Below are 284,844 nucleotides of genomic sequence, written 5' to 3'. Positions count from 1 at the left end.
TCAGTGCCACTGAGCTTTCTGCAGGAGCCGGCCGGGCAGGCATCCCACCGGCCGTGTTGTGTGAGCTAACGCAGACGCCCCGGTCCCTGCAGGAGGGTGCTGGATCTGTCTGTGGGCCAGAAATCAGCAGACTGGTGGCCACCATAAAACATTCACTGTCTGGGGAGATGCTGCAGTAGCAGAACATGTTTCTTCTCCAGTCTGAAGCATTAACACAGCCCAGACCCCCTGTTTGAAAACTACAAGCTGCAGTCACTGCTGCATCGCTACACTTTTGCATGCTACTGCAGAGTGTTGCTAGTTAGATTACCTAGCAATGTAAGCAACTTAGGGCATGTCTGTATGTATTCAAGAGCAAAAAAAAACCCAAAAGTCTTGATTGCATTGTGCAGGAGGGTCAACTGGGAAGCAGGAAACCTGCCCTAGCTTGCCATGGCACAAAGCTGGTTAGCTCTGTGGTGTGTGTTCTGCAAGGACACAGCCTCCAGCTCCAGAACAAGCCCTGCCACTGCATTCTCTTGGCCTCACTATGTGCAAGCAATGCTCCACCCCTGAGGCATCCTGCAGCTGAACCTGCCCCTGGCATGAATTCCCTTTAGTGTTGCATTTAAGTCAGCCCTCAGCTACTGCATTATCCCCTCTGGCTCACAAGGCTGCCTGTGAAGCAGGGCTCTGTAATGCTTTTGTGGGGAGCCTGTGAGGCTGTGTGAGCTGACATAAAACAGATGCAGAAGCTCACTTTACCTGGAGAACTTGCAAGCTGTAAGTGTTCCCTTGCATCCTCGCCTGGCTGGTTGGTTGCTGGGCTCCACATGCACTTTCAGAAGCCTAGTCTCCCATGAACACCAGCACAGAGGACTGAAAGCCAGTGTAAAAAGGGAAAGGCCAGTGAACCTTTTCATGGAGCCAAACTGAGCCTCTGCAGCTGAGGTAGACACAAAGGTGGTACCAAGGATGCATTTAAAGGGTTACCTCTTTGCTTGTGATAGGGGGATGCAATGAGGAGGGATTCTCCATCCTTCCTCCTTTCCTCTTCTTACTCTTCCCTGAACCCCATCTTTGCTGAGGAAATGGCAAGACCTGCTACAGGTGGGAGGAACAGAGCACATCGCACAAAGCCTGGGACAGGACCAGCAGCAGGCAAATGTCCCTGCTGTAACCTGGGTGCAGGTTTGTTAGAGACTGGCAGCTCTGCTGGCTGCTAATTGCTGCTGCATCAGTCTGAAAGCAGCAGCACAGACATCTCAGGGCTGACATCGGTGTAGCCCCACAGCAGCCCCTGCCTCACCTCTCCTCGGCATTGCTCATCACCACACTCCTCTCTGCCCTTTGGTACATCTGACCTGCGCATTTGGAAACAATGAGATAAAGCTCCCAAAATGAAGAGGCTTTAAGCAGGTGTTGGATCTATTGATTTGTCTGCTGGCCTTTCAGTTGGCCGGGTTCGCATCTTCGAGTTCAGCCATGAAATCACAAGGGCTGTAAATAAAACAAACAGGCTGAGATTTTTCACAAGACTCCAGTCACTAGCAGCTTTAAGAAAACAAAGTACAAGAAGTCTCTAAAGTCCCTAGGATGTACACCAAGTGAATCAGGCTGCCGTTCATGAACACTTCTCTTATCAGCCCTACGGGTGAACACATCTTTCACTATCTCCTCTGTCTCCAGAGGCTCTTTCTCCCTTTTCTGCACCATTTCCCCAGACACATTTGCACAACTGGTTGAGGCCAGAGGATGAACTGGAGCTGATCTAGCTTGAATATAGGAGCACATGCATATTTCTGTATTTCCACACTTAAACCTATACAGGCAGCTTGCTTTCCGTCAGATCCCTGACTGCAGTTGTCATGTGGCTCCAAAACAAGGTGATGCCTTTCCACCATTTGTCCTGAACAACCACTGTGATTTGTCTGGCCTGCCCTTAAATTCCTTAAGTAGCACGTCTTCTGACACCTTCCTATGGAGAGGATTCGATAGTTAAAACAAGCTCTCCCTGAGAGCACTGCTTCCTAAACTTAAGCATAAATTTCCTTTTTCCTCTACTTTGTGCAAGAGAGTTGTACGACAATGGGCATTTTATTTGTGGCAGACTTTACAGACGAACCCTCCTGGAGTTAAATACAGCAGTTGCTATGCAAAGGCAACTTATTGCAGAGGCTGAAGAGGGGGAACCCAGGGTGGGCTTCCCACAGCAGACCGGGGTTGCCAAGCTGGGGAAGCCAGAGGTGCAGGGCAGAGCAGCAACCTGGCATCCCCAAGGTCTCCTGTGCAAAGAATGGAGACAAATGAGTACAAGGAGATAAAGACCAGCAGAATGATCTATGGTGAGGCTGGAAAGGGATGTTAATGGCAAAGAACAGAGTTTCATGCCGTGAGTCTGAAGGTGATGGGGAACCACAAAGAGGTGCTGGAGGTCACTAATTTAAGCTCTCTTTTCCATTGCCAAAAGTACTATTAAGAGACAGGTGTGGGTGAACACTTTGGCTTAGGATCCTGGGGTGTTGTGTTCTTGTTTCTGCTACTAGCTGCTCCATTTTATCAGTGTGAGCCCCTCAAGCAAGTTGCTTTGACTCACTGAGATATCATGTGCCAGCCGAGCTATGGTAACTCAGCGTGGTGCCACTGGAGGTAGCGGCTGAGCCAGAAGTGGGTATTTGTCTGCAAGGGAGGGGCTTAAAAAGCTCAGCCAAGAGCAAAACAGCTACATTCTCCTACCTGCTGGCACTGACAGTCCACACTGTGAAAGCCACCCCGTGACAGAGGTGCTTATGCTAAAATTGCCTGTACTGCCCTGGGCAAGCAAAGGGAACACTGAAAGTTACATTTCGGCATTTAACTTACCTCTGAGACTCCATCTCCCTTCCGTGAAATGGGAGTTTGTGGTTGAATTTTCTCTCTAGCCTTTGCAAGGTCAGTGCTATGTATATGATACACATACAGCCAGGGGTCCTGCATTTCAGTGGGGTGACCCTCCTGTACCTGCATTGCACTGGAGGCAGAGAGGCTTGCAGCTCCAGCTGGGTGGATTCTCCTCTGGCTCATAAGGTATGAGCACCACCACCACACCATGGGTCCTTTCTATCAGCCAGAACATTAACAGAATTTCCTCATCTCCACCTGGTCCCTATTCCAATATACGCAGAGGCTTCTTACCCTTCACCTTCCCTCTCTCCTGTCAAATGGGTTGAAAATGATCTGCATGCTCCAAAATGGAGAGGGGAGACACAGCAGCCCACCCATCGACATCTGCACAGAGGCAGTGCTAAAGCTGATGCCTGTCCCTGAGCAAACTGGACAAGGAGAGCATGGTGTTCCTCAGCCCAGGGAGCTGGTCCCCTTAGAGGAAGAAACTTGGCAGGAAATGTACAAGGACAATTCAGCAAGGCAGGTGGTAAAATGTAATTTCAGATCCCATGCAGGCAAGGGAAGAGAAAAAAGAGACTGAGAAGACTGAGTTATTTGCTAGTTTGGAATGCTTAATTTTTCATCCCCTCTGAAGCATTTGCATAATCTTTCTTTTGGTGTTTGTTTTGTTTTGTTTTGTTTTAGTGTTTTTGCTTGGGATGTTTTTTTTTTATGAAACCTTTTTTGTCTGTGCTACCTTGGCAGCCTCTGTTCGAGCACCAGCAAAACATCCTGTGTTTACTGTCATCAGAAAACACCAGTCCCTGAGAGCCTCACAATGTCACTGCAACTGAAGTGTTGGAAGAGGGATGAAGCCGGGCACAGGGTGGTCACCGCTCTGTCTGGAGCCACCATCCCCATGGAGCAAATCCTCTCCGCACCCAGTGCAGCAGCATGCACACGTCCGCAGCCCATCTCATCCCTGCAGGGTCATCGTGTGTCCCTTTGGCTGGAAACACAGTCAGACCATGGTTCTGGGTTCAGGGGATGATGCGCAGTGTCATGTGGGTGGAGTTGTGCTAGGCAGAGCCAAATCTTGCTGGTTTTTTGGCTCATTCAGCATTTCTCCTGATCAGAAAGTACTAAAGCTGAGGAATTGTGAGTGAAGGCTCTGCCAGAGTATTTCAACTAGTTATTGAGATCCCTTGTGAAGCCTATTCAGCACGTCATCAGGCTGAAAAACACAAGCATCTCTGAAAAAAAATGGAGACATTTCATTTAGAAATTTTGCTGAAACCCAACATTCAGCATTCTGTACAAGAAAATGTGATTAAAAATCACCTCTTTAGCTTGGAAGCACTTGCCAAGTTTAATCTGAAAGTTCATTACCTCTTCTCCCCACATACATTTTCCAGTGAATAAACTATTTATCTCCCCCCAGTGCAAAAAAAAAAACCCAGCAAATTTTTCTCTTGCTGTAACACCAGACACCAGTGCTCAGGTTTGGGTACAAAGCCAGACTTACTCTGAGCCTGTCCGCTCCCCTGCATATCCATAAGTGTGCTGGAAATCTCTGGACAGCAGCCTTTCAATCACCTCCTGGGGAAAGGAGAGGCTACTCCCGAAGGGAAAATTGGGTTAAATCATTAACAACAACAAAAACCTAAACCAAAAACTCTTGGGGAAATAAATGAGCAACGTTCTAGCTCACTGGTTGCCTTGAAGCACAGGGAAGCAATCCTTGATGGTCAGCACAGAGCTATCCATGAGCTTCGAGTCCTGATCTCCCCAGCCCTCCTCCTCCTGATGGGAATATTTATTCTGTGTCGACAGAAGCATGCTCCAGGGTGGGAGCTGATATTAATTATATGACAAACACATCCTTGGGCAGTGATTTGCATGTGGCCTCACATCAAACAACTCAAGGTCCTATGAAAGAGGAGCGGAGACCATTCCTGCTCCCTGCTGCATATGGAATGAGCGCAGGCACTATATTTGAGTGCTGTGACCTTCGGGAAGGTCTGAGAGTGTTTCCAGCCCCTGCACACCCAGGCAGGTAAAGCGGCTTTGTGGTTGCAGCTGGCACACACCTGGCAGCCCATCCCGATGGGGTTGCTCAAAGAGTTTGGAGAACCTCTTGTGAAATACTCACGGGGAGTGGGAGGAGGATAGGGGGTGTGCAACAGCAAGTGGTGTCACAACCTACAGGCTGCCTCCTTAAACCAGCATTATATTTACAGCTTCATCATCTGCGAAGAGCAGCTGGTGCCTCATCCTGCTGCATACTCTGCAGTGTGACTCTGTAACTTGCAGGCTGATTTATGGAGCGTGTCTTGCTTTTTCAGTAAAAATTATAAACGGCACCAAAAAATAAATAGAAAGAAAAGTGACTGAGTCTCTTCACTATGGGCTCTGCCATCATAACTGACAGGTAAAAGGGCAAATGGGAAAATACCTGATGAGAATTAAGGAAGACGTACTAAACAGAGATCTATCTCAGTTCCCCATAAGGTTATCAATGCCTTGGTGACTGGAGTATGAAAATAACCTATTGCCAGAGCCTGGTGCCAGCAGAGGAATAGCCCAGCTATACAGGGCCTCATAAGAAACAAATCTGGGGTGTTTAGAGTGGCCTAGCCAAATGGCATCTGATCCCAGAACTTTCTCTTATTTTGCTTATCCATTTCATTATCTGTGGTTGCCTTTCACTGCCAGAAGACAAGGAAACAGCACCGTGAAATCCTTTGGCTCAAGGAGATTGGCTTGGAGATGTTTCGGAAATCTTATGATTTTTCGTTCCATCCAAAATATAAATAAATTCGGATTTCTTAAAACCAAAACTTGCCTTGGGAAATGGTTTGGAGTGATGGATTTCCCAATTCTAAAAGTAATTGTTCCCAATACCTTTTGGAATTGTAAAACTAAGAGTCTCTGACTTCTTTCAGAGCTCACTTAGAAATGCAATCCCAGGGTAACAGAAATGTTTGAGGCAAAAGTAGAGTAGTGAGCAATGACAGGAGTGAAAACCTTTGACTGTGCCAAACCAGTCTTGAAGGATTATTATTCCTGTTCTATTCCAATCTGGAATAGACATCTTGTTTGCAGTTTTTTTGTTTGTTTGGTTGGTTGGTTGTTTTTTTCCTATCTTAAAAGTGTTCATAACATGGGAAAGCAGCTCTGGGCCAGGCTTCTGTTCTGCCAGAATCCCATCATCTGTGTGGGGACTGCATGTATATGCTACCATTAGGAAACCATCAGGGTGAGTGATCAAGGTACAAAGGCTGGCCTTGTTAGAGAGGAGTTGCCCACATCCTAATGATGTGAAACTTGGGAACCCGCTGACTGAAGCAGGAGAGAGGGAAAATGAACATATGCATTAAACCAAGCACATCTTCTTCTGAGTGGTCCATCACTGGACTAAACCTTAGTGACTTGAAGATACATAAATCCATTTGTGTGGAGTGTCTGTAGGGAAACTCTTTCAAATGTCCATCACCAAGAAATGAGAGCTCAGTGGCTTCTCATACCTCTGTTTTACTTAAAACTCTTTGCTTCCCAAATCAATACTTGCTGCTCTTTTGTTTCACTTTTCCCTGAGCATCTCTCCCATAAGCTGGGATTCAGGACCAGCATCCCCATCTCACAGGAGGAATTATTTTAATTGAGGAAAGCATGCATCTGTTTTTAGTTCCCTGCCCTGCACCTCTGTTAGGACACGGCCCTGACAGTGCTGGGGGCACCACAAGGTAGGATGCAGGTTGAGCCTTAGCTGCAGCCTGTGGGAGTCTTCCCCTCAGTTGCAACCAGAAACAAACCTTGTCCAGATGCAGTTGTCAAACACCTAACCCAGTGAGGGCTGAGTCCTGAAGAAATAACCCTCAGGACATGGGGTCTTTATCTTTTCCCTGCTTAAGTTATGTGGGAATCTCATTTTCTGGTGATCCTGAGACAAGGTCCACCAAGGATGGAAAAGATTTAAGGGAGGCTGCAGAACAAAAAGGAGGGAAATGAGGGGAAGATGTTGCCTGATGGTATAAGCACTATGGAAATCTCAGTATCAGGTGATAGATTAGAAAGGGAAGGTTGAAACATGGAGAGCAGAAAGGGAAAAATCTGAGGATGAAAGAGAACGGCAGCTGCTGGTACAGTGTGGCTTTGATGGAGAAAGGATATACACAGCTGCCAAGCTTTTTTTTTCCACCTTCATGTGTGACAATTCATGTGAATTATTTAATGAGCGGATTTGCATATTTGCAAATAATTTGCAGTTTCCCCTTTCATTGCTTCTCATACTGTTGCTGTTGCCGGAAGCTGCTGCTAATCTTGGAGCTCTTTTTGTATAAGGTTTTATAAGAGATGCTCGCTGTGACACTGTTGCTCCTCCCAAGAACACAGGAGGAGGGTAAAGACTCAGGAAGGGGATAGGATTTCTCCTAAAATCCACACCAAAATCCAGTTTCCCAGGGAAAACACAATCTTTTGCAGACTCCATGCTCCTTTCCACCCAGAGTGGGAGGAAGATGAAGGTGAGATTGCACTGTGGCACGAGGACCAGAGGAGTTAAACTGTGGGAAGATGTCAGGAGACTGTATCCTCTGCAGAATGGTGAGCAGAAAAAGTTGTGGCATATTAACAAAAGCTGGGGATGGTTTTCTATAAATACATCTGGAGAGTAAGCGCCATGGAGGGAGGAGATCTATTTCAGCCAAAGGACAGTGCTGGCTTGAGAACAAATGGATATAAACTGGCCATGAATAAACTGGGCTGGAAATTAGTCAATGGCTTCAAACCATTAGAGCAAGCAGGTTTGGAGCAGACACCCAGTAGGAGCCACAGGGGCAGAAATCCAAATAGCTTTTAAGAGAGAGCAGACTCCAGCTCCGAAAGGGCGTTGTGGTGTGCTGCTGCAACAGCAGGGATTGGATTTGGCAAGTCTAGAAGTCCCTGCCAGCCCCATGTTCTTGTTTTTCAAGCATTTGGGAGATTTGACTTGTTTTTTGTAGATAAATATGGCTTTGTGAGCAAGAGCAAATAAACTTCTGCTGGAAACATTTATCTGAGCACTGTTCAAGATACTTTTAAGACGGAAGGAGTTGAAAATAGAAGTTGAAAAGCCAGCTCTCACCTCCCTATCAGTGCTGCGACAGCCTGGGGTGTCCTTTCCAGATGGGAGAAGCTGAGAAATGAAGGCTTATTGAAATGCCACCAACCTGTGGGCTCAAAGGAGGCATGGAGACAAGACATCTTCTAGGCAGTGCAAGGTGACAAAGGGGTCACCCAGTATTAGGCACCCAGTATTGAGTAACCCCCACCACAGGTTACTCAATGGTATTAATAAAAAGGATTGGGCTGTTTCTGTATGAAATACCTCTTCAACAGTGTTTTGACAGCCCTCATATCGGGGACTCTCATTCGTGTCCTAAACCAGCAGCCTATCTGCTGTCTTTCCCCAGCACATTATTTCTTTGCTAGTTCCCACCAAGATGTGGCCCAGCTCAGCTATGAGCACGATGTGGCTTCTGTACAGGGACGTGGAGATGTCCCTCATAGCCCAGACCATGGCCAACAGCAAAGTCTAAGGAGAACACAACGCTCCCAGACATCCCAAACCAGTGCTAGCATCCTTGTAGCTACCACAATAATTCCACCTCCACACAACTTTCATATAATTTATTCTTGGACTGGTGTAAATGTTTCACATTATCAATATCATGCAGTTTGGAGATGAACCACCCCTTGTACCAATATCTGTTGGGCGCCACCCAGCTGGAAAGCAGCTTTGCAGAAAAGGCCTTGGGGTGATGATGGACACCTGAACAGACATGAGCCAGCAATGTGCCACTGCCACAAAGAAGGCCAATGGTATCCAGAGCTGAATTAGACAAAGAATTGGTAGCAGGTCAAGGGAGCTGATCCTGCCCTTCTGCTCAGCACTGGTGAGGCCACATCTGGGGTGCTGTGCCCAGTTCTGTGTTCTCCAGCACAAGAGAGGCATGGACACACTGGAGAGAGTTCAATGAAGGACCACAAGGATGATCATAGAATCATAGAAACATTTTGTTTGGAAGAGACCCTCAAGATCATTGAGTCCAAACATAGCCTAACTCTAGCACTGAACCATGTCCCTAAGAACCTCATCTGTACATCTTTTAAACCCCTCCAGGGATGGTGACTCCACCACTTCCAGACAGCCTGTTCTACTGCTTCACAACCCTTTCCATGGAGAAATTTCTTGTAGTGAGGGGTCCAAAACTGAACACAGTGTTCAAGGCGCGGCCTCACCAGTGCTCGGTACAGGGGGATGATGAAAGTACTGGAGCATCTCTCCTATGAGGAAAGGCTGAGAGACCTGGCACAGTTCAGCCTGGAGAAGACTGAGAAGGGATCTCATCAGTGTACATATACACCTGAAGGGAGAGCATAAAAAGGACAGAGCCAGGCTCTTTTCAGAGATGCCTGGTGACAAGATCAGAGGCAATGGGCACAAACTGCAAAACACGAGGTTCTGTCTGGACATTACGAAACATGTTTTTACTGTGAGGGTGACTGAGCACTGAGACAGGTTTCCCAGAGAGGTGGCGGTGTCTCCTTTGGAGATATTCAAAAGCTGCCTGGGCACAGTCCTGGGCAAGAGGTTCTAGGTGGTCCTGCTTGAGCAGACAGGTTGGACAAGATGACCTTCAGAGGTCCCTGCCAGACTTAGCCAGCCTCTGGTTCTGTGTAAGCAGTTCCACAGACAAATGATGTGTTGTTTAAAAATATCTACTTTATTTCCAATCTGCCACCTACAGTTTTCATCAGATGACTGCTAATTCTTCCATTGTAAGGAACAGATCACACACACAATCTTGCAGACCTTTCTTACACCTTGTTTATTGGTTTGCCAAATCTTTATCTTAGCTTGTTTGATTGTTCTTCACACAGCTGCAGTTTTAAAGCTTCGCTTGTTATTTTTGCCCTTTTCCACATCTTTCCCAAAACTACTTACACTGAGGGAACATCCTGGCACAAAGAAGTCCCAGCCCACAAGAAGCATAAGACACATATGATAAATTTATAGGCTCCAGACATAATCAGAGGATGAATCTGAGGTCACGGAGACCAGACAGGAACCATATTGACTGGTGAGCTGATGGACCAACAGGCAGCTTTGAGATGCTGACTCTTCTTGGTTCCATCAGGAGGATCACCCTTATGGAGGGGCTCCAAATGATCCTCCTGAACTAGTCCTGAAGCTGTATCTCCTCATACATGAGAGATGCCCAAACCCCATCAAACTGTCTGACACTTTGGGGCCAGAGAGGGACCTGTCCAAATTCATCTCTAACAGACTCTGAGCATGATGTAATCGGGATCCAGCAGCCATTCTTTGTGGTGAGAGGACTAGAAACTGTTACCAAGGTAGTCCATGGCTCTCCTACGCATGTCCTGCTCTCCTTCTATGACTGAAGCTCTCTTTGTTTGGACGCATCAGTTCCTGGCATGTGAATGAAGAAACAGCAATTGCCATGAGTGCTGAAGCACTGTAATTTAGCTCCTTGTTGCTGGGCAGCAATTTAAACCACTGTAATTTCAGGGGACCCATAGAGGAACCCTTCTCTAATTGAGCCTTTTCACTCCAGTTGCTCAGAGATGCTTATAGAGAGGACAACGAGACACTGTAGGAAACATCAATATGAGAAGTCACTGGGAAGGGACAAGACAGAGTTCAAGTTGCCCACAGATTGACTGCAAATTACTGTTTAGTAGCAGAATTTCATAAAATCAACCTCTTTTAACACATTTTTGAGAGTTGCAATAGCAATTCTGTTGTTTCTCTCGGAAGGCGTTTTCTGGTTCATGGAGATATTGGAGAGGAAATATAAGGAAGTCAAAGACCAATAGAAGTTCCTCGCCTCTAACGAAGCACAAGGTGAAATCTCAGCTCCCCACTCAAGCTAATGGTTAGAGCAACCCATGGTGTGGAAGGCCAGAGTGGTCGTTTTGGGGCAGGGCTGTGTCCCATCACCCATGTCCACCACCTTGGGACCAGTTCTTCTTTGAGTCTGTGGGAGCAGAGGGGAGTAGGATGTGTGTCTTGGGGGTAGGACTTGTGCCCACACCTCAAACAGTGCCATTCGTCCCTCCTCATTAATGCTAGCCCTGATATTTCCCGTGATACTTCCTCTTCTCAACTGAGCCTTCGCCCAGCACACTGAGGCTGTTTCTGAAAACACTAATTAAGAGCGGTCACCCATCAGTCCCCATCTGCGATAAGTTCAATGAGGTTTGGGGATGAGTGTCTATTCAGTATTCATCAAGCTCCATTCTCTGGCACTTGGTGACAATTTCGTCTTCCTCTGGGGACACAAAAGAAGGAGAGATGATGTTGCTGTAAAGAGATGCTAATCGTGCTATGGGGATCTCCTGAAGAAATCGCAGGGCTCTTTGTTGTGGGACGCTGGGTCTCGTTGTCCTTGGCTCTTTGTTTCTCCTCTGATTTCTATAAGACGCTGTGCAGGCAGGAAGGGAGGGTAGAATTCATAAAGATATTGAAGGGCAAGGGAAGGGCAATGCTTAATATTGCATTTCGGAAATTGCTATAAGCCGCTTTGAATTGGGTCTGCCTTTTGATTGCACACGTGTGCAGTGCCAAGCTGATGGGAACAGGGATCTGCTCCCACCCCACATCAGTGGGGTCACTACTTTTGTTACTGTTATGATTCCTGGTTTCTTTCTGGCTTGCCCAGAGCTGCAAATGGATCAGATGGGCCCCTGATTGTCTGCGAGGCTCTTGCCATTCACCTGTGTTTCCTCTTCCAGAGTTTGAGAGGAGCTCAGGGAGTTTCTGAAGGAATATGTAGAGCCAGTCATAGAAGGAAGATGATTCTGGATTGACAGTGACTGGTAGCTTAAGGTGAGTGTTTCTTGCAACACTGTCAGCAACAGATACCACCTTCTACTAGCTAAACCCATGAGCTGTGCTCCTTCTCCAATGCAGCATGCATAGCTCGAGGGCAGCCTTTGGCAGTCTGTAAATGTGTCAAAGATCTGCTTCTCTGCTCCCAAATGTAGCCTAAGAAATCAGTCACCCTCTGCTTGGGTTTTGATTGCAGGGGACAACCAGCTGGATTGTGGGTTGCTGGTGTGCCTGTGGTGCCTCAAGGGCTGCTTCGCTATGTCCATCAACAATGACTTCTTCAGGTCTTTCACTGTCCCCACAAGTGAAACTGCACATGACCGGTCTTGCCTTGAAACTTGGATTTGAGGGATATATCTTACTTCTCAGCCAGCTTGGCATGTCCTGACAGTGCCAGCCCTCTGCACAGCCTTTGGATATGGTGGCCAGGATGCATGCCACAAACCAGGGGTGTCCCCAGTACTCTCCATGGGCTGGCAGCTTTGGTGCCTGTGGAGGTCTTCAAAGAGTTAACTTCCCTCCAGATAGTCTCAGCAGCTCCCTGAGCACAGTGACTTGAAACAGGGGCCGGCTGTACGGCAACACAGCAAAGACTGGAGCAAACCATATGCTTCTGCACGAGAATAACAGCATCATTAAAATCCCTAAGTAAGAACTCAAAGGAGCATTTGAAGAGTACGTAGCAGCAGGTCCTGAATCCTAACTATCAGCTTCTCTTCCCCTCAAATCCTTTGCATGGGCTGAATGTGAAAGCAAAACATATACTCAATCACAGCAACCCGCTTCCTTCCTCCTCAAGTGACTCTCCAGGCATATGCCCACCTCAGGAGCGAGCTGTAATCTGTAACAGCAGGGAAACAGAGGGAAAAAACAGGTGAAACAACAGAGAAGGAGTGTGGGGGAGAGAAAGAGACAGAACCCGGTCACTGCTTAAACTTTGCTTATTTACAGCGGCAGCATACATATGAAGATCTATAGCACTTACACCCAAATAAATCCTCTCCTGGAGACAGGTGGCAGATTTCCCCCTCCATTATTTACAGCCACTTCTCAGTGAAAACTGCAAGCTGTAAAATGCCCATACAGTGTTGAAGAGATTTATAGTCCTCCTGTATTTCACACACTGCCTTGCCCTGCTGTGCTGCCTTTGGGGAGACATGGCAAATGGACTTCAAGGTGTTTGACAAAGATGAAGACTCATTTATTACTCGATGCTTTGGAGAGAAGTATTTGTACGCAGCAGCCTACAGGGGTGGCAAAGGTTAATCCTCCACTCTCCTGTCAATTCAGCTTTTCGTGAGCAAGGGGAAAGCGACGTGCTGGGGAGGAGAGGAATGAGGGAGGAGAGCCACTAAGCAGCACCAGTGACCTGTGTCACCCTGCATCCTTGACCAGTGCCAGAGGTGATGGGGGACTTTGCTCTGCCACCGTCCCATCACCCAACCAAGCGTGATCTCAGCTTTTTCTTGCATAGACTTTGGTCTTACAGGAGGGGGACTGAGGTCTCCACTTGTCTGCAGTGGATAGGGTTTGCTGAACCCTGCTATTAGAGGAGAGTTTGGCTCGGAGGCCGAAAGCATCCATGACACCCAACACCCTGAAATCCCAGAGTAACGTGCCTGACTCCCTCTGGAACAGTGGGGTATAGGAGCATAAGAACTTTTGGCAAACTGGGCTTCAGAGTGTCTTAGCCTAGGTTATGGCCTCAAAAATAGATCTCTTTGTCCTTCTCTGCTGGCAGTGCCAACAGTACTGCTCCCTCATCTCTAAAGGTGATGCCTGTGAGTGGGGTTGAGGCAGAGAGCCAGCGTGGTGCCAGCAGGCTGCTAACACACTGCCTTCTCTGGATATAGACAAAAATCTTCAATTTCCAGGGCTGTCCACAGAGTGCTTTTCAGCAGCACTAAATTCTTGCAAAAACTTGAACATGAAAACATAAAAACAAAAACACGGTGTAAAAACCATACAATAAAAATATAATACCAAATATATCACTTAACTAAAACAGCTGACCCAGCGGCTTTGATGTTAATGCTTTGTCTGTAACGGTGTGGCATTCCAGCTGAATACTAACCGGCTGCAGAGCCGGAGCCCAGCCTTGCTTCAGAGATTTCTGATTTTACTACCCTGATTTCTGCAGTCAGTCTTCCTCTCCTGGGGTTTATTACACCTCTTCCCCTGCCATGATCAGCTAAGGGCTGTTTTCACTTTCTCCCCAGTGTTAATTAAACTGGGGTGGAGTAACCCCCAGAAGACTCCTCAGAGGAGGAGGGGTAGGAAAAAGAAAACTGAGCCCAGCACGATGGCAAGGTTCGATCAGCGGAGAGCTGTGTTAACAAGAGCCCTATGGATGTGAGAGGGATGAACAGTCGGTGGGGAAGGCAGGAACAGATGGCACCCATCTACACGCAGCACGGCTCCTGGGGTCTGCAGGAGACGCAAAAGCTCCTGCTCACTGCAGAAGCTGCCTCATGCCTAATGACAGCACCAGTCACAGCCTCTGCAGAGGCTGTCCTGGTCCTGTAGGCAGAGCAAGACGATATCTCAGAGGGGATCTCTCCTGCTACAGCCCTCTTGTGATGCTTGCATGGAGCCAGCCAGAAGTCATTGACCCCTTTTGATGGTAAGATTTAGGGCTGTTCCTGTGCAGCCTCCATGTAAGAGTGGCATCTCTGTGCAGTTATTCCATGCCCAGATGCAGGAAAAAGCCTGAGTGAAAGTGTGTTATGAAGCAAGACAGAAGGGAAGTCCCCAGATGGAGACAGTTATGAACTGTGATGCCTGGAGGCACAACCTTTGGCCCACACTGGAAGATGTACTTGTTATTCTGAAATAGTCAGGTCACTTTATAGAATCATAGAATGATTTGGGTTGGAGGGACCTTCAAAGATCATCTAGTCCGGCCTTTCTGCCATGGGCAAGGACATCTTTCACTAGATCAGGTTGCTCAAAGCCCCATCCAACCTGACTTTCAACATTTCCAATGATGGGTCATCCACAACTTCTCTGGGCAACCTGTTCCAGTGTCTCACAACCCTCATTGTAGGAAGTCTTGTGTCTTCTACCCTCTTTCAGTTTAAAACTTTGGTGATGGACAGCCCAGTGTGATTTAGCACATAATTTCAGCCATATCTACTATGGTCACTGCTGACCACTGCTAGCCACAGAATGAGAGAAAGGAGTAAGGATTCCCTCTCTACTGCTTAGTCAAGTTCCTGCACTATGGTACCAGTCGAGAAGCAGTAACAGGAACAAGACAAGAACTGAAGAGCTTGACCCTGGAGGATTTCACTGCAGAAAATTTAAAGATGCTGTTCCAGCTACAGCTGAAGATGCCACATGTAAAGGGTGGTGGCCTTCAGTGGCCTTGACGCAGCTCACGTTGCTTGCTGAGACAGCAATTGCCAAACAGACAGCTGTGGACAGCTTCCATCCAGAGCCTTAAATTCACATTGTGAGCAGCTACAGCCACGCTCTGTCCTTGGATTTCAACAGATGGAGTCATCTGGAGCAGAGTGATCCAAATATGCCATTCCTGGAAGGTCATGGCAACCACTCTCTCTCTTCAAAGGGCAGCAGCCCATTTGTGCATGGCTGCCTTATGCTGCAGAAAGCAGGTGGTCTCTCTTCTGTCTCTGGCTTAGCCAACATTTACTTCCACACTCAGCCTTCCAAAATACATGTTTATTCTCTAACATAAATCCCAAGAAAAGCATCAAGCAAAGCTGTCGCTGTACTCTGTAGCTGGGCTACAGCTCCCTGAAACTTCTCCCTTGGCCACTTCCCTGCTGCTGCAAGGAGGACATGCCCTTCTCTTCTCCAGCCTCCTACCCTTTTTCTGCCTTGGTACAGATGGTAGTGCTGGGCTGAGGCCCATGGTGAACAGGTGAAGACGTACTTGCTGTCTTTAATCACATGCCAGAAGATAAGAGCAAGGCGGCAACTGGGACATATGTTGGCAGCAGTGTGGCCTCTTCCCAGCTCTTTAAGTTTGGGGATGCCCAGTGTGGCTGGGCAGTAGGGAGAGGAAGGCATTGGTTAGCCCAGACAAACAAAATCTATTCTGAGTTGGTGGAGAAAGTGTCCCACTTTACGTACTAGAATGTGAAAGGAAGCTGAGGAGGAGCTGAAACACTCGAGGAGGAGCCTAAACTTTATGTGCAACCTTGATAGTCTGCCCATTAAAAAAAAAAACAAACCAACAAGCAACTTATGAATCATTGCAAGTTGGTATTTGCTCTTGCTTTAACCTAGTTCTTGTCCTTAAGTGACTCAACCTACAGCAAGACTCTCTCCCACACTATGACACAGTGTGCTTGAAAAGCTGTGCAAACTCCTTTTGTTCCTCCAGGAACCCCACAGTGTCCAGTGATGCTGCTGCTGCTTCACAGCAAGAGATATAATGGAGGGTCAGGAGCAGGAAGAAACCTTTCCCAGTAATGACTGGTGAATAGGAAAATTCCTTCAGTAAATGGATCTATCTGCTCACTGGTGTCAGAGAGTGAGAGAGAGACCTCAACAGTGTCCCATCAAGGGTGATATGCTTGCCTGCCTCTCTCAACCAGTCCTAGACCCAGCAGCCCATCCTGCAGCAGCTTCTGGAGTTGTGGTCACACTCCACAGCCCATGTGACTCCTAAACCTGTGGAGGACTGAGATGACCATCTCCCCTCTGCTCTCTCATGCTCTCTACTCCCATCAGATGTTCCAGAGGAGCATGATGCTCTGTGGAAGGCTCCAGCTTGCTTTGCTGTGTGTTGTCTGCAGTGTCTTACATTGGAAGCAATCCCTAGTTTTAATTAAGGCTTTGAAGACCCAAGTCAGACAGAAAGAAGAGAAAATGCTAAGAACAGCTAATTTCTTAAACTGCTCTCTGGCACCTTTTGAAACTTACCTCATGTAGCAAATTAAAAATGCTAATAGATGGCTAATAAAAAAAAATCAAACCCCTTTCTTCTCTGTAATTTCATTGAGCTGAATGGCTCTGTGCATCAATTAATAGTGGGAAATGAGATTTTCTCCACTGGGGAAGGACCAGGATGGAGGCACAAACCCACAGGCTGGCTTCTGAAACAGTTCACTCTCTCAAATGTCCTCAGCAAAGGCACGTGAGGTTATGCTGAGCTGCCCCTCTCACTTTTATAATGCAGCCTTATTACTCCTCATTACCTTTTGTCACAACGCAGACTGTAAGTCTGGACACTCAGATGGAGATGGAGACCTGGAGCAAGCAGTATCCCTTGTTTTTCAGAGGGCTTGATCTCATCTGGGTACTGTTTTAACAGCAGTAATGAATACAAAATTAGAACAGGCACATGTAGGCACTATACTTGTGCTGCCTTAAGTTGTCTTTGCAGAGATGCTATCTGTTATGTTCCCCAGCTGCTTGCTAGCAGCACTCTCGGCTACAGCAGACTCAGTTTGTGCTAAGCTGGGATCACAGCAGCTTTATCAGTTTAGAGAGCAAGTGGGTTTTGAAGGCCTAGCGGATTCTAAGCATAAAAGGTGGCAAAACCTGCCTTCTCCCCCATCCACACTCTGTCACTACAAGTTTGTAAAGGAGATAAATATATATCCTTTTTTGCTGCAGTCACAAGTTGGAGTACCAGGCTCCTGCTAGCCATACAAGCACAATATTAGTCAGAGGAGGTCCACAAAAATGATCAGAGGGTTGGAACAGTTCTCCTATGAGGACAGGCTGAGAAAGTTGGGGTTGTTCAGCCTAGAGAAGAGAAGGCTCCAGGGAGACCTTATTGTGGCCTTTCAGTGCTTAAAAGGGGCCTATAAGAAATATGAAGACAGACTTTTCAGCAGGGCCTGTTGCAATAGAACAAGGAGATATGGTTTTAAACTAAAGGAGGGGAGATTCAGCCTAGACATGAGGAAGAAATTTTTTACCATGAGGGTGGTGAAACACTGGCCCAGGTTGCCCAGAGAGGTGGTGGATGCCCCATCCCTGGAGACATTCAAGGCCAGGCTGGACGGGGCTCTGAGCAACGGGATCTAGTGGAAGATGTCCCTGCTCATAGCAGGGGGTTGGACTAGATGACCTTTGAAGGTCACTTCCAACCCAAACTTTTATTTGATTCTATGGCAAGTCCAGAGAGCTTTGGAGGAAGGACGGATAGTGATGAATACTGAATGGTTTATCCAAAGCAGGGCAGCCATCAGAATAGAGACAGCAATGGACACCAGCTGAAAACCCTGTCTTATGTGTACCTGCACAGGATAAGAGTGAATCAGAGGACAGGTGGACCTCTCACTCTCAGGAGATGGCCCAAGCATCATGATGGCTGTGAAACACACGAAAAGGTCTGCCATTCATTGGATTGTCCAGGCTATGCATTGTTAGCGTATGATTGCTCTTGAAGCAAGAAGGGAGAGTGTGTTACTTGAACTCAACAGCATGAGCTTATTCCCGTCTTCTGATGTTCACACCTTCCTCATTCTTGTTTCCCAGTTGTCTTTTTCAAGAAATACCTAGCAGGGATCTATGTTTTGGAGGCCTTGGCGCAAGACGAGCACACAGTTAAATACGAAGTCCCAGTGTATTGATTTTACAGGTCAGCTGGAACACCTCAGAGGTAAAAATTCCAGGGAGCCTGATAGAGGTCATGGACAGCATCACAGTCACACAATTTGGCCCATATGCAGTGGCTCTGCTGTTAAAAGCTTCCAGCCAACTAAAAGCAGCCTTGGAGCACCAGGAATATCTTAATAATAACTCTTGAGCATGGTTAATGAAGCTTCTGTGTTTGAAGTATTTCAGCCACAATGTGTGTTCCTTCTCCTTCTACCCTCCCACCGCTACAGTGAAGCAGATGGGAAAGAGTGAGAAAATTGCACGTGGAAGCTTCTGCTTTCCCTCTGAAATTGTCTTGACTTCTGGGTCCCTCGAGGGCTACGTGAGTTGGTTGCATGGCAGACCCAGCCAAATGAACAGTGACACCTTTGTAATTGCCCAGAGCAGCAGAGGCTTCTTGGTGAGAGCAGAGGGAGGGGACAGCAGGTTCCCAGGGGTCCATGCCCTGCTTCTTCCACTGTCACAGCAGGAGCAGAGGGAACAGAGAGATAAAGCAGCACTGGAGACCCCTGAGGAGAGAGGAGTTTCCAAGCAGCAGCTGGGTTTTGAGCTCAGCTATCACACACTGAGCTTCATGGGGTTTGGAAGAAGTTGTGTTCATGAAGCCTTTCTGTGCAGATGGGAAGATGGGCTGTTCCTTCTGGGAGTGTTGGGTCGAAGTGTTGGTCTGCTGGAGGGTAGGAGGACTCTATAGAGAGATCTAGACCAGCTGGATTGTTGGGCTGAGGCCAATCATATGAGGTTCAACAAGGCCAAGGGCTGGGTCCAGCAGTTGGGTCACAACAACCCCAGGCAGCGCTACAGGCTCAGAGAAGAGTGGTTGGAAAGTGCCTGGGGGAAAAGAACCTGGGAGTGTTGGTGACAGTGGCTGAACATGAGACCAGGTGGCCAAAAAGGCCAACAGCATCCTGGCTTGTATCAGGAATAGTGTGGCCAGCAGGACCAGGACAGCAATCATCCCCCTGTACTCAGCACTGGTGAGGCTGCACCTCGAATCCTGTGTTCAGTGTTGGGCCCCTCACTACAGGAAAGACATTGAGGTGCTGGAGAGAGTTCAGAGAAGGGCAACGAAGCTGGTGAGGGGTCTGCAGCACAAGTGTGATGAGGAGCAGCTGAGGAAACCGGGGCTGTTCAGCCTGGAGAAAAGGAGGCTGAGGGGAGACCTTATCACTGTCTGCAACTACCTGAAAGGAGGTTGCAGCATGGAGGGGGTTGGTCTCTTCTCCCAAGTAATAAGTGATAGGATGAGAAGAAATGGCCTCAAGTTGTGCCAGGGGACGTTTAGATTGGATATTAGGAAAAATTTCTTAATGGAAAGGATTGCCAGGCATTGGAAAATGCTTCCCAGGGAAGTGGTGGAGTGTGGAGGTGTTTAAAAAACACGTAGATGAGGTTCTTAGGGCTTAGTGCCAGAGTTAGGTTAATGGTTGGACTCAATGATCTTGAAGGTCTATTCCAACCAAAATAATTCTATGATTCTCTGATTCTGTGGGGCAATGTTAATGAAAGGGCCCCAGCTGGTCCCTCAGGTGGATGGAGGCAGATTCACAGGCTTTAGTCCCCAGGGTACAGTGAAGAAAAGGATGAAGCTGTCCAGATTTGGGGTGTTGAATTTCTTCTTCTCACAGCCAAAAGACAACACCAACCTCTTTACACTTGAAACTGCCCACATTCATGCAGCACACCAAGCACAATCCAAGGGCAGGTCTCCATGGGAGCACAGCTAGTTTCCACTGCTGGAGTGCTGCCACAAATTATTTTCCCCTCTGTTTTTTGCAGCTCTATAGCAAAGACATTTTAGGCTCACCACTAGCTCCATTACTTTCACAGGTGCGTAAGGAAGAAGGAAGAGCAGGCCTATAGCTCCAGCTGTGTCCAGACAGAGAACAGAGAGAAAAAACAGCACAGCCTTGCAGGATCTCGATGATCCACATGTCAGCTGGATGATAGCATTTGCCAGCACCGAGGATCAGAGCTACGTGCAGTCAAATCATTTTTTTCAGTGGACTGTTGGAAATCTTGTGAAAGTAGTGTAATTATGGTTGTTTTGAAGATTCACCTTTTCTCATGGTGGGACATGGTGTTCTCTCCAGGATTTTAGAGCTTTACAATGGTAGCTGGTGTCTAGAAACTTGCCTTATTTCAGGTCACTTGCAGACAGAATCTGTCTCAGGAGAGGCTGATTTTGATTTCTTGAATTTCAGTTTGTCTTCTGTCACTACTCTCCAACCTTACACAGCAGTGCAGGTGTCACAGCCACAAGGGACATTTTGCCTAGCTAGGCACCCTGGCTAGGACAATCTCCTATGGTGCTTATAACGTCTTCCCTTTGCTGGGTGTCACTGCCTGAAACATCTTGAGAGGACTTAAGTCTCTTCATCATTCCCCAGAGAGAGGTGGTTGCACTGAGAACATGTCATAGCTGGGCTACCAGCAGCTGAGACCCCAAGGAGCAGGGAGAAAAGAACTATGCTGCTCTAAGGAGTGACCATGGGAAGCTAGAACCAAGACATCCAGGGCTGTAAGGTCTGATCTTACACAAGCATTAAATTCAATTCAATACAAAAAAGGGAAAAATGAGATTTGTATCTTCCAGATTCTGCTGGCCTGGGACACAAACTTAATTAGAAAGACTGAAATGTCATCTCCAGGAGGAGGGTGAGCATCTTTTTCCAGACCCTGAGCATCTTTCTTGGATGCACTCACTGGCCAAATAAATGTGATCCGCTATTTCTTAAATGACAGTGTCACATTGTAAAGAGTGGGGAAATGACCCCCTGAAAAAAAGAACAATTTTGCTCATCCTCTAGTCCATTTAGGGAAAATTACTGACCTGACCTATCCTTACCTAGATTGTGCAGGTTTTAAAGGGAAGCCTGGACCGGACAGTGCTTTTGCAGCCATGAAAAGCCTTGAGAAGAGTTAGAGGCATAGCATCTCCAAGCTGTGCAGCTCCCGGCTGTGGCAGCAGCTGCAAGCAGGGCAGAAAGCATATGGAGTAACACAGGTCAGTGCCTCTTGGTGCCTTCCTCAGCTGTGCAAAACATGAACTGAGCAGAGCCACCATGACAAGCAATGATCTTGTACTACTGGACATTAACATCTCTAAAAGGCCTGTGAATTTTGCAAGTGATTATTTATTCTATCGGGCAATGGGCAGACTGACCTGGACATCTTTCTAATGGAGTAAGTGGTATCCACGCTTGTGGGATGGCAATGTTGTATTTCCCAAATGGCAACCTGATGTCTACAGTATGACAAGAAAGTCACAGCGGAGGACCTGTAGTTGTTCTTGGGAAGTGTACTAGTTGGTGTTTTTTTCTCAGAGGTACAAACAGCCTTAAAACATCTTGCCTCTGTCATGGAATAAGAGACAAGGTTGGACTGTTCCCATGGAGCAGCCAGGTCATGGCACTGGGTTTGTGTAGTGTTTCAGGTTTTCCATTCCAGCTCTGTTCTGTTCTCTGCAGCATCTTTCACAGCATGAGGAGGGTGTGTGCAGGATGGAAAATCAGGAGGATTTGGCATGTAAAGTGAAAAGCAGAGATAGGGTGGAATGAAGGGACTAGAGGAGGTGGAGCATGCACTGGAAACCTGAGGGATGGAAATGGCCCTAGGACTAGAAGCTCAGTTTACAGAGATGTAAGAGTACAGGAGAGATGGAGATAGAGGAGGAGATGGAGATGATGGAGATGGAGATGAAGGGAGAGAGGCTAGATGGGGCTGTAGGCTAGCCTCCAGATCTTTGTGGCAGCTTGCATTATCGAAGGTCTGCTCCTGTGAATCAAAATATTTGAAGACAAGTGAATGGGGAACAATTGAGCAGTGGGGATGGGAAAAAGAGAATATGGAAGTTCAGGATTCATCCAGAGATGCTTGGTCCTGCCCCAGAAGAAGGAAGAGAGGGAGAGACTAGATTAATCCATGGGATATCTTTGGGATCCCAGGTCATACATATTTGGCATGAATTCCCATCTTTCAGGCAGCTTGGAGAGGAGAAGACTATATGCAATCTCCGTGAAAAGATTTGCATTCAAAGAGAGAAGTGATCCTTCTCTTAGCAGGACTCATCACTGAACACTACTGCATGGGACCAGCCAATATCTTGGGCCACTGGGGTGAGAGCAATCACATCTTACCACAGCAGGAGACAGCATGGCAGGATCCCTTGAACACTGTGCTGTAATGAGGCAGTGCCTCTAAGCTGCTGGCTCCCACCCCTGGCCTGGCTGTGCCAGGGCTTTGCAGGGCTAAACCCTTGTGCTCTTGGGACAGGCAGTAGGAGAAGCACAGGCAGCCCTCAGTTACTTTTGGAGCCCCTTATTGAATTTTTCACATCCTAACCCCAAGGCTGTTAAACAGCCACCCAGTGAATCTCAGGGCAGTGCGGGATGGCTGTGCCACATGATGTTGTGTGAAGGAATTATGGCATAAATGGAATCAGACTCAGTCTGAACAAGTTTGGCTTGATCCCTCTCCGGGTCACTCTTGGACATGTCATTAGAGATGACTGATCCCAATCTGCCTTGCTTACAAGCCAAGACCCAAGCCCTGATATCCAGTCAGTTTGGAAAGAAGGGTGGCAACAGGTCTATGCCAAGGCAAGAACACAGTCTAGGCATGGCCATGAGATAAAAAGCCCTTTCCAGAGAGTTGCCAAGCTGAACAACACAGGCAAGATGCTTCCAAGGAAGGCTTGGGCATACCTCTAGTGCTGTAGCCTAACTAGGATGAGTCCTAATCTTTGTGCCAAAGGCATTGATCTCGCTGCCCCAGTATGGCCCACAAAACACACTCTCCTCACAGCTGAACCCCATTAAACCATCAATTTCTTAGTTTCCCCTCAATTACCAAGATCAATGACCCCTTAGCTCCGCTTTCCTCCACACATTTCCTGCTTCTTCCAAATGTGGAGCAGTTAATTGCAGTTCACTGCTCATCCTAATGTTTCCTCCCTCACTCACTTTCTCTCTCTCCTGTAATTTACTGGCATTTCCTAAGCACGTTTAGGCTATGTTGGCAGCTGGATTCTGCGATAAGGTTTTTTGACATCTAGTGATTGTTGGTCGATAACATTTCTATCCCATAATGAACAGAGAAGGGGGAACAGGGAGGGGAAGAGAGGAGAAGGAGCGATCTTCAACAGCTAGGAGATGAGATCATTATCTCTTGGAAATATGGGGAAGGCAGAAGTGAGAGCTGAGAGGCGAGGCTGTCGCCACAGCTGAAAACAACCTAATAATCGCCTTTCACAGTGCAGGCATTGCTTGGTACAAACACAGGTGCCCCAGGGTGCTCTCTGCTTTCCTGACTCCAACCACAGAGTCTGATCACACTGCAGGGAATGTGGTCAGGGAGGGGGAGATGCAGGTCTTGCTTTCTCCTCAACTAGTGGCATTGCTTGCTGTTGGGTCTGCCCATGTGATCCTGGGGGCTGGGAAGCAGTCAGCCCATGGCCGGGGTCTCCAGAGTGGGGATGGTAGATGAGCCTCTTCCCTCCAGGGTGCTGAGGAACCACATCTCCCTACATCTTCCTCTCTCTTTCAGCTGATGTAATTTAAGACCACGTCTGTGTTGACAGAGCTGCACTTGCAAATTTCAGCCTGGTTGGTGAGCTCAGTGTAGGCTGAGCAACAGAGTGTGAAGCTCCTTGTGTCTAGGCACCATCCAAGCAAATCAAGCCTTCTAAAAGTCAGGATTTGTTTGCTTGGGTTATCAAGACACAGCTGTGCCAGACCTGGGACAGTAAGGCTTTGGAGTCTTCCACTGTGTGACATGAACCTGCTGTTTAGGGTTTGTCTTGGCTCTTGGATCTCTGTGTTGTGCTGTTTAGCAGGATGGACACGCTCTACATAGGTTGAGCACATCTAGATGCAAATGCTGCCTCTGATGAAGAGGCTAAGGTATTTAGCACAAATGGTTTTGTGCAGGCTGAGGATCACAGATTGGGGGGGTCAGGTTCTGGCTGTGACACAGGCACTTTGTGTGGACTTGGCATGAGGACTCTCATTTCTTTTGTCTCTCAGGTTGCAAAGTGATGATGCTTCATAGTCAGGAAGTTCCTCTGGCCAAGGGCTGCCTATTCACTGCTTGTCTGGCATACTAGAGCTTTCTCCTGGGCTCCCAGGATTATATTTCTCAGCAAAAATCAAAACTGGAAATGTTTTCATGACCTTGGGCTTGTGTTGTGGGTCTTGTGTTGCTGTATGAGACTTCCTGGGCACTGATTCATACCTTCAGCACCATGAGGTGTGCGGGCTGAAATTGCAGCAGTCACCTGGACTAGACAGGGAGGTGCAGCCCTCTGGGAAGAACACCATGCTTGGTGTTTGTGTGGAGCAACAGGACATGAGACAACACATTGCTCCTGACTCCATGCCCAGTTGGATTTTCAGCTGGAACAAATCACCTACGATCCATAGCAGGCAGAGATTCACCAAAGCAGCTGGGCATGTGCCTGTCACTGGCTAATGGCATTGTAACCTGTCGCATTCACAAAACTAGTGATGGAGCTGGTGAACAGAGAACTGCTTGGTGCTGAGGATATCCCAGAGCAGCAGATTGCTGGCAGCAAGGAGGGTTAGGGGAGCAGCACTGCATGCTTGTCCTACGGTATTTGTTTGAGGTGGATGCTGCTAGCTGCTGTCAGAGCCTTCTGGTGACCCTCATCCTTACCATAGGCCCTCTGACAGAGCCTCTATCTCTGTTGGCTACAGGGAGATTTGGAAGTGATGGCACGTCTTGTTAAGAAGCCAAGCTGAAATGTCAAAGGGGTGAGTCTGGACCTGCGTTACTTTTACTGCTTGCCAGTCTTTTTGGTAGTGGATCCTAAATGGTTCTTACCTCTGCTTCTGCCTGTGAGCTGTTCCCAGCCCACCCCAAGCTTCTACCAAAGACCATGAGGACAGGCAGTGACGATCAGAACCACCCTTCTCCTCCCAATATACCCTCCGCCACTTCCCACTAGTGAAAACTTCGGAGAGAAGCGTAAGAGACAGAGCACATATGGACATCCCCTCTCCAATCCCACACTGCTCAAAATGGTATCTTTGCCCTTAACAGATCTCGATGGGATTTTTTTTTTCCCACTAATGTTGTTCAGTTGTCATCTACAAGATCTGCTGGCAACAAACTTCACAATTTAAACACATACTGAAGAAAAATAAAAAGCACGCTTTTGTGTTCATTTTAAGCCCGTTGCCTTGTGAATTCCCTGGGTGCTTCTTTGCCCTTGCATTGTAAGCAACAGCAAAGAGAAATACTTCATTTGCTACCTTCTTTTAACCTGTCAGGTTTTCCCCAACATCTCCATTCAGCTTTATTTTCTCCGCTGCAGAATCCTAACCGATTTAGTCACTTTGTGTCCAGGGCTGTTCTGCGCCTCTGATCAGTCCTGTCACCTTTCCCTCTGCCGTTTCCAGCTTTGTGTCTTGCCTGAGACAGAGGTCAAGGCCACACACAGAATCTGAGACGCAGCTTGTCTGCGGTCTATGCAATCGCACAGCCATCTCCTCCATCTCTCTCCTAATAAGGCACAACTTTCTGTTTGCTTCTTTGACTGCTAATGAACAGGAGTTGAAGGCTTTCATAAATCTGTCCACACCAAAATCCACCTTTAGGAGGATAATAGCTTGTTCTCTGTTGGGTACAGCTGTGTGCATATCTTGGTCCTTTCCCCAGGTGCATCACTTTGCATTTGCACGAGCCACACAGAGCCAGGAGAGCCACAGGCTACTCATTGCAACCTTCGTAACTGAGTCAAGCCACAGTATGGAAGCAATAACCTAATTCAGCCACAGGGTTTCTGCACCCTGAATCAGGCAGGTGAAGGTGGGACAGGGCTTGCTTTAGGTTGGTAAAACATCGATGTCTCTCCTGGTTCCTGAACTGGTTTTTAAGGATGTCTTCGGATACTTTCCTCTTCCCAGCCCTGCTACTGTTTCTCCTGGAAGACACAAAGCCTCTGCTTCCTCAGCACACACTTTCTTCCTCCTCTTTCTTCCTCAGGACACCTTTTCTTCCTCTTTCTCCTCCCACTGCTCTTAACTTGGTCCCTCATTTATTGGGTAAAGGAAAGAGAAACATCCCATATGATTTTACCAGTCAGTCCAGATAAAATTAATGGAATTTCAGGATGACAGGACTCAGAAAAGGATATTTTATCAGACTAAGAAGCATGGCCACATGCCTCAGACTAATGAAGAATTACCTGTTGAGAACCAGAAATGAAGGAGAGGATGCTCTATTTGGTTGTTAATATAATTCAACTTCTAAAACCCCTTAGTTATCAGATTCTGTAGATCAGCTTAAAAAAGAACTGCAAGATCTAAAAAAATGGGAAGCATTTGCTCTTCGCTATTTTAGGAACACATTGCCCAGATTTTCTCTGCAACTAGGAGAGCAGAGACTCGACTCTAGAAACTGGGCATGGGGTGGGGGGAGGGAAAGCTGAAATTTCCTGGAAGTAGCCCATTTCCACCACAGGAGAGGGCTTAAGAAAAAAGAGCACCACCAAATAAACTGATTAAATGGCAGGAACTGTGCATTGTCTTTCCATCTGTACAACTTGCAGAAAACCAAGGAGAGAGGGAAGTGACAGCTAGGGAAGGCTGTTTCTGGAGATACTTGTGGGGAGGATGCTCCAGGAATGGGACATCTGATTTTGGTGTCCTCCTTGGATGGGAAAAGGAGCTCAAAGGCATTTCTTCACGATCCTCCCAGCAGAGGGAACTATCGGTCCTTGCTGGAGACAGGTCATTTCAAAGCCAGGAGGTTTTGCAGATCTTAAGGGCACACAGAATGGCAGCTGCAGTCTGCATTGAGGGCCAGAGGCTGCTGGCTCATGTTCCGAGGCGGCAGGAGGTGTTTGGAAGCTCACAGGTCTGTTCCATCCTGCAGATTAGAGACCATGCAGCAGAGGCCAAGCCCTGCCTACACTTGGGTAGGGTGATGGTAGCCATCTCCTGCACCAAGATGGTTCTCTTCTCCTCTCTACTTGCACATCCCTACAAGAAAGCAAAGGTGAAACAGATGTTCTATCTCTTCCGCCAGCACAACCTCCTGTCTGTACAAACCCTGCTTGGATTTGCCATCTGATGACCAAAGCCCATGTTAGCTCTGCTCTTCTCTCACCACCCAAGGGGCATCATAAGGTGCTGGACAGCTGCACCCACAATATAGTCACGTTTTTGTTTAAGAAACATGATAAAAATGCTAAAAGTAAAAATCAGTCCACAAAAAAACCCAAATATATGAGGGAAAAGCCATACCTAAGGCAGTAAAGTAAAAAAACCCACTGGGTTTGCTGTTGCTGGGGTACATTATTTCTGTCCCTTTCCACCTATGCATTATGGTGCTGTCTTTAATGGCACTCAAATTTACTGTTGTTTATAGGTCCCCATACCTCACTTAATTCAGGAGGTAGATGCATAAAGAGGACAAATTAAAGTTACCCAGATATTCATGAATTCCCCTTTTCTCAGTTTTTGCCTGCTTGACCGTGCAGCCTTGCAGAACGCACTTTCAGAGCAGTTTTTATGTGAAGCTGCTGCAGCTGCATGCACGGACACACAGACACACAGACAGACAGACACAGGCTGTGGCCATGCTTGTGGTGCGCCTGGGGTTTGCAGGGAGGTGAGCGACTCCCAAAGAGCAGATTACACCTCTCTGTGCAGGCACGTGAAAACGCTCAGTGAGCTTCAAGCACAAGCAAATGGCTAATGAGAGGAGGAAGCTGGCGTTTTATTGTGCAGTATAATAGAATAGCAGAGCAAAACACAATAAAAGGCAGACAGCCATATCCCCGCAACATAAACCTGGCTGGGCTTTGGAGCACTTGGGGTCTATTACACGAAACTCCACGGCCTGGGGAAGGCAAAGGATTTCAGCTCCATTTACTGACATTAAGCAGGGCTGCTGTTAGCGCGGGTTCACCCAGTTCACCTGGCAGCCTCTCCTGCAAGTTGGCTCTCCCTGACATATCTGTGGAGATATCTCAGGATACTCAACCGGGAGAGATGGATGGTCCTGTCGATGCCACACTAGTCATGCCAAATCCTTCCCAGTCTGTCTGCCAGTTATTTTTTCAGCGTGTCTTTCATGCTCTTCCCCCTTCTGCACATCACATTCCCTCCCTTATATTTCAGCCACAGTGGCTCAAGGTTCCCCAGACAGCCAGTAGAAACCAAGTCTGTTTGCTCTGATGGCTGATGACTCTGTTTGGTTTGACCTCTCGCCAGCCTGGTTCAGAAGATGGATGAGCTTTGTTAACCAGCAAGTGGCCCTAGGGAGGAGACTAAGGGCTAACATCCATGCCCAAAGCCAAGAAAATGGGTTGTCTTTTGTCCTCTGCTTTGATGTCTTGTAATGCATGTCACACCTCAGAGAGAAAGATTCAGAACTCAGCAATTAGGGCTGATTCGTTAGCATTCGTTAGGCATACATCATTCCTGAGCTGCAGGACCTCTGGGCTCTTTCAAACTGTGCTATTCAGCATCTCCATGGGCAAAACGTTTTTATTTTTTCCTTTTCCCGGTACCATGTGAGCCTTTCCCCTTTTCTGACCATTGCTTCTCCGACACTGGGCTCTGGGCTACGCTTGGTTGCCGATGGACCTTGACATCTCCGTCAAAGATGAAGGAGAAGACAAGTCTCCAGGTGCACATGAGCTGCCAGAGCGGAGGTGACCTGTCCAAGGGAACTGGGTTTGTTTTTTCACAGGGACCTGCCCATGGATCCACAAGCATTGCAGGCGCAGTGCTCTGCTCAGATGCCCTTTCCATCCCCAGTTAATCACATGCTGCTTCCTTCCCCCTCCAGCCAACCCTCCTGCTGCAGAAGAGCCCCAGCCTGGGTAGCTGCTCCCCACCCGAAAAACAGCCCTCTGCTCATCTTTGCCAGCAGCTTCTAAACCTTTTCCATCTTCATCTTGCTGAAAGACAAGGAACAGAGCCGCACCTCACGCCTCAGGCAGAGGTGTATGCAGCTCTATCTCTCACCATAATGGCATCGGCAGATTTGCTCTCTGATCCTTCCTAAAAATTCCTGCCTCTCACTTTGCAGTTTTCATCACCACTGTGCACCAAGCCGACATTTCACAGAGGCTCCATGATTTTGTTCCTGTGCAGCAATGCCTTGATCAGAGCAAAGGAAGTGCTTTGAAAACTTAAAGAAGCCTTTTTAAAATTCTTCCAGTAGGCTGATGGGGTAGTGAGACAAATTCCTAACACCTGCTGTATAATATACATAAGTACATGCTCCAGAGTCTGCCCTCTCTTCCTGCTGTCTCTCCATTCCCCACAGTCGGGTTTCACGTGGGGAGCAGCGTCTCTATAAACTCATCACCGCTCTAGGATGCTAGCACAAACCTTCCCAGCAGGACAGAGTTTGAAATAAGATGATGTTGTTCTTGCATTTTTTTTTTCCTCCCTGGGAGCAATGAGACCTCCACATGGGTCAGTGCACACATGTGGGTGTGCAAGAAGGCAGCGAAACAGGAATCATGATGCTTGCTGTAGGAAGGTGGTTTTCCAGCAGGGCTTCTGGGAGCAAAGAGTCCCACTGGGAAGCAAGAGCCACGCAGGGCAGAGGCACCACTGCCCTGCAAGGCAGACATGGCACATGAAGCCCAGAGAAAGTGGGTAAATCCACCTACCAGTGCTATCTCCAGCCATCCATGTGGTAACATCTCATCATGTGTTGTCCAGAGCCCATCTCTGCATTTTTGCTGCCTTGCTGTACATTGCAAAGTTGTGTTAGAGGAGCACAACTCATGACACCTGAAGGGTGAAAGGCAATGGGCTGATGTGAAATTATGAAGCCACCAAAAAAAAAAATACTCATGGCATGGACGGTTGTGCACCAGAGGGTGGATGTAGGGATGTGGGAAGAGCCATACGACAGGGTCAGCTCAGGAATTTGGTTGCTGAAGTCATCAGGGAGCTGGCTGCCCAGAAAACGTAATGAAAGGAAGCAGGAGGCCTCAGAAATGAGGATAATGGCAGTTTAGATGTGAACAGAGAGGCAATAGCAACTAATAGGTTAATAAGGCAGTGACAAAGTCCTGATTAAATATAACCACCATGCAGGGTGGTTAGGCCATGTCCCTTAACAGGTCATTCCGGTCCTGGCCTGACCCAGTCGCAGGGACATGAATAGCCATCTGTGAGTTTTGGTGTGGAAAATATTACTAATTAAAATTGAAAAAAGGAAAGCAAAACATCTGTACTCGGCAGCATCTGTCATTCTTGCTTCTTCAGGGCATCGTGCTTGGAAACTTTAAAACGAGAGGGTATTTTTAGTTTCAAAAAAAAAATTAAAAGCATAATTTTAAAATTAAAAAAAACACACACTTTTTTTTTTAACCTTTTTTATTTTTTTTCCCCTTTGCTGTCTGTGCAGCCTCAGAGAAGCTCTCTGAGCACCTGCCAAGGGGCTGAGCATGGGGAGGGAGCACGTATGTGGGAGGACAGGGGTGGCACTCCCATCCCTTCCTGTGGAGACCTGGCTGGATCCCCCAGGAAGGAAGGATGGCTGAGTGGAGATGGGGTCTGGGTACAAGACTCTCTCTGCCTCTCTTCTCCACTCATGGTGTCATACTCATTAACAGCAGTGTTTCATTGGTTAGGACAGGTCTGTATGGAGGCAGGGGGAAGTAAATTGGGCAACTTTAAGAAGTCTTTCCTGATGGCAAATTGGAAGCAAATAAATAAATCATAGAATAGTTTGGGTTGGAAGGCACCTCCAAATGTCATCTAGTCCAACATCCCCTGCCATGAGAAGGGACATCTTCAGCTAGATCAGGTTGCTCAGAGTCCTGTCCAGCCTGGCCTTGAATGTCTCCAGGGATGGGGCATTGACCACCACTCTAGGCAACCTGGGCCAGTGTGTCACCACTCTCAGTGTAAAAAGTTTCTTCCTCATGTCCAGCCTGAACCTCCCCTCTTTTAGTTTAAAACCATCACCCCTTGTCCTGTCACAACAGGCCCTGCCAAAAAGGCTGCCCCCATCTTTCTTATAGATGCCCATGTCAAGCCAGTGGGAGACAATGTTAATGCAGTTTGGTGGGAAAGACCAGGGAAGGCAGAGAAGAAAACAGCAGAAGTCAGACAAGGGGCAAGTACCATGTGAGCTCCCCAGGTGGTCACAGCTGTGGTGGCCCCAGCTCAGCCCCACGGTGCTCCCTTCTGGTCCCTCACTCCTCCGCCACATCCCAGTGCAATCCCAGAGCCTGATCCTCTGCCACCATCCAGTAGTGCCTCTGTCTCAGAAGGCATCATGCTTTGACTACAGCCTCCAGAGCTGTGGAAAATAGGAAAGAGAAGCTGAACTCTTGCCCCAGCATCACCCATCTCCCCCAAATATGCGTGTGCCCCTGCTCTGCTCTATGCTGCCCTACAGCACTCACTGCCTGCTGGCAGAAGCCACATGCTTTGGGGACGGAAGGTCACCTGCCCCAGAGACAGCCCCAGACCCATTCTGCAGATCCTGCAGCGTCTGGGTTGAGCCAGCTGGGAAATGGTAAGGCTTTTCTAAAACACAAAAGAATTTGGTTTGTTTTTTTTCTCATGAACATTTTATAATTTTTATGCTTTTTTTTAGTGAATGGTAAAATTACCCTAAGGCTTGTGTGGTTGCCCACTTTAATCTTGAGAATTTTGCAGTTTTTAATTAGGAACCTGAACGATTGTGGCTGAAGCAGAAATCTCTGTCTGGAGGGCCAGGTCTGCAATAAACTCAGGAAGCCTGAGAGACAGGGAGATGGGGCCTACAGGGAGGTTTGGGCGGCTCTGTAACAGCACCGAGCACTGTAGGATGCTGACCAGGGAAGGTGGTCTCTGCATCATCCAGGCTTTCCTCTACCCTATGGGTTGCTTGCTTACAAGGGGTTTATTCACCATGGTGGCACTGGTCTTTGAGAGCAGGCTCATTATTTCTTGGCTGCTACCAAGACAAAGGGCAGTTACACATCTTCTCACCCAAGATGAGCCTAAATCTAGGGAGATCCAAGAGGGAAATGCGAGGATGGGCAATAGCCAGACGTGACATATGTTTCCCTTCACCATAGGCTTTTCTTTATTAGGTAGGCTCAAAAGAATTTCTAGAAGCCATCTGTGAGGTAAAACTGGTTTTCATACACATTTAGGTGTCTACGTGTGTGCTGGAGTCAAAGAACTACTGCAGGCACTCAGGAGAGATATTCTGTTCCCTGAAGAAGATGCCTGCATCTGCTGAAGCATCGTGGAGACCATGGGGACCTGACTATGTGTCTCCTACCCTGTTACTCTCCCAGTGGCAACATACCTTTGCCCTGTGTTCTGTCCATCACCTGCACCAAGGCCATTTTTGCAACTAACGGGCAGACGGGACCGCTGGCAGAGCAGTGTGGTGTCTTGGGAGTGGGTATCTGAAAATTCTTGCCTCCAAAAGACAAACAGAAAAAATATCTCCACCACCAGCACTCTGGAGTGTTGTGCTGTCTCTGTCCCATTTGCCTCTCTAAATCAGCAGGAAAATGAAGACTATAATTCAAGGCATGGATGACGGGAGTGCAATTGCAGGGCAATCTGTTATTCCAAAAGTCTTGGTGCTTCCCAGACAGATGGCACTCGGCAGAAGCTGCTGCTGTACTGCTCGTGTGGGAAGCCTGGCTTGCTTTTCTGGGGAGGGCAACACGCGGAGGGGGGAGTCATAAACGCTGCCTGATATCAACCCAGAGCTCTGCCCAGAGCTTGGGGATATAGGAACCATCCTGCATTTTGGGTAGCAATCACTGACTTGTTATTGTGGGGTCACCTGGGAGCACATTGAGCAAGGGCAGAGCAACATACACAGGGACAGATGGCAAGTGCTAGAGGGGAAGGGCACGAATTGTTTAGTCCCTATTTCTCAACAACTCACATGCTCCCGTTTGGAGCGTTTTGGGTTCTTAGTTATTTTCCAGAGGGCTTCCAGCTCTGCCTGGTTGAGGAGCCAGGCTGCACCAGGCGTGCACAGGCACACGCGCGTGTGCAAGAGGAGAGCCCTGGTGCACGGGGAGCTGGGAAGCCATTGCAAGGACAGGAGTGCAGCCCCGCATTGCCTCAGCTGCAGCCCATTAGCTGACCATGCTCTCTGCTCCTAAATCATTTCCTGAAGGGCTTTTTTCAACCCAAAAAAGAAAGAAAGAAAAAAATCATCCCCCCTCAAGATGGTGAAGGGAGAAAAAAAAAAATATGGTGAAAAGTTCAAACCCAGCCTGGTGTATCAGAGCTGCTTTTGTGCCCGGCTGCATCTACCAGGAGCCTTGCCCAGGTCTGCAAAAGGTAATGCCAAGTGCCAATAAACCCTGTCCTCTGATGGGCTGGGAACACAGGGACCCAGACTGGAGCTTTTGACTTTTTTTTCCTGCTTGTGACTTTTTAGCAGTCCTTAGGGGACATTCCAAGTATGTGGCCAGGCATGGAGATAGTTTAAAACACATTAAGTTCACGGACAAGGTGTCATTAGGGCTTCTTTGGAGGGGGAGAGAGGGAGGAATTATTTGAAGTTCATTTGCCCAGAGGGAGTGCTCTCTGAAGAGGAATGGTTTTGGGGCACGACGGGTCTGTTTCAGGGTTTTCGCTCTTCCTGCGACTTCGAGGAGCTGATTCTTTTGAAGGCATCGGCTGTTACGGTGCGAGACGGGATGGAGAACAGAAAGCATCAAGAGTATTTTGCCTGCTCCGCCTTTAAAGTTGCTCTCCCCAGACTGTCTAGGAGAGCGGGTCAGAGCCCCAGAGTCACATTTCGTGGGAAATATTGACCTCTTTGTTGTTGTTGTTCCAAATAGGAATGAAAAATGTAAATTTCTGGTCAAGCAAACATTCCTCAGGGCTGTTCTGGAAAATTGAAGTGACACTTTCTCAGCATTTTTGTTATATTAAAATTCAGCATGCAAATGTGGTGTGTGATATATATTACATAACATATTGTGAGCGAATCACAGTAGAATATAAAGTATGAATTTAAACTCCAAATTGAATGGTTTCCTCTAAATATGTCACCAAAATGATACCTTTCTGGCAAAAGGTTTGGATTCTACTCAAGGACCTGCTTCTGCTTTTTATTTTGGAAAACTTGCCTGTTGCAAATAAATCCGAGCCACCCACAGGCATCATCCCAAGCCAAGCCTGCCCTTCCTCAGGGCCATCTTTCCATCAGGACCATCTCCTCTGGCAGGAAAGAGGAGCACTCCTTGCTCGGATTTGGGAAGAAGTTCCTGGAGGCAGAGGCAGGGGCTGGATTTTTACCTGGTCTGGTGGGCTCTGCATTCATGTTGACAACTGTCACACACTTTCTGAAGGAGGCAGGAGAAAACTGGCCTTACCTGGAAGAGGTTCTCCTTTTTTTCCTGTAATACGTTTACGATCAGTCCTGTAATAGAACTGGGTTTGTTAGTTTTTTGGGTTTTTTTGGTCTTTCTTTTCTTTTGGTATTTTTGTCTATTTGAGGAATGATGCAAGGAAGCTTTATCTAAGCCTTCCCAAGTAGAAATATTACTTCCGTGCATGTACTAAAGTGTGTCCTGGGTGATGAGGCAGATGGGGGAGGAGGGTAAGCCCGGGCTGGCAGTCACTGGTGGTGCAGGAAAGGCTGGTAGAAGCCTGGTGGACTTCGCAAGAGCTGGTTCAGCTAATTTCATGGCCTGATGGACACTCAGCAAGGTGGGGGTCTGGCTAGCCCCCCAGCCAGTGAGCCCTTGTTCTGCCCCAGGAGGCTGGGGCATGAGGCACCATCTCAGAATGATTTGCCAGGGAGTCTTTCTTCTACAAGCCCTTCATCGTTAAAAACACAATCAACCAACTAACTAAACAAAACCAACCAAATGCTAAAATTGCCCTTCTTCCTTCAGGAAAGTATATGGGCTTGTTTGGGCTGTGAGCCGCAAAGGTTGATGAACCTGCCTGCAAAGACTTCATTTGTGCACTCTCCTGGGCGGGAGCAATATAACCCAGGCATAGCTCAGCATGCCTCGCCAGCACTGGACGGGGATCATGTGTGGGAACTAGGACGTGGCCCGGAAGGGCTCTGCAGGTCTGTCTAGGAAGGATCAAGTTGGGCTGACACCATGCTGGGGCTCTGCAGCTCTGACTCATGTCTGTGTCACTGAGTGTGGTCCGAGACATGTCCCTTACCCCTGCCCGCCTTGCTTCTCCACACCTGAGAGATGACAGAGGAAAACATGAGCCTCAACACAGCCTCCAGAGAACTGCTGACAGAGCATCCCTGGAAAGTGTTTTTTCCCCCAGCTTAGCTCAGGAATGGCTCTGGATTAAGGAGGTCCAGGGAGAGCCCTATCTGTTCCCAATGGTTTTAGATGAGCCCTTCATGAGAAGTAAAACTCAGGGCTGGCCTGCGAGACACTGGAAGGTCATGCTTGATGCTGTGTCCAGGCAGAGCTGGCCAGTGGCAGGCACAGTCCCCCGTGGCACATGTAGCAGTGTCCTCACTGGCTCCCAACATTACCTGCACCCAGCGTGGCACCACAATGAGCACAGGACCAGCACACCATGGGCTGGTGTCACTTGCTGCCTTATCGCAGCAAGCGTCTGCTCCATAGGGACATCTGGGGCTGCAATTAGACTTGGTACATGTAGAAAATCAACAGGAGACAGGCAAGGGCTGATTGTCCTGGAGCTAGTCATGAGGGAAGGAGGGTAGAACTGGAGTGACTTCTAAGGTTTCCACATGTGATACTTTTCCCAGCACTTGTGAAAAAGCAGCTTGCTATGGGACAAGCGACTTCACATTCATATTGCACGTGTGATCATAGTATCATAGAATGTCCTGAGTTGGAAGGGACCTGCAAGGATCATCGAGTTCAACTCCTGTTCCTGCATATGACAGCCCCACAGTTCACACCATGTGTCTGAGATCAACCATAACCGCTGTGAATCTGGCCCAAGCTCAGGTAATACACAAACCTGAGCACACCAGGCTGGCACCACGCTTCTCCCTGCACATCGGTGAGAGTGGGGGGACATGATTCCACGAGAGCTGCCACAATGCGGGAAGGAGTCCTCCATCTTCCCAAAAACCTCTCCCTCCTGTCCATCAACCTCCTTGTGACCCAAGCATCGTATGAGGCAGGGATTCAAGTGTTCCTAGCTGTCTTTTCAAAGTCCCACAGGAATGGAGGAAAGCAGGGTCAACTATGTATGTAGATGTGGGATGGTTTGGTGAGGTGTATTTTTTTAGTGACAATCACTCTGTCAAAGGCTGCATGAGAAATTCTGTCCTTAGCCTGCTTTTTTGGCCTCCCTAAGGAGACCACCAGCTTGGCAGGTTAAATCTGGGGCAAGGTAAAATGTCCCTACAAAGATAGAATTGAGTGAGGCAGGACCTGAGCCCCAGCTCTGTGGGAATAAGACTCTCAATTTTTAAAAAATATGTTTGTAACCATACAGAAAAAGGCAGGAGGACTGTAGGGTCTGGTATCAAACTGTCTGTGATCAAAGCTTCACCTAGAATTACTTTAAGTGTGCAGGGATGCTTTGATGATGTGTTGCCAGCACAGCAGCAGGCAGAGCTCCCTTGGAGCAGGCATCACCTCCAGCTCCACAGCATCCACACTGCAACCACACTGCTCTTGGTGGGACAAACGACATCATGGAAAAGACTGTTCACCCCCCAGGCTGGTGTCCGGGTGCTGTGCCTCTCCATCGAGTCTCCCTCCTAACGTGTCAGGGCAGATCTAGCAGCTATGAAGGTGCAGAACTCAAGTGGTGCCTTGGGGGGTGATAGGAAACCCCTGTTGTTCTTCTCTGTTGCAGCCAGCCTTGCTGGGACAGGGGCTATTGGGAGAAGGGGAATGACATCAGTTAACTCCATGCCTTTCTAAACCAAGAAGGTTAAAATTGTTGCCCCCATGTCCGCACAGTGCGGCCCAGGGAGAGCATCTGCTCTGAAGGACTTCACTGAAACCATGGGGTGAATGAGACACAGTGCACGGGGGCAGAAGACAAACAAGTAACCAGGAGGTAACTGTGAATAACGCAACAAGTAAACGCACATGAAGGAAGAAGGTGGCAGTGGTTTTCATTGCTGTGACAATCCAGGCACCTGGGCAAAAACAGAATTTAAGGGAAATTTAACATCTTCCATCAGACTAACTAGCACAGTCAGAAAAAAATCGACTGGTTTTGAGACACACCTGGCCTTTTCCAGCTCTCAAATACAAGGAGCAAACTTCAAAGGGAGATGCAAATGGGGAAGCAAGGCTGGCAGTTTAATTGGACTTGTTAATCAGCTAGACCGTGCAAGTGAGGAAGCAGCTGATACCTGCAGCACAGGGGAAAGCCTGGCCCCTGCCCCACCAAGCTAATGATGAGGGAGCACAGGTAGCTCACCAGATTGCAAATTACCCATTCCCTTGCCCTGTACAGGCAGCAGGTCCCCTGGAGACAGATCTGCCTGGTTTTGGTGGGACAGGTCTCTTCCCTGCTGGCTGCAAGGGACGTGGCTCAGGTATGGGCTGCACCACAAGGAGCTGCAGAGCTGAGCTGGACTGGGATGACCGCCCTGATGGGTGGCCGAGGTGACCAGAAATGTGAGTTTTTCTTTCTACTGATATCTCTGTCCATTCTTCAGCAGAGGCATCACAAGGGATCTCACTGAGCTGTTGCTTTGGGGCAAATGTGCTGCAGGAAACCAAGAAACTATCCTATTTCTGCTTGCTGAGAGCCTGTTTGGGGATCAGAGCCCCAGGGCTGCTGCTGGGGGGCTGAGGAGAGATTTGTGTCTGGCACTGCTGAATGGAAATAGGCATGTCTGCCCCCGTGGCGGGAGAATGGGAACAGGCAGCTGTAAATCCCAGCAACACCAGCTCCCAAGGGAGAATTATGTTCGAAACCTCCAGTCCTAAGAAGACTGTCAGTCTCATTTTCACATTTTTGGTCTATAAAGAAGAAAACTTCCAGCTTTCCCAGCCTGAAACACTCTGCTTTTTCTTCCTGAAATCATCCCAAGTTATTTGAGCTGGTTTTAGCATCTTCTTGGAGCTGGACATTGCTTTCAGGGTGCTGCCCTTCAGGAGCCCAATGCCTGTTGTTCTCACTGAGTCCTTCTCCTGCCTACGGGGCTGCATCTTCCAGTGTCTCTCTGTGTCACTGGGAAGCTTGTCTGGAGCAGTCTGCGTGGAGAATGCAGCATTTGGGAAGAAGCTTTGCTATAGGAGAGACTAATTCACCAGCTCTAGCAAACGCAATCCCTTGTGGGACCACACTGGTAGATTTACAATTCCTCATCACTTTCACACAGCAAGAAAAGTTGCAAGACAACATCTTGCCAACCTTGAGATGCAAATCTCTGGCATTTCTGGAGGTATCAGAGGGCAGAGTGTCGCGCTGGGACCGTGGTAGCGGCAGCGGTGTGTGACTGGCAGGAACTGATTTGAATAATTGGGTGTCACGTCTCTATTTTTCTTTCAGTTTAGCTACATGTGCAATTAATTAAAATAATAACCTAAACGGTCTCCTGCTGGGGTTGTGTTTGCTGCTCCACTTCAGTCTGCCATCAGCACTGCTGAAAGAGTTTTATTGAGAGCTGCTTCTTGCTGAGAGGAGCTGGAGCAGAGAAAGGCTCTCCCAGCAGAAAGACCTTTAATGCTCATAGTGTTTGAGCTCTTCCCACCCATGTTGTCTGTGTGGTAGATAGACAATAAATAGCAGCTTTAATGTATCACTTCCCACATCCTCTGCTCACCCTGTGCTTTGCCTGGCATGGAGAATTGCCTCCTCCTTGACATGTGAGGTGCAGTCCCTGTCCTACATCCAAGGCAGCCTGGTAGTGATTCAGGTGGGCTTGTGGGGAGTGCTTTGAAATCAGGGCCCTCCAAGTATAAGCACAGGACAGTCCTGCATATACGTGACAAGAGAAACAAGGTACAGAAACAGAAGAGCTGTGCTGCTGAGAGGTGGCCCAAGACGTGAGTCCAAGACCCTTGGCACTGAAGTATTCCTGGAAGTGCCATATCCTTGCCAAATTAACTATTTCCACAAGCTCGTCACCTGCATAGCTTCATCCAGATCCCGTTTGCACCATTTTGCTGCTTGTTTTTAGCTGTGTTCCCTTCCTCACCCCTGTTCTGCAGCCCAAGGCTGGCAGATACTCGCAGCAGACTTTACAAGAGTAGAAAGCTCTGGTCCACAGGGAAACCGTTAGAGGATCTTCATTTGTTCATAGTCCTCACTAAGCAAAGTCCAAGATTTTGGTGCACTCTGTGCTGACCACATCCCTTGGAAGATCATGGTGCAGCTTGTACTGGCTGTTCCTATGCTTCAGATCTATATGGAAGAAATTAAATTACTTGGGGAATTGTACTCCTGCTTTTCACACTCCTCTCAAGCACCCTTCACCTGCAAGCACATGCTGCTACAGTGGCAGCAGGAGCATACTTTAAAAAATCAGGATGCTTACATCCAAAGCCTTTTGCTGTTGCTGTGTTCATTGCTGGTAAAAAAATGTTGTTCCCTCGCAGCTGAGTGCATTCACATCTCATCTTGCTCCTTTTTCCACTTCATTTTCTTGCCTGGATGAGTCCATGTCAGCAGCCAACATTAATGTATCCCTGGCAGTCCTATCCCTCCCTGCTTTAGTTTTAAAGATCATTGGGCACACAGGATATTGACCATGGTTGTGAGCAAGGTGCCCCTCACCCCACAACCCCTGCCTGGTGCTGGCAGAGTTGACACAGGGTTTTGAGGCAAGCTGGCAGGCAGAGCTGCCTGTCCTGAGATGGCCCCTTCCATCTGGGTTTGCTTGGAAAAGGCTGAAGGGGCCTGAATTAGATGGACAACAGAAGACAATGTTAGAGATTAAAGCGCCTGGCTGGCAGGAAGAAGATGATAAACTTGTCCAGAAGAAATTGAATTGGGATTTAGCTGCATGGAAAAGCAATAGAAATTCAAAGGTTTTTTTGCTTAAACCAACTGACCGAAGCAGAGCTCTCAAACCTTTAAAAAGCATTCATAAACTTGAAGGCCAGCAAGGACCATTTTGATCCTCTGGTCTAACTTCTCATTTGGTGCAAACCTGGTCTACTCTGTCAGCCTAACAACTCCTGCATCAGCCACAGGAGTTTTAGAAAAGAGTCTGTATTGATACAGAGAGGTCAAGAGAAAGGGAAGTCTCCCACACTCTTCTGTGATCCATAAGTAGAGGTTAGGCTGAACAAAAAGATGCCTTGTCCTTGTCCCAGAGATGGAGAGGACCTGCTTCTGTACCCACTCTTGAACTCAGGGCTCCCAGAACCTAAAGAATGTATTAGGAGAAAAAGCCAAAACACTGAGCCAGATGAGGAGGGGAAGAAAGACGAGAGCTTGGTCTTGACTTTTTAGCAAAATGCTCTCACTACTCTTTTCTCAGCCCACTACCTGAAAATAAGAGTTGTTGTGCTTTTTTTTCCATCCCTACATAAATTAGCACTGGAGGGACAGCCATTAGTACCCAGGACACATCACCCAGTGCCCTGACCCCCACAGAGGCCTCAAAGTGCAGCTGTGGTCTACAGGGGAGGTGACTGCAATTATTTATCACTTATTATCACAGTGAGTGACATGGCAGGAGATGTCACACCTTGTGTGCCAGGGTTACAGCATGTTCATTACCTTGGACTTTAAATGGTGCTGATCTGGAGGGGAGCAGGGGGAAGGAAGCATCTTTTCTCTGGCCCCAAGAGGTTCTGGATGCTTGAGAGATGCTGAGAGGCAGAGAAACACAATGTCCCAAATTGGGGATTTGTTCTCTTGGTGACTCAGAGGTGGCAGGAGCCCTTGGGATGCATCCTTCCCACAAGGTGCACACATGGGATGTTGCTGACCTGGGCACAGCTGGAGCTGAGCAGGAGCACTGGTGGGGACAAGCTGCAATTTGTCACACGAAGAACTGGGATGTCCCAGCCCCATCAGGAAATTTGGTTGCTCCTCTGTGCCCTGGCCTCTCCTCTTTGCTCTGCCTGCCTTATCTGATGTATGGCTTATCCTTGGGGGAGCACTGGCCTTACCAGCTGGCTGGGGGATGTCTGCTGCCCCACTTCTGCCTCCACAGTTGCCCCTGGGCCCCATCCTGAGTGCTTATCTGCTGCAGCAGCCAGTGCGGATCCATGGAGGCTCACAGATGAGAGCCCACACACTCTTCAACCCAAGCATATACTTCCAGAAGCAAAACTAGTGCTCGAAAACCTCTGATTCCTTGGGGGATGGAGCAGGAGCCACTTGGAGACGTGAAAACTTGTGCTACTCAGCTCTTCTCCCATATCACTGCTGCTCTCCCAGGTGTGCCTGCAGAGTGCAGGGCCTGGTGCTTGGTGCTCCGCGGGCACAGCAGAAAGACAAGCCCTTGCTTTCCCCATCACTGCAAGAACAGGCAAAGGACAGGGGACAGATGTAGCACCTGAGAAGCTCTCAGGGACCTGTACATTTACACCATGCTGCAATGTCCAGCATCACTTTTCCCCTTATGTTCAGGCACTAGATTTAGCAAGGGCTTCTGTTATCCTACACTTCAGAGAAAGCTTGTCATGTTTAAAAGCCCCACATACAAGGCATCAACTGAATAATTTCAGGGAAAGATCTAAGAAAACGGTTTTATTTGTTTGTTTGTTTTTTCCTGCAAGCTCAGCCCCTCGGTGCTCAGCCCAGCCCCTGGCAGGCTGGGGGATGCAGCCCGGGCTGAGCCGAATTATGCACCCACCCTCGCCCCACGCAGCCGCTCCGAAATCGCGGAGCATCAGCAAGCGGTCCCCGAGCAGGCCCTGCCGGGAGATGGCACTGCAAGCAAGGAGAATTATCCCGCGGAGCACCCAGGGTGGCAGGAGCTGCAGAAGCAAGAAGAGTCCTTTTATTTGTATTTCCCCCTCCTTCCCCTGAGACTTCGATGGAAAAAATACTACTCTCGTCACCCATAATGGCCGCATCCATGCTGCTTAGTAGCATTTCGTTTGTGCCAAGCTAAAGCTGTTGCTAACGAGGCAATGGATGTGCAAGAAGCGGCTGGAAATAGCTGGCACATCTCTGTCAGCATCCCAGCAAAGAGGGATGGAGGGGGAAATGTGTGTTTCTCTCCTTAGGGGCTGAAGACTGTCCTCTCCATGCAGGTGCTTTGCAGCCTCAGACCCTGCTTCTAACCCTCCGGAGCATTGATATTTCAACTGCAGCCTCCTCCAGCTCCAAAACAACACAAAACTTCCATGGGAGCTTTTTTCAGTGTAAATAAGATGTGCAAGTATAACGAATATCCCCCCCCTCTAGGTGGGAAGTTTTGCTAAACTGGCTCTCAGGGAATCAAAATTTACAGCACCTGAAGTTCTGCTAACTTGCTGTTTTGCATCAAGGTATCAGGGGAGATACAGATTTTCTTGTTCCCCATGAGAGCTTGAATCTCCACCTGGATGAAACTGAGAAATTTTGGCTGCTTTTTGTGATGCTGGCCCAATTTCCCAAGGAAATTTCATGGGCTTTTCTGCACCCTGCCAGATTTTTCAACACCTTTCAGGAAGTTACAGCTGAAGTCTTTTGGTCAGGAGAGTTTTGCATTTCAGGTAGAATATTTGGACTACTAGGTTTGCTCAGCAGGTAATTGTTGAATACTTCCAGGACTGGAGTTTCTGCTCTCCAGAGGTGTATTGTCCCATGCAACAAGCTGTTCCCAAAACAGAACATATCATGCAAACCCAGTGAGAAGACACCCTTCAGTTCTTTTGTGAAAACATGTGCTCAGATAGAAGACCCCTAGCTGAGGCTGTTCGGGACTTTGTTTTCTTTTTTTTGGGGGGGGGGGGGCAGTGAGGTGTGGAATCTATTGGAAATTCTCAAAACTGAAGTTTTGAGAACAGGAATGTGTTGGTGCCCTTCTTACTCTGAGAAGATGATAAAAAGCATCTACGCAGTTTGTCATAATGTCCCATTCTGGCACTTTTTCAAAGAACAGGTCTGCTTCTCAGTTTTGAGTGGGAGCCAAATGAATCTGTACTGGAAAAAAGAGCAGTGTTAAAGGGTCATAACTGAACATCTCAACGTTGGGTAAACAGGCAGGTGTGCTTAACACCATGTGATTTTGACAGGTTGTGGGAGAGAAAAGTAAACATTTGTTCAATTTTGGTCTTGGCAGTGGTGACGCAGAAGGCAGGGATGGCTGGGACATGGCTAATAAAGGAGAGTAGATGGAGGAACACAGCAGAGTACGCAGGAGCAGTGAGGAAACATTTGTCCTTTGCTATAGAAGGACTATAGGGTGTGTAACTGTGCCCATACAGTCTTTATTTGTGACCATGGGAGTCATCCTTCTTTGTGGTAGAGACACACCCCACATAGAGGTACCAGTAAGTTATGCGGTGAGGATGTGGCTTAGCCCAAGAGGGTTTCACTTGCCTGCTTGAGTGTTTGAGCTTAGATGAGCTTACCCTAAAGGCTATGGAGGAGAAACCCAGCAAATCATTACAAGAAATGCATCTTTGAAAGGTTAATGCTCATTGAGAGCCAAATATTGGGGGGGGGGGGGCGGGGGGGGGCGCACAAGAATGGAGATGGTGGTGGCATCTCTTTCCAGGTAACATATTTGGGATGGTGACTTCCCACTGTGTCTCTCTCCCTTGAATGCAGCAAACAGGAGCTCATGGGGGCTGCTGGCAGAGATGGGGACCTCTCCCTCTTCTCCTTCCCCTGCTCCCTGCACCCAGTACTGATGTTTCCCAGGTGTTTCTGTCCCAGGTGTTTCTGACTTGCAGAGTTTGAAACTGAGTCATCTTTGATTTTTCTTGACATTTCCCAGGATGTTTTTAAGTGCAATATTACATTTACCCCAAATGTGTGGTTTTTTAGGGGAATCGTGCTTTTCAGCTGAAGGCAAAATGAGAGAAATTAAAACGAAATTAATCTCTCACCCCCCCCCCAAAAAATCCTTTTGAAAATCATGGGGGTAGGGGTTGGCAAATTCCTCACCAAAAGACATTCAAAAAGCAGCTTTTTCACTTTTTTTTTCTTTCAAACCCAACCTTTTCAGGCTAAAAACTTCAAACAACTCTAATCCCTGGCTTCTGCTTTCTGTGCGAGGAGGATGATATGTGATGGAAGCCAGTCCCACAACCAGAGCAAGGAGTCTGCCTCGAGGTGCTAATTTTCAGGGAGATCGTGGGGGATGAACCAGCCGTGCCAGCGCAAACCACAGCTTGGGATGGGCTCACACACAGCTGGTGACCTGTAGGGTCTGTTGGAAAGGGTTCCAAGAGCCACAGCCATCAGGAACATCCTTGCTTTCTCAGTGGCAATGAGAGCACCTCTGCCACATGTGAAACAGTGCAGTCCCTGTGGTGGTTTGGGTGCAATCCTGTTACAGGAGGGGCTGCAGGAAGCATGTCTGGGTGCCCTCATGAAGATGCACAAAAGTCTGTGTGTGCCTCATGTCAGCCACATCCCTTTGGACATCTCCATGGTCCCCAACCCTGACACTGCGACAGCACCATCCCACCCCTGTAAGATTTTCCAAGTTCTAGGAGGGAAAAACACCCCACTACAATGTATGTGATTATGGTGCTGTTTTCCCAGATCCAGGGGTGTTGCAACACCCATGCTGTAATTCAGGATATTCATGGAACAGAGATGCAAAAACTGATGGCTATAGCATCTCAGTTCTTACCCAAGACTACAAGGGATTGTGCTTGTGGCACCAAGGGAAAAAAGTGATGAGGGGAAACCTTTTCCAGACCCCTCTCCTGTTGTTTCTTGCTCTGAAAGACATATGTGAAAATGTATTTTAAATATGGCTTTCATTCCATGCTGAGCCTCTTCCGAGCGAGGAGCTGGCAGCAGTGGGCCATGTGCTGAGTGGGTGATGGGATGGACGTTATTTATAACAGGTGTCAGGCGGTACTTTGTCATCGAAATCTTACCCGGCAGTAGCAGCGAGGGGTCCGCCATATGCCAGTCTCTGTTTTCCAGGAGCGGTTTGGTAACAGCATGCACCGAACCTGACATCCTTGCTGCACATGGAAACTTCATGCACGTATTTTAGCTGACTGGTGGGACCTTGTCCTCTCTGCACCCCTTGACATCCCAAATCACGCTAATCACTCAGGCCGGAGCCACTGGATGCCCGTCATCAGGGATGCACCCAAGGACGGGATTTTCTCCTGCACAAACCTTCGTAGACACCCTGTCCAGGCTCCAGGAGGTCTCCACGGCCTCTCCTCGCTCACACCTTGCTGTGTGCACGTATGCAAATGCTCACCACCATCAGCCTTCCCAGCCAAATGGGTAACAGGCTGGAAAGCTACAGCAAAGTCCTGTATTTATTATCTCCATCTTTGTCTTTCGCACGCACCTCCTGCCGTTCCCCTCTATCTACACAGGAAGAAGTTTGGCAAATGTAATAAAGACAAGTTGAAGTTTTACATAAAATAATCTCTCCTGCCATGAGTCCTGAGGAATTTTAATCAGTCCAGGGGTACCGGCAGAATTCCTTTGCCTGCAATCTTTTCATGATCTTGCTTTCCCCTCTTGTTCCTCGTGGGGAGCATTTGCTGAGAAAATGATTAAATCAGGCTGGTAAAAAGCTCGTCGGCTCTGTAGCTCCCATCTTTTCCTGCTGCTTTGCAAGATCATTTGTACTTTTTTCTGGCCTGTGGCACGCCAGGTCAGCTGCTTTCTTTGCCTACCCTGTACGTTTCCTCACCATTGTTGTGGGGTTTTTCCCCCTCCGGAGAATCTCTTTTGTGCAAAGGCGAGAGACAAGGCTCCTAGTTCAGCCTGCTGTGTTGTTGTTCGCCTGAAGTCCAGCAGGAATTCAAGGAATGGTTCCCCACGTCTCCTATTCACCTTGCTCCTGCCGGTGGCAAGGGGTCGGGAGAGGGGGGTGGATATTTCGGGGAAGCAATGAGTGAGGAGCACAGACCTAGGGTCTTACGCGAAGTCAGGGATTTTGGAGGACTGAAACTCGTCTGCCTGTTGCCTGCCAGTAGTTTAGTGTAGGAATTTGGGCATTTTGCTTTGAACAAATGATTCACCAGTAATCATTCAATCAGCTCTACTGATGGTTGAATAATCTGTGAGTAATTTAGTCAGATGTTTGCCATGAAGTATCAAATAAATGGTCTGGAAAGACACTGGCTCAGACACTTGCCTTTATATATACTCAGCTTTGGGGTAAAACCAGTCAAATGCTGTCCCGTGAGCTCTGGCCCTGGGTGTCCAAGGCATCTGTGTTGCTTTACAACTGGCCAGGTCCAGCCCATAGCTCAGCTCCATCATACAATTGCCATGCAGCTGTGAAGCATTCGCTCTCCTGCACAGGGTGCCAGCATTTCTGGAGGCAGGCGGGTGGCATATAATGGGGTAGAGTGACATTTTTGGTGATTGTCTCTTGGTTGAACATTGATGTATAGGCTTGTGATGAGACCCGCTTTCTCCAAGTGGCTCCCATGGGGATACAGTGGGCAGGAAAAGCTGCCCACAGTAATGGCCTGATGCTGGCTCACCAGCTAGCAGAGTCACTTCTCTGGGTCCAGCTCTGTTCCTGGACCCACTGGTGCTGCAACATTTTTCCATCCCTGTCCTCACAAAGCCACTTGCTCTCCTGACACACTTCCCAGTGGCATGTGAACACTGCTGCTTCCCCCACAGCTTTTCCTTGTTCTTTTTCAGCCAGGGCTGTAGAGATAAAGAGGAGTGGGAAAGGGGTTAAGATTTTCTTTCCTCTTTTTCCATTTTGTGACTATTTCAATCTGGTCCAGAGTCTCTGGACAGGAGGGTCATTCTCCAGATCTGCTGCAAGTTGCTGAACAGTATTGGACCCATCCCCTCTCTGTTCTCAATTTTCCCTCCTGCTTTTTCAGAACCTCCTATTATCTACCACAAATTCCCCCAGAGCCACAACATGCTGCTTATTCTTCATGGATAAAACCAGGAACAATAAACAGATAATTTCTTGTGGACCTTCATCTGAGACAAAACATCATAATTTCCATCCAATTAATAGTGGCTTTTAGTATCATCAATGAAAAACTAGATGAAAGCTGGCTTCCACCCAGCCCCCTTTCTCTGCTTGTGTGACACAGTCTGTGTGAAGCCAGGACTAGAGGGAGAGGTGATATATTTAATTCGGTCAACATATATCCAGTTGGAACAAAACAGATCAGCTTTTGTAGGTTTGCCCCAAGATTACCATGGCTTTCTCTTTTTTCTTCAAAAATCAGTAAGAAAGTTCTGTTGTTTTTAACACTGTCATTTTCTACAGCCCAGGAGAAGTATTAGGATGCCAGGGAAAGTGGGAACATGCCAATGGAAGTATTTCTCTCAAGTCCTCTCTGCGGAGTTTTCTTGCATGCGTTGTTTCCTGAGTCACAGGGATTTGTGTTGGGAATGTTCAGATATCTGGAAGTTGAAACAGCCCTTACTGCTGACCCAAATGCTGGTGTGCAGGGAGCAGCACTCCAACGCTGCCACAAGCCCCTGGGGTGGGGGCCAGGGTAGAGGACTCCCCAGAGCTCTGCAGGGCTCCCCAAAAAGCCTCTGTGAGCGTGTGTCTCCTCCCACCACCAGCACCTAGCCCCTGGCAGGGAGCAGTCTGTTCCTCTGTGAAAATTTGTCTCTTCCAGGCTGGCAAAACAGAGGTATTTATCTGCACGCTGGCAGACTAGGGGGTGATGTGGCTGGGACGGGATGTTTCCCCCAACCCCCCCACCTGAAGGCATCCCCCAGCCAGTGCCACCACGGTGCCAGCTGGCCTTTTCCCAAAAGCCCCGCGAGGTGTTCGCAATTGCCTGTGGGGGTGGCAGGAGTTGGAGGGGTGGGAGCCCAGGGAGGGCACTTTCTCCTTGGCCTCCTGCTCTTCCTTGCCCTGAGGCCACTTGGTTGTCCTTGCTCACTCTTCCTTTGGCTCCTGCTCGTTTGGCCTCCCTGCCACTTTAATTTCAGCAATTCCTTGGAAAGAGTCATTTTCCATAACTCAGCTCACAGTGAAGCCCTCTGCCTGCCAGCTCTGCCTTCTCACACGTGTTGCTGGCATGCCCCAGCAGCACACGCCTGCACCTGCCCAGCCAGCCCTGCCTGTCCCAGTCTTCTGCACACCAAAGCCTCACACACAGCTCCCGTCCCCCCTTGGCACGTTTCATGTTGGCACTCCCGAATTCCGTTGTGCCACACGTCTGGAGCAGGCGCCATGGCCTGGTAACCCTGGCATGGTCACCCCTGCAGCTCCTGCCTCATTGGGAATCATTGTGACCAGCACATCTGTCCTCTATGCCCTGCAGACCCCCCACATGTGTGACAGCTCAAGGGATTTACCTGCGATGGGAAATGGGGTGACCCCATCAGCCATGGGGGATCACACAGCACGGTGGTGTGATGGATGGGCAGGGTGGGCTTGTTCGGCACACAGCAGCAGGTTGCACGCGAGTGGGAAAGGTGGGTGAGTCTGTGGGTTGGCTGCTTGTGCATCGCTTGTGCAAGAGGGTGTGGGAGCACAGCATTGCGTGTGTTGGGCGTTCAGTTGTGCAGTGTGAGTGTGTGTGTGAGAGGGGTGTGTGGTGTTTTCGTTTCAGTCCGCATCTGCTCGTGGGGTGCATTCGTTGTGCACTCTGAGAAGGTGCTTGTGCAAGGGGGTGTGGCACTCATGAGTGGGGTGTGTGCAAGGAGGTGTGCAAGTAGATGTTAGTGCAGCACCTTCATTTGGGTTTGCATCTCTTGATCGGGGGGAGTGTGCAGGGAGGGTGTGCAAGACAGTGTTGTGTGTGACTCCATGTGTGCGGGCACACACGAGTGTGTATGTAGCGGGCGGTGAGCACACTGCCTTCCTTCAGGTCTGCATCTCCGGGGAGGTGGGGGCTCTCGCAGCGTGCCCCCTTGCCCACGCACGCAGGGACCGTGCTGTGCGCGGTGTGGGTGTCTGTGTGCGTGGCTCCGGGCTCGCGGTGCTTTCACGAGTGTGCTCCGCCGTGTGCATTTGCACGGCGCGGAAAGGGAGGAAGCGTGTGTGCGGTGCCTCCCTCCGGCTCAGCATCCGCGGGGAGGTGTGTGTGTGGGGAAGCTGCGTGTCCGCAGGGGCGGCGGCCGCCCGTGGGGGTGCGGGGGGGGTGCGGGCGTGGGGCGGGTGCGCGCGGCGGGGCCGGGAGCGCGTCCGCGGCGCTGTGCCGGGGGGTGCGGGCTGAGCTCATCGCTGGCTCCCCGGCGCTCCTTACCAGTGGCTTCTGCGGTCACATGGGTTATGTGCTGGAGTTTAAAAGAGCTTATAGCCCCCGAGCCGGTGCAGAAGCAGCCGGTGGTTGCATGGGGTAAAGCCGGGAGCGGCGGCGAGGAGGGCGCCGTGAGTACCGGGCAGCCGGGGCCGGTGGGCGGTGCGGGGTGTCCCCCCCACCCGCGGGACGGGGCAGGGGCGGTGGGCGGGCGCGGGGGTCAGCGGAGGCGAGCCCCGGTGCCCGCCGCCGAAGTGCCGCTGCCTTTCGGGCGAGGCGAAAAGGGGAGGCGGGGGGGTGGCGGCAGCGCTTGCTCGTGTGCCCTGCCGCCGCGCACCTTTCCCTAGCGCGCCCACGCGTGTCTGCGCCCTGCCGTGGGCCGCGTGTCCGCCCCCCACACCGCCGCCGCTGGGGCGAAGCCCACGAGGAAAAATAATTTGTGCAACTTACTTTCCCTGCTCCGCCGTGTGTGTGCGTGTGTCCGCCCTGCGCCCGGGCCGGGCGTTCCCGGCGGGGAGGGATGGGGGACACGGGGTTGGGGCGGCTCTGCATCCGCAAGGGCAGCGGGTCCGCGGCGGGGACGCGCGGCCGGACCCCCCGCAACAGCGGGGAGGGCATCGTGGCCGCCGGGAACGGCATCAGGTTGAAGGCTGGGAAGGGATGAGCCCTCCTGCCTGCTGCATTGCATGAGCAGGGCTGGAGCCGAGGTTGCGGGGTGGCTCTTTGTAAAGCGGAGCCCGTGGATTTCCTGGGCGGGAGAGCAGACTTTTTCTTCGTTTCTCCAAAGGCACAAGCTGCCCTTTCCTCTGCTGTGGCAATGCTGATTTTCCTTTTTATTTATTTTTTTTCTTTTTTCTTGGGGGGGTTTTGGTTTTATATAAGAAAGCGTCTGCTTGGCGCTTATGTGGAACTGCTCTCCCTGGACTAGGCAGTTCATCCCGAGCGTGAGTAGGAGGGCTGCTTTCCAGAATTGCATAATACACACCGATCCCTTTGCTGCACAAACTCTCTGACATTTCCAGATCTTGGTGACTTCCCCCACTGCAATCTTTAAACCGGATTGGAACTCCAACCAGCGCATGAGCTGATCTGTGCTGCCTTCACTGGGGACAGAACCTGGTCTGCATGTTTTTGCTTTCCTGGCTCGTCCGGCAGTTGTTTCTTAGTCCACTAAACTTTTTTGGTATAGAGGTTGGCACTTCTCTCTCTTAGAAAGCCCCTTTCTTCCCCACCCTGCGCTTGTAGACACATGTGTAGGTTCTGCACAGAGCACAGGTTTCAGAAAGGGAATTGCCTGCAAAGCTATTTGATTTCTTTTTCACCTCTCTTTGTGTTTCAATTTATGGGATAGTCCAGGAGGTCCTTTCCTCAGATTGCTTTTTACTCAGGAACTTGCTGACTTCTGCTGGGGTTCTGCTCATTCAACTCTCCCGGTGCCCACTCTATGTGTGCACACGTTGTTTACCTCCATGAGGGACAACAGGACCTGCACAGGCTGCTGCCAGTCCTGCCGGCCGTGCGTGCAGGCAGCGAGGCAGGGACACTGGCTGCCTGCAAGTGTGTGGGACCAGGCGTCCTTGCTCCCAGCTCTCTGCCCTTCCGTGAGGAGTTAGAGCTTTGCTGTGACGGCTGGAGGTGTGCGAGGGATGCTCGTGTCCGACTGGGCATCTTGCTGAGACCAGGTTTTGAGACCACAGCTCACTGGGGCTCACTGGGAGGGTGGACTTTTCTGAGACAGGCTGTGCTTTGGGAATGAGAGCCCCGTGCCCGGCAGACTTATTTGCAACAGCGCTTTAGGGTAACTTCATCAGAGCCTGTTGTCTGAGCAGGCCAAGCCACGATCTGATAATCGTGCATTATCTTTGGTCTGATTTACCCCAAGAGGACCTGATCCTGCCAAAGCGCTGCATCCCCATCCCCATGGAAGGTGTTCAGCACCTCCTGGACATGCGAAGGAAGAAGCCCTGGTACCTCTCAGAGCCACAAAGCATATGATGCACATACATATACAAATAACTGTGCAGCCAAGGCTCAGCTTTCGGAGACGTAGCTGACTCTTCGAAGCTGGCAGCAGGAGTTTTTCGGGTGCAAGCTCCGGCTCCTGGCCATTCTCAATTAATTCCCCAGCAAGCTGGGGAATACGTGCTGCCCCAGCTCAGGCTGAGGCTGGGGCTGGGTGTGCATCTGGGAGCCTGCCTCTCTGCTCTCTCGTTTATTATTGCTGCCGCTGCCATTACGCCTGACAAATGGGAGTTGCTGAGTAATGTGCTGTTTGTGTGTAAATATCTGAGTGCTCGCAGCTGAGCTCACTCCTGCGACTTTGCAGGAAGCCGTCTCAGCACCTCTCCCCTGTGCAGACCTGGGAGAGCAAAGACATCCTTCTGCAGGGACCTTTCCACCGCTCCCAGTGGTTTTAGCCTTCGCTCTCCACTGCTTCCCTGCAAGCGTGAAGTCTCCATCATTCGGGTTAACGTGGAGGCCCTGCTGCGTTCCTGAGTGTGAGTCAAGGGTGGGAAGGGGCTCTGTGTGTGTGCGTGCGTGTGTGTATTGTGTGTACACCTTGGGCACGGAGGCATGGATGCTCCCAAAGGTCCTTGTTGTAGGCAGAAAGAGTTTTGGGGACTTTGTGTGTTTTGATAGAGACAGTCATGCGAAACTAGGAAAGGAGTTTTAATCTGGATTGTTGTTTGTGGGGGTTTTTTGTTTGGTTGGTTTGGTTTGGTTTTTTTTAATCTACCTACTCAGCCCTGAGTTCCCCTTAATTTTATCCCATTACTGCTGAAGATGCTAAATTATTCCTTCCCATATCGTTTTCATCCCATTTGCAGATTAGTATCCGACTGCTTCTGTCAGTACTTGCTCAGCCCAGCTAGACTGATCGCAGCTCTTTTAATCTGCCCTTGTAAATCAATCCCTTCTGCCTCCTGTTCATTTTTGTCGCTCGTTTTTCTGAAATCCCTCCAATTTGTCCATTTTGTGTCGGTGACGTATGCCTGGCCCTAAACATGATGTATACCAGGCATGGCAGCGTGAGGGAAGGACACCACCTCCCCTCCCACCCCGCTGGGGCTTGTGATGCTTTGTCAGCACTGAACTGAGTTACTTCCCCATTATTCTAAGCTATAGTCTCTGCTCAGTGTTGCAGAAGAAAGCAGCATACCCAGGTCAGTGCCCTGGGAAGAATTCCTCCAAATTTTGCCGATGAGTTGCCAAGGTTTGTTTGTGTGCTGCTACCACAGGCTGGAAGGGACCGATGCTCTAGGTGCTATCCATGGGGTGTTTCTCCCCACGAAAGCTAATGGTTGAATGAGGAGGGATAAGCAAAATAAGAGAGGGCAAGCTGCATCAGGGCTGCTGGACAGATGGGGAAACTGAGGCACGTGCATGGGCTCAACACACGTTTCCTCTGTTCTTGTCCAGCACACGCCTTTTGTTTAGATGCTCGGTCTGTGGGGTCCAGTGCCAGTTAAATCCATTAGCACTGCAGCCAGCATGGGTGTTTTTCTGGGAGATACTGGATCTCGCTGCTTGCTCAGAGCAGGCTGTCAGGCAGGGATGCTGAGTTCTGGGCTAGTTCTGTGCATCACTTCTTGTGCTGATGGCCAGAGCTCAATGCCACAGGTGTTCTCATGGGGGAGAAACAAGGACTTTGTGCAAAGGCAGTGGTGTCTTGCATTCATGCACTTCGCAGTTTTGTTATCCCAAACCCTGAGCTCCTAGCACCGCACGTTCTCATTAGCTGGAAGGGCCGTGCCCTTCCAGGGACCATCTATTTTTAGGAGGAGTTGTATTCTGGACAGTGTCCACCACAGATGCTCTCTGCCTCCTCCTCTTGGCCCCTCTCCAGGGACACCACTCAGGCTATCTGCTGCGGGGCAGATCTTGCTGAGGCTGTGTGGGAGCATCGCCCAAGTGGCACCATGCTTGGCACAGGGACACTCGGGGCGACTACTGCTGGCCGGGGGGTGCTAAGAAGGGCCAGTGAGCTTGCGCTGCCCTTCACCTGAACTGTTGGAAATAGCATTTAATTGTGCTGTCGGTGCCGGCAGGACACGGTGCTGGCTTTACTTGCGGGATAAGTGAGGGCACAGCCCGGGCCAGGTGGTACCTGGTGCTAGTGCCCGGTGCTGGTCCGTTCGCCAGGATGACACTAGGGGGCATGAGATCTGCTGGAATCCCTTTGTCGGGGATGGGGATGGAGGATGCAAAGCCTCTCTGGACCCTTCACCCCCTCCCCGCACATTTTGTAGGAATCCGAGTGTTAAACCCCAAAGGCTGCTCCGGGTAACTCGTCCTGCGGTGAGGGCAGGATACGGCTTTCCAGATGCTGTCCCACTGGATCCATGTATCTACAACCGTGGAGCAGCATGAGTAAGGATGGGAGCGTTCAGCCAGAAAAACCTCTGAAGAAAGAAAGAGATGGACTCGGCCAGAGTGCCAGGGAGTCTCCAGAGAATTTGGGAAATCCAGGAAAACACCTATCATGATTTTAATGCCTCTCTGGAGGCATTGTCCAAAGCAGGGGTTAAGTTAGATTCAGGGATGGCTTTCAAGATGAAGCGTGTTGTGGTTTCATTTTCTGCTGGATGTTAAGTTCACGCATGATGTCTCCTCAGAGTCATGTTTTCTCAAAGCAGCAGAAACTTTAGAGAGTCTGATTTAATGAATGGTTGTGATCAATCTGAAACGTGAGGGATTGTGTGTGTATAAATATATTATACATATGTGTCCATGTATATATCTGGGTAGGGTGCGAAGAATGTGTTTTTGAAGGTATGTTTATGTATTTCTGCATACATTCAGCTGTAATATTGTCTTCTGTCCTTAAAATCTATTATTCCAGCTGTGAATGCATGTATGTATATTAAAACACTGTATACTGGAATCTCGCTCTCTTGTTATAACAAACCTCGCAAAAAGCAAATAAAGAGACATTGTTCTCATAGCAGCCTTGGAAGGGCTCAATATTTATCTTCTATGAATTTTGATAGTTTTTGTTCAGCACATTTGCAGTTATGATGGTGTGGTTTTTTTTGCATATCCACTTAAAATTTTGCAATGGTGGAAAACTGAAAACATTCAGATCGCTTCAGTTTATTCAATACTTAATGAAAACAGAAATCAAGGTTCTGGATTAAAATGTTGACACTTGGTAGAATTCTGGCGTATTAATTTCTGAATGGTTAGGGTTTTTAATGCCTTCTGTAGCTGGATACCAGGCTCTTTCACTGGAACGCTGCTTGTCTCTCAAGGCCCCAGGCAATATTTTTAATAGGACACTGACGCATCGCAAATAACCCCATTCTCCTAGAAAAGGCTTTGCTGACTGTTGTCAAAAGTAGCACTAGCATGGCTAGAAATGAGAGATCAGAGGAGGACGATGCTGCTGCATCGGTGCATTTGTGCCTCCGATGGAGGTTTTGCGTCCGGCCGTGCGGGTGCGTGCCTGTGTGGATGCGAAGGCACTTCCCCAGCTGGTTTCTGAGCCGGGGCTGATGTTCAGGGGCTTATTTATTTTGAAGCGCCTTATGAAGTGGAAGGAGATCTGGAAAGAAACGCCGAGTCTACTTTTAAGTCAATTAGGAATTGTATCCGAAAGGCGTGACACAGTTTGAAGAGGAGAGGGTGATTTGTCTGAAGGTGTTACCTAATTAGAGGGTATAGTCAGGGCTCTAATTAGCCGTGACACCCTAAAGATGTAATGGAAGTCCTCTTGAGGCACGGCTGATCGGTCGGCGTGGCTCTGAGCTGTCTGGGCAGCGTGACCGTGCACGGCTGGGACTGCCACCCTCTGTCAGGGAAAAGCTCAGGTGCTGGCTCTAGAAAAAGCCATTTTCCTTCAGGTGACTTGCAATGCCCTCCGGGGCTGCTGCCAACATCGAGTGAAGTTCATAAAGTCGCAGAATGAAAGGAAAGCTGCGGCAGATGGAAAAATTAATACTAGTGCCCATTATGTGGGAAATCTCTTTTCTCTTTTCCCTGAAGGAATTGTTTTCTGCTTGCTCCCTGCTCAGGGGAGGCTGGGGAAGGAAGGCTGTGAGGGTTTGCAATAAATGATGCTGTACTGTAGTACTCGCATCTGTGTTTACAGCAGCTGGTGGAGGGAGCATGACCCCTCTCTTAACATTGCCTTACAGAGGGGACATGGGATCAACTGAAATCTGGCTTGCCTGGACCTGGTTGCATTTAAATACTATGCAACACACCCCACGAGCAGGGGAACTGGCAGGGGAAGCGGCACAAGAAATACTGGTGAGGGGGAGAGGCTGCTGGAAGGCTGTACCTCGATGCTAGAAGTGACTCACAGCCTGGATGTCTGCTGACCCAAAATTGGGTGGTGGGGTGGTTGGTCCCCATCTGAGAGGAGGCACAGGGGATGGCTCTCACTCCCTGCTTTTTTACCATCAAGTCAATTGATATTTACTGAATCAGTTCTCTCCATCATGTGAGGAGAGGACAGTGTTAGTTGCCCATTCCCACCAGTGACACTAAAAGCCAGTAGGAGGCAGGTGGAGCTGGGGAGTTGGCTTGTGGGTGAGTGTGGAGAGCAGGGCTTGTTGTCATTCTCAGTGTCAGTGAGTGAAAGCATACTCTTCTTCATCAGGGCTGAGATCCCCACTGCTATCAGAGCCCTGTTGAATTGCCATGGGTTTTTGAATCTGTCCCCTCGCCACCCAAATGCCCCTGAGGGTGATGGTTTCCTCTAGGAGCAGCAATGGATGGCTCAGATCTCGTTGGGGGGAAGGAGCTACTGTTATTCCTCTCTCAATGGGAAGAGGAGATCCTTGGGGCGAGGCAGGGTCAGCTGTATGTCTCATCGGTGCTGTCACCAGCCTCTCTCTACAGAGGGACCGGTGGCCAGCTTTGCTTTTGTTAGTAGTATCACAGGCCCCCTAAAGCGAACACACAACCAGGCACATCCCTGTGCCAGCAATTACTGATGGATGCGCCTGCTTTTAATTATGTAGGTGTTAAGCCAGTGAATGCATTTTGTTCACAAAGTTGCAGCCTAGTATTTTCCTGATTCTAGTGGTCTCTAGTGGCTTTCCCAGTCTCTGGAGCATGGGTGAGACTGCATGTAGTAACTTGTAGGACCCTGCCATGGATCTGCAGGGCTGACCCACCTGGCTATCCCTGCTGCATGCTATTGCCATGGCTTCTCAGTCCCAGGGGACACACACCACTTTACATTTTGGGGTGCCATGATGCCATATTGTAGGCGATGGATAGGGAGGTAGAGAATGTAGCTGCTTTTTGACTATTGTGCCGTCTTTGCTCCAGAAATAGCTTCTTTCGGGGTGACCACCAAGGCGTCTTATTGCTACGTGCTTTGCAAATTCCCAGCAGCACAGCTACGGATGAGCCAGACTGATCCCTGCCCAAATCCCGTGCAGGCACAGCAGCTATTGCGTGCTGCATAGGATCATCTGTGAGAGGTGTAAAGTTCCCTTTGCTAGAGCTTTGCAAGCTGAGCGATGCAGAAGGAGAGATCTGTTAGTGTGTGCTTGGAGAAGGCAGGCTGGGCTGGCTTCCTCGGGGCCAGGCGCAAGCGTTCGCTTGTGAAATTAAACAATATTACATATAATAAATGAAGCTTGTGTCTGCTTCAAGTATAGGTAAGCTCTCTGCACCATGGTCTTTTCGTCCATGGCTTAAAAAACGCTGGTGATAATGAGGACACATCCTCTCCTGTGGTTAAACTGTGGTTCTCAGATGCAAAAGGCAGGCAGCCTGAGCCAGTCTTTGCCAATGTATGATTTACCCTCCTCTGTCCATCTGAAATAAGGGCTTGAAAAATAAATACTTCAGAAAAAAAGAGACAACAAAATGCTGCTGCTCTGAGACATTCAATCAAAAAAAGCTCCATCCGGTGTTCCTGGCTTCTCACTTAGCAAAGAGCTCTAGAAGTAACAGTGTTATGGCAAAGGTGCACCCACAAATAACTGTGGCTTTGGGGACAGAACAGCTTTGTTCTGGATGCACCTAGACGAAGTGCATTTTGTTGTTTGGGGTTTTTTTTCTCCTGAAAGGGTGGGTTGCTCTTGCTCTCTGAAGATGAGGCCCTTCAAAGCTGCCTAGGAGTGCTCAGCTTCGGACTCCTCACTGAGTCTGTTCCCCTTCTCCAGCAGGCTGAACGCCTGTGTCGGTGGGAGGCTGTCTGACTTGGGAACCCAGCTGGGGGGTGGGAGAAGCCGCATGGACCAGGGGCCGATGTTTTTTCACAGCTCTCCCGTGCTGCAATTCGGAGGGGCTTCCTCTCACCCCACAGCCCGGACATGTGTGGGGCGGAGGGTTCCCCACACATGTTGCACAGACACATTTCCATGCTGACTCTTTTGTGCCTGCCCACCTATTTGCAGCTGGGGGAGCTGAAGCTGCTCTTCCTTGTGATTCATTTAAAAAAAAATAAATAAAATTCTCTCTCTGGATGGAGTTGTCTGTGCTTTTATTGACCTGGTTCCGGGAACGACAAGAGGCTTTTCCGTCTCCTGGATGCGTGATTTCTACAAGGGCTCTCGAGCAGGGGCTGGCCCTTGCTGCTGGTGTGTTTCCAGCCTTCCTAACGTGATTAGTTTGACAGGCCCATTGGGTATGTTGGTGAGTCTCGTTTTTTTTCGTGCACAAAAGTAAGGACTGTGGCAGGGCACAGAGCATCTGCTGAAATCTGTGCTGCCGGGGCATATGGGCTGCACAGTGTCTGTGCTCATGTCACAGATGTGCTGTGCCACCTGGCAGAAACCCCTTGCCTTCTTGATGGAGTGTATCTATATGTCCCAACTCCCAGGACATTTTGGGGTTCCCTGGTTTGGCTCCCTGGTTTGGAGTCATTAGCTGCTATCAACCATTTCCTATTCGCACATCCTGCTTCCTAGGCTCTAGTTTGGTGCATCTTGCCCTCCCCCAGTAACCCTGAGGCACACCAAGTTTTTGGGGCTTGTTCAGATTGTATGAGGACCGGGAGGGGGATCATCAATGCTCTGTGTCCCCGCTCTGCACAGTGCTTTTTGCTGTATAGACACTTCTGCACCCCAGCCCTCTTTGCTTTGCTTCAGCAACTTCATGTTCACCCCAGCTTGCTCCTACACAAAGCAATGATGAAAAGTAACTTCTCCAACAGCCATGGTGGGTCCTTGACTTCAAGGGCATGCAGTATTTGTGCTCCCCAGTCTTGGCACGTCTGTCCTTGCAGTCAGGCTGGTAATGCTGTTTTTCTCTGAGTAGGGCTGCTTTATGCACAGGGGAGAACCAGTTGTGCACTAATGGACTTGGTGTCTCCCCATGGCTGGCAGAGGGATGAAGGACAAGATGGTGTGACCTGCCCAGGTCATAAGTGTCAATAGCAAAGGAAATGGGTTGATGATTTTGACTTTCTCTCTTACAACAAGGAACTGGGATGGTCTGACTTTAGGTCTAGGACCCAAACAAGAGGTTTGGTGTATTGCACATCTACATTTAGGCTTGGAGGATTCCCCAAGGCTCCTTGCTATAGCCCAAGGCTTTTTGCTACAGTACATTACCAGGGTCAGCCTTTAACCTTACCACCACCTGGTGTTGCAGGAAAGCATCATTGCCTGCAAATAGGGGAAAGTCAAACCTGGAATGACTCTGGGATTTCCTTGAGGTCCCAGAGCAGAGCTGGTGGCAGAAAACCAGATTTCTGGAGTTGCTGACAGCTCATGCCAGCTGTGGGACATATTAGTAAATACCCTGTGTAGACCAAAGCAGGGCATCCATCTCTCTGTGCAGCACTGTATGCTTATCTGTCTGTCTGTCTCTAGTTCTTCTGGCAGTTGAGCCCCTGAGATGACATTTAAAGGCTTTACATTATTTCTCTCTGGCCAGTTCCAGATCAAATTTGCTGAGCTGTCAAGCTGAAGATGCTTTTCTCCTAAGTGCTGGCCCTGCAATGGCTCACCCTGCTCCATCCCTGCATTAGAGGGGTCCAGCTGGGTTCCTCCTGCCTCTGCTGTTACTGGCAAAAACAGGTGGAGGCTGGAACAACAGCTCAGCTGGTGGATGCATTAAGAGAAACCAATTTTAACTTCCTTTTTCCCTGTTGCTCAAGCCATGCTGGAATTCAGCTGGTTATAGGTGTTCAAAAGCAGGCAATGGAGCCAGGGCTTATGCTGGAAAAGGGGTGCTGGGATAAAGATGGCAATGATAGGGACTTGCATGGAATCCTTTCTTCCTCCTCGAGCTGCATCTGACCTGGGTGTTAGTGGTGAGCATGTGGGTGATGAGCCTGTGAGCTCTCAGCCGAGTCCCAACAGGCTGCATGTCTGCCTTGAGACAACCAGTGCGAGTGACAGTAATCAGCGGCTTGTCTGCTGGATTTCAGCAAGGAAGGCAAGCACTTGTCCATGCGTGGTGAGTAAATTGCTCTCTTGTCCCTGTAGGCTGTCACTCTAAGGCTTTGCCATGCTCTGCTGGCAGGGAGCAGCACCAGAGGATGCCCCTACTGCTGCTGTCTGCCTTGGGGACAAGCACAGACACGTGTCTCCAGCTGGAAGTTATCTTGGGGAGCAGAGAACCCTCCCCAGAACATGCATTTGAAAGCTCTGCTGTGTTGTAGTCCCTTCAGAGCAGTCGCAACCTTCTGCCATCATGTGAGCTGGGAGGTCGCTGAGTTCAGTGCCTGTTTCCCAGCATGAAAATGTGATGGTGTCACCTCTGCTCTGGAGCAGCAGAGAGCAGGGATGGCTGCACATGCTGGAGCTACAGATGTCCCTGGTCCCAGTCCCTGAAACCGGTTCCAGCTTTGGTCCTCAGTGCATTTTTGAGGGCTTTGTGCAGTGTGATTTTAACCCCTTCGTCTTGTGCAAGCCTCCTCCCTGATCGGGCTGATGATGAAGTCAGTCCTGAGACAGATGTATTTTTCTGGCTTTTGCCAGGCTCTCATCTCTCACTTGATGCCCACCAAATCCTGCACAGTGTCTGTTGGGAGCTGCCTGAGCTCTGCCTGAGCAGCATTTTCCAGGAGGGATAGCAGTTCAGAGGATCCCATGTAACTCAGTAGGGTGATGCCAGTCTAACCCAGCTGGTGGCCCTCTTGCAGCCCTGGCACTCACTGCCCTGCCCAGGGAGGACACCAAGCAGCTGCTCAACAGCCGAGACATGAAATGACCTGCATCTTGGCTTTTAAGGGTAGAGTCAGCACATGTGGATGGAGCAAGACTGTGACACAAGCAATTACAGTGTTAGCTTCAGTGACCAGAAGCCTGAGGTTGTTCCTGTCACCCAGGCTAGGAGATGGGAGGAATTTAATTATCATTCTAACTTCTTCCAGAAGCAACTCAGATGCCTCAGCAACACACAACTTTCTAGATTTGAAACGGGGGGAGAGAAAAACAAAGGACCTCTCCTTTTGCTGAGTCTCGGCCAGTTAACCCTTTCAGCCATGCTGTGCCCAGATGGTGTGGCCAGCCTTCCTGGGGCTGAAGATCCTCTCTGAAGATGCCCTCTGGCACAGCCGTGCCAAGAGAACAGCAGGACAGCATCTCCTCCCTTCTGCAGAGGTGGGATCTGCTGTAGGTAGAGCCTGCATCCTGGTAGTGCTCGGTTTCAAAGCCCTCCCTTCTTGCTGTCCCCCTGCAATTGCTGCTGTGGACATTAATTTTTCCCAGATTTCTGCTTCCCTTTGAATATCTCTGCTATGGATCATTTTCCTTGCATGTGTTAGCTGGTATTTTCCCAAAGCTGAATCTTGTGCTATTTCCTGCCTGTCTTGCTATAATTCCTCTTGCTCCCTTTTCCATTATGCCTAAACCCACCTTGATTTTTGTTTCTGCTCACTTTGGGTGAGACTGTTTGCCCCTCGTGTTCTGAAAGTTTGCAAGAGGGGAACGAACTGGCCGTTTAAAATATGAGAAGTCCTGCCCATCTGTGTCTTGCTTAGTACCTCCCCAGCTGGAGAAGAGTGACTCCAGTCCAATGACAGCCAGGGTGGGAGGATAAATCAGGTGTGTTAGGGGTGGGGAGGGCTCTGTAGGAAGGGAAGGGTTGTGGGGCTGGCACTGGCAGTTTTCTGGGGTTGTGGGGTGAAGCTCCTGGTTGCAGTGGTGACTGGAGGTAAGATGAGAGCTCCTATACTGGGAGGTCTGATGAACCAAAAGGCAAAGAGGGTGTAAGGATGAGGCTGTAAGGCCAGGGTAGATAAGAGGGGTGTCTTCTCTGTGGTGGTGTAGTTGGGGTTTCACGTTGGTGGGGGTGGGGGACATAGAAAATACTTGGCTTGTCCTTTAGCAGTGTTTTTCCACAGTTCTCTGTAGCTTCCTAAGTGGAAACTTTTTTTACGCTTGAAGTCACCCCTGTGCAATCTATTCCTCAAGCTGTGTGTGCTGCTCAAGCTGGGGCTGTATGGGAAGTGTGTGATAACTTTTTTGTGGCTCCTTGTTTAGGTCTTGCCTTCTTAATTACTAGTTGTAGCTTTTATCTCTTGCGGCTGCTGCTCTTGCTGTTTGTCTCCCCTGAAGGAGAAGGGAATAGCAATAAGGGGAACAGGATTACTGCACACCCCTCATCCCCACTGTGCGCCCCAAGCTGGGGCTGGAGCATCCCTGGTGTTGGGTCTCCTTGCTTTGCCCTGGTTCTCACACAGCTGACTGTGCTGGGACATCTCCAAAAGGGGTGGGCAGCCTTGTTTGCAGGAGGAAGCAGAAACGGGGAGAGGGGGGGTGCTTCTCAGAGGATGGAGTGGAAGGGGTGGCTTTTCACATCTGGGGCAATGAGCCGCTTTGTGCACACATTTTTTAGACCTTGCCTTTCTTTGTACCCTTCATCAAAGTAGCAGGACAACACTCCTTTTCCCAAAGCCCAGTCGGTGCAAGGGGACCACTGCATCATGCTACAAGCTCCAGGAGCCAGACAGCCGCTTAAAGACTAAATATATCTGCTGCTGCAGCTCTTGGCTTCTACAAAAATAAATCTTACAGAGGTAACTTTCTGCTGTGCAGTTCTCAGGGCTGGCTCTGCTGTGGTTTCCACTAAGATAGTATTTGGCTAACACAGCCAAACATGAGTGGAACAAGCCTGGAGCTGTATAGAAAATGATAAGATAAGGTAGGGTTATGATTTGCCTCTCTGATCCTGAAGCTTTGTGCATTATTTAGTGTGTGTAGCAGGAGGTCAGTAGCCTCCTGATAATTTTCATTAGATTAGCCGGGCAGGATAATCACCTGCTTAGGAAAAAACAACTTAACACTGTCTGTTCAATAGTTGGGGTTTAACTGAAAATAAATAGTCTTGTAATTATAAGGACATTGTCAAGGTCAAGAGGCTCAAAGGCTCACTTTCTTTTTTTCCCCTGTATGTTTACAGAGATCCTGCAATTCTTTATGATTTTTTTTCCCCTTTTCTTCTCTCAAATTCAAACCAAGAGCTTCAAAGCTCTTAAAGGAAATTCAACACTTCCACAGCAGTGGACGTGAGTGGTGTTGCAATCGCCAAGTGGTGCTTGTGCCCCGCTGCAGCTGAGTGACCCCATGCTAATGAGCAAGGCACTCGCTAGTGAGATGGAGTGCCAGCACGAGCAGACCTGATCGGGGCGGAGATGCTCTTCCCTCCTCATTTGTGCTAATTGTGGGATGGATCCATCCCAGAAGACCAGGCTGTGCACTACACTCTTCCACATTACATTAGCAGGGAGCATCAGTGGTCAGCCCAGTACAAGTGCCACCCTGTTGGAATGAGATTGTGCATCAGCTCCTGGGGGTGATTTTGCTGTTGTAGTTAGCTGCTGCTTTCAGGGAGCCCAGGAGGGAAAAGGTGGGAGTGAACCTGATGCTCTGCAAGGAGAAGCAAATAGGATATTAAAGCTAGAGTTGGTGCTTGTGCACCTGCCCTTTTCCACCCTGGAAGTGGATATGTTTGCTATTTATCTTCCTTGATTGCATGCAGAAAATAAAGCCTGGAGGGATCTTTGTAACCATCTAATCTGGCTGGCTACAGGACGAAAGTTTGCTGCGTGAGATGTGGGGGCAGGTTGCAGGTGCTTAGGGTGTGTTCATAGTTCACCCAGCAAACTTTGGGTGCCCAAAGTGATGGAGAGCTTGTTATGTCTGTGCTGAGTGCTTTGGTTCCTTGGCAGTGCATTGCAATGGCAGGTAGCCTTGCTTTGAAGCAAGCAGTGGTGTGGGATAAATGGGGGGAAGATCTCAGCTTGCTGTCCTGAGCTCAGCTGTGAGCCAGGAGAGCTGCTGGCTGCACAGGGAGACTTCAAACCTGGTAACCTATGTGGCAGAAGAGACGGCATTTGCATGCTTGTGCCAGCTACGCATGTCTCTGCCGTGGAACAAGTGAGCTACTGATGTGGCCAGGTGAGCTAGTGCATTGAGCCCTTGCTGCTTTCAGGTTTTGTTTTTCCCCAATGTAATCGCTCATAATTGGGGATTCTCATCAGTGTAGCTGGTGGGGATCACGCTCAGTACTTCTTCACAGGAATCCGCTGCTGTCCTCTGTCACAGGCTTTGATGGATGCCCCAGGCAAAGAGAGGGCACGGCTTGGCCTGATGTGCCAAGTGACGGATCGCGTGGTCTGACGACTGACGGCACGCGTCCTGTGGCAGGCGTGCGGGTCTCCCTCGCCCTTCTTCTGCAGGAGTTGGGAGGAGAGAGGGCTGCCTTGACAGCTTGTTTTGAAAGCAAAATATCTCCAGGGCTGGATTGCTGGATTCTTTTTTTTTTCTTCCTCCTCTCCACATCATATACCCCCCCACCTTTTTCTTCTTTGCTTGACAGAAAAAGCATAACTTGTCTTTGTTTAATTGGTGCTTTGTGCCTGTCTCCTGCCAGAACTCAGCAGAGAGGGGGCTGGCTGGATCAAAACGGCTCGAAGTTGGGAAGCTGTTATACGTCTGGCCTGCCTGTTTAAAACAAACCAAAAAAAAAAAAAAAATCAACTTTTCTCTCCCACACTCGCAGTTGTAAGCTAGCTCGTTGTGCACCATAAAAGCAAAGTGGCAGGTGCTGTTGTAAGCCCTCTGCAGAAGACACCCCGTTGGAGGAACCCGATTGATGCGGGGAGCGCGCAGCTGAGCGCCAGCGAGACGGTGCACTGCACGCTTGACCTTCTGCTGAGCATGGGGTTTGGAGCATCTAATTGGCGTCTTCTTGTAAGGCTTCAGACTGCTTCATGACCTTACAAATAAGACCCGCCGGTGCCTGAAACACAAAACAAATGCATCGCAGCTCAAGCGGGAAATGGCTCTGCCATGCAGTGGCATGCCGGCAGCAGGACGAGCTTCTTACATAGATGCTTCCTATGTAAGCAGGGTTAGAGCAGTGCCCCCAGCTTTCCGTGAGGATCCCTTCAACTCCCTTGTTTTGGTTTCCATCTCTGTTGAATATCTGCAATGACGTGAGGCCATATAGCATCTCCCTGGGGAGGTGGTGTATCTGTGGGGGACTCCATACACTTGTGCTGTCTTCAAGCACTAATTCTGGCAGAAAACAGAATCGAGCTGCCTGCACTGAGACCTGCTGGAACTGTTGCAGGCTGGGCTCTCTCTGGTCTTTGCAGAGCAAAATCGGTGAAATAGTTTGCTGCAATACGTGGGTCATGCCTGGCTGAGCACTCCTTCCTTTAAGGGACTGCAGCTCCTTCCCTGGACTCCTGGAAGCTGATTCCATCCCTGCGCAAGGTGACAGCAAGAAAGTAAATTGCTTGGATTTATTTTTGTCTCTACTTTGGAGTTTGCCCTTCTCCAGCCAGAGGCAGGGGCAAGGCAGCAGCTGGTTCTGGTTTGGGGGCATAGACTAGCCCTGCTGGGCTGTGCTTCTAGCTCTCTGCCTTGCAGAAGCATAGGTTGCTCTCGATGCAGACTAACTCTGGTGCATGTGGGGCAAAGGAAATGGAGTTGATTGAAAGTGGCTTCGCAGCACTTGCTTGGTCACTTCTGAGGCACCAGAGCACACCTGGTGCTGCGGCAATGCTTCTGTAGGTGTTTGTGGGGCTCCTTATCAGTATGATGGGATCAACGCATAAAGTGGCTTGTCTTTGAACATTAGGCTGTCCTGTGGACACCTTGGGGAACCCTGTTATAGGTGGTGAGCAGTTTTTTCCTTTGAGGGAAAGGGGATTCTTGGGAAGGAGCTTTTGTAGGAGGATGCAGAGAGAGGCATATTTGCAGCTGGAGACTGGTGGGATCTTAGTAGGGCTCATTTACCCAAGGAAAGATGGCTGCAGTGATGGGCATGTGGGAAACTGTGACCCTGGAGGAGCTGGGTGCAGCTGGAGGGGCAGTGGTGTTACAGCTGATGCCATTGGGCCAGGAAGTACCATGGTGAGCAGGTGGTAGTCAGGATGGGAGCATAGTTGCTGTGGAGGCATTTGGAGAGAGAACTGGTAAACTGGCTTTTGCTGGGCTGAACTGGATGTGACAGCCAGATCTCCATGAGATGTCAGAGCAATACTGCTACAACTCACTTTGCACAGCTGCCAAAGGGCTGTGTGTGGGGTCTCCTTAATGTTTGGTAGGTACTTGCCTACTGAGAAGAGTGGAAAGGACTAGTGCTGAGTCCTGGCTGGACTGATGCAAGTCCAGTGTCTGGACTTACTGTCCATGGTGAATGCTGCTGTTACAATGATCTTACCCCACTCTTGAGACAGGCAAGGAGGTGAAATGCTGTCTATGAGAAACTGAATCCCTGATGGGTTGCACATGTTGTGAGAGACAGGGCTGGATGCCCAAAGGAAGAAGTATTTGAGGGAAGTAGACCCTTGGGGCATGTTCCTTATTGTATTTTGTATGGGAGCTTTGGACCCTCTTATGGGAGGGAAGGAAAAACAAATAGCAGCTCTGTCGCAGTAAAATCCTAAATTGCCAAATCATCTTGTCCAAGGCTATCTGCGCTCTGCATGTAGGATTTTTCTTCACTTTTTTTGGTAGTGCTCCAGGCGTGTTGCCTCAGGGGTGGTCTCTGTCTTCCATCCACAGCCCTTCTTCTTGCAGCCACCCAGAGCCTTTCCCAGCTTGTTCTCTGCTCTGAGCTGAGCAGGGCATTGATGCTCCGGATCTGTCTTGCTTCTGAATTTGCAGAATTTATTCAGCAAATTGGTATTTCAGACCCTCTCCAGAGTTGGCTGTATTGATCTGTGAGTGTGGGAGAAGCCAGCAGACACTTTCGTGGGCCACTCTATTTTTAGCTCCAGGTCTGCAGCTGCAGGGCTCCCACCTGACCATGCTGACAGTTGTGGTTGCCCTCCTTGGGGATGTCTGGAGGAGAGCAGGGCAAGGTCATCTAACCTGGTAGTTTAAGGAATGACGCGATGAATCTTTTCAGCTTTTCTTTCTGACCCTCCTTCTACCTGTGCTTTAGTTATTGTGTTCTTGCCAGTGGAAAATAACTGGTATATACCTATTCTTAAGTTCCTGAGGAGCCTTAACCTTATATACAGGCTGGAAATACTGTACTACCATAGGGCAGAAATTGAGGGCTGCAATAATTCCAGCATTGCACTGTAGATTCTGGGGAGCAGCTGACTGCTTTCCTGGGACAAATGCTTTGTTAGTATGTTCCTGCGGCAGATGTGTGATGGACAGTAGCTTCTCTGCCCTGAGTCTGGGAAGAAGGCTGTGGGGAAAAAGGAAAGTGAGAAGTGATGCCCTCTAGCTGAGGAGATTTGGTTGGGAGCTTTGTGCGCTGCACCTTGCTCTGAGGACTAACTTTCTGCTCCTTCAGCATGGTGACAGGTCAGCTGGCTGCACACTCTTGCTGGGCTGCACACTCTTGCTGTTTGTGCCTTTCCAGGTGGAGAAGGTGTGGGGAGCAGAGGAGGGGATGAGAGAATCATAGAGTAGTTTGGGTTGGAAGGGACCTTCACGGGTCATCTTGTCCAACCCCCCCAGCAATAAGCAGGGACATCTTCAACTAGATCAGGTTGCTCAGAGCCCCATCCAGCCTGGCACTGAATGTCTCCAGGGATGGGGCATTGACCACCCCTCTCTCGGAAACCTGTACCAGTGTGTCACCACCCTTATTGTAAAAAATTTCTTCCTCACATCTAGCCCCTTTCTGCATCCCTCTTCCCCATCAGTGGGATTCAAAGCTGGAGTGAGAGTCCTTGCAGAGGTGATCAGGGAGACCTAATTGCCCCTCTCCCCAAGGCTCCTGCCTGTGTTAACGACCTGTAATGGGATGGGTTGTGTTAGCCTATTAAGCCCCAATGGGGTTCCTTGTCGACTTAAAAGTGTGAGGAATTTCACTCAACCATGTTAAACCATTTCCACCCCCTTTAATAGCTTCATGCATCGATTTAACCCTATGGCAGCTGGGGTTGTTTGTGGGGGAGAAGCCATCTGGCTCTCCCCAGCCTCCTGTCCTGCCTTCATGCAGCTACTTTGGCCAGTGTTTGCATTTCTGGGGGATCTTATTAGCAGGAGGGCTGTTCTAGCTCTTGCCTTTGCAGTTATCCCAGTGCCTGGCTCGGCAGAGCTGGTGTGGGAAGCAATTTTCCTTCCATCGTGCTGAGCGTGGCCTGGCTTTACTGCTTTTAATGAGACTAATTTTGCCCTGGCTTGTATCAGCCGCGGCCCACCTGTGCTGCCAATTACACTGGCGGATTTGGTGTGACCTGCGGAGCTGGGATCAGGGTGTCCCAGGTTTTAAGTGTTTCTTCGGAGCTGCAAGGTGTGAAAAATCTCACCAGTGTTGAAACAGAGAGGGGTGGGGGAAGCAGCTCTCTGGGTTATGAAAGACCTAAGGACATGCCAATATCAGGTGCTGTTGATCCCTGGGGAATTTAGAGAATCAAGAGCTTGCTAATTGCAGGCATGTTGCCAGCATGTTGGGAAAGAAGTTCTCCTTAATCACAGGTTGCATGCCCTAATTTCCCCCCTTTTTTTTTTTTTTTTTTTTTTCTGTTATTGAATTAGTTAAATGTGCATTGTAACACCTCGGAGCCTGGGTAGGCTCCGTGTGTGGACATGAAGTGTGTGCCTGTGTGCAAACACACCTACGGGGCTCTGCGGGAGCGACGGTTGTAGTTCTGATACATAAACACTGTGCATCTGTCACACATTTCCCATTTCTGGAGAAGCTGGCAAGCTGGCATGCAGGCCAGCATGTGTCTTGCTCACACTGACCCCGGCACAGACCAAGATGAGCTTTCTGCAGTGTCCATATAGCCGTGACTTCCTTCTGGCTGGTGGCTGATGCTCAGATTGGATCCTGCCTTCTTGTAATAACTGTTGTTGTCATGGTTTCAGGCCTTGCAGGGGAGGTTTGAAGGAGAATGTTGGCTGGACTGGTGTTATCTCCCATTCTTTGGGGCTGTCAGGCAAAAGGCAGTGGCAGGGATGTGGAAATTGGGGTAGCTGGGTCATTGCAGCTCCAGCAAGGCCTGTCTTGGGGCTCGGTGCCTGTGCTGATGTTTCTGCATCGATGAGCAGCCCCTGTGTGCAAAGATACTGATATCTGAGGCATGCATTTAAAGTTTTGACTGGTTTGAGATGTTCTGACAGGGCCCAGCATCTGAGGGCTGGGAGCAGATGCAGTATTCTGGAGGCTGGCTGGTCACTGCAGTCACCTGGAGGGTGCTGTGGTCCTGTCTTGGTGCAGAGCAGGAGGTACAGACCACAGGAAGAGCAATCATTTGTCAGCATGGCTGCATGCAAGATGCCTTACAGCAGTAACAACTTGTGGCAAATCTTTGTTGAGGTTTCTGGTGAGGGGAGCAGCTGGTGTTGTCGCTAGCAAGCAGTGCTCAAAAGGCCATGCACAAGGGTATGTGGTGAATCTTGGGGCAGAAGCTGTGCTGCCTCTTGCTCCACGTGTGGGTCAGCTGTCCCCTTGGTGGGTCATTCAGAAGTGCTGTGCTTTGTAATTAATACCTCTGCAATTAGGTTCAAGGAAAAGAGCTCTGCATTTTCAAGGTGGGGCAGTCGGAGGGAGAGCCACAAATGAGCAAGGAGGTGTTTGCAGGCTGTGTCCTCGAAGGGGCAAGGGGGTGGGGGAGGTGGAATTGATGCACTTGGAAGAAATGTGAAGATCCTGTTGATGAAATGAAGACTAGCTTCTATTTCAAAGGTTTAGACCGCTGGACACTCTGGCATAGTGTGGCCTGGGTCTATTTTTTGTTGGCAAGAATATTCTTGTAAATGGAAATGCTGGCCTGGGTGACTTTCTGTGTCTGGCTGTCAGAAGAAATGTGCTGAGACAAAACAAGCGTTTCCAGAGCTGGGCTTTTGGGCTTGGGGTCTGTTGATATCCCTACTGAGATGCTGGGGTTGGCAGCCAGGCTGCAGTCTTTCTTGAGTGCCTGGGCTTGGTCCCATTCCAGGCCCATCAGACCACTTGTGATATGAGCTTGCTTCTGACTCTGAAGGTCAAATGGCTTGCAGCAGGGTGACAAAGGAGCCCTTGATCTGAAAGCGAGATTGTTCTTGTGCCTCGCCCCAGGAGGGGTCTTGTGGGCTGGGATGCATGCTGGCTGAAAGGAATGCTTAAAATGTTCTTTCTTTGCTCTTGTCAAAAGCCCTTGCAAATGTGAATCAAAATATCTGCCCCAGTGCTTTCCTGCTGCACGCTTTAGCCTGGCTTATTCCCTGAGAATGGCTTGATCAGTGCCGCCAAATGTCCTGGGGTCCTGTCCCTGATAGCCAACAGTAGTGGACATGCAAAAAGAGGTGTAAAAATAGGGTGAGCATGCACTGGTGTAGCTACAACATGTGACGGTCTGTGGCTTAAATGTCTTCAACCAGGAGTAAAGAAGAGGCGTTGTTTGTTTGTTTTTTTCCCTTCTGCTGTGAATTTGTCTGAATGCATAGATTCAGAAAAACATGTCTTGATCACACGCAGCATCCTCCAGCTGGGGATCCCACTGCTTTGCTATACCTCTTGCAAAGAGATGGTCCTTTCTCAGTTCGGGACCTGCTGCCTGCTGGCTTTTTCTGCCTCCTGCTGTGGGGCTTGGGTGCTGTCAAAGGCTGAGTGGGAGACATGCCTCACACTCCCCAGTGCAGAGTCTGTGCTTGTGTACCTCCAGCTCCGTACCTACAAGGTGTCCTCCAGGAAGGGTCTCTGCTATGAGGAGTCTTGTATGATGCTGTGCGCACCAGCCTCATGCTGCATCCCTTTTTTGCCCATGGTACATCCCTTTTCTGCCCACCTGTGCCTCATCTGATGTCTCCTGGCACATGTTTCATGCTGTGCCAGAGATGTCAGGTTGCACTTCTCCACTGCTGATGTGTGACAGCTGAAATATCAGCCTTTTTCTGTAGGGAGGCAGTGGCTGCAACCCCTGGTATCAATACAGGCTGGGGGATGAAAGGATTGAGAGCAGCCCTGCTGAGAAGGACTTGGGGGTACTGGTGGATGAAAAGCTGGATGTGACTGGCAATATGCACTCACAGCCCAGAAGGCCAGTTGTATCTTGGGTTGCATCAAAAGCAGCGTGTCCAGCAGGTGGAGGGAGGTGATTCTGCTCCTCTACTCTGCTCTGGTGAGACCCCACCTGGAGTCCTGTGTCCAGCTCTGGAGCCCTCAGTACAGGACAGACATGGACCTGTTGGAGAGGGGCCAGGGGAGCCACAGAAATGATCAGAGGGCTGGAACAGCTCTGCTGGGAGGACAGGCTGAGAGAGTTGGGGTTGTTCAACCTGGAGAAGAGAAGGCTCCAGGGAGACCTTATTGTGGCCTTTCAGTACTTGGAAGTGGTCTATAAGAAAGATGGGGACAGACTTTTCAGCAGGGTCTGTTGTGATAGGACAAGGCATGATGGTTTTAAACTGATGGAGAGAAGATTCAAGCTAGACATTAGGAAGAAATTTTTTACAATGAGGGTGGTGACACACTGGCCCAGTTTGCCCAGAGAAGTGGTTGATGCCCCATTCCTGGAGACATTCAAGGCCAGGCTGGATGGAGCTCTGAGCAACCTGATCTAGTTGAAGATGTCTCTGCATGAAGGGTTGGACTAGATGACCTTTGAAGGTCCCTTCCAACCCAAACTGTTCTATGATTCTGTGCAGCTGGGTATAAGGTGGTGGGTATAAGGTGGTGGGTATAAGATACAGGGCTTTCCTGGGGTTCCACGTGTTAGGCTGTTTTGCTGCAGCCATGAGGCACAGCCCAGCAGCACATTACTGAGACTTTCCCTGTCTCCTTCTGTTCTTGGAGCTTTGTTCAATTACTTTTTGGCAATAAAGGAACTAAAGGCTCTCATACTGGGCAAATAAAATATCAGCATCTCAGCCTGAAAAATACCTCATAAATTTCTCTATACAATTTTAAATTAAAAAAGAAAAGCTGTGAACTGGCAGCACCCATTCCAGTGAGCTTTTGACAGTGTCCTTGTGATGGGGAGGAAGAGGGACTGAGGTGACTTCTGCATTTCAAGAAGTTGTGCTGGGGCTGGATGGAGGCTGTGATCACTAGATTAATCGTCCAGTCTTAATCCATTGGTGATGGTGTGTCAATTACTGCCATCATGTCTTAAGGTGACATACTAGGGGGACATGTCATAGCCTCAGCTTCTTGCAAGCTGCCATGATGGTGACTATCATTCTTGTCACATAAACTGTAAATTGAAGGCAGTGTGCTGGTCCCTGGGAGGCGATGAGTCTACTTATGCATGTCAAAGGGCTTGCCAGTTGGAGTAACTGGTGGCTGGTATTGCATATATAGCCTGATTTGCAAGCTACCTGTTTTTTCTCCTGCTGCAACTGTGGCTTTCTACCGTCTGCTTGCCCTTGAGCTGCAGAGCATGGCCCTTGGTCTGAGCAGTGGTATACAAGGATGTTTGCTGAGCAGGGATGAGCTGCCTTGTGCCCAGATGGGAAGCACCAGCAGGAAAGATGCTGGGAGCTCCCAGCTGCACCATTTACCTGTTGTGCTTTGCTGGGAGTGATGCTCAGGCAGATGGGAGTATTTTGCTCTTGCTCCCCAGCTGCTCTAGGCCTGTACTGCTGAGCTGCCAGCAGAAAGCTATTTGCAGTCTCTTGCTCCCTGCATATTAATAGATCATGGCAGGCTTGTTTGGTGCTTTTGAGTTAGGATAACCCTTACCTGGGTCTAAGCCAGCAGATGTGGTGGGATGCAGATGTGGTAGCAGTGTGCCTATATGCCTGGTTAAGCAAGAGCTGAATGTTTGTAGCTATTTCTGTAGAGAAAAAAAATAAATAAAAAAAATCAAGTACCTGCTGGCTGGTGCTCCCCTGGGTGAGGCAAGGTCTGAGCAGCCAGACTGTAGTCAGTGGAAAGCATGTTCCCTGCATGCCATTAAGTCTCTCATGTTGCTATTACGGCTGGCTGTGAAGTGTTTGGGGGATTTTTCTGCTTTCTCTGTGTAATACAGAATCTAATCTACTTAAGATGCAGGTTTGCATCCTGTATCTCTCCCCTGTGACTCTGGGTCACGGATGGTCACTTAAAAATCACAGCTCTCTGTTCACGTTGAACCAAAGAAGGCTATGTGACCTGCAGCCTCTGTCCAAGATGTCCAAGAGATACTACACAGGCAGGTGAGGGGGGCGATAAAGTTTTTGGTTGTGTTTTTTGTGTGGGTTTTTTGTTTGTTTGCTTTTTAATCCTCTTATTCCTTGTACCTTCCCTTTGAAATGCTCTGAGCTACTTAGGGAGTGGATGGTCAGGAGGCTGGCAAGGATAGGAACACAAGGTGAACTGTCACTAGGTGCCGGTCCAAAGTACCTGAGGAGGCTGTGCATGGCTGTCTAGGCATTCCTGCTGCTTGAGGATGAAGCTGTGGGGCTGTCAGCAAGTGATGGACAGACCTGCTGTGCCCTGCTCTCTGAATCTACCAGCTGCCCACCTAAGTGCTCTTCCCTGGGGAAGAAGGGCCTGCTAAAGGGTATTTTTGCTTTCCCTTTTGTTGTTACCCACAGGGCATTCCAATGCAAAGCTGCCAGATTTCTCCAGCATCTTGCAGCTCCTGGGGGACTGACTAAGCCCATGCAGTGCTACTTGCAGCCCACCTGGCTGGCCATGGTGCTTCCCCCGAGAGCTGAGGAGCATAGGGAAGTGATCATCCCCCTGGACTCAGCACTGGTGAGGCTGCACCTCAAATCCTGTGTTCAGTGTTGGGTCCCTCACTACAGGAAAGACATTGAGGTGCTGGAGAGAGTTCAGAGAAGGGCAACAAAGCTGGTGAGGGGTCTGGAGCACAAGTGTGATGAGGAGCAGCTGAGGGAACTGGGGCTGTTCATCCTGGAGAAAAGGAGGCTGAGGGGAGACCTTATCACTGTCTGCAACTACCTGAAAGGAGGTTGCAGCATGGAGGGGGTTGGTCTCTTCTCCCAAGTAACAAGTGACAGGACAAGAGGAGATGGCCTCAGGTTGCACTAGGGAAGATTTATCTTAGATAGTACGAAAAACTTCTTCACAGAAGGGGTTGTGAAGCAGTGGAACGGGCTGCCCAGTGAAGTGGCTGAGTCACTGTCCCTGGAGGTGTTTAAAAGACAAATAGATGAGGTTCTTAGGGACATGGCTTAGTGCCAGTGTTAGGTTAATGGTTGGACTCGGTCATCTTGAGAGTGTCTTCCAACCAAACTGATTCTGTGAAAGAGATGGCACTGAAGAGGAGCTGGCTGGTGTGCTTTGATCTTCTCTTAAACAGTTCATGCAGCTGATCAGCAATCCCTGCAGGTCCCCTGTGCATCATGGCACGGGGTATCATGGCAGTGCAGGGAGCAGAGGGATAGCAGTATTCAGCAGGCCTGGAAGGGAACTGGGATGTCAGGGCTCAAATCCAACCGAGGTTAGTGTCATCCTGACTCTCCTAGGTTAATTGTGGGAGGCTATTGCTGTTGTGTGGGCAGTGCAGCAGGGGTTATGGTGATCCCTTTAACAGGACTGTTTCAGAGACACTTAAGAATTAGGTCTCTGGCCCCAGCTACAGTGCTCAGTGCCCTGTTGTGTCCAGGCTCTGCTGAGGACAGCCTGGCAACACGTTATCTTATGGCAGAGCACAAAGCAGGTTTCTTGGAAATGCTGTGAAAGGAAGGAAATCTCCCCCCGCCTCCCTCCCCCGCTTTGTTTCCAAATCCTCTTCTAATCAGAAGGATTAGGCTGATTGTCAACATGGCAGTGCTGTGACTGTCCAGATAATAACTTCAACTTTTCTGTCCTAAGCGATGGGAAGTACCATCAAAAAGCCTGGTTGCAGGAAATGAATTGAAAAAACAATTGCCTTATTTGTTGTTTTTTTACTTAGTTGTTCCCCCCCTCTTGCCCCAGGCTGGTTGTTTTTCAAACTGACCTTTGGTTGTACAAGAGCTTAGGCCAGCAGAACCTCAGGTGGAACAAGCTCCTGTTTTGGTGCTCAAATGCATAAGTATACCTTGTCCTGTTAAGGTCAGAGTGTGTGTACATCACCCATGTCCCTGCTGCATCAGGGAAGCAGTGGGAGTTTTAAGGTCCCTTTGGTTATAGGGCTTCTCCCTTCCCTGGTCTGAGCCAGGAAGATCTGAACCTTCACAACAGCATTCCTTGACTTTCAGGTGCCACCTCACCTCTTTGGACAAACATCCATGGGCTGTTCTCGTGAAGTGTTGCAACATTTCTCTGCTTACAAACTTGTTCTCTCCTCTAGTTGCTTGTGTGTGCAAGTGCTGCTGTGTGGGTGTGAAGTTTTGCCTTTGGAGCTGGACTTGGGCTGCTCTGTCATGCCTTCGATGTCTGGGGAGCTCCGTGGTGCTGGGAGGGAGAGCAGCATCTGGGAAACCTCTTCTCCCCCTAGCATGGGTTGCATTTCTCTCTCCTTGTGTCAGTAATGCCTGACTGAGCTCATCTTGCTCAGGAAAAGTTTGTCCCTGCCTTGCTAGCTCTTCTGATATGCTTCCACATGCATTTACTTCTGTTGTTTCTCTAGAGCTATCATCAGCTTGGAGTACAAACCTCTTCAAGATTGAATGCTCTTGTGTTATCTTTTGGAAATACATGAGAGGAAAAAGATTTTTCTGGGGTGTGATAATGACCTTGTGCTTGAGGTCAAAGGAACATCAAGCTGCCTATTCTTGGTTGCCTCTGGCTTACTCTGTGTGTGAAGCTGAAGCCTTTTTTTCAGGGCAGGATCTCTTGATCAGTCACACCTTGTAGCTGTACCTGCAGCCACTAACCTCCTGTGGTAGTTATTCATCCCAGGAGATGATTCTTTCCCTGATTCAGATTAGAAATATTTCCCTAGTAGGGGAATCTGTGGAGAGAAGGAAAAGGGCTTTCTTCTGCCTCTCCCACCTCTCCCCCAATTCAGTCCCTCTGTGTTGAAGCATCCTACGGTCTCTCCAACACCTTGGATGTGCTCATGTTGAGGTTGCATGCAATGGTATGTATGGAGGGTCTGTGCTTGCCATTGCCACTCCTGTAAGTGTCTGGCTTCAGACTGGTATTCTGCATGCTGTCTGAGCTGTGGCACTGGCTAGCAGACTCCAGGGCTGGTGGCCTGTCAGGATGCAGTGCAGGAGCTTCTCTTGGCACTTGCTCCCAGGCACTTGGCTGCAAGCCCTGTGGTGTCTGCCATCTCTGCTCGGTGGGGACGGGTGTGCTGAAGCTTTGATTTTGCCAGCTGCTGGCAATAGTTCATTTTAATTTCCGTAATGGACCTGGTTCCTGTGGAGATGGTCCAGAGAGAGATAAATCACAAGGCTTGGAGAAGAGGAGTTGGGGCACCAGGTGAAGGAAGAGCCCATCTAGTTCCCATCCAGTTTCTTACTCTGTCTTTTGTCTTTGCCAAGGCAGACACACTTCCTGCAGTCCTGGATGGTCTCCAGTATCTTATAGTTTACCAGGCTGGAGAGAATATAAATCACGCTTGGAAGATGCTGAATCAGAGAGTTTCCTGACCCTGATGGGAGTGGGGAGGGAAGAAGAGGAGCAAGAAGGACTGAAAAGGAGAGGGAGCTGAGACTTTGAGTGAGTGGGAGATGACTTCTGGGTATTGTGAATACTAAGCAAGCAGGAGCCAGGCTCGGTGAGCAGCAAGGCTGTTTGAAAGGAAGGCAGTGTGTTGTTGCAGTATGTCACTGCTGCTTCCCATCGCTCTTTCCCCACTTGTCCCAAACACGGAGCATTTGGCACAGGGGCTGTAGGAGCTGGTATGGAGGTGGGTGATGGTTCCAGATCTGTGCATCACACCATCTGGCAGGGGAAGACAGAGCTGCTGGGGACAGTCCCATATGCAGCTACCCTATATCCAGGTTGACCAGACCTCTGCTGTTTTCCTGATTGAGGCTAATGCTATAAAGTGCTGTCTGGTTTTAGCCACATGGGTTGTGTGCAATGTCTCTTCTGGATCTCCTCCTCAGGGCTTTTCTGAAAAAAGGAACCTAGAATATACTGCCAAAACAAATTATTTTCCTGTAAGTCTTCCTACCTAACTAATATTTTTCCTGCATGTCTACTAGTGCCTCCTGTTCTACCCAAATTTGAGTGCTTCTGACCATAGGGCCCTTTTGCAGTCAGCTGGTGAAATGTGGTCCCTGAACATCTTTCTGGAGATCATCCAGCTGAGAAGGAGCGGTGAGATGCCAGGGGTGGAACAATGAGTGACTTAAGGATCAGATGTCTATCCAGCCACCTCCTGGGAGGCTGTAGCCGACCATAGCAGCAGAGAAGTAACCAAAGAGAGAAGAGCTCCCTTGTGCTCATGCAATGCCAAAAAATACACCAAGGCTTAAAAAAAAAAAAAGACTGAAGAGGAGGAAAAACTTCTTTCCTTTTCCAAGTTATTTTTTTCTCAGACTGACCAGCAAGGTACTGTTGCCAAGGTGAGGAAGGAACCTGGAGGATGACAGGACAAAACCCATGCAAGTCAATGTGCAGATGGGAATTGAACTCTGCCCCTGGTGCTTCAGCACTGCCTGGTTAAATCTACTCTCCTGCATAAGCTTTAGGAGGCAACTTGGGCTGTGCAGCTGACCATGAGCCTTTGATGCCCTAGCCTGAGTACAAGAGCGTGTGTCTCTGTGGCTGCAGGTCCTTCAAGAGCTATTAAGCAGTTTTATTTTGTTTGTAGCGTTGTTGGCAGCTCTTCTGCCCCTTGTCCCTGTGCTGCAGCTTTTCCTGTTTGCTTGGAGCTGGTGGAGACCAGAACGAGTCGCACAGCTTGTAATGAGCATGGATAATACGGATCAGAAGCGCTCTGGCAAATGATATTTTTCTTCAATTATCTGTGCTTGTTACATGTGGCAAGGGGAGGAAGTGCCCTTGGAGGTGAAAGGTGGGTAGAGTTCATGCAAAACCAAAGCAGTCCTTTCTTGGTTGGTGCTTCAAGTCTGCTTTCCTCCCTCCTTACAGATATGTATTTGCATTGATGCCCCAAAGCCAGACTTGTGCAAAGGTATTTGAATTGAATTGCTCCAACCTTCACAAGTCCTGTAGAAGTGGTCTCAGATTAGAACATCAGGCAGTGGAGAAAGAGGGGTGCAAGCAGCTTGGTCTGCTGCTGTGGCCTGCAATTAGTTGCATTCTTCTCCCTGGACCTGTTGTGTTTTTTTCCCCACCTGCTGTGTCTATGTAGGTTGTAAGTATTTCCAGGCTGAGCCTCTTGCTCTGTGTGTGTGTCAGAGCTGTTGTCTCAGCTGGAGACTCTGGGCCTACCACAGAGACAAGAGCATGAATGGATGGTGGGGACCAGGTGGCTTGGCACTGCCATGTCTAATGCAGTGAGCCTGGGAGGCTGCTCTTGAGGTGGTGGCATTACAAGCAGGCAGAGATCTGGGGACCAAATAATTTGTGTTGGTCCTAGCTGCCTTCAAGAGAAGGTGATGGGAAGGCTGTGGTGAAGCAGTGAAGGACTGTTATGGGTTAAGAAATCTATGAGGCAGGACTCTTGTTGGGAGGTTGTGGGCAGCTTTGTATCCCCAGAATACCTTTCCCAGTTGCATTTTTAGGCCAATGATTCAGGAAACTGAGGAAACTGAAGTAGAAAGTGGACTTAAAAATGGCAGGCTCTGTGAAATGCAAAGTGACCCTGAGGATTGCATCAGGGAAAGAACTAGGAAAGGAAGAAATTCAGGAAACAAAATGCAGCAGTGAGCGATGTAAAATCGAGAAGAACAGGAATGCTCTGTGTCCAGCTCTGGGCTTCCCAGCTTAAGAATGACAAGAAATACTGAATGGTGGCCTACAGCGGTGGGTTATGAAGGTGATTAAGGTTGTGGAGCATCTTTCTTATTAGGAGAGACAGAGAGCAGGGTCTGTTCAACATGGAGAAGAAAAGCTGAGAGGGGATCTTATGCTTATAAATATCTCAAGGGTGGGTGTTAAGAGGATGGGACCAGACTTTTCTTAGTGGTGCCCAGTGACAGGATGAGGGGTAACAGGCACAGACTGAAACACAGGAGGTTCCACCTGAATATGAGGAAAAACTTCTTTACTTTGAGGGTGCCAGAGCCCTGGAACAGGCTGCCCAGAGAGGCTGTGGAGTCTCCTTCTCTGGAGACATTCAGAACCCACCAGGACACCTTCCTGTGTGATCTGCTCTAGTGAACCTGCTTTAGCAGGTGGGTTGGACTGGATGATCTCCAGAGGTCCCTTCCAACCCCAACCGTACTGTGATTAAGAACTTGCAATGTCTGTAGGGTTGCTGCTGGATGCCAGAGAGGAGTGTGAACCCTCTTGAACACAACAGGATGAATCTCTAAGTTGTGTCAGGGGGCTGTCTGACATGTATGATCTCAGCCCTTCCAGCTGGTGACAAAAGGAGGGAGGAAGGGTTTTTCACAGTATTGCCAGGGAGAAGTAAATACAGGGGAGACAATAGGTCTGTTAAGTAGAATTGGTTTCCCACCAACTTCTTTTCCCTTCTCAAATGACAGAGATCCTCACTATCTCTTTATAGTTATCTTTAGCAAGACTAAAAAAAAAAAAAAAAGCCTGAAGATGTGTGGGGAAGCTTGGGAACAAAAGATGGCTGTACAGAAATAACTGTTAAGGAAAGCTTGAGGGTACGTTTCAAGCATCTCAAATGCTTGGCTAACCTCAGTAAATACTCTTCAAGGTATCAGGGGAATTAGTGACTGAATGTAAATAACTGATGTCCCTTTGCTTTTAAATTAAAAAAAAAGGGAGCCTGGTGTCAGGGGTGTTGCCAGTGCAGGGTGGTACCTGTCTGAGGGACATGATGTGCTCCCAGTCTGTTGTTCTGTCTGTGCAGGGAGCAATGTGATGTCTCTGCTGTCTAAACTTCCAGCTTGACCCTCCAGGATGCAGCTCGCTGATGGGATTACAGCCCAGTCCGGCTGCAGCTGATCTGTGCCATTTATTACTCAGCTCAAGCAGGCATCCTGGGCAGCCTTGTTTTAAAGGTGAAGTGAGCACTGTAATTGGAGGGAGGAGTGAAGAGCAGGTTTCAGTGTTGCAGCTGAGTTTTAGAGCGGTGTTTGATGCAAAGCTTCCCTGGTGAAAATGGTTTCAATATGGAAGCAGGAATGAAAGGACAGTGAGACTTCAAAGTGCTGTAAAAGCACATGGAATGCCTGTTCTGACCTCCTAAGGTTGCTGGTCTGTCCTAATTAATCCTGCTTCTGATCCAGTGAGGACAGCTGACTTGCATTTTAAAAATTACATAATCTGCCTTCCCTTCTTTCAAATGACCATTGGCCTGACTGTCTTTATTGAGAACATGGGCCATCTCCTTTGGTAAGTCTTGCATATGAAATGGAGAGGTAAAGAAAGGTGCAGAGGGGCATCTCGAGTTGGGTGGTCAGTGGATGCCATTATTGTTGCTACATGGCTTGGCTTCTGGTTCATCTTTGTGGCTGGTCAAGAGGGAGGGGACCAGGGCATCTCAGAGAATCTACAGCCTGGGGCTTAAGGGTGGTGTGGCTTGCAATTGGACCTGAGACCTGGGCATAATACTTCTCAAGCTAGTTTGTTTGCCTTTTCACAGTGACCCACAAGCTGAGTTGTCTCCTTCACCTTGCTCTGTGGGATCTGAGCAACCCAGGAGGGAGGTTCCACTGCCAGCAGAAATCTCTTTCCTACACTGGTACTTTTGCAAGAGGTGACTGAGTCCTGTCTTGATCGTCTCTTGGCTTTGTTTAACCAAGTGAGCACTTGAGCCTGTGGCTGCACAGCAGGCTTTCCAGTTCCCAACTCATTCTCCTAATTCCTCTTGGAAGCTGTTCCACAACCCTTTTTTTGCGAGCACAGGCACCAGCACTACAGGCAGCAGCCAGGAATAGTCTTACTGTGTTCTAGCAAGAGCTAGTACTAAGTTTATGCTGTTCATGATGCTCCATGGTGTATGCAGGGTAGTTTTTTTCCCCTTAATTATACCACTGCCCTTGAACAGCCTGACTGGTGTGCAGGAGTCACAGAGGAGAATTGGAACTGCATTTTAGGATATATGAGGCTCATTTGGAACAACAAGTGGGTTGCATTATTTGGCTGTGCTGGCACATACGGTGCTCAGACTGGGAGAAGAGCTTCAGCAAAGTGGACATGGCAAAGGGAACCGGTTGCCCTTGTGACATTGGATTTGCAGCTGATGCAGCGGAGCAGGGTTTTTCTTATGCCGTGGCCTTGCATCTGAGGGTAGGGATGAAATAGTGATGATTACTTGGGAGGATCGGTTTTCTGCTGAGCAAGTAGGTGGAAAGTCAGGCAACAAAATTAGCTGAATACACAAACAGTCTGGGCTGGAAGAGGTTCTCTCCCCGGGGAGAGATTAAGGCATGTGGTGTCTTATGTAGCGGTGATGGCCCATGTGCTCTCGCTGTGCTTTGGCGCTCTGAGCTGAGCTGACAGTTGTTGAGCTGTTGGCTTTGTGCTCTGTCCTCATCACTCCCAGCTCCTTTCCGGTGACCAGCTGGGCTTGAATATCTTGTGACACATGCTCAGTCCTTCTTGCTGCTCTTTTCCCACAGGCAAGTAGGTACTTTGCCCCAAGCCCTTCCTCCTGGAACACGTGAGCTCCGCTTTGCATCTTGCCCCATGTGCTGGGGAACAGGCAGGGTTCTGCAAGCCCTGTGCCACTGGTTTGTGGCAACTGAACTTGTAACAGCAGGGGCTGTATCAGCGAGCATCATATGAGACTTCAGAAACAGCTTTGATTGCACTTCAGAAAACCTCCCCGAGCTTCTGGATGCTAATGTCAGCACATTGGGTGCTCAGCATGGCGCAACTGGTATCTTTCTCAGCCTCTTCCTTGACACACAGTGTCACAGAATGGAGGGGATGGATATTCTGGAATACAACAATAAAAATCCTCAGGTCCTCAGTTGTTTGGCTCTCTGGAAACGTGAAAATCAACAGGATGATATTGGGTCCTGGCATCAGGTTAGTGTGCAGTGATTTTTTTGTCTTGGCTCACTGTAGCTGTGGTCTCCATGGGAGGCTGGAGCTTACCAGAGCCCTGCAGGCAGTGGCTCTGTTTCCCATGCAGGTCTGGTAACATCCTACCCAAATTACATGGAAAGGATAAAAGAAAAAAAAATAATTCATTGCATGGTTTGTTTTTTTTTTTTTTGCAAGTGGGTCATATCTGCTATTCAGTGTCAAAAGACAAAACTCCTTTGCAACAAACTTGATGCAGGAACTGAAAGCTTTCAGCAAAGCCTCACAATTATGTTATTTCTGAGAAGAATGAGAGTTCTTGCCCCAAAACATACTTAATAGGATGTAAATAAGCACTTGTCAAGGTCTGCCTGTAAAGTCACTTGGTGGGTCAGAATTCACAGTACATGGCAAGGCACTAAGAGGCTTGAAGGTGTCTCAAGTGGTGTTGCAAATAATGTCTTTAATTCTGTTTTTAATTTGTCTTCTAATGAGCAGGGAGGAGTAGGACAAGTCTTGAATTCAGCTCCTGTAACTTGGAAAAAAGAATGAAACTTGAGGAGACTCCAGAAAAAATAGCAAGGATGTGAAAAGAGTGTAAGGGAACTATAACCTGAGAGGATGAGAAATGAAAATTGCAGGCTACTGCAGCGGGGTGGGTTGGGGGATGAGGGGATGGAATTCAGCCCTAAAGTGTAAAAGGACTTTGGACACTTCCTGTGCTGAAAGCATTGAGCTCCAAGCATTTTGCAAATGGAGTACAGGGGCCAGGTTTCCTTGCATGAAGCTTGGTGTGCCCCATGCTGGGTTCCCATCAGCTATCTGGCTCCAGATGTGCCATTGTCCTGCTCAGGCAGGAGTGGGGATGGGAGGAGACTTCTGTGGGGGTCTCCTGTGGTGCGTGTGCCTGGGGACTGTGCCCCCCTGCTCTGGGGCTGCTGGTGGCTACTTCTGGGCTGAAGTTAGTAGTGTGGGTCTCCCAGGTGCTTGCAGATAGCAGCCTGGCCTGGTTCTCCAGCTGTTTCTGAATCTAATCTGAATCTGTTTTCTCGAATCTCAAATAAATATCTTTAATAAGACTCTCATTAGTCATTTGGCAGCATTTAGCACAGGGCAAATAATACTGGTGTCGTGCAGGTCCTCTGCTGTGGATGTGTGTCCCCAGAAAAGCGGTAAGGAAGGACTAGGGGGTGTGGGAGGAACAAGTTTTCTGTTCCCTCTGTCCTGCCATAAACTCAATCTGGGAGAATCCTTACGAGATGCATCCAGGTGGAAATCATATGCTGCAGAGGACTGAGACCATGTTCTGCAAGGCCAGAAGGTGGCATGTGGCTCTGGCACCGAAAGCCCAAGAACTCCAGGCTGTGCAAGTGCGGGGGGCTTTTGCCCTTCCTCCTCCAGACCCACCAAGTGGGGCAGGGCTTTGTAACCAGGAACCTTAAACCAAAAATCAGGTCTCTTCTTCCTTGTGGCAAATGTTTGATGAGGTAGATGTTGAGTTTCATCTCTTCCCTCTGGTGTTCACCTGAAGACCCCTGCATCCTTGGCTAGTAAATTAGTAGCCTAAACTTCTCCACAGCAAACTGCAAGGTAAATACATATTCTGTTTTAGAAACCTCTTTCCCAGTTAAATTGACCCCCTCGGTACTTTCATGCATTTCAAGAAGTCAGAACAGTTCACAATTGAAAACAAGCAGTGTTTAGCTCCTGCTGTGAAGGGAAATAGTCAGGCACCAGAAAGACTGTCATTTTAGCCGTGCTCTTACAAAAGAGAGTGTTACAGTAAACTTGCTTATTTCACTGAAGGAGAATTCAGCAGGCTTGACGGAAACCGGATGAGACAGGCATGGTAAATGGATTTTGCTGGCCGAATTGAAAGCAAAGAAACATGCATGTGCAGTGGCTGGTCAAGAATTGACTGTATCTTGCAGAAACCAGGAATGAATTAGGGACAGGGAATTAGCAAGCCCTGAAATAACATCTGTCTAGCTGTATTCAAGGTCCTGTTCACCTGTGGTATGCCTCTGATGGCGATTGAATGCAGCACACAGGGTGGCTCTGTTTAACTGCCTTGCTGCTTTTTAGCTCCAGAAGGGTTAGGGGTGCCTGCATGAGATCTTCTGGAATGATGCTGTTGAGTTCCAGAAAACTGTGATACTGGTTTAAGGCAAGCCAAGGGAGCTTCCTCTAGAGGTAGCATCCCATTTGGCACCAGCTTCTGGAGGTGGCCAGGGGCCATTGGGGTAGAACAAGGGAGAGGATGGATGTCTCCTGGTCCCTGATGCCCAGGAGGGGAGTGGTACCCAGCCCTGCTTGGGCATGGTTCTACAATTTTACCACCTTCTAAAGGGTGGATTTAACTCCTAAGTGCTGTGTGGGCATTGAAGCATTTCGCCCCTCACTAGCATTGCTCCATGTTCTTGATGCTGCATTGGCAGGGACCCTTCTGATGAAGTGGATCCTATTCTGCCTTGTTGACGGCTCTGTAGAGGACTGGGGAAATGGGTTCTGGAGAGGTGTATGGCATCTTACCCATGGCCTCTTCAGCAACAGCTCTCTGTCAGCAAGGTGAGAGCAAGGCTCTTGTCCTCATGTTCCTTGGCAGCTGCTTGTTGCACCCTTATAGCCCCCACAAAGAATTTGTGCTGCCTTCCCCCCCCGAGCTGGAGGGAGTGCTTTCCTGCTCGGGACTCAGAGGGGCTCTGAGCTCCTGCCCCTGGGGGTGACCAGGTGGGAATCCAGCAGGGTGGTGGGCAGCAGTTGGTGTGCTGTGTTCCCCCCAAACTGATGAAGGAGCCTCAGAGATGCTGGGGGCTCTGGTTAGTGTGTGAGGACAGCTACAGCAAAACAATTTTTTCTGGTGTTATCATAAGGTAAACCAGCTTGGCAGGAAAAAAATACGAATGCCAGAATGAAATCTCCTCCTTAATCATACCACAACATATTCCTTCAGCAAAGGCTCTGCTTTCCTAACCAGGAGTGACATTGGCCAGGTCTAATACACAGCAGAGGGCTTTTGTGTAGCAAATCTGACCCAAAGTGTTAGGAAGGTAGGCTTTGTTCTTCCACAGTGACTGTCTTGCCTCCCCGGCAAACACCGATGCAGAAACATGCTCATTAATAAAAAATATTGTGCTCTGCCTCTTGGTAGTGGCTCTATTTACTTTTTTAAAGGGAAGTTATATTCTCCATCAGTATAAATCGGGAACAGTTGCCAGCGCTGTGTCCCTTGGCTGGCTGCTGAACTTCAGCTAGAGATGAAGAACAGAGAAGCATGAATAGGGGGCTGTAGTAAGCAGGTAAAAACTAGAGAAGAGCTGGGGTTCTCAAGATTTGGGAGGCTGCTTGGGTACAGGTGGCTTGGGAAGTGCTTAAGAAGTGCCTGTTTAACATTAGAGCAGTATATCCTACAGTGTAACCCACGGTGCATTTTGATCTGTGGGCTGATAATCCAGAAATGGCTTTTGGACAGTTGTTTTGCATTTTCAGTGTGTTTGAAGTCAGAACACCTGGAGTCTCTCTGGATCACTGACCTTCTGTATGAGGTGCAAACTTGGAGATGTGCTTGGGCTCAAAGCCTTGGTTACCTGGATCTTGCTTGCTGTGTTGAAAATAGCTGGACTTGGAGGCCTCTCTTTTTTTCTTTTTAATTTTTTTCTTATTTATTCATTTATTTATTTATTTATCTATCTATCTATTTATTTATTTATTTATTTATTTAATACTGTAGAGAGACACCAGCTGTCTCTGTGTGCTGGTTAGTGACACAGACCGGCTCAGCATCATGGTCAGTGTTTAGGTCAAATCAAAGTCCCATACTTCAGGAGGAGGGTGGAGGAGGTGTCAATCTTGGACTGGTCTCAGTGGCAAGGGTAAGCTAAGTGTATTGCCTCTTCACCAAAAATTAAATCCTTTCAGCTTTTGAGGTGTATCAGCAACACCTTGCTGTTGCAGGGGCATCAATATTCCTCCTGTTTCCAGTGCAGCTTGGTGCTACACAATTCTTTGTGGTCCCACCACTGCTTTTCTCTAATCTTGTCCTATGTCAGCCTCCCCTTTGCACCCCAGGTGTCTTTGCCAGTGTCTGGCTTTCCTCTTCCCTGCTGGGGTGCTGCCTGCATCCCCCTGCCTGGCAGCAGGCACCTGTCTGCCCACAAAGCCATATAGAGCTTGCTTGCCTTGGTGTTCCAGGCCAGGGGATTTGGAGGCAGATAGTGCCTTGGGGACCAGGAAAGCTGTCACTTCCCAGCTGCTGTCATGTCAGTGTAAGCTTGCTATGGAGCCATGGCTGCTGTGGGACTGGGGAGAGGCTCTCTGTATTGCTGAGGAGTTTTTCTCTTGGAAGTCTCCTTTGCTGGCCTTGGGTTAAAGCCTTTGACCTGATGAGGTCTGGAGAAGCTGTATTCTGTGTGAAGCACACCCTGGGAAGAACATCTTTTAGTGTTGGGTTGTGGCTGCTCATTACAGGGTAGCAGTGGGATTTTTACCTGGTGGCAGCATGCCTGGGCTCAACGGCCTGGCAGGAGGCTGCCTGGACCCACGTCTGTGTTTGTACAGCTACTCTGGCGGCTTTTGCAGCATCTGCTGAGCGTCGTGTTGCTGCCAGCGCCGGAGGGTGCTGTGTGGGATGGCAGTGCTACAGGTGTGGTGGCGTCCAGCTGTCAGGTCATGTCCTCTCCAAGTGCCTGACTCTCAGTCTCTCCTCCTGCACCAGAAGGACAGGCAGGGATCTGCCTTCCCCAAACACTGCAAAAGCAGGGCATTTTTGGTGTGAACTCCCTCTTTGCCCTTCACTAGCTGAAGAAATGTTGAAATTTTTGTTAATGCACTTCCCCACTTTCCCTAGCAGGACTGAGCCCCACTGCTGCCAGCAGTGAAGCGCTTCCTCACCTCACCATCCCTTTGCTTAGATCCTCCAGCCTGGCAGTGCCATGAAGAGAAGTATCCATCTGGGAGCAGGTACCAGACAGCAGCAGGGATCAACAGAGACACCGTCATTGTGCATCCCAGCCTGTATCAGTGCCACCTGCAGATGCCACCTGTCCTGCCAGCCAGATGCTGCCCATGAGTGCTGTCTCCCATGAGTGAGTGGAGACAGCCGCAGGCATGGGGAGGACACCGAGGGCCTTTTAGCAGGAGGCCAAGGCTGCTTCTGGAAGCCCGGAGGACAATGAAGGCGCTGAAGCAGCCAGAGCACGGCCGGGGGGCAGAGGGGGACAGGCAGGCAAGGGGAAGCCATGCAAATGGGGACTTTGATGTGACTGCGAGGAGCCGGGCTGGAGCATTGTTCCTATCACATCACATCAGTTTCACATTCCTCATGCAGGAGTGATCAACGCTTTCAGGGCCAGACAAAAGAGCGGGGAGATGAACAAAAGCGAGGAGGGGGGGGGGCTTTACCTACTGCAGAATAGAGGCAGAGGATGAATTGCTTTCTTGGCAAGCCATGGAGATGGGCTGGCGGTTGCTGTGCTTTAAAGCACCAGCTTAAAATTTCTCCCTTTTATTTAAAGGAGGAAGGGGGGAAAAAAAAGGTAGGAGGAAGGGTTTCCTGTGTGCAGAAGGGGGGATAAATAACATAGCATGACAAGTACCTGTGGTCTTCATACATTCTCTTGCCTGGTCTCACCAAGTGTTGACTCTCCGTTTATCGCAGAGGTGCACTGTGTCCTCTTGACATGAAGGGCTGGCAAGCATGAGTGTGACCCAGAATGCAAGGTGAGAGTACTTTTAAGGGAATCTTCTCCCCAAACTGGCCATGTAAGTGGGTTTGGAAAGGGGCTGGTCACATACTGCTGAAGACTGGATTTTGCAGACCTATGGAGAGTGTTGGCATCAACCCTGGTACAGGGGGACAAGATGTGAAGTGAGCCATGGGTTGTGGTCCTAAGATGTGGTCTCAGGAGGAGAGTGGAAGAGATCGGGAAGCACTTCACCGTTTCTGCTGGCTTTTCTGGGGATCCTGCCCATTGCCGCAGGGGAACCTTGGTGATTTCCCTTCACTGGCCTTGGTGCTTCTGGGGTTGGAGAGCAGGGATGGGCACAAGGCAGAACAAGGCACATGATGCACATGTCCACATGTGTGTGTCCATGTGTGTGCTTCCATGCTGTCATCTCAGCTTTTGCTGCAGCCTCTGTGGCCGAGCCCAGCGTCCATGCTTTCCCATCCCTGATCTCTCCTAACTCTTGCCTGTCACTGAACCCTCTCCTCTCTTTGTGCCTGGGGTCCCTCTTTCTGCCTTGTCTCAGCTCCCTGGTTTCTCTGGTGTACACTGGTATCTGCTTACCTCAGGAAAAAGCGTGTTAAAACAACTTTTTTTTTTTTTCCCCACCCCCGTTGTATGTGCTGTCTGCAATTTGACTTTTGCCCATGTTAAGTGGAACTGCATTCCTCTCTAGCCTCTCACATCCTTCCCCAGAAACCTTTTTCCCTTGGAAGCACAAACCTTGAGCCTTATCCCCACCTTGCAGCCATCCCCTGCTCTCCTAGCCCCATGCATGGCTCTGGCTGCCCCCCCCTTAGCCCTGACCCACAGCTCCCTCCCCTCCCTCCAGCCCCGGGCCTCTCTGCCTGAAAGGCTGTCAATCAGGCTGAATTGTCTGGTGGTTTTGTGATGTGGAAAGACTCCCACCAAGGAGTCAAGGGCCAGGCTGAGACCTTTAAACTCGATCCCATTTGCGTCTTAAATCAAACAGGAATCCAGGTCCTGGGATGGAGGGGGGGGTCACATTTAAGGGGATGCAGAGGCTTAAAAGCTTCTGCTGCCCGCCTTGAGTTTTCCTGGAGCCCCTTCCTCACCTGCACTGTGTTGGAGGGGGGGATGTGCCCATGGCCCTGGCGTTTAGAGGTTGCTTCCTTCATAGCCTTTTGCTCTGGGGCTGCCCCAGGAGGCTGGGGGCTGGCAGCAGTGTTTCTTTTAGTTCTGGCCCTTTGAACAAACCTCCCTGCCTGGGGTACGTGGCAGTGAGGGTGCTCTGCACTGAGCCAGAGGAAGGGTTGAGGGATGTGCTGGGGAATGGAGGCACTACCCCGAGTAAGACGAGGTGTCTGGGATCTGCTGTTGGCAGCACATGGGGCTGGGGAGGTGGGCAGAGCTGTGCTCCCAGCATCTCCCGTCTCACCAGTTTGTGGTGGTTGCTGGTGCAGGGGAGGTTGTGGGTGCAGAGAACAGATCTGTGGCTGATGGGCTGCAGATGGTTAAAAGCAGTATTTTAGTCTCCCAAGATGGTAGAAACAAGCATGACCTTTTTGGACTGTTGTCACTGCAAAGGGGAGAGTGCCCTGGTCCCTGTCTCCCATATGCCTGTGTCTTGGTGGCTTGAGTCACACAGTGCCTGGTGTTGCAGGTCATCTCATCCACTGGTGCCCTCAGAAGGGGGCAAAACCACAAGGCAGCATGTGATGTGTCCTGGATTCCCCATCTGCTACCAGAACAGGGCATTAGGGCAGGTGAGGAGGCTTAAACACCCTTTGTCTTGTCCCTGCTGTGTGTAGAGATGGGCTCAGTCTCCTGTCTGAAGGGGAAAGACCATCTTAAATGGAAGGTTTATATTTCTATTATTTGTTTTTCTTTTGCTCTAGAAGAGGGTTTGGCAGCAGCAGAACTAGTGCTGCCTGGTTTCCCATGGGTTGAGCCCCATCTCATGGGATTGCTGGAGGTCCTTGACCTAGTGCAGCAGGGCTGGGTGGAGAACGAGCTTTTGCAGCTCAGCCTCTGGCTTCCTCTGTCTGCATGTGTGAGTAAAGAGTTTGCTTTTTTTTTTTCCTTCCAACTTTTTTCCGAAGTCCACGTTAGCTGAGAGATTTCATCTTGTCTTCCCGAGGGGGAAGTTGCAAATCTCTCTTCCCCTGACCAAGCCGTGTTTTCAAGAGAAGCCTGGAGCTGCCTTAAGACATGTACAAGCTCTCAGAAATGCAGTGGCTGTGTTTGTTTTTGCATTCTGGGCAAAGCCAGGGCGGCTGCCAGTGCTAAGTAAATACAGAGCTGCCCTAATGAGTGACTGCGGTAGCCAGGGCCATGCTTGCTGCCTGTGTGAAGCCAGATGGATCTGTCTGGGGACTTGAACAGCAGCCTTCTTGCAACTAGCAAAGGCAGAGCCACTGACACTTGGATTACCAGCTCTCCTGTGCTTTTAACAGAGTACCAGTGTTTGACAAAACCATTAAGTTAAATTAAGCTCTACGCGTTTCAAATGGATTTGGAGACTTCTGTCTGACTCGCTATTAGCAGAACTGCCTCTTCCCCCTTTAGTCTTTCATCTTTTTTTTTTTTTTTTTTCCTCTTCCCTCCTCCTCTATTAAATTCTCTCTGTGTAGCTGGTGTTGCTGCTGACATTTTAAATCAGCATGCTGGGACTCAAGGAGAGACCTGGCATTGGGGATGGCACTGCTGTGAGCCCAGGCGCGCCTGCTCCCGCTGTGGTGTGCAGGGAGGATGCTTGGAAGGTAATTTTTCCAGAGCAAGCCCTGTGCCCCTCAGAGCCTGGCACATGGCTTGGCCAGGGATGTTCCAGTCCCTGCAGAGCCCACAGCTGCTCTGATCGTGCCCATTTCCAATGTTGCTTATGGCACAGGCTGCTGCTTTGCTGGGACATTTCCAGAGTGCTCTGAGCTCCGAGAAGATCACAGCGCAAGGGCAGGGAATGGCAGAGAGCATCCGAAGGAGCAGCAGCATGGTCTGTCCAAGTCACCTTGACTCGCCTCAGATGAAAAGGGTTTTAAAGAGACATAGGGCAGATGACCTTCTAAATGAGTGCGTGACCCAACTGGTCCCCTGTGGTGTTGGCTGCTTTGTGCCCCTGGTACTGCTCTTTATGCCAGTGGGGAATCACTGGGACTGGTGGGGGGTGGTTGCTGGGGTTGCATTTGCACAGCTGCATCTCAACTGTGCAAGCTCTGCTGGTCGCTGGTGTGAGAAATACCATCAGCTTTCCCTTGCCCATCTAGTATAGCTTTCCATGGGGCAGGAGAACCCCTCTGAGACCTCACTGTGGCTGCTGGTGGAGCTGTTGCTGCCCTGGAGCATGTTTCAGGGGTGGGCTGTGGAGCTGGGGTGAGCAGAAAGCATGAGAGGGTGGGTGTGGGGCATCAGTCCACCTATGGCACTGGGATGTGGAGGGGTGGATGTCCTCCGCTGTTGGGACCGAAGCCAGGTGCATAACTCCAGCTTTGCTGGAGTGTAAGCTGGGTGAGGAAAGAGGGAAGGTGGTGGCACTGGGTGAGCTTAAAGGCCAGAGATAAAAAAACACTGAATATTACAGTACAGTAGCAAAGCTTTTAGAGTAGTAAATGTCCTGAGGGGGATCTGACAGAGCTTATGGACTAGGGAGAAGATGCAGCAGCCAGATCATGGACTGAAGCTGGAAATGGGTTGCTGGTGTCTGAGGCTTGCAACACTCGTTTCTGCCACCCTGTAGTCCTGGTCTGTGGAAGCATGTTGTGCCAAGTGCTGTCCTGTCAGACAACATCCCACTGATCAGGTCGCTGCTCCTTGCACAAAAGTGCCCTCAAGTGCTTCTGCACCTGTGCACTTCTTGCCCCTTGGTCTTTGCTGCCTCACCCCCGTGTTTATCAGGTCACTGTAAGATGTGTCCTCTTGACACGTGCAGCTCCCCTCTTGCTCTCCCTGTCACAGCTTGCCTGGAGAGGAGCCAGGAGCTGCTGGAGGAGAGACTTCAGGAGAACAACAACAATGTTGGTCTTGGGTGTGCAAAGCTGGAATGTCAGACCGTGGGGATGACCCTGGGTGAAGATCTGGAGGGAGGTCAGCAACATGGAGCCTGCTCCTGTTGGCACCCGATAGCCATAGCGTCCTGCGGGGTGCAGCCCCCATAGCCCTATCAGTGCCTTGTTTCTCCGGGTGCTCTCACGTCATTTCTATGTTCATTAATGTTGATACGCTCAATTGCATCAGCTCGTTTCCAGGGACCAAGTGCAATCCTGTGCCTTCATTTGCATCCCCGCTGCCTAGCTGTTGCCCAGGCAATGCCAGGTGCTTTGACATCATTACCCAGCCGACTGGCATCCTCTCTGCCCCATTAACCTTGCTGTAATTGACTTTGAATTGAAGGAACAGGGAGGGGGGAGGAAACTGTGTTGAAATGGCAACAGTTTGCATCATTGTGGAGCAGGATTCTTTGTTTTTTGAAGGGAAAACTGTGACCATTGGTTATGGTTACGACTAGGTTTGGGAATGGTGTCTTGCTCTCTAGGAAGCTGTGCAGTCTTACTCGGTTTACAATATTTCCTCAGCACCGTCTCCCATGGGAACGCAATGTCAAAACTCATTGGTGGTTGTCAGCAGGGAAACGTGGAGTGTTTGTGGAGAAGAGTGGTGTTGGAGATGCTGAGAGCAGTGAGTCTCTGTAGCTTGGGAAAGAGAAGGTGAAGCAGGGTGTTGGGGGGTTCTTATTGCTGTTTTGAGCCCCTCGATGGGTGAGGAGAGGCAGGAGATGAACTCATTTTTGGAAGCACCCAGGGACAGGGCAGCACACAACAGCCCAGTTTGGAGCATCTGATTGCCTGTCAGGCACTGACAAGTATCTCGCCCCGATTAATGTGTTCAAACACTGCAACAGGAATAAGAGATAGGAAAGGTTCAGCCTTTGAGATGCTCAGCCTTGACCTGCAGCAGCCCCTTGTGACCTGAGCTGGCTGGTCCTGCTCCACCCACATGGCATTAGGTTGAGCTCCAGGTGAACCTGTGTTATTGTATAACTCAGGTCATAAAATCAATCCTGGTAACTAGCAAGAATATTTTCTTCTTGGTTAAACTCCTAAAACAAACCAACAAACAAAACCCTACAAAAACAAACAAACAAAACCAAAGAAAACAAACAACACAACCAAAACACACCAACAGGAAAAAAAAAAAAAAACCTTAAATGTTGAAATAGCGTAAAACTTTTCAGGAGTTTTTTTCCTATTTAAAGGTAGAACTGATTTCTGTTACATTTTCTTTTTGCCTCCTTTTGAGACAAAGTCACCCAAACAGATGCTTCACTACAGTATCTCCATCACTGAATTGGCATCTTCCAACAAGCTTCACTGCGCAGTTTTCTGTTGATGTGAGTCAATTTTATTTATTCACCTTCTGCTTGCACAGCACCATGGTTGCCAAGTCTTCCTGCGTTTGCTCGTGACTTGGGCTGGATGTAATTCATTAGACTTAATTGAGCTGCCTGAGGAGAAGGGCGGCGCAAGAGCGGATGGACGGCGCAAGAGTGGATGGATGGAGACCTCAGCAATGGCTGCTCGGTGGCCAAACCCAGCAGAACTGGTCCTGCTCCAGCACGAGGCAGGTCAGTCCAGCATGGGCAAGTCCTGAGCTTCCCTGTGCAAGAGAGGAGCTTCCTGTGTGTGCTTCAAAGCTGGGGCAAAGGGGTGCAATACTTCAGATTTTACTTTCCCTTATTAAAGAATTAATACTCATTATTTATTAATATAACTATTTAATTACTTATTACCTGCAACTTATTAATAGAGGAGGTAATTACGTGCTGCGTTTCTGCACTTTCCAAGAGGCAGAGCTGAGAAACTCGTGACAGGAGGGAATCCTTCAGCTCTAGGATCTCAGCTGACCTGATCTTCCCTGTCTGGCATGGGTTGGTTCTTGCATTGCTTCATCCCCTTGTCCTGTGCAGGAGTTTGCATAGAGTGAAGCAGAATGGGGACCTCTTGCTGTACAAACCTTTAAGTGCTGCTAGTGTGACAAGGAAACTGTTCATCCCCTCCAAGCAAGGAGATCTTTGTTTGGTGGGACACCTGGGGTTGTCACCTGTGACTCCCATTTTACAGAAAAAGTTTAGTGGAGGCAGTTGCTGGTGCCTGTGGATGCTGACTTGGTATTTACACTTGGGTCTGACTGTCAGCTGGGAGACTGTGTTTGAACCTTTGTTTGTCATAGTGGTTAGAGGTGGGTCAGGGCTGGAAGAAGTGAAGTACTGAGATATCCCTGGGCTGGTGTGCGCAGCTCGAGCTGGAAGGAGTGCAGCTGTGTCCCTGGCAGCTTTCCTGGGGAGCTCAAGCCTCTCATATCGCAGTTGCAATCCATGAGCTGTGGTGTGAGGGGCACAGCTCTGCCTCTGTTTCCCCTAGAGGTAACAGAGCTTAGTATCAATTAGCAGCTTAATTTGTAATTAATAACTTTCTCTCTTTTTTTTTTTTTTTTTTTTTTTCTGAAATGGCTTGTAGAGGATGCTGGCACAAGAGGCTCATGCAGCTTGCAACGTGCTGCCATCAACTGCCTGGGAGTATCCTGAGATTTGGGGTGTGGGTTTGTACATGGAGGTTGCTGGAAAGCAGGGGAACAGCCCTGTCAGGGGAGTGTAATGCAGGCTGTCCTGGAGGTGAGCCTGGAGGCTCAGAAGCCTAATTCTTTTCTGCCTTTGCATCCAGGAGTGCTGGCTGATAATCCTGGGGCAAATGTTACGTTACTCTCTAGCACTACGATGTTTGTGCTGGGAGGGTTTGGGCTTGGCTTGGGTATGCCCTGTTGAGGGGGGGCATGCAGAGCAGCTGGGGTGCTTCACTGTCCTCCCACGCCTGCAGTACTCCTGCTGCAAGGGACTGGCAGGGCTGTCACTTCCCCCTGCACGCAGGAGCTCCTCCAGCAGCACAGGATGCTTGTCTGGGTGGTTATGTGTGTTCAAGAGCTGCAGCCCAGCTCAGGATCCTCCTTTCTAGGGTTGATACATTTCATCTTCCCTGAAGCTCCTGGTGGGTTTCCCTTCCCTTTCCTCATAGCTTATTACTTTTCTGGCCGCACCAGCTCACGGTAGCGAGTGGGGACTCGGGGCTGCTGAGTGCCTTTTGCACAGGGAGCAGTGGTCCCTGCAGTGGAGAAATGGGGGCCGCCCTGCTGAGCGAGGCAGACCACAGCGATGTGACCTGCCAAGGGCCCCCCAGTAGGGATGAACTTGGTTTTCCTCATATCCCACGGCTATCTACTAGCAATGTTGCTTTCAAAGTAGCCTTCCTCATACTGTCCTGCAAGGAAGAGCATGATAACAGCACAATAACTCTTTTTTCCTGCCCACCCTACTCTGCTCCATCCTTCTCTGGCATGCCCACTCCATGTGAATGGTCCAGAGGGCTCCTGTCCTGTGCATTCATCCCATCACCTGCATGGTCTGTTACCTCTTGCTTTTCTCAGCATCTCTACTGGTCAGTGTAGGACAGAAAAGAACTGTGGTTCTCTTTCTTCAGCATTTTTTCCTCAACAACTGGTGGCTGTGTCATTTTCTGAGAACTGCAAAAAGATTACTATGACATGTACAGGGAGGAAAAGTGTGTCTATGCTTCACCTTGCAGAGTAGATGGCACAGAAAACAAAGTGGATCTACGCAGCCATGGGAACCATCCGAGAGCGGTGGCAGGATGCCGGTGCTGAGGGATGCTGTGTGTGTCGCAGGTTGGGTGGGACACTGTTGTCTGAGGGATAGTCATGCCTATATCACTCCAACCTTGTCTTCCCTGTGTCAGTGGTGTAGCTGGATTTGAGTTGTTTTATCTTCCATTTTAAGGCTTTTCAACGTTCAGCAGTTTGAGCCAAGTGTTCCCTTAGTATTTGAGGATCTCTCTCTGTGCAGAGAGAGCTCTGTGTCTGAGTTTCGTGGTGTTCCCCCTACCATCTTGTGTCTAGAAAGGTCTGCAGTCAGGGCAAAAGCTGAGTTAATTTGCACTGGAAGGCAGGCATGCTTTGTTATGCATGTTGGTTTCTTCTCACAGAAATCCCATTTGAGGTATTTGTTCTCTTCTATTATTGAAGCCATGTTAGGGGGCATGGCAGCCTCCCTGCAAGGCTGAGAAAAGAGAGAGCTAGCCTGAAAGGTGCAAATTAAACTTGTGCTCTGCTGTAAACATCTATTGCACTGTTAATGTGGATCCTTCTCCAGAGTCCTGATGCTCTTTGCCTGCAACTGAGGAAAGAATGCTCACAGAGACAGTCCTGTGGGAAGCAAAGCAGGTTCCAGTGTTCAGTTTGTGGCTAGATTGGATGAAACACTTCTAAAATTCAGGGAAAAAGTGCCAGACGCTATGTAAACATCATTTGAATCAGCTGATGAAATGGTCAGACAGGGCATGGTGTTCTGGTATGGCTTGCCTAGGAAAAAGGATACTTCGGAAGAATGGCTGTGCCTGAGGGATGCTGCTGCTGCAGAGAATGAGATGGGAGCGTTGGGAGGTGGCTGCAGCACTGCTCAAACTGGAGGTGTTTTGATCTGGGACTTGGTTACACAAAAACTCTGTTCTTCCTTACCTGGGTGCCAGACTCAGGACCTGTGGGTCATTTTCTACGTCTTCCCACAGCTGCCTCCTTCTGGGTTTCCCCCAGATCCCACGGCCAGCCCCCAGCAGTGTGTGGTGATACTGCTCCTGGCTGTGCATCCCGGGGAGATGTCACCACCGACAGCCCTGTGACTGTGGGTGCAGCAGGGGCGCTTCCAGTGGGCTGGGGTGGAGACACCCCAAAAACATCTCTGTAGGGAAGGCAGCTCTGTCTGCAAGCCTGGGAGAGATTAAAACCAGGAGAGGCCATAAACCCTATTTGCTGTTAAGAAGTGACTCTGTGTTCCTCAGAGCTGTGGAGATGCTGTTTGCACGGACCTCAACTCATCCCACCCTGGGGCTGAGTCGGAGGCCCCAAACACTCCTTTTTCATGCCCTGCAGCAACACTGTCACAGCTTCAACAGGTAGAAGGTGATCGCTGCAGCCTGGCGTCAGCACTTGAGCTTTCCTTTACTTCCCCTTGTAGCCTCTGCATCCCCAGACACCGGTGATGCCAGGGCTGTGCCACCTGCAGAGGGGCTGGTGCTGGTGGAGAGCTGGCTGTGGGCTGCAGAGGGTTAAGCAGACATTGACAGAAAACAGGAAGAGAGGACAAAAGCAAGTCTGCTGTAATTATGTAGCATTTATTATTAATACGCTGGAATTGCTGGAAGCAGCCTCTGTAATGTGAATACTGATACAGAGGTTCAGAAGACAATTTAGCTCTCATCTGTCTGTTTATTAGCTCCCTCAGCTCTGGCAGGCAACGCACTAAAGCCTCATTTGCTACTGCCTTGTTGCACACCCCATCCCTGCCGCTTCTCCCCCCAAACTCCTTGCTGTTTCCATAAAGAAACCTGTTCTTTGTTTGTCCTCCCGCCGGGTGCCGCAGTGATGCACGGCATGATCCCAGATAGCAAAGCGGGACATTAATCCTTGACCCGAGCCTACTTGTTTGCAAGGCAGGGCCCAAAGCACGACATGGGGCTGTGCAGAGCCATTGCCTTTCTGAGAGCAGCGTGTCCATGGGTGACACTGGATTGGGATATGTCCAAGCTCCTGGGGTGCAGAGGTGCTTTTCCCTGGGACAACAGCTTTAGCAAGACTATGTTGCATGGGCTGACACAGCTCGAGGTCCCCAGTTCATAATGGGGATGTGATGAGGGAAGAGGGCAGGAGAGCCATGTGTTGCTTTAGGAAGCTGGCTAGGAAATAATTACAGGCTGCTGGGGTGGAGAGGGCAAGAAGTTGTTAAACCAGCTCTCAGGGGGTGCAACAGGTTTCCTTTTTCTTCTGTGACTTGGTAGGATCTGTCATTCTAGCTTCTGTCCAAGTATCTGAGCTTTAGCCTGGGTTTTTTATGTGTATCCCAAGCATACAGGACATCCATTCCCTTATGTATTATACAGTAGTTTAAAGAGGATTAAGACAATAGCTAATCTAAATGATGAATGATGTAGATTGCCCAGCCTCTGTGTGCAAGAAAAACCCCAGTGGCGCAGATTAGTCAGCTCAGTAGCTAAATATTGGGGCAAACAGTATAAATCCATGCAGATAAGCCTCCCTGGCTTGAGTAGGATAGAAGGATTTTGAAATGGGCTTCGATGCCGCTCTGCGTCTTGTCACAGTGTCTGTGGCCGTGTCGCTGACACAACGGATGGGGAAGGAGGTCCCGAGGCTGCTGATGCACAGCCCAGATGGCTGAGGAAAGAAAGCATCCAGCACCTCTCAGTCAATGCCATTATCCGATACGAATGGTGGCAGGAGAGGGAAGGGATCAATGCCGCTCATCTCCCTGTCACTTGAGCCAGCTGTTTGCTTGTTGAGCTGGAGTAAGGCTGATCAAGCCTCAGAGACAGCAGCCTGCAGTTGGGATGCCATGGACTGGTGGGGTTTTACTTGCGGGAATGGGTTGGTGTGGCTGGTACCTGCCCTCCATCCCAGCCAGCATCAGCACCGAGATGGTGCTGGTATCCCCTAGGGAACGTGACCCGTAAGAGAAATCTTGTACTGGCACGAGACTGACAGTGGGTTTTTCTTAAGCTCTGAAGCAGAAGGATTTAAATCTCTTATTTATATGTCTGGTTGAGTCTGTCAGAGTTGTGTCAAATGTTTTTGACAAGCAAAAATGCCATTTGCTTCAGCTTAATGAAAAACAATTTTTTTTTTTTCCCCCCTCAGGAGATAAAAGAATTGTAGTTTCAATTGCAAACCCAAAAAAAGCTCCTTGGGAAAACATATAAACAAACAAAACCCCAACACAACACAAAACTAAAAAAAACCCCTTCCGGTAGTTGTGAGAGTTGGCTGTTAGAAGATACTCTCTGTTGGTGTTTTGGGTCTGTGTAAAATGAGGGTCTGGAGACCGTTCAATCATATAATATCTCCTTTTATGAAGCTTCCCGGGCATATTATTCTAATGATGTTTAATAGCACTGATTTCTTCATCTTAACTGAGTGTGTCTTTTCCCAGTCTCACATCATTTTAATTTGTTCCTCTTATGAGAAGTATGAGAGCTGGGCCTGGCTTGACTCAGTGCAAAGGAAGAGCCGTCCTGGTGGTTGTCTCATCCCTCCCAGTGGGAATGCCGTCCTCCCCGCATCTGGCTGTCTATGGCTGAGGGTTGGGTTGTGGCAAAGCTTGTGCCGGGACTAGGATTTGTCAGAGGACCTGTTCACCTTGAATTTTCCCTGCTTCTTTTAAAATTGGTTGTTTTCTACCATGTAGCAAGGAGCTGTTCAAGCATCATAGTTTGGCCAATACTGTGTTTAGCCTGAGGTCCTTTGGCTAAGTCCTGTCTCCTCCTTCCCTTTCCTTCTTCCCAGGCTCAAAAGTCTTAGTGTGTTTGGTGTGCCCTGATGCAGAAGCTGTTTTGTTCCCCTTCTCCTGTACCTCTTGTGGTCTCACTACTCCATTTCTGAGGTGTTAGGACCAGAGCTGTGTGTGGTGTTCAAGTGGCAATTGTGTAGTTAGACATGTGCGGTGACAATGCGGTCTCTTTTGGGACAGAGCGGGGCTGGACGCTGTGGCATAGCTCCTGCTCGGCAGGACACAAGTACAAGCTCTGCTCAGAAATGCAGGATGGATCCATGTCTGGATTTAACTGGTGTCCTCACTGAGCAAGGTCTGAGTTAAAATTCAGCCTGGGTCATGGTTGGCTGTGGAGAAGGTTGGGGTGGTACTGCACATTGAACCACCCCCAGGCTGGCTGGGTAGCGTGGGGCTGAGACACAGGATGCTGCAGGCATGGGAAAAAAATCTTATTTTTTCTTTTTTTTTTTAATTTTTCCTCCCCTCTGCTGATATTCACACAAGACTGGCTTTGCCTGAGCCCTAATCTTTGGGACAGGTCTCCTTTCCCCATAATGTAATCCAGTGTCCAGCTTGGGAGGCCCTTGCTTGGGTGCCAGGGCAGTGGGACAAGCCTATGACCACTTCCCACTCATCCTGCAGCTGGAAGGTTTGTCTTGTGCATCCTGAGTGATGATCAAGCAGTGTCACAGCCCAGTCCCCTGCTTTGCCTTGTGTCCCCAGGGAGCTGTCAGGAGGCTGCATGAGCCGTGTGGTAACACAGGTCTCGGGGATGCAAGCAAGGTCAGATGTCTGCTCAGAAATGAGATTGGTGATGATGCCACCGGTGCTGACAAATGGCCTGTCATCAATCTCTGACTCAGGGCAGTGGAGAGGGCAGTGGTGGAAGGAACCCATGAGATCACTTGCAGCCTCTCTCCCCAGGGAGCTGCACGCAGCTTCCACCCTGAACCTTTGGGGATGGGGTAGGCACCCATCTCCAGCGATGGTGGGTCTCTTTTCCTACATGCCTGCCCTGAGCGTTTTATTTGTGTGCAGGTGTAGGTGTGTGGCGTACCTCCAGTCTAGCTTGTAAGCATGGTTCTTGTTGGGGACTGGGTTCCTGTGTGTCAAATAGCTCCAGCTCAGAGGTGGGACTAGCAGCACAAAGGCTGAAACAGAGCTTGTTTTTCACAGTGTGTTGCAATACCATTGTGATACAGGAGCTGCTGTACTGCTGGGAAGATGCTGCGGGGAGCTGGATGAGACCAGACCAGGGGATGTTTCAGCCCTGGCTGTGTTTCCCTGTGCTGGGGCATTGCCTGTGGCCAGCTCTGCTGAGTGCTCAGCCCTCTTATAGAGCAGCCTTCACCTCCTCTCTTGCTTTTTGAGTGTCCTTCCATGCTTTTTATAGAAAGGAGGTCTTTCCTCAGTTGCAAAAGACTTCTTGGAGGTTATAGCCAAAACAGCCAGGACCTGCCATGGTACTGGATGCTGGTGGAGATGCACTCACCGCTCCGCCATGCTGGCGAGCTGCACAGGGCTGAGATGCATTTTGGGGCTGATCTTGATCCTGCAAGTACAAGCTTTGTGTATGTGCGAACAGGTGACTCTTTCTGCTGAATTATTGGAAGGGGTTTTTTATCCTTTTCTGGAGGAAAGGAGGCAGAGTTATTCCACCTCTGACTCCTTCCAGATGCTTGAGCCTCTTGAGTAGCACTGGGGAGCTGTTGGGCTGTAGGAGGCAGGGGTGGGTGGGATGGGTTTTCTTTGCCTGAAGGGACAGAGGGGACTGGTGCACTGCTGAGGATGAGGAGGTGCTGGGTTTGGGAGTGTGAGGGCTGCTACCAGCCCAGGCTGCTGCAGCCGCAGCACAGCCCGAGCTGTGCCTCCGGGATCCTCCCCCTCTGCCTTCACTGAGCTGCAATTTCATTTTTCACTTTTCTTCCATCCCCTCTTAACTGGAAGAAATCCTAAATAAAGTTGTTGTCACTTTTATTTATGGGTGCAGGGGAAGAGACAGACAAAAAGCCTGTGTGCTCCTGACTGCTACAAAGCAGCCGGCTGTTATTTCTTTGCTCACATTGGCGAAAGGATTGATGTGGGTGCTGGTGAGCGCCTTCCTTGGGCCTGTGGGTCTCCCATGTCCCCCTGCCCGGGGGATTTTGGGAGGACGGATGGAGGGGGTTCGACATCCTGGCTTCTGGCCATGGGGCTGTTGCAGGGCCAGGCTTGTGCGGGAACACCTGTCCTAAAATCCTGAACCCTCGAAAACGCAGATGCGTGAACTCTCCTGCCTTAAAAATCCATCACAGGCTTCTTGTCTCCATCTTGATTGGTTCCAGTGAGGTCAACTTTTTTTAATAACTTCTGGACTTCAGCAGGGAAAACTATTTCCTTCAGGAAATAATATAATTAAGGTTGCCTGACACTTCTGATTATAAGCCCCTGTCTTCAGTTGCTTGAAACTACGCCAGCCTTTAACCATTTGGACTGAAACTTCACATGTCTCTGCCTCCGGCTGAATTTTTTTGGAAAATTTTAGCAAAGAGGGTTTTAAGCTGCTCTCAGAGCACTGTTTTGGGGAGAAAAAGGCATTAGTTTATCCACAGCTTAAAAAAAAAAGATAAAAAAAAAAAGATAAATTCTCACAGGTTTTTGTGCCGAAGAAACTCTAGTGCTCTGCGAGACCATGTCTGATAGTTGTGGGGAAGGTTTTCAGCCAGGTGTCAGGGATCTGCTTGTTGCTGACACCACGAAAATCCACTTTCCTCTCGCCAAGTTGCAAGCCTCTGAAAAGCGCTGCTGTGCATGACGTATATTGTGTGCAGGGAGGTGGTGGCCACTCTGCTCCCACAGCAGGGTCTGTGCTGGTCTGCGCACGTGTGGTTGCAAAACCTACGCCCCAGCTCTTGCATGGGATGGCTTGCCTCTGGGAAGCTGTGTGCTCCTTCTTTTGGTACCAGTAAAACTCACTGATCCCTGATCAACATAGCCCTGGCAAGAAAGATTTTTGGCAAACGCGGTGTGTTTGGCTTCGTGGGTTTTTTAGTTTTGCCTTTTTTTTCAGTAAGTAGTTTGGTTATCCCATAGCCCCTGCTGCAGCATGCAGCGTGCATCATGCGGGGCATGCAGCGTGCATCATGCGGGGCATGCAGCGTGCATCATGCGGGGCATGCAGCGTGCATCATGCGGGGCATGCAGCATGCATCATGCGGGGCATGCAGCATGGAGTGAGTGCTGGGCTTCCTCCGGAGTTTTGCAGGGACCAGTTTAAACAGTTAGTGCTTTTGCATTGCAACTCAGCTTCTTGCTACAGAAATGACCAAAACAAGAGTATTTCTTGGGGGAAGCCAAGCCAGGCCCTATAAAGCAAGTGTGACATTGATTAAGTGTCCTGACTGTAGCATTGCTGCAACCTTAAGTCCTGGTGATCTGGGGGAGCTCAAGGCTGGTGCAAGCTCTCCTGCAAGGAACTGCCCCAGGACTTGTCCCTGCTCTGTGGCTTATTTGCTCCTTACATGAGCCTTCCTGAGCTGTGGCCAAGGCTGTCTCATGTTTTTGGGGCAGTTTTAGCTCACAGATCTTCCCGCTGTCACTGTGGTGGCTCATGCCCTGAGCCACTTCCTGCAGTTGGTGACCTGCTTTGGGCATGCTGAGCTCCTCCAAAACCTAATCTGACCTCTGTATGGGGTTCTTAAGAAGCAAAGCAAATTCATGCTTTGACTTCCATGGGGAAACCTGGGCTGCTGGACCTGTGGCAGGGCTGTCTCGTCCCATTGGGACAGGGCACAGAGGGTGTCCATGCTTTGCATATGAGCAACTTCTGGGGACATCTCTCAGCAAAAGCACTGGGATTTGGTACTTTGTGCCCAGCATAGTGCACTGTCCCTGTGAGAACCACGTCATTACAGCTTGAGCAGAGGATGCTGCAGAAACATCTCTGAGATTACTTGGTGCTAAACCCATCTTTCTTGTCGAATCCCTGCCAAGCTGGAGCGACGGCCCCAACGGGTCACTGCCGGGTAGTGACAAATGAACCTCACCCCTTGCTACAGCCTGGTCTCCTCTGTTCTGCTTCATCTGCAGGTAAAAAAGAAAAAAAAGAAAAAAAGAAAACAAAGAAGTTGCATTTGCATTGCAGAGCAAGGGGAGGTTTTGGGAGGAGCCATCTCCTCTCCTTGCCAGTCACTTGTCAGCTCCGGGTGCCTGGCAGAGCAGCTTCTGAGTGATGGGGCGTTGCGGGTGTTGGGCTCGAGGCAGCTGGAGTTAAATTTCTTGGTGGCTGACACCTGACAAGCATGATAAATTGTGGCATGCCAAGGCTGCCAGCATGACAAACAGTCTGCTTCCCTCCTTTTTAAGCTCTGGAAAACTTTTTTATTATTTCCCAGTGCTTTGCATATGAGGGTTTCTCCATCAGGCACCCAGCAGAGTTTGGGGGTTTTATTTATTTATTTAGGTTTTGTAAGCAGGTGAGGGGTGGATGGGAGTTGTAGTTTGGGTTTCTGTAGCATCCTCCCGCTGACTTGCCCGGGCTCTAGATGTGGTCCTGGGGAGGGCTCTGACAGAGCTCATTGGCTCCAGGTCAGGTGCCAATTAAAGCACGTGGTATTCTAGGTTTGGAGTAATTGTCGCCCTCGGGAAAGTGTCTCTGCAGGAGTGACTCCCAGACTTTTCACTTGCCAGTAGATTTTGGCTCCTATTTTTAACTACACAGAACCACAAGATTTTTTTCTTTGTCCTCAAATCATTTAAAAAGGAGAGAGGGACCAATGGACAAGCTCAGCCACAAGAGCTATATAATGAGCGCTGATCTCAACTAATAATTTGTTTGTCTAACACAAAAAGCATATTTGCTGCTGCAGCTGAAGGCACTGCTGGTTTCAGCAATGCCTCGGACTCCATCTCACTAGGCAGCATGTCAGACGTAGCAAAGAAAGTCGCTGTCCCTTTCCAGTCCTCGGTGTCCGTGCTGCAAAGCCGTACATGCGTGCTTTCCTCTTCACACTCCCAGGTTCAGTCGGATTGGCCTCTCCCCACACAGTTTAACACGTGTGTGAGGCTTTGCAGGATTAGGGTTTAGGGAGTGCAAGATCTTGTGGGCAAATGCCTTGGTCCTGGGCTGACGTTTCAGTGCTGCTGTGCTGTTTTGGCTGGGGATCATTGCTCTCTGTCTTTAAAGGTCAGAGATGCTCCAAGCTGCTTTATTTTTTTTTTCCTGTCTCCCCTTTCATGGCTCTAAATCAAAATAATTAAGTAAATGAGTGCTTTGGGGTTGGACTGTGATGCTTCTGTGGGAGTGCTCTTCGTCTAAACTAGTTTCATGTTTGCTCGCTCTACCCCCAGCCATGAGGGCTGGAGAACAGATGCCCTCTCTCTTGGTTGTTTTCTAAATCCAAAGTGATGACAGAGCTCCACCTGGTAACCTGACAGGTTGTCTCTTCTGTTTTGTTGAAGAAAATCCCAGATCTGAGCAGCGAGGGTTGGTCAAGCAGCTGGAAGAATTCTCCTGGACGTTGATGAGAAATTGGGGACGCCCCAAGGACTCTGGACTGGTGGAGAGATAAGAGGTGGGTTAAAACACTTGTTCAAATGGTTTGACCTCGATTGCTGCTCTCTGGGCCAGATGGCCATGGTGGGGTTGCATGCCATGTGTCTTGTGGTTGGGATGGCATTTATTAAGGTGTAGCAAAAGGCTGCTTCTGGCTCTGGTGTGTGAGCAGTCCCATGGCTGCTGTGCGAAGAGGGCAGATGCTGACAGTGGTTATTTAGGTTGTAGAGGGCCAGGTTTGGATGAACAGCTTGGAAAATACACATCACGGACTGCACATGGGAGGCTGCTCTGTAGAGGGTGCTCCTGCTTGAAAGCCCTTAGGGCAACTGGGGGATGCGTGGTCTAATTGGGGTAGTGGAGGTCCCATGATGGCTGAACTGCTGTGGACCAGGTAAGTGTCACCCAGCACCACTTCGTGGTGGGAAGTGAGGTGCCACCTCTCACAGTCAAGCACAACTTCAAGCTCTCAGTTCTGCTGGATGTTCTTTCCGCTTGCTTGCGCTGGGGGCTGCAGCATCATGGATGTGATGAACTTCCCTGGGCTCCACTCTGCTGTGAAGGGCTGCATCTCCACCACCATCTCCAGCCATGGTCAAGGTGTTGCCCTACTTCTGAGACCTGTTGCATATGTGCTTTGTATGAGGCTGTGAGAACACAGCTTGAGAAGAGGTTCGAGATCATCTTTTTCAAGGCACGGGGACCCTGCTGGAGCAGGGAAGGGGCCTGTGGATGGGGCTGCCCAATTTGAGAACGCAGACTTCATGGAGCCGTGCTGGGGAAGCCAGTGCTTGCTGGTGCTGCGCTCGAGAAATTAAAATGATGAATTAAAATTTAACAAGTCTCTAAATGCCAGGCAAGGACATCTTAAGTGGAAATTGTCACCGTTTGAATAGCACAGCCTCCTACTTAGCTAAAACTGCATGACTTTAATTACATTGATCTTGGAGAAGCAATAGGTTACACTGAAGAGGAGAAACTGTTGGCCAAAATAGCATGAAGTCTCATGAATTTTCCTGTGCAGCTTCCCTGCCCCCTTGCCCTACATTGTGCATCCCAGGGGTGTTTTGCAGCCTCTTTCACCCTGGATTGGCAGAGTCCTGTATTCTCTGAGCCACAGGCAAGGACAGAAATGCTCACTGTGTGCAAAGCTGGATGTGGGCTCTGGAGTTAAAAGCTCAAGGTTAAGGGATCACAAGGGTGAGCAGCACCTGATAGAGCTGCACTGGGGAGCGGGCTAGGGTCTGGGGGTGCAGAGATGCTCTGCAGCAGCAAAACCCTGCCCGCAGCATTGCCCAGTGGTGGTATCTGTGGGGTGACGTGGGGTAAGAACCCCTCCCATCGCCATCCTCAGCACGGACCGACCCACCCACGAGACTCCTCACAGCTCTGCAAATAGAGCAGCTCGAGGAGGGTACGTCACTAATAATACCAATTACTGTTACATGCTGGCTACAAGGTACACTGGCAGTAATGGGATCCAGGGGGATGAAATGAAAGCGATATAATATGGCGAGATAAATTAGTGTTGTAAAATTAGCCATGGGTATAGTCAGGGATCTGACAAATGTGTCGCAGCTTAGGTACAAGCTCTGAGCATTGCTGAATTGGATTTAGTGGCCCAGAGCAAAGCAGATGGGAGCGAGGGAAAAAAAGAGTTTATGAGGGGTCTCCATACACACATGCTAGCGGTTAATGCTGCTTGTTTCTTCCTTGGCTTTGCTGAATGATATGTCCCCTGGCGCTTGCTCGTACGTGGCAGTGGAGGAATAAAAGCCCAGCCCCAGTGATGTGCTGTTGGAGAATCTCGAGCCTGGCAGAGGGCTGGGAAAGGGGTCAGAGGAGTGGAAGTAGGCTGGTGCTTCTGCCAGCCTTGGTGCCCCAGCTGCTGGTCCCTGTCCTGCATCACAGCCATGGGCTTCCTTGCCCTGGTGTGCTCCCCAAGGGAGCACTGATGGGCTTCGGATGGCGTGTGCAGCGGGCATTCGCAAATGTTTTAACCTTGCAGGGAGGGCAGAAAGCTGTTTTCTGCTTCCCATGTTGTAGCCTGACCTATTTTCCCATGCCCAGCTGGGCTCTAGGGCAGGACGACTGGAGCTGGGCGTCCCACAGCACAGGGGCTTTGCCTGGTCACCAAGGGTGTGCAGCCAGCTATTCTCAGCCCAGATACAAGTTAACCTTCCCCCTCTGAGGCAGTGTGTGAAAGCCAGGAGATGCTTTTTGTGCCTCATAAAGGCTGGGAAATGGATGTAGCTGGTTCCAGGGGGATTCACTTCCTGGTGGCTCCTTAGGAAAGGTTCTGCCAGGAGGAGGTGAGCGGTCCTGCCTGTGAGTGATGGATGGCCGGTGACAGCTTCTTACAGATTTGTAAATGTAGGCTAATTGTATGTTTAATGGCTGATGCATTACACAGTATCTAGGGAGGGTCAGCCATGATTTAGGTCTGGTTTGATAAGACATGTCATGTGGCTCACTGGATAGTAATAATAAAGGGGGAGAAAAATTCTGCATATGCCTTGTAATGCTTGGGAGGGCAGAGGGTTTACAACGGGGATCTGTGCAAGGCTCTCCAAGTTGTGCCGTGGTCGTAGCAAGAGGTAGGTACATGGCAGATGTGTCTGTCACTGGCTTGTCACGTCACTGGGGATGAGATTGCAGAGGGCAGGCTGCTGACCTTTGCAGCTGAAGAACAAGTCCCAAAGGATCATCTAAGCCCTGTCTGGAGCATCCCAAGAGACTTGACTTGAACTTGTGTTCTGAGCCCACGTGGATGGACACCTGAGGTGACAAATGACAGTTTGTGGGAGGTCATCCTGGCCACTGCCAGCAGTCCCTGTGTCCTCTCGCTTCCAAGCAAGGCACGAGGTGCAATGGTGACACTTTTTATGGTATCTCAGGCCTCCACCAGCCCCAGAGCTAGGTTGTTCTGGGAAAACAAACGTGGTGGTCAGCTGCAGCAGCGGAGGGAGCCCCTTCCCTCAACTTTGCTGCGGCAGAACAAGTGATGCGGGACCGCGGCAGGGAGCAGCAGGAAAACGAGCCTGCGGTTGGAGTGCTAGCAGCAGCATAAATAGAAATACAACTTCTCAGGTTCTTGTGCAGCAATGATATATCTTGTTTCTATTGACTTTCTTAAACCTCTAAAATACATTGTAGATTGATCTACAAATCTGCAAAAAGCACCTATTTTTTTTTTTTTTACGTCTAAAGCAATTTTCTGCCTGCTTCTTGTGGTTGGCTCTGAACAGACACATGTTCTCTTGTCCTATCTGAGGCTGGCACGCTGCCATGGTGGTAGGAAGTTTAGTAATACTTGAGCTGGATCGATCCAAGCCCATTATCTGCGCTGCCTGGGACTCGACAGAGAAAGGGAAAAAAATACTCTCCCCAAACACATCAAAGCTCCGTGATAAGGACACACGGTTGAGCTCTATTTATAAATGGACAGATGTCTTGCCAAAGCTGTGCTGCTGTCACTTGGTTGTGCAGTTTCTGCGTGTTTTGCAGTGTTTGGGTCTCAAGGAATCTGTTCTACCTTCTGTCATATGTGTGTCCTCCCCAGGCACAGCTGTTGGCAGTACTGTGTCTAGGTGGGCTTTGCCCTTCCTCCAAGTAGGGACCTGCTTTTTAGATGGGAAAAATGAAGTGGCTGAGGGGTCTTGTAGATGCTTGTGGAGTCAGTGACCAAGATCAAGTCTGACCAACAATCTCTCACCTTGTTCTTGCATCTTTGCAAACAATCAGGGACCTCAGGTCCCTGCGCAGAACTGCCAACAGTGCTGCATCAGACCAGTGTGGCTGTTTAGCTGAGTGTTCATGGCTTAAGCATGAACATCCCCCAACTCCTGGGGTACCTGGCCTTCAGCTGTGCCACCCTCCCAGCAAAGAGGTTTTTTCCTACTGTTTACCATAAATTTTCCAAGCAGCAGCCTGAGGCCACTTCCATGTTGTGTCTCATGCATTTTCCTCCTTCCTCACATGCTATCAAGGACATCTGAATCAGCACCAGCCATGTAAACTGCATGTTCAGAGTGGTTCCTTAGGCCAAGTTAGCACTGGTCTTGCAGTGTATGTGCACATACATCTTCAGTGAGTGTATGATTTTTGAGGAGATGTAGAAAGGGTGGGGTGAAATGGGTTCCCAGCTCCAGATTCCATTCCTGGTGTGAAGGAGTGTCTTTGCTCCTAATATAAGAGTAGTTCTTAATTTCCTTCCCTATGTTGTTCTGTCACAATAGTCATGAAACTGGGAATTGGAGAAGAGCAAGACTTCATCCTGTCTAGCTTTGAGTGTTTTTGTAAAGGTGCTGTGCTGGTTTTCCGTCAGTTATCACCCTGAGAAGCAGTGGCCTGATGTGTTATTGCAGCCACAGTTTTTCACAACAGACTTGCAAAACCATCCAGTTTGGAAGAGACTTTGGAGATCCTGAGTCCAGCAGAGACTCTGCACTAACCAGAAGACTGAGACTAGACATGGCTGCTCAGGGCTTTATCCAGCCTGCTCCTGAAAGGCCCTTCATGCTTGAGCCACTGTTCTTCCAGTGCTGGTGGGTTCTTGAGGGGGACAAGTTTCTCCTTGCATCCAGGGGGAACCCTTTGTTTCAGCAGCTGCCCGCTGCCACTCATCCTCTTGCTCTGTGTTGCTGCAAAGAGCATGGCTCACTATTCTCAACATGTCCCCTGACCACCTCAGTAGCCTCTGATGAATATGCTCCAGTTAATCAACATGTGTCTTGTTTTGGGGCTCTCAAAACCAGGAGCAGTGTGTTGATGTGGTCTGAGCGCTGTGCGAGCTGCTGGCTCTGCCAGCGTGCTGTTGTCCCTCTTTGCTGCTGGGACCCACAATGGCATGGGTTGGGTGTCCCTGTGCCCAAGCACTGCACCACACCATGGCAATGGGCTGGGATTTCACAATAAGTGACTGTAGGAGGGAAGGAGTTGTCAATGGGCAGGTTTGGGGACCAAAACTTGACCTTTTTTTTGTTTGTTTTTTAACACGTTATTTTGATTAGGTGCAGGATAGTTGAATGATGGCTTTTGGCTTTATGCCATTCTTGAGCCTGGGAGAAAGGAGATTTCTCCTCCCCAGGGTGTTCATAATGTGTTCGTCTGCACGGCTCCTGCAGAGCACTCCGAGCATCCCTTGCTCTCCGCTCTGTTTTAGTCTGTCTCCAGGGTGCTGCTGAGCTTCAGTCATATATTCCTCTGACTAGTGGGCAAGACAGGAAGCAAATACCTTTGTTACAAAACCACATATGGGCTTTCAGCAGGTGATGGCTCTTCCCCAAGCTATCTGTCTAGTGAATGCACTTTCCCCCGCTTGTTTATATTCACAGGAGTGTTACTTAGCTGCTCAGGTGGGCCATAGATGTCAAGAAAAATGTCAGTGTCAGGAGAAGGCTTTATTGCAAGTCTTCCTGCTGTTCTGTGTGATGGGTGTTGGGTGAGACCCCAGTGTGCTGAGGACCATGGGCATGGGAGAGGGACTGTTTGCTGGGTCTGGCATGGGAGCTGCAGCTCAGGAGAGAGGCAGCAGTAGTGCTGGAGGTGACTTTTTACAGCTGTCCCGGGATGCTGAGCTGCAGTGTGACCGAGATGATTATTCAGTAAATGAGGGCTCTGATGGAGGCAAGCAGTGTTTTCCCGTTAAAAGAAATAACCATCAGCAAGAGGGACGGTACTTGCTCTTAAACTGTTTAAGGTGCTGTCATGGCTTCTGTGTGTCTCGCAGCTCCCGGAGGACCACGGTGGTGGGTGCCCGATGCTCTGCACAGAAGAGCTGGGGACCACAGGGACACAAATGTGGCATGCATTTACCTTGGGGTGGGAGCTGCCTTACTTAGTCCTGACTCTGAGCCGTTGTTAGCATAGGCGTGAGCATACAGCTGTGTAAAGCAGGGACCTGCTGCATTGGAGAGATGGGGCAAAAAAGCACAGACCCCTCTCCTTGTGGTCCCCCTTTGCCCTCAAAGCAGGGCAGGTGCTGGTGGGGCTCCTCTGGCAGAGGTGTTTCAGCGGTGATGGAGATGGGCAGGATCCCACATCTGGGTGGTAAGAGGAGCGGGGGGCTCAGCTGCACACACCTGCATCCTCTCCATGGCCTTGAAGCTCTCAGGGTCACGTTTGCTCACGACCAGCGAGGCTGTTCACAGGGAACAGAGGCTTCAGCGCTGATGGCCCCCCTTAGCGATGTCTATTGTATTATTTTCCCCTTTAGGATGCCTCCTTTTAAGCCCTGGGTAGCTCTAGGAAGCCTCCACTGAGGCCCCATTTCACCAGGGTGATTTACAGCACGCACCAGCCCCTTAGCATTCGTTACAGCCCCTAACGAGGACGGCTCAGTGCTGCCCTTCAGTAAGATCACATATTACCAGTTCTTTTTTTCTTCCTCTTGCCCTAAATTGTTGCACTTTACATCGAAAAGGAGGGGCACACACGTGGGGGCCAGCACAATTTATGGATCAGAGATTTATATGCTGCTGTGATGCTGTATTTTTTCCCCACAGTGACACTTTATTGCCACAAATTACCAAACAGGCAGGGTTACGCGAGTGACAGCAGGCAGAGCTGTAAAGGACAGGAACAAACGGCAGCAGGAAAAGTACCCAGAGGAGAGGGGGAGGTCGGGCACCAGGCTGAAATAAAACAAAGTGGGAGGCTGGATGAGTGTCAGAAATCAGCGTGTCTTGCAGCGGGATGCGTGGGTGAAGCCTGGGAATTGGAATCTCCAGTGCATTGGCATGCCATGGGGTCTGGAGAGCAGCCGGTGGTCTGAGTTTGGGTGCTGTAAATACTTCTGTTTGTTTCTCTCACCTGGAGTTGTTAGGTGTTTCTGCAGGCTGCTTTTTGTTGGGGGAGTTGCAGGTTTTTAGTTGTTGAAGGTTTTTTTACCCTGTATGCTGGATGGTATCAGTAGGAAGAGGCCTCCTTAAAAAGTGAGGCCTTATCTTCCTTCTAAGCACCCTTCATCCCTAGCTGGGTCCAACCCATGGTAGGGGTGCCTGGGGAGGTGGTGGTGTCCCTGTGCTTGCCTCTGCACCAGCAATCAGCAAAACCCTGAAGAAACCTGTGCTGTACAGAGCAAACAGATCCAGCTCCCCAGAGGTGGGAAGCAGCAAACACTCATCTTGAGCTGGCTGAGGCTTGTTGTCATCCCAACCATGTAACGAGCGGTGCTGGAGTTGGGGCTGCTCTGTGCAAATCCTAGGAGCACTGAGACTCCCATGAGAAAGTTATTTTCTGTCTTGTTTTCTCGGCTTGGTTTTCAGTGCTCTAGCTGCGTGCTGCAGGGACAGTCGGGTCATCTCCTGGCTTCATTTCGACACAATGCTTGGAGGCTGAAGGCTAGCAGCATCAATTTTTCTGCCTTCTTGGTAGAGGGAGGGAGGTACTGGAGGGGCAGACAGTATTCAGAGAGTTAATAAGAAGTGTTCCGGTTTGCTAGTGGATGCTGTATTTCCTTGCTTTGTGGTTGCAGGGGGAGGAAATGTCCCAGGCTTACCCTTTTGGGAGGACAGGATGGTCACTTGCGTCCATCCATGTTAATATATTCCATATACATGATGGTGCATGAGGGACAAGCTCCAGCCCTTGGGTAGAGAGGTGTCCACTTTGCTGCCGAGCATCTGCGGCAGCCCCGCTGCGACGTACTTTGGCTTTGGTTGAGCGACTCCGTCTGCGCCCACTCGCTCAAGTTAGATCAGCTTAACTTCAAATGAATGTAAAAACTGAAAGGCTCGAGATCGGTGGAGGTATTAAGGCTGCCTTTGAGCTCAGGATGCTACTCAAAGCTTTCAGGGAGCTGTCAGTCTATTGTTCTTGCAACAAAACACTACTGGAGGAGCTGGGAGCCGCAGAGGCTCTGGAGCCAAAGCCAAAATTGCGTTTAACTAGCAGAAATGTGCTACAACTGTGGGGCTCGCTCCACCAGCCCTTCGGAGAGACAGCACCACCGTGCTGTTCCCTAGCAGCAAGATGGAGGGGGCTTAGGTTTCCTTTCCGCCACTATGGACCATTGCACAAGGCAATTTGACTTGTCTGTTCCTATGCTTGTAAAAGATAATTTCCCTTGAATCCCAATGCCATAAGCCAGGTACTTAATCTTGCTTGAAGGGAGCATGTCTAACCCAGGCAGGGCATCACAAACAATAGTAAGCAATCAATAGGCTAAATCCTGGGGTCTCCTGTCCAGACTTTGCTGGAGTAAAGGTTGACAAAGTGCTGAGTAGTTACTTGAGACTTCAGCCCTGCACTGGAGGCAGGAGAAGTGATGGACTGATTTATTGATGATGCATTTCACTATGAATCTAGTCTGTCTGTTAGTCACAAATGCTCATTTGAGCATAAATCCTGGGCTGCCACGCACAGATAGCTTCTGCTGCAGCAGAGCTGGGCAAAAAGATTTCAGACGAATGGCTTATTTGGTGAAAAAAAGTTCTGGATCAACGGGAATAGCTTGTGTTTCTGTGTTGTGCTTGGCAAACAGCCTCAACAGAAGAAAGTGAAAGCCCACTTGTGAAAAATATCAAGTGCTGCGTTTTGACATGATGTTTAGATCTCCTTTCAAACTGATTTTACGTTTTCTTCCCAGATTGAAAAGCCAGCCGTTTCAGAAGATCCCTCTGAAACCCTTTTCCCTCGCCCTCTGTGCCTGTCTTCTGCAGTGAACCAGCGAAACGTGGCACTTCTTAAATCTGGCGCTGACTCGCTGCGAGCCTGTACTTCATTTATTTTTAGCTCACCCAGCGGTGTGAAGGCTCAGGCGCTGGTGGGTGTTCATTCGGTGCTGCTAACCTGTGGGCTGAGACACGTATGGGTGTGGAGGAGCATCCCTCACACCCCTGGGTTTGCTCCCATGCAGCGGGACTGGGCTTATCCTGCACTAACAGACCTGTGGGAGGCTTGAGAGGGGCATCACAGCCAACAGCACCTCATCCCTCATGCAAGGTTAGGTAAAACACTAGCTTTTTCTGCAGCAAAAGTGTGCAAACCCTTTGAAGGTGTCTTATGGAATAACCTTCACCCCAAAGCCTCAGCAGCTGGGATATGGCTTACCTGCCCCCCTGTTCTTGAATTGGCGTCCTTTTTTTGTTCCTTTAAACTAAACAGTTTCTTTTACTTCAGGAATAAAACCATGCTACCTTATCATCTCCATTTCCCACCCCAACCCCGTAGTTTTGATTTGTCTTTGTTTGAGCCTGGCTGCTGCTGGCTACCTCCACTACAGCTCCTGGAGCCTGTGCTCAGTGTTGCAGTGTGTGGATACACCTGTGGTAGGTGCTGTAGGAAACTGCTCAGGCAGATTTGTGTGCATGTATATGCTTAAGTATTTCCCATTAATTAATGGATACTGGAGTCTGTCGGCTGTAACGAGCGCTCGCTGGCGGGTGATAAATTGCTTGTATGACAAGATGGCAGTGAAAGCGGGGTGAGCCATGGCTGTCAGCGCTGGGTTTGGGGGTGAGGGGCAAACGTCAGTCAATATCTGGATGGGAAGAGAGAGATGGTAAAAAGCCCAGCAGCTGATCACTAGATCCCTGGGGTATCCTGCCTGCTCATTGCTGGAGGAGCCCTCACTGTGAGATCCAGCAAAAGGGCAGCAAAACCTGCTTGGCAGCTGGAGCACCCTGCAGTGGTTCCAGCACCAGACATCCCTGGGATGGATGCTGTGCCCACTGGCACCACCATGTGAGTGATTGCACGAGGCTCGACTGGGCACCACCAATGCTTTTGGTGGCCTCGCTGGACAGCATTCGTGGAAGCAATTGTACTTATACCACCAGCAACTGGGTTTCAAGCCACCAGCAAGAGGTGGTTGAGGTGCTGTGCTGCAGAGCGATGCGAGGCTGGTCCTCACGGATGTTCTAGAGTGCAGGGCTGGGTGTGATGGATCTGATTTGCTGGTGTTCACGGCCTGTTCAGTCATAGTCCTTTACCGAACCCAAAGTCTGAGACCCATCCTAGGGGAAGCAGCACACACACCAAAACCTACAGCCTCCCAGGGAACAGACACTGATGGAGACTGATTCTTGCTGCATCCCCAGTGGGACTAATCCCTGCTGCAGCCCTCTGGAACACACCCTGCAAGCTGTGCACTGTAGATCCGTCTCCATTTTGGCTGGCATGCTGAAGCTGAGGTTCAGTCACCCATTGTGCTCATTAGGATGCCAGCAATCAGTGCAGGGATCCTGCACTGGAGTGCTGGGCACTCCATGGGATTCCCCCCTGCCCTGAGACCTGTCAGTGTTGTCACAATGCAAGGGGAGCAGTCTGCATTTACTGGGGAACTGAATTATCTGCTTCCCTGAGTGGGGAAAATAATAATAATAAAAAAAGTGCCTTCCACTAGGTCATGAGCCATTACCTCGAGGGGCCCTTCATCAGCTGATGAATTCTACTTAATAAAATAAATACTGAGAGAAAATGTAATTGGATTTCATTTATTACCCAGTTCCGCCTAGCAGCCCCAGATTATACAAAAGCAATTAGAGAAAGCTCTCCATTAATAGCTATCTTCAAGCCGCCCAATGGGCTCATTCCATCAAACCTTCTGGCTCGTGTAATTTCCTTTCTTGGAGCTCGCTCCTGGCTGGGGGAGGATGCGGGGTGCAGAGCACCATTGCCAGCGGCCTGTAAACAAAAGCAGCCTTGTCTCTAATGCTTGTATGGGCATTGTCTTCCCAAGCCTGTGGTTCTGCCAAAGGGTCCCATGGTTTGAGGCAAGAAGCCAGAGCACCTGGGCAGTTTGGCTGCAGACTAGGGCTCAGTTGTGCCTTCCCTGGGCTGGGAACCTTCTTCCTCCTCTTGGCATTGCCACACCATGAATCTGTCTGTGGGGCTTGGCAGTGGGTCTATGAAATCCCTCAGGGGCATCGGGTGTAATGATGTCCCCCTTGGGATGTGGCTGATTCTCTGGTGCTGATCTTTCCCTTAATGCCACCAGGTTGCATAGCACCTTCTGTCTCTTCCAGCTTGCAGGGATACAGCAGAATATTTTCCTTGCTTTTTTTTTGCTGGGACAGCTTGCTAAGGTTGGGCAGAGGACTATGCCTTAGCACCTCTCCAGAAGACTTATGGCAATGCAGGGAAGGTTCAGATTGGATGTTACGAAACATTTTTTCATGGAAAGGGTTGTAAAGCAGTGGAACAGGTTGTTCAGGGAAGTGGTGGAGTCACTACCCCTGGAGATGTTTAAAAGATATACAGATGAGGCTCTTAGGGACATGGTTTAGTGCTAGAGTTAGGATATGGATGGACTCAATGATCTTAAGGTTTTCTTCCAACTGAAATCATTCTGAGATTCTATGTTGGACGCCCATCACAGGGCAAGGACAGAAGTCTGGCACTTGTGTTGTCACTGAGGACAATGTGCAGGTTAATCTGCTTAGCCTGGTGTTTTTACTCCTAACCACTGTTTACAACAGTGGATGAGGAAAGACAGTAATGGTGTAGATGGCTTGTGGGGGTGGAGATGCTCATTGATCCTGGTGTGTGGACAGTGAGGAGTGGTCCACGCTGGCAGGGGGATGTGTGTGTGTACAGCACTGAAAGGTGCTGTACACACTTTTCCAGCCTGTGCACTTGCAGCCCTGGAAGGTTGTCCAGCCATACTGCCTGCTTTTGGGTGCGTCTCATGTGGTGGTGGGGGGCTCTAAGGACCATCACAGCAGACCTAGGGCTGGATGGAGAAAAAGGATTTTGAAGGTTGATCTTCTTGCAGTTCGAAGTGGGAGGAAAGGCTTTGGAGGCCAGGGAGGCTCTGGGCTTCTGCCTGGGTGTGACATTGGATTTTTGTCCCAATTGTCATCACCTCAGGGAGAAGCCAGTGCCTCTTCTTAGCTCAGACAACAGACTCTGTTCCAGCTGATGGTTTGATGGAGCTGGCGTGGCTCAGCAGGGATGTGCCAGCCCCCCTCATGTGTGGGAACCTGCGCTTGGCTCTGGCATCTTTGATCTCCCTTGCTGTGAATGCGCTTCCTCCCTTGCTGCCTCTTGCTGTCACTTTCCCTGGTTCATTTCTCATCTTCTCCCTTTTGTGACTCTCGTGGCCTCTTTGTCCCCAGCACAGGGTGTGGGTAAGGGAAACAGCATGTCCAAGAAGGAGCTGATGTTTAGATTCAGACAAGAAGCAGCATAAGGCATAATGCAACCGGAAAGGCACGGGCAGATGGAGAGGGGCGGCAGGGATATGTGGCTCTTTATCTTCATTACAAGACTCATGTCTGTGGTCTTGTTTCTGTGCTGCTTGCCGACAAGGGGAGGATGGCCAGTGAGCAGACATGTGCGGGGAGGGTTTTGTTTGCAGGCAGCAGGGTCATTTCTGCTGGGTGGTGAGGAACAGAAAAGCAAAAGGGGATTTCTTGTGGAAAGCAAGCATAGGAGCAGGTTGACACAGGAGGGTGATGCGATGGAAGACCCAAAAAGGACAAAGGGAGATGCTTTCCTTGATTCATGACGGGGAAATGCTGTGCAAATGCAAGCTGTCTGTTCGCTGTGGGTGCTCTGGATCAAGAAGAAGTGAAGGGGGCTGTTTGAGAGGGAGCGTGGTTGATGCTGGTATAACTGCAGAGGCAGGGGAGTTGTCTTGACTGGCGAGATAGAAGGTGGCATGGGGCCACCATGCTCGGAGAGGGAAGAGGTAGATCATGAGAAGAGCGCTGAGGTGTGGAAGAAGGCAGAGTGGCAGTCACTAGGATGGAGTGAAGGGTGTGGAAAGATCAAACACGGCTGTTGGGTGGCAACCAGCACTCCCTCCTGCCCAAAGCAGTAGCTCATCTTCGGCCTGGCAAAGAGGAGGGTCTGGGGGTAACTTTAGCCTCAGCTCTGAGACAACAGGGCAAGCTTTGAGATATGTAAACCCATCATCCAAAGAAGAGAGGAGATCTCCAAACTGCTTTTTTCTGAGCTAGCCAAATACAGTGACCACGTGAAGCCTTCCTTTTTTATCTCATTGTTTATTTTTCACAGGGGGCTTTTATTTACACCCCCTTAACATCTGTGCCGTTAAAGCAGCCTTATTAGGATGCTGCCCTTCACCAAGGAACTCTGCTCTCGAAAAAGAGCATTAAAGATTCAACAAATAGCTGAGAATTGGGATTGATCCTAACCTCCCATAAATGGGAGTACCTTCCCCCATTAATCAGCCTTGGTTTTCACTTACAGGATGATAGCCTCAGTGCTACAGTTCTTCAGGACTAAAAGCACGTTAAATATTTATCACAGCTGAGTATTCACTTCCCCCTCTATTGCCAACTAAGATCCACTGCTTAAGCCTGCATCGTCTTGACAGGTTGCGTAGTAAGGTGGCATGCCATTAGGAAACCTCTTGTGCCAATGTGCTCCACTCATTTGCTGCGCTAAGCACAGAGAGATGGTGGCATCTCTCATCTTGAAGCATGGTCAGCATGGGATCGTATTTATAAAGTCTCTCTGCCAGCATTTGCACTAGTAAATTAAACATTGCCTGGGTTTGGTCTGTAGCTGAGGCTGGTGGGTCCACACTCCTTCACGTCTCCTTTAACCTCCAAAACAGGATTATTGTAATGCGAGCAGCCCCTGGTCTGTGCTGAGGCTTTGCCCACACCAGGGACTGCATTAGCAGTTCAGCGTGTGGCTGTTCCCATTGCAGTGCCTGGAAACTTTCCCCCGTTTATGGCTGTGCGTGTGGCTTCTGTGTCGTCCTCCCATGCTGAAAGGATGCCGGCAGCGCTCTGCAATTCCCTGGTGTGCTGGGAGAGAGCTTTTATTGCCTTGCGAGGCTTGAAATGACAGCAGGGTGTTTAGTTGTCCAATTGCTTTAAACATATGCAAGTATGTCCTTGGTAATTGTGCCAGGTGTGCCACAGCATTTTGGACAGCGGCTGTTTCAGAAGCACCCTTGAAAGCTGCTTTTCCTTTTTGAACTCCAGTCTTGTGATGGCATTTCTCAAAAGATAGTTCTTACTTTTGAGAGTTGCTGGTAAACCTCAGAGGCTGGGAAGGTGTCCTGAGTGCTGGTGTGAGCAGGTTCTTAGCTGTGATGCTCCTTCCCTGTTTAGCTGCTAAGGAAAAGCTCCTCACCATGCTGAAGGGAGTTTTGCTTCTGCACCAGACTCAAGGCAGACTCCATTTGGCCAGCTCTAGCAGCTAAGATTGAGCTGTTGTTGCTGGGTTAGTGCTTATTTTTATTTTAATATATATTTAACTCGTTGGCATAGTCGTGATGCATCTCCCTGTCTTCCCACCCCCCCCCGCCCCCACCACCTCCAGTTTGAGTTACTGATGTGCACAGCCTTGTTATGGCCATTTACACGTACAGGCGCACAATGTGTTTCATTATCCTTGTATCAAACTTGTTTTGCTGCTGTCACGCACCAGAAAAGTTAAACACGTCTGATCAAAGGCATGTAAACACAGCTTCAAAACAAATGCCCTCAAGTCCTGCCAAAAGCCCAGAGCTGTCTCCGAGCAAACCTCATCTCACATTCCCCTGCCTGCGCCTCCTGCTCCTTCCCTGAGCGGGTATGTAATGCTGCCTGATCTTGGAGAGCCTCGTGGGCTGCCATTTGATTCAGAGAAATGTTGCCCACTGGTTGAGCAAACCTCAGTGGGGTTTTGCACCAAGCGAGACAGCTGGGAAGGAGAAGAGCAGAGCCTCAGCTGTGGGGCAGGAGGGGAAATCCTCTTGTTTCTTTTTCACACGTGAGACTGTGAACCCCAATGGTCTATGCTTTGCAATGTGATGCAGCTCTGGTGCGTCAAGGGAGGGGAAAGCACAGTGTGAATTGTCTGGAAATAGAGGTGCTGAGTGCACTTTTTCCAGGTCTCCCATGAGGCTCCAGCTGGTGTATTATTCTGATGTGGGAGCTGCAGGACCAGGAGCCCCCTCCCAATGCTGCTGCCTGTGCTCCCAGGGCATCCCTCTGGGCTTGGGGCTCGGCTGGAAGCAGAGGCAGCCAGTTGCATCCTTTATCCTTCTCTTGTCCTAAGTGGGATGGGAGAGCTTGGGCAGAGCGACTGGGGATGTTCCCAGACCAGGAGCTGCTTCTGCGCTGTCTCTTTTCCAGCTCTAGGTGGGCAAGGAAGGGTCCCCTGGCTCAGGGTCCCTGTTGTCACTTCATCTCCCATGAGATTGCTAAAAGGTGGGGGATGCTCTGTAGTTGCAGACAAATCAAGTTTTCATCTTACTCCCACCTCTGGGAGGGCTAGATGCGTGTCTTAAATGGGAACGGAAATCCGTGGGCTTTTGCAGCCTCCGAAGGCAGGTGTTTTCGGAAAACACTAGCTCCTTTCAAATCTGCCAAAACCCTATTCACAGCTTGGCTACAGGCACAACCAGCGAACAGTTTGGGAATTCGTGAGCTCGTGAGCTGACCCGGACTCTGCAAATGAGTTGCCCAAGGTCTTTGCCAAATGCCTGTGAATAATGGACATGTCAGAATCGGATGGGGTTGCAAATGGTGGGTTATTAGTGCCCGCTGCCTGTGCCAAGCAGTGCTGCACGTATGTGTGCGAGCACGCAGCATGAGCGGCACTGTGGAACTTAGCCGAGTAGCGAGGGTGGGTGAAGCAGCCCTTGCTGCAGGTAAGGCAGCCTCCCCAACCCCCTTCAAAGCACTTAATTGTGCTAACGAGGGAGATAAAAACGCAATCATCCCCCCCACGTTGCTGCTGGACGGTCCCGAGCAGGCTGTGAAATGCCCTGCAGGCAGTGGGGACGTGGTCAAAGGTTAACAACGGTGTCAGCCTTCATAAATCATCTCTAATGAGACCTGGGAAAGTGTTGGGTTGGAGCCTCTGATGCACGGCTGCGCTGAGTTGTCTTTACTTTGGGCTTTTTTTCCCCATTTGATTTTTAGGGTTATCAGAGTGAAACCTTTGTGAGGCTGAAGGTGCTGGAGACTTTCCCACTGTTCTGGATGACGAGGGGTCCTGGTCTCTGCCCAGCTCTGTTCCTGGCAAGGGCTGGCTCGATATGCTGCAGATTAAATACATTTTCCCTCTCTTTTTTTTTTGTCCTGAAGGAAGTAGTTCATACATCCCTAAGGTACCAGAACTCATAGGCTGTAGGGTATTGCCTGAGTCCTGGTATGGAGGAGAAGCACACTGCGTGCTCGCTGATGCTGAGGTTGGGATGGCTCTGGGTAGAACCCAAGTCACAAAGCCTGGCTTAGCCAGCAATGCTTGTGAGCAGCATCCTGACCAGCCACCAGACAGCCAGAGGGCTTCAGGGGCCTTTTATTGAGGTGTCTTCCCAGCTCATCTCACCAGCATTAGGACCACATTATGGGGATGCTATCAAGGCAAAATGCTTTGCCCGGGAGGATCCCATCTGGGAAGCGGGACCCCAAATAAAAGGTGGGAAGAAGAAGCAGAGAGGAGGTTGTTGAGGTCCCCAGCAAAGGCCACCTCTGGAGCTGGTGGTAGTGGGCTGCTCTAGACCGTGTGTGGTCCCTGAGAAAGCTGCCAGCCACCAACTGGGACACTGGGAGGAGTGGAGTAGGGTACAGTGAATATTCCCTCCGACTTATTATTTATAAAGTACTGTCACAGCCCTGGAAGTGTTGGGACTCTCAGAAAAACTGTAGGAATGTACTAATTAAAGAACACAATGGGAATGTAAATTGGGAAAGCTCCCCAGGGGGAAACAGCCCTGGGGGGAGCTAATTTGCCAGTCCCTACTCCTCCCCTGCAAGCTGGCTGAGACACTGGAGCAATTAAGGAGGAATTTGAGTGTTAAATATAATCTGGAATTGTGTTTTTGGCTTTTTTTTCTTTTGTAATTGGTTTATTTTTCTCTTGGGTAACTGTGTTTCCAATTCTGTAATTGGGACTTTAGCCCTCTACTCTGCTGCAATAAGGGCTGTTTTTGAGGGCTGGGGTTTTTTGGTGCTTTTTTTGGTGTTGAAAACAGATTCAGGTGACTGTGCCAGTGCCAAGGTGGCACATCAGCTCCTTGGAAGTGGCAAAGCTGGATGGGGTGGTCCCACAGACAACACTATAGGATCTCTGCAGCCCAGGACAAATTTGGGGGGCTTCCGGAGGGTTGCTTTGGGGGCTGGTGTAGCTCCAAACTGGTGCGATAAAGGAGATATGGCACCAGGACAGAGCTAACCAGAGCCAGTCTGGTAAGAGAGACAACCCCTGGCTGTAAAATAAAATATTGGTTGTCAGAGTCATCTCCTGAAACCTATCCCAAGAGCATGGTTGTTTTGGTTGGTCTTTTTGACTGTTCATTTCTCTACTCTGTGATCTGGCTTACTCTTTTGTGCTGTTTTGACTCGTCTTGCCCTGCTCAGAAAACACGTGTATTTGGTATAATTTGAACTGTGGCCAGTGGGGTGGACTCAGTGTAGCAGCTGTGATGTATTTGTCTTTTTCTGTAAACTTCTTCTATACAGTCCAAGGCAAGAAGACAAACGAGGAGACTGTCATGGATGCAAGGTGAAGACACGCTGAGGCTACGGTGGTCAGCAAGGAGTGACCATCAGCCCATGTGCTGCTTGCTGTTGGGTTCGTGGGTTAGCTGTGTCCCTGTGGCCATCTTTGCAGTTGAGCAAGGGGTTTGTGTTCTCGGGTTTGGGTTTTTTTGTTTCCGTCATCTTGAGTGGACCCTTCAGTGCATTTTTTTAATTGGAAGGTGTCCTCAAAGCTTGTAGAAGGGCTTTGAGAAGAGAAGCTGCTGTGATTGCAACTGGGGTTTCGTGTGATGGCTGGGTTGCTGGATCATTTTAAGATGGTGCTCCCAGTGGCAGGTAGGAACTAATGTGCTGCGAGGTCCTTTTCCCTCTCTCATTTCTATTTCTCTGATTAACTTGAAGATTTATTCTGTTTTTTTTCTGTTTGTTTGTTTGTTTGTTTGTTTTTCAGTTGGCATTAGTTCCCTGAGGTTCTCAGCCATGGAGAGCCCCTGTTGGCAGGAGTTACAGGGCTCTCTAAACTCAGACTTAGAAAAATACGATAGATGTACTCATGTGACGTGAGTACCCTCACAGCAGTAAGATTTTGTGTGGCTGTAGGGGCTGACTTGCTCTGGATAAACCAGTGCTTTGTCATACAACAGCATCCCCTGGTCCTAACCCTGAAAAGCCTGAATTCTGACTGCCACCGTGGTCCACATCTCCCACCGCGGTCTACATCTCCCTCTACAGCCCACATCTCCCACTATGGTCCTTGTCTCCTACTGGGGAGAAATGGGCCCCAGCATTTCAGTGGTGTTGGGAGATGGTCACCAGGATCCAGAGCTCTCCCAGCAGTTTCTTTCTAAGCTTGCCTGTATTTCTTGCCATTTATTTTGGTTTATTTTTTCCAAAAATTGAAGTAACACAAAAGTTTGTGAGGAAACAGGCTGGGGGATCCTGGGGAAACAAAGACTTAGAGATTGTGCTGGGTCCACACTCCTCCTCTCCCCCATCTCCAAAAAGTACATGGAATTGTAGGATAAAAAGCCCTTCCATCTTTTATTTACTGTAGCACCTACGGACTCCATCTGTTGCCTGTGGTAGGTAGTCTAGGCAGACAAATAGGAAAGAACTACTATTTTCCCTATATTTGGAGGTGGGAAGGGCAGAGCTGGGAGCACCTTCACCGTTCCTGGGCTCTGCACCTCTGGAGCTGGGGCTGGGAAGCTGTGTTGGAACCAGGAGCATGGCCCACACTTCCCAAATTGTTGGCCAGCCCTTTTTCTTCCTCTCCCGCCTGCAGCCCCAGGGATGGTCTTTCGAGGACTGGGCTGGGACATGCTGTCACTCAGGGTTGCATCCTGGTTCCAACACAGCATTTTCCTGTGCAACCTTCGGCCAGCCCGCCCCAGGGCATCCGACTCCTTGTGGATCTGGTGTGGATTGTTCTCCCTTCCTCCCTCTCTCACCATATGAAGTTAGTTTCCTCTAGATTACGGGTCAGGAGGTACTCGGGTGCTGACGGATCAGCATGTGCTTTCCTGGATCGGGGCCTCGCATCCCTCCTACCCATCCAAATGGATGTGGGATCCCTCCTGGGCTTCAGCAGTGGGGGACGCTGCGGTGGGGGATGAGACCCAAGCAGCACAGCGAGCCCCCTCGCCTGTCATCACTGCTGTGGCTTTTCTGCTGGCAGAGAAACTAGTCTAGATTTCAGGGATAAATTAAAACTGAGGAACAACTGCTGTGTACTGGGTGGCTATCTGCTTGCTCTTAACCTAAGCCCGCTTGTTTAATGTGCTGGTCTGTGAGGCAGCAGCTTCCCACTGGGAAACAGCCCTCAGCTTTGCTTGTCCCACCCTTGGGCAATGGAAAAGGCTTCCTGGAGTCTGGGGGTCTGCGATCTCAGCCAGGAGCCGAGGTAAGTCACCTTCTCAGCAGAGTTGTTTGCATAGCTGCGGGTGGCTGTGCCCACTTCAAGAACTTCACATTCTTCCTTGTGCCGAATATCCAGAGCAGGCATCCCTGTGCGCTCAGTGTGCTTTCGTTTCCCTCAGAGAGCTTGGGACTCATGCAAGAGCCCAGCAGCTTTGCTGAATCCCACTGGTTCTCTTTGCCTGTCTGATGGCAGCATCATGCAACCGCTCCTGGCCTATGCAAGACCACTGGCACCCCGTGCTTGCAGGAAAGCAGCCCCACATGCTTTTGAGTCCATATGCAATTGTTCTCCTCCTGCTTGCACGCTCCAGCGTGGTTCTCTGGAGGCTGGGCTGGTGGAGCGGGAGGTTCTCCAGCACCTCCAGGCGCTGACAGCCTCCCTGTGCAGAGCCTCTGCTGTCACCCAGTGTGTTGTTTTCTTTCTCGCCAGCCCTCCTGCTGACCAGCAAGCCCTTGTCTGCGTGCGGATTTTACGGTGGTCCCTCCAAGATGCTGACAACCTGTTGACATCCATGGGTTGTGGGTTTTTGTTTTTTCAATTTGTTTGGCTGCCTCCCTCACCCCAAAATGCCAAACCCAGCTCCCTGCTGGTGGTTGCAGTGAGATTTTCATGGCTTCTCGCTGTTTTTTTTGGGTTTTGTTTCTTTTTTATGCTTTGCAGACAGCTTTAATTCCGCTGTTTGTCCTGAGACTCTGCAGAGTGGCAAGCCTCCCGCAGACAGCACACCAGGTCAGCCACCCGTGCTAGCCCCGGGATTTACTACAGGCAGTTTATTTTCCCAAGGAATTTAGTTTCCAAGATAGCATCTGGTTTTTATGAGGTCTGATCAAATAAGGTGCTATGTGTATGAACTCGGGGTGCAAGGGGTGGTGTTTTTATGTTCGTACATGTATTTTTAAAGTTTTATAAATAGCAAAGTAATGAGTTGCCTACTTTTTCCAAAACTGGATCTTTTGTGACCATGGTTTTGCTGAAATTATTACTGAATCCAGAAAGCAAGTTGTTTCTCTGAAATAAGAAAAGAGCGGTATAGATACACCTTGCTACATATCACATTAGCAGTAGATGCTGTTATTTTCAACATCAAAGCAGAATTATTCTTTAGGTGACTCATCCACAGTGCAAGAGGCAGTCAGCTGCAGAGGTTATGGTGAAAACCAGATACTTTTGCAACCAACCTGTTGGCTTATTGAAGCTTTTCAGCAAATAGTAAGAGACATAAAATGCATTCTAGGGGGCTTGGGTTCAGTTTGAAAATAATTTGCCTGGAATAAAAAAGGTTAGAGGTTTGAATTTGCTTTTGTGGGCAGAGCTGGAGAGAGAAGCTACATGTGAGTGTCCAAATGGGCTCTGGGCTTTCATGGGCACGCAGCAAGTCCTGCATGGAAAAGAACTAGAGAGAAACTTGATGTGGAGCTGCTTCTGTTTGTTTCTTTCGAAGCTTCAGCTGAAGGAAAGGAAAATAGAAATGAAAGTGCAGCTCTGACGTGTTGGCTTTTGGAGGAATTTATTGGCATAAAATTGGAGAGGGAAGGAGAAATGCCTGAAAAATATTGTAGTGTTAGAAGATGGGACTCTGCTCTCTGCAGCCCTTTCATTAATGGGTGATTAATAAGTGATGTGCTAATGGTGTGTGGGGACCTGGTTACTTGTGGCTTCCCATCTGGGTAGGTTTATAAGTATCTACGCAGACGTCTCATCTCATATTTGAATGCTATCATCTCACCTCTTCCGCTTTCTTCCTCCATGTGCATCCCTTTCGCTCTGCCTGGGTTGCTTGCACCAGACCAGGTAGGCATCATCCCATGGCATGGGGTTGTCTCCTCCATGGGAAGTCTGGCTGGCAGAGTCCAGCCAGGGAAACCACCAGCATGGTCATCTTCTCCAGGTCCCACCAGTGCTTTGGCCAACCATGCAGCCCTCAGGGGTAAAACCATCCCAAGCAAGACCTGCCCTCCTGTTAGCTTTCAGAGCAGCTTCCCCTTTCCCCCACCTTTACAGAGGCATGTCTGTACCTCTGGATGTGAGTGCTTACTCTCCTCTCCCACGGCGACCCCCGCAGAGCCCACCCTGCCGACAAAGATAACACCATGCTGCAGCCGCCCCTCGGCACATCCCCTGCTCTGGGATTTGTTTTTAATTTCCTCTTTCTCTCCCCTCTCTCCCCCTGTGAGATGTAACGGTTTGGCAGCAGATCCTGTCACCCCGTTCGCTTTCTTGCAGCGAATAATTTCTTCGGGGTGTTGTGTTAGCAGCGACGGGGGTCTGAGCCACAGTCGCTGGATGTCTTCTCAGAGAAGAGTTGAAAAGCAAATCTGTGCTGTGTGACCTAACCCCATACCTCCTTGACACTCCTCTGGGGACCACCAGCAGCTTCCTCAGCTCCTTCTTTGTTTTTTGTGTGTGTTTTTTTTGTGTGTATGTGTGCTTTTGTTTTTGTTTTTTCCCATTCTGTGCACTTTAGCTGTTCTTGGAAATTTTTAACCTATTCCTAGAAAGTTGTATAGAAAGGGGAGACAAAATGTCACTCTTGTGAGACAGATTGACAACATAGCTGGTATTTCCACTACCTTAGAGCAAGCCAGCATCAGCTTGAACCAGGATTTTATTTGCAATGTCACAAAAACATTACCTAGATGCACAAAATAAAAACTCCAAACAAACACCACTTTCTTGCTGAGCTATAGGATTGCCAGGTGATTTAGCATCTGCACCCAGGCTTTGTTGCTCAGCTGAACCTGTGTCCTAGCATCATTGCAGTCATTTCCAGTTCAGTACCAGCTGTCCTGCAGGCAACTCTGAAGCATCATCCATGTTATGAGAATGTGATGCTGTGTTTGGGCACTGTTTTTTATGAAGATTGGAGCTGCTGGTCAGGCGCGGCTGATGTTTCACATGATGAATTTCTCCCATTTCAGCTCCAGGAATTGCCAGGAAGCAGTTTGTATAGAGGGGATGATTGTGGGGACCAGGAGCTCGTGCGTATATGTGTTTGTGCACCTTTATAAGGGAGATGGGAGAAGTAAAGCTGCCTGATAGCTCAATAAAGGGCCTAAGAAAATATAGCCTTGAGCTTTGATTGAAAGCCTGAGTGTTGCTTTACCAAGAAGATGCTACTTGTTGTTGTTTGCACTGCTGCAAGTTATTTACCCAGCGCCTCCTGCCAGCAAATGTTTACATTGCTCAGGAGCAGTTTGCCCGGGGTTTTCAGCAGCCACAACCTGCCTTCCGTTGTTTTTTTCTGATTGCCCATGAGGCTTCCAGCCCTGCCTGACGAGGATGCTGGGATGAAGGCACAGGGCACTCTGCAGCTTCAGGGAGAGCAGCTGATGTGCCGGTAGCTCCTGCTTTAGGTTTTTCTGGGTGCAAATGTTCTCCACAAAACCTTTGCAAAATCTCTTGTGGTGCAGGCAGGAGGAAAACACCGTCTCTTTTTTGTCCCTTTGATCTGTCTCCACCTCGGTTTCCTTAGCTGTGGTCCTGCTCCCAGCAAGGGATGACTCTGGTGCCACAAATGACTAACACCAGGGTGAGGAGTGTCCTTTACCCAGTCTGCCAAATGCATGTTCGTGTCTGAGTTCAAAGCTGTCTTTCCATGAGTGTTTCGTAAGCCATGCTCCTCCATTGCACATTTCTCACCTTTATCTGGACTATTTCTGGAAAGCAGATGCAAACTTTTCATGGGAAACTCTTGCAAGGTATTTGCTCAGTTCTGGCCACACATTGTGGAGAAGCAATTGATGCCTTGTCATGACCCAGGAGTCTCTGCTCGATCTGCCCATACAGAACAACAGAGCAGATAAGAGATAACTACCTTATGTTGCACACTTGTTGTTTGTTTTTTTGGGGGTTTTTCTTGCAGCTTCTCATTTGGGATGAGATGAGCATAAGCAAGGATTAGTTTGTTAAGCTGTGACAGTTCATTAAACTTCTTGGACTTTTTCTCTGCATTTCCTCTCCAGACACTGTTCATGGCTGAGCCGGGGGCTGTATTTGTGTGTGCAGATACTGTAGGACAAGACAGGCAGTGGAAGTTTTCATAATTTTTAGTTTCGAAATGCCCTTATCTATTTGCAAAGCCCACTGAGTGCCTGCAAAACTGTTGCAATTCAGGTGTTTCTATTTTCAAAAGCATGTGGAAGAGGCGTTCATTTTTATTGGCTATTTTTTACCTTGAAGCAAGCCTCTTTTTTTTTTGTCAGAAACTGATGGTTGAGGCTTAGATGTATAAAACTTGGTTAAATTAATGGGAGTCGTGCCCCAAATCTCCTGTGCAGCTTTTAAATCCTCTGTCTGTGAACAAGGAGCCTAGTTAGCAGCTGGTTTTCCAGTCTACCAGAGGAAAACCTTGAAACTTAAAGGTAGAATGAGGGCGTTGCTCACAGGGAAGGGGAAGAGAGCTGTGCCCTGTTCCTCAGTTAGTGCCTCGTTTCATTAACTGCTGCACAAAGAGTGATGTTGGAGCTTGCAGGCACCCTCAGCACCGTCACACCCGTCCCTCTCACCTTTGAAACCTGTGCAACCCCATTTTGGGGGCTTTTCAAGGAGACCCCAGATTGCAGGTAACCATGCATGGGAACGTTCATCCAGTTGTATTCTTGCCAATGTGAAAAATCACCGCTGAAGGGAAGTTATTTGCATGTGAAGCTGTGCCACCCCAGGGTGGGTTTCACCCTGTGCAGAGCACAGAAGGGGCAGCTGAAGGGGAAGAGACATGTGAGCATCTCTGTGTAGTCACAGAAATCTCATTTGATCCTCAGTGGTGGGAAAGGAAACGAAGCAATAACCCAGGACAGTTTAATAGAGTTTGGGTGAAATACGGTTGTTTTTCTAAGCTGGTCTCTGTGCAGTGAGGGCTCTTTAGCCCGTTTGTTGTGCTTGGCTCCGCTCTGGATGTTGGCACCAGCTGCTCTGCAGGTGCATGTGTCTTTGGCAGGAAGGAGCTGGGATTTGGGGATTCGCCTTGGTTGGGGTAAGGGGGGGTGGGAAGAGGAAAAAAGCAATGAGAGATTATGTTTATGTCTTGCAAGTGAGGAAGACACTGTTGGGGAGGGATAAAGCTATAGCCTAGGGTTCAGTCCCATCTCAGAGAGCTGTCTGGAGGGCAGGGTCCCCTCCTGGTGGCTCCTTCTCCCTTCCCTGGAGCAAAGCAGGAACAGATCCTACAGGCTCTGGGGCTGCAGAGCCCAGATGAGATGAGCTCCTGTGAACAGAAGTTTGCCCCAGAGGTGAGACAGGGAGCAAGAGCAAGTATTGCCTGTAATGTCCCCAAAATAATGAAGACTGGAGTGGGCAGCCATTTCCAGAGCTGAGCCCATAGGGATGCAGAAAGAAGACATCTTTGCGGGTGCTTGCCTTTCACCCCACCATGGTTTTCACTGCTGCCTTTGCTCCCTCCTTCCCATCTTGTTCTGTGGCAGTGGGTCTTGGGGACCAGCACCCCAAAGGCGCAGAGCCCAAACCCTGGGTGCCCCTGAGGAGGTGGTGATGTTGTGTTGTTCCACCTGTTCGACCTCCCAACCAGCAATGGGGCAGCCTTCCCAGGGCACCTGGTCCCTGTGACCCTCAGATGTGGTCTGTGGGGGGAATCCCTGCTCTGAGCACCCCTGTGCTTGCCCACCCCTGTCCAGTTTTGGAGCACGGGGACTGGTGGAAGCAGACTGGGAGCCCCACAACCCCTGGGCAGGAGCTGTTTGGTCCAGCAGGCAGACCTGGGGAAGGGGACAATGTTTCCCTGAGTGAAACCCAGCGGTTGAGCCAGAAGCGGCAGAGCTCCATGCGCTGGCATGGGCCCAAGGCATCTTTGCTTCCTGCCACCCTTTCAAATTAAGCAAACGATTCATTTTATTTCTTTAATTTTCCAAATGGAAGTGAATTGGCCTCTCTGGCAGTTGCCTGATTGACGTTCCAGAGAGGATGGAAGCCAGAGGCCGGGGGGACTTGCCACTCCATGCCTGCCACCACCCTCCCAGCAGCATTGGCAGGGACCTAGCCCTGTCACTTGGGGCATGGGGGCCACTTTGTCCTACTAGGAACAAGCAAGAGATGCTAATTTCTCACCATGGGTAAAACGATTGCAACGCTGAGCTCCTGTGAGGTCTTTTCAGGGTAGAGAAGTGAGCCATGGTACCCCCTGTGCCCCCTATTAGCTCCCAGCATTGGATGTTTTATGAGTGTGGCTTTTCCTCTTGCTTTTGTTATGCTTTGCAGAGTCTTCCTCATGCATATATTTAGTCCCCTGCTTGCCTCAAGGGGACACCATCAGTAAATGACACTGACTCCACTGGTGAAAGAGGAGCGGGTCCTCCCTTGTAAGGAGGTTTTGGGGTGGGATTCTCCCACAGGGATGGCCATGCACTGTGCACAGCGCAGGCCTGCCACTGTGTGCCCTTACTTGAGGGCCAGCCACCCATCTGGGTGCATGTATCTGCACCCCTAAATCCTCCCGGCTTTGCTCTCAGATGCAGGGCTCTCTGCACAGCCGGCTGCAACTCTCCCTGCAGCGAAATAAGTGCCAGGAGATGGTGAGGGGAAGATTATCCCCGCTACGTGGCAGCGATTATCAAATCTATACGCTGCATCGGTGAAACGAACGGCAGCCGGTGGCTCACTGCCAGAGTGTGTGGCGTGTAATTAAGTCTAGCTCCCCAATCTCTGTTAAATCTCAAAGATCCCTTCCTAATCTCTGGCACTGCAGTCTCTCTTGTGGTTTTTCCCCTCTGCTGCTGTTTTTCTCAGTGTGATCTTTCCCCTCGGCTGCAATCCCCTGTCTCCTCGTGAGCAGCAGTAGGATAGAAATCCTCACCCTGGGCTGGGATGCTGGAAATGCAAACCCCTAGGGTTTTCAGGCACCGTTGGCTGTCCTGGAGCTGAATCCCACTCCACAGTGCTACTGTGCATGCCCAGGGCTTTTTCACCTTTGCTCAGCCTGCCTGTGGCTTATCTGGAGGGGCACAGCAGCCCTGGCTGGGTTTGCAAACCTCTGAGCCGCTCTGCTGGGACTGCTGCTGTCCCCCATGCTGGGAGCATGAGAGTGTGATTGTGTCATGGTGATGATCCCAGCCTGGCTGTTAAAACAGCAACTTAACTGGCCTTTTGAAGAGGGGAAAAAAGCAATTCTCCTACTTGCTTCACCTGCTTACAGGAAAGCAAGCCCGCCGCTCCCGCTTGCAGACTTGTTGTGTTCCTTGGGCCTGTGCTGCTGTTCCTCTCCTTTGCAAAGGTTGTGGCCATGGGGAAACTGAGGCACAGCGTGCTGATATGATGCATTTGGGGCTGCTCAGCCTGGACCTCAGGCCAGCAGGACTCCAGTGGGGCTGTGGGACAGGGGGACCCACAGATCCCTGTGCCAGCCTCTCGGGCAATGGGGTGCTACCAGCTGCACCCCCTCTCTGTAGCATCCCTGTCTGTTGAAAAACTGAGTCTCTGCTCTCCCTAGTGCTGTGCCCATGGAGGGCACCATGCTCTTGGCTCTTGTGCAAAACAGTCAGCAGTTTGGAACAGGACGGGCAGAACGTGAGATGTCTGCAAGCTGCATGGCAGCCAGAGGGATGCAGATAAAAGCTCTAGTGTCTGCCACTGAAATAAATTTCATCTCTGGCTAATGCAGAGGTAAAAAGGAAACTCGGCAACTGGATTCTGCAATCTCGTGTGAGCGAGTTTTTCTGGGAGATGCTTGAGCTGGCTCATTTTTACGTGTGCATTAGGGATGTGACAACTTAATTGTGGAGAGTTCTCCAGAGGGGGAGCAGGAATCAATAGGTGTTGGGTAAGGCGCTCGTTTTAAGATAAAGTCTATTTGTTAAATTATAGTCATTTGTCTCCTCGCAGCCTCAAGAGTAGTTAATTGCGAGCAGCCCAGAGGGGCAGTGTGCTCTGACCCAGCTTGAAGCACAAGTGCCCTTTGGTGCCTGGGATGGAGGTGCCGGCAGTGCCGCCGGCTGTCGCAATTCAGGCAGGGGCGACCCAAGCTCCGGGGGAAGGGTGAAGGTTATGAATTCAAGCCCTTAAGCGTGTCCTGTAATCCCTTTTCTGTCCTGGAGGAGTGGCAGCCTCTTCAGTTACCAGGGCATGGATGGCTGCAGGGTACGTGTTTCCCAAAGGCCAGCCCAAGGCTACAGGGAAAGCAGCCAGAAATACTCAGCTTATTTGGGCACTGTGAGGACTCGCCTTACAAGGCTGGAGAGTAGTTTGTTAAACAGAAAAAAAACAACAGCAACCCACCCTGGGACCACAGACTGAGCTGTGCATGCTGGGGTTGAGGGAGGTCTCTGTGGGCTCTGCAGGGCCAGCTCAGCCCCCGGTTGGATGTACAAACCTCCCTGCTGGGACACGGCTCTCTTGGAGCTGATGCTGTTAAGCCTTTGCTCTCTGGGGCCTTGGGCTGACATGCTTTGAGGTTAGAGACATGTTGCAGTCAGGAGAAGCTTAAAAGGGATGCTGCCACTCCTGGATGAGCTGGGGGAGAGGGCTTCAGTGCTGCATGGTCGAGTGGATGATTTATCTTGCCTGGTGCATGTTGCAGACTTGCTGCGTGCTCCCAGCAACACTTGGTTCCATGGCTCTTTGGGCCGCTTTGTTAGGGATTGGATCCAGCAAGCTACCCTGCACACCCATGCACAAAGCTGTGATAGGAGGATGGGACAGCTGGGGTTGATGGGGAACACCCACAGCTCTGTACAAGCCCACTCCAAAATACTTGCACATCTGTGTATTTTTGCAGGAACCAAGAAGGTCTGGGCCATTGCTGCATGTTTTCTACTGAACACTTTGCTTAGGGCATCCTTTATTTTTCTCTTTGTTCTCCCTGTCTTCACTGGGCTTTCCTTCGCTCTCCAGCTGTGCAAGCACAACCTGGTGCCATCTGGTGAGAGGTGCCCAATGCTGTGCATCCCCTTGGGCTCAGAGACTTCCCTGGGCTGCCTCCCTCTCTGCCCGGCTTTGCCCTACCCAGATCCTCGCAGATGCATTTGCACGGCTGTCCTTGGCACTAGTGCCCAAAACCAGCAAGAGGCTGGGGAGAACAGCATCAAGATAAGGAAACTAAACAGGAAAGACTCTTTATGGAGCAAGGGGTGGGGTATTCTCCCTGTCTGTCACTGGGGATATCTGCTGCATTGCCGTTGGATGAATGGTGCTCAGAGTGTCCTCCAGAGCTCTTGTGAAGGAGCACACAATTTAATGCTTTGTCATGGGTCCATGCTGTGATGGTCCAACTCAGTGGCAGGACGAGGTGGACACTGGATTTCCCTCCATATCCACAACAGGGCTCAAAACCCCACAGAAAATAGCCCAAGGACAGTTCTTCCTGCAGCTCAGCCCTTCGGCACTGTTCAGGGTGAGGACCTTACAACCACAGAGCCCAGGCAGGCAGCAGCCATGCAAGGAGACCTTGCGGAAGGAGCAGGTTGTGTTTCTCCTGGGAGGTGATGTGGGCAAATAGAGGAGGGAAGGAGTCCTAACTCATGTAGCCATAACAGCATCCCACCCTCAGCACCCTGGAGATGGCTGAGAAGCTCTCCAGGAAGAGCAGTAAACAGGGAGGATGGGAAAAGAGTTGCTCAACTTCTCCTGTGGTCAGTAGGGAGTGAGGTTCTCCTCTCTGCAGAGGGCTCAAGACAGTTTCCTTTGCAGGCCAGGCAGACAGAGGTCTAGCACCACTCACCAAGGGCTTTCAGCCTCCTGCCCCGGCTGTACTGTGCTCCACTGCCTGCCTTCATCTTCCACTCACTCGTGCAAGAGTTGGCCCCTGGATGTTGTGAACCTCATAAGGTTCAACAAGGCCAAGTACAAGGTCCTGCACCTGGACCAGGACAACCCCTGTTATCAATATAAGCTGACAGATGAAGGGGTTGAGAGCAGCCCTGCTGAGAAGGACTTAAGGGTACTGGTGGATGGAAGATTGGACATGAGCCGGCAATGTGTGCTTGCAGCCCAGAAGGCAATTGTATCTTGGGCTGCATCAAAAGCAGCGTGTCCAGCAGGTGGAGGGAGGTGATTCTGCTCCTCTGCTCTGCTCTGGTGAGACCCCACCTGGAGTCCTGTGTCCAACTCTGGAGCCCTCAGCATAGGACAGACATGGACCTGTTGGAGAGTGGCCAGAGGAGCCACAGAAATGATCAGAGGGCTGGAACAGCTCTGCTGTGAGGACAGGATGAGAGAGTTGGGGTTGTGGCCTTTCCATACTTAAAGGGGGCAGATAAGAAAGATGGGGACAGACTTTTTTAGCAAGGCCTGTTGAGATAGGACAAGGGGTAATGGTTTTAAACTGAAAGAGGGGAGATTCAGGCTGGACATGAGGAAGAAATATTTTACAATGAGGTTGGTGAAACACTGGCCCAGGTTGCTGAGAGAGGTGTCAATGCCCCATCCCTGGAGTCATCCAAAGCCATGCTGGACGGGGATCTGAGCAACCTGTTCTAGTTGCAGATGTCCCTGCTTATTGCAGGGGGATTGGACTAGATGACCTTTGAAGGTCCCTTCCAACTCAAACTGTTCTATGATTCTATGTTGTACTTGAGGGTTAATCATTAAATTCTGCCTCTAACAGCAGCTGGGCTTTGAGGGCTGGTGCTGGAGTCAGGAGGATGAGGCTTTCTCATACCATCTCCATAACCAGCAGTGATCCTGGTGAGGAGGGTTCAGCCAGTGTTCCCCAACCTGCACGCAGCATCCAGTCATGTCTCAGGGCAGGCAGCTCCAGCAGAGCTGAGGGTGGAGCACAGTGGGCAGAGCCACATGCTGGGGTCCAGGATATTTGCAGGCAGGTCCTGCCAGGAAAGTCTTTTGCGTATGGGCTGGATGTGGTGACATGCACTGGGTTTTGTTTGCATGCGCGAACAGACACGCATGTTCATACATGCACATGCTCGGAGGGATGGGGAGGATGCCCACACCTTGCATGCCCGGGGTGTGGAGGCAGTTGTCTCTGCTGGCAGCCTCATCAGGGGGGACAGAAGTGCACACATTATGTTATCTGTGCCTTCCACACCCTGTGCATAGGTCTCATGTGCTGACGTCCTCACAGGCACCCAAAGGAGTCATCGAGCTGTGCTCTGATCGCTGTGCGCTGCCAAAATCCTCTGGAATCTGTTCCCCTACATTGCCCCTTCCTAGGTCAGCATCGGGCTTTGCAGCAGCAGGTGCTGAAACCCGTCCCTGCTCACGACCTGCCTCCCTTGCTTTTCCAGCACATTTTCCAGAGGTCAGTCCTCCCCACCCTGCCACTGGATTGCTTTCCTGCCCCTTCCCACCTGCTCCATCCACCCAGCAGCTTTTATGGAGCTGGAGAGGAGCTTTGAGGGGGGTCCTGGGGGTGGGGGATGGAAAATGAGTCCGAAGGAGAAATCAATCCTATCCTGGCTGGGGCTGAAATCTTGGAAATGCCATGCTCCGATCCAGCGGCTCTCGAAGAACCAGGGCCGAATGTGGCACTAGCTATTTCTGGCCGCTGGCGGCTATTCCTGGCCCTGACCCCAAGGTCGGTCCCTTCTCCTCACCTCTTTCTCCGTGCGCTCGGGTGAGCTCAGTGCATCTTGCGCACTCAGCGAGCTATAAATAAGAGCAGCCGTGGGCGGCCTCCGGGAAGGGCACCGAGGGGAAGGCATCCCTGGCTCTGCGGGCAGCCGGGATCCCCTGCTCCAGCCCAGCTGAGTGCAATGGGGGGTCACTTTCCACCCGGGGGCAGTGGGATGCTGCATAGCCATTACTGTGCTTTTTCTGTGGAGTTTTGAGTCCCAGAGCTGCTCTCTTCCCTGCAAGCAGCCAGCGGGGCTTTCAGGCTGAATGGTTGCTTGGGGATGGGTTTATTTTTTTTAACATCCCTTGTGAGCAGCCCAAGCTAGACTCACTGCCCTGCAAGGCGCCTGGGCTGGGATATCTTTCTTTTTTCTTCCAGAGCTCTTTTCTTCTCTGGGGAGGGTTGAGCAACACGATGTATGTGGCAGAGTGCATCCAGGCAGATATGGCTCTGCTGGAGCCTGCAAGCAGCCGCAGCCTGAAGTTTCCTGAGCGCTCTTTTCCTCTTCATTCATCCCTCTTCTCTGCATCTTTATTTTCTCCCTACTATCTTGACCCTTTTCTTGTGCTCTGCCTTCCCTCTCCCTCAGTTCTTTCTGTGCTTCTCATCCACCTTTTGCTCCATCTCTCCCACACCCTCCCCTCCATGCTCCCAGTATTTTTCCCCTTCTCCTGCCCTATCCCCTTTTTCTCCTCAATGCTCTCCCCAGGCCCTCTCTGCAGCAGGGTACCGTTTTGCTCTACAAACACCAGCTGCCTTGTTTTTCTTGTGGTGCAGCAAATGTTTCTGCAGCGCTGGGGAGATCGCCAGAGCCAATGAACAAAAGGACTTTTCATTTTAGTAGCAGGATGGAGGGCAACTGTGCTGCTGGCCTAGAGGTGACTCCCATCCCTGCATCCAGCTATCTCACTGGCATGAGCACCAGCCCCCATTCGCGACCAGAGAGCGGAGGGGGAAGCCTGGTGGTCTCAGAGTCGCTCTGGGTTTGTTTGGAAACACTCGCCTTGTTTTCGTTTGCTCCTCCCTCCCACCTCTCCTGCTGCAAAACTGGTGTAATTGGAGCAGGAAATTAAACATTTGAAGCGTTAACGTGATAATCTGCTCGGTTTAGGCTTTGGGAGGGCAGAGAGCTGGGAGCTGAGCGCACTGCAGCTGCCCAGTGTGCCGGGAGGGAAAGGGGACACAGTGCTGGCAGGGTCCCCCAGGTGGTCTGTAGGCTCTTGTTTGGGATGGTTGTGCTTTCCCTTTGGTCCTGATGGTGCCTTGTGCTGGTGGGACCAGGACCAGTGCTGCTGTATGGCTGCACCCATCACCTGTGGGGAGTTTCTCAGCGCTTTGCTGATGCTGCTGAGGGATGAACCAGCTAGGAACCTGACCAAGTCCCACATCCCCAAGGCCACGATGACAGAATCATAGAATGTCCTGAGGTGGAAGGGACCCTCTGGGATTGTCAAGTCCAGCTCCTGCACAGGACAACCCCCAAATTCACACCATGTGTCTGAGGGTGTTGTCTAATCGCTTCTTGGGCTTCTTGGTCAGGCTTGGGGCAGTATCTACCTCCCTGGGGAGCCTGGATAGAGAAGAGAAAACCTGAAAAAGCTGCAAGCTTTCAGAGATGCAGAAAGGTCCCAGGAAACCACCCCTTGTGTCCCTGGGATAATGGACCCTGGGTGTAAAACACGACTGAGGGAGGTTCAGACCAGGTACCAGGAGAGCTGATGCTCACAGGAAGGGTAAGCGGATGTCCAAACTGACTGCCAGGCAAGTAGACTGGGGTCTCCATCTCTAGAGGCACTGGAGATCTAAGCAAAATCCCATCAGGATAGTTGTACCAGGATGGTCCTGGGTGTCGTGGAGGGTGTGTTTGGGCACCGGGCAGCAAGGGAGAGCGAGTGTCCCGGTGCCTTCCCTGTGCTCCTCAGTGGTCTATGAAGATGGCTGGCATGAACATATTATGTTTTTTTAATTCCTTTTTTTATGTCAGGCTTGGGTTGTCTAATAGACGCTTGCATTGTAATTTTTTACTTTAATAGGAATCATTTGTAGAGAGATCTGCTGAGCTCAGCATCCCGGCTGGAGCTTTTGCATTATCGAGAGTTGCTGTCTTTGCAGATGGATGAGTTTCAAGGATTTCTAAATACACAGGCCTATCTGTCTAAACAAAAGTTCAAATGCTATGCAGTTCACTGGTTCAGAGCAAATGTCAAATGGGCAGGACTAGGCTGTTGCTGCTAAACAAACCTCTGTCCCATTTTCTTCCGTGCTTTCCACAAAATCCTGCACGGATTTGGTGTCATCAGCTCGTTTCTATTTGTGGGTTGAAAAAACAGAGCAGACCAGAGCTCTGGGGTTTTTTGCTCTGCTTGGGGTTACGAGAGTGTTGGAGGGAGGAACAGTGCCATAAACAGTGCTATAAACCCCTTCTCTTTCCAAAAAGCCCTTCAGGGAAGAGACTCTTGACCTTTCCTGAGAAGCATCAGAGTCCATTGGCTTGGGGTGCTGGCAGAGTTGATGCCTTTTCCCGAGGATCTAGGATGAAGGTGAAGACTGTTTGACATGTCCTCTTCTTCCAGAGCAGGACCAGACTTTCTCTTCATCACCCTCATGGATGCTTGTCTTCCCCCTTTTCTCTAAATAATACCCCAAATGGGGGGCTTTGGAGTCACCGTCTGCAGAAGCAGGGTGAGCACCCCATGTGTCTCATGGGTTTTAATGTACTGTACCCTCTGAAAACTTATGTGTTGTTTGCAGACAGGGATGCCATGAAGAGATGCCTTGGGGTACCATTTAACTCCTGGCCTGACCCAATGCCTTTCCCCCTTTGCTGCAGTTTCAAAGGCAGTGGAAGGGGATTGTGCTTTCCCTGGTGATGCCTGGGATAAAAATGCACCCCAGGGATACTTGTAGCCAAACAGCGAGATGGTACCTTGACAGGGACTCATATGCACAGCCTTCCATGTCAACATGGACATATTTGAAGTCTTGCAAGGCTAGATACCATCTCCAGATAGGTTTTGGTGCTGATAGGCATGGCTGGACAAGTCCTCTGCTGCATCTCCACCTGGTCCAGGTTGCTGATGAGCTGGTGGAGGGAGAGGATCCTCTCTGGGTATCAATCTCTCACGGGAAGGCTTTGTGGGATGGAGATAGAAGCCTGGCGTGGGAGACAGGAGACCTTTTTCCCTGACACCTGCATATGGTGCGACTTCGGCACAGCCTCTCGCGTCCGGTGTTTCTTGTGTATTTTCCGAGGCGTTTTGTGTTCGCTCCTTGGCCGGTGCTGGGAGGACTGGATTGGAAAGGAAAGGGATTTTCATACTTCATCTTTTTCTCGCCGGGGCCTGAAACGTGAGCGCCTCCAAGGCGTTGCCGAATGAGGTGGTAATGTGTTCATCAGCTGGGAAATCACCGGACCTCGGAAAAATGGGGAGGGGAGAGATGGAGAGGCATGTGAGGATTTGTGTCTGCCCGTCCACCCTTGGGCAACTGTGGTTTTAGGATGCAGCTGGTGAATGTGAGGAGCGCAGTGTTGTGGAGCATCCCAGCGGTGTTGGGAAAGGTGGGAGCCCTGCCTCAGTTTCCCCACTCTGAGCAGTGGCTGTCCTGGCAAGCCACATGGACACCACGTTCACAGCAATATGCTGGGAGTGTTGCTTCTCATCAACAGTTGAGGGAGACTTGTGAAGAGAGAGAACCTAAGTAAATAATTACCTAAAATACTGCTAAAAGGTGCAGGGGAGAGCCTGCCTGCTGCAGGGCATGTGTGGACCGTTGGCTCTACCTGCAGGGAACAGGTCACGTTTTCCTGGCTGGATGCAGGTTTTGTCCGTCAGACCTCCTACTCGCTGCAGAGGCGTTTCCCTTGACCTTAGTACTCCTTCCCTGGCACAGTCCTTCCTTCACCCACCACCCTCCCATGTCACTATGCATCTGTGGGTCTTAGGAATCACAGCATTTAATTTGTGCTCTTAAGTCTCCCTGGTCCTGGGTCTGTGGGATGCTTGGAGGTGGCACAGCCCAGGACCTGGCTGTGCACCCAGCACTACGTCTGTCTAAATAGAGCAGTTTTAAGTTTCCTTTTTGACTTTGTGGACTCTTCTTCTGCCCTTGCTGTATACAAAGAGCATTTTCTGCCTGCATTCCGTTGCTCCCTGCACCTCCTTCCTCTTCCTGTTTATCTGCCTCCTTCGTAAATTGAAGTCTCAGACTTTTCAATCTCTCACTCTGCTCTTTCTCTACCTCTCATAGCTTTTATTACCCATCCCTGAGCAGACACCCTTTTCGTCTGTCTTTTTTATGCAGGATATCCAGGACTGGTAAGAGCATTCCAGGTCAGGGCATACCGTTGATTTACACCCTCATATATTTTATAGTCCTGGGTCTTTATATATGACCTAACATTTTGTTTGCCATTTTAGCTGTGGCCGCAGAGTGAAGGCTGACATCACTTTGCGGGCTGTTTTCAGCTAATTTAGACTGCAGCAATGTGTGTGATTAGTTCAAAATCTCCTTAGCAGCGTGCGGTGCCTTGCATTTATCACCACGCCGGGGTCCCTCACTGCCTGGCACTGTCGTTTGCTTTGAAGATCTACCCTATCCATCATATTCTTGATTAGCCTAAATAATATTGTCATCTGCCAGTTTTTCCTCCTCGTTGCTCAGCTGTCTTCAAAGCATTAATAAACAGATTATAGCATGCTAAGCCTCGTCCAAAACACGGAGGTGCAGAGAGCTGGCAATTCCTCGCTCAGTCCAAACTGCTTTGGCTGCTTAATAAATTCAAAGTCTGAGCCATGAGGAAGGTAATAGCAAAAGCAGACAAAGAAAAATATGTTGGTTTTATTGCAAATATAAGTGTTTCTATTTTCTGACATGCCTATGACTCTGCCCCATTCCCTTTATGAATGGTTAATACCGGTCTGCATAACCAAATGTGCTCTTAGCGTTAATACTTTGAAACACAACCATTGTGCATTTAAACGGCAAGGGCCTTTTTAGGGAAATACTTAGGACTTTGGTTTCATGGGAATATCATAGTTAAATACAAAAAAAGTCTACAGTATTATTGATGTGCAATATGGTAAAATTATGTATGTGGACATATGCTTACAGTTAGATCAATAGTTGTTATTAATGTGTAAAGATATCATTTTTATGTTTCTTTTTTTCCAAAGGGTTTTGTGGTTAGCTTATATTTTGAGCTTATTGATGAAAGAATAGTATTTATTTTGAAGTGTCAATGATTCAAATCAGGGCAATTTTTTTAATGGGCTGTAACTCTTAAGAAGCATAATAAATTTTCTTTGTCATTTACAGAAGTATTTCCCTTTGCGTTCGAGATGAATGTGGCAGTCTCCAGGTCAATGGCTCTGATTTTCCCTAAGGTAAATTTTGGAGGTGCTGTGCCATCTTCTTCGTGGTGGAAACAGCTTGTAACTAAAATGTCTTTAAAATTCACGTTATATGGGAAAGGAAGCAAGGGAAGAGTGATCACAGCCGTGTGCACAATTTTCCTACGTATTGCCCAAATTGAAGTAAATATAATTCTTAAAGAGCCTATGAAATACAGCAGAAATAGCACGTCTGTGCTCTGTTTTCTAGCCTCCTGGCTTCTTCCAAGCAGCTGCTGCTCTGGCGGCTGCATCAGCCTCAGCAGACTTGCACTTCTTGAGGGTCCCTTCCCTTCACCCATCAGGATATATTTTTGCTCATGCAATATGCCCTGGCAGTGATTTCTGCTCAGTTTTTCTGTGATAAAGCACCGCAAGAGTTGTGTCTCATGCTTGCTTTAACTAAATGGTGGGTGGTTGTATTGGTCAACCTGCAGTTGCTGTGCTGGGTGGAGGAGCAGCCATTTGCTCCCTCTTTGCTTCTCTGGGTTTTTGTTTGTTTGGCTTTTAACTTCTCTGTGTAGAGGCTGGGAAGTGCACCATAGCTCCTAAAAAAGGCTGCACAACCTGCTTGCTTTGAGATGCTGGCAGGGAAACAGGAGGAGAACACCCACCTTTGGGTGGGTGTCCCATGGGTGCCTGTGCCCCCCTCCACTGGTTCCAGCTTTCCTCTTGGCTCAGGAATGTCATGTTCTTTATAACCCTGAGCGAGGGCTGCTTGGAGATGGGAGAGGTGCTTGTTTGGTTTTAATTGTGTCTTTGCACTGCTGGGACCGAATTTCTGCTCCGACTCTGAATTCAACTCATGTCCCCTCTGTCCAGATTCTCACCTCACGCTGGAGCTGTCATGAATATTTGTTCATTCAAAACCTCCATTTCCCCTTTTAGAGGATGGTGGTAGCTCTTTTCTGCTCTTATTTTGCTCAGTAAATAGGAGGAAAACAGATGAGGTCATTGGTGTCTATACAGGCAGATTTGGCCTCCATTTTCTGTTTACTAGGACTGCATTAGTTATGAATAATGGCGCGTCAAACTACTCGCTCCAAGCAATTTATTCATGGGATTTGGCCCCGCTTGCTGTCTGAGAGTTGCCTGCCAACAGGATCTGATTTTTAAAATACACTTACAAACACACAGCCGTTTGCCCGATCTGTTTACAAACATATCTGTGCATCTGGGTGCTCAGCAGATGCTCAGCCCCAGTGTTGGGGCTCCAAAAATCACCTCCTAGGGTTTCGATCCATGGACAGGCAGCAGCCATGTCCTCTTTGAAGCAATTAAAAGAGATGGAAGACAAGAAGTCATGGGAGGTTTTAAATAGCCTTCCTTCTCTTTTTGCCCCGGAGGACATCATTATGTGAAGCTGGAGGCACACACGCAATCCCAAACCTTTGAGACAGGATTCCCTCCCCGACCCAGGAGAGACGGCAACAATTTCTAGCTGATTTCTTGCCGTCTGGCAAATTTTACATCTAATTTTTTGCTCTGTCACATCCCCACAGAATAACTAGTGATTTATATAGCAGCCGAGTCCAAAACAAATGCTTTTGCTGGATACCTGTGTTCTCTCCAAGAAAGGGTCCTGCTCCCCAGACTTGGATAAAGAGCCCAAAACCAAATGGAGAGGGGAATACAAAAGCCCACGTGTGATGGGAGGCAACCACAGGTCACCCCTGCTCACCCGCTGCTGGTACAATGTGCACCGTGTGCTGCTGTTTTCCAGGGTGTTGCTCGTTTGATTGATTGCTTAATTTGCGCACTTGTGTGATAGTGGCTGTCGTGCGATGGCTCTTTTGTCGTGCTGGACTGAAGGATTTTATTCCTAGGAGACAGTTCAGGCTCCGAGATGCTTCCCAAGAATGCCTGGGCTGATGTTCCCATGGGCCATATTTGGAAATCCCAACCGTTTCTGCTTGGCCAAAAGCACCAGTTGATTTTAAGGGATGTTTTGTTTGTGTTACACTGCAAGTTTCTGGCCCCTGATGGTCTTGAAGGAAAAAAAAAAATAAAAGATTCCCAGCCCACAAGACACTTGTGCTAATTAAACAGCAGGGGATTTGCTTCTCTTCACCACAGGTTTGTTTTTTAGGCTTCTGTCAGGCTTTTTGCACACAGTTTTCCACAAACCTCATTAACACAGGGGGGTGGCTATCATGCAAAGTTGGGCAGATTTTTGCTTTCAAGGCTGGTGGGATGCAGACCAAAGGTGAAGGATGTACTCCCACCAGCCAGCTTCCTTGCCCGAAGTTCCAGATATCCTCCATTGTCTTTCCAGAAAGGAGGGTCCTCGATTTATTAGACGACGATTTACTTGAGCCTGTGCTAGGTCCATTGCCCTGCTGCCTCTCTCCTTGGCTATGGAGGCAGTTCGGTAGAACCACATCCTGTCTGAGACACAGGGAAGGATGCACACCCTCCTCTAGGTACCATACCACAGCTGGAAGTCTTATTATTTTTTTGCCTTTTCTAGCCATTTGGGCAGGGAGAATGCTGAACTTTACTTCCCTTTCATGCACTCTTAGAGTGTTTGCCCTCCCCACCTGGGAAGACTGTAAATTTCAAGCCCAGTCTTGTTTCCTTCCTCCTTGAAGTCTGAGTGCTTTGTCCATAAAGGCTGTGAATTCTGGAGCCACTGGAAAACTCGGTAATCCCTCTTCACCCTGGGGAAGCAAAATGGTCCCTGGAAAGCCGCCGATGGGCAGATAACCTCTCCTCAAAGCCAGGGGAGCCGTCTGTGTGCCACAGCACAAGCTCTGCCCATGCTGGGGTTTCATCCTACCCGCTTTGGGCTGCCCTTTTACTGAAACCCAGCAGTTTGCTGAAAGGTAACTCCCATTTCCAGTGCTGATCATGATGTGTCAGGCATGGACTGAGAGGTCCAGGGGAGATCAACCATGCCCCGGTCCCCCCATGCCTCTGCAGTTTTGCTCTGTTATTCTTCCCAGGTTTCATTTTTTGTCTGTAGAGAAACATGAGACGGGTTTTGGAGAGGGAAGGATTATAATCCAGGACACTCTGGATTATAATAGATGCCATTGGTGTTGCTTGAGGTGTGTGGGACCACAGGAGGAGAGCTCCTACTCCTCCTGATTTGAAGCAAGGGGCTAAATCCCTCAGCCTACAGCAGGGCAGGCGCCCGCTGCTTGCTCCAGCAAGGTCTGTGTTTTTGGCCACAAATTCTTCTTCTTCATTCAAGAGATTCGCCCTAAACACCTCCCTTCCAGGGAATCTGCAGGATTCTTTTTTTTACCTCCCCCTCCTGTGCAAAATCACACAGTCGACAAAATGTCTTCCAGCGCTAATCCTCGGCTATGCACGAGGACTCCTCTGGCCCCACGGTAGTAGGGGAGAGACAGATGTTCAGCAGATAATTAGCGCAGTTGTGCAGCGCCTTCCTGCTCGAAGCCTGGATGCCAGAGCCCCCGAGTAAGTCGCTGCGTGTCTGCCTGCATGGTTTTGTGTTGTGAGACCGCTTTGGAAAACTGGAGCCGACAGGACTTACTGCCTTAGGAGACACTGTGCTCCTCAGAAAAGCCTGCTCTTGCCATGCTTCCCAGAGCCATTTCTGCCCCGTTATCCATTTAAGTGCTGTTGAGCCTCTCTGAAGCCTTTTTCCTACTCATTATCACCTAGAAAGGGTGCTTTTTTTTCTTTTTCCTTCCACACATTTTCCAAAGTTAGGCATTTAAGTTTTGGGACAGAAACGTCTCCTTTCCAATGAGGAAAGCAGATAGCAGCACTGAATGCAAAAGGAAGTGCCGACTTCGGCAAAGGGCAGGGAAACACTAGCAGTTTCTAGAGGTTTTGTTTCCTAGTGACATTTTTGAGTGGTTTTCAGAAGAAGCCAGAAATGGCCAGAGGACCAGAGGAAAATGAGTACTGGCTCCCATTCCACAAAACAGGTGACGCTGGGTTGCAAATCCTTTGCAAAAACCTGGCCCTGCACTGAGCACGTGTCTCCCTTTCACATTTTTCCATGGTGGTCCTGAGGTCCATCATCAGCTTAATTATTTTCTAGTAATTGGATAGTATAAGCATCTTTTAAAAATACATCGTTCGTGAGGTGCAGCTGGGGAATGTAATGCCAGCCCGTGCTCCCAGCAAGACTCCTTGGCTCTGCCTGACACCAGAATATAAGGGTATCTGTAAGGAGAAGCTGGCAGTTGTGGTGGTCGGAGATGCTCACCCTGTTAGAATCATTGGGCACTCCTGCAAAGACCCTGAGACGTTTTTGTGATTCATTTCTCCCTGTCTGGGAGGGAGTGGAAATGGGAAATGCTATTCCAGTTTCCCAGGGCAGCAGCATCACCTTCTGAGGATGGGCACCCGCAACCCACCTGCGGTCAAGAGGACCTGCCCAAATTGCACCTCTGGTGTTCCCCATCTGCCTCTCATTCTTGAAGTCCGTTGGGTTTCATACTGGGATGGTTTGCAGAGCTCCTGCTCCCCAATTCTGGCCATCTGGAACCCACTCCCCTTGAGGGTTAAGGCAGGGCTGTGCCTGTGGCAGCTCGTCAGGGGTCTGATGAGAATGGGCAGCTCATTGCACCCATGCAAAGGCAGCCTGGGATGGGGAGACCCACGTAAGGGCACGCTCCTTTAAAAGGCTCAACAGCAAATTTAACGTCAACTTCTAAAAGTCAGGCGCAGAAGCGCTGCTTGCTCTCTATGTACCCATGGGATGGGGATGACCTGAGAGGCAGCCGGTCTCACCATTCGGAGCGGATGGAGGAGTCTGCAGGTCAGTGAGCGGGATAGCATCAGGAAAGTCCAAAACTGGAGCCAAATAGCTTATTCTTCCTCTGTCCTCCTCTGGGCAGCTTTGTCACTTGCTCAATATTCACTCTGCAGCATTAACTGACTCTGCACGCACCACCTAGTGCTGTGAGATTAGTCTTTTGGGGGTTTTTCTTTGTTTAAAAGAAAACCTTTCAACAAGAAAAGGGTAACTTTTGATGCATATCATTCTTCCTCTCTTGCATATGTTCATTTTTGATTCAAACACACTGTTGAAACCTTTCTTCCCTTGCAGAATGAAATCCCCTGGAAAAGAGCAGACTCTGCTTGAGTGCGTTTATTTTTACCAGATCTTGAAATAATTTGTGACTTAAAAGGAGAGAAGGCGGGGGGGGGGGGAAGCCTGTTCCTGATTGAGGCCACTCAGCATTACTGTGATAGAACCAAAAATAATAAGGTAACAAGCGGCTCTAACCTTAGCTTAATTAACACATCGTTAAGATCAAGTGCACAGAGAGGTAGCAGCTCTGTGCCACTGTGCCTGCCGCAATGCTCTTACGGCTGAACTGGGAGGCTTGGCGACCCAAGAAATGCATTGCAATTTATTTCTTATTTAAGTGTTTGTTCTCTAGTCCCGGTGAATAACCTAAGTAATTTCTCCATGGGAGACCTGCAACAGACTCATAACAATTTTCAGGTACGAGTGGGAAGAAATGAGCAATGTGAGAAAAGGCGGCGTGTGATGGGGGAAGGTTTGCTCAGAAGGATGCCTGATGCGAGCAGGTCTGGAGCAGGATCCTTGGCTGCTGAGAGCCATCAGGAAAATGGGAGATGACTGAAAGCTTTTAGTGCCAGAGATATTTTGTTGACGTCCGAGGCAGATCGCTTTCTGATCTCATCTCCCCTTGCACTGAGCTTGGAACCAGAAGGAGAGGTAAATGGGTCAAGATTCCCAAGGGTGCGGTGAGAAGGGCCAAAAAGCAGGCGTCCGCAGGGGGAAAACAGTCGATTTGGCAGGTCTGGAGTTCATTGAGAAGTTATTGCTTTGGAAGGCACAGGAATATCTGTTGGGAGTCATAGAAGAGTTATTGGTGTTGGAAGTTATGATGTAGAATTATGGTGGAGGATATAGAGACCCTTATAGAAGCTCAGCAAACCTGTGAATCCATCTATCTAAGCACCCTCAATTCCCACTGAAATCCTCTTGGAACAATAATAATCATTTAACAAAGGAAATGGTTTTTGACCCAGACAACTAAATGCATTTCCGCTTAGTGCTTCCCAGCCCTCGCCTGATGCTCAGCCGTGTGTTGAGGTTGCCTGTTATTTTCCCAGACATCAAAGGCTTTGAAGGGAAAAAAAAAAATAATGTGACTTCAGAAAAATTTATAGTTTGCCTTGAAAATCTCCCCTGAAAAAGAGCAGTCTGAAGAACAATTAGCCAGAGGCATGTGAGCAGATTGCAAAGTGAAAATACAGCATCGAGGCACAGGCGAGGCTTCCCCTGGGATGGGTGATGCAGTGCCCTGCTGGTACCGGCGCAGCTGAGGAGGATGAGGGCATTGCGGAGACCTTAATTGTTTCTTTTCATTGGCTTTTGTTACAGTGGGTATCATAGTGAGATCTGGCAGGAGGGAAGGCATGAAACCTGTGAGCTTTGCTCTGCCTCTGGAACTCCAGGTCTTGTCAAATTTAACAAAAGCCCAAAGAGCACCCTGCCCTGGATAGAGGGACTGATCCAGCTTTGCCCTCTTTCCTTCAGCTGAGGGTTTGGGGCTCTGACACGCTGCCCTTCCTATCACTGCAGCTGATGGTATCCATCATTGGAGATCTCTAGCCTGGACACCTGCATGGACCATCTATCCTGCTACAAAACCCTGGCTGGGTGATGAATGTTTAAAGATAAATGGTAATTTTAGGTCATGAAAGCTGTCTTTCCACCTGCAAGCTACAACACCGCTTCCTTAACAATGGAGAGGGACAGAGAAATAAATCTGACCTCAAATGGTTGCATCTGCAGAAGACATCACAAGCAGCTGGGAATGATCCGAGTCTCCCTGCAGCGTCAGTGCCACAGGGCCATGTGCAAGTGCCAAGTTCATTTTGCCATTGCTAGCTTGTGCCTTTATTTTTTGTGTATTTTGGACCCAAAAGAATGATTGTTCTGAGAAGAGATCAATAGCTCAGCCGAGTGTCCAAGTTATTAACTCACAAGCAGCGTTGAGGCTGATGGGAGCAGGGAGAATGTCAATTTTCTGTGCAAATGTTATTGCATGGAGCCTTCAAGGAGTGTTTTATTTAGCAAATCAAGGCTATCAGAAACAACTGTTCCCTTGCCGGGAGAAGGGGGAGATTCAGGGAATCGAATTATATATCTGGTAAAGTGTCTCCGGGGCGTAGACCTTCGGGCTGAGGGTCAGTCTGAAGGGACCAAATGGGATGAGATGTCGTGTGTGAGAAGGATTCCTCTCTTTCCCCATCCATCTGCCCATCTAGCTTTGCTCCCACGTGTGGAAAAGGCTCTTTGCTGAGTCCTCTCTCTCCTCCTAAAAATGTAATTGTTTTTAGGCTGTTTGCCTTCACAGGCGAAGGACATGTACCTGCCCTGATTTTTTCCTAAAAGGGAAAAAAAAAAAAAAAGAGCTGGCCTATTCAAGCCATCCTCCCTTGGAGGTGGGTGATAAAAAAAATCAGGAGTCACCCATCCGACCGTGCTAGTCACCCTTAGGGCTACGTGCGGGGCTTGTCAAAGGTCTGTGTCTCATCCTTATTTGAATCCTCATACTCCTCTTGCCCAGTCTGGTGTGCCCAGTGCTTTACATCACCTCAAATCACTTCAATCTCACTGCCTTGTGCCCATAATGAAGAGTGGCAGGGGGCTGGAGGGCCGGGCTGTCAGCTGGGGCTGTCCCAGTTCTTAACAGATCTAGTCATGCATTAAAATATTTGAAATCTCAACCCTTTCCCCCTGTTATTTCCAGTGTCAGCAGTGACTCAATATGTAAAAAATATTACCAAGGTCAGAGCTTATGCTTTGAAATCCCAGCTGCCACAAAGGAGGTGATTTTTGCAACACACAAAATGCAGTTGGTATCTTGCCACATCCCAAACTTGCAATGTACCGTGCAATGTGCTCCCTTGCCTGACGTTTAGGAAGTAGATGCAGAAAAGTCTCTATTTCATTCCTCTCCACTCAGGTTTGTCCTGCTGCTAAACCCTGCAACAAAGTCAGGGGATTTGGGGTTGAGTTTTTTCATATTGTGGTATGGATATCTTTCTTATTGAAGTTTTTGCAGGCTGTGTACTTAAGCTTTATCCCACAAGGGTATTGCAGTGACACCAAAGGGCACTGCGAGGGCAATGGCAGGGAAATCCCAGGGCTGCATTTTGGGGTTAATTGCAGTGCGCTCGGCACAGCAGTGTTGCCTGCCGAGGTTGCAAAACCTGGTGTTAGTGTCAGGGAGTGTGTCCCTTCTGCCCCTTTCTGCACAGGAGGTTGGGTGCTGCTTTTGGGGGGTTGAAGTGCACCTCTGTGACCAGGCATAGGGGCAAATGGAGGGAGAGCTCATTGCAGCAATACCTGTGCATCCTCCTCACTCAGCAGCACCAAGAACACCCTTCTTCCTGCTGGTAAAACCTGTCGAATCGCAAGTCCTCGGGAAAATGGAGCCTGACATTTCCAGGGAGTGTGCAGTCACTTTGCCTTTACAAGCCCATAAAAGCAGAGTGGAAAGGCGCCCTTCTACTGCGATACAGCCATCTGACATTTAAAAAACAGTGTGTGATTAAAGCAAAAATTTGCCATGGGTGGGTTAGCTTTGCATGGTCCAACTCTTACAATATCTCCATTGGCATGACCACGTGGGGGTCCATGGGTGTATTGGGCAAACCTTTGCCTGCTGGAAAGGGCTCCAGCAGCATTGATGTGGCACGACCTGGGAGCTTCGTAATTGCAGGTGCAGAGCAGCCATGAACCAGGTAGCCTGTTTTGGGGATTCAGGGTTGTGCGGTGCTGATCATAGAATCACAGAATGTCAGGGATTGGAAGGGACCTCAAAAGATCATCCAGTCCAGTCCCCCTGCCGGAGCAGGAACACCCAGATGAGGTTACACAGGAAGGTGTCCAGGTGGGTTTGAATGTCTCCAGAGAAGGAGATTCCACAGCCTCCCTGGGCAGCCTGTTCCAGTGTCTGTCACCCTCACTGTGAAGAAGTTTCTTCTCAAATTTAAATGGAACTTCCTGTGTTCCTGTTTATATTCATTGCCCCTTGTCTTATCATTGGTTGTCACCAAATGTCACTGATGCTTTTTGGGTGGGTAACACAGAGGGGCTTGGTGCTCCTGGAGCTAAACATTGCTCCTCTGCTTGCTTAAGTACATGTCCCAAACTGGATATTTAGGGCCTGATGTCTGAGTTGCTTGAAGCAGTAGATGTCATGCTCTCCCCACAGCCAAGACCCCTTGGCTGCGCCATCGTTACTTTACATACACCTTGTTTACACATCTGTGTATCTTGGGCATGCTCCTGTGAGCATTGCAGTGGCTTATCTGCTGATGAAAAGCTTTTTCCTCAGCTAAAATGGAATAAAACAGTGAAGGATGGCATTGGCTTCACATCCAGCAAACTTCTCCCAGTGCCAGTTTGCAGTACAGCATCGTGCTGGGCTCCTGTGAGGAAGTGTCATGCCTTGCTGGGCAGCAGCTGTGTCCCAGAAAGTGGTTATGTGCAGTTTTGTGTCACATTTCTGTCCCTGAAAAACTTTTCAAGCACAAGCTGGTAGCAACTTGCTGCCACACACATTGTGCCCTGGCTCATGTGCCAGAATAATTCTGGTGGTTTTGCAGGGCAGAAGCTACATCTAGCAGGGAAGCCACCAAAAGTTTTGCCCTTGGATGAAACAAGAAAATCTGGCTATAAAGCCCAACGTTTTATTCCACATGCAGCAATTCCTTAAAAAAAAAAAAAATAAAAAAGAAGAAGCCCTTCATATTTTTGCAGAGCTCTGGTCCCAATCAAATAGGTGGACTGGGAGACGCATTAGAAAATGGGGGAACAATCTCATGTTAGTCCATTGGGAAAGTTAATAGACATTTTCCATCCCAAGTTTTTAGGATTCTGGGCTTTTCTCAATAGCTGCTCCACTTAAACCGCGGCTCTGTGCATTGCCTCGCTCAAACTGACGGCTCCTTCCCCTGCAGCGGCCCCGCTTGTCTCATTAAAGCTCCCACCTTTCCGCTGCTGAACTGAAAATCAACAAAGGAAAATTTAGGCTGGGTATCAGGAACAATTTCCTCAAGTTGACTGTGAAAGGGCCTCCAGGGAGGAGCAGCGAAGGCTTCGTTGCTTGCAACGTTTAATGGGTTTCCCATCTCGGTGATGGGAGGGAGGGCAGCCCAGGCTCAAAGGCGTCCGGACTGTGCTGGGCATCCCTGGCTGTGGGTGATGGTCTTGCTCTATTTTTGATCATTTCCCTAGGGAGGAACAGAGCAGGTGTGGCTACTTCTCCTTTCCTGCTGCTCTCACCACGATGCTGCAAGTGTGTCAGCGTCGCGGCTTTCCCCGTTAATAAACCCTGAGATAACTCCCTGCCTGGGAGAGTGACCCAGGGATGTTTGGCTTGAAACAGCATGTGCTCTTTAGCTGTCCAAAAACTGATTTCAGGTGAGAATAACTCCACACGTGTTCTGGAAAAAGCAGACGCCTTTGTTCAATGACTCACGTCCTTTCTGCATCTCGTTGTCGGTTCTGCATTTGCTCAAATGGGGTTTCGCTCCCAGTTTTGCTCTTCCACGTCTGTTTGGCCTGACTCCTCCCCATGTCAGGGTGAGCCTGCAGTGATACCCATAGATATTGCTGCTCTTGTATATACTCTATGGCTGGGAAAATGTTTTTCCAAATGGGGTGTGTGGTCCTGCTCCATGCTTCAGCATGGTGAGTGCTTTGAGCACGGTGTCTGCTGGGTCTTGGTACCACGCTGCACCTTCTCTGCAGTCCCTAAAGGACAGACACTGGAGACAGTCCTAAAATATTCTCTGAGTGGGCTGGTTGTGACATGTCACCCATTTATACCTTTAATTTCAAATGGGGCTTTTAAGCTAATTGTTTCAATCGAAAATGCAATGTCTCGTGTCAGTTCCTCTGTTCCAAACAAAGATGACAGGAGACATGGGGAAGCTGCCACTTTGCCAGTGAATGAAGTGATCTGTGTTCTCCTGGAGGAAAACCTTGCTGCAAGATTATCGTGGGTGATGCTTCGGGGTGGAGGAGCCCAGGGAAGGAGTGAACATAGGCAAGGCTCGCCAGTCACCGAATCATAGAATAGTTTGGGTTGGAAGGGGCCTTCAAAGGTCATCTAGTTCACTCCCTGCCATGAGCAGGGACATCTTCACCCAGATCAGGTTGCTCAGAGCCCCATCCAGCCTGGTCATTTCCAGCTGGCAGCACAGGCAGGAGGGGCTCACAGATGGGCAGCTCTGAATTAAGGTGAAGAAATCATCCCATAGAGCCAGGCTGAGAGGGCAGCCTGTGACCCAGGAGGCATGAGAGATGGGCAGGAGGGGCGGTGAGGAAGAAACAGAGACCTAGGGGGAATAAACCATCACCCAGTCTCCTGCAGTGTCTTGGGGAGCTCCTTGGAGATCAGTGACATTGAGGAGCAGGGTAGGTAAGCATCTAGCAAGGATATTTGATCTCACTTTTAGCCCAGAAGCCTGGTATGTGGAAAGGGGCAAAGAAAGACCCCATAATTTGGTGTCCCATAAATGTACAGTTGCTTTTAGAGGAGCTTTGAAAGTAGAAGAAAACACATTTGTGATATGAAAGGGAGATGAGTGCTTTTGTGGTCCCTGTTCTTCACGTGAGCCTCTTAGAGCTGCTCATGGGCTTTCCCCTTGCAGTGACCTTGTGAGGCCGTAAATACAATGGAGCGAGAAACCCCAAGGTTTCTGGGGACCATCATTTCAGGGTGTTGGCATGTAGTATCCTGCAGTGATTTTTCTGGGTCGCACGTTCCTCCCTTCCCACCCTCCTTCCACAGCTGGTGCTGAATGAATGCAGAGGAAGATGTTTAATCCTTTCCTTTAAAAATTTCATAACCTAAGGCTAAAGGCCACAGATGAGCATGGCCTGAGGGGGACATGGAGCAATTGACGGTCCTGGTCAGTGTGACAGGCAGTGGTGTCAGTTTGTTTTAAAGCAGAACCCTCTCTAGATAGCTTTTAAAAACGTACGTGATATCTCACAAAAACATGGTCAGGGTGTGGATTCCAGCTGTGCACTTCAGAGATTTCCGATCTTTTGTTTCCCGTGCATGAACCCAACGCACTAATCTGCAATTTGGGGTCTGACTCTGCTCTTTGCTCCAGCCAGCGGAGCTGTGCCGGGAAGTGGGACGCCACGTGTGACCCGCGAGGGCTCGGCAGAGAGCAAGCTGGGAGTAGCGAGGGGGAAGGGGAGCAGGTTTGGGCTTGATTTCTATGGCTCAGCTTGCAAAATGCAGTCCTGCTGTGCAGGAGGGTGCTGGGAGATGGGAGACCCGCTTGGATGCTCTTCCAGAGAGCAGGGGTCCTTGTAGCAAACCGCTGCCACCATAGTGTGGTAGAAGTACAGTGTTTGGGCTCTGCTGGGCTGCATCAACATCCCAGCTCTCTCAGCAGGCATCACCTGGAGCCTGACTTTTGATGTAAGGACGTGCCCTGCAGGCTTTGGGCAGCCTCCCATAAGGAGAAATCTGCTGCCAGCATGAGTACAAGCCAGCGCTGAGTAGGGGCAGAAGTGGTGCAGAGCCCAGGGATCCAATTTTATTCATGCATCATGGTGGAGGTTCCTTTTTCCAGGCTTTTCCTCCACTAGGGTTGTTCTTAGCACTTCCAAGATGGGCCCTGGCTGTCTGTGCCCTCCTGGGTGCAGGGGCTGCTGATGGGCTTCCCGTGGTACCACTGGGGAGAGCCATGGAGAAGGATGGATGAATGTATGAAGCCACCATGGGAGCCAACATGGGCAGCAGCCAGGTCAGGCAGTTCAAAGCAGTCTGGAGCCAGGGTGTACAAGTTGTGCAGGCATCCAGGTACACGGGGCTGAAGAGTTTCTTCAGGAGAGGAAGCCAAGGCCATGTTACACAAGCAGGGCTGCTCCTGCAGCACGCTGTGGACTGGGAGCAATTCCTTTTGCGGAGCCCAGACCTAACCCCACAGACTTTCCTCCTCTGTCTTTAGCAAAGTCAGAGTTTCCATTGTGCTTGCTGTCACAAATGCACCTCTTGCGTTAGAAGTGACATTTGTTCTCTGCAACGGTGACGCTTTGCCCTCCCAGAGCCAGCTGAATTCCCGCTAATCCTCCCCTCCCTCGTTTCACACATTTTTTCTTCGTTCTGCTCCTAGACCACGGCGCTTTGCTAAGCGTCGCAGTCAGCAGCAGGTAATTTAAGCACACATCTGCTTGCAATCTGGGAGGAAGGAGAGAGGCAGTTTGTCTTTGTTAGAAGCCCGGCGGTCGTGGCTCTTTGCTTACCTGGTGGCATCAAGGCTTTTTTGTGGGTCTGTGGAGGTCAGGTGAGAACCAGGGGTCAGATAGGATGGGGACAAGGTGCCCTGCTCTGGTCCCTCACACAGGGGTATCATTGGGGAAGTTTAACCAAGGTTGCATGATGCAACTTGAGAGCTGATGCTTGCTGCGTTTGACTGTTCCCACCTCCCCTCCCTTCTGGTGCCTTTCTTGTGGTCTGCTGGGCTGTCAGCCTTCCCCAGTGAAGGGTCACAATCCTGCTGGCTGATTGAAGCCGGGTGTGATAGGCAGAGGAAGCCACCAGAGCTGGTGGCCAGGTCCATGCTCTCGTTTCAGGAAAGCTCTGGGGTTTGGTTCCTCTCCCTATAGTTGAGGCAGGGGACACAGGGTGAGAAGGAGGAGGATGGAGCTATTGCTGGGGGCACAAGGAGATTAAATGACACAAGCATGTAGGAGACCAGTGCTTTCTACTGCTGCAGGGCAAACTTATTTCAGCAAATCCTTCACTGCTTGTTGATTTTCCCTCTATTTGGTTTCCTCTTAATGCACCGAGCTGCTTGGTTTATTTTTGGAGCTGCCCACTCCTCACTGGCAGCACAGAGACTCCAGGGCATCCATGTGTTGGAGAAGCTGAAGGTGGGTAAATCAGGAAATAGTGATGATTTCCTGGGGAAATGAGGACATGTCCCTGGATTTTCTGAGAAGCCGGAGAAGTGGAGCAGCACTGTGATGCTCCCTGTGCCGCTGAGGGAGACTGAGGCTGTGGAGGGGTGGCGAGACCCTGAAATCCTCCTCTCCACACACACCCCTTGCAGATCTCTCCTTTCCCGTTCCAGTCCTTGCAACTAGTTTTTAAAAGCCTTTTGTCGTGTTTTGCTAAGCTTAGGCTGCCTGCCTTTTCCCTAGGTGTCCCAAAACAGCTGCTGAATGAAAGGCAATAGTTTTCTGATATTCAATACCATAAGCAGGAGTGATTTGAAAATGTGTTGATTCCTTAGACTGTGGGAAAAAGACCTGTACTGCTGGCAAAACTGGGCTGAAAAGTAACATGAGGTTTTTCAGGGTGTTTTTTTCCTTTCCTTTTTTGATGGGTTCATGGAAAAACAACTCATATTTCTTCATTGCTTTGAATTTTCCCTGGAGGCTTCCGAGGGGCTGAAGTCTTATATTTCTACACACTTGTTTGCAGAGATGGCAAAATGCGGTGGATTCACACAAAAGCCGCAGATTTGGCAGTATTGGAAAAAGGGGATCTGCGTAATGCTCCGAAGCATTGTTCTTACAGCCCACGAAAGCCAGGCATCCCAAGGGGAGCTCAATGCCAAAATTAGCTGAACTCATAGCCACATCCATGGGGCGAAGGGGTTCTCCCGCCGCGGGTGCCGGAGGAGTTGTGCTTCCCGGCCCTTGCTTTACACAGATGTTTTGTGTCACACTCGGGTCCACTGGCAGCAGCGATGGGGCTTTCTGCTCCCCACACCTCCAGGGCATCCATGAGGGAATTGCTCCCGCAGTTGGGCTTGACCCTCCTGTTCAAGTGCAGGGTGAGATGCTGATAGCCAGGCTTGGTCCGGATGCTGCGCTGCCGGCTCTGCGTGGGCTTTCCTCCATCCATCCGGCAGCCTCGGGTCCTCTAAAGATTGCCTGTTTGAGATATGTGTAATATTAATCCACGTAAATCACATCAAGACTATGGCTTCCAGCGCTGCTGGCTTGGGTTCTTGCAGACTAGCTCTCTGTCACTCAGCCGTGGGCCGTCTAGGTTAGCTTAATGAGGAAGCCAGACTAAGATGAAATAATTAATGCAGCTGTAGAGGAGAGATGTAGGATTCTTTGGGGGATAAGGGAGCTGGCCCAAATCTTTCTCCCCAGCCAGAGCGCTCCAGGCCTTCGTGAAGATTCGGAAATACTCCATTTCCACTGGGTGCTGAAGGTGGGTCTGTGGTCCTTCCAGCCCGAGATGCTCCTGGGAGCTCTCCGAATCAGCTGCATAGGCACGGGGGTCTGGACCAGGTTCAGGGCAGCAGCTGGGCTGGGGCTGTGAGCTGGGACCACCGTGGGGGGCCGTGGATATCTGTGGGGGGAGAGGAAAGCAGTGCCAGGCTATGGAGATGCGCTGTTGTTGGGATGCTCTTCTTGGCCCCAAAATCAGGGAGATGAGCCAGAACCCTTCTTGCACGGGACTGGTCCTGCTTGGCTGGTGCAAACGGGCAGTGTCAAGGGGAGACACCCACTGTTCCTGAGAGCACCTGCTGCTCGGCACGAGCCCCAATTAAAGCAGGTTTATTTAGTAAACCCCTTCCAGGATAAAGCTTTTTATTTATAGGCACCCCAATAGCGCTCCAAGGAGGACTTGTACAACTTTAACTGCATTTTCTCAGCATCACACCAGCCCAATAAAAGAGAGTTCATATGCGCTGCACAAATTCTCACTTCCAATATAAAAAAGGTTTTATGAGACTGGAAGTCTCGCTGGCTCTGCGGGGCCGGGTGTATTGGCAGATACTCCGCATGACAGACCCCCGATTCCTCTTCGAGTTGTCAGACTTCAGTAGCATTTACAGCTATTTAGCTATCAAATTTTATGTGCGGCTCTGAGAGAAATGTGTCTTTTAAATACTGCTCTGTCTCATAAACAGCAGTCTGTTAAACCATGTCAATGGTACAAGTGGTTCGTGAAGCCCTCCAATGAAATCGTCTACGGCTCCGCTCGTTACGTGAGGGGCAAAGTGCTGAACAACGCACCAAGTTAATTTTCCAAACTGGTCGTCTTGGCTGGGAATCGGCTTGCTGAGTGAAGGCTGGTAATAACCACGCTCCAGCAGCCTAGATTTGGGTCCTGTTTCACCCCAGTGTAAATCTCCTTCCTGCTAGTGTCCATAAAGCCCTGCTCGCACGGTGCTCGCTGCAGCAAGGATCTGGTGTTTGTCATCTGCACTACGGTTGCATTGAGAGGCCACCAGTGAGATTACATCTCTAATTTTCCAGCCCAAGGCTTTGAAGCTCAGGATCCTCTCCTTTCTGCAGGAAGACCCTTTGGTCTTCCTCCTTGGAGAAGCTGGAGGCAGGAGGTTCCCAAAGTGCTGGCCTTGACCTTGGCCATAACAAAAATTTCTTCATGGCTCCTTCCAGCCTCCCCTTAGGTTACCCCCTTCCCGTCACCTTTCCCCTCTGTGCTTTCCCCAGCAGTAGTGCAGTGGAACAGCATGTACCGCTTTGCATCTCCATACTATCTATTTGGTGACCCAAGCTGAGCCTGTTTGCAACAAATGAGGAACAGAAGCTCACTCGCCCTCTTTGCTGATAGTGCAATTGCGCCAGATCCAGCGCTTGGGATATAATTTACAAAGTCTGAGCAAGATTTCGGAGCTGAGCCAGGCTTAAGCTTTCAGCTTCTTTCATTTTATCGTTTTGTTGGTTTTTTTCTTCCTATTATGTTGGTGATAAATGGCAACTTTATGTGTGTTTTCAAGGTGCAGGTGGTGCAGGCGGCATGGAGGCCCCAGGCTGCGGGCCTTTGCCCAGAGGCGTGGGGTAATGAGCATTTGGATGTCTAATTGCTGCCGTGTGCCGCAGACTGGGAGGTTTGCTCTCCCATTGCTGCTGTTTCCATGTGCAATGAGCTGGGGGATGGAGAGGAAAAAAAATATACGTGCGTGTGCAGCATGGTTATTTTCAAATATGAAATTGCACCTGCAAAAATAGAAGCCAGGAAGAGACTGGCGAGCAGCTCGGAGCTGGGAGGCGCGATGCGTGCGGAGCAGGGATGGGGACGGCATCTCCGAGTTTCTTTCCCATGCTCGCACCGCCTGATAGTTTTAGCGGACGCTACTTTTCCTCCCCCTTGCAATTCAATTAATCATCTGCTTGTCAGCGCTCTTCCCCCAGCTCCCCTCCCCACCGAGTCTGGGGGAGCGGCGCTCACGCACACAAGCACCCATGCACGCAGCCTGCATGCTGACAGGCTCGGCCGCTCGTTAATCACTTACTGGTGTCGTGCAAGTCAGTCCCCACAGAAGGAGGCTTGGCAGAGGGAAAGACAGACGTCTCCTCACTCTCCATTTCATCGGTTGGGTTGCGCTGAGCGCAGGATCTGGCCCTGCTGTGTTGCAGCCAGCCAGTGGGTCTCCATCCCACTCCAAGAGAAGCACTGGCCAGTTTTGTTCAAACAGATTTTGCTTTCCAACGTGTTTGAAAGGAGCCTTGGACTGAGTCGTCCCCCTCCAGGAGTTTGTGGGGGACTTATTTATATTTATTTTTTCCCAGCAATGACGTGCTCCCACATCCATCCAGGTGAGGAGTGACCATGAGGGCTCTCCAGTCCAGCCTCCTGCCCCAAGCAGGGTGAATACCGAATGCAGAGCCATTTAGTTTGTCTATCTGGGTCTTGTAAACCTCCAGAGCTGGAGACCCCACAGTCTGTCTGGATTAATCTTCCAGTGGGTGACTGCCAGCTTCTTTATAGCAAACCGGAAACTCTTCTGTTGCAGCTCACGCTTTTGTTGTCTCTCGTCTTCCCACCATGGAGGAAAAGGGTCTGTCTCCATCATCTCAATAACCTCCTGGTAGGCACTGTGAGGTTGCTGTTTGGTTCCCTCGAAATCTTCCCTTCTTCAGGCTAGACAAGCTGTGTTTTCTGAACGTGTCCTCATCCCCATGTACTTCAGCCATGTCACCAGCCTGGTGGCCCTTCACTGGACTTGGTGGAGGTCAGCAATGCCCATCTTGTACTGGAGCCCCAAAACTGGGCACAATAGTCCAGATGTGGTTTAAGGACTTCGTGTTTTCACTGACTTCTCTTCCCATAGTGAATCTTGCAGACCGTGCCTAGGTGTGTACCCGACATCCCGTTTCCCCTCTCGTTGGGAAAGATTGCCAAAAAATAACAATATTAATAAAGCGTGCACGTGTGTGTGTGTGTGTTTGTGTGCATGTTTGTGTGCACAGTTATTTAGGAATTATTTCTGTTTTGAAGATTTAGTAGGGTTTTTTCATTAATACTTTTCACAGGTGTGTTTACAAACTATGACTTGACCCCTGCACAAACATGCTGCTCTGCTCAGAGACTCCTCTGCAGCCTCCGCAGCAGACATGTCCTCTCCCCGAGCCACTGTCAGCCTCACTTCAGTCACAGAGATGGGAACTCAGACGTTTTCTTTTCCCACCCCCCATCTTCTTGCCCGGAGTTTCTCCTAATTAATGCTGTGAGTTATCATCTGCCAGGAGGTAGGTTCTTTTGGGCCAGGGAGCATCTGCTCCAGCGAGCATTGTTGCAAGCTGTGCTGGGAGGTGCTGGAGCTGCAGAGAGCAGTTTTTTGGGGGGCGGTGGGGATGAGGGGTGCTGCCAGAGCAGGAGACAGGGAGCAACAACCCTCTTGGAAAGGTTAAAGGAGGTCAGGCAGCCTGGGCAGGCTGCAGGGCAGGAGGCAGAGCACCTCAGAGGTCGGGCTCATAGAGAGGACAGGAGTGTTTGCTGGAGGTGAGCATCCCTGGAAGAGGGTGCAAAGATGCTTGGCATGAGTTTGGCTCCTGCCAAAACCAGCTCATTGGCTTGCTGCAGAAAACTCCCAGTTTAAATGCAGCTGAAACAAAAGCTGAGGGTGAAAGGGTGGGGAGCCAGCGGCACTGGTGGAAGATGAGGGACCAAGCAAGCCATGGCAGACATCCCCTCGCTGGGACAGGCTCAGCTCTGTTGCAGTGGCCTATTTCCACCCTCCCCGAGCCCTGCAGAAGAGCCTTAGCTGAAGGATGTGCCTGGTGGCAGGTCCAGGATGAGCCGCCTCCATGTCCGCAGGGTGGAGAGCTGGGGTTTGACATGAAACCTCCTGCTATGCCAGGGAGGTGGAAGTCAGGCTCCTGGTCTCCATCCAGGCAGCATCGGAATGGGCTCAGGCAACCAGAAAGGAGAAAACAAGGGACAGAAATGTGTTTCCAGCCATTTGCTGCTCATCTGTGACTTTAACCTGTGGTGAGCACAGCAAGCGTATGAGTAGACCTTACTCTGGCTCTGCTTTTCCTTTGTTCTGCCATTGAGGAATATTTGAGGATTGAAAGTGAAATACAGTGTTTTCCTTTTCCAAAGGAAAAAAAAAATGGGAAGGGAAGGAGCCCCTCTGCATGCTGCACCGGCATACCCTCGTCATCCTGTAGCAGGAGGCCAGCGCACATGAATATTCCTGTACAATATGCACGAGTGATGAGCCCCATATGCAGGCCTTGGGAGAAATTAAGTATTTCTACAGCGTCTTCCAAAGAGCCTTTCTATCAAAGTACTCGATCAGGAGCCAAAAAGCCACAGCTTTTGCAGCCCCAGCTGGTTGACACTTTTTTTTTTTATTATTTTATTTTTAAATGCTGATTAATATTTTCTAATTAAAAAACAAGCCTTCCCCTAAATGGAGTCTTGCCCTACTAGATGGAGTTGAGCCAGAGTTTGGGAGAGGGCTGGAGGCCACCAGGGACTCCACAGCTGCTCTCAGCTGCTGGGTTTTTTTGTCCTTTGGTGCTGGACCTTGCAGGCAGGGTCCTGAGATAAAGTGCACGCATCGTCCACATCTGCCCAGCCATGCACGGTGGAAGGCAGTGGCCAGGCAGGGGCTGGCAGCTGGGTCCCTGCCTGCTGCCTGGTCCCTGAGAGCAGGACGGGATGGACACAGGCTTCAGGCAGCAGGTTTGAAGAGCACTAGCCTCCCGGGATGGAGATCACTGGGGTGCAGGTGGGCAAGGGGACTTCCAAGCGAAGTCTGGCATTGCAAGAGCTGCTCTTTATACAGTGGCTGTTTTGCTTGCAGAGGTGAGAAGAAGCAAAGACATGGTCAGGTTTTGTGGTGGAAGAGACAGAGCAATGGTTGGAGGGATAGGGAGCCTGAGGAGGAGCGGATACACAGCACAAGACCTGGCGCTGTCTCTCCTATTGAGTGCAGGGACAAAACCATGTGGTAGTTTCAAGGAACATGAACATGGTGTGAAGCTGGAGAGGAGCTGACCTGTCAGGGGCACAAGAATGGGAAATGGGTGCTAGTTTTGTGGCCCGGGAGGAAAGGAGAGCCAGGAGAATGCAGCAAGAGGTTGGGTGACAAGGCAGGTTGATGGGCAGCAGGGAGATGGGCAGAAAGGTGATGGGCAGCAGGGTGTTGGGCAGCAGATAGATGGGCAGAAGGGAGGTGAGCAGTAGGGTGATGAGCAGCAGGGTGATGGGCACCAGGGTGATGGGCAGCAGGGTGATGGGCCGCAATGGTGGCTGAAAGTGTGAGGCCGGGCAGGAGTGTCCAGCACTTCCCTGCAGACTCCTGCAGTCTGGCCACTTCTGAAGCTGTAGCCCCTAGAGTTGTCCCAGGATGAAATTAAGCCTGGATCCATGCTTCTTGGATGTGAGTCTTTATGGCAAGTCAGAGGGGCCATTTACCTTCATGTTCAACACTTGGCTTTGATGGTTTACTGGTGGAAAAAGTGCCTTAGAGGAGCAATGCTGTCAGCATTCACCCTCACCTCCAGCCCCATCTGTGGTAGTTGTAGGGCTTGAAAGCAGAGCAGAGCTCACAGAGCAAAGGTCAGGTGATGGAGAAAAAAGCTGATGGGATCTTGCAAAGTGGAACCTCTCCCAGATCAGTTGTATTTCTCCTAAGTAACTGGATCAACTTCAGCTTGCTGCAGCTGGTGTTGGTTGGTAGGAGGGTGATGGTATGCCCACCTTGGGTGCTGCACCCTACAAATCATGAGGAAGGAAGGGAGGAAGAGAGGAAGGGAGGAAGGGAGGGAGGAAGGAAGGGAGAGAGAAGAGAGAAGAAAGAAGAAGAGAAAGAAAAAAGAAGAAAGAAAAAAAAAGAAAAAAGAAAAAAAAGAAAAAAAGAAAAAAGGAAAAAAGAAAAGAAAAAGAAAGAAAAGGAAAGGGAAAGGGAAAGGGAAAGGAAAGGAAAGGAAAGGAAAGGAAAGGAAAGGAAAGGAAAGGAAAGGAAAGGAAAGGAAAGGAAAGGAAAGGAAAGGAAAGGAAAGGAAAGGAAAGGAAAGGAAAGGAAAGGAAAGGAAAGGAAAGGAAAGGAATCTATACAGTTTGATATCACTTGGGGACTTAATCAGTTCCTGGGAGTGGTACCAATGTGCGTATCTCCCCTCCTTTGCAGGGCTAGAAACAAATTTGATTTTAACCCAGTTTCTCCTATATTGAGTATTCGTTTAATTCTGCTGACTTTATATAGCAAACTCTTCCTCCAAGCATAAGTCTTCTTAACTCTTTCATTTTTTTTGGAAAGAGGCCGAGACCCAAACACGGTCTCACGTCACAGCTCACCTGCCTGTGGCAGCATGCAGCGATGCTGGGCTTGCTGGAGTTCATCGCTGCTCGCAAGAGCTGTGCTCAGAGGGGATCCTCATTCCAAAGGGGTGTTTTGTTTCACCCCATTGCCACTGAGCCTGCCGCGCCGCCCCGGCACGCGTTTCGCTGTACAGCCGCTCGCGTTTCGCTGTACAGCCGCTCCGTCCCCCTCCTCGCCCCATGGGAACTGCTTCCCTGATGTCAGACAGCTAATACCCCCTAACAAACATGCTAATTTAAGAGCTGTTAAAGCCAGGGGCCAGCGGGAGGTCACAGTCCACACAAACAGATGGTGTTTTGTCCTTGATAATTAAATTTTCCCGTAGTTTTGGGTGAGAGACTTTCTTGCCTTTTATTTCAGCACAGCTGCCTCGGGCCAACTGTGTTCCTCCCTCCTTATCCTCTGCTTGCTCTCAGCAAATGCTGCCTGTGGGGCTGGGGCAGGACCCTGGGGAGGGTGAGGGTCCCCAGGGGGTTTCTGAGGTGCCCTTAGTGGCCCCATGTGTGCACCTGTGGCTCCAGGCTGCAGCAGTTTGAGACTCCAAAGAGGCACCAGCTGGAGCCAGGTGAGCAGCACCAGTCTGGGGTTTGTGGGTGCCCCTGGCCCATTATTGGCAGTGCTGGTGGGGAAGAAACCCTGTGTTTCAGCCTCTCACAGCTGCTTTTGTCCTTTCCCCGCCTTGTCCAGGTGATGCCAGGTCATGGGTGGACTGGTGGGGAGCTGGGGTCAGTGAGGTCCTGCTGTAAACCGAGGCGGCAGTGACAGCAAGACAGCTGCCGGCACATATCACAGAATCACAGAATCACAGAATGTCAGGGATTGGAAGGGACCTTGAAAGATCATCCAGTCCAATCCCCCGCCAGAGCAGGAACACCCAGATGAGGTTACACAGGAATGCCTCCAGGTGGGTTTTGAATGTCTGCAGAGAAGGAGACTCCACAACCTCCCTGGGCAGCCTGTTCCAGTGTCTGTCACCCTCACTGAGAAGTTTCTTCTCAAATTTAAGTGGAACCTTTTGTGTTCCAGTTTGAACCCATTACCCCTTGTCCTATTATTGGTTGTCACCAAGAAGAGCCTGGCTCCATCCTCGTGACACTCACCCTTTATATATCTGTAAACGTTAATGAGGTCAGCCCTCAGTCTCCTCCAAGCTAAAGAGACCCAGCTCCCTCAGCTTTTCCTCATAAGCCTTTCCTCCACTCCCTTAATCATCTTTGCTGCCCTGCGCTGGACTCTGTCCAGCAGTTCCCTGTCCTTCTGGAACTGAGGGCCCAGAACTGGACACAATATTCCAGATGTGGTCTCACCAGGGCAGAGTAGAGGGAGAGGAGAACCTCTCTCGATCTACTAACCACCCCTCTTCTAATCCACCCCAGGTACCATTGGCCTTCCTGGCCACAAGGGCCCAGTGCTGGCTCATGGTCATCCTGCTGTCCACCAGGACCCCCAGGTTCCTTTCCCCTACACTGCTCTCTAATAGGTCATTCCCCAACTTATACTGGAACCTGGGGTTGTTCCTACCCAGATGCAAGACTCTACACTTTCCCTTGTTATATTTAATTAAATTTTTCCCTGCCCAAATGGCAAGGTTTGATGTGCAAGTGGGGCTGTTTGGGGGTTTTGGAGAGAAAAGGAGTCAGTTTCTCCCCGCTGTTTTCCCAGGAAGGTGTTTGCAAGTGGGAGTGTGCAGGCACATCACCCCAGTGCCACCACCATCCCCAGTTTTGGCTCAGTGGTCCATCCCTACGTCTACCAAAGGGCCTGCTGGCAGCAGACCCCCCCTCACATCGCTGTCATAGGCTGCCCCTGCCTCAGGGGAGGGTCAGTCTCTCCCTGCACTGCCATTCTCCTTGTTTGTCCTTGGAGTGTCACAGAGCAGTCCCATGCCTCTGTTTCCCCTAACTCACCATTTTGCAGTGTGCTTGGTTGCCTGCTGCAAAAAACAGGTGCCACTGTGGCATTTGGGGACAGTCTTCAGCAGGCAGCACAGGGCGTGCTGGAGACAGCACAGGGTGAGTGAAGTGGAGAAGCTGGATGGAACTGGGGAGGACCAAACGCCATCTGGTGAGGGGCTTGTGTTTCTTTCCAGGATGTGCAGGTTTGGGGCAGCATCCTTGTGGTGGGAAGGGAGGCAGGGGGCAGCACATATGCAAGTGTAGGACAAACATCCCCACTGTCACATCTGTCCTGCCTGCCTGGCATGGCCTGTGTCCCTACAGTGGCTTGTGGGCTGGTGACTCTAGGCTGGTTGGTGGTGTCAAAGCATTGCAGGGACCACTCTCCAGGACACTGTGACATTGTGTTGTTTGCAAATTCATGCCTGAAGTGTGCTGCGGGTATTTGGAGGTGAAGGCACGCTTGGTGTTCATGCAAACCTAGAAGCACGAGGCCATCAGGCACAACCCACCATGGCCATCTCCACAAAACCTGCTGGTCAGCTGAGGGGAGCCTTTGGCCATGGAGGTGGGGTGGGTTGGGGTGCAGAGGGGCTGCGTGGCTTGTGAAGGGTGCAGTGGGGCACAAGCAGGGGTGGCTGCAGTGCAGCTGTGTTTCATGAGCAGACAAGTGCAGAGCAGCTTGACGAGCATGCAAACCGGTGATGTGCCTTTCAACCTGCTCACCCACTTGGAATGGCACTCCTCTTTTGGGGCACCCCATCTGTTGAGAGCTCAGAGGATCGCCCTGCACCCCATGGAGCAGCGGGTGAGAGGGCAGGGCTGGGGTGGGCTCACAGCCTGGCCATAGCTTGATCCTTGGACCATCCTGATGCTCTCCTCATGCCATTTGCTGTCCCCAATGATCCACTGTGCCAGGGAGGAGGCCCACGTGCCAAAGAATGGAGGGAGGTCCCGGGATGGCTGGATGGGTTGCAGAGTGGGGAGCCCAGCATCTCATGCAGGACCTGGATGGGGAAGGGCAGCAAGCAGAGACCAGTGGGAGCATGCAGTCCCCATCATCCTGAGTCCCTGCCTGCCCCCAGCGATGCCCATGGTCCCCCCTACGCCCCAGAGGCTGCCTGGCCCCTTCTCACCCCCTTCTCCTGTCTGCTCCAGCCGCAGGTGTGGGGATAGATGAAGCAAAAGAAAACAAATCATCCCAAGGGATCTCTGGGGAGGTGGTTTCAGAGTCATTGGAGTGGCTTCTTCTGTGCCAAGCAGTTAAAGAAAAAAAAGACCAAACAAATAAATAAGCCAAAATTAAAATGCCCAGGAAGCTCTGTACAACTAGATGCTCCCTCCCTTATGCTCCCAGCTGCTAAGCCAGCATCTTATTCCCTCCCTGGACAAGATGGGCTGCCAAGGTCTCTTCCAGTGCTTCTCACTCCAATCCTGCTGATGTCTCTGAGCTCCTGCAATGCAGGCTTCAGGCTCTGATCCTTCCGCAGCTGTCTCAGCATGCTGGCAAAAAGCACACCTGCCCTCCTTTCTGAGCAGTGATGCTGTGGACTCAGTCCTTGGCTGTGTTTATTGATTTGGGACTGAGCTGTAGCAGCCCGTGGCTTGGGCACATCGCCACCAGGAGGTTTTCTGGGGACAAGCCAGCCTGGTCTTGTGTGCACTGGGGTGGAAGGGGTCCTGTGGGCTGCAGGGTGTCAGCAGTTGGGTCGGGGCAGCAGCCGGTGGTTTCACCCCACTTGTCCCTGTGTTGCTGGAGCACCATGGTGCCCTTCACCTCGCTAGTGTGGTAGCATTGGAGTAACCCAGTACCAGCGAACTCAGACACAGTGTCCACACTGGTGTCCAGCCCCTCGCAGAGGTGTTGCAGAAAACAGATCTCCAGAGGAGCAAGTTTGGGCTGCTGAGAGGTGCAGTATTCATATTTGAGGCCAAATCCCTTTGTCCCTGTGTCCCCAGGTGCCACTGAGGGGGATGTTAAAGGTCCTGTGGCCAGACCCCAATGAAAGTCGCCATTACTAGCAACCAGGCTCCTGAGACTTGGAGAGGCTTGGAAACACCATGCTGCCCTATGCCATGTCCACTGTGCCATGGGCATCCAGCTGGTGGAAGAAGTCTGGATGATGTCTGTCTGTCCTTCCTTTCCTCTTTCTTTTGCTCAGGACAGCACATGGCCATGGTACAGTCTGGATTGTAATGTTAGGATGCTTTTCTCTGCCCAGGAAGTTTGCATTTTAAGGGGTGTTGGGAAGTTAATAAAGCAGCCTAGCCACAGACCCTCCTCAATGTGGAAAATAGGGTTGTGAGCAAAATCATAGAATCATAAAATGGTTTGGGTTGGGAGGGACCTTCAAAGGTCATGTGGTCCAACCCCCCTGCAATGAGCAGGGACATCTTCAACTAGATCAGGTTGCTCAGAGCCCCGTCCAGCCTGGCCTGGTATGTCTCCAGGGATGGGGCATCAACCACTTCTCTGGGCACCCTGGACCAGTGTGTCACCACCTTCAGTGTAAAAATTTCTTCCCATCTTCCTTATATGCCACTTTTAACTACTGAGAGGCCACAATAAGGTCTCCCCAGAGCCTTCTTCATACTGAACAACCCAACTCTCTCAGCCTGTCCTCACAGCAGAGCTGTTCCATCCTTCTGATCATTTCTGTGGCCTTCTCTGGCCCCTTTTCAACAGGTCCATGTCTGTCCTGTGCTGAGGGCTCCAGAGCTGGACACAGGACTCCAGGTGGGGTCACATCCTGCAGGATTTGAAAGGCAATGCAATCCTGCAGACAAAAATAAGAAATGTTGCCAGTGTTTGCCTGGAAATTACAAACTGAACCTGATGTGAGGCAGCAGGACCTTCCCAAAATGTTTGTGGCTGTTTGCTCAGTGTATGGAAGGTGGGGTTTGCTTTTGTATTTTATTTTGGGTTTTGTCGCCATCATTAATAGTGCAGTTTTCTGAGTGGAGACTGGGTATTGAAGCGCAAAAATTCAGTGTGGCACCAAGAGCTCCTTCCCACAGTAATCACAGCCTGGGGAGGAGGTGTGAACAGGATCTGCCCCCACGCGTACCCGTCTTGGGTGATTTCTGCAGCTTCCAAGGAGGAGCACTGGGAAATGCCTGGACCATGAGCATCTCCCATCTACCTCCCATCTACCTCCCATCTCTGACCTTCCCTGTCTGTCCCTGGCATGGTGTCATCGCTCTACAGCACTAGGTGAAGCATCTATGGAAAAAAACAACCCAAGGGCCCACTTGAATGAAGGGTCCAGAAAAAAAACCTGTCTTTGGTACTTCTTTAGCAGAAGCAAACATCCGATTGATTCCTGCAGCCACTCTTTGCAGGGAGCTGGAAAACATTGAGTAAAAAGAGGATGAAAGTGGCATTTCACATTGTCGGTCCGAGCTTTCCTCCATCTCCAAGGCTGTGTGGGTGTGGATGTGGGGTGTGGAGATGTAGAGTGTGGAGATGTGGGGCTCAGGTACAGCTGTACCATGTGGCACCATTGTCCTTGAGAAATAGGCTTGGGTTAATGTTTCCCTGCAGCCTCCACTGTGGTGACTCATGCCCCCTCCTGCCCTGCCATGCTTTCTCCTGGTGCCAGTTTTGAAGATGTCTGGCGCTTATTAGTACCTGTGCTTTGCATTGGCTTTTATTGCCACTGGAGCAGATGGCTGGGCTTGGACCACTGCTTTCTACTTGCAGCAAGGCTGGTCGATGTGATGGTCATTACAAGGACAGGTACAGGCCGTGGGAAGCATCCCCCTTTAAGGCTCCGAGTGGGGAAAGGGAAGAGAGGACAGGCAGCAGCAGGCAGCTGTCTGTGCGGCAGCGTGGCCCCATGATGGCCATGGCACTGAGGGCTGTTGGTAGGCAGGGTCGCTGGAGAGGTACACAGGTGGTGTACCTGTGTGATGCTCTCCTGGAATTGCTCGTGGAGGTAGGATGTGGTGGTCAGGGAGCCACGCTGCAGTGATGGTTCCCCAGCCTGTCCTCAGGCCACAGAGGAGGCAGGTCATAGCACACTTGTGTGTGTCCCTTGTCCTCCCGGGGACAAGGGTGTGGGCTTCGGTCTCCTGATGAGTTAGGGCTCACTTGGTCAGTTTGCAGGAGCTGCAAGGTGTGGTTTGAGAGGAACCCACCTTGCTCTTGGAGCAGAAATCCCTCAGGCCCTGCAGCTGCAGTGTGAAGACTTTGCTCTTTGGGGTATCAGGACCCCACTGGCCTTTCCACAGATTCTTGCATGGGAGCACCTTGCAAAAAATTCCCTGTCCTGGGAGCCAGCTTGCCAATCATGCAGGGTCCCAGACAGCCTGAGATGTTTCATGGATTCCTTGTTCCTCCCCAGACCATCCCATCCCTGGAGCCCCTGGGTTCTGCAGTACCACCTGGAAAGCAGCTCTGGTTTTAGCTAGGCTGATGCTCCCTCCAGGAGATCCCCATCACCACAGGCACAGGCAGCAGCCTTGGTCACTGCCTTTCTCACTGAGACATCCTACCAGTGACATCCTGGGAAGATGGAGCAACTCCAGGCTTCAGCGTGTATGTTGGAGCCAACAGCCCTGAAAGCCTGTGGCTACCATCAGGGGCACATCTTCAACCAAAGCAGCTGGGAAAGTTTTTGAAGGCCATCCATCCACCTTCTGTCCATCTCTCCTAGGTCACGAGGGCAGGAGGTTCTGTGCAGCCACCCAGGGTTCTGACAGCGCTCTCTGGGCCAGCTTGATGATGGACTGGCTGTGACTTGGGGAGATCCTTCCTTCAGGACGTCTTCTCACTCTGCTTCGTTACTGGAAAGGGAGGAGGTGGAAGGAGGAAAGTTGTCCTCCCTGAGAGCCATGAGTGAATTAGTTTCAGCTGGCCCAGTCATCCCCCTGGTGCTCATAGTCCAGGGGGGCAGTGCTAATTGCCCTGTTGACAGTGGGTGATTAAATTAGATTTAAGAAGGCTTTTCAGGCAGCAGGGGTTCTGGCTGTGTGGATGAGGCTTTCTGATATCACGTATTAAAGAGATGCTAAAACTTCTCTTTCCTCTTAAGCAGCAAAGCAGAGTTCAGTGCAAATGGTGCATTGCAGGACCAGGATATTTTGGGACTCTTAGCAAGTGTACAGCATGAAGTAACAACTTTTTTCTCTTCTCTCCTCTCCTCTCCTCTCCTCTTCTCTCCTCTTCTCTTCTCTCCTCTTCTCTTCTCTCCTCTTCTCTTCTCTCCTCTTCTCTTCTCTTCTCTCCTCTTCTCTTCTCTCCTCTCCTCTCCTCTCCTCTCCTCTTCTCTCCTCTCCTCTTCTCTCCTCTCCTCTTCTCTCCTCTCCTCTTCTCTCCTCTCCTCTTCTCTCCTCTTCTCTCCTCTTCTCTCCTCTTCTCTCCTCTTCTCTCCTCTTCTCTCCTCTTCTCTCCTCTTCTCTCCTCTTCTCTCCTCTTCTCTCCTCTTCTCTCCTCTTCTCTCCTCTTCTCTCCTCTTCTCTCCTCTTCTCCTGCTCTTCGTTTTCTTCTCTTCCTCCTTCCTTTCCTCTGTCCTTTCCCACTGTAACAGCTACAGTTGATGTCTGCACTACATCACACCTTGGGGACAGACAGATTGTGACCTCTCCTGCAGGAGAGGTACTGCATTGTTCATGATGAGCATCTGCGGTACAGACGTATGGTACAATCTACAGTGAGCACCTGCAGTACAGGTGTACTGTAAGGTCAACAATCAGTGTCTGTTGTACAGGTGTGCTGTAGTTTCATGATAGCACAAGGGGTAATGGTTTTAAGCTAAAGGAGGGGAGATTCAGGCCAGACATGAGGAAGAAATGTTTTACAGTGAGGGTGGTGAAACACTGGCCCAGGTTGCTCAGAGAGGTGGTTGATGCCCCATCCCTGGATACATTCAAGGCCAGACTGGACGGGGCTCTGAGCAACCTGATCTGAAGATGTCCCTGCTCAGGGCAGGGGGGTTGAACTAGATGACCTTTGAAGGTCCCTTCCAACCCAAACTATTCTATGATTCTACAGTTGGCATCTACAGTACAGGTGTAATGTAGCATCTGCTCTCAGTGTCTGCAGAACAGGTGTACTGTAGCATCTACAGCTGCTGCCTGCAGTACAGGCATACCAGAGTTTGCAGTTGGTGTCTGCAATACAGGGTTATCAAAGCATCTGCAGCTGCTGTCTGCAGTACAGGTGCTGCAGAGCTCCTTTGGAAGATTCTGGGCAAGACAGCAAGGGGGTGCATGGGGAAGAAACGACTTAATGGACTATTTTTCTCTGCCCAGCCACCACTTCAGAGCCAGGCCCTGTAACAGCCACTGATGGGAAATTGCCCAACAGAAAACTTCGTTGTGGAAACACCAGGTGTTGAAAGCACCCCTTTTTTTCAGTAGGAAACCCTCCTTCTAGAGTGGGGAGTTAATACCCCATTGCCAAAGAGCATCCCTATGGCTTTGGGGATCCTTCTAAGGGGGAGCTGGAAAGGTTCCATCTCCCTGCCTGCTCAGAAGAGGACACTCGGACTATTCAGCAGGTGGTAGCATCCTGATTTTTGCCTGGATACTTAATCCTCTCTGCCCTTGCTGCCCACCTCAGGACAGTCCTCACCCCATCACGCCGTGGCAGTCAATGTCACACAGCTGTGCCCCTTCACTCCTGCTTGCAGGGACAGCCCATGGGCTTATCTTCATGCACATCTGGCCACATTCCATTTATGTGTAGCTTGATCCAGCTCAGGGAAAGCAGGACTGGAAAGGTATTTGGTTTAGATCAAAAACTGCCAGAGAGAGCCATGTTCATGTCTACATTGAGTTCTCTAATGCTAAGAGTGACTGTGATTGATGTCTTCATTGACCTTGGTGCGGAGGACGAAGCAAGGAAGGATTAACTGGTGTGTCTCTCCCAAAACAGTAAACAAGGGACTGTGAGGAAGACTGCTGGAGGTGGCTCCAGCTCCAGACCTGCCCCCTCACCTCCCTCTCCTCCTGCCCAGGCTCCTTTCTCCTCTCCACCACCAAGAAATTATTCACTACAGCGGCAAAAGCAAATATTCTCCAACCTCTTTTTTTCCACAGAAGACTGAGTTTCACACTGCTGGATTTGCTGTGTAATAAATATGGTTCCCCACCGTCACCTTTCAACTGGTCCCTGCCGGAGCAGGGACACAACCCAGGGATTTGCACGCCTGGTGAGCTGCTGCTCGCTGGCCCACGCGCCTGTGTGCTGGTGTGCTGCGTTTTGCTAGAGAAACCATTAAATGAGCAAATACAGCAAATAAAAATTTGCATTAGAAGCATCTGCAGAAATTGCAAAGGTTTTGTTATGTGCTTGGAAAAGAAACCAACAACAACAACATGGCTTTGGGGAAAACAGGCAAACAAAGCAAATACTGCATGGGAAATTGCAATTCAAGCAATTCAAGTGAGAAAAAGTTGGTTTTCTGGCAAGATTTTTCGCACTAAAATAGCTCTGCCTCCCGCCTAGCAGCCAAGCTCATCTCTGGGAATAAATGAGGTTTTGCAGGGCGAAAGCAGCAGAGCGGTGAGGTCTGAGCGCCAGCACTGGGAACCTCTGCCTGGGGTACTGGCTGTGCCACAGAGTCCCCAGGGGCCTCAGCCAGGTCCCTTCTCCCTCTCCTTTTCCACCTGTAGCCAAACTACATCACCCTTGACACTGTTGGTGCTTCGGGACAGGAACGCTCCCTTGCCATGCCAGGCACATTGGCAGGAGCAGCAGCAATTATTTTAACAACTGTTAAGATGAGGAGCAGCAGGGGAGGGCAGGTGGCTTTGCTTCCTGGCAGGACTGAGATGTAGAGCACAATGGTTGGCCATGATGTTTGCACCAGCGTGAGCCAAACCGAAGGCTACAGCTAGCAGATCTCAGGCTTTTCAAAGAGCAGGCTGATTGCCAGGGTGTCAGAGGGGCTCCTGTCCTGCATCCTGTCATCGCCACTGTCCCCAGAGATGTGGTGGCTGTGCTATCTGGGGCACCTGAACTGTGGAGCGGGGAGGACTCTGGTCCTGGTGCAATGTCTGGTCTGCTTTAATTCCTGGTGCCGGTCATCAACTTCTAGGGCTGCAGGAAGGGAAAATTCAGTGGGAAGTGAATTTTGGATTGGTAGTTAGAATCAGCTCCTGTTTTGCAGGCAGCTCGGGGCCCTGAGTGCCAGCACTGCCCCCGGAGGTGTCATTGCCACTTACCTCTGGTCCTGGCTGTCACTCACTCCCCAAGCTGCCACACAGGTGGGATGGCAGCAGGGGAGCCACACTGCGAGCATGTTGGGGACACATGGAGACACAGAGCAGAGAGCAGAACGGAGAAAGAGAGGAGCAGGAGAGAAGAAGCAGAGTGAATGATAACGATGTTGTAATTAGCGCTTAACGCTCCTCACCTAGAGCTTTCAAAGGAAGGTCACCTTCATTATCTCTGTTTTACAGGCGGGGAAACTGAGGCACGGGGGAGGTGGTGAGAGTGATTTGCTCAAGGTGACCTGGGAAGGCTGGGGCTGGCATGTCTGCGCTCTGCCACTGCAGCTGCACCGGAGACATATCTCGCTGCCAGCCCTCACTGCCCAAACCCAGCGCTGTGAATTCAGCAGCGAGGTCCATGGGTCTCTTCTCTCCCTGTCTTCCAACTCTCCACTTTCGGGATCCCCATCCCTTTAGCATCTCTGCCCCTGAAAGGCATTTGAGACCAGGCTGCACCCCAAAATCTGTTCATGACAGCACTCCCAGCTCCACTGCCTACCCTTCCAGCCCTGCAAAGGCTCGTGTCTTGCTGTGAACCCGAGGCCATCTTGCAATGGCCGTGTTGGGTAATGGAATATGTTTTGCTAGTATTTTTTCTCTGGCCAGTACAGCTCCCCCTTTATTTAGGTTTAAATGGATGCCATCTGGCTAACGAGCCCATACTCATGCTCTAGATTAAAAGGCAATCCTCTCCGCATTACTGCTACGGCGCTGGAGATTAGAGAGGTTTAAATGGTTTTGAAGGTGTAATTTGCTTTTCACGCATGGTGCTATTTACATCCTGGCAGGTGGGCCGGCATCCCCATCATAGTCCCCAGCAGCTCCCTCTTGGCTCTGGTCTCTTCCAGCAGCCCCAGCTGCAAGAGAAGGAGAGTTTGGGTGTCTCCAAGCTTGGCAAGGCTGCATGGGGCATCCTTGTGGTTGTTGCTGTCATTTGTCCACCCCCTCTCCACACACCCCGGCACCCCAACATCACCTGGGACACAGCATGACTCACTGGGACAGAGCATCCTCTGCCCTTCTTGCAGCCCAGAGAGATGGAGAACCCCTGTCGCACATCAGGGTGTTGACAGCAGGTGGCTGAGGCAGTATGCAGCACCCATCGGTCACTGCAAAGACGCCAATGAGGGGTTATGCTGTCCTTGGCATGCTCAAAAATGCTGCTGCTGTTGCATCAGGCTGGCAGACAGCATGGTGCTCAGTCTGGTGCCAGAAGGGACCACACCAGAGCACTGCCGGTGTTGGGATCTGCATCTTGCACATCCTGACCACTGGCTACTGCTGTGAAGTGCCTGGGAATGTTCTGATCTCTTCAAAAAACCCCTGCAACCCTCTTGCAAGCAGTGTCTGCTCCTAAGGTGATGCTGCAGCTGCCAAGGAGAGACCAGCACCAGCATTTGTCTTTCCTAAGAGAAAGGTGGAAAATGAAATGAGGAAACTGCAGCCTTTGTGCAAGGCTTATGATTGCCTCCGGCACCTGTTTGTGCTGGCAGCTCCCATGGAAAGTGCCACAGGGCATTGAACGATGAAGCGTGTGCCAGCAAAACGCCTCGTTTTGCAGCAAATTCCTCAGTAGCAGAGGTGGAGTCTCACTTTGTGGCCATCTCCTTGTGGTCCCATCACGTCCTTCAGCTGCCTGGGAGGGACCAGCTCTCCGTAAGCCACATGCAAGGTTTGTTGGGGACAAACCCTGACTGCTTCTATCTGTGTTTGCTTCCACAGATGGCTAATCCTGTCCCGTCAGCCTGCTGCGTGGTGCTCGCCGCGGTGGTGGTGGTGTACGCTCAGAGACACAGCCAGCAGGGTAAGGCTCTTCCCACCTCTCCAACCTTGGAGGTCCCAAAAAATGTCGGTGCCAGTCCCCCAGCATCTCTCATGGGGTGAGCTGAGTGCACTCTCTGGGCTTGCCTTATGTTATATTTCTGGATGTTTTCTCTGTCATGGTTGGGTCACCATCCCTGGAGGTGTTTAAAAGGCATGTAGATGAGGTTCTTAGGGATATGGTTTAGTGACAGTGTTAGGGTAGTGGTTGGACTCAATGATCTTGAGGGTCTCTTCCAACCAAAATGATTCTATGATTCTATAATTCTATGATTCTATGATGCATATGTCCCCTCCTGCTTACCACTGTGAGGTTTGGGTGTCCTGCAGCTCCCCAGCACCCACTGGTTTCCCTCACCCTGCCCACACCCCCATGCATGTCCCAGGGCGCCCCTACAGCCAGGGACCTGCTTCCCAGCCCTTCACCCCCCTTTTTCTGCATGCTGGCTTGTGCAACCCACCCATGAAGGGATGAGTGGGTGGGCAGATGCATCAGCCTGACAATCCCCAAGCCCTGACACCCTGTGACCAGGATGGGTGCCTCTTCCTGCTCTCAGCTCCTTGGGGTGACTCTGCGGCCATGGCCACCACCCATCTGTGCCCATCACTAGCTTCTGCCTCCCCAGGTTAGCTGGGGATTTGAGGCTCACGTTAGCAATGGCTTTAGAGAGACAAAATTTTAGAGACACCGGTGATCCTTGGTCCAGGCAGGAGCAGGAAGGTTATGGGGCAGTGGGCTGGGTCCTGCTGTGGGTTCGCCTGTAGCAGCTCTGAAAAAAATGGGACAAAATAGAGTACCTCCAAAATTCGCTGGCTTTCCTGGCAGTTAGCCTGGCTGTAGTTGCTTTCAGTGGACAATAGAGGAGGATTTTGCTGATTAACTCCAGTAAGGACACCTGTGCATCCATGAGGTCTGTGGGATTGAGGAACCCAGCCAGAGCACATCACTGAGCTCTCCTAAATCCAGCTGGGTGGGTTTACATTGCTGGAAGCTGACAGCCTGGCTTGTTTGGGCACAAAGTACTTGGAATTCAGTGACATGTCACCATCATGTGGGGACAGCCACTCTTTGGTCATGGAGGGAGCTTGCTGAGTGGCATTGCAGGAGCAATCCCGGGGCACCTGCTTGAAGCATTTGGGTGCTGAGCTGTGCACTGCATGCAGTGGTGTGATGCTTTCTGCAGAGAAGCACTGCTGCTTGGTCCTGATATGTTTGCAGGACAGACACCTGGGAAGCCTTGAAGGACCCGCTGTCAAAGATGCCAGAGCATCCATTGAGTGCATCGTGCTGCTTCCCTCTGTGCTGTGGGGGTGGCAGCCCGGACCTGTTTCACAGGGAATGCACAAAACACAGAAGTGTCAGCTACTCCAGGGTTACACACACTTGAAATGTTTTGTCTAGACAGACAAACAAATGCTGCTTCCCACCAGCACTGGCCAGGGCCATGTATTTTGCTGCTGACAGCAGTGAACACAGCCTTGGGCAATGCCCCTGGCCGGGCAAGCTTCAATGACTGTCACCTTCTGCTCTGTGACTCGGCAGGATTCAGGGATTTGGCAGCATAGCCTCCCTGTCCCTGTGTCTCTGCTCTTTCCCATGCCTGCCTGCGTCTGGGAGAGAGATGTTTGGGACACCAGCTTGAAAGCAAAGCTGCTGAGACCTGAGAGCTTCAACAGTCGCCTGGAGGGGTGTGTGGAGTGAGGCAGGGCTCTCCCCATCGGCAAGAACCAGAGAGGCTGCTCTGCACTGGGAGTAGTAAAAAAGAAAGAAGGAGAAAAAATTGGTATAAGAGCTGGAGAAAGGCTAATAGGCCAGTTCTAGGACTGCCCTCAATCTGTTTCCCAGGGGGACTGTGTGTCCCTCCTGTGCACCTCTCTGAAACACCAAGGTGACGCTTTGGGCAAGGGCTTTGGAGTGTGAGTGCTCCATCTCCCCCATCCAGAGCTCACCCCCTGCCCTGCTGCAGCCTCCCCTCACCAGCCGGGTGCTGGGGAAGCACATCAGGAACAGGGTGGGAGGATGGATTAATCCCACTGGTGGCAGGGACTGGGGTGGAGTAGGGGGAAGATGTTGGCATAGAGTCCATTTATCATGTGCTTGAGGCACGCTCGACTTTAATAGCTCATGAAGCACTTTAAGAGATGCATTAGCACTGAATACTTGAGTGAGGAGGATGTGACAAGCTGTTAAGTAAGCACGAGCACAGCACAGCGAGACTGGCCACCCGCTCCTGGCTCTCACGTGCACCCTGGTGATTACTGGAGCGTCCTGCAAAGTGCCACATGAATTAATAAAAGCAGCATTGGACTCAGAGGAGGTGAGGCTGCTCATGCATTAACCCCTCTGCTGCTCATCTTTGGTCCTTCTCCATGGAGCTGGGGGGGCAAAGGGTGCATTTGTCTGGGATGTGGGAGCCCAGGGTGCTCCGCAAGGCTGGGGGAGGTGGGAAGGCTCAGAGGTCGGTGGATCTGGATACTTTCCCTCACACTGGCCACAGAGCTCCTTTGCTTTGCATTCATGGCAGGTTTCTAAAATTACACCCACACCACCCTATTGGGCACTGCCACTTGCAGCCACCCACAGGGGTGGGCACTGTGCAGTGGGAGACCAGAGCCATCGCTTAGGGCAGCCCCAGGGGGATGCTGGGAGGAGGTCACTGGTGTTCAGTCTTGGGCGGAGGGTTTTGAGTGTCCTGCTGCAGGCATGGGGCAGAGGGGGAGTGAAATGGTGTTAGCGAGATGTTCTCCCACAGCACGGTTCCTTGTGTCACCTCAACTGGAAGACACAGGGATGGATAAGGGTGCTTAGCTGCAGGTGGAGGATGCCACTTCCCAGGAGAAACATCCCTGATTTCCCAAGTTGTTTCTTCACCCCCAGGATAGTTCAAGCCATCAAACAGCGATTGCCCTCAGCCCACCTCCATCGTGGGGTCTTTGCCTATGACATTGATGCCATTTTGGGGCAGCCTTGTTGGACCATGGGTGTTGCTGGAGCCGCCAGCACTGCTCCCAGCCAGGAGCTGCTTGATGCACGCACAGCTAATCCTATTTCTGCTATAAACCAATCACCCCTTGCTGCTCAGCCCCCACACTGGGTGTCTCTGGCAGGCTCCAGCAGTGTGCTTGGTGTGGTGGGATGCCAATTGCTTGCTGCCGCTGCATTGAATACACATCCTTGCCCAGCCTGGCCAGGTAGCCAGCCCAGGGGCGTTTTGGACACCCATCTCAGTGCTCTTGAGTTTAGCAAAGGAAAAGGCAATGCACTGGGTAGACTCGGAAACAGGGAAAAAACGAGATGAGGCTTACAGGGATTAGCTGCCAGAATATGTTGGTGTAAGGTGGTATTTGGCCTGTCTGCCAGACTTGCTGAGGAAGTGGCCCAGGGATGTCTCTCCAGTGTGTGGGTAAGTGCTGTAGGTAACCCAGGATCACACGGGCTGCAGGATGGGTGACAGCCTGCCTCCAGAGATGGGTGCTGCCCCAGGCATCCATGGGGTTGTCCCCATCTGCAGGGCTCCCTGCCAACACAAGGGGATGGACAGGAGAGGCAAGAAGGAATGGGAGGGGATGGAGGAGGGAGAACTGTCTCAAGACCACGCGGTAGAGCCTGGTACCATCCCCCTTATCATGGGCATCTCAGGTTTCCTTCCTGTGTTTCCTCCTCTAGACAGCAGTTGCTGCCGATTTATTTCGAAGCAGAGGCAAGTGATGGGGAAAGCTCAGCAGAGCGCAGAAGTGATGCTGCCTGCTGCGATGCCTTGGTTGGCCAGGGGCACTCTCAAAGAAAAGGGAGAGGCCACAGCAATAGCCAGAGCTCCTTAAGTGGGGAGTGTGTCTGTGGTGACATGCATAACCATGTGTTAGGCCATAAAGCATGCGTGGATGGATTATTTCAATTCTTTCTGTTCATTGCCATGACTGCCCATGGTTGGACTTAGCTGTTCCCAGTAGACCCAAGAGCAGTCCTGGGCAAAAGGAGCTCTGCTTCCCCAGGCTCCTGCCACCACAAGAGCATCTTTCCCATCTGTCAGCTCTGCCAGAGTTATGTCCACGTCTGTCCCAGATTGAGATTTCTCTGCTTTTAAAAAAGGAGTAATTCCGCTTTATTGATCCTCACCTTGCTGAATTAACTCATGTTTAAACAATAATTATGTTTTCACCCAGGAGAGGAGACAAAGAGATAAACGTCTCTGGAAATGAATGTGTTTCAGATGTCACATGCTGGGGATAATTTATTGATGGGCGCAGAAGCTGCTATCTCCTCTCTTTCTCATCAGCAACAAGCAATTAGCCCCCATCATTCCTCAACCAAGGAAAAGAAAGATTTTGTTTCATTACTTTCCCTTCTCTCTTGCTCTCTTAAGCCCTGGCGCTAACCTTTTGCAATCAGTTCTGCTGCAAAGCCTCCCGGGAACTCCAGTTCGCATGCAGCTTGTTAGAAATGCTGCCCACATTTCAGCTAAAACAAAGCCTGGACCAGTAAGCAGCCTTCAAAATGCACAGCAAAGCCATGCAAATTGCCTTTTCGAAAATAAACCAACTGTAGATATGTCCCTCTGTCCCTTCCGCACCTTCTCCAACCTTCTCCATGTGGCAATTTTTGGCTGACGGCGATGCAACCTGCTCTTTTAGAACGCTGCTTCTTCCCACATCAATCAGCCCATGGAACTCCCCAGGGCATCTGCCTGGCGTAGTTAAACTAGTCGCTCTGCTTTTGGGGGTGTTCTCTGGGTTTTCTGTTTAGGAGATGGTTTGTAGCTTCATGCAGGAACGTGTGGTTTGTTTGTAGACATCTGAGTAGGTTTTTATTGTTGTGTGAATGCTGTTGTTCAGTTAAGATGCCTGGATTCAAGTAGTGTGATGGGCTTACCTGGGTCTCAAGGCTTGGTCTTGTGCCCAGGGGTGCATCCAACCTAAGACAGGAGTGCAGGAGTATTCTCTCAAAATGTACGTATAGAAGGTGTCCTCTCCCCTCCTCTCCCCTCCTCTCCTCTCCTCTCCTCTCCTCTCCTCTCCTCTCCTCTCCTCTCCTCTCCTCTCCTCTCCTCTCCTCTCCTCTCCTCTCCTCTCCTCTCCTCTCCTCTCCTCTCCTCTCCTCTCCTCTCCTCTCCTCTCCTCTCCTCTCCTCTCCTCTCCTCTCCTCTCCTCTCCTCTCCTCTCCTCTCCTCTCCTCCCCTCTCCTCTCCTCAAAAATCAATGTCTGCCATGTGCTGTTTGTTTTTCCACCCACTCCCCACTCCCATGCGAGATGCACGTGCAACAGACTGTTTTGGAATTTTTGTAATTGGCACTCACTGTTTACAATGGGGAAAGACAAGGTCAAAGGGACCACATGTGTGTGCCGAGTGGCTGAGCAGGAGGCTAGAGATGGTACATGCTTCCCACTTGGGCCAGAACAGGAGAAATCTCCATCTCCTCATTACATAACACCTTCCCACCTCCCCTGACACCTCCTTGCATCTCAGGCCAAGTTTTGCTCTCATCACAGCACACTGGCGCTTCATTTCGGGGTGGCTCCTGCCAAGGTGTTATCGGCGTTGTCTTCCTCGGGATGCTGCCCTGCTTTCTGTGAGCCTGACCTACATTCCTCTGCCAGAGATGAATGGACTTGTGTTTGGCAGCATAAAGCACACGCTCTTGCCGAGGGAAGGCTACTCTATTAACTGTTCCAGAGCTCTGTGTGTGATGGACTTGTCCTTTCCATTATATACATCAGCCTTTCTGTCGCCCGCAAACTTTGCCAGTAACAGTTTTATGTTTCCTTCAATATAATTGATAAGGCTTGTGATTAGCAATGGGCCAAGTACAGATCCCTGTGGGGCCACACTGGGAACACCCTCCTGCAATGATGATTCCCCATTAACAATTAATTCCCTGTTAGCTATTACATTTTTTAATCCTTCCTGTTATAACTTTGGATGCTCTCATTACCCAGCTGGCTGAAATACCAGCTTTGCTCTGAACTATAGCCCCGTTCAGTATGTGAGCTGGTTTCAGAACATTTCCAGAACCCCTCTCAGGTTAGAAGGCAAGGTTTGGTGTAGCATCTACCTACCCCTGCATCCCTCACTCTTTGTAAGCCATCTCAAAGCCAAGATGCTCTTCAGATTTGCTTCGTGGAGAGCTAGAACTGAGGCACTGGATCAATCAAAGGACACGTCTTGGCATTGGAAGGATATTATCAGAATTTACTCAGTCAAAGTCAGAGGACTTAGCTCAGCGTGTCCTCAGGCTAAATGAGCTCAGTTCATGATGGTGTTCACTTGATCTGCTGAAGGAGTCAGCTGTATCTAGAAGACCTCAGTCCCAGCACATGTCATGAGTAGGTAGATGTTCCTGCCTTGGAGCTGCAAGAGCAGAAGACACTTCTGTAGGCAACTCGTGTACCCGGCGGGTGAGTCAGCCTGACTCACTGAGGACACATTACCCCTCACATGAAGGCTCCAGCACTGGCGGCTGATGTGCAGCAATTAGGATTCAAGTTTCTCCGTGAGATGGAGGCTGCTTAAATCATTCTGAAGGCTTCTGTTCAAGGGCAGGCATCTGCTTTTTGCCTCTTTTGCCTTGCTAATTGCTTCCTGGGGCTAAGCTAGCCCAAGCTCGTGGCCTCTGGGGACCGGTATCATCCTAGTGGGGATGCTGCATCTGCTGGGGACCGACCTGGCAACCCACCCTGTGCTGGTCAGAGGTACAACCTGGCTGTAGCTTAAATTGCATGCTCCTCATGTTTCTCTGATGCCTTTGTACCTCCATTACTGGCCACTCATTGCCACAGTGGTTTCCCAGTTGCCTTCCCAAACAGCAAAGACAGCATCTCACCCCACCTGCAATGACATCCCCACCGCAACCTGTTGAGCTCTGCTGCATACTGTTAGGGCATTTAAGAGCCCATAAAAGTCCGGGTTCTCCTGTGCCTCTCTGATTTTTCTCTGCCGCTTCCCTGCCCTGTGTGGTGAGCATGAATCTGTCTGATAAGAAGAGCCCCAGACCAAACAGACACAAACTTCCACCCCTGCTGCCTTTTCCTTCCTACCCCTCTCTCTGTGCCAGAGCACCTGGTTTTTTATTTTATGGGTTTTTTTTTTTTCAGCACAAGATGCATCTCCTGAAAGGTTCCCTGTCTGCAAAGTAAAAGAAAACAGAAAAAATAGCCCCAGGTCCTGGAACATCTTTTTCTATTACTGGACATCCCTCTGAGCTCAAGTAGATTTCCTGCCCAGACACAGAGTGAATTATGGCCAAGCTCTCGGAGGCTGACCTTGTGGTCAGCCAGAGCACGGGCTTGCTAATAAATGTGGTCAGCCCCTACCGCAGACAGCCTATTTTTAGTGTCTGTGTTTCCTTGCCCGCTGTCTCATCTCCTTGCAGGTCCCAGAGCCAAGCATCTCCTGGGGGTCTGGCTTGCGATGCAGGATAGTCCCACGGGGAGCACATCTCAGGCTGACTCCTCCTGTCTGTGCTCTGGGAAATCAAGAGAGTTGATTTCCATGCAATGTCTGCTAATTGTGCACCACAGAAAGTCACGGGTGCACAGAGCAGGATGGAGAACAATTAGAACCATAGAATCAGAGAATAATTTTGGTTGGAAGAGACTGTCAAAACCATTGAATCCAACCATAATCTTACTCTGGTGTTAAACCATGTCCCTAAGAACCTCATCTACATGTCTTTTAAACACCTCCAGGGATGGTGACTCCACCACTTCCCTGGGCAGCCTGTTCCAATGCCTAACAACCCTTTCTGGGAAGAAATTTTTCCTAATATCCAATCTGAAGCTTCTCTAGCCCAACCTGAGGCCATTTCCTCTCATCTTGTCACTTTTTGCTTGGAAGAAGAGACTGACCCCACCTCTCTACAACCTCCTTTCAGGTAGTTGCAAACAGTGATAAGGTCTCCCCTCAGCCTCCTTTTCTCCAGGATGAACAGTCCCAGCTCCCTCAGCCGCTCCTCATCACACTTGTGCTCCAGACCTTTCACCACCTCTATTCCCTTCTCTGAACTCTCTCCAGCACCTCAATGTCTTTCTTGTAGGGAAGGGCCCAAAACTGAACACAGGATTCGAGATGCAGCCTTATCAGTACTGAATACAGGGGAACGATTGCAGATGAGGTCCAGGGGCAAAGCAGGGTTCTGTTCCCAGGACAACATGATCATCCAAGAGTCTGAGAGGAAATCTAGTAGAAAATACCTTGGATGTTAACAAAAACATTATCCCTTCCATCAGCTGCATGTCCACTGCATTGAAGCAGATCACAAAGCTGCAACAGATTAAAATAAATAAATAAATAAATAAAAATCAAAAGTGACTAAACAGTCAGAGTGTGGATCTGGCAGGTTTTGGACAAGTCAGTCAGTTTGTGATCCCACGAAACTGGTGAAAACACTTTACATACGTGGTGAGAAGAATAAACTGCCGGGAGGATTGCAGTCTGCCAGGATTCATTAGTTCTGCCAGTGGCAAGGAAAACCATGTCTCGGTAGTCTCTTAGACTTCATTAAACATATCGACAAGCAACGAAGGAGGAGGAATTGAGTTTATAGTCCACCCGGGCACCCAGAGGAGCTTTGGATGGAGAGTGTTCAGCCCAGGAAGAAGTAACTGCTGGCAGGGGCAAAGCTGCTGCAGCCCATGGGGAGGAGGCAGGACCTCACCATGTAGATGTGCAGAGGGGACAGAGTGGGACAGGGAACAGCACTCAGCTCATGGACCATCCATGGTAAGCTAGCTTGGCCCTTGCTTGACAAATCGTTGCTGAAACGCACTGCTGGGCAACCCTACATCATAGGGAGAGGCTGGGAAGAATTATTTAGATAAAGGTCATCACGCTGGGGAGGCATTGTCCCATGGTGTGAAGCAGGAATATCACTTCCTTTGCCAACACCCATTTGTAAATTGAGGCATTGCGATAGCAGCTGAGAGTCCCCAAATGCTGGTGGAGCCAAAATCTCATTTGCACAGATTTTTGAACCCAGGGAGCTGAGGCACGGCCCAGCACACAGTGAATAGCCATGGGCTTTGTTCTTTGTGTGTGCTCTGTCTGCTGAAGAAGGGCCGTGTCCTGTCCTAGCATTGAGCTCCTTTTAGCAAGGGAGGAAGCAATCCTCACCCATGGGTTATGCCTGTTGGTTTTTTTATGCCTGTTGTTACATCCTCAAAGGTTTCCAGAAATGGAGGATGTCATAAAGCAATGATGGTTGGAGTGGAAGCCTTTAGTGGTTCAGGGGTTTGGCTTCAGTTGGCCTCCAAAAGCTCAGACAGGTCTCACCTTGGAAGTCAGAGGTGGCCATCCCAGGGAACCAGCCATCTCACATTTCCAAAGCAGTCTGGTCCCCACCAGCCTGTTCAGTGACACGTGTCCAGCTGAGCTTGGAGAGAAGGTGCCACTCATTATTTATCCCCTTTGAAGGGTTTCTAGTGCCTGAAGTCCTGGATCATAGGCTGCCCTGGGACTGCAAAGCCAATCTCAGCTCAGGCTGAAAGGCCAGAGTGCTGCAGCAACAAGTTCAGCTCCAGCCACCACTTGCAGGAGCCCAGGACCTTAGCAGAGGGTGCTGCAAATCATTCTCAGAGCGTGTCAGAAGAGCTGTGTGCAACAGACCCCAGGACCCAAAGGGCAGCTAGGGCTGGGGCTGAGATGTTCAGGTCCTGCAAATCCATCAGTAGTGTTTGACACAGAGTGAGTCACTTGCTGAGGTCGCCAGGCCACCTGTGACATATTTGTGACCAAGAAAAGCACTGGATAATGGAAGCACGGCCACAGTGAGACACTGAGACCAGACATTCTCATCTCTGCTTTAGGCAGAGAGGATTTTACTACAGTGGGAACAGAGCAAAGGAACCATGAAGCATACTTGGGAACACAGACGCTGGGACATGACCCACACAAACCTTAATAATCATAGTCTTTTGGGGTGTTTAACTTCTCTAGGCAGACACTATGCTTTTTTGTAAAGGGAAATACCTAATACCCAGATTCCTATTCCAGGTGGGAGATGCTGGAGTATTAAAAATAAACAGGAGAACAGCTTGCAAGATGTGTAGTCTGTCCTGTGAATAAAAAGGCATCTTTCAGGATAAGCAGTCTTGGGCAGCACCAAATGGAGTGGATCCATGCAGAGAAGCCCATATAATTGTGGCATATTAAAAGGAAAAGAAGAAGAAGAAGGATTGAACAGGGGCTGTGGCAGGCTTGTTACAGAGGGGAAAAGCAATGCATGTCACCTTGTAATGAGTGCTCCAGGAAGGCCAATCAGGTGACCAAGTGAAGTGAAACCGCACAGCAATCAATGGTGATGGAGACAGGAGGGGTTACAGCAGTATTAGTCCAGCATACGGACCATTGATCTCTTGGTGTAGGATTTGCTGGGAAAGGTTGTTATTTAGGCTTAGCTGCCAGCAAATGCTAATTGAAGCTGAGGAGTGTGGAGCCTCATTGTACCACTTTCCTTTGCTTAGAGCCATACTGGAGAGGCTGGTGCTGGAAAAGGGCCTTTGTCGATGTGACTTGCAACACGGGGATGAAACAGAATTTATCTCCACTGAGGGGACAAGGGGAAGGGGCTAAAAAAACTTTTCCTTGCATGGTTGCATACATCTGTGAGTCCCTGTCCCACAGCCCTGGGCAAGACATTCACATCCTGGTGCAAAAAGCCCCTGGATGGGGCAGAACATCACCACAGGGTGCACACAGCTGTCAGAGCTATGCACTGCCCTTCATCCCAGGTTCAACACACTTGACCTTCCTAGATTTTTTAGCTTGCAAAGCATGAAGTGTCTTCCCTAGTGCAGATACCTGTTAGCAGATTTAAGCCATCTGCAGTAGCCAGGCTTGTAGTTATCTATTCTGGAGTGCTGCAAAGCAGCCAGAGGTCGGCAGAGCCGATGCTGGAAAACATTGACCTGCAAGGCTGGAAGCCTCGAGGACTTCTGCCAGCCGAGAACTGTGTGCTTTGTAGGCAGAAGAGAGCCAGCACCATCACACCAAGGAGCTGACTGGAGCACACAAGCTAAAGCAGAGCTGCAGCGTGTGGTGTGTCTTGCTTGATTCTTGCTGAATTTGCTAAGGTGTAATGAGGTGTGTGTGTACTTCTGGTGTCCAGGTGTTGGGCGTGCTGCTGGGTAACACAGCTCTGCTGGCAGAGAGTTGGTGGGGAATGGATATTTTGCTATGCCTAAGTGTGCGTCTGCTCTCTGGAGAGAGGTCCCCTTTGTACCCTGCCAGTCCATGCTGCTCACAAGGGGCCACACCTTTTGCCTCCAGGATCCAAACTGAAATAAAGGTAAGGAAGTTGCTGAGCATCCCTCATGGAGGTAACAGTGCTACAGAGCAGGCTCAGAGTCCCATCCTGTTGTGAGCATCAGGAAGGCAGGATCACAGCATCGTGCAGTGTGTGCGCACAGGGGTCTGCTACTGAGGACCAGTCCTCGTAATTCCCATGTGCATGCATCCATCCAAGTGCAGATCTCCAATCAGGCAGGAAAGCTCTGCTCACTATCCATATTGTTTATGTGCAAACCCACTCCCAGGGCACACTAAGCCAAGCCTGGAGTGCTCACTACCAAGCAGAGTCTCCAGCCATAGTTGTGAACTTGAGACTTCATAGGATGAGTCACAGAGAGCTTCCGACTCCAGCCAAGCCACAAACCCTGGCAGCTCGGACTCTGCTGCATCTGCAGATCACTTGTGCTGTGGTGTGTTTCCTCCAGCTGGAAGCATGCAGTGCAAAGGAGAAACTGAGGCACACAGGAGTGAGAGTATATTAAATTCAGAAGCTAATGTATGTCTACTTTTGTCCCTGTGATTTCACATGGGAATCCTCTGTGTCTGGCCATAACTGGGAGCCTGGAGATCTAGTACAGCCTATTCCAGCTCCTGAGACAAACCATAGAGACTTCGAGAGAAGTGTGAGAATCCAGTGGCATTGCTCAGGAGCAGGAAGTGGCTGCTGAGCCCTGCAGGACTTCTGCTATTGGGAGGACATGTAGCATTACCTGGGATGCAGTGAGTTGCCTGGCTGGCAATCACATCCAAGTTCCTGTGCTCAGCGGACTGGAAAACTAGCTTTACCTTTGTGATGGGAAGCATGGGGTAATTGGCCTGCATGCTTGTCTGTTTTTTTTTTCCTTCGAGTGAGGATCCCTGCTGTGTGGCACAGGAGGAAGGCAGCTTGGGTCCTCCGTGGTGCCTCCCAGTTCCTAGACGGTCACATGAGCCCCTTGGCAGTTTGGGGAACCATGGCCACTGCCGATGGCCACAGGCTCTAAGTGAGCTGGTGAGCTGCAGCACCATTCCCACTGGTGCTCGAGCTGGAAGTCCATTCACTTTACTGGGACTTTTCTCTGCCTCAGCTATCTCCAGGGCTTTGCCCTTGAGGAACCTTCCCAGATTTGCCCAGTAACACCCAACCTTTGCCTTGTGCTCTCCCAGCATTGCAGGACACAGCCCTTTTGGTGCTAAGGGAAAAGATGTTACTCCTTCTTGCTCTTGGAGGATGTTTGTGCTCTCTTGCTGGACCCATCACAAGCATCCTCCTCTTGGCGTTGATCAGGTGTAACAGCTCTGCCAGGTCCATGTTTCCTGTTGGCAGAGAGCCTTTAGGGATGCCTTCACGCTGTCTTATTACCCTTCCCATCTTGTCAATGGTGCTTTGCTGATTTACAGCCACAGCGTTCTGGGCTTACCCCCATTCAGCCAACTCCTACAGCTCTCAGCCCTTAGACAAACTTGTCCATCCACCCCTCCCAGCTTGCAAAGAGAATTTCTGTTGTTTTCATCCCAAGATGCTGAAGTCTGATCCTCGCTTTTATGGAGAATGAGCCCTGAATATTCAAGGAACAGCACTGAACTCAGTGTGACCATGGTTGGCAGGTTCTGGCCCTTAATTAGCATTGATCGTACTTCACTTCCAACAGTGGAGGAGGGAACGGCAACTCAGGGAAGCAGTGAAGTGTTGCAATATAATCACTGCGGCCATTTTTGCGCTGCTGGTCAATCCTCTTCACAAGTTACACAGCTGCTGTGATGGCAGCATGGGACACAGAAAGGAAAATCCTGGGGGAGTAGTAATGACAAGGGACTTTGGAAGCTGTCATTTTAAAAGAAATGTTTGTTTATACATTTATGCAGAGTTGTTTTTTTGTTTTGGTTTGATTTTTTGTTGTTGTTGTTTTTTGTTTGTTTGTTTGATTTTGGGTTTTTCTCATTCTTGGCATTGTCTGAGCTTGATTTAGCCCTAGCAAAAGTGCTGCTCCCGTCTCCTGCATGGCAGCAGGGTCAGCGTGGGGTCCATCAGCCCACCAGCAGATCCTGCTGTCAAAGTGTGGGACCTCAGTGCGCTCCTTTGCTCCCAGGTTCCCCATCCAAACACAGCAGCAACCTTGCAACCCCTGGGCCACTGAGAAGTGTTATTTAGGAAGTAGGATGTGCCTTGTCCCCCAAGAAATTTGGAGAAGGTTGTGTCAGTCACTTGAGAATGGAAGTGTCTGCCCTATGTGAGCAAGACACTCAGTGGTCAGCCTTTCTCTGTGTTGCTGAACCAGTCTTCCACATGAAGTTGGCCATCTTGCTGCAGTCTGGGCATGTCTTTTCCACTGAGTTCCATGGATTTTGTATCCCAGATGTATTTCTTTCTCCACATTTCTGCACTTTTGTTCCTGGCAGCTTCAGAGAGGTGGCTGTGGGGATCTTTCTGTTGATCCATGAGCAGGACTTTGAGATACAAACCCAGAAGGAAAACTTCAGGATTTAGGCAGGCAGATTTAATCCCGTTACATTCTTCATCCCGCCCTACATCACAGCTCCAGAGTGAAGACCGCATAGCGTGAACTACTGACAGAGAAGGCCAGCCCAGAACACATCACAGCTTTTTTAGTGTGTTGCCTGATATTGCAAACATATTTCCCAGCCTGATGGACACTGAACCCTCCTGCAAACACTGCGTGTCTTTATTTCATACTGTGGCCTCGACCAGCAGCTCCTAAGGTTGTCCTTGCATGGCTCATTGCTGGGGGGGGGTCCCAGTCGGGAGGTGATGCTGTGCTGGGAGCCCTGGACTCTGGTGGATTTTTTCTCCCACAGAACACATGTGTGCAGCTGCCTTGCTAGGGTGCTGCGAAAAGCAGTATGAGGTCTGGAAGAGGGGTGGGAGGTGGGTATTAGCAAGCAGAGACATTTAAGTCAAGCCTAATAGCATGAGAGATTAGTGAATAGGGGCTGTTTAGGTGATTTAATTGTGTTTTCCTTCCTCCAGTGAGTTTGAGACATTTTTCTTAACTTGCTTAGCTGAGGAGTTTTTTAGTGTAAGCGGTATTTATGGAAGGTTTTTTGCTTTACTTCTTCAGAGGGAGTCACTGGTGTATGTTCCCGTAGCCATCTCAGCCCAACCAGCCACCATTGCAGTGTCCGAATGCTGGCATCTGGCGGGGCATGGATAAAAAGACACCAGCCCAAATGAATTATGTGCTTTGGGTGTTTTGTATTTCAGCAGGGTCAGGAGATCCCAACCAAACCCTGGTGATGATGTACCAGCTGCCACAAGATCACGGGGGAGGAGGAAAATTGGAGCTGAGCTCTGATGCAAACAACTTGTGCACCCTTGGGCCAGTCATTTAATCTGCTTTGGGGACTTCAGCTGAGTCTGTAAGACAGGGAGAGTGATGCTCCCCTTGTTTGTCTCATCTGTTTGAGTTGTCAGCTTGTTAGGGAGAGAGATGCCCCTTGCTGGGTGCTGGCACAGAGCAGTGGGTGACAGAGCACATGTCCCTGGGGGGCTGCATGTGAGTGTTGGGGAAAAGCCACCTCTGTCCCCTGTGCCTGGACCCTGCACTTCCCGTGAGGGCATCTCCATTGGGAAGCCAAGCACTTGCTGCCAGCTGCAGAGCTGATGAAGAAGATCCTCAGGGGAGCCATTTATTTCTCTGTCGGGGGGAAAAAAAGAAAACAGGTTGTGGGATGAGGGGAAGGGTTGCAGCATGTCTTTTTGATGTTTTTTGGAAATGGTTAGGTTCTTCAATTTAAATTGACATCCCTCCTCTGCAAAAAAAAAAAAAAAAAAAAGGTTGCAAAGCCTTTTGAACAACACAGTGGGGTGGTTTTGGAAAAAAAAAAGCCCCTAAAAGTAATGAAAACTTTTGGTTTCCTTCTGAAGGGAAAAAAAACTTTCCTGTTTTTTTCTTTTCTTCTTCTTTAATGGAGAATTTTTTGAAGATTGGGCTTTTGCCCTCATGGGACCAGTGCAGCCTTTCCAGCTTCATGGCATCCTGAGCCTTCCCCAGCCATGCCCAACCACACACCCCGTGTATGTGCGAGGTTACAGGGGGCTGCGAGTGCCAGACCCCAAAGGAGCTGGGGCATCTCCTCTCATCCGTCCCCATCGCCATCTCCGGTGGGCTGATGGCCACTCTCCCTGGGTGGGCTGCAGAGCATCTTCCTTTTGCTCTGCTTCAGTTTGTTTTCTATTCATGGCCTCGAGGTGGAGGTAGGAGAAGAGATGCTTGATGCCTGTAGCTGCTTTCCATGCAAGCATGCATAGATTTGCACTGATTTTCTCTCTTTATGGACTTTCTCATATTCCCTCTCCTGCAGGCAGCGTGTGTGGTTGTTTGCAAGCTCCTGCCTGTGGGCAGTTTCCTCCTCCTCCTTACTACCCTTTGCTCCCTCATCCCATCTCCTCTTCCTCCCTCCTGATGCAGACAGCCTCTCACAGCCGACTTGTTTCAAAGATGTTTTTTCACTACTGAAGCCAAGAATTTTCTCTCTCCCATCAAGCTTAGTTTGGAAATGGGAGGGGGAAGCAGGCTTTGGGGTTGTTGGTTTTCTTTTTTTGTTTTTCTTTTTTCAGCAATAAGCAATTTCAGCATGCTGAAGAGGCAGGAGAGCGAAGCGGGCTTGAGGCTACGTTGAAATACTCCATTTGTTCCAGGAATCTTGCTCCCCTCCCAAAAATGCTTCCTCCAGTGTCTTATTTTTTAAAAGGTCATTATTATTTTTTGTTTTCTTACTTTCCAGAAGAGATTCCCATATTATTTCGGCTTGCCTGGAGATTCCCATGCACACCAAAACTTTTTCCTATGGTTTTTCTTTCCTCTATGCTTTCTTTTTGCTGGGGTTAAAAGCCCCAAGTCAGCAAGGTACTTAAACACATGCTGAAAGTTAAGGGCTTGCCTAAGTGCTTTGCTGACTTGGAGCCAAAGATATTTTCTCAAGTCCTTTAAATGCTTCAGAACCTGAATTCAAAACGTTTTACAGAAATTCCAGAATTCAAGTGTCTCTTGTGCTAATAATAGTTGTAATTCAGTAGTGCCTTCAGATAACTGGAGCTCTAGACATGGTGAGCTTCTGTATAATCTTACTTTCAGAAAATATGCTCCCCTAGAATCTTCTGCTTGAAGCACAAGAGCTCTCCAGAGAGCTGGGCATGTTTATTTGTATTTCAGTCAATGAACATAACTGGCCTTTTAGCTGTTGTTTTGCAGTAAGACACTCCAAGCTTTTAAGTGTTGAAATTTAGGAAATAATGGGCAATTAGTTCAAATCATACTGAATGAATGTCTGATCCTGAACTAACATTTGCTCATCATCCCCAACAAAAGGAAGGAAAAAAACCCTCACCAACTTCAGGGCTCTCTGAAGAAGCAGCATCAGTAACTGAGGGTCAGGAGATGCTCCCAAGGGCAGGCTGAACTCCCGTTTCACAGGGCCCAAAAGCAGCGCTGCTCTGCTTTTGGGAGTTTAGTCAGAGGGATGGTAATAAAAGCAGTATGGAGAGGGAATAGCAGTGGGTAACGAGCAGGAAAGGCTCTGCAGAGGTGTTTCCCGGAACGGAGAGGCAGCCAGCACTGAACAGAACTTATGGTGTGGTTATAATGGGCTCTGTGTGATGAACCCAGGGGCTTCTGCCACCAGCCAGCCGGTGGGAGCCACTCGGACGTGCTCAGCTGCTTAATGAAGAGCATCTTCTTCAGAGGCTTTGGGAAGGGTGCTGGATACTGGTGCTTCGAGGCACCAACTAGTGAGCAGGACCAGGCAGGAGCTGGCTTAGCTGACAACCCTCCAAGGAGCTGCATGCATCCTCCTGTGAAAGCACTCTTGTGTTGCTGCCAGGATTGGGAAACTCAGCTGAAAGCTCCACAGTATCACAGTATGTTTGGGATTGGAAGGGACCTCAAAAGATCATCTAGTCCAGTCCCCCAATCCTCCCTGCTTACTGTCCTCATCTTAAGGCTTTCTTTTCAGAAGTGGTATGACCTCTTGTGAGCATTGTGTTTCACAGGTATATATGGACATCTGCACAAGAAAGCATGCAAAGTCTCTGTCTATATACCCCAAAGCATCCTGGGCTTGCAGTCTCCTGCTGTCTTGTAGATGTGCTCCGTGAGTTGCTCAGAAACCGTTTGGAGAGCATGATCCTGCAGTTGTGTCATCCATGCCCCAGGTACACCTTCCAGCCTGTAACCAGGGACTCAAGCTCATTTATCTCCTGTCTGGAACCTGCTTCCAAGCTCTGGTCGAGATGCTTGGGGATTTATCTTGATGTCTCTGGTGGAAGTGATGCTCTTCCTAGTGTGCCATGGGTCTGATATGTTGCCATCTTTCACCTCAGAGGTGCTTGCACCCAGCAGATGCTCTACATGACTGTCAAGCTACAGCTCTGCAGCTGTGCCATGGCTCAGTGCACACTGGTGATCATCTCCAGGCTTGGCTTTGCTTGAGGGTCCTTCAGAGTGAAAAGCATGAAATGCAAATGTAGTATCTCGTTATTACCGAGGCAAATCCTGTGGCCTTGGCTTAATTGTTAATACAGCCCCTGATGGGCAGAGTAGATGGTCTCCTTATTATGAATATTGCTTTGAAATCATCACCGGGCTCGAGAAGTGCAAGTGTTGCTTGGAGGAGTGATGGTGTTCAAGTTAAAAAAAAGATAAAAGGAAAATGTTTCCCATTTTATCAAAATCTATTCTTCCCACCCTATGTTTGCTGTGCTGTGCTGGCAGCAGCACAGTTCCTCTGCTATCCCATAGCCACGTGCATGAAGAACAGTCTTGGTGTTGGTGCAGGAGGCAGAAATCCCTCTCTGGAGAACAAACAAGTGCTGGGGTCTAACCTCCAGTGGTTACATAGAATCATAGAATCATTTTGGTTGGAAAAGACCTTTAAGATCATGGAGTCCAACAATTAACCTAACACTGTCAAGTCCACCACTAAACCATGTCTCTAAGAACCTCATCTACATGTCTTTTAAACACCTCCAGGGTTGGTGACTCCACCACTTCCCTGGGCAGCCTGTTCCAATGCCTGTCAACTGTCTCCATGAAGAAATACTTTCTAATGTCCGATCTAAACCTCCTCTAGCAAAACTTGAGGCCATTTCCTCTCGTTCTACTGCTTGTTACTTGGGAGAAGAGACCAACACCCTCCATGCTACAACCTCCTTTCAGGGAGTTGTAGACAGTGATAAGGTCTCCCCTCAGCCTCCTTTTCTCCAGGATAAACAGCCCTAGTTCCCTCAGCTGCTCTTCATCAGACTTGTGCTCCAGACCCCTCACCGGCTCTGTTCCATTCTCTAAACTCTCTCCAGCACCTCAATGTCTTTCTTGTAGTGAGAGGCCCAAAACTGAACACAGGATTTGAAGTGCAGCCTCACCAGTGCCCAGTACAGAGGGACAATCACTGCCCTGGTCCTGCTGGCCACACTATTCCTGACACAAGCCAGGATGCTTTTGCGATGGATGGAGGAAAGCATATTGGTGTATCTGTTGGGAATTCCAGGGCACAGGATATCACTGGGAACACTTCAGCCCTGCCCTGTCCCATCATGTCTTGGTGCTGCAGATCGCAGCCCTGCTTTGATTTCTAAATCTAGCCCTTGTGATGCCTTTGAGTCTTGGCCCCATGTGCCCTGTTCCTCCTCCTTGCTGAGGCTGGGTCATAAGGAGAAGGATGAACCTTCCTGTACCTGTGGTTAAGAAAGCAGAGGAGTTTTTCCGTCCTCTGGCTGCAGAAGTTCATGTGTTAAGTTTCAGCTGTCCCAGCTTCAAGCCCAGCTGCTGCCGATCAGCCCAGGGGTGTGAGCATTACATCTGTAAGCGACAAGCCACTGGCCTACAGCAGACAAAACCCAAGCCAACAGACAGACAGAAAGAGCCTGAGGGGCTGAATTTTAGAGCTATTAAATGATTAAATGCAAGGGGAAAAAAAAGTTAATTTAACATCGCGGTTGTGATTTTACACACCCAAGAGCCTGGAAATTGAGAGCTCTACTTCTCACACAGGGATCGTAACTTGGCACTGCACAGATTGCACAGTATGTAAAATTAGACCGGAGAAATAGTAAATATGCTGCAGGGACCAATACTGTCTTGGCAAAAGGAGGATGGACTGAGTGGGACCCAACAGGTCTTTTACGCCTCTGACTTCCATAATTCTGTGCTAATAAAAAAAAATATCGCACAGTGTCTGATGCTAATCCGCAACCCTGAGTGGGGTGAGGCAGGAGCTGGGTTGTTATGTGAACAAATAGCGATCGCCCCCAGTGTATTCGTGCAGAGGAAAGCTGTTATTTGCAGGCAGGCGTGTGGGCATTGGCAAGCAGCGATGGGAAGTGTACGCTGTGCACTGGGCTCAAAAGGCAGGTTGCCGTCAGCAGGGTGCAAGGCATCTTGACGTCTCTATCCAGCCCCTCCTCCCCAAAGCTCGATAAATACAGGCATGTTTGAGCTGTTGCTGGACCACAATGAGCTTTTCTTGTGTTTATGGCTGTGATTTGGGCACCTAATTCCGAATCGTATTGATTTCTCCTTAAACAGCATTGAAAAGCCTGATCTAAGCACTCTTTTGTAGCGTGGAGTTATTTGTCCTGTCTGCATGAAAAAGCAGGACCAGAAAACAAGCCTTTAATTCATCCGCGGTGCTAACACCAGTCACCTGGCAGCCAAGGGCGAAGGCTCAAGCGAGTCCAGCTTGGAAGATATCAGTGGGATTTTTCTACTTTGTGCTGGTTCCCATTAGTGCCGTTCATCTCCCTGTAGTCCTCCAACACCTTCCCCTCCATATGACACCACCCTACATGCTGGGGCAGCTGTGATGTAGATGCAGGGTTGGAAAAGTATCTGCTTCACCAGGCAACCGCGCTTGCTCAAGATGAGTCTTCCTTTGCAAGGAAGTCAAGTGGGCAAGGTCCCATCCAGTCTTCCCTTTACATTAGGGTTAAAATCGTGTCATAGCTCAGCCTGTCCCAGCAAGGAGAGCACTTAGAGTCCCAGGACACAGGCATTTTTGTACCAGAAGAACTAGGACTTCCAAGTGAAGGTCTTACCAAGACCTGCTGGAAAACAGATCAACACGTGAGCTCAGGTCCCCTCCTTGTAGACAAGAGCAAAGTCTCCTGGGAAAAAAAAAAAAAAGAAAACCAAGATCACCAGCCCAACAGCACCCAGACCTCTCTGCTGCAGAGCAGCTGAGACAGAAAAGCAGAAGTAGAAGCAGAGGCACCCCTTCTCCTGGGTCTGCATATGGCAACACAAGACAAGTTATGCAGCCACTGCGACCATTAACATCCTCTGGCAGAGCTCAGTCCTACCCCAAAGGCACCTTCTTTGGGATCTCCTACATATGTGTGGCTGGAGAGACCCTGCTACCAAGGCAGGATGAACTTGGTTGCTGTTCCCAGGTTTACTTGTTCCCTGCAGCTGGACACAATTTGTTCTTGGGGCAACACGCTGCTGTACAACAAGAGCAGAGTGTGATGGCATGCTGGGACACAAGGCTGCCGCTGACGTGGCGTTCTCCTGGCCTGCAGTGAGGAGCACTGCCAGCATGGTGCTCTGGGCTAATGTGGTTTGGCAGGTCTGAAAAGCTGCCAGAAAACCTCTGTCCCAGCATGGGGCTGCTAAAGATGCAGCAAGACCAGTACAAGACATGAACGTAGCTATCCTGTCCTGGCATGGGAAGGGAGTCCTGCCCTGATGGGGCCAAAGCCCATTCAGTTGTTCTGATGTCTGATGTGATACAAGCAGAAAAATTACGTGTGTCTGCTAAGACGACTTCCCCTGTCCTGCTGCTGTGTCTGCCAGACAGGGCTCAGCATGGGGCCGTAGCCCACAAGAGACAGGGAGCTGCCACATCCCTTGGGGCTGAGCCAGTACTGCAGCAAGGACTTGGCCCTCACTTCTGCTGCCAGCTTGTCTTGCTTCTGCTTCCAGCAGTGGGCCTCTGTTCTGTGATTTCCTGCTGCGTTTTAGTGCTGCTTTTTCTCCCCAGGAGGATTCTCATGGCCTGCCACCGCATAGCCTTGTCTGCCCCTGTGCACCAGCCACGCAAATGCCACCTTCCCAGCTGTGCCACCTGTAGATCCGTCCTCGGGACAGTATGCCAAGCCAGTAGCAGAGCAGGCATCACACCTCCACACTGCTGGACCATCAGGTCCAGAAGGAAGGCTTTGATATGGATTATCATTTGTGATATTGACGTTTTTGATTACAAAAGTGGCCCTTCATCCTCAGAAAGTCCCAGTAGATAATAAGTTTCACAGAAGAAACATCAGCTTCTTGCACCTGAGCAGCTAGAAGAGCCACAAAGGCTCTTTTTAACCCCATGAGGAACATCCCCAGCAGGCTTTGGGGTGTAGCTGCAGAGGGAAGTTGCTCAGCTGCAGAAGAGTGGGCTTTTCTGACCCTCACAGGAGGACACTTTGTGGTCACATCCAGGACAAGACAAGAGGCTCTTCTGCCCTGGAGCTTGCCTTGAGCTGAGCATGTTGGAAGGGGTAAAGTGCCTCCTTTTCAACACCCCTGAAGTAAACCAAGGTCTACTTCCACGCTGTTGTGGAGTGATTGAGTACAAGTCCTTTAGCACCCATCTGTTATCTCTTAATTAAAGTTTCTTCCTAATTATTTTTTCTTGTCAAGAGAGCAAAGCTGCTGACTCCAGGGATTTACCAAAGTAGAGCAAACAAACGTGGCTCTGCTTGCTGCAGTTCTTCATCAATGGACAAAATTAACTTGGAACAGCCCATATCTTTGGCTACATCGATGACACTTAATTACGCCTGTTTCCTTACAAAGATGTATCTAGTTTTAAATCACTCGTGGAAGAGCTGCCTCCTTAAGCATGAAATTCCTTCTCCTTGAAGGGGAGGTTTCTGCTGGCAACAAAAGCTGTGCCGAGACCAAGTGGCACCAGAGAGAACAGATGTGAAGAGATCAAGGACAGGGTGTGCTTGGGAAAGCTGGTGTCAGGAAACCCTTTTCAGTGCCAGAGGCTGTTTCATCTCAAGAAGTGCAGACCTCAGGGCTGTGAAGCTGCAGGTGGGAATGGAGCCACTGGCATCCCTTGGAGGTGGTTGGTGCTGCTCAGGTCAGCAAGCACGGGTGCTGGAGCAAGAGAGAAGCCACAGGGTCATGCCATCACTCTGTCTAATGGCTGGAGAGGGCCAGGAATGTTCACCCTCCAGAGGGGAGATCATCAAGCCATCTCTCTTTCCCCTTGTTATCCCCACTCTCTGTGGCTCTATGATTGTCTCCTGTGGGCTAATTCATCTCATTTACCATGGAAGTTGCAGGGTATGAGCCCTTGCTGGTTTATCTGCTTGGAAAGCCCTCGGCATAGCCCTGGCACTGTGTAAATATTAAATGTAAAGTTTATTAATACAAACACAGAGAGCTCATTAGCCACTGAGGTAATTATTCATGGCTAGTTGCTTAGCTAGGGGGTGGAATGCACAAAGGTTAATAGGGTGATGTGAAGACCTCTCCATCCGAAGGCATGTATGTAATTTTCTGTCCTGCTACTGAAGCGCTACACGTCATGTTGGGGCAAGCAGGGACACGACCTTTCTCATTGCCTCAGTTTCCCCATTTGAGGAAGAGGAGCATCCTGCAGAGTAGGGTGCCTGTTACCAAGTATGCTTTGGTGCCATTCTTTTGCTCTCACTCTGCTTTCCTTGGCTGCAATCCCACAGCACATTCGGGCAGAGGGCTCCTGGTGGAATAGTTGGCTCTGTCTGCCTGCAAACCTCTGTGACAGTGAGGGTGGTTTTGGCCCCCATATATGTGTGCTGGAAATGGCTTGCAAAGGGCCCTGGCACAAAGAGCCCCACTGAGGGGCTGCAGTGCACCCCGGGAATGCAAACCATCCCCTCCGCTTCCTCTTCTCACTGTTCTAAAGATTCCTCAGGCATCTGGGCACAGATGCCCAGACCTGCATCTGTGGGGCAGCCAGTGGAGGTGGAGGGTCTTAAGAGGAGTTTTCCTTCTTCTCACAATGGCACATGCCAGGGCAGCACTTGGATTTGCAGGATTTCTCTGTGTTGTTGCCCTTGCAGTCTTGAGGCAGGTCTAGAAGGAAATAATGGAGTCATAGAGTGCCCTGAGTTGGAAGGGACCCACAAGGGTCATCGAGTCCAACTCCTGTCCCTGCATAGGACAACCTCAAAGTTCACACTGTGTGTCTGAGGGCTTTGTTCATTAGTTTCTTGAACACTATCAGGCTTGAGGCTGTGACACCTCCCTGGGGACCCTGTTCCAGGGCTCCACCAACCTCTGAGTGAAAAGTCTTTTCCTAGTTTAGGTTCAGTAAACCTAAATCAAAATGAAAATTTTGTTTCTGTTGAGGAGCTCCACCTAGGCAGGATGGGTTTGGAAAGCATCAAACATGTTCCTGTGGGCCCTGCATGTCAGTTGCTTTGTCCCATCTTCCCTCTATGTCTCTCCACTGGACCATTGTCCTGTTGGTCCCCATTGCATTGCAATTACATGGATCATGCTGTCAAGTTGTCACTCATCCTCACTAGGAGGGCAGGAACACAGCTCACAACTCATTTCACCAAGCTGCCCCAGGTCCACCACTGGGAGCTGCATGTGTCTGGTTCCCATCTTCTCTCCACTGCGTCTTTACAGGGCTGGGGGTAAACCTGTAATTTCTGGCTTCGTTATGCATCACCACAGCTCCTCTTCAGCTCTGGGACTTCATGTCCATGCTGTGCCTGGATGGTGTGCTGTGCTACAGCAAAAGACATGGTCCTTGGTGGGGCTGGATGCTCAGAGGCATGTCACTGGCTGGGGTGCAGCATCATAACCTCTCCATCTTCTGTGCTTCACCATCATGTTATCACCTGACCCCAAAAGCAACATATTTTGGAGAAGCAGGGTGACGTAGGGGCAGGGGAGCTTCTCTAAGGATCACTTCTAGACAGTGATCGCAGCAGAGTTGGTGGGAAGGTATCTGTGGAGGTGTCTAGTCCAATGTCCCTCTCAGGAGTATCCACAAGAGTAGGCCATGGCGTTGTCCTAAGAGCCCTGACAGTCTCCAAGGATGGAGATCCCTCCTCTCAGTGAGTACCTGTCCCAGGGCTGCACCACTCTCCTGGAAAAGAAAGTTTCTTCCATGTCCAGCTTGAACCTCCCAAGCTGCAGCCCCTGGCTGCTGGCTCTTGTTCTTCATGTGTCATCAGTCGGTGTTCATCCAGGAGGGTTGGCCCTGCAACACAGGCACAATCACCCCTCAAATCCCATGTGTAACCAGTGATGTAATGACCAGGAGTGGGGACAAACCATCCTTCCCTCCTTGCTCAAGAGATCTGAGAGGCTCTGGGTGGGTGGGCTGCAGGCCGGGGGATCCCACCCATACCCAGCCTGTGGGAAGTGGAGGGTCCCAGTAGGAGTTCTGGTCACCCTTGCTCATCCCCATCCTAAAGCAGAACTGGTGTCCACAGCACAAGACAAGGCCGCTCCAGCACTGGGGAGAGGGCTGTCCCCATGGTGCCCCTTCCCAAAGGGAGGTGACACTAGCCAGTGAGGCTGCCATGTGTTCATGTGGCAGTGTGGTTTGGTGGGACTCCTACGCCTGACACGGGGCAAGAGGGACACGGGGACCTGGCTCAGCTCCAGTAAGAGCCTCAGCAAACCCAGCTAGGAGAAACGCCTCCTCCAAAGCTGTGCTTGGGCTTTCTCCTTTGTCAGGGGCCTTAAATCATTGTCTTGGAAAGGAGCATTGCTTTCAAAGACCTGTCTTCCAGGAATGGCTCCCTCAGCCCTTCTGGATGAGTGCCAGTGTGTTTGCACTGTGTTTAAGGACAAATAGGAAATAATTCAAGGTGCCTTTTCCCCCTTCCCAGCTTAGTACTGCTGCCACCAGCTATAGACAAGCTCTCAGCCGTAGACCTGAGAAGCAGACCTGGGCACCCCAAAGCTTCGCCCCGCTCCAGGGGCCAGGCAGTGGGCAGGCAGGGAACAGGCAAGGCAGGCAGGTCTGTGGGCCCATTGCTGCAATGAGTCTTTCTCCATGCAGGGCTAACGGGTGGTGCAGCAGCTCCCGTGCCACTGCCAAGCAGATCCTCAAGTGTAAGGCCAGGAGAGGCAATGACCTGCTGTGAGCCAGCAGGAAAGGGAAGAGAAAATGTCTTTACCGTATGCAATAGCAGAAATTAGAGGAGAGCTTGAGTAAGATGCTGGGACTCTTATTTTAGCTCTGTTATCTATAACTATCCATCCACCCATCTGGCTAGTCATCTGTCCATCCATCCATCCATCCATCCATCCATCCATCCATCCATCCTTCCATCCATCTTCACAGCCATTTGAACTGCTAACTATCCACCAAACTCCTCTGCTGTTCATAGGTCCTTCCATTCCTCCCTCCACCTACTCTCCCATCTGTCCACCCATTCCTCCATCCACATACACTGCCAGCCAGCCAGCTCCTTATGCTCTTACTCCTCCAACCTTTTACAAATCTCTGCATCCCCATCTATGCCGATCCATCCATCCATCCATCTGATAGTCATCCATCCTTTAATCTTCATACAATTCCCTCCATCCCATCTGTGCCCATCCAGCTATCTGTCCATCTCTTTGTGATCACATGCATACATTCATCCGTCCACCTGTCCATCTTCTTCCACACTTCAGCCTATCTGCCTGTTTATCTGGGCCCATTCCAGCTACCCCTCCTCACACAGATGCCTTAGCTTAGACATTCTCCCCTCTTTCTGCCAGTCAGTATATGTGCTAAGCTTTTTAAGACATTTGAAACACACTTGTCTGATCAGTGCAGTTTCTCAAACATCCCCACCATTGACTAGTGTTTGAGATGATCCCAAGGCATCTCATCAGCACCTTACTCACTACAACCCAATTTTTCCTGGTTCTTACCACCCCCTTTCCCAGCAGGGACAGAATCCCCAAAGGTGCTGTTTCTTTGTCAGAAGTAGTTGTCCTGACAGATCATCTGCAGGAGGACTCAGACCTACCAGGAACATCTCCAGGGCCAGCTTTGCCCTGGGGCTCTCTCTTTCACAGACGGGCTCAGTCTGTGGACTTTCACACAGGAATGGCCAGGTAGTCCCACCTATCAACAGGACCCAGGAGCTGATGTCTAGAGCGGGAGAAAAGACCAGAGCAAGCATGGGAAGTGCTTCTGCCATCCTTCCCCACCATCAGCTCCCTGTAGACTCCCTGGGCTCACTGGGTAGCTCAGCATTTTACTGCCCTGGGTGGTGTCTTCTGCCATGGATTAATTTAATCACTATGTTCCCCAAAATGTTGGCATCCACAGCATCTGATCTACACGGGTTTCTGTAATTTAATCACACTTTATGTGAAAAAGTGCTTTCTTTTGCTTCTTTTCCTTTGCTGGCCCTTAATTATTTTGTTAGGAGAAAGAGCAAGCGGTCCTTTTCTAGTTGTTCTCTCCATGTCACTCATTGTTGCTTAGGTGTCTGTCACATCTCCGCTCAGTTGTTTCCTTTTATGGATGAACTGATGGATCTGCTAAGCCATCCTTACACAGGGGCTGTTTCCAGCCTTTGCTCTTCCCCCTTTTCTCTCTCCGCTCCATTTTCCACTGAACTGTCCTCCTAATGGCATGGGGACAGATTTGTTTATGGCTTTTAGAGTACAGCTTTTTTCATTTTCTTCTCAGTCACTTTCTGAATAATTCCTAGCATTGGGTTTGCGTTTTTGGTTGCCACTTAGCTGCTGTTTTCAGGCAAGTGAGCGTGATGACTCCAATATATATTTCCATGGAGGCTGCACCTCATTTGGAGCTGTGAGTGGCAGGAGAAGCAAGTGCATCCGTGTTACTGCCTGGTGGGTCTGTACCATGATGTCCCTCTGCAACAATTTTGCACCCAGCTGTAGTGTGGCTGCCTTGGCAGCCTCAGCAGCACATTGTCTCCTCTGACTCCCTCAAACCACTTTTCCCTGTGAGTTACAAGGGTTTTGGGCAGCTCTGATCCAGCTGTGATCTCTGTTGGACTTCACCAGTGACATCTTCTACTGCCACGTCTGACCGCTTGTTCTCACCTTTGGTCTCCTGACTTTTAGCTGCTATAAATCCATGCAAGGACTTTCCTCATGTGTCAGGGCTGCTTGGATTTCTTGAGAGGCACCTTGTCAAATGTGTTTTTGAAACCCGGGAGTATTTAGAGAACTGAACTACCCTTGCCTGTGCACAAAGGCTTGACGAAGCCTTGAAGGAACCACACCACCTACTCATCTGCCTGTCTTGCTTCACCCCTTGTCATGCACACACACACACACATGCAGCTTCATCCTTGCCATGCTTAGCACAGCCAGTGTAGCAACACAGGAAAGATTCAATTGCTAAGGATCATTAACAAATGTCAGCTCGAGCTCCTGTCCAGAAACCTGAGAAAATTCAATTAGGCAGCTGGTGCACAATGAGCTGAATTGCCCTACTCGCAAGATGCTAAATCAAGCAGCTCAGCAAGGCATCGTGTCATTGTAGAGAGAGGAGCCAGGCAGGGAGACAAACAGCATAGCATCCACTGAGCAGCTGCCCCTTTCCAAATCACAACATGGTGAGTTTGCAATCCTCCCACCTGATTTCCTGGGCAGGGAATGTCAAGGGCCTACTTTCCACCTGTGCTAGTAAATAACTTGAGTTTGCTGGTGACACGTCCTGGGATTTGTCATCTCTCTGCTGGGAATTTCTGATGTATGCATTTGGTTTGCCTCCTGCAACGAACCACATAGATACAGGAGTGGCAATGACTTGCTGGTTTGAGTGTCCAGCTTTGCTGTGAGGTATTTGACTGGTGAGCCATATGTGCATCCCTGATGTCTTCTCCAAGGTAAAGGTCAGAGGAAAACATTCTGTGAGACGGAGGTATGGACATGGTCCATGAGTCCTAATCTGCTGGTCCATGCCAGTTGGTACACTCTGGTCTAAAATTAAAATAAATCATTATCAGAGCCAGGAGGAGAACTTGGGCTTCCCTGGCCACCAACACAGTGTCAGTCTATGCCCAAGTTCTTCTCTCACTTCCTAGACAAGTGATGGTAAGATGTTATTTCCAAGGCGGCCCTGCTCCCAGTTTCTCAGCTCACCTGGTTTTCTCCTCTTCCTCCTCACAGACAGCCACATCCAGTATGAGCGAGTAGGTGCAGATGTGACCATGAAGTGTGGCTCCATGGACTGGGATGCAGCCGTGACCTGGACAGCCAATGGCACCGACATCGATGAGTCCCACCTGAATGGGTCCTACTTGATCCTGAAGAACGTCGACCTGACGCAGAGTGGCCAGTACTCCTGCTACGAGGGCTCCTCCTGGCACCTCAAATACCAGACCTACCTGAGGGTGGGAAGTGAGTACCCCAGCATGCGAAATTGAGGGGCACAGAGCCGTGCTCTGTGCTCCCATAATGACCTCTCATAGCCCCCTCCTGCCATGACAGCTCCTCTACTTTCCACACATACAGTTGCCTTCTGCACCCTGCCATACAAGCACCCCGTGATACATTAATCACAGCAGCAGGATGCCAGAATCAGCCCCACCTGCCCCAGACTTTACATCAAAGCCAGTAGATGCCCAAAGAATACTTTGAGAAGGGATGTTGCTCTCTGTCCAGCCCAGTGCCACCTGGAGTCCTGTATGAAGCCCTGGAGCCCTCAGCACAGGACAGACATGGACCTGTTGGAGCGGGGCCAGAGGAGCCACAGAAATGATCCAAGGGCTGGAACAGCTTTGCTGTGAGGACAGGCTGAGAGAATTGGGGTTGTTCAGACTGGAGAAGACTCCAGGTAAACCGTCTTGAGGCCTTTCAGTACTTAAAAAGGGCCTAAAGAAAGATGGGGACAGGCATTTCAACAGGGACAGTTGCAACAGGGCAAGGGCTAATGGTTTTAAACTAAAAGACATGAGATTCTGGTTGGACATTAGGAAGGTACGAGAGTGGTGACACTCTGGCAAAGGTTTCCCAGAATGGTTGTAGATGTCCCATCCCTGGAGACATTCAAGGCCAGGCTGGACGGGGCTCTGAGCAACCTGATCTGGTTGCTCATTGTAGGGGGGGTGAACCACGTGTCCTTTGAAGGTCCCTTCCAACCCAAACTATTCTATGATTCTATGACTGCCATCTCTGCAGATGGAAGGAGTTTGGGATGAGCTATGAGAGTGGATTGCAACTGGAAAGAAGTCCTGGCCATGGTTACTGCAACATGGTTGTTTCAGAGGAACATCCCCTCTGGTGGCAGTTGCTGTGTGTTTGCAGGAGCCACATCCACAGGTGTGTGGAGAACAGCTGCATGTTCCCCAGCATTTTCCATGTCTTGAGCATGAGATGCGCTGATTCACAGGTTTCAGCGTGGGAGATAAGAGTTGTGCTATATTTCACGTGATGCTGAGAGCTGATAGCTGTTGTGTTTGGTGGGATGCTGTATTTGTACAGCTGATGGCAACTGTGTGTTTTGCAGTACGGCATCTGCAACTGGCAGCGGTGGGTGTCTGGGAGCACCAGCCGGTGTAGCTGGTTGTGGGATGGTGACTGCTGTGGAGGATGCTGCGGGGCACCAGCTGGGAGCCACAACAGGTGGGAATGCATTCTGTAGGTGGTTGTACTTTGCCAGGTTTTGTGGGATGTAGCAGAGCCTTTCTCTGCTTCTCATCTCACCTTCAGGACCTTCATCAGAATGAAGGTGGTTGTTTCCATCCTAGACCATAGTCCAGGGGCAGAGGGTTGCAGGAGGACCAGCTGTCACGGAGGCACACTAGAGTCAATTTAGGCAGGCAACAAACTCCAAACAAACTTTGTTCTAACTGGAGCTGTTTAACAGAAACCAGCTACAAACAGGGTTTATCCAAAGTTAATTCAGCACTCTGGTAACGTTATGCAACACAGGTTCGGATACTGGTTAAGAGTTCAATTACTACACAACCGACTCAAACTCAAAGCCCTCAAATCCTGACATTCTAGAGCAGGAGTGTCAAACTCATTGTCACGGGGGGCCACATCAGCCCACATCAGTTACATTTATACAGTCCTACAATTACATTCAACCCTTTGAAAGCGACTGCAAGGCTGGTGTTGACCCCAGTGAAAATGAGTTTGACAGCTCTGCTCTAGAGCGATGGTTCAAAATGGGAATCTTCCCACTCTGTGTCGAAGTGAGGACTATCGAGGTTACCCACATCACTTACCAGGTTGGCAAGGTGTCTCAGTCCCTGGGTAATGTTCCTTAGATGGCCAGTCTAAGGAGGAGAGTTTTGAACTGCAGACCCACTGCTCCAAGGAAGACCAGCTGAACTGGGGTCTCCAGTGGGCTCCATTTATACCCTAGTTCAATCTGACCTGTGGTAATTTATGGTAATAGTCCAGAACCTTCTCTCAACCAAGGTGTCTCATTGGTCAAAGGCCTTGCCTGTCAGCCAAGGGGCATGTGCATGATCATAGTGGTCCATCAGCCTAGAAGTTTCTGTTGGTTCGGGGAGGGGAAGAGTGCATCTGCCACACGAGGCATGGTCTGCATAAGCCCTGAAGATCAGACAGGAGGGTCTTTCTGCACCTGTAGGTCAGACTGAAGAAATCCAGGTTTTCAGAGATGCTACACAGTGACCAGTTCATGATTTGGGGGTCCACTGGGAGGGATCTTGGCACATGGACCAAGGGGAAGGGATGCTGGAAGAAGCTGAAAGGCAATGTGAGAAGCAAGTGGGGGAACAGCAGTCAGTGTAGGGCAGCGGGTACAGCAGTGAGCATGTTCTAGGTTTGGGAGCACGGCAGACAAAAACACACTGGCAGATGAGCCAGGGGAGTCTCAGCCACACTGTTGGGGTGAGGAAGTGCTCATGGGTGGTTCGGTGTTGCTCACGTGTGGTTTGGAGGTACCTGTGGTTGGTGAGGTGGTGCTCATGGGTGGTTCAGAGCTGCTCAAGGGTGGTTCAGTACTGCCCACGTGTGGTTCGGAGGTGCTTACAAGTAGTGAGGTGATGCTCATGGGTGTTTCTGGTGTGCTCACAGGTGGTGGGAAGGTGCGCATGGGTGGTTTGGAGGTGCTCGCAGGTGGTGAGGTGATGCTCACAGGTGGTTCCAAGGTGCTCACAAGTGGTTTGGAGGTGCTCACAGGTGGTGAGGAGGCCAGGCAGGCAGGAGCTGGAGGAGGCTGTGCACCTCCTTTGCTTGGACACGTGCTCACTAGACACCACTTGGGTAGACGTCCTAGGCTGTGCCACTGCACCGGCAGCTGCAGCCCAGGTCTGGAGGAAATGAGGGGACTGGGGAGGGGGCTGCAGCCTCCAACCACCTCCTCTGCAGCTGTGGCATCACTGTGACTTTGCAATGGCTCTTCTGTCTGCTAAGCACCTTGCTAACAGTAACTCCTGTCAATCCACTCAGGGACCCGTGGGAATTGCTCAGTGTTATAGCCCAAATCCTGCTGTTTCCTATTACTGTGTGTTACCATTTGCTGATGGCTCATATCCCCCCTGAGCACCAGGCATCTGAGGAGCCCAGTTGGACACAGCAGGGGCCACCAGCCCCAGGAGAGAGGGCGACAAATAAATAAGTGAATGCCTGGTGTTGTTAATGCAATTAAGCATGCAAGGAACTTATCAGGTGAGATGCTTTTAGTGGTAATTAATTTAATTGCCTAGATTTTAATTTAATGTTCTCTAAGAGGTTTCTTTTCCCAGCGCTGCCACCCCCAACCCCTGCCTGCATCCCCCAACTTCCCTGCTTCTGCAGGGCATGACTGATTCCCACAAGGTGCATGGGCTGCTGCAGAGGAGTGGGTTTGGGAACATCTCAGGAGCGGATGGAGATGGGTATGGGGATGAAGAAGGAGATGGGCATGGGGATGGAGGTAATGGAGATGGGTGGCTTGTGGGAGGTTTGCAGCATGGCCATGTGGTAGCATCCCCGCTGAAGCTGAGTGCACTGGGAGCCCAAACCTGGGATGTGCAGGATTTTGAACTTGTTTTGTTTCAGTTGTACAGGAAGGTAAATGAAAACAGGCCTGTGTCTGCGCTTTCCCTTCTTACTGGGGCAACAAGAAAGATGACAGCAACAGGAGTAAGTGGCTGGGGGGACAGCACAAAGAAGTGCTGGCGATCTAATTAAACAAGCGATGGTACCTGGAGCATGCCCCCCAAGTGAGGCAGGGGCACTCCCAGGCAGACAATTCTGCAGGAAGGATGTGGGGAGAGAGCAAAGAAGCGTCAAGGACCAGGAAAGGGTGTCAGCAAAGCAAGCTCATTCATGGGGGTCAGGGATAAATGGAGACCTGCCAGGAGTCAAGCTGAGTAAGACCTTGCAGAGGAAATGAAAAGAGAGGTTAGCCATATAAATCCGGAGCAAATGAGGGAAGAAGAGCTGGCCATGCAGCCACATTTCAGGGGAGATTAAAGGTAAAACTGGCAGAGCCTGATGCCGAATGAGCCCCACCGGCTCTGAGTGGCAATGATCAAAGTGAGGGCAGCACAGGCTGGCAGAGAGGAGGGAGGATAGACCTGGAGATAGCCCTCCACCGTGGAGGCACCTTCAAAGAAAATGATGCATTGAAGGCTTGGGGAGCACTTCATGCCCAGGTGAGGGCATCTCCTGTTCATTAGCAAAGCTCATTAGCAGCTGAGAGGTCAGTGGTGGTACCTGGTGCTGTGGAGAGAGGTGACATGTCTCCTGTGCTTGAGAGAAGGAAAAATCCCAGTCAGGCAGCCTGACAGTGGGGCCGCAGGGCACACTTGGATGAGGGAACAATTAAAGACATGGAGACAAATGGAAAATGGGTGAAAAATGTAAGGGGGACTTGCCAGGGATATATCACAGCAGATTAACCTGATTGCTCTCTTTGATAAGGGAACTGATTTCCTAAGCCCAGAAATGTGGTTGATGCAATCTGTCTTGACTTCAGTGAAGTATTTGCTATGATGCAACATGGGAAATTATGAGTTAAACCAGAGAAAATGTGGATTAGTATGAGAGTTGGAACACAGCTTAGGAAATGGCTAAAGGGGATCAGATTGTGCTGAAAGGGGAGCTGCTGGGAGGGATGGGGGAGCTTCAGCATCAGCCTTTGGACCACTCTCAGTGGTGTTGCCTGTAATGGCTCTGGCCCACAAGGACCAGGGACCTCTGGTGGGATGTGCCAATGGCTGTGGGAGGGATTTCTGGGGTGGGGATCTCACTCTGAGGGGGGCAGGATGCTACATAATAGTGCAAAAGGCACGAATTGCATGAAGGTGTCTCATCAATGTGCTTCAACAGGGAGGTGGGAGGACACAGGTAGCTCAGGTGATCCCTGGGGTGGGGTTTGACACCCAGGTCCACATCTTGGGTGATGTAGTTGGGAGCCTAGCAGCAGCCCACAGAGGCTGGCGGTAGCCAGGATGTTTTGTCCCCAGCAAAGGTGAGGACACAGGCACACATACAGTGGGGACAGTGTGCATCCAGGGATGGTGTGACCAACAGATGGAGAGCCCACCCTGGAGAGGAGGAAGGACCCATGGGCTTGCTTAACCTTAAGGGTCCCAGATCCAGGACATGAATCATCCCAAGCCCAAAACAGCTCAGAGGAAGGTGGCACTTCTCCAGGACTGCCTCTTCCAGGGGACTTTGAGCAGCGACGTGTTGCTCTGACCCCTTTTTTTCAGGCAGCTGAGCATGACGTGAAGCAGAGGAGAGCAACCAGGATGCTCTGTATTTGTCTCCAATGGATCACCTGCCCTACAGCCTGGAGAGCAGCAAATGCCTGAGCATGGCCAGATGAAGCAGGAGATGCAGCCAGGGCTTTTTGTATGCCAGGCATCTCTGGACTGAGCCCAGGGCTGAGTGTGGGGTGTGGGCAGGTGGGAAGGGAAGGCTCTGGGTACCACGAGCACAGTGCCAGGCTCCCAGCTTCCCAAGCTGCAGCTCTGTGTTTGGAAACGCACGGCCGGAGGGCCCAGGGATGGATGTAAGAAAGACGTTGGGAAATAATGTGCTCTTGAGGTTTGGCACACGGCTCCGTGCATTACAGAATGTTATAAAAATACTGCTAATGGGCCAGAGAGGAGTGGAAACGCGCGGCAGAAAGGCTGCCAGAAGCTGGAGAGCGCACATGGGAGCAGGGAGGCCTTGTGTGCGAAGAGGGAAGGGAAGGGAAGGAGGCAGCCAGGGCGGGTGTCCATCTGTCCTTCCGCTCCCATCCCTCTGTCCCTTTCTAACCTGCTTGTCTCCATCCTGACCCATTGGCTCTGCCCATTTGCATCTCTGCTTTCACCCTGCTGCCCAGCTTTGAGGATGCCCAAGCGCTGCCTCCATTGCTCTGCCTGCTGCCAGGTGGGCTGGGATTCAGGCAGGGATGGGTTCTGCATGGGAAAGTACAACAAAATTCCCTCCAGCAGCAAGGACATGGGTCAGGATGGAGATGGTGGCTGGTGCAGCAGTGGCACTGGGTCCTCACAACCTGATGCTAGCCCCAGTCCTGTCCCATGGGCATCGCTGCCTCCCAGGCAATGGTGGGAAAGGGACTGGCAGAAGGCGAGCGGCTCTGGGCTGTCCTCCTTTCTCCATGTCTGTCACTGCAGTGGCTGGCAAGAGAAAGGGGAAAAAACATGCGGTTTGACGGAAAACGACATGGAAAAACAACCAAATTAACAGAAAAACAAACAAAGAAAACCAGAGAGAGGGCGGGGGAAGGGGCAAAGCAACAGGAACCACATGTGAGCAGGGAGGCCAGGAGAGCCTGAGTGTGTTCTCTGGCCTGATTAGCAAGCGATCAAACATTGGCCACTAATAAATAATCAGACCTCCTTTGTCTCTGCCTTAGAAGTCCCTTTCCTCCCAGCTGGGCTCCAGCTGCAACTGGAGGGTTGGACTGCAGTTTGCATCTTTGTGGTGGTGGTGTTTCTATAACTTTTTTTCTTTTTTGCCCATCCAAAATAAAGAAGAGACAAAGAAGGTAACAACCTCTCAGTGTAAGACATGCACCTCTGGCTCCACAGGAGCAGGATGCAGCACCAGGGCAGGCATGAGCATCCCATGATATGCAGGGGCTAAACAGCACAGGAAGGCAGTGCTGACAACTGGTGCCTGCCCACCTGCTTCTGTAGGTTGGTTTCATGGGAAAATCTGTAGAAGGGCATTGCCAACACTCCAGCTTGGGAAAACAGCAATTTGGCTGTTTCTGGCAGCCGGTGGTGAGGATGCCTGTGCCTCAGAGCAGGGTGCCATTGGTCAGGTCAGTGCTCCTGCTGCTGGCGCGGATGCTGATGGAGCTCGGGGTCAGCGCGTGCAGATATTTCCCTGCTCGTGTCCAGCGATCTGTGACGCAGAGTTTGGTTTGCTTTTTGTTGTTGTGGTGGTGTTTTTTGTTTTTTTAAAAAAGCCCTTTTGATGGATTTTTTCCCCCATGAACTTATCCAATCCCTTCCCACGGCCGTGTAAACTGAGGCTATTTTGAGAGCAGCAAGTTAAACATGACTGCAACCGTTCCCTGGCACTGGGGCCAGTTGGCAGGGAGCAGCACCCACCCCTGCAATTCATCCCTCTCACTCTCCCAATGTCCTCCTGTCCCTCAGGCACAGCCCCGTGCAAGGTCAGCCTCAAGGCTGTGCCCGGGCTATGCGTTAACATTAACCTGGACCAAACCTATGGCAGGGATGGAGCTAATAAATTTAAGCATGTGGCTGCTGATGTTCCAGCATCAGAAGGTGCACCCCAAAGCTGTTTGGTATATTGCTAGAGATGCGGTTGATTTTTCTGTACGTGGCTGGGTAGGTGCAATGGCCTTGGGGGACTTCACAGCCAAGCGTCACCCCCTGGTTCCTGAGAGCCATGGAAAGGGAGTGCTATAGACAAGGTCAACCAGTTTGCAGGATTTTGTCGTTCATCAAAATTCGTCTTTATTTTGTGAGGCATGCAGGCTCTCCAATTGCTGCCTTTCCATGTTGAGCTGTTTGTTCACGGCTGGGAAAACTCAACAGTCAAACTTTGCTGCGTGTGCCCAGATTTTGGGTCTTGGCCTGGCTGGTAGCTGGAAAGGCATGCTGGGTAACAAAATGCAAATTGCCATCCCAGCTTTTTAAGGAGAAAGAAAAAAAAACACCAACCTAAACCAAAACCAACCACCCAAAAACCTCACCGCACTCCCAAATGCAATTATTCCTAATTGAATGAGGAGCCGAACTAGAAAAACAAACACATTTGCAGGCAGCAGGCGACCTTTCTGCCCCGTCTGGCAGGATGCACGCCCCGTGTCACAGGAGGAAGGGCTGTATGAAGTGGTGCCCCATGGCCCATGTGTGCATGCTCTTGCACGCTCTTGCACGCTCGTACCCGTGTGAGCACACACCCGCGCCCCGTTGCGTTCCTCCCGTCCTTCCCCTCGCCGGGCTGGGCAGCCTGCCCAGCTGCAGCATAGCAGAGTGATGCTTCTTTGGCTCACTGTGTAAAATATTATAATCTGGGGCAGTCGGTGTCAGAAACAATAAAAATATCCTCTCTCCTATCCTTGTGGCCCCCCCTTCGAGTGGGGAGCTGGGGGCGCCAGGGAGCGCGTGGCGGTGGGGCGAGCGGAGCGGCACGTGGCATTTATTAGGTGCTGCAGCATGGGAACGCAGCTCCTGCGGCTCTGCCCTGGCCTTGCTGATTCTCTGGCTTGCAGAGCCTCAGGGAAGAGCATGTCTGGGAGGTGGCCAATGTGTGCAGGGTCCCATGTCCTGCTGCGGGTCCCCACCAGCACCTGAAGGGACTTGGCCCCATGCTTGACCCCACCGACTGATGAACCTATGCCAGGCTGGGAGCTACAGAGAGCTCATATCTTCGCCCTTTACCTGGGTCATGGCAGCAACATCGCGTGGTATGAGGGCACCAAGAAGCAGAGAAGGTGGCCACCCCTTGGCCAACCTGCTCCTCAGGGTGGGGGTGGAAGAGTCATGGTGTTGCCAGTGACCAGCCAGAGCCAGGAATGGAGCACCCATCAGTGAGAGGGTGCTCCCAAATGCAAGGACACCCTTGGTGAGCCCCCAGCAAAGTCCTGAACTTTGGACCTGGATGTGAAATTAAGCCAAAGGCTCCCTGTGCATCCCTTCCTGCAGTGGGGCTGGGGACGAGATCGTGGGATGGGGCAGGGGAGCAGCCTGGCTTTTCTCCGCGACCTGTCCCAGCAGCTGCCGGACTGGAGGAGGAGAGGAAAAAGTGCTTTGAGGCTTGTCAGCTTGACTGGGAAACCCTCCCAAGTGCTTGCCTAGCACAAATGCCGAAGGCTGCATGCCATACCAACGTCCAGTGTCTCAGGCAGATGGCAACACAGCCTCCTCCTGCTCTCCTGAGGTTTGTTTATCCTTCTTAACATGACAAAAACAGCTCCCTAATTAAAGAAGCCCAAGTCCAGTCTAAACAGCTTCCCACAGCCCCTGCTTCCCAGTGATGGGAATTAGGGCTGCCCTGGGGCTATGAGGACAAAGCCGCCTGGGCCACAGTCTGGGACCTTTCGTGCCAGGAGAAGCACAGGGGACACATGCTGGAGGGGACACACGCTGGTGGCACGGCACTCTGTTTGCACTGGCCTCCGCGCCAGGAAGGATTTTGTCTCAGCTGCTCATAAGTGCCTCTTGTCAAAATATTTGGCGTGAGCTTCCTGCCACCCACCATTGGTGGGTCCTCAGCTTCAAATGCACTGGGAAGGGAGGGACCGGCTGGGATGTGGCCACCTCCTGTCACCTCAGCCATGGGGCAGAGAGCAAAGGGGCTGATGCTCCATGTGTGGATGCTGCTTTTCCTTCTCCACTTAAAGAAAATCACAGTCTGCTTCCTAAATGGTGCTGGAAAAAGAAACCCCATCAGTATCACCAGCACAGCGTATAGCTCTTGCCTGTCACCGGCCACATGTGCCCATGTCTGAAGGGACCCAGGCCAGGTAGTCACCCCAGGGACAGAAGACCCCACAGTGGGGATCCTCTGTGACCCCATCTCTCCCACCTGGAAGGAGAGGAGATGGCAGGCAGCAACAAATCCTCGTCTTTTTGCAGCTTCCAGTGCTTCTCCGTCCCTCTTTGAAATTACCAGTGGTGGCCCAGGCAGGAGGTGAAGTCCCGGCTGGGTCGGGGCAGGATCCAGTGTACTTCAGTGTGAAAGACATTGTCATTAGCTATGGTTTCCCAAGCCAGTATGTCTGCTGTGAATAATTTAGCAGAGTAAATGTGTGCTAACAGCAGGTCAGGGTGGGAAGGAGAGTCTTGGTGCTGGAAAGCAGGGAAGGGCACTGGGAATAAAGTGAGATTATTTTCCTCCTGTTAGCAGGACAGAGTGTTGACTCCCCCCAGAAAAGGAGTCAGAGGGTTCCCATGCCCGATGGATCCCTTCTCTCCCCAGTCCCCTCCCAAGCTGTCAGCATCGGTACCAGAGGCAACTGCAGGACAATTTCCAGTTGCTCTTGCTTCAAGCACTTTAATGCTGTTTAAACAATTATGCAGTTGATAAATTTTGACAAGAAGAGATAGAAATAGCCTGGGAGAGCCACGCAGTAGAAATGCGCTAAACAGATGTCCCTTTTCTCCCCCCTCCTCTGCTCCCTGGGGGTCTTTATCATTTGCTGCCAACTAAACAAGACATTGTTTGCTTGAGTTGGGATGGTGGGGAGGGGGAGAAAAATGCCTTATTAAAATGGTTTATGATATGGTCCCTAGGGTGACGGCTGCTTGTTTTCTCTCCAGGACAGCTTTCTCTGCACCGACAGGAGCGGTGCACGGCCTGCCGACCGCAGATATGGCTGAGGGGCTGTTCATCCCTGTCCCCACTGTTTCACTGGCTACCAGACTGGGCAGCCTGACTGCCAGGGACACAGGGGCGGGAGAGGGGCATGGGCTGATTTCCAAAAGCAAGTGAGCAATGATAACCTGCTGCGCCAAGCAGCATGGGGAAATTTGGTCTCGCTCTGGGGACATGAAGAGTCAGAGGCCAGCAGTGCCTGTGCAGAACCTCATGCAGTGGGGACCAGGGGTGGCTGCCTGGTGCTGCGGTTTGTCCCAACTGAGAAATGTGGAGGACAGAGTGGCCATGCAGCCAGGGCTGGATGAGAGTCAGGTCCACCAAGGAAGCTTGATGTTCTGCGTGGCTGAGCTTGGATGTGTAGGGAGAGGAGGTGAATGCTGCTGTCCATCTCTGGAGGCCAGATAACTTGGTCCATGTCAGGAAACCATGGGGAAGTTAGGAGCCAAACCTGAAACTGTAATGCTGTGTTTCCACTGATGTTGGGCTGCCCTGTTCTGAGTGCCCCCGACCCTTGATGTTTTGCCTTGCCACAGCTTTACAGAGTGTGCAGCTTTGTCCTGAGCACACTCCAATTCAGTGCATGTTCCACAAGGAGCAGCTTCGTGTGGGGTGTCAGGGAAGAAAGCAGAGGGCTGCGAGCAGCTCTTTGCCTTTCGGCTTCTTTCAGGTTGCTCTGCAGCCTGTGTTGGTCCAAGCCAACAGGCTGGAGCCAGGAAGCTGTGAAATGTGTGTATGGTGAATGGGCTGACATTCATCATCTGTTGTTTTTGGAGTTGACATGGTGCCATTCACTTTTTTGGGGAATCAGTGCTGTGCTTAATCCAGCCTCTGATGGTGGTGGACATGCTGATGGCATGTCCCACAGGTCCCAGTACACACCTATCCTGGAGAAATACCCAAGGCAGTTTGTGCTCCCGAAGCCATACCTGTGGTGAAGGGAGAGCCCAAAGTGTCAGGCACCGCACAGGCATTTGAGCACAGAGGGGAGCGTACTGGGCAGAAAGGTGCCCATGCAGGTGTCGGTCCAGGATGGAATAACCTGCCTGTGTGTACCTGAGCACCCCTGCCTGCACAGTTATGTGGCTCCATGGCCCAGTGGGCAGCTCTGTTGCTTGAAAGACAGTGTGCAATGGGTTTGGATGTGCCTGTGCCTGCTTTGCAAAGAGAGGATTCCAGCATGAAGGATCTCTGGCCGTTTTGGGCATGTTTCTGGCTGTGTTTTCCTAATGCATAGTCCTTCATTGCAGAGTTTGTCTCAGCTATCTGTGTTTGGACCCAAGCTGCTTCCCCTTCCCTCCATGTCTGACTTTCCTGAGTCACCAGCCAGGTGCAGGTGCTCTCTGCAGATGCTCTTTGGCCTCATCAGCGTCTTCGTCCTCTTCCTTGAGCCCACTCAAAACCCAGGGACGTGGACTCTGTTGCTGCACTGAGGACACAGGGCAGCCCCTGACACCTCCCATTCCCCTCCTTGGCAGGGAAAAGAGCCCCAGCTCAGTGGGAAGCCAAGGGGTCATAGCATAAATGAAAAGTCAGGAGGGGAAACTGAGGCACAGATTGGGAAGCAATTTCCCAAAGCCACACAACTGGGCTTAGAAACCAGACTGGTGATTCATAGCCCTCCTCACCCTACCTGGCTTCCCAGGTCAGGGATGCTGTGTTGGTCCCCCCCACCTCAAGGCTCCCACCACCACAGTGCACCCCAGGGGAGCAGCACGCTCCAGTCACACAGGACTGGGTGGCTCTGCATCACACCACGGAGCAGTACGGCTCATGGACAGCCAGCCTGGAGGTATCACCTGTGGGCAATCTCCACACATGCTCCTCTTTCTGCCACAGCCTCCATCATCCAGCCCTTCCTCCATCCCTCCTCCTCCTTCTGCTGCCCAGCCAAACAAGCAGGACCTGGCTGAGCTTGGCTGGCCAGTATGTAGGCTTATTTCTGCTTCTTTATGCTCTCTGCAGCAACTCCTGGTCTTCAGCAGGGAGACAGCCACAAATCTTGGGGAGGGGACAGTTCCCATACCTACAGTTGACCTGCCACATTGGACATTGGTGGTGAAATAAGGTCCCAGATCAGATCCCTGCATTCCTCCTGGAGAACAGAGTGTGAGAGCTGGTCCTGTGGCCAGGCTTGCTTTTCACATTTATGCAAAGCAAGTGAGAAAACGCTGCTGGCTTGGGGGCTGTGCTAGAGCACAGGGCAGCTCCTTGCTGCAAGTGCTGCTGGTGACACGTGGCTTTTGCAAACCAGGCTTCCCTTGCTGGAGCAGTGTCAGCACACCAACAACACTCACATCGCCTCTGGAGACTCAGGAGGGGAAACACCACTCACTTTTAACCTGCCAAGGCAGCATTGGTGGGTGTAATTTTTGCCATAGCAGAGCAGCACTGCACTAGCACTAGTGTGGGGGCTGCTGTGTCAGCCTGCGGAGGTTGCTGAGGGTTTTGTTCGGAAGTGAAAAAGAGTGGTGGGCTTTTTCACAGGCATTAAAAAGCTCACAAAGCTGCCGTGACACATCATCAGTGAAGGCATCATTTTGGCGCATTCCCTTCCCTCACTTTCCCATATCCTGGCAACTGGTGGATCAGAGCAAACCTTGGGGATGATTCTCACTTGGGGCAAACAGAGCAACTGCCTGGGGCTGTCATCTGTGCGAGGTCTGTGCTGCCATGTACTTCCCGGGCTTAATTATGATGAAAAAAAGCAGAACTGTAGAAAGCACAGAAGGTGCCTCCTGCGTGAGGGTGCCAGGATGGAGACAGCCCAAACTGTGAGTTTGTTTTGGGACAGGCAGACCAAAAAGACCATTCTTGGGCCTTTGTAGTCAAGATTGAGCCAACTATGCTAAATACTGTGTATTTCTGATGAGGAGGCAATTTTACCTCTTTGCAGATCAGTCCCGGGCTGTTATGGGAGGTTTAATGTGAGAAAGACCTTGGAAAACCAGAGAAAGTGCAAAAGGATGCAAAGGGAGCAGGGGAGAATGCCATAAGGAGAAAGACTTAAAATAATCTGTTCAGTGGCTTCAGAAGGAGCTGGAAAGGTGCCCTGACTCCCGTTGGTAATTACCTCCAAGCGGTGAAGATACTGGGTACTAAACCAGCAAGCAAAGCCATAACTAGAGCCAATGACTGGAAGCTAAGTACAGCCATGTTCAAATTAGAAATGAGGCTCATATTTTTAATAGAAAAAATGATTAAGCATCGGAACAAACTGCCAAAAGCGGTGGCAGTTCCTCTGTCGCTTGTTATCTGCAGAGCAAGGCTGGCTGCCTCACTGAAAGATGATTCAGTCAAACATGAGTTATTGGGCTCAATAGCGGGGTGACAGGGGGATGTAATGGCCTGTGCAACCCAGGAGGTCAGGTGAGATGAACTAATTATCTCTTGTGGCCTTCAAGTTGGTGAGTTAAGGAAGGTGCATATCCCTGTCTTGCAGATTTAGCTTTGCAGTGGCTGTTTCTTTCATCAGATAACGTGACTTGAGTGGTGCGGAGCAGGGCTGTGGAAACCAACCTGCAGCACGGCAGGCTGTGGGGTGTTCGAAGGACGCTGCTTATCACGGCTTAGGATGGGACCGAGACTGTGCCACTCATCCCCTGCATCTTCTGAGATACCTGATGCTCATATCTGGCCTGAAAGACAGTGGGAGAATGAAGTTTATAAGGAGGGAGGTGGGGAAGGGCAGAGCTGCCCTCTCTGGGTCTAAACTGAGTTAGTCCAACCATGTGCTAGGATGCTGAGGGATGGTGATGGGGACAGTGGTGGGTTCCCAAATGTCTCGGCCAGCCACGCTGCCTGCAGCACCGAGCTGCTCCAGGCCGTGCATGGAAGTTAAATGAAGTGCTGGGGGCAGCTGCGATTAATCGCCTTGCAGCAAGGTGGCTGGGTAGTGGAGGGTTGGCAGCAGTCCTACTGAGCTCAGGAGAAGCACAGGTCCTCACCCCATTCCACCCCGGCCACCAGATGCCTTGTCTTTTTGTGCACCCTGCTCCTGGCCAGGCTGCGGAGAAGAGCCGAGCAGCAGCTGGGTGCTGCGGTGTCTGCAAGGCACGGGGAAGGCAGAAGTGGAAAATGGACTGAAATGGGATGAGATGGCTCAGGGTCTGAGAAAGGAAAGGGGAAAGGGAGAAAAAACTCACGTGAGACGTTGGCCCAAAGGAGAGGAAGCTCCCAACACCCTCTTCCAAAGGAGGGATTGACAGCTTTTGATGAGGAACTGAATGGAGATAATGTGCCTCCAAACGATGGTGGGGAGGGAGCCGGGAGCAGCTCCCCATGAACCTCTGCCTCCCGCGTGCAGACAGGAGCTTGGCACAGCACTCCCAGAAGCACTTACCTCCCTTAATGGCCAGGCAGAGCCTCCCAGGCCTCCCCATTAGGAGCTGCCTCCCTAGTCGACCTGGAACAAAGTGCTCAGCCAGCTCAGGGAACAATCATGCCATGGAGCTGGAGATGCCAACCTGTCCCCCAGCCCCTCTAACCAGGTGTAAGGCAGGCCCTGATGGTGCAGCGAGGCAGTACGCTGGTTTGGGATGAGACCAGGTTAGTTTGTCTCTTTTTTAAGCCCCCTGATCCCTTCAGGAGCAAGAAGAGCCACGCGTCACTCAGGGGATGCCGTGTACCCTGCAAGTTGTGGTTCCATGTCATTTTTCAAAGGTGCTGACATTGCATAGGGAGACAAAGACTCAGGCAGGAAGAGCTGGTGATCCAGGGTAGCAAATGGACCATGATTTTAAATTAAAGGAGGGGAGATTCAGGCTAGACACGAGGATAAATTTTTTCTACAGTGATGGTGGTACTGTCCCAGGTTTCCCGGAGAGGTGGTGGATGCCCTGTCCCTGGAGACATCCCAGGCCAGGCTGGACAGGGCTCTGCCCAACCTGATCTAGTTGAAGATGTCCCTGCTCATGGTAGGGGTGTTGGACTAGATGACCTTTAAATGTCCCTTCCTAACCAAACTATTCTATGATTCTATAGGATGCTTTCAACTGAGCTGGAAATGTGGCATTTCAGGCTGTTATTGCTTATCAACAAAGCAGCGCCCACCACCCCAGGCTCTCCAACAGCACAGCAGGCACAGGTCAGCTTGTAGGGGGCAGGCAACCGAGGGTACATATCCGCGGGAGGAGCTGGGTCTCCTTGTGCTAGAAGGGGGCCAAGTCTCCTTTACCTACCACTCCAGCATGAAAGAGGCACTTTGATTGCTGACATCTGTAGACAATCAGATAAGAATTAGAGTTATTCCTCTCGGCATAAATGGTATTTCTAATCTCATAATCCCTTAATATTGTTCTCACCAGGATGTGGCCGCTGCTAATCCCTGAGAGTTTGTTCTTGGGCGTATTTCAGAGAAAAGCTGGGGAGGTGCAGGAGGAGGGGTTGGATTCTTTCCCCTCACCCCCAGAACCCCTCCCAGGTATGAAGCAGGCTTGGAGGAGCTGGTCAGGCAGCAGCCTCTCCTGCTAGCTGGAGGATGCTCACACTGGGATGAAGGCATTTGCAGAGCATTTTCATCACTGCTGCCAAGAGCCCCTGCAGGTCTCCCCTGCTGTGTCCCTGCCCCAGGTTTTGTCTCTTGGCTGAACAGCTTTGTGGCACTGGCATCAGGCTCCATCCTGGTTTTGCCACTTGGCCGGTTTCTGAAAGCAGAGGCTGATCCCTGAGAAACAACCTGGGGTGTCTGTTTGCTGGGAGAGGTGCAGTGCGGGCAGCATCCTGCTGCTGCGGGGCTGCAAAAACGAAGGTCCTCAGGCAGCTGAGAGCTATTAAAGTGCATTGTTAGGACCTAAAAATGGTCCTAATTTTGCATCCTTCTCAGGCTAGAGTGGGGAGAACCGCTCGATTTGCTCCTTAGCCCCTTTCCTGATGTTGGTACACTGGATACAGATGTACCTCTTTTCAGCAACCCACCATGGCCTTCCCTCCTGGCCACCTTGCAGGCATGATCAAGGTGGGAAGGGGTCTGGAAACTTCCTGACATCTACCCAGAGCAGACAAGGGTTGCTATTTTTCTTGTCTCTGCCGCATCTTTCCTTGCCCAGGCCATCCTAGCTGTGCTGCATGTCTCCACCAGCTGATACTGAACCACAACAGGCCTGCAAGCCACATGCAACCTGCCTGGGTACAAGGATGAAAAAACCTACTCCAGATCCTGTCCCATCCTGATGCATGGGGGCCACTTTAGGAGCTGCTCAAGGGAGCAGCTGGCAATGTAGAGGTGAGCAGAGGGGCTGGGTGTACCAGTCTTTGCAGACAATGCTCTGTGCCTTTCCTGCCTGCTCTGTTCCTTCTTTTTTACAGTTTCTCCTGCCACTTCAAGTTTTTCTCCCTTTTTGTTTCTAAGGCCAGTTGGAGAGGCAGCATGGCTGCTTCAACCACGTCCTGGGCATCTTCTTCATCCTAGCAAAGTGAAGGTGTCAAAAGTGGCTTGGTAGCGATAAATACCCACCAAGTCTGCATCTGTCTTTGAGGTTTATAGAGCCCCACATTGGTATAACATCCCCACAGCGTGGACATGCCATGGGGCAGAAGGTGTAGGAAGCATGACCATCACCATCCCCTCTGTGATCCTCTCACCAACATCCGACCTGCCAGAGTACCGGCATCCTTCCCCTCTGCCGTGCTGAAACCTGCCCATCATTACCATGCAGCCCCAAGTGATTTGTTAATATAGCTGCTTTTTTCCATGCAGGGAGAGCTCTGATCTCTGCTGGGCTGAGGTGTCCCTCTCATTTCCATGTGGCTGGAAGGAAAGGAGGGGGCTTGGCCTGAGGTCAGGCATTGCAGACTGTGCCGTGGGGACACTGTGGTGGCAGGACTCGGGACACAGCGGTACAATGATGCAACTTGTCTGGGAGTCCCTTAATATCTTGGAAGCATTGAAATTCTGAAAAGGCCCTGGGAAGAGAGGACCGGATGGTGTTGGCTTGTAATGAGCCAGCATAACACCACGGAGCATTTCCCTCCTACACTCTGAAGCTGGCAGTTGGAGAAGGAGCTAGCAGGCACCCTTGTTGCACTGGGAGATATTAGTTTTCAGATTCCTAAGGGTTTTGTCCAGAAAGGGGAAATGAATGGGTTTTGCTCTTCACTGGCAACTTTGGAAAAATGCCCTGGAAGTCAGAGCCAGCTGAAAATTTTTGGTGAATCAGGAAGTTAGAGCACTTGGGTTCCAGATTTTGCTCATTTCTGTTGGATGAGGTTTTAATTAAATTGTAGAAAGCTCTAAAAGGAAAAGCACCAGAAACTCAACCTTTCCTTTAAAATCACCAGAAGCAAAAAAACCCCTGCGGTTGTTGTCATCTTTCCTTCGGAAGTGAATAAGCTGCAAAGCAGCCACAAATGTGTGAAACCCTTTGGCATGGTCAGATCCCTGGGGTTCAGTGGTACAAGGAGAGTTTGCTGCATCCCCATTTGGGTGGCCCTTCGGCTGCAAAGAGGCTCTATCTGAACCATCTGGGGAGGGGATGGGTGAGCAAACACTCTCCTGGGCATCCTGGGACTGGCAGGGGTGCAGAGCTGCCAGGGCAGAGCAAGGGCTTGCCAAGCCCTGAGACACAAGGGGTGGGAAGGAGAGGGGTAAATTGTGTCCACTGACACTAGGTTCATGCACATCTGCCTCTTCTCATGTTAGGATGGTGTTCTCCCTGTCCCAAGTATCTCCCTCCCTCCAGAACCACCACCTCTCTGCCCAGAGTTTGGCCCTGCTCTGTGGCCATATCCTGGGCAGAGAGACCTTGAGGGCCAGTGGACATCACAACCTGGCCCCAGGGAGATCTTTGGCCCCAAGCTGTGCCAGCATACTGAAAAGTGTATTTGTGGTGGGAGGGCAGTGACAGCATCCCCTGGACTCATGTGACCTCCAGAAGTGGATGGTGCCTGTATTATCTCCGTCCCCAAGAACAGCCCAGTCCCTGTCTCTTAAAGCTCGTTCAAACCAGCCTTTTTTCTCCCTGGGGCTGGGATAATATCTCCACACACAGCCGAAGGCCCTCCTGGCTCCACAGTAATCACCCAGAGCTACACTAGGAAAAGCAGATAATTAAATTCAGGCTCTTGCGTCTCCCCTAGCAAGCAGATGCAGTGAGACAGCAGTCCTGCAGAGACTTTATTCAGGGCAGGGGACAGAAATTTCGGTCTTGATTGTGCCCATAGCAGCTGCCAATATTGTGGCCACTGAGCCAGGGACCCACTCCCTGCATCCAGCCATGCCTCGCTGGCTTATCATTTCCAATCCTATCAGAAACAAAACTGCTGCTGCTTAATGCTTCATTACAGGCTGTTATGTGTCTCCTGTACTGCCCAAGAGAGCAGCAAGGAGGGCTCTGACTCTATTTAATAACTGTTTCATGGTTCCTAATTGACATATAAAAACGCTACTAACTCAGTTTCCTCCAATATAATCCATGGGCAGGAGCAGTGGTGCCCTTCTGGAGCCCGAGTTTTGGTCCATTATTTTGACATGGGAAATCTGTAACATGCTGATCTACCATCACAACAATGTGTTTATGTCTCACCTTTTTCCTCTGTTAGTTTTGGCTTTTACAAACCTTGAGGGAAGCTGTTTGGGAAGGATTTGGGGATGGGTAGTGGGGGAAGACAGAGGAAGTGAGATGATGGCTGGTGCTTCATTTCGGGAGGCTGTTCCTGGTGGGGTCTGCAGCACCCCTGCCACCGTGCTTTTCAGTGAGGTTTAGCTTTGCAACAAGGCTTAGCTTTGCAGCGAGGTTTAGCTTTGCAGCGAGGTTTAGCTTTGCAGTGACGTTTAGCTTTGCAGCGAGGTTTAGCTTTGCAGCGAGGTTTAGCTTTGCAGCGAGGTTTAGCTTTGCAGCAAGGTTTAACTTTGCAGCGAGGTTTAACTTTCCAGCGAGGTTTAGCTTTGCAGCAAGGTTTAGCTTTGCAGCGAGGTTTAGCTTTGCAGTGTGTCCCTGTGGGGCTCTGTCTCTGGTCGCCTCAGGACTGTGCCTCATGCTGGCAGGTCCCCAGGCCCGGGACTGTCACCCTGTGACTGTCAGGCAGAGCCACGTTTGTACCCACGGAAGATCTACCAAGCCTTTCAGCTCTCATAGGCAAGTACCTGTACTTGCTCAGGTGAAAGAGGAAAGGGTTTATTCTTGTAAATTTGGAGATGTGGGGAAAATAGGGGCTTGCTTTGTGCACTGCACAGTTAGCAGGACCTCATCACTGCCTGGGGGCTTCCCCTGCCCCTTTTTGCTAGTGCAAGTGACCAAGTCACTCAGACTTTTTCTGTGCTCTGCGATGAGAAACACCAGGCAAACCCCTGCTCTCCCCAGGGATGCACACACAACCACATGGCCAAAAATGCAGACCAAGGACGTGGAAATGGTAAAGTGTTGCAGAGGCGGCATTCAAAAGCCACATGCTGGACCTGAAACAAACCTGAAATTCAACCTGAAATTCAACTCAAACACTTGGGGATTTGTTTTATTAGTTCCCACCTGGGCCTGGCACTTAGAAAAAGTGTTTGGAAATCAGATTTTTCAGGTCTTTCTCCTCCCATCAGTGTGGGTGGAAACTTAAAAGCCAGCTACCAGTCTTGCAGATCTTGGTTGCACCCGGGGTAGAAGCAGAGTTGTGACATGAGCAGAGGCGGAGCTGCAAAGGAGAAGTGTCAAGAGCCTGTAGCTCTGTGCAGAGCAAAGCAAATCTGACTGTGGATGAAAGCATCCTGGGAGGATAAGAGGTTATTAGTAGCGAGCGCTTCAGGGATAACATGGAAGATATTGATTTAAATAAAAATCAGCGTAACAGCGGCTCTAACAGGACCCTGTGGGTCACTTGGAGGAGAATCAGAGGCAGCAGAGATCTGGTGCTGGCACACTTGGAGCATTTCCTAGCTGCAAATATTGTGCTGGATAGAGCCAGGACTGCTGCCTGTGCGTCTGAGTGGGCAAAGACATGAACAGGGGTGCAGGCACTGCCTCATGGTGTACGGCACACACCAGGATGCCAGAAGAGCATCACTGCAGCCAGGTTAGAGACTCAAACCACCGTGACTGGCAAGGACAAGCCAGACTGTTTGCAGCTCTCCACGGAGCCGCAGTACCAGGAGATGGATATCTGTGATCTCAGCCAGTAGTGGGTCTGCAATGGAGGTCGAATTCCCATGGTGTGAGTCAGCCACATTCCTCCCCAGGGTCAGTGAACTGTGCTGGGCTTCTGTAGCCTGGGCTGTCTCCGGCCTCGATGCTTGCGGTGATTAACTGCACTGAGGATGCTCGGTTTGGATGGACAAAGCAAAGGCTAAGGGGCTCTGGACAGCTGGGGACAGCTTCAGCTGCTCATCCGTGGGAGAGGAGAAGAGCGGTCTCTCAGCCACCCTTCATACCAAGAGTGGTTTTATCAATGGGCCGTGGAGGGGTGATAAAATGCTACCAGCTATTTCCACAGACAGCTAATCCATCGCTATGGATTTGTTGTTAGGGAATCCGGCAGACCCGTGCAGTTCCTTGTAGCCGGCTGTACCTCTCATGCCGTGGTACAGCCACCTGCAACACCAACTGTTGTCATCGTGATATGGAGCCGTGTCATACCGTGCCATTGGCAAATGGGGACATGATGCAAAATAATAGCCAAGCCGTTGAGATAAAATGAGTCTCAGCATGTAACAGAAGAGCTTCTCCACTCCAGGGATTTTTCTGCTTGAAGTTTTTGGCTTGTGCTTTTCTCTAAATGAGTGTTTTCTCTCCATCACTGTGTTTTCGTGGAAGTCAGGCATTTTGCAGAGGAAACGTCCTGTGCCCTTCAACTTTCCCATCACATATGACGGGCAGACCATCTGCAGGACCTGCAGCACAGGCAGCATGGGACATACAAAGGTGGCTTTGCATTACCAGACCTCTGTTACTGAGTCCCTTACTGCTCGAGGGAATTTGAACCACCTGGGGCAGCTCCCTCGTTGAGGACACGTCTTCTCTGGGGCCAGCCAGCAGCCTGACACCTGCATCGAACTACATGTGTCATATGCAGGGCTCAACCTGGTGCACTCATGCATCACAGTGGGTGAATGAAGATAGCAATTCAGCCTGGATCCTGCCCACTGGGTTGTCTCAGGAGTATTACAGACCTGATAAGCATCAACTGTTCCCTCAGGATCGGAGAAGATGGACAAACCCATGTGCTTGGGATACCTGCAAATTTGCCTGGTTCTGGGAGTGTGCAGATGCTGGGAGATGTGGCCAGGCCTCCCCGGTGTTTTCTGCGAGGTTTCTGCTCTGTGGTACCGTGGTCTCTGCTGGCACTTGGGTTCCGCACAGAGGTTTTCACTTGAGTTTAAGGTCCCCATAAGTTACGTTCATGGGTTTTTCCAAGTCAGTGCAGCCTTCTTTCAGGTGCAGAGCTCCTGATTGAGTGCTGCTGATATTTTGCAGCCCTCCAGCAGCACCCCAGTGCTCTGCAAACCCTCAAGGTGCTTGTTTCAACACGGAATACCCCAAGTGGGGCAAAACCAACAGAGATGCTGCACAAACAGCCAAAATCCAGCTGTCTGAGGCTGCACAAGCTCTGCTGTCAGTGAGTTCCAGCCAGCGGTACCATGAGCCTGGAGTCAGGCAGCATCTGCAGCAGGGACAAGGATATTTCCACTTCTCTTGGAGGCCAATTTGCAACGCTGTGACACTCTCCAGCCTAGCCACTTGGGTTTCCACTAACCCACCCCGTTTCCTCACTTTAATCTCCCAGCAAAAATTAAACCATCAGCTGCTTTGACCAGCTCCTTGCCTCGAATTAAATGACTGACTCCTAACCACTGGTGTTCTCGGTTGGCTTGTCCCAGAAAAAGGGTAATAGAGAGTAAAACTGCAACCACGGAGCTATGGCTGAACAAGCAGCTTTGTCCCTGGTCTCTGCAAGGTGACAATCCCCCGTGGGCAGAGGCAGGTGTGTGCATCCCCTGCAGCATCCCTCTGATGTAGGATGTGAGGAAGATGGGGGGGATTGCTGTTGCCACCTGCCCTGCTGCGTGGCCCTGCCAGGGCATTGCCCTGGATGAATTCCTTTTCAAAGAGGAGCAGAGCTGCTAGGGAAGCATTCAGCCTTGATTTAGGGACTTTCACCAAAAGCTTTGGTGAGCTCTTCCAGGGTTTAATTACCCACATGTCAAAAATGTTCAGCTTTTTTTTTTTGGTTGAATCTATGTGGCTTTGGCTGACTCTACGTGGGTTCATGCTGGCAAATGAAGGTTCAGGACAGTTGGGTCGAGCACACCATCCCCACCACTGAGCCACAGTCACCCTGGCTTTGCACATCATGCCATCCTGGGCTACAAAAGCATTTAATAAACATCGTGTTTGCAAAGTTAATGGCTTTTCTAGCACAAGTGCATTGGCTACACTCCCTGTACAGCCTTGAAAACACTGCAAAGAGTTGTGTATCCCATGTAGAAGAATGGCTCAAAGGCCAGATGATGATTTGCCCTCCCCGTGTGCCTGTTTGTCCCTGCAGAGCACAGCAGGAGCAGACACAGCCTGCTTGGCCCATACACTTCCCTTCCAGGTGTTTGAAGATGGATAAAGGCAACTCTGAGAGCATCAGCCCAGCGCTTCAGAGTTATGAATCCACCTAGTTCTCCATGGCCTTCCTGGAAAGTTTCTTTCCCCAGGCTTGGCTCTCATCAGGCTGCCCTCTGATGTCACTGACATCCCTCTCAACTCAGAGATTGCGGAGAGCAGGATCTGCCCCACACACCTCCATCACTGAGGGAAGGGCACCTGGAGGGGACTGCTGGGTTGAAAAAGCACAATCTTGTGGACATTGGAGCAGAAACAGGTTCTGGGCCACACTGATCAGTGAAGGGAAAAAGGCTCTGCAGCCACAGGCAGCTCTAGGCAGGTCCTGGTGTTTGCCCCGGCATGGCCTCCTTGAGGACACCATTAGCATCCCCCATGTAACACCATCGGGATAACGCATCTAGATTACGAGCAGCACAGGGTGTCTAACAGCCTTGTTTTCCCAATAGCCACCCAGCAGCACCTCCAGCACTGGGCACAACCTGGTCCCTGTGCATAAGAGCTGAGCCTATGTGTCAAGTTTTCTAAATCCTGCCCAGTTTCATGCCCTGAGAGCCATCCCTCATCTTGAGAGGCTTTTGGCCATGCTGGGGCCAACATCCCTGTCTTGACTACAAACACCCAGCTCAGGCAGAGCCTTCCTCCTGTCTCCCTCTCTTTGGGATTTCAGGTGTCTTTCCTTACCGAGATCTATTGGTAGATTTATTTTAATAGCAGGTACGTGACGTGGAGCAGGATAGATCACTCCAGATCTGGGTGGCACGTTGTAAATCTCAGAAAAAAAAAATAAAAATGCAAGAGGCCAGGAGGGTGGGGGGTGAAAAAAAACAGAAGGAAGAGACCATTTTCCCAGAGCCCAAAACAAGCAGGGGTGGGGAGTGGGAAAGGCAGGGCCGTACGGCTCGCTGGGGCAGTATGTGCAGTTGTTTATACTGGAAATGAGTTTCTGTTTATTGCAAGCTATGGTGGGGAGACCACAAAGTGAACGTAAAATAAAATGGGAAGGGTGTGGGGAAAGGGAGAAAGTCAGGGGAGGGGGAGCGGGTGCCTTTGACAAACTCCAGAAGTCACGTCCAGTAATAAATCAAGCCGGGATCCGTCCCGGGATACAGGACCCAGAACATCTGCTTGGGCTGTGGGGAAGCTGGCTGGGTGAGGAGGGCTCACGCAGCCCTGTGGGGGCTGGGCAGGGGGGTGGGGGCTTGGGCAGCCATTGGTGCTGAGCCCAGCAATGCCCATGTGCAGGTAGAGGTGGACTGAGCCCCCCGGGTTCACCAGGACACATGGGGAGGTGGATGCAGGGCTGAGGGATTGAGCATCCCCAGTCAGCCCCTCCATCCTCAGTGGCCATCCCTTGGCTGCTCTGTGCCTCCATTTCCTTGGCTGTAAGGTGGCACAGGGTGCTTTTCTCCTGTTTATCACTTCTCTCAGGATTTGCAGTAAATACCACGTGGGGAGGCAACTCTCAGAGCTGGGGCATGGTGTAGGTGCCTCTCCCAGGGCAGCAGGAATTAGTGTGTCAATGGGGCTGCTGGTGAAATCAGAGACAAATCTCACGATAACCTCATCGGGGCCAGCTTTGCATCCATTCTTTGCAGAGTCTTTGAAGGTATTAAATGCTAAGGGTTTTGGTTTGACATCTGAATCCAGCTGCATTGTTGTGAGAAACCCTTGCAGATTATTGCTCTAGACAAGCCTTTCATATATAATCTATTGCTGTGGATTCAGTGCTTCGGAAGGGGTGATGGACGTTTGTTTTGCAGATTTAAGCATTCCCTTCCTCTTCTTCCTTTTCTTTTCCCCTTCCTTGGAAAATGGATCCTATTAACTGCTGCAGATAACACAACACTTGCCAATACATTTGCAACCCATTTGGCTCACAGCAAGAGCTGCGTTCTAGCTGCAAACTTCCCCAAGGGTCCAAGTAAAGCATCGGGATGGGGAGGAGAAACACAGACTGTGCGTCTGCCTTCCGGGTCCTTGCCCAGTTCTTGCCTTTCCAGCCCATATTAGTTCAGAAAGCAGGAGAGACAGCCACCGAGATGCATGTGTGAGCTATGACCTCAAAAGTCATATGCATTTCATTATGCTGGCCCATGGTTGAGCTGCTCTGCCATAAGGTTGTGGGTGCCGCTGCAGGAACTTTTCTCCAAAAATATCCATGAACAACTTGCTGGGCACTGGGCACTGGGCAGGTGCCACACTTTGCCTCCAGCTTCTCCTTGTTGCAGACAAAGCCCAAATCCTCTGGTACTGGATCCTGAGCAGGTTCAACCCCATGTCACTGCTGGAAAGGTCAGAAACTCCGGCAACATCACAGCACTGCTCTGCTTACTCCAGGCATGCTGCCTTCCTCATTAATGACCTAATTAATGTTTATCAATACATAAAGGATGAGTGTCAGGAGGATGGAGCCAGGCTCTTCTTGGTGACAACCAATGATAGGACAAGGGGCAATGGGTACAAACTGGAACACAGGAGGTTCCACTTACATATGAGAAGACATTTCTTCACAGTGAGGGTGACAGACACTGGAACAGGCTGCCCAGGGAGGCTGTGGAGTTTCCTGCTCTGCAGACATTCATACCCGCCTGGACACCTTCCTGTGTAACCTCATCTGGGTGTTCCTGCTCCGGTGGGGGGATTGGACTGGATGGGCTTTTGAGGTCCCTTCCAATCCCTGACATTCTGTGATTCCTTCCCATGCTGCTGCTGGCACATACACCATAGGGCAGTGTTCTGGTTTGACTGAAAATGGGTTAATTTTCTTTGTGCAGTTAGAAACCTATCTTTTTCCTAGCTAGCATGCTCATTATTTGGACTTAGTTTGAGAACAAGAGATAACACCCCAGCACAGAGTTAATGTTTTTAATTGCTCTGGTCTGAGAGCCAAGGACACTCTGAACACTCTGTCCACAGGTGTGAGGCAGCGAGGAAGGGAGGTATGGATGGGGCAGAGCTTGACTGACATCCAGACTGATCAATGACGGTATTCTATCCATTAGAGTCATGCTTCAGATTTAAGGAGAGTGGGGCCTTCCGGTTTCTCTCTCACTCTCTCAGTGTCCCTGCTCTTGCTTGCTCTTGCTATTGAGCCAGGGGAGTTCGGTGCAGGACATTTAGTTCAGCTTTTTGCCATTTTGCAGTGGCCTCTGAGCCTTTCTGCCTTTTTCCTGTTTTCCTCTGGTGGGGACCGGGGTGTGGCTTCCCAGGACCGGCTGCTCAGTTGTGGACAGAGTTCATTTGGAATTGCCTTGAGTGTCTTTTATTTCCATTTTATATATATATTTACTAGTAATGTATTACTATTTTGTTATTTTATTGAACTGTGTTTACCTCAATCCAAGTTTCTCCCTTCCTTTTTGATTCTCTCCCCTGTTGGTGGGGGAGGGGGAGGGGGTTGGTCAGCAGCTATCGTGGTTGTATTGCTAGCTCGGGTTAAACCACTACAGGTAGACACAGTTACATTGGCATTAACCCCACTAGAGCTGCTTTCTCTGCTCCAGGAGAGGATGGCAAGGTATTTATATAAAACCAAGCTGCCCTGTCCTGTCTGTTTTTTCCCAGCACAACCTTGCAGCTCTCATCCACAGCTGAGCCCCTGCCCTCAGACCTGTCCCCTCTGCTCACCTTATCTCAGGAGGGTGCTGAGCTGCCTGCGTGGATCGAGAGGAGAGTTGTCCCTGTTGCAGAAAGCATTTGCAGTGCATGCACAACAATATTCTCCTGGTCCGTGACATGGCAGTGGGGCTCATGTGAGCCAGGACACCACAGCATCCTCCTGCTGCTGGCAAAGGTCCAGACCATGGGGCTTGCTCTTCTGCAATTTTCTGTGCAACGCTTCAGAGAGCGCAGCAAAATCCTTCAGTGACTCTAATAACGTTTCCCCCCAATGCTCTAGAGTATTTCCCCCCTGGTCCTGTGAAGTCATGCTTCAGGTCTGCTGAAATCCTATCAAATACCTCCTGAAATCCCCTGGAGCTCCTACAGCAGTTTATTGAGAGTCCAGGACTGTTTGACCTTGGAGAGGGTGAGAAAGACAGGCTAAGAAAAAGCAGCCCTGAGCTTCCCTGCCAAACTCCTTGATCCTGTGCTGAACATCCTGCAGGCACCGGGACCCAGCCAGGAATCAACCCCAGCCCATGGCTGGGGCGTCCGGGCACTGTGCCCTCCTTTTCTCCTTCTCCCCAGGTCTCCGTTGCTGTGCTGGGTGGTGACTCCCCCCAGAAAAAGCAGCAATGCCCTGATCACCTGTTCCTGGTGACCATCCTGGCATCTTGCCCCTCTTGTTCTGCCAAGAAGAGATTTGGAGACCACCGAGGGTCAGCTCAGTCCCCGGTTCTGGTGCTTGGCATTTGGAGGAAGATTGCCCACCAGGGGGGAGCTCTGAGCTGGGGTGTCCCACTAACCCTCGAGAAAGTATTAAAATATTTATTACAGTATTATTTATATCAGTAACTACTTGTTATTTGTTCTTTGTTGGAAGGAAATCAGAGGACACACGAGAAGCCGCCATCCTCCACAGGGAGGGACGGACTGTGCTCAGCATCCAGGTTATCCTTGCTAGGGCAGGGGCAGTAACCGTGCTCTCTCAGCACCAATTTGGTGCTGATGCAGTCAGGAAAAGCATGTTCGCTTCTGGGGGTCTTGTTATTAAAAGGCCATCGATAAATTACAGAGAGTCCAGAGGAAAAATGATTAAAGGATTAGAAGATAGCATATGACCTAAAGGGGAGATTAAGGGAACTTAGTGAGGTGTTCACAGCAGAGCTGGGGGAAGTGGAGGAGAAGAAAATGAAAACAGCTGCAAAGATTTTACAGGTGACGATGAGAGCGGGTGAAAACAATTGCTGTGAGTAATCGAGTTGTTTTGTGCTTCATGTCTTGTTTTGCAAGTTGTGGGCTCTCACAGTGGTGGGAAAGGGGCACCCTGAGCCTCTTGAGCTGTTTGAGCTGCCCTGGCCATGCACCCCAGGAGCATCCCATGGGGTTTGCTCGCTGCCACTTCTGGGGATTTAAGCATCGAGCCAGGATTTGATGAAGATGAGCATCATTTTCATAAAGTAAAGACCCTTTTTTTAGCTCCTTTTCTTTACACATGGGCTGAATAATAGGACCTCCCTTGGAGTCGGCTGAGTTAAGGATGCAGCTATTACTTCCAAATGCAGTGAAGTCTGGGATTGAGTGACTTACATCATCCCAAGGATCTCATTGCCGTAAGACAAGAATGAGACCAGGGCCTGACTGAGGCCTGAGGATAAAAAAAGTATATTAACATAGCAATGTTGTCATGCAGAGCTGTTAGCTGAGGTGGTATCTCAGCCCACCCCCTCCAGAAATGCCACACTCTTCTGGGTTTCATCCTTTTGAAGGATGCCCTTTGGGTGAGCTGCAGAGAATGATGCTCTGAAGTTGGTCTTCCTCCTCCTTCCTGCCTCCACCCCATGGTACTAGAAGCACTGGGAAGGATTTAGGCTTGAGCTGGGGACCCTCCTGCTGTTAGTGACATGCCTGACTGGTATTTTCTCAAAGTCAGAGAAGTGGGCAGCTAAGGATGGGTGTGGAGACCTCATTTGCTGTGACAAATTGGGCATCGTCTGTGGTGCATGTCATTACTGGTCTATCAGTGTCCCTGAACACCATCACCATCCAGAGCCACCCCCTGTGGTGTCCATCTTGGCCCCATCTCCACCAGAGTCCAGTGCTGTGATTTGTCAGGGTATATTGTGCAGGACATGTGGGATGGGCCAGGAGGTTTCTCTAGACATGCTAAGGAGGCTGGCTGCTGCTGTGGGGACTTGCACACATTCGGGGTGCGAACAGCAAAGAAAGAAGCCATATGAGGCTCCTCCTGGTCCTGTGTCAGCTCTCTACAGCCAATTCTGGCATCTCTCAGGGGACCTCTGTTCCAGTCCACCTGTTTTCATCAGGTGCCTGTAGCTGGTTTCCCAGCAGGACTGTGCCAATGACGCATTGCTGGGCAAGGCCACCAGCATTGCAGGGGCTGGAGGTCTCATACATGAAGGGCTGCATGGTCCCTGGGGCTGAGGAACAGGCATAGGCTGCAGATAAGCCCCATGGAGCAGCATATCTCCCCAGGAGAGCAGTGGTGTGGGACAAAAGGACAGTCCCGAAGATTTGAGTTGGATGGCCAAATACAGGGACGGCTTGAGCAAACAACTTTGCTGCCTGCGCACACACCCAGTGCACCCATCTGCACACAGATGCTCAGTTTCAGGTCCCCTGCCCTGACTGAATCCAAGGATGGGAGCACAGCCTGCAGCGTTTCCTCTAGCAAAACATGGGAGAAAAGAGAAAAGGGTGGTTTTCCGTAAATGTTGAAGGAAAGGAGCTTTGCCTGCAAAAGCCAGTGGTGGTGCAAGAAAAAAGTGGATGGGGGTTACGTCTGGTTACTAACTGCTCCTATCAGCTCCTCCTCTTGCCCAGACAGGAGAAGAGAAACCCAAAAGTATCCCTTTCTCTGCTCCAGAGACTCAGAAATCTCTTACTCCTTCCTCTTCATTCTCAATGTGGGGAGAGCCCCCTCTGCCAGCAGGTATCCCCCCTCACCAGGGTAGTGTTGAGATCAGCCTGGAGAAGAGCAGAGCAGAAAATGGGACATACCCAGGCTGCATCTCAAGGGAGAAGAAGAGAGAAGAGGCTTTTTTGGAGAGCCTTTGGCTGTTAGAGGCAGACTACACTCCCCCACTGATAGTGATAGCTGGTAATATTCGTGGCTAGCCTGTTGCTCGGTACATGACAAAGTGCTTGCAGCTTCTCTCTGGAGGCTCCTCCTGGATAAATATACAATTTCCAGGAGTTCTGGTGGGACAGCTCTGCCGAGGATACATGGCTGTTGATGGTCCCAGTTGTGTCTGATTGCACCTGGTATTTTCCCTGTCTGCTCCATCTGGAGAAGCTGGGAGGACAGATTGCTTTCTTGCAGCCTTTAAATAAGGTGATGGAGGGGGCAGGGGCATTGCATCTTGTGGATCGTGCAGGGGATTTGTGCCTGGAGCTGGGAAAAGAGGGAGGAGGGGAAGCCTAGTTCTATTCTGCAAGCCCCACAGCCAGGGAGGCAGGGGACTGCCATGGCACAGACCCTCAGGCTCCCTAATACCCACTGGGGAGCGCTTGGGGGCACCCCACATGCCCCCTGCACATCTGAGCACAGCAGGCAGGGATGTTCCCTCTCTGGCTGGCAGCTTTTCCAGCTGAGCTCCCAGAGGAGCTTTCCAGGGCTTTGCACAGATCCAGGCTCCAGGGCTGCACGTTGTTCACAGCTAGTGTGGGCTGAGACAGGTCACAGCAGAAACCAACGCTTCAGAGCAGTTTGGGGCTGCTCTGATCAAGCCTTTTATCATGGGGTGCCTAGGGAAGCAGCTGCTTCTCTGGAGATCGAGGGTGTGATGTTCTCCAGCATGCACTGACCACAAGATCCTTAAGGTGAGGAGGAGCTTCTGGAGGACACATGGGGGTTCTAGGAAGCATTTTCCCCTGCTTTGCCTTGGCATGGTGCATCCAGCCCTCAAGGGTCCCCTGGAAGCAGAAACTATTTTGGCAGGGACTGGAAAATCCCATGCAGTTCATACCCTGCACCCTACCCAGCCACTTTATAAGGGATAGACACAGCATCTGGCTTGGAGCTGTGGGGGCATCAAGCTCTCCTCCACAAATCCCAACAGTGGAAAGCCCCATGGCTGTGCTGAGAAAGCAAAGAGCACATCAGCCCCCTTTTCTCTGCACAGGGTCTGCAGCCACTTCCCTGCCAGCTGGGCATGGCAACCTGGCACCCCGGGATGCTCCAGCTCCAAGCTGCGGGCAGTTGCACACTCTCCATCCCCAGAGCTTCACTGGGCTCCATCAGCCAGCACCTTCCCCCTGGGATCTGCAGAGTCCCTCACCCCACACCGCTCTTCAGGTCTCCAGGAGCTGGAAGGAGGCCCAGCACACTCCGTCCCAGAACAGCTGGTAACAAGGCTTGGTCATTACTGCCCTGGGGCTATGTGCGAACCAGTGACCTGGCTCCGAAATGGTTTATGTTACATGTAAAATCCCATTGCAGAGGTGTTGCGGGAGGAAAGCTGGCCTCACCGTGAACTCCCCGGGCTAGAGAGCAAAACCCCAGTGCTGCAAAGGGCTTCCCGTGCCTGGGGCACTCGCTGTGTGCTGCCGCATCCCGCCTGGCCCATGTACCCCTCCTGGTGTGTGCTGCACCAAGCACCACGGGTCCCGGCCTCGCTCGAGGCCTGACGGTGCTACCGTTATACACAAAACAATAATCAGCTGCCGTAACGAGGACATGGAGTAGCTGAGCTGGCTTCCCTGCTGTTGTGCCGGCTCCAAGTAGAAACAGCTGCATTTGGTTTGGTTATATGTTTTATTTACTCCCAATTATCCCAGATAACAGATTTGCTTTCTTTTGTTCAATATTTAATACTGTTTTGGAGCAAAGCTGCTCTATGGTTTCCAGTGGAGGACAGGGGGGTTAGAAGGAGCTCTCAGCCATGGTGGGGTCCAAAGCAAAGGCTGGAGGCACCCAGCATCCCCGCTGCATGGTGGTTCCTCAGGCATCCAGTCCAGCATTCCAGCCTATGGGAACAAGGTCACCTGCAGGAGCACAGCTGGGTTTGGGGTGCTGGTGCTGGGTCAGATCTCTGAGGACCCACATGAGCATTACCCTGGGGTAACAATGATGCCCAGCATCAGCACTGATAGAGGGACTCCACTCTGCAGCTGGGAGCAAGGCATCTGTCACAGGTGCAGGATCTCTGATGGCTTTACCTGCGTAAATCACCTTCCTGCAGCGCCCCGCACCTCCAGTGTGGCTGTAGTGCCAGCTGGCCACCCCATCCCATGCTGGAGCCCCTTTCCTCTTGCTCTTTCCTCTTGCTGCTCAACCAGGCTTGCTCGCTAATTTTTGAAGGCTTGAGAGTTGTCAGGTTTGGAGGGGAGCAATTAATAGCACGGCCTCATGCAGTGTGGGGTGCAAGCTCCAGTGGAGTGCAAGCTCCAGTGAGCCCGTTATCACACCGTCCTGCTGCGAGGCAGCTTTTAGGTCTCGGACTTGCACTGCAATTTGGGCTTGAATCAGGGTCTGAGTTCTCTGCTCTCTATTAGTAATACCTCACCCAAAAATTTACAGCACTGCCTCTCAATGCACACACTGAATTTTCTGCAAAGGAAATGAGAAAATCCATAGCTTGGTTTACGAGCCCTAATGAGTGTAAAACAGGGCCTTTAAGAAATTTATCTTTTGCTGAGTCCACCTTTTTCTCCAGTAGTTTCTGGGGAATAAATTCTTGCTCTTTAAGGCTGGGGAACTGGCTTCTAGATGGCAGCAGGGCCAGGGGACTTTGGTTACAGCCACAGGTGTCCCTGCCCTGTTTCAGGAGCTCCCAGGAAGATTTTGGGGTGTTGGGGCTTGGCTAAGTTCTGGCTGAATGTGGGCATCTCTGGTGTTTGGCTGAGATGGCTCGCACTCCAAAGGGATATATCTTCAGTGTCCAATTTCAAGAGGGAGGAATGTCCCCCTGAAAATGTCCCTTGCTAAGGTTGGAGTGGCTTCGACTGGGAGGGACCTAAACCCTGTCTCCATCACTTGCCCCAGGTCACCCAGGAGGTCAGTGAGGATCAAGCCAGTCTCACCCTGTGCCTCTGCACCTCTGGGCTCTCTAATTATCTCTCACATTAATTTTGCTGCATTAATTAAAAAAAAAAACAACCTTAATCCTTATTGAAGAAATACCGGTTATGAACACAATATTCCCAGAGTGCAGGGGAGCATTGCTTGTTCCCATAGCGCCCTACCGCTGTCCTCTGCACCCCTCCCTGACTTCACCCTTATCTAAGAACAGCCTGGAAAAGGGGTAACAGAGCAAAATCAGAACTTCAAATCCTTCCCTTTCTCCAGCAATGAAACACAGACACATCCCAGCATTTGAAGTGGTGGAAGGGACCATCCCCTGCCACAGCTGTGCTGAAACCAGCGCAGGTGATGCACAGCAGGCAGATGCTTCCCTGATCCACTGGGCAGTAGAAATATGATTTATTCATCGTTGTTTTCTTTGTTATTTCCTACCAGCTTGCTGTACACAGACAATTTTAGAAAAGTGGTGTTAGATAAATAATATATCATGCCTGCAGCCAGCGTGTGCATAACAAAAGCACCTGCTTGGATGTGCGTGCAGACATGTGCTGCTCATGTGCACGCATGTTTGGGGCTGGCATCTCACACCTAGATAGGTCCCCATGGTGCCCTTCAGCCTCTGCAGCTTTGCTTTCCAATCACTTAGGCACCTTTTTACTTACCAGCTGCCTGCAAGGTCATGGCTGTGGTGCAAAAAAGGTCAGTGGGTGAGGGTGGGGATGGCACATGGGGCACAGGCAAGAGATGGGGCAGAAATCCTGCCATGGAGGAGAGGCAGGGATGCTGACAGTGGGAGTCTGGCAGCAGAACATCAGTGCTGGGGTTGCCCCCCAGTGTGGGATGGCACAGGGGTCTTGCCCTTGTGCAAGCAAGCTGTGTTGTGGCTGCAGCTCTAGCATGAGCACAAGCTGCTGTCATGGGCCCTGGAGGCTTTGCTGGCCCTGGGCCAGGATGATGAGTTATGCAGATGACCCTGCAAGCACACTGTTAAGATCAGTATCCCCCAGCAGCCCAGGGTGTGAATGTGCCCCGGAGTGCACCAGAAGAAATATCTCCTACAGAAGTGTTTGACAGGCCTCCTAAAACTTTTATTGGTACTATTTTTTGTATCCTTCCACCTGTGGAGCAAGGCATCTTTAGTACGTTCAGCCCTCAGCAGGAGAGGAAAATTATAACTGATCCATTTCAGAAACCTCTAAAAATGACCTAAAATAACTTTTCTATATATAAAAATGCCATGATTTTAATGCCCATTATCTCATGACCTAGCAGGGCTAGGAAAAGCTATTGTAGATCATTTTTAGTGGTTTCTAAAACGGATTGGTCACACTTTTCCCATGCACAGTGGGACTCAGGGTACAAGGTCGATTGGGCTTTAGAAGTGGGTGGGAGGCAAAAATCTGTGTCTCTGCTGATGCACCCAGAGCTGCTCCATCCTGGAGGACCACTAGTTGTGCTCTCCCAAGCAGAGCAGAGATGCTAGCACTGGTCAAACGACAGCTATTTCCAGCAAGTTGGAGTGACATCAGTCAAATGGATGCAAAGATTGGGGTACTATAGGTGGGAAAGCCAACTCCATCAGTCTTCTGTGGAGTCTTCAGAGATTATGACTGTGGCACCAGCTTTTGCTGCCTGTTGCATCTCTGGATTTCACTCAAGCATTACACAGCTTGTAAGCAGCATGCCCAGGTTGGGTGCCCCTGGATTGTATCTTTTATCCCCTAGTCCCAAGCTTTTGCAGCAAGGCTAGTTGCAGCCCAAGCCACTGGGAAGCTGCTACAGCTGGGCATTAAACACCCTGGGTTTGCAGAGGGGACGTCAGCAGAACGCGTGGGAGAAGTGGCTTCCTGCCATGCGAGAGGTTAATAGACAGATTAGAGAGGGCAGGTGCTGTTTGCTTCGAAAGGAAAGGAGCTCTGCCTTCACAGAGTTCAGCAGCTCCATGAGGCGACGGGGAAGTAAATATTTGCCAGGATTAGGGAGGGTGCGTGCGGGAGCCCCGGGAGAAGTGCCTGTGCATTGGCAGCACGCTGCTCAGGCTGTTTTTGGGGTCAGGCAGGGGCTGAGAGCTGGACTTTAGCCAGGGGAGGATGGAAGAGGTTGAAGCGGGACACCCCGCACCCAGAGGCACTGCCCAAAGCCTCAGGGCAGAAAAAGCCTTTAATGCTCCCTTGATGGCTTTGTTTTCCTTCGCTGCCTTTCTTGCTCTCTCGATCAGCCCGACCGGCTGGCCCGCCTCCAAAGACAGCATTACAGAGCGCCGGATCGATTGGAGCCTGCAATTTTATTTGCTCTCTTTAAGAGCCTTTGATGGGCAGGATGAGCTGTGTTGGCGAGGGCCTTTCCTGGGAGAGGAGGGAGAGGAATGGAGTTGCAAGACACCATCTCCCCTAGGAAGGGAGATGCCACCCTGCCACCAGCTTGGAGAAGGCACTATGTCAGGGTGGCCAAGGACAGCCCTCTCAATGGCCCACAGCAGCTGAGAAGGGGCTTGCAGCCCTCTCCTTTGAGGCACCTGGCAGTTATAGTCATGTTCACCCGCGTAGTGTCGTGGTCTTATCCCCAAGTGACACATCACACTGATCCTGCGCTCTCCCACGGGATGGACTTTCAGGCCATCGAAGTGGAAAGTGACGTGGTTGCCTGTCATCCCCCTTTGAAAGTGCCTGTAGCTCTGGGGCTGATGTCTCTTTGGAGGGATGGAGGTGGCAGGACTGTCCCCTTGAGACAGCTTGTTCCTGCCCAGAAACACAGGGCAATGGCTGAGGTGAGAGAGGCTCGATACAGCAACATCCCTTTAGCTGCAGTGGGTTGAGAATGCTGTGTGGGCACCACGGTGGCAGAAATGTGAGGGGCATTTTGTCCGTGTTCCCCAGGCTCTCCTTCCACCTCTGGCTTGCTAAAAAGCACCAGAGGATGAAAGGTGGAGGATGCTGTGGGCACAGAGAATCTTGGAGCATAGGACAGAATCTTTAAAGCATTCCAGGTTGTGAAGACAGGGCACCTTCAAAGATTGCTGCAAAGTGAGGATGGAAACAGGAGGCACTTCGGGCAGCCCCTTGTCTCCCAGCGAAGCAAACCTGAGGCATGAACCCACCTCAGCCTCCTCAGTGGGGGAATTAGCACAGATTACCAAAACCATATCTGGCGTAACAATAGAGACAATGGAGGTAGATTATCCTCAGATGGGATAATTGCAGCTCAGTAGCAGGGCAGCATCTGGGGCTGCACAGGTGGGGCAGAGCCTCCTTGTCCAGATGGGACCATGTCGGATTTCGGGTTTCCTTGGTGAAGCCTCGGCTACCTCTGCCGTTGTCCCCTCTGGGTCCTGTTGCCGTGCAGGACAACTGAGCCCAAGCAGCCAGAGGAGCGGCTCCCAGTAGCATCCTCAACATCCTCCCCCCAGCAGCATTTCCAGCCCCCAGCCCCGTTTGCCGGTGCCAGGCGGGTGCTCTTAGCCCACACTGCCACCACGCGGTCTCTTGGACCCCACAGGCTGTCCCTAAATCCCCTGCACCCCTTCACCCCTGCAAAACACCTCCCGGGAACCCCTAAATCCCCCCATTGCCCCCCACAAAGGCGATGCTGCCCAGTATTCTCTCCTACCTCACTCCGAGGGCAGCTATGGGGCAGGGAAGGGGTTAAGGAGCCATAGGGAAGGAGGAGGATGGAGCTGAAGCAGGGATCAGGCCCTTGTCTCTGGCCTTGTGATTAGCTGCCCTGTTCTGCTGCGGAGGGTCTGCTTGAATAATTTAGCTGGGAGGTTCATTAACCGGGCTCTGGCCTTCGTCTGCTGGCTGAAGGCTGAAATAGCCATTAGGAGGAACATGCATCGCAGATCAGCACAGCCTCCTCTCCCTGCCAGCACCCTCTTCTCCCTCTCCCTCTCTTTGTCCCCCTCTTTCTTCTTGTTCCCTGCTCTCTGACAGGCTAGACAGGACGAAGAAATTTTTTACAATGGGGGTGATAAAATACTGGCCCAGGTTGCCCAGAGAGGTGGTTGATGCCCCATCCCTGAGGACGTCCCAGGCCAGGCTGGACGGGGCTCTGAGCAACCTGATCTAGTTGAAGATGTCCCTGCTCATGGCAGAGGTTGAACTAGATGACCTCTGAAGATCCATTCCAACCCAAACTATTCTATGATTCTGTGACTGCTCCCCTTGCCTCTCTTGTCATCTACTTGCTCCCTCTCCTGCCATGCCCCAGGGGTGCTGGTGTACATGCCTCAGCTTCCCCTCTGCAGAGGGATTTCCCATCATGGTCCTGCTTTGGTTCTAGTTGCATCCCAAAGTATGTTACACCCGTGAGGCCTGGGCTGTGCCAAAGCGGGGCCAAGGAGACCTCCAGGAGCCTGGCAGCTCTGCAGGACTGTGCACCATGAGGGAGATTTGCACAGGCATGGCTGCAGGGATGTCCCATTTTGCACTGATGTCTTGAGGCTTAGGCAGCCTCCTGCTGGGGCCAGCTCACCAGTGCAGGGAGGGCACCCTTAGCCGGCTCGCCGCATCCTTTACTGCTTTGAGGTGGTGAGCAGACATGTTTGCCCCGAGGCTGCCAGGTCTGTGAGGTTTGTTTCAAAACCTTTGACTGGGGAGAAGAGCATGTCCTGGAACATCCCTGGTAGATGCACTAGGACAAGAGCTAACAAAGGAAAGGAAAGATGGGCTGCCACAGGTTCAAACACCTTTTCAAGGGAGCCCTGGTGCACATCAAGCCCTGAGAGTGTATTTTATGGCCAGGTACTGTGTCAAGGCACTGCAGTTAGAGCCAAACTCCGCTCTTAGCAATGCAAGTGCCTAAGGTACCAAGAGGAGTTGACTTCGGTGTCAGTTCAGGTAAGTTTTTTATCAGTCTACAAGGGCAAACTTTATTAGGTGAAAGGCATCACATCTCATCCTCCCACATACACCAGCCCTGGGCATTTCAGAGTCTTCCTGCAGATCTGGCTGTACTCCTGCAAAGACCACAGAGGGCACGCATGTCCGGGAAAGCTGAGTGCAGTGTGAACACTTGGATTGGTTTAAAAAACCTCTTCTGCCTCTGATCTCTAGGACTGACTGGCAAGGCCGGGCTGCTCCCGGCTGCGTGCTCTTGTCCCATCTCCAGTTGCCCGTGTGTTTCTTGGGAGGCAGAGCTGTGGGATGGGATCGTTTTACCCTGCTGCTGGAAGTGTTAACACTGCCAGTCTTCCTGCAGAGCTGAATTTTCTCTGCCGGTTTCAGGCTGTTCCTCCTCACCATGTCATAAGCAGTCCTTCTCCATTCTTTTGAGAACCTCCCGTCTTTTGGAGGATCATCCCTCAGAAGGTATTTATCACTCCCCAGGGACACAGCAGAGAAAGCCATGAGCACAGTAGCTTAATGGGGTCGAGGGAGCAGCACCTCCTCCCCATCAGCAACGTCTCTGTCACAGCCTTGAAGACAATTTCTCTCAGTACCTGCCAGCCTCTTCAGTGGGTAATTGCTCTTTCTCTTTCCCTGGCAGCCCCCCCGAAGGAGCCAGTGCTGATGTGCCGGTCCAACAACTACCCAAAGGGTTTCTACTGCAGCTGGCACCTGCCCACTCCTACCTACATCCCAAACACCTTCAACATCTCAGTCATGTAAGTGCCCAGGAGGGAGGAGTGCAGTGAGGTGAGTTTTTATCCCTGCAGCAGGTCACATGTAGGGCCATGAAGTCTGTGGCAGAAGTCCAGACCTGTGCTGAGCAGATGGGATCTATGTCCTAAAAATGGGCCTGGATGCTCCAGGGACATCCAAACTGGCTGGTTGGCACTGGCACTTTGTCCCAAGAAAGTTCCCATTTCCCCAGAGGGGACCAGGAAAGTCCCCAACTCCCAGGTCCCCCTTCCATACCCTGCAAGTCCATCCTCTCTGCACGATTTGCCCACAGTGGAGGTTGTTCACGCTGTTTTTTGGCACATGTGGCACAGCCATGCTCCTTTCTGCTGTACAATGTCTGCAGCTGGGAAACAGCAGTGTCCCTCAGCTGGAACTGGCCATTTGATGGCATTGTCCCCCACCCTGTGCCCAGATCCTGGCACAGCCATTACACAGGCTAGTACCATGCTTTAGCTTTAGCATCTGGTATCACCAGCAGAAAAGAGACCTTGTTCCTCTCACAGGAGGGACAGAGCCAACCCCAACCCCAGTAGGGTCTCATCCTTTCCTTGAGGCCAGTGTAAGAACATTCAGCACAGCCTCTGTGCAGGCTTAGGATAAACCATCAGATACATGAACCTGCAAAATTCCCTGGCAGGAGGAGAGCAGCCCTTTGGACACGGCAGGGGCACAGGGACCATGGGCAGAGCGGGGACACAGCGCTGCTCCTTCTGCCTCCCCACTGCAGCTGCAGGGGTGTATCCTCCCCCGAGCACTGCTCTGTAGGTAACAGCTCTTCTCGTCTCTGCTTCCCAGACACGGCACAAAAGAGATGGTCTGCGAGAAGGACGCCTTTCCCAAAAACAGGTGTCACATCAGATACCTCCAGCTCTTTTCGACGGTGAAGTACAAGGTGACTCTGACAGTCACGAATCCCCTGGGCAAAAGCTCCACCACTGTCACCTTTGACGAGTTCGCTATAGGTAACTTCCACGGCAGCAACTGGCCTCTTTGGGATGGTGTTGGCGTTGGCTTGCTCTGCAGGCAGCATCGCCTGCTGGAGCGACAGGCCAGGGAAGAGACAGGCACTCCAAGCGGAACCTCTGCCTATCCATGCACAAGTGTTGTAAAGAGCAGCTGAGGGAACTGGGGCTGTTCATCCTGGAGAAAATGAGGCTGAGGAGAGACCTTATCACTGTCTGCAGCTACTGTAAAGGAGGTTGTAGCATGGAGGGTGTTGGTGTCTTCTCCCAAGTAACAGGTGGTAGAATGAGAGGATATGGGCTAAAGTTTTGCCAGGGGAGGTTTAGATTGGATATTAGGAAACATTTCTTCATGGAAGGAGTCATCAGGCATTGGAACAGGCTGCCCAGGGAAGTGGTGGAGTCACCATCCCTGGAGGTGTTTAAGATGCATAAATGAGGTCCTTAGGGACACAGTTTAATGACAGTGTTAGGTTGATGGTTGTACTCAATGACCTCAAAGGTCTTTTCCAAGCAAAATGATTCTATGATCCTATGCATGAGGGGAAGCTGGGATCTGAGCCACACAGGCATTCTCCCTGTGCCCCCCTGATTCTCATGGCCCTGCTGCAACTGATGGTGGCACCTGAGCATCCTCGGGGAGCCAGGCAGGATGGCCACAGGCAGCCCACATGCTGGTCCCATCAGTGGCCTGGTGCCCTGCCTGGTGCCATGCCCAGTGGTCCAGGTTTCCTGTAGTTGCTGAGCTTCTCCCTGCTTGGGGGCCAGGGAAGCAGCTGTGATGTACTGGGGCAGAGGGCTGTGAAACTGATGTCGTCCAAATGGCATTGCCTTTCTTGTCCCTCTGAGTGTTCCTAAAAGAGAAGTTTTGGCATTTTTGGTGGAAGCAGAGTCACGGGAACTAGGATTGGAAAATACATTAAAGTGTCTCATCCTCTTCACCCCCATTCCTCAGCAGGATAGAGCCCTCCCAAAGTCATTCTCTACAAACCCTTACCCTCACATGCTCTTAAAAATCCTATATCCCTCTTTGCATCTCTTCACTGCCCTATCTGGGCAGTGGATGCTGTGCAATGTGGAACAGGGAGCAGCAGGCCCGGGTGCTGGGATGTCCATGCCACAGGGATGCTGGTCAGACATGTCCAGACCTTCAGTGCTGATACTCCTCCAGCTACGGACTGATGTGGACCAAGCAATTCAGTTCCAACCATGGCAAATCAGGGAGTTGGGAAAAGCACTTTTGCCACCAGCCAAAGTCAGATGACAGCTGGTGCTGTGACAAGACTGTCCATCCTCAAAGAACAGGAAAAATGGAAGAGAATAGACTTCAAGAACACGTCAAAAAACAATTTGCTGGTTACATGTGGCAGTTACTGGACCAGAAAACCAAATAAATGAATCCTTGAAGTGCAGCCAGCAGTCAGTCTTCATTTTGGATGTGCTGCATGTGCCAGTCCAGAGCGCCTGGAAGTGCCAAAATACAAGGAAAGGAGCTACACTGCTATCCCAGATTTTCTCTTTCTACCCCAAATCCTGGAGAATACCAAATGATACAGGGTGGCAGCACTGAACAGAGCAGCAAAATTACTGTATTTTGGAGCAGGGACTGTCCTGCCATGTCCCTGCAGCCACAGTCTGTATCTGAAGCTTGTACGTGTTGGTGCATTGCAAAAGCTGATAACAAGGCGAGGAGCTTAGCAGGAAAGCTATGGAGTTTCGTTCACTTGGGTGCCTTTAAATGGAAATTGTTATGTTAGTGGAATATACACTCCTTAAAAATGAAGGTGACCTCCAGCCTGCAGGGTCCAGGGCAGCAATTAGGCTGCATTTTTCAAGTTCCTTACATTCCCTCCTGCAGGGGTTCAGGGCATTGTCCTGTAACATCTGCATCCCACCCATGCCTTGCCTGGCTTCCCAAACATCTGGTCCTCTGTCCAGCACACAAGGGCAACTCCCCTGGAAAGCACACCCAGCTGCAACCCTGGGCGTCCCAGCACCAGCACAAGCCGGATCCAGCCCAGGAGTTTGAACTCAGCCTGGGTTGGAGGAGCAGTGAGCGGGGCCAGCGCTGCCTAGGGCCAGCTGTTAGCATCAGTGCAATATCAAATTCTTCTTGCAAGAGTGCTTGAAGGGATGCAGGGTGCCTGGACACATCCCAGCAGGTGCGGTGGGAGGTGAGACCCCCCTGGCAGCACCTGGCAGATGCTCTAACAGCCTCTGGGATGGCATTTGGGGAAGGGTTGATGGGCCAGTGCTGATAGGAATGGTTGTGTCCTGCACCCCTGAGCCAATCCACTCCCATAAATACTTAGGTAACTAGTGGTCTTAAAAACTACACGTTCTATGCAGTGATGAAATTCTCCTCTGGATTTGTTATGGTCGCCATGCATGAGAAGCATAGGTGCAGTGGTGGCCGAGTGTTAAAGGAGGCAGTCAGCAGGCTTAGCAGTGTCATTATGGGATGAACTCAGCTGTCACATATCAGCAGCCACCTACCCCGAACCTTGTGCCATCCCAGTGTTTCCAGTTAAAATGAATGCACTGTGTTAGTGTATTTTTCTAGGCAGTTTTGTCCCAGGTTGCCTGGTGTCCTTGCAGAAGCTTATCTTCTTGCAGAGTATAGTAAGAAATTATTTTCTTACACTGAGAGTAGTGGAACACTGGCCCAAGTTGCCCAGAGAGGTGGTAGTTGCCCCATCCCTGGAGACAGACATCCCAGGCCAGGCTGGATGGGGCTCTGAGCAACCTGATCTGCATGAAGATGTCCCTGGCCATGGCAGGGCAGTCGGACTAGATGGCCTTTGAAGGTCCTTTCCAATGCAAACTATTCTATGACTATACAATTTCAGTGTCTCTTCTGGCTCTCCTCTCTGCAGCTGCAAGCCCAGGGCTGTGTCCCGTTGTGGTGGATGCTGGCGCTGTGGATCTAACATGCAGTACCTTTCCTGGGGTTCTCTACCAGCCTCAGCTGGGCTGAGATCTCATCTTGGAATTCGTGCTGGGTTTCTCTCTGCTAGATGGAGAGGGGTGGAAAATCTATGGCCTGGGAGAAAGCCATTGCATCAGCTTGCTGGAAGAATGCTGCGTGGGATCATTGCAATGTATGCATGCATCTTGCTAAAACTGAGAGATGGTGTCAGCCAACAACTGCATACTTCTCCTGAAATCCCCATGCTGTGGATGTCAGAGCCCACCTCATGTTTTCTCTTTAGCTTAGGGAAAACCATCGCGTGTTCTGTGTGGAGGTTAAAGGATGGAGCAGCCTGGAGCCAAGGCGAGAGCGGCACGGGGCCAGCAGCTCTCGCTCCTGGTGCCGGCTGAGCCAGGAGCAGACCCGCTGCCGGGTCAGACCACCCACCCAGCCCGGGCAAATACAAAAAGCCCCCTGGGAAGGAGTGATCTGCTTTGGTTTTTGCTTCCTCCTTCCTTTCTCCCTTCCTGGAGCCCCCAGCAGAAAATCCCTTCCCCAGCCACTCGGAAGATGGGCTCTAATTGAGTGGAAAATGATGGGTACTTTTCTTTTGCTATCCCAAGCCTATGCCCTGCTGGCAGTCGTGCCGTGCGGGCTATTAGCAGCCAGCTGCGAGGGGTCACTCTGCATTGCCATTTTCAATGATATCTGGAAGAGGTTTTCCAGCCCTCTGCCCCCTACCTCTCATCCATAGGAGACCCAGTTTGCCTTTCTCCCCACCTCGCTCCTGGAAATTGTTTTCATAATGATGTCTTCTGCAAATGTATCAATATTAATAAAGGTGAGCATGAGGTGGGCAAGGCTCTGCAGAGTCCTGCAGACATCAGGACTCCAGGCCCAAGGCAGGAGGAGGTGGCAGAGAGGCTGGAGAAGCTGGAAGAGGAGAAGGCTTGGAGGCAGAGGAAGGTGCCAGTGAGGAGCAAGACAAATTGGTGTGTCAGGATCTGCCACCTCCTTTGTGATGGATGGGACGCTGTGGGGACATTCATGGTCCTCTAGGACGCAACCCCACATTCCTCAGTTGTGGTTCAGCCCAAGAACCAGGTAGCTGGCATGTTCATCCCACAGGAAAGCGGGGACATTGCTGTACAGCTGTGTCAGCATCCCACCTTTCTCCTCATGCAAGCCTGGGGCAAATCAGCAGGAGAAGATGCACAGCATTAAAAGGAGGAAGGCAGACTTCGATGGGGCCTCACAGGCATGGATGCATTCCTCCAAATCTGCCACCCATCCCTCATATGACCTTGAGAAGATTGTTTGATCCTCCCAGCTCCAGGTCTGGAGCAGAGCATCATGGAGGTGCTGCTTGAGGACAAACATGCCCATGTCTGTACAAAATTCAGAACACGGAAATACAGTTGCCTAGGCAGAAGGTCAGTTCAATTCATACTACTTAGGGAGGCAGAATTAAATTACCTAGACTGACATTTGGCTAAGACATGGAGTTTAATATCCCTCTGCTCATGGAAAATGCCAGGGGATATTTAACGGCCGCAAGGGATCCATTTTAGCGCTCATTGGAGAGATGGGATGGGCCCCTCCATGCTGCGGGGTCTCAGCTGCCTTTCTGAACCACAGGCTTCATTTCAAGATGTGTCTAACAACAGCCAGGGGTGATGGATAGCTAAATACTTGCGGTTAAGTGTAAGCGTGCAGAGCCTTTACGAAAAGCCGCTCTCCACGGCTCTTCTTGCACACCGAGCCCTCCCTTGGATGCAGCAGCCGAAAACCAAGTGTGAAGAGCTGTGAGCTGCCTCCTGGCCAAGTCCCCTTCTTAGGAATGTCTGGAGATGCTCCCTCAGCTCTGCGGGATAATATTACATCTGGTTTTGTAGCCACTTAACCAGTACTCAGCCTAATGCCCATCGTCCATTATTATTATTACTATTATTGCTTTTATTATGTTACTGCCTGCAGGGCCTTGCTGAGGACAGGGCTCTATTATGCTGGCTGATCTACAGCCAAACAGCCCCTGCCTCGCCATGGACAGGCTAAATGGAAGCAGACAAAGGCTGGAGAAGAAGGAGAGCTCCTCATCCCGGTGCGAGGAGCAGGGACATGGGAGGCTGCCCAGGATAAAGGATTCCTTCAATAAACTGGGAAGATGGACACAGCCTGTCTCCCCCCACTCCTCAGCTGATCCCTGCAGGACCAGCCCTGATGTTTACCATAACAAACACAGCATCAGGAGGTCTATCCTAAAAGATGTCAGTCAGTCCTGGCAGGCCCGGCTGCTGCAGGTGTGGTCCCCTCTTCTGGCTCTTGCATCCCCGTCACCTTGGAGGGAGGTGGCAGGAACAGCTTTGTGGTTTTGGAAGGGCTGGCACTGCTACGCTTTCTAGCCTGATGAGGAGTCCCACGGACGAGAGGACACATGAGGACACAGCAGGGACTGCTGGTTTTCCCATTAAGCCATCAGAAGGCTCTCCACAGATGGGAGCACGGTCCCCTCGGATGGCTGGGCTCCGCTGTGCTCGCTCAGGGCCAGGGCAGCCCTCCCCTGCGCCCCAACCCACAGGAGTTGGACCAGGGGTAACATCCCTGCAAAACAGGCAGGTGACTCCCACCTCAGCTTCAGGGCACCTATATTATTTTTTTGTTTTCCTCCAACCCACGACAGTGGCATCTCTCATCACTGCCCAAGCAGATATGCCCTGCCCAGCACAACTACGTTTAAGCATCTCTCTGCCATGGCTCCAGACTGACGATGCCAAAGAGCAAGGCCAGGCTCCCTATGTTACCCCAGGGTATCCATCCTCAGCCCAATGCTTTCCTTCCATGTTTCTCGCTACAGAGCTGCAGTTCAGAATCATCTGTGTTCGTTCAGCCAAACAGACTTTCGTTTTGCAAACTGAGCTCGCTGAGCCAGCACTGGATTTATACTTTTCCGTTTGCATTTGGACTCCAAGTCCCTGTCGATGGAAGCTGATGTCCAGCCTGAGCCCGGGGATTCAAAGCGAGCGGAGGAATTGCACAGCCATCTGGAGTAGCTCAGCACAGTGCAGCCACAGAAAGCTGTCCCTCCAGCTGAGGATAAAACTGTAAAAGGAAAATTGGGTCCTACCCTGCTGCAGAGAGGGATGGGGAGGTGACACTGGGCACCCATGGTCAGGCCCATGGATACTTGTTCACCAGCCGCTCCCCCAGCATCCTCCAAGCACCTTGCACCAAGCAGGTGCAGTGGGGATGCAAGAAGCTTGCCATCCCTCCTTGCACCCACCAGGGCAGAGGGAAGGGGATGGGAGGCAAGAGGGGCTGCTGGGGTGGTGGTGAAGATGATGGTGAAGGAAGACTGCAGCAGGCTGTGTGCCAGGGTGCTGAGCGGGAGGACTCCAAAGAGGAAGATGGTCATGGACTGCATCTCAGGGGAAACAGGACCCATTCTGGGTCTCACAAATGTGGTTGGACTGTGGTTTCATTTCAGCTTTGATTTTGTAAATTGGAAGTTTGAGCTGTCAGGAGCTTAGCAAGCCCTTGGTGAGGAGCAAGGCTCGCTCTGCAATGGTCAGTGCCATTCATCACAGCCTGTGATTTGCTCCCAGCACTCTAAAAGTAGCTGCAACTTCCATGGACATTGCATAGCTCTCAGCCAATTAACATTCACTTGAAATACTTGTCAGGAAGCAAGAAAATATCTCCATATCCCAAAAGGCCAAACTCTGCCATGTTATTGCAAGGCAAGTGGGGTTGAATGTGGAACAGACTCCCAGAAATCAAGAGGTGTGAGAAAAGTGCAGGACTTGGGCTTGGTGGGCTCCTCGCCCTGACCCAAGTAGCCCTGGGGAGGAGGGATGCTCTCTGTCCTGGCCAGGTTGTTTCCACATGTCTTCAGCACTGGCATCTCCTTGACAGTGATTATTTCGCACCAGCACAGCCGTAGCACTGATCGGGACAGGAAAAGGTGATTTGCATCTAATCAGTTTGGGAAAAGGACATCCTGTGTGTTACCTGAGCCCCTTGGAAAGCACAGAGTGCAAAGGCCAGCTGGCTGTGCTGAGGGGTGTAAGAAATGATGCCACATCCAAAGCTTTACCAGCAACCCTCTTCTCTTCCAGTAAAGCCAGACCCTCCGGAGAGCGTGGTGGCCAAACCTGTGCCCAACAACCCTCGGAGGCTGGAAGTGTCATGGCAAAACCCCTCATCCTGGCCTGACCCCGAGTCTTTCCCACTCAAGTTCTTCCTGCGATATCGGCCCCTCATCCTGGACCAATGGCAGCATGTAAGTGATGCTGAGCTGGCTGGGACAGGAGGGACTGAGGGGAGCTGGTGGCTGGGAACAAGTGGTGAGGGACCAAAAAACATGTCTATTTACAGCTCAGGCAACCCAGACCCTTCTCCTATCCTTCTATGTCTCTCCTCCCTTCTCTCTTCTTCTCTGCCTTTCTTTTAACTCATTCTGTCTACAAATAGCTCTGCAGGCTCTCTCCACTCTGCATTGTCATCCACGGCCCCTATCTACTTTCGATACGTGTATTCTATATAAAACCTGCCAGCGAGATGTAAAAGGCATTTAAAGTATAAATGTCACCACATTTAAATGTGCCTCTGCCACATTTAGATTTTGAACTGAAGATAAAATACTGCTCGCCATAACTGAGCGTAGTCACGGAGCGATTGCCACGATGTTATCATATTTCTTACTTTTATTTCTTGTTTCTTTAAAAAGAAAAAAAAATAGTCAGTGAAATCTTGGCAGCTGGGAGGACAGATTTCATTTGTTAGCTGCAGATAGATAACGAACAGGCTTTTTTTTCCCTCCGTGTGCTGTTCACATGCTCGGCAATCTGCTTCTCAAGGAGAGGTGCTGCTATGCTGGTGTGGCTCATCCAGCATCCCCTCTGCATCAAGCTGAGCCGGTCAAAAGCCAGTTAGGTGCTTTGCTTAACAAAGCATTTTGCCTCCTCCCAGAAAGACAAATAGGAGGCAGCAGTCAGTTCCCAGGGAGTTCACATGCACCATGGAGCCACACAGGGTTTTCTGATGGCCAGTTCTTCTTGGGGAGAGAAATGGCTCACAGAGGGGACAGGAAGCTTTGCTCATGTCACTGCAAGATGCCAGTGTCTCAGCAACTTTTTCTTTTTGCATTGGTTGGGTTTTTTGATGAGGCAGCACCACAGGTTGTGTTTTGGATGGAAGCATTTGCTGATGGCTTTGAAAATTGGAGGAGGGTTGGGAGAGGGTTTTCCTGTTTGTTTCTCTTCCCTTCGCTTCCCTGCTGGGAACAGGAGAGCATCCTGAGGGTTAAGAAAGAAGAGATGGAATTTGGGTATCAGTTTGCTTTGGATATTTTTTTTTCACTTGAGGGGTAGATGCACAAATTGTACAAGCTGTGAAAAAAGGGGAAGAATTAACGGGAAATACCAAACACAAGATCAGTTTTTCAAGATGTGAAACTGTTGTGGAAAAAGCTGATTTTTTTGCACTGTCACAGCTGGATCCAGCCAGGCACTCTGCAAATGCAGAGGTCTGCAACTAAAAATGGCAGGAGAGCCAGCGAGCTGCCTCCCTCCTCAACGCTCTCAGGGCAGCTGGTCTCTCCATCACTGGGTATCAGGTATCATATTGGAGGGTTGTGCCATGCCAGTCTCTCTCCCCATGGGCCCTCCGAGGGTGCGGTGTGGCTGCTCCATCAGTGCTCTTGGGCAGGCAGCAGTGGTGGGAAATACATTAAGATGTTGGGGACACCACTGGCAGGGCCACACTGGCTTGATAAGGCAGTTCCATGGTAGTAAAAATTTGTTTTCTCCTATTAAATGATGCCCAGACTTGTGGAAAAAGCTGGGGGTACCAGCCTTCATGGTGGGTGCAAGGAGGGCTGGGAAGGGCTCATCTCCTGGCACCCCAGGAGGGAACAGCAGTCCCAAGTACCCCTTTTAATCGATATCCCCTTGCAAGAGACGTGTTCCTCATCACTGGCTGATGGAGAAATGTGTTTGGGGAATAATTTGCTCAGTGAGTGCATGCAAGCATTCCGTGAGCAAGGTACCAGCCTTGTTTCCTGACTCTCTGTCCTGCTGGCTGGGTAATGAAAAATCTGATTTGCGGATGATTTGAGGAAAACTGCCACTATTCATCAGATGAATTATTTGCAAAGCCTAATTCAATCAGCTCCCAAACACCAGAGGATGGCAGTGCTGCAGCAACTGGAGCTGCTCCGACCCCAGACCCCCTTTGCATGCTCAGCCTGCCTAGTCCAGCCGGGCACCCAAAATGCAGGGATTTGCACCCAAAAATGAACCCATCTGATGCCGGCACACTGAGAGCATGCCCAAGCCATGCTGAGCTCTACTTTGCTTGACATAATTGTTTGTTGGCATTTTGGGGGGGTGTCCCTGTCCATCCACATCCAGCCAGGAGAGAGAAGGACATGGTTTGGTGGGGTTAAGCCTAGTTCAGCCATTCAGCAAATCCTACAGGGGTGGTGTTTGGTCTCTCCTCAAAGGGACAAGTGTCCTGAGAAAGGATGCAGTGGTCATGTGCAACACCCTTAGAATACCTTAGAGTCCAATACACTTCATCAGGAGACCCTTGCATGAGGGTGTCTTAATTCTTGCTGAAGTGAAGGTCCCATGCCACAGCCTGCCCCAATCTTGTTTCTTGCTGTCCCCACTGGCTGCCGACATGGCAAAGCCAGTGCACACAAACTGCTTTTTGGCAATGGGGCAGCTTGGGAGACTATCAGGGAGAGGAGAGCTTTTCTGCTAGCAGCCAGGAGTTGCTGGGTGTCCTCAAGTGCTGGTGCATCCCTGTGTGCCCAAGGTCCCCACACCAAGCCTCATCCCTACCTTCTCATGGCAACCTGACCATGCACCAGCTGTGGGTTTTAAGCATCTCCTGCTATAATCCCCTTGGCAGCCCTTCAGGAAGCCAAGAATCCCCGTGGGATCAAACCCACAAGAGAGCACCAGGCGCTGCCCAGAGCCATGAATATCCATGCGGGCCCCACTCACACGAGGCATTTCTTGGCAGAAGCAGCAGCTCCCCTTTCTCCCTTCCACCTCCCATTATCTTTGCAGGGTCTGATTTATGCACAGCACCTCAGCAGGCAGAACCGAATGAGCGCTAATAGGATCAGATGGATGTTGAGCTGTCGAATACCATCGGGCCTGATTCAATCAGCGTCTGCTTTCTCCCAGGCTCTTCCTTTCAGGATTTTAATAATGCCAGGGCTTGGCACCAGAAGATGAAGCCATCCGTGGCGGGAGGAATGGATCTTATCGAGACCGCCCCTGTGCGAGCTGGGCATAAAAACAATTTCTCCCCCAGAGGCAGATGGGTGATGCTTGACCCAAGCATCTCCCCCATCAGGAAATATCTGGGGCTGACCCAGAGCCAGGGGCACACCCTCATCCCTTTCCCAGCACTTTGCAAAGGTGGGTTTGAGCTCCAATATGCTGTCTGAACTCCCTTTTGCCTGCTCAGCAGCACCTTTACGCTCAGGCCACTTAGCAGCTCTCATGTTGCAGTTTGCTCTGGGAATTATGGTGATGTGCTCTGAGAATTATTATCATGGAGAGGCGATGATGATGAGTTTCCACGTGAGCGTGTGGCAGGGTGTGCACGTGTGCCGGGGGTGCTCTTTGCACCTTTGTGCCGCCTCGAAGCAGCGCCCTCACACCTGAGCACGGGCATTTCCCAGCTGTTCAGGGTGCAGATGTGTCACATCGGGTGGCCACCGACTTCCCACCACCCCACCAGCATCAAGCTGACTCTGAAACTCAAGCAACTTTAAAGTCATGCTCCTCCCTTTCTGGAAGAGGGGCTGTGCTGGTTTCTCTGCTGCCAGAAGAGAGATGGGATATTTGTAGCCTAAGCAGGTTTTTTATTCTCTTCTTTTGGCAGAATCTCCCCTTCTGTCTCCTAAATATAAAACATTAAATGTTTAGGGTGTCCTTTATTTTTCTCCTGCTTTTAAGTCTGTAATTCAAGCCAGATTAGCGTGGTTTCCTCTTCTGTTTTATAGCCCCATCCTGGCCCCAAGCGAGCTCTCCTAATGCTCTCAGATGTTCCTCTAATGGCTTACCTAGGCTGGAACTGGATACCCTTTCCTAATGGATTGCTAATAGCCTGTTTCTGGTTTTACAGGCTCCCTCAGTTAACTTGCAACAGCAGCGATCTCTGCGCACACACATGCAATCTCTCTGCGAGCACGTCTGTGCGCTCACCCCGGGATCCAGGCAGGTGGCCAGGCACTGTCCTGAGCATCTTTGGGCAGTCCAGGGCAGATCTGGCATCCAATTCACTCCCACCCCATAGCATTTGCTGCAGGAGGATCTCCCCTTTTTCCTAGTTTTTGGGGGAAGATCTCATGTGCTGAGCACTGACCAGCTCAGTACATGTTCCAGGAACATGGCAAAGCTTAGAAGGTATTTTCTTAAGCAGCAGCGGAGCTGGCAGCCAGGCTGAGGGAGGATTTCCTCTGGTGCATTGCCAGCAATTTGCAGATGCCGTCATGAAGTCTAATTGAACCCATTGGTTGTGCTGACAACATGAAATGTTAATGAACCGTGAGGCGGGCTGCATCTCAGATCTTGAAATTTGCAGTAAAAGGTCATGAGATATTTAAAGCTAATAATGTGGATGGGTTTTCTCCTTCTTCTTCTGTTTTGGAAGCATTAGAGCCATGTCCATGAGCATTTGCAAAGGCTGGAAATGCCCTTCTTTGGAAGAGCAAGCAGAGGTGCTCCCGCCATTCTGGGATTTTAGGAACTGGGGTCACAGAGCCCCCAGTGCAGGTGTCTATGCCGGCTCTGCTGCTGAGCAGCTCTGACCAAGGCAAAGGATGAGGATTTGGGGACAGGAATGGGCAATTTGGGGGTATCGCCAAATATTTAGTGGTTGGGTTTGTTGGTGTGAGGAGGGCATGATGCTCTGGGATGTCAGGAGTGGCTGCCAGAGTGGGCTGAGGCTCATCTCCTGAGTTAAATATGTGAATCTCATGGGCTGCCTCTGCAAGCTCCTGCCTTGGAACAGCCCGAAATAACCTGAACGTATGTGCTAATGTGTATCCTGCCTGCAACGGGCAAGGGTGAGAGATGGAGCTGGGGAGGGCAATTAGTGCCACCAGCCGCTGCAGCTGCATTTCCCAGGTGTGGTGGCAATGTCACTTGGTGGTGGGTGTGCTGCTTTGTGCCCATTTGCATCCCCTCTTTGTGCATTTGCAGCCTCTGCTGCTCTGCCTATGCTCCCCCTCTTTGCAAGGTAACCTTGGCAGGGAGGTCACCCTGAGCGAGCTGGGTTACAGCTTCACGCCTGGTAGCTTTTATTGAGGCACTTCTCTCCCTTCCCCTCCCAGCTGTAAAGTCAGTGATTAAGAAGGAAAAAGAGAAGGAAAATTTAAAAAAAAAAAAAAATGAATAGGTGGGAGCAAAATGTTGAGGCTATAACAGTGTCACTCACAGCTCGGCATGGGACAGGCAGGGCTGGAGCAGACGGTGCCTCGGAGGAGGATGGAGGTGGGAAGTGCTCAGAAATCACCTTTTTCTGTCCCCTCCAGGGCTTGGGATCCTTGGCTGGCACTGCCTGGGTGCTCTCAGTCCCCTTGGGAACTGCTAGTGACCTAGAAGTGCTGAGGACCTGGCAGGATCAGGCCTCCAGAAGCAACCCTGATGGTACCAGTGAGCAGTACCAGCCTGCCTGTGCTCATCTGCACAGCTTCACATGGGCAGGATGGTGCCAGCAAGCTCAGCTTGCCCTGCCTGCATGCAGACCATGACAGGCAGGTGCCCATGCCCATTCACAAGCTGCACCCGTCTGCTTTCACCCCCATCCCACTCCATCAGCGTGGTAAATGTATCTGCGGGCAGCAGATTCCAGCACCAGGCAGGGTCAGAGCTGGTGCTGAGTGCGCTGAGCATCCGTGATCCCATCCTCCCCACAGCTGCAAGCGAAAGCGAGGTCTGCCAGTTGCCACTTGGCAGGAGGGGGACAGCGCATCCAGAGAAAGAGTCCCGTTATTAATGAGCTTACAGCTCCACTTTCAAAGATGGTCTTTATTTTAAGCCAGGAGGGAGCTGTTCAGCCACATCTGGTGTGACACAACCCAGGCTGGGGAGGAGCTCTGCGATAACTTGTCCTCCCAGACCGGCAGCAGGGCTGAGCTATTCACAGCAGCGGCACAGCAGCCTTTTTGTGGGGGGCTGACAGCAGGGACAGCAGCTCAGAGCCTGCTGGGCTCCTCCGCTACCCAGCTGCAGAGAATAAGGGGGATTCATTCACTCTTCCCAACCTTTTAGTTATTCCAGAGTCCGGGCAGAAAGTTTTGTCTGGGTTTAGCCCAACTGATTCCTGTGGCGCTGCGGAAGGAGGAGGTATTTGAGGGCTCATTTATTGGTAATGAATGTCAGACCTATTTGCTCACCAGACGTGGCTTTGAAAAGGAAAAACAAGCAAAATATTTCTTTTCTGCTTGGCGATAGCTTTTTGTGGGCTGCAGCGGCTGTTTGCAGCAACCCTCCTGCACTTCCCAGCCATGGGGTGGCTTGCTCGGGGGTTACTCCTGCTTTTGGTTTAGCCTCTTCCACCCAGGGCAAGTGGGAGCCTGCCAGGATCCCCCTACAATTGCAGAGACTGAAGACACCTGAAACAGCAGCTATTTGTGTAGCATAAGTCCCTGCGAAACTCATTGCAGCCAGGCAGCGGAAGCTGGTCACTTGTTGCAGGGAAAAGAAGCTGTGAAATCGAGCTCACTGGGGTGCCCTGTCCCTCTCCCAGTTCCCATTTCCCCCATTATCCAGGATCCCAGACATCATTCATAAGTGAAAGAAGCTGCAAGGAGGTGAGATGCATGTCAGACCCAGGCTGTGCTCTTGCCAGCAGTTTCATTCCATGTTCCCCAGCTTGCGGTGGGATGTGCAGGCTGTGTGAGCAGATCGGCTTCACCCTGCAATAGCTGGGGTGCTCCTTTTATTTTGGGGAGGGCAGGCTCATCCAGGCTTGATACAACACCTGGGACAGGCGTGTGGTCTCTGTCCTGGCATGCACAGAGGTGGTGCATCCCTGCCATGGGATGGAGGGCTACCAGCCCCAAATCCTCACATTGCCAGCTTCCCAACAGCAGAGCACCCCCTTCCCACACCAGCAGCTGAGCTGGGGAGCAGGTGTCAAGGAATGGAAAGCAGAGGCTTTGCTGCCATGGGGAGACAGCAAACTCATTTTCATGTGGGATGCAGAGGAGGTATCTGATCCCTCCTCTCCCTCCGCCTCTTTCCAACACACACCAGCCCCCAGCCCAGCTGCTGGTGCAGGGAGGGTTGTTTTTTTTTTCCCTGGCCCACATCACCTTCCAAAGGCCATTTGGGATTCAGACCTGCCCGTGCATCACCCTGTTTGCAGGTAATTGCTGTCTGGTTGTGCTGGACCAGGAGCAGACCCTGGGTGAGAACAGAGCACAGTGATCATTTTTACTGCTGGGGCACCCTGGCAGGGTGGGTGGGGGCAGTGGGAGCTGGAGGAGCCCAGGATGGGGGGGGTGAATGTCTTCTTTAACTCCTGCTGTGACAAATACTGCAAGGCAATGCCACCAGTCTGTGGGCAGGGACAGGGATGAGGGCACACATGGATGTCCCCTGTTGGGCTGCATGGTATGGGTGGATTGAATGTGGAGGGGGCACCAGCATGGACAGGGGGAAAGCCAAGTGCTGGGAAATCTGCCCTTCTACCTGCTCTGGGTGTCTGTCCCCATCCCATCAATGTGGTGCTGGCCCCTGGGCTCCTCCTGGTGCTGGGGGCTGTGGGGGAGCACTGGCAGCCTCATTATCTTTCCAAGAAGGCTGATTGGGATATGTGGCCACAGCAGGGAATGGGATCCCAGATCCCGGTCTACTCTGTCCTCAGCAAGCTGTTGACTGAATTACTGAGTTCAAGGGCTTTTTTTCATTTCTCTCTCTCTCTTTTTTTTTTTTTTTTTTTTTTTTTTTTCCCCCAATGCTAATAGCTCTGCATTGCACTGGCTACTGATCCCTCATTAATCTGGGCAGCTCTTCACAGCCAGCTGGAGTGACTTTTGGCAGGTGCACAAAGGCAGGCAGCGACACGCAGACTGCCCCGGCCAAAAAAATTACCATGCGCAGCCTTCCTCCAACTTTTGTCTCTGTGTGGCAGGGACGCGGATTAAGGAATTTCTCCCTCTGCCTTTGATGCTGTGTGTCCATCCATCCCGCCACGACCTCCCCAGTGTCCCCCCCACCCCCAGCTCTCCATGTCTGTGTCCAGTTGGACCCATTCCACGTGTGCTTTCCCATCTGCTGATGCGTTTCTGTGCTGAACTATGGGCAGCCACCCAGGGACTTTCTCACCAGCCATGGCAATTTTGGATGTGTCCCCCAGCTGCCCAGCTCAGAAGTGCTGTATGCAGAGATTGTATGGGTGGGGAGAGATGGTTGCTGTCCTCTATGCCTTCTCTTTTTGTCTGCTGTCTAAAGAGGAGCTTAGGGCAGCATCCTCCCAGGTTCTACAAGGAAGGTCCTCCAGCCTGGGTCCTGGGGGAACATCCACCCCGAGGCAAGGCACAGCCTTGACCCCGTTGTGCCTGCGACACCCCATCTGCAAACTCTCACCTGCAGGCTGGCTGTGGCTGGGGAGAGGCAGGAATAGCCAGGAGGGCTCTTTGGTCTGCAGAAAAGACTCACAGGGTGTCGAAAGACCTAGAGAGACCCATAAGACCAGATGAATAACCCCAGCATTTTTCCGAACCCCATGCTCATTCCCTACTTCCAAGGCACACCTGAGCCAAGCACAGACCAAGACTGGAGAAACAGGCTTGCTAGGGGTTAGCAGCTTGCCGAGAGAGTCCCTCTAGGGACCCTGATCCAGCTCAGGCTCTGGTCCTGGGCTGAGGAGGGCTGGAGCTTGGTGGGATGGGTCTCAGCCAAGACTCCCCACGGGCTGGAGGATGCACAGTTGTGTCCCACAGGAGGAGTAGCATCCTCCTCATCTTTCTTTCCCCATCCTCCCTTCTGTCCCACCTCACAGGATTTCAGTTTTCACCTGTCGCCCATAAGTGAAATGGCCCAAAACTCTTTTCTTCACCAGCCCCAGGATGGCAGCAGGCACCCTGCCAGCATAAACTGTGCTGTGGACCTACGAACTGCTAAAAAGGACCACCCTAAGCCTGACCTCATTATCTGGATGAGAGGCAGCACATGTGACCCCAGAGATGGCTTTCAGCTGCTTGGGCATGCTAGGACCTCAGGGAAAACCATCAAAGAGCCCCATTAAGGTTGCTGGGCTCATCTGCCCCCTGTGCCAGGCTCCCTCCAGCAAGGCCCTGACCTCAGTCCCCCTTGGTGGGCATGCCAAGAAGCTGTCCCCATGCCAACAGGTTGGACTCAATGGTGAGATCCATGGTTTGGTGGGAAGGCATCCCCTGGAAAGCAGGGCTGGCCTTGGGCACCAGATGTCCCAGTGCTTTGGCTAGCAGTGGTACAGGGCTTGGGCACATCTCAGCTTGGCACGAGCGCCATGGTGGAGCTACCAGCATCTCCTGCTTGCATCACACTGGTGCTGTGGGCGTCAGTCCTGGACCAGCGGTGTGAGAGGAGGCAGGACTCTGTCTCCCCACATCCAGCCCCGAATCTGCAGCAGTGAAATGGACAGAGACCTTTCTCAGCACTGCTCCCTCAACAAGGTTTGGTAGCAGCTTCATGCCTCACAGGCGGCAGAAGGCCCTTTACTCCCCAACGACTTGAGGGCAGCCGGCCAGGCCTGCCTCCAGATGTACTCCAGATGTGGAGCTCCTATGGGCTCAGGCTGGGTGGTGTGAGCAGCTGGGAACAGAGAGCCTGAGGGTCATGCTGGGCATTAGGCTGGATACATCCCGGGAGAGGGAATAGGGAAGGAGAGGCTTTCGGCTGGAGCAAGGAAGCAAAAGTGTCCCCCTCCCTGGTACGGATCCCCCAGAGCAGCTGTGGCAGTCCAAAAGGATTAAATCTGTGCTAGGGTGTTACATGTGCTGTACTGGGGGGACTGGAAAAGGGCTGGGCCATTCTCAGGGTGAGTTCCTGTTTTTTGGGTACCCCTGCAAGCAGCAGGGTGATGATATTAACTGTGCTGGCCACTGGCCAGGCCATCATGTGTCCCTGGCATGCACACCATGCCTGCGCATGTAAAGCTGCAGTGCCAGGGAGCCTCGTCCTGCAGGTATATTGGTCTGGGTGTCCCTGGACACCCTGAGGATGCAACTTTCCTCTCCTTGGAGTTTGGGATGTAATCAACAACCAGGCAGAAGTTTTCAGCTCCATCTTGCTCCTTTCATTTGACCGAGTTCTTAATAAAACTCAGCTGTTGGTGCTTCCTGCAGCAGTGGGATCCTGTGCCTGACCTTCTCTTGGGTGGCTGGGGAGACATGGAGGAACCCCACCTAGGTTGCACCATGAAGTTACTCCCACCCGTGAAGTGCCACTTGTTCTGCTCAATCATGAGGCCCTGGCTGGGCACTGGCACTTGCAGATGGGCTGCATCAGACCCACACCCTCCCTTAACCCACCAGCATTGTTATTATCAACATGTGTCTGGAGAGAAGGTGGCTTTTGTTAGCTGGGGCATGGAGGAAGGATGAGGGGTGCCTCACATCCCCACCATGCCATGCACAGGCAGTGTGGGGGGTACAAATCTGGCAGCGTATTAGTCCTCAGCTTCGGAGACGGGGTGGAGGGTGATCTCCCACGCAGCTTCTGTGGGATGCTCCTGCCCTGGTCTCCTCCATGCCTGCAGGACCCCAAGGCCAAGCCTGGCGTCATGCCCAGAAGGCCACTTGGGTGCTGAGTCCTCCTCCTCTGTCACCTGCCTGTGTTCGCTCACCAGTGACTGTGTGATGGGGATGCATTTCTACTGGGCACCTGCCTCCCCCTGCCCTTGAGGTGAGCTCCAGGTAGATCAGAGATCCACAGAAGGTGTTGGCACAGTCTTGGGTTAAACCATTGCACCAGCAGCCACCTCCCCAGGAGGACGGCAGGACCTCCCGTGGCTCAGGCAGAGGTGACAACAGGACAGAGGGAATTTTTCTAGGAAAGACAGCTTGGACTGTCTTTTAATCCTTATCCAAGGGCCCAGCCAGAGGGCTGCAAGCCAATCTGGTGGGATGCCAGCAGGCTCAGAAGCAGGGTGGCCAGAGGCATGCTGGTGGGGGAAGCCTCCTCCCAGCACTGTCAGTGATGCCCAGAAAGCCTGTGCACCCACCCCAGTCACTGCCATGGATGTCCAGCTCCCATCCACCCTAACATGTCCAAGCAGAGCCTGCCTGCACATCTGCTAGTTTCTGGTGACCTCTAGAGGAAGCAGCTCTGCTCCAGCACCAGAAGTTTGGGAGTGGGATGAGGGTATCACCAGAATTTTGGCTTAGCTGCAGCTGGAGCATCCTCCCCCTGCATCCCTGTCCTGGGCTCATGGCTCTGCCCAAAACCCTGAAGCACTTCCTAAAGTACTGTGAAAGTCTCGGTATCATCCTCTACCCAAGCTAAACATGCTGATTGTCTTACACCTCCCAATGCCAGGGGTTCCTCTGACTGCCCTCCCCTCCCCTCCCCACTGCTGCCCGCAGGTCGAGCTGTCGGACGGGACATCACACACCATCACCGATGCCTATGCTGGCAAGGAGTACATCATCCAGGTGGCAGCCAAAGACAACGACATTGGCACGTGGAGTGACTGGAGCGTGGCCGTCCATGCCACCCCCTGGACGGAGGAGCCTAAGCATCTCACCACGGAGGCCCAAATCACAGGTGAGACCCCCAGCTCCAGTACAGTCTGTCCCCACAGTGGGGGAGGCCCAGGAGTAATGGCTGAGGGTCCCCCCCTGTCTGGCTCCTGCAAGTTTGTTCCACAGCCAAGGAGATACCCCCAGCACCTGGGGGATCTTGCAGCCCTTCACCCTACACTTTGCCCCCACCCATGGCTCTGGCAGCAGGTACAATCGTGGCCTGAGTGGTGCTGACTCAGCCTGCCTGTCCCCGGCATCCTCCTCACCAGGATACTTGGGGTCTGACAATGAAGCTGGGGCTTGTTTTGTCTTTTTTTTTTTTTTCATTATTTAATGTTATTCTTCCCTGGAGCGCTGCCCAACCTTCAGCCCTCCCTCTTCAGTCCTACACCCATCCACACCTCCCGACCCCGCACAATGGCTCGGAGCGATGCCAATTCAGAATAAAAGCCACAAAGTCGACAAGCCTCTGTTTCTAGGAAAGAGCTGGGACTGTGTCCAAATGGGCGTTATCAGCCCTTGGTTTCCCAGAAGGGCTGGAGTGGACCCTGTGCCGGTTCCCCTGGCTGGCACCGGCAGTGAGGTGAGGGGAAGCACTGGTGTGCAGACAGACAGTGAGCAGGCTTCTACATCAGGGGCACACATGTCAGCTGGCCAGATGTGCGTATGGGGAGGGGGGCGTGCTCAGTCCCCCTATTCTCCAAGCTCTTGCCTGGCTGAGACTGTAGATCCAGCATGTGTGTGCAAGCTGTGCACTGCCAGGGCTGTGCACAAACCTCTGCAGATCATGGCCATGCTCCCTGCGTGGTGATGCGGTGAGTGCAGGTGCCTCCTACACAGAGACACCCCCCCACGCAGAAAAAGCACCTGCTAAAGGACCAGGGGATTCAGGCAGCACCAGGGATTTGCAACCCCTAGTCCCCAGCAGGATAAACCCCCACAAGGAGTGCAGGCACATCGTGCTGGTGTCAGGGTGTGGGGTTTGCTTCTACATCCACTTGCATCGTGCTCAATGCAAATACCACTTCAAATGCAACCTGCCTGCTCCCTGTGCAGGCACACATGTGCATGCAGCTGGCTGCAGCCACGTAGGGCTGGTGGGGGACACCCTAGCCCCAGGACTGAGCCTCGCCGTGACTCTTTGGTGGGATCTGAAAGATGTGAGGACAGATCCCCTGTGGCACCCAGTGTTCCCCGCAGATTGTCTGGCATGGGGCACTCTAGAACCCTCTTGATGTGACCAAAGCTGCCCCAGGCTTGTTGCCTATCCACATCCTCCCTGCAATCCTGCAGACACAGACACCCCATCTGGTCCTCTACAGAGGAGGATGAGCCCTGCAAGCCAGCCCAGCAGCTGCAGCCATGTCCAGGGTGTTCCCTGAGTGGGGGATGCTCTCTGCTGAGCATTTGTAGCCATGTCGTCATGGCCTCTTAGCCAAAATTCTCACAGAACTGGTGCACAGAGCATCCTGGCTGGGCAGGATGGGATCAGGAGGGATGCCCAGCTTTGCCTAGTGGTGCAATCATCTCTGAGCAATAGGTCCAGTGTTAGAGCAGGGAAAGTCTCATGGACCACACAATCCCCTGGCTCATCATCCCAGCTCCCCCGATCAGTCCTAGAATGGAATGGCAGTGAGAGGGGAAATTTTGGGATGGGATGGTGCCGTGTCCCCACTGGCAGGAGAGCGTGACACATCCCAGGGCAGCCCAGCTCCCCTCACTATCCATTCTCCTTCCCTGCAGAGACAACAAGCGCTAGCAGCTCCTCTTTCATGCCACCCCCCACCACCAAGATCTGCGACAAGGGCGCTGTGGTGGGCAGTGGGGCCGTGGCAGTGTGTTGGACAGCTGGACTGGTCTTGGCTGCCTATGGTGTCCTCTTTATTTAGTGAGTATCTCCCAAACCACAGGTATGAGAAATAGGGTGTGCGTGCTGGGAGGGGACAGGATATGGGAAACCCAGGGCCTCTGGTGTGGTTGGGAAGGGGATGCTCTAACCAGGCTCTGGGTGAAGGTCATTGAGAGCAAGCCATTTGGGGTTTTCTTGCAATTTTTTGTAAATGCACCAAATCTGGATGCTTTTTCAGATTGAGTGTTCTGGTCGAGATCTCAAAAATGGCTTTTCAAACATTTTCTGCAAAGCCTGCAGAAGGGTCAGTCTTTGATGCCTCGTTCTCAGCAGCCCTCCCTGTTCCACAGTGCGGATTTTTTAAGAGGCCAAGAAACCACGTGGACATCTAAGGCCTTTGCATAGCAATGGAAGAAAAAATTGTCCGAGATCAGAAAATTCAAAGACACATCTCAAAAATATTCTTGGTTTGGCTCAGAATGGAGCTGGCAGCCTGGAGAACCCCCAAATTCCTCCCTGGGCCGGGGCTGCTGTCTCATGAGTGTGTCCCTCAGGCACTGTCACTGTATCCATGCTGCCTGAAGACTGGGGGTTCAATCATGGCAGCAGCCACATGTGTCACTTTGGGGATAAAGGGACGTGCCACCGATCCTTCAGTGCCCAAGGAGGAGCCATCACAAAGCAGCTCCCCTGGGTGCAGTGTCACCTCCATGTGTGACACTTGCCACAGCAATGGGAGAGGCAGTGGAACACAGCCCAGAGTGGATGGGCAGGTCTGGTCCTGGGAGGAGGGGGAGATGATTTTGGGATCTGTGGTTCTGGGAAGAGATTCGTTTCCCTGTGGAAAATGGCCAAACTCTTCTCTGTGTGTCCCCTCGGTGGCCGGGCACGGTCGAGCCCACAGAAGGACTGGTGACCCCTCTCCTCCTTGCTTGCAGATCCCTGTCTGTCTGTCCATCGCAGCCCAGCGCAGACACCCTCCCACCGCCCACCGCCACCACCACCCCCCGCCTCACCATCCCCTCCCAGGTTGAGTCTCTTATCTCTTCGATTTTGCACACGTTGAGGACGTATCACGCTTCTCGCCATCGCTTCAGAGGAGGACAGAGCTGCCGCTGTCCCTCAGGGAGCCACGAAATCCTCTCCCAGCCTGGAGCGAGGAGACGCACTTGTCCCCCCAAATTCCCGTCCCCCTTTTCCCCAGCAAGGTGAAGCGAGCCCGGGCACCGTGCCACAGCTGAGGACCCCGCTCATACAGCTAACCCCCCCACGCCAAAGACGTGCCTACTGCCCCGCCACCCACCTGGCTGGCAGGGAGCGTGATGGTGCACCGAGAAAAGGGGATATGAAAATGGGGGGGTTGGTGAGGGGAACGACGCTCCCAGCTGTGTACCCCCTTGTGGCAGAAGGGGGTCCCCCAAGGACCAGGCTCGCTCCCCCGAGCTCTTGACCATGTGGCAAAGCTGGAGGGGTGCACAGGTGGGGGGTCTTGGTCTCCTCCAAGGGAATGATGGGGGGAAGAACTGGTGGCTTTCAGAGCTATGGTGGGGAGGGGGTGGCTGGCAGGGTTTTAATGGAGAAGAAAAAAAAAAGAAATTAAACACGGATAAACCCCCCCTGCCCCTTGCCAAGCACCTGGAAGAGCTGCCCCTCCAGCTCCCTCCCCCCGCAGCACCCTACAGGAGCCTTGACCACCCCCACCCCATCCCCACATCACCCCCAAACTTTTAACCACGTTGGATACAGGGAATCTCCCCCACTGACATTTTTCTCATTCTCCAACAAAAGCAGAATAGCTCTGCTGTTGCCTTTAGAGCTGAAGCCCTGCAGACCTGTCCCCTGCTGTCCTCTGCTGTCCCCGGCTGTCCCATGCGTGCTCTGCTCTCCTCCCTGTCCTGCCCCAAGCCTTGTTTTGTAAAGACACCTCCTCTTGCCCCTGCCTGGACCCAAGCGCAGTATTTAATACCGTACGTCCTAGTATTCCCACTGTTGACATGCTGTATTTGAATTTTTTATAGATGTATATATATAAAAAAAAGAAAAAAGAATCAAAAAAAAAAAACAAACTAGAGGGGATAAAAAAAGTTCACACAGAGACAACGCACACACGCACACACAGACGCACCAGGAGAGACGGTCTTCATTAAATGTTCATTTCATGATGACTGGTAGCTCTGGGTGTTATTTCCCCTCCGGCTGGGACAGGTGGGTTCATCTGCCTGCTCCTGTGCATGATGCTGGCTGTGATGGGGAGGACGTGGGGGGTGGCAGTGAGAAGGGGACACAGATGCCCTGGAACTTGCCCCAGGGTTTGAGTCCATAGCATCAGCTTCCCAGGGGGTGGGGGAACCCAAAAACTGGCCTTCTGAACATCTTGAGAAGGTATAACGGGGATTTTCACCCCTGGAAGCCCCTGGTGATGTAAAGGGGACGGTTGCCACCACCCTGTGTGGCACATCTGCTGTGATGAGGTGGTGCCACATGTCCCCATTCACAGGCCCCTGGGGATCCCATGTGTCCGCAGGCTCTGGCTGCACCCTGACACCTTGGTCAGGCAGGAGGATGGAGAGCTGCCTGCGCCCTACTGCAGCCCAGCGGCTGGAGATGACACGTAGTCCCAATTAATGCACTTTCCTTGTCTGATTAATAATTTCACATTAGGAAAATGCCACTGGCCCAGATGCTCTGAATTACACTTCTATCAGGGCAGGGCTCACATGGATCCGGCGTGAGGGCAACGAGCACAGCAGAGCACTCTGTGTCAGGGTCTGGCCTCCCCTCACGTGCCTGGCTTGTGAGCACCAACTGGAGCAGAGAGGTCACTGAGCTGCAGTTCACCCCTGGAGAAAAAATAATCTCTTTTATTTTTTAAGCAAATTGCCTGCCCAGTGCCCCAGCAGCACCTCTCCAGTTGGGAGATGGAGGGAGGGATGGATGGAGGGATGGAGAGATGGATGGATGCATGAATGGGTGGATGGATGGATGGATGGATGGATGGATGGATGGATGGATGGATGGATGGATGGATGGATGGGGGTGAAGTAGCCACAGCCTTGGCTTGCAAAGCCAAAAGGCGGCACCAAGCTGGTCACTAGCTCCCACCAGACACTTGCAGTGATTTTCACCACGCTACAGGAGAGCTCAGTCCATGCAGCCTTGCCCCCAGCTCAGCCGTGCCAGCAGCAGCACTGCCCCACGTGCTGGTTTGGTTCACTAGTTAATGTTCCATTACCAGACAACATGCCTCCATCATTTATTAATGTTTCATTAGTGTTAAAAACATCTGGTAATTAATTATGCACTAATTATGGATTCACAGTGCTAAAAGCTGGGGTAATCTACCATAGCAGATGGCTCTTCGGGGCAGGGGAAAGGGACGGCTCATAGAGATGAAAATGTCAGGCTCAGCCCTGGAGGAAGCATCCCAGACAGACAGATTGCATTCATCTCCACCCAGGTTTGCCATGCCAGGTCTGGAGGCATGCTGTCTCAGGTTATTAAGCAGAGGAAACCTCTCCTTAAGCTGTTTCAGAGACCAAGGGAGTGATGCTTCTGTGGACCAGGGCAGCTGTAGAAGCCATCTGAGAGTGGTGGCTTTGTCACACAGCCCCAGGCACCCTCCAGCACCCGGAGATAGCACACAGCCTACCACTGGCTCTGGGTTCCCATTCATCAGTCCGTCTGTGGTGGCTGGCTGGATTAAATGGCAGTGCATTAAGCAAGGGGCATCATAAAAGCCCACTCGTGAAGTGCCCCAGAGATATTAAATACAGATGTGCAGAGATGTTGCAAACTGGGGAAGGTCCCAGGGGATCATCCCTGCCAAGCAGAAAATCCATCCACTTAACAGTATAAATCCATACAGGAAGAAAGAGGGAATTACAGTGCTCAGAGAAACCTGTGCATCACATAACCTGAAATCCAATACAGCAGCCGGGCTCTACGGGTCCCTGCATCTTCCCAGCACATATGTGGCAGTAAATCCCACCTTAGGTGTTGTTTTCGGCTGTTACTGATGCGAGAGCAGCCTTGCACTGAGCTCCCCAGGCTCTGTGAGAGGGATCAGGAGTGTGGCTGGAAAGCAGGAGCTATTTCCTGGCCGTGAGGCCTAGAAGGAAGCAGAAAGCCCCCTTGCTTGAGCAATGGGCTGTGCAGTGGAGTGGGTCTGAATCACTGCACCTCCTGCGTCCTTCCCCGAGGTGGGTGTCAGCAGAGATCTCACCCTCCCCAGCCCAATAGTCTGAGAAGCTCCCTGCTCCCACATCAGCATCCCAGGAGCCTGGAGCCCCCAGGATAAAAACAAACTTATTTATCACAAAGCTAATTTATCACAAATCAGGCTGACAGCACTGAGTTGTTGGGCTTCAATGGGGCATCACACTTTTCTGGAGCAGCAGGCATGGTGCTGTGCATTTCAGCTCCGGCAGAGCGTTAGACAGTCCCAGGTGAGAGCGAGGAGGCAGAGGGGTGTGAAGGCAGGCTCAGCTGCTGAAAAAGCGCATGGAGAGCTGCACAGGCAGACCCGAGCATGACAGCATCTTGCTGAGCCAGGTGGAAAAGTTAGGTGAGATCCATCAAGCCATCTGGCAGAGCTGCTGATCTGCACCTGGTCCCAAGGTGCAATCATACTCCTCTATCACAACAGGGAGAGATGGGAGGTGGTGGTGAGAACATCAGGGGATGGTGGTAAGGTGGTCTCCAGCGTGAGTGCATGAAGAGGAACCCCTGAGAAGGGTGAGGATGCAAATAGAGTCAGCTCAAAGGAGTCCAGACTCCCCTGGTCCTCAACCCACTTGACAACCTGATGGTGTCAACTCCAACAAAATACAAGAGCCCACCCCAAATCACGGTGTATTGACTCAGAAAATGCCTACTTCTCCTGTACAGGGATGTAGCACTGGATGCCTTCAGCAGGTTGTAGCCTTCCTCCCAAGTTTTTCTTCCCAAATGACAGGGTGCATGGCTCATACACCAGGATCCCACCATGAGGAAAGGCTCCTGCCTACTACCAGTGGTAGAGGAATGAGTACAGGAGCTTCGAGGGATTCAGACACCACCACACAGAGAAGAAGGCTGAGCTGCAGGTGGGATCCCTGTGGTTAACAACAGCCCTGGGCAACCCCACAACGCTGTAGAGCAGAGGCTTGCAGTAGCAAGATGTGACAGATGCTCACAACCGAATGTAAAGGACAGCCTCAGACCATCTTATTCCTTGGTGGCTCCAGATCAGGACTTGATACCTCTCCAGAAGAGGCCGCCTTTTGTTTGACAAGCCTCAAAGCCACGACTCAAAGCCATGAAGACATTTTTTACACTGAGGGTGGTGACACGGTGGCACAGTTTGCCCAGAGAGGTCATTGATGCCCCATCCCTGGAGACATTCAAGGACAGGCTGGATGGGGCTCTGAGCAACCTGATCTGGTTGAAGATGTCCCTGCTCATGGCAGGGAGGTTGGACTACATGAGCTTTGAAGGTCCCTTCTAACTGAAACTGTTCTATGATTCTATGATTCTCCTCTTTTAATGTCTGTCCTGAATGGATAAGCCTCTGGCCTGGCACTGTGTCCCTGGTCCCCAGACACCACTGCCTGCAGCCTCATGTCCTCCCTCAACCCCAGACCAGCTCTGATACCTCCCTGCCTTCCATCCACACTGTGGCTGGTTGTGCAGCACCCGCCATTGCCTCCCCTGCTCTGTGTCACCTCCCCAGTGCTGTGACCTGCCTCACCACCCTTGGTCTGCCCCAGTTCCCTGCCTGCTGTGGCCAGAGTGACCCATATTGACCATCTGCTCACAGCATCCCAAACCTCCCTGCATGCAGACACAGCAGCCAAGCTCAGCCCACCCGGCTCAGCTGCAGCATGCAGACCAGACCACACCAGGGTCCCCTAATAAGCAATTGACTCTTTTTTTCCTCCCTTTCAAGAAAAAGCCAAGCATTAATTTGGCTTCTGCCACTCTGTTTATCTAATAGCATCACTGATTGATTGTCTTATTTATAACCCAGATCCGGTGTCTGGGCTGCTCGTGGAGACAGGGTGATTGATGGAAAGAAGACAGCCAGAAGGGGACTTAATGGAGCCCTGTGGCTGAGCAGCGGAGTAGTGGCTTAGGCATGAAATGAAAGCGTCTCCCAGAAGTCTGGGCTCCTCTTCTTCTTTTCTGCATGGTTCCCAGGGATGCTGCTAAGTGCTGGGAGAGAGCAGCATGCTTCCTACACCCTGCCAGGAGTGATCAGGGACTGCTTCCAGGTCTCCTCCAGCAGCCTGGAGGAGGACAAGCCAAGAGGACACAGCCACAGGGCCTTGGGCCGCTTCCCAATAAGGTGTCATGCAGTCCCTGCGAAGGTTTCCCTGCTGCAGGGTGGAAGGGGTGATTTGAAGGTGTGAGACAGCTCGTGCCTGCCCAGCCACCAGCCTGCTGTCCAGGCGCCTGTCCTGTAGGCTGCAAATCAGGTCCCTGCATAACCAGGTGATGCAGAGAGGAGCCTTTCCCATGGGTGACAAAGTGCCACTGGGTTGGGGTCTTGCCCTCCTGCAGGCTGGCAGCATCTCACAGGGGTGTCATTTTTGTCCAAGGCTGTACTGGGATGTTCCCACATCCCCAGGCGAAGTTCCCCTGTTCCTCACACATGAACCCCAGCAGAGTCACAGACCCATGTATGAATCAGCCCATGGAGACAGTCACCGCTGTAACGCACCAGCAGACAGGGAAGAAGCCACAGTCGCAGGAGATGACATGCCATTACTCAGGGTCATGCTGGGGACATGTGACAGTCTGGACGTGTCCCAAACCTCCAGCCTGCAGACTTACCCCAGACAAGCCCATTCCCCAGCCACAAGACTGAGTCGTGGTCAGGAGATGGCTGACAAGTCCAAGTCCCCAGGAAGGCATTCAGCTTTGATCTGAGCCAGATCTGAACCTCCATAAAGATTAGTTTGGGAAGAAAAAACAACATACTGGTTCATTCAAAGTATTTCATTGCTGTTTAATGGCCTTTATTTCATATCTGATTGTAACAAATAATCTAATACAAGCCTAGAGCACAGCCAAACACAGTTGTTTCATTACGGAGGACCCCATCAGCCAGCTTTGACGTGGCCAGACCCCACTCACTTCTTTGTTTTTTGACTTTGCTCCTTTTTTTTTTTTTTTTTCCCCACATCTGAAATTTGAGCAAAACCAAATCAGCTTCATGAACACTGATGTTCCAGTGGACTGCATGAAATTAGCCTGGGAATAGGTCTCCTTGTACCAGCACTGGGCATATTGGTGTTCCCACCACCAGCACCTGGAAAACTCTATCCAGTGCCTTATGGAAGAGATTTGTTGCTTCCAGGAGAACCTCCCCGTGGGAAGTTCCCCTGGACCATTGGATGTAAGCAGACTGATGCACATTCCCTTAGAGGTCACCTGCCAGGGTTGATGTGTCCCCAGCCACCATAGTCCCCCCATGGGTGATGCTGAGGCTGCGGGAGGAGGGGACCAAGATGGGGTGATCCTTGCAGGATGTTCAAAGATGGAGGGGCCCCCAAGCAGTGGGAGCGGAAACGGTCTTTGATGTGGAAGCTCTCCTTTCGCAAACACAATGAGTTGCAGAGGAGTTTTATAAACATGGCTATTGTTGCTCCATCCCTTTGGTGGGAACAGATGGTCCGAGCGCTCTGTTCAGCCCCCCCTCCCCTTCTCTCGCCCCCCCACCCCCATTAATAAAGCCCCAGCAAGTCCAGCACCGCTGAGGTTTTCCCAAGGGGGATCAATAAATAAATGTAATAACAACAAAGGGGCCCATACAGACGAGATTGGGTTACAAAGAGGCCTCGTCCCCCCTCCCCCTTTCCGGGTGAGAGTCATTGCACGCAGGCACTGCGGCCGGTTCGGGGAGAGGTTGTTCCATCCCCACTGTCTGAGGGAAGCGGGGATGGGATCTTCCCACTGAAAGAGCCAGGCACCACCTAGAAGTTCCCATCCCACAGTCTGGATGGCAGTGTGTGACCTTGGTGGGGCCACCTCACAGCCTCAGCCATGGGACATTGATGGCATTGATGGCTCCCAGCTTCCTGTGGACATCTCCTCCACCTTTGGAAGTCACCTGGTGCTGAGGTGGCCCTGGGGACAGGGTCAGCCACTTGCCCTGAGTGTACAGGAGGCAGGTGGCACCTTCTTCCAAGATTTCCTGGCCAAGCAGTTGCTCCAGGTCCATTCCCAGCTGGATCCCCCCCAGCACAGGCCACTTAGGACCAGATCTCTGGGCTTCCCCTTGGCTCACTTTCTGCCTTGTTCTTGCCTGACACCGGACCCACAATTTTCTGGCCAGCTGAAAAGCATTGTTGACTCTGACCTGCTCCTCCATGGTTTCATGCAGGGCTAGGCACTAAAGTTTGCACAATCTGCAATCTGCAGGCAGGGTGCCCCTGTGGAAGCTACCAGTATGTACCAAATGCTGCCTATGAGGCTGCAGGACAGGAGAGCACCTTCTTTGAGAGGATTGGTGTGGTTTGAAAGCAGCCACAGCATCTCACCAGGCTCTGGATGTCAGAAAAGTCCTGCTCAGGTGCTCTGTTGAGTGGTCTCTCCCTTGGGGAAGGAGGAGAACAACTCAACAGAGCCTTCCAGGGACCCATCTACTGAGGAAGAGGCTGAGCCTGGAGCAACCCCATGAGCAAGGACTGGAGGGGACTTTAGTGATGTGCAAGAGGGGCTGAGAAGAGGGTTTGGTCTGGAGGGCCAGCTCCAAGCCCTGTTGCCGCCTCCCTGCTCCAGGCAGGCTGCAAGCAGCCATTGTCCGACCTCCTCCCCAGCTGCTCCCCACCACTCGGAGGTGACGAGATGCTGTTTTTATCTGCACAGGACTCCTGCAGCTGGGGGTCAATGGGACGAAACGTGTCTCACACACGCATATGCACGCACCACCGCCTCCCCTCCAAGCCGCCCTGGGAATCCCCTCCTCCCTCCAACCCCTCGCTCATAAAAAAATTAAAACTCTTGATATCATCTCACATAAATGTGGATTTGAGGCCCCGTCAGTCACCAGACACGTCCCACAATCTGTGCTGGCTCCAGACAGCTGGAGGGGTTTGTTGGAGGACCAGAATGACTTCACGCTGTCTCCCACAGACCGGGGTTACCCAGAGTGCTTGGTTTGGGAGGAGACCTGGGGCTGGGGGTGCTCAGCCCCATTGCCATCCCCACCCCACCTCCACCACACCATGCCCTGGACCCACTAGGACAGGTGATGGACCAGAGAATGGCTCCAGACACTGACAATAAAACACGCCCGGGATGTGGAGCCCGTCCCCACAGTCACGAGCGAGGCAGCTAGCCCGGGCTCCGGTGCCGGCGAGGTTTACGAGGGTTGACCCCTTGCACTGAGCGCCTGGGGCAGAATAAATCCCACTCCACATTGGAGCGCAGGTGCATGGGGCTGCTGGAGAGAGGAAGGGACTACAGATGCATGAGGGATCGGCGAGGGGGAGCTGGGGCCGGCCAAAAGCTGTGTGCTGCTTTGGGTCCATCTCTGCAGTGGGAATGGTCCCCTCCATCCGCTCCAGAGTCCACTGCATTGCTTTGTGGGTGCTATTCCAGGGCTGCCTGCATGTACCCTACTGTGGAGGTGTTCAGGGACACAGGAAGACCTAGACCATGCCAGCAGATGTGCTGCAGAATGCCCAGAGGAGACTCATGGCTTTCTGGGAGACAGCATGTGACTGCTGCAACCCCTGGGTACCACAAGTGTTTGGGCACCTGGATCCACAGCTGTGTGTCTCACATTGAATTCACCTCTGGTTTAAGTCCCACCAAGGACCTCCTAGCCACAACAGTGAAGAAACAGGAAGGATCTTGTAGATATCATCTTTTCCTCCTGCCATCCTAGCCAGATGGCCTGAAACTATGCCGAGTTCCTCAGGACATGGCGCTGTTCACATCCCCAGTCGTGGGGGCTCCTGCCCTTCCTCCAACACTGGGAGACAATTGAGCCATGCACTCATGGCCAGGCACAGCCCATGATCCTGCAAGCACCACTCCAGGCAGTGGGTCCTGCTGGGGATGGGAGGTGGGGAGCATCACATGTAGGGCTGGCAGGAAGCTTTGCAAGAGCAACAAGGATTTCAGCCCATAGCTCACATCTCCATTTCATATAGCACTGATCTGAATCCTTGCCTCAGGAGCCAAGCAGGGGGTTGGGACCCTTTTTCCAAGTGATGAATTATAATCTTCTTTAAAAAAAAATAAAATATATAACACAAAGCAGGCAGTTGAGCTTGAAGGTGGATAAATGCCTAGCACAAAGCACCTGGCTGAAGCCAAGTGCAAGTGCTTTGGAGTCTTTGAAGTCAGCGCATCTTCGTGCTCTCAGTGGATTTGGGGCTCAAACCCTCTGTGCGTGCCTTCTACCAATGCTCAGGTAATTTATAGATGTGTGAGTTTATCCAGAAAGCTCCTCTGTGAACCTCCAGCATTAACCCAGTCCATCTGGCCGGGTCATGTTTGCCTCCCATCAACAGCTCCGTAGGAGCACTGTACATCACGAATCACCTCCAAAAGCAAATCCTAACACGTGGTGTCCAAATCACAGTCATGGTCATCTCGTATCCTTCACGTGCATCGTTCCCTTGCTGAATAATACCTACCCCACCTGACGGACAATGCACTGACTAACAAATGTGTGTGCCCTTTAATTACAGAATGGTGAATCCACTTAGTGCTGTTTCATTAGATAGCTTGTCTATTCAAGGAGCTGAAGCAGTACTTACTGAGCTCAGCAGCCCGAGTCTCTGGATTTTCAACCCTTTAATATTCACTCTGATCCGTTCATAAGTTATTCATAGGGAGTGGGAAATGCCTCACAAGAAAAGTCACTCCAAATTGCAAGTGCTTTTGAGGCATCTTGCAATCTGCTTGCACAGGGAAAGGAGAGGAAAGTAATAAATAAATGATCGTTTACAAATTATTTACTTGTCTCCACTAATTTCCACGCTGTTTACCTGGCAGCAGTCTGAAGTCAGGAACAATTAGAGAAGACTTTCTCCTGGCGTATCACTGGGTGGAAGATATGCAGCATGGGGTGAAGAAAGCCAGTGTAGCGGAAGATTGAGAAGGAGCTAGTTTTGGCTGCCAGAATTGGCCATCAAGTGCAGCCTTGCTTGGTCTTCGCACTCCAGAAGGGACTGTGGTGAATAAGTTCTCAGTGTAGCAGAAACAGGTGGCTCCTCCAGCCACCTCTGCTCAGCTGGCCAGCTCCATCCTGTCCTGGCAGACGATGACCTGTCTCCAAAGTGTCCCCATTCACATGACACCTGGGCAGGCAGCCAGCAGTCCCCAGAGACAGCACACTGTGGTGCATGTCCCCAAAATCTGGGAGTGGGTAGCAGAAACAGCAGTGCAGGGCTGTCTTGTCTGTCCCAGCTCACCAAGATGCATGGAGTCAAGCCCAGGATCATCAAAGCTTGCTGAAGGTCATGAAGTTCCCAGGGACACTGTGGGTGACACAAGATGACCAGGTTGTGCTAGGAGACCCTTCTCTGCTCCTGAGGAGCCAGTGCTTGGCAGGGAAGACCAGGGTAAGGTCTCTGGTGTGAGCTACACAGCAGAGGGAGATGGAACAAGAAGGCTGACCTGTTCTGGCATCAACAGCTTTGGGTCTGCAAATGTGGGAAAGGTGATGCCTACAGCCCAAAAAAGCAAATGAGAACTCTGCCCTGGACAAAATTACCCCAGCAGACAATGCCTACCTGTGGAAGGCAGCAGAATCAGACTTTCTTCCTACTTAGGGCCATTTCAGATGTCTCTGTCCCATTTCCAGCTAGTCTCCCACAATAAACCAGAGACAGAAAATCACTGTGAAGAAGGATGGGGAGCAGGAAAGTTAACATGTAGACATCCTTTGGGGATAGAAAAGATAAATCTGGCATTGTCAGGAGAGCAGGACAGGCTGGGAACTGGTCGATCCCAGCTGGGCCAGTGTGTCCTGCAGACCTCCCCATACTTCACTCCCCTCCTGTTACAAATGTGCATGAATTCCCTCCAACTGAGCATTTAGATCTTGTATCCTTCCTGGCTGGTCCTGGAGCATCCTGAGCAAATGTAACTCTGGAAGGAAATACAAGATGCCCATAGAGTGGAGAGGGATGCACAGACTGGGAAACACCTGCTGAACCTTGAACCTGAACTGCCTTCGACTGCTGGCAAAGCTCATGTGAGGGCTCAAGGCTTGGACAGTGCAGTTAACCAGCATGTGATGAACCCACGTTGCAGGACAGTGACACACAGGAGGCAGGGTGACATGGGGTGTTAGGACTCACTAGGTGCACAGAAAGGGCAGGTGGCAGTCAGATTATCTGGCTGCAGACTGCTGGACGAATAAACACCGCTAGCCAGCAAGAGGAGCAAGATGTACAGGATGGAAAGGCTTGTGCCAGCAAGACCCACCAGCAGTATGTTCCCAGTGCTCACACCTGTCTGCCATGGCTCTACCATGGGACAGGCAGCAGTGACCAAGCTCTCGGGATACCGGAGGATGAGCAGGGCTGCGAGTACAGAGGGGCTGGAAAGGGAACTGGGCATGATCAGAGGGATGGAACACCTCTCGTATGAGAACAGGCTGAGAGAGTTGGGCTTGTTCATCCTGGAGAAGAGAAGGCTCTGGGAATACCTTGTTGTGGCTTTTTAGTACTTAAAAGGGGCCTATAAGAAGGGCAGGGCTTGTTGCACTAGGACAAGGGGTGATGGTTTTAAACTAAAGGAGGGAAGATTCAGGCGAAACATGAGGAAGAAACTTTTTAACACTGAGGGTGGTGACACACTGGCCCAGGTTGCCCAGAGAGGTGGTCAATGCCCCACCCCCGGAGACATTCAAGGCCAGACTGGATGGGCCTTTGAGCAACCTGATCTAGTTGAAGATGTCCCTGCTCATGGCAGGGGGGTTGGACCAGGTGTCCTTTGAAGGTCCCTTCCAACCCTAACTGTTCTTTGATTCTATGATGCTATGCTCAGTCCAGATCCATGCTCTCACGTGCTATGGAGAGAGAAAACTATCTGCAGGCTGCAGGGCTCCTTTGGGGTCATATCTCCTCCATCTCCCTCCCTCGTTCCAGCCACCTCCTCTGTCCCTCTAACCACTGCTCACTTCCCTGTGTCCCAAGCTGCTCATCACCAACCCTGCTCCCTGCAGCCTTGCAGCTCATGAGTCCCTGCAAGCAGCCCATAAATCACCCTTGTACACGCATCTCTCTTGCCCTTGGGAATAGGGAATTTATCCCCCTGGCTCAACAGTCAGAGAGACCTCCAGCTGCCAGGGGTGATCAGCGTGCTCTTAATTCATGGCAAGGACTGTGGGGCCTCCACGTGAAGGCTCCCGTGCCTGCTTCCCTGCCAGACTTCACAAGCACAGTCTTTAGTTCATGCCTGCATCCAGGCCACGGAAACTGTCTAGGGAAAATTCCCCAGCATGAGTTAATTGCTGTGGTCTTTAACAAGGGTATGAGGCTGGGTGCTCTGGTCAGGGAGCAGAGAGGCAGGAGGAGCCTGCAGGAAGGGGTTGGAGGTTGGGACCCCCATGCTCTGGGTGGTGGGTGTCTACATGGTGGGGACTTTCCAGCTCCTTGGAGAGTCCTGCAGCCTCCAGACCAAGAGACAGCCGGCAGTGATTCAGTGTTGCCCTAACCCTCACCAGTCACTGGGAATTCCTTCACAGATGTTGACCGAAAAAAGAGCAGCACACCCAGAAGCAAACATCTGGATTTGCAGTCCCTTCTGCCTGAAGAAATTTTGCAGTCGAGGAGGCAAGAGGGGAGAAAGACGTGGAAAAGCCTTCAGGGCCCTTGTCTAGCGCATGGATCGAGCAGGGAAGGATGCGCAGCTGGGCGAGCTGGCTGGGAGCTGGCAGTAGTTCACTCACTTAGACCAGTCCACAATCTCCCTCCACAGCCTCCCGGAGCCTGGCCCTCTGGTGTGAGATGAACACGGAGCAAATACCATCCCCCCCCCCCTTTTTTTTTTTACTGCCACAATAACCCACTTTAACTTTTCAACTTATCACCTGCACAGAGGTTTATAAAATTTTCAGGCTAATGGCGTCTCCAGTAATGATACTGCAGATGTACAAGCTGCATCCTGGGATGAATAAATTATAGGAGGCAGAGTAAATTGTAATGGGAAGGACAGCAGCTGCAGGATGGAAACAGATGGCTTCACTGCACACTGCAGCTTGGTCTCAGCACGGGGTATGTTCCCAGGGCTGGCCCTTTCGTGGTGGCCCTGCAGACCACCTGAGCACACCTGAGGCTGCAGATCCCCGGAGCAACAGCAAATGCTGTGGCCAGTGTGGGGCTCTGCAGGCCGTTGGGTGCTGCTGTGGGGCTGGGCATCACGATGGCAGCCTGTGGGGCAGGGTGGGGAATCCGTCTTCCTTCTGCTGTTCACTGAGTTTTCACGCAGGAGGATGCTTGCAGCCTTCAGGAGCGGACAGGACACTTGGTGACTTTCTTGAGCATGACTGCTGCTGAATTTCTCCCAGCAAACCCTTTTCCTGCTTTTCTCCACCATGCAAAGGCAGTTGCCAGAGCTGGATGGCTCATCCTCCTTCTCTGCCCCATGGCATGAGGCACTCAGAGATGGGCTGAAGATGCATGCGGGATGCACACTTGTGCCCTGGAGATGTGACCAAGGGGGTGACCACAGCTCAGTTCCTTCATACCCGGGGAAGCACAGCCCTCGTTGAAGTCCATCAGTGCTTCATTGCTCCAGCTCCGTCTCCAGCACAGCTGGTGGCACACTTGTCACATTCAGTGGGGTGACAGGACAGGGCTGGTCTGTCTCTGTCCCAGACAGAGGACAGGGTCACAGAGCAGCTGTGATTTCCAGCTATGTTAAGCCGCACATCCCCTGGCTGCACTCTCTGTGCCACTGCTGACTGCTTCAGTGCCTGCCTTCCCACACGCGCTGGTTCACGTCCCACAGAAACTCATCCCAAGACAGGTAACTCCTGCTGAGGCATGTTCATGGCTACTGAAACACTGCTGTGACTGTGGCCTCGAATATTAACCAGCCTGGGCTGACCCTCACTGCAGGACTGGGCTCTCAGCCGTGTGCCTGTGTCCTCCTGCCACCTCTGAGGTTGTTGCTGATGCAACTCAGCCTTGGTGACATTTGGAGGGACACGGGGTGAGCCAAAGGTGGCAGAGAAGCCAGGGACAGGCAGACAGGCAGTCCCTAAGTTGCCCCATTCCCTGCATCCTCACAGAATCACAGATGGGTGGGGCTGGAAGGGGCCTCTGGAGATCATCTAGTCCAACCAGGGTCACCTGCAGCAGGTCACACGGGAATGTGTCCAGGCGGGTTTTGAATGTCTCCAGAGAAGAAGATGCCACAACCTCTCTGGGCAGCCTGTTCAAGTGCTCTGGCACCTTCAAAGTAAAGAAGTTTCTCCTCATATTCAGATGGAACCACCTGTATTTCAGTCTGTGCCTGTTGCGCCTCATCCTGTTGCTGGGCACCACTGAAAAAAGTCAAGTCCCATCCTCTTGCCACCTGCCCTTGAGATATTTATAAGCATAAATAAGATCCCCAAAGATCTTGTGACTAACATGGTTCTCTGGCCCAAGGCACACACCGTAGACACTATCACTGACACATGGACTACAATGAGGCCGATGAATGATGGGCGCTTTGCTTTCAGACCTCTCAATGTCACCAGAGGCTCTCTGAAGGAAATACAGCTCTTTTATATACAGCCTGCCAGCACAGCTCCATCTCTGAGGGATACATGGCTGGTGCCAACCCACAGCACGTATATCTGCCAATGCTCAGAGGGCCCAACCAGCCTCAACCATGCTCCATGGTGGCTGCACCACACTGCTTCACCCCATTCGTCACCAGATGTCCCTGGCACACTTTAAGGAGCATGCAGGGGGAACGCATCCTCCTCTCCTGCTGCAGAAACGGCAGCTGCACCAGAGGGTCATGCTGCCATCCTAAGGAACCTCAACAGACTTGAGAAATGGGCCAGCAGGAACTTCACTAGGTTCAACAGGAGAAGTGCAAAGTCCTGTTCCCAGGGAGGAACAACTCCATGCACCTGTATTTGCTGGGGGACACCCAGCTGCAAAACAGCTTGGCAGACAAGGATTTGGAGATACTGGTGGACACCACATTGAACATTAGCCAGCAATGTGTCCTTGCTGCAAAGAAGGCATCCTGGGTTGCATATAGAAAGTATTGCCAGTAGGTCAAGGGAGCTGATCCTTCCCCTCTACTCAGCACTGCTGAGGCCACATCTGGAGTTCTGTGTCCAGTGCTGGTCTCCCCAGTGCAAGAGAGACATGTATGTACTGGAGACAGTCAAACAAAGGGCCACAAGGATGATGAAGGGAATGGAGCATCTGCCCCATACAGAAAGCCTGGGAGAGTTGGGACTGTTCAACCTGGAGAAGAGGAAGCTGAGAAGGGATCTTATCAATGTATGTAAACAACTGGAGGGAGGGTGCAAAGATGACAAAGCCAGGCTCCTTTCAGTGGTGCTGAGTGACAGGACAAAAGGTAATGGACACAAACTGGAATATATTTCCCTCCAAACATCAGGAAACACTGATTTACTGTGAGAGTGACCAGCCACAGGAGTAGGTTGCCCAAGAAGATTGTGGAGTCACCATTTTTGAAGATATTCAAAAACCATTGGGACGTGGTCCTGGTCAGCTGGGTCTAGGTAGCGCTTCTTGAGCAAATATGACCTTCAGAGGTTCCTGCAAACTTCAGTCACTCTGTGATTCTGTGAAGAATTTTGTATGCATTACAATTTTTGCATTACATTTTTTTTTTATGCCCCTAGCTTGGATTCTGCAAGGGAGCTTGGTCACCAAGTGAGCAAGGAGCTGGGAACCCCTGGAGACACAGCCAGGCCCTAGCAGAAGGAAAACACTTTCTCAAAGCCTGTTCACATCCATGGGCTAAGGGAGCGCAACTTCAACATGGTGGAGACATGTCTGTGGACAAAGGGGAGCAATCCCAATCCAGACCTCTCTATGCCTGGCTGGACCTCAACAGCATCTGTACCTATGCCCAGACAGGGAAGGGACCTCCTGTCCATGTGCTCTTGACTGGGCTTGGACACCAAACCTGGGCTAGAACCGTGTGTTAAGTGCCCCTGGGATGGCAGGAACCAAGCAAGAGCAACCACCAGCACCAACCCTGGTGGGAATCACTCCTTTGTGAGCAGCCCCAAACGCTGCCCGAGCTCAAGTTCCTCGGAACACCAGGGATGCAGCTGTGGTAAGAGCAGCACTGGGAGGGGATGGTGTCACCATTCCCTTTGTCTGGAGAAAGTTTTACTGCGCTGGGTAACACTGTCTAACTCCACTTTCTTTCGCGGTTTCATTGCCTCGTTCCAGAGCGATTGCGCAGGCGAACGTGTCCAAAAGCAGATGGATCCGCTAAGCGTCTCTTTGTTGCACATTATCTCATACAGTTTGGGTGCAATAAAACTTCCAGGCAGAACAAATCTTCAAGCTTGTGCCGTGCCTTATTTTTAGCTGTGAAGTACGTCTGTTTTAGTGCTCCTAATCCCTGGCTTGGTAGTAATTTATGGAGCAAGCTCTTGGCTCACTTGGACGAGAAGATTTGTAGTAAAACTTTTATAAGTTGCAGAGATAAATCCCATAGACTCTTACAGTCTCAGGGGACTCTCGTCCAGAAGTGTGTTTTGCTGAGTACTCCCTCTGCGTGGGGAGCACATTCAGGTGAAAAAGCATCAGATGGCTGAGAATAAACTGACCTGGGTGCCATCACACTCTGCAAATTAACTGGAAGGAGGAATCAGGGGAGGTCACGGCTTCCCCAGACTCAGACGTGCAGGAGTTATGAGAATCCCTGCTTGGCAGAAGCTGTTTGCTCCAGGTCGATGTCCTTTGCATGGTGTCTGGCAAGCCCTAGAGATAAACCATGTTAACAGGCTATGCCAGGTGGGGAGATGCTGAAGTGAGACCATGGTGGCTCCAGCTTTAATGGGATTGTTTGGATGACTGAGCACTCACTCATGCAAGGAGATCTGCACACACATTGCTCTGGAGTGTTTTGCATGAACAAAGCTGTGGCTTAAGAACAGGGCCAGTAGCAGAAGTCTTTTTCTTCATTTCCTTGGGCTTCTTCAGAGAGGATTGCAGGATGGAACACTCATACTTTTGCTTCAGTGGAGCTGGGAGCTGAGAAAAGTCGAGGAGCAGGGGATGGCAACCCCTTCCAGATCCCAGTGGAAACACATGCCCACAGATGTGCTACCTGCTCATCCAACCAAGGGTGTTCTGCAGCACCAGACTTGGCTTTCTGGAAGCCCTGATGCTTTCTGAAGCTGGGAGCTCTCTCTTGGAGATGCCCCGTGCCCCATGCCTGAGCCTCGTGCCTCTGATGAGCAGGAGGTGCTTGTGTTTGGTCCAACAGCTGTGTAATTGCTGCAGCACATCCCAGCGGGGAGGATGGTGATTCGCCATCTGCACGCCGTGATGCAAAGGAGGTGATATTCCCTTTGCCATCATGTTTAGATTCACATAGACCCATATCCCCAAGTACTTCATATTCCCAAGAGCACTGTATCTGAAGAGAGAGAATGTTTCCAGGAACCATAAAGGAAGGAAGGTCAAATACAGAGAGGAGATGCTACAGTTCTACATAACTTTATAACCCAAGCAGGTATCAAGGTTAGCTGCAGCTGTTGGGTACATGTTCTGCCTATATGCTAGCTCCTCCAAAGCTGGAGCAATCTTCTCTTTTCTTGGCATAAGGGTTTCTTTTGGATGAGACAACATGCTGGTGTCATTGTCTGCTGTTACAGTGGGGAGGCGAGGTCTTTCCCAAAAGTTTCCAGGTAATTTAGTCAAGAAGAAAGTCAACCAATGCCCAAATTCAGTGCCTTTGCATTTTTTCGTGTCCTTTGGCAAATGTGGAAAGCAGAATCTATCCCATCACAACCCACTGGGAGCAGGTTGGACTGGGATGGGCAGGGGGATAGCCCTGGGAAGTATGCTGCTCCCACAGTTGTGGCTCTCCTCCCAGAAATGCAGAGTTAGCCCAGTCCAAGCATCCACCACAGATCCTCCAGACACTTTCTGGAGCTGCGAAACATTGGAAAGTGCCACCGTGTCTTTGTGTCTCTAACTAATGGTGTCTGCAGCGAGTGATGCCTGCCAGATTAGCAGCGGGATCCCATATGAACCATTCCCTGCCCATTTACTGTCCTGACTGCCCACTAGTCCTAAAGGCCTACTGATCCCTGTGGCAGCTCACAGCCCACACACCTCCTGCCCTGCGACCTCCTCTATCCCCTTGTAGGAGCAATGCTAGTCTCCCATCATACTGGAGAGGGTCCTGTTGCCCTGGGCATCTTTTCCTCTGGTGCCCCCATGGAGCTTCATGTAGGCAGCAGGCTAGCAAGACCCACCTTTCAGCTCTGACAAGGTGCTGCCTGCATGGACACTGAATTTCCAGTCCCTGTCTCCAACATGGTGCAGGGACAGGGCCTGTTAGTACACAGGGCAAATTCTAGGTGAGCAGGGCTCCCCATGCAGATCTCCAAAAGTTGCATTTCTTTCAGCTGTTCTCATGTCTTTTCAGATTTTCAGCCCAGTTTTCTCAGTGGGTGAGCAGGATTTCCAAAGCCTGAGGCTTTGGAAATGTATAGCTGGATGTACAGCTGGAGCCACGCACACCCACCCAGTCTGCTCTCTGTATCTCACACACCACACAGAAAGGAGCTAAAAAGTTCCTGAGCCAGCAGCAGGTGTTGCAGCAGGTCCACTCCACCCGAGCAAACAGAGGCCTACTGGAGGGAGAAAGATGGGCAAGGGTCCCCAAAGGGACCTGGACAGTGAGTCCTTAGTAAGCAGGACCACTGCAGTGCAACCCTGAAGCCAGGGAGCCTGTCTGGGGGTTCAGCCTGTTGGGGAGCTGATGCAAAGGCAATGAGTCAGCTCTGACTGCAGACTTTTGCCTCCTCTGGTCATTCCCAGGCCATCCTCATCATCCCGCACAGAATGCTGCATCTGAACATTGCAGAAAGGAGAAGAGCAGGGGCAGGAAAAGATGGGTGCGCCAGGCAAATGTGAGCCAGGGCCAAGCCTCATCCTGCACTTGCTGCTCCTGCCACAACTCAAGGACAGCACACCAGGGCAGGAGCTGGTGGCAGGGAAGATGCCTGCTCCTGTCCACCTGTCCTGGCTGGGGAAGAGGCTTCATGCCCACAAGGATGCAACAATAGTCTGAACATGGTGCATGATGTCCAGTAGGCACACTGCCCTGGGACCCTTGCTCTGTTGGGTACAGGAGCCTGGTGGCTTGCTTCATATCCACAGACATGGGCCTGTTTGGTCCAGAAGAGGGCCAGCAAGATGATCAGAGGGATGGAACACCTCTCCTGGGAGGACAGGCTGAGAGAGTTGGGCTTGTTCAGCCTGGAGAAAAGAAGGGTCTGGAGAGACCTTATTGCAGCCATTCAGTACTTAAAAGGAGCCTACAAGAAATATGCGGACAGACTTTTCAGAAGGGCGTGTTTTGACAGGAAAAGGGCTAACGGTTTTAAACTAAAAGACATGAGATTCAGGCTGGACATTAGGAAGGTATGAGGGTGGTGACACACTGGAAAACGTTTCCCAAAATGGCTGTGGATGCCCCATCCCTGGAGACATTCAGGGTCAGGCTGGACAGGGCTCTGAGCAACCAGATCGAGTTGAAGATTCCCTGCTCATTGCAGGGGGGTTGAACTAGGTGAGTTTCGAAGGTCCTTTCCAACCCAAACTATCCTATGATTCTGTGTCTCTATAATTCTATGACATGCCCCTCTCTTCCACCAAAGCTCGAGCTGCCCCGTCCGTGTCTCCCACCTGGAGAACCCAGGCTAACTCAGAAACACGGAGGGTCCCAGCCTGCCCGTGCTCGATGCAGAGCAGTTTGCCGGAGCCGGCCCTGGCTGCGGTGTGCGAGCTCCGCTCTGCTCCTGCTCCCGCTCCCGCTGCCGGGCAGCGGTCTGTGCTGCCCTCGCACGGCCGCGCTGCGCTGCAGGCTGCCGGCGTCCCGCCGGGTGCGCAGCCCCCGGGCCCAGCTCGTCCCGCTGCTCCCGGCTCGTCCCGCTGCTCCCGGCTCGTCCCGCTGCTCCCCGGCTCGTCCCGCTGCTCCCCGGCTCGTCCCACTGCTCCCTGGCTCGTCCCGCTGCTCCCGGCTCGTCCCGCTGCTCCCCGGCTCGTCCCGCTGCTCCCGGCTCGTCCCGCTGCTCCCGGCTCGTCCCGCTGCTCCCCGGCTCGTCCCGCTGCTCCCCGGCTCGGGGGAGTGCGTGGGGGCCCTCCTGCAGCACCTGCACAGGCCGATGAAGGTCCTGGTTTGAAGTACATCTCCACTTTTCCCAGCAGAAGCCATTTCCTCGTGGACAAAGTGCACCCATAGATCCGGGCTGTGCTGCAGGACTATGGCAAAGCCTGCAGGAGACCCACAAAGAGCCATGGATTTTTACTAATGTGTGCCACCCCACTGGTGACGTGTGTCATGGAGACGTCTGCCTCAGGGACACTGCAGCAAGTGCTCTGCACTGGCACGGCTGACATCATCCCTTGTTGAGAGAGAAACATCCCCTAAGGGGGGGTTCTGAAGCAGTGGAACAGGCTGCCCAGGGAAGTGGTGGAGTCACCATCCCTGGAGGTGTTTAAAATACATATAGATGATGCTCTTAGGGGCATGGCTTAGTGCTAGACTTAGGTTATGGGTGGTCTCGATAACCTTAAGAGACTCTTTGAAGCAAAATTCTTCTGTAATTCTATACTTTCCCCTGTCCCACACCACAACTCTCATCCTGACCTCAAGAAAGAAGCCCAGACCAGCTTCCAGCAGTGAGCTATAAACCCATCCAGGCAACGAGCCCCAGGGACTTACTGGGGATAATAGTTTTATGGCACAATACTTAAATTCCTCTTTTCTGCTCATCTTCGCTACTGCTTCTCTTCTTGTGCACACACCTGCCGCGCTGCTTGTGCCCCTGCGAATGGTACCCGCTGTACTGCAGGTGTCATTTCTCAGAAGGGGGGTTAACAAATCCAACCATGCTCTGGGAAACATCAGCTTTTCCTAATGTCTCATCTAAATCTCCAGCACACAGCACCTCCTGGTGCAGGGATGGCCCTTGCTTCCTCTCATTCTATATAGGTGGGCTACTCTCCTGCCTCTGCTCAAGGGATGCCTGCTACTAATTGCCAGGTCCTCATTTTCCCTGGTGCTTCTAAGCTCAAGCTCCATTTTCTCCTGGCCCTGTGCCATAAAGGCAGATGCCCTGGCTCACGCTGCTGCTTCTCTTTCAGGTGCCTCACTCTGCTTGGAGCAGTGTGGAGCAGTGTAGAGCAGTGTGAGCTCAGAAACTCTGCCCAAACTGAATGCTTTTGCTTTTCTTCAGACTGGGAAGGTGTTGCCTGAAGCATCATCCTTCAAGGATGTGCCTGCAAAATCCAAAACCCAAGTGGAGTTTTTAGTGGCAATGGGGTATGGCTTGGCCC

At 50.8% G+C, this 284,844-nt stretch overlaps 1 protein-coding gene across 2 annotated transcripts; it reads left to right on the top strand.

Annotated features, from left to right (window-relative positions):
* Nucleotides 1–49,591: 49,591 nt before the first annotated feature.
* On the top strand, nt 49,592–262,367 carry CNTFR (ciliary neurotrophic factor receptor; the record flags this gene model as incomplete). Of its 2 annotated transcripts, XM_082074843.1 has the most annotated exons (10): nt 49,592–49,639; nt 104,259–104,371; nt 140,504–140,571; nt 173,967–174,048; nt 202,438–202,668; nt 240,712–240,829; nt 241,644–241,810; nt 248,837–249,000; nt 260,320–260,500; nt 262,222–262,367. In XM_082074843.1, the coding sequence occupies exons 3-10, from the start codon at nt 140,527–140,529 to the stop codon at nt 262,365–262,367; spliced, it is 1,134 nt and encodes a 377-aa protein (XP_081930969.1). In that variant the 5' UTR covers nt 49,592–49,639; nt 104,259–104,371; nt 140,504–140,526. The 2 variants fall into 2 exon arrangements, with proteins under 2 accessions (XP_081930969.1, XP_081930970.1); XM_082074844.1 differs by lacking the exon at nt 140,504–140,571.
* Nucleotides 262,368–284,844: the final 22,477 nt, after the last annotated feature.

Source organism: Streptopelia decaocto, assembly GCF_964273445.1.
Source record: "Streptopelia decaocto genome assembly, chromosome: Z".
Lineage (NCBI taxonomy): Eukaryota > Metazoa > Chordata > Aves > Columbiformes > Columbidae > Streptopelia > Streptopelia decaocto.
The sequence above is the reverse complement of the archived record's forward strand: the minus strand, read 5'-3'. Positions and strand labels throughout refer to the sequence as shown.